We start from the raw sequence: 288,358 nt of genomic DNA, 5'->3' as shown, positions 1-288,358 counted from the left end.
TTATCTCCTCTCCCTCTCTCTGCCTTATCTCCTCTCCCTCTCTCTGCCTTATCTCCTCTCCCTCTCTCTGCCTTATCTCCTCTCCCTCTCTCTGCCTTATCTCCTCTCCCTCTCTCTGCCTTATCTCCTCTCCCTCTCTCTGCCTTATCTCCTCTCCCTCTCTCTGCCTTATCTCCTCTCCCTCTCTCTGCCTTATCTCCTCTCCCTCTCTCTGCCTTATCTCCTCTCCCTCTCTCTGCCTTATCTCCTCTCCCTCTCTCTGCCTTATCTCCTCTCCCTCTCTCTGCCTTATCTCCTCTCCCTCTCTCTGCCTTATCTCCTCTCCCTCTCTCTGCCTTATCTCCTCTCCCTCTCTCTGCCTTATCTCCTCTCCCTCTCTCTGCCTTATCTCCTCTCCCTCTCTCTGCCTTATCTCCTCTCCCTCTCTCTGCCTTATCTCCTCTCCCTCTCTCTGCCTTATCTCCTCTCCCTCTCTCTGCCTTATCTCCTCTCCCTCTCTCTGCCTTATCTCCTCTCCCTCTCTCTGCCTTATCTCCTCTCCCTCTCTCTGCCTTATCTCCTCTCCCTCTCTCTGCCTTATCTCCTCTCCCTCTCTCTGCCTTATCTCCTCTCCCTCTCTCTGCCTTATCTCCTCTCCCTCTCTCTGCCTTATCTCCTCTCCCTCTCTCTGCCTTATCTCCTCTCCCTCTCTCTGCCTTATCTCCTCTCCCTCTCTCTGCCTTATCTCCTCTCCCTCTCTCTGCCTTATCTCCTCCCCTCTCTCTGCCTTATCTCCTCTCCCTCTCTCTGCCTTATCTCCTCTCCCTCTCTCTGCCTTATCTCCTCTCCCTCTCTCTGCCTTATCTCCTCTCCCTCTCTCTGCCTTATCTCCTCTCCCTCTCTCTGCCTTATCTCCTCTCCCTCTCTCTGCCTTATCTCCTCTCCCTCTCTCTGCCTTATCTCCTCTCCCTCTCTCTGCCTTATCTCCTCTCCCTCTCTCTGCCTTATCTCCTCTCCCTCTCTCTGCCTTATCTCCTCTCCCTCTCTCTGCCTTATCTCCTCTCCCTCTCTCTGCCTTATCTCCTCTCCCTCTCTCTGCCTTATCTCCTCTCCCTCTCTCTGCCTTATCTCCTCTCCCTCTCTCTGCCTTATCTCCTCTCCCTCTCTCTGCCTTATCTCCTCTCCCTCTCTCTGCCTTATCTCCTCTCCCTCTCTCTGCCTTATCTCCTCTCCCTCTCTCTGCCTTATCTCCTCTCCCTCTCTCTGCCTTATCTCCTCTCCCTCTCTCTGCCTTATCTCCTCTCCCTCTCTCTGCCTTATCTCCTCTCCCTCTCTCTGCCTTATCTCCTCTCCCTCTCTCTGCCTTATCTCCTCTCCCTCTCTCTGCCTTATCTCCTCTCCCTCTCTCTGCCTTATCTCCTCTCCCTCTCTCTGCCTTATCTCCTCTCCCTCTCTCTGCCTTATCTCCTCTCCCTCTCTCTGCCTTATCTCCTCTCCCTCTCTCTGCCTTATCTCCTCTCCCTCTCTCTGCCTTATCTCCTCTCCCTCTCTCTGCCTTATCTCCTCTCCCTCTCTCTGCCTTATCTCCTCTCCCTCTCTCTGCCTTATCTCCTCTCCCTCTCTCTGCCTTATCTCCTCTCCCTCTCTCTGCCTTATCTCCTCTCCCTCTCTCTGCCTTATCTCCTCTCCCTCTCTCTGCCTTATCTCCTCTCCCTCTCTCTGCCTTATCTCCTCTCCCTCTCTCTGCCTTATCTCCTCTCCCTCTCTCTGCCTTATCTCCTCTCCCTCTCTCTGCCTTATCTCCTCTCCCTCTCTCTGCCTTATCTCCTCTCCCTCTCTCTGCCTTATCTCCTCTCCCTCTCTCTGCCTTATCTCCTCTCCCTCTCTCTGCCTTATCTCCTCTCCCTCTCTCTGCCTTATCTCCTCTCCCTCTCTCTGCCTTATCTCCTCTCCCTCTCTCTGCCTTATCTCCTCTCCCTCTCTCTGCCTTATCTCCTCTCCCTCTCTCTGCCTTATCTCCTCTCCCTCTCTCTGCCTTATCTCCTCTCCCTCTCTCTGCCTTATCTCCTCTCCCTCTCTCTGCCTTATCTCCTCTCCTCTCTCTGCCTTATCTCCTCCCCCTCTCTCTGCCTTATCTCCTCTCCCTCTCTCTGCCTTATCTCCTCTCCTCTCTCTGCCTTATCTCCTCTCCCTCTCTCTGCCTTATCTCCTCTCCCTCTCTCTGCCTTATCTCCTCTCCCTCTCTCTGCCTTATCTCCTCTCCCTCTCTCTGCCTTATCTCCTCTCCCTCTCTCTGCCTTATCTCCTCTCCCTCTCTCTGCCTTATCTCCTCTCCCTCTCTCTGCCTTATCTCCTCTCCTCTCTCTGCCTTATCTCCTCTCCCTCTCTCTGCCTTATCTCCTCTCCCTCTCTCTGCCTTATCTCCTCTCCCTCTCTCTGCCTTATCTCCTCTCCCTCTCTCTGCCTTATCTCCTCTCCCTCTCTCTGCCTTATCTCCTCTCCCTCTCTCTGCCTTATCTCCTCTCCCTCTCTCTGCCTTATCTCCTCTCCCTCTCTCTGCCTTATCTCCTCTCCCTCTCTCTGCCTTATCTCCTCTCCCTCTCTCTGCCTTATCTCCTCTCCCTCTCTCTGCCTTATCTCCTCTCCCTCTCTCTGCCTTATCTCCTCTCCCTCTCTCTGCCTTATCTCCTCTCCCTCTCTCTGCCTTATCTCCTCTCCCTCTCTCTGCCTTATCTCCTCTCCCTCTCTCTGCCTTATCTCCTCTCCCTCTCTCTGCCTTATCTCCTCTCCCTCTCTCTGCCTTATCTCCTCTCCCTCTCTCTGCCTTATCTCCTCTCCCTCTCTCTGCCTTATCTCCTCTCCCTCTCTCTGCCTTATCTCCTCTCCCTCTCTCTGCCTTATCTCCTCTCCCTCTCTCTGCCTTATCTCCTCTCCCTCTCTCTGCCTTATCTCCTCTCCCTCTCTCTGCCTTATCTCCTCTCCCTCTCTCTGCCTTATCTCCTCTCCCTCTCTCTGCCTTATCTCCTCTCCCTCTCTCTGCCTTATCTCCTCTCCCTCTCTCTGCCTTATCTCCTCTCCCTCTCTCTGCCTTATCTCCTCCCCTCTCTCTGCCTTATCTCCTCTCCCTCTCTCTGCCTTATCTCCTCTCCCTCTCTCTGCCTTATCTCCTCTCCCTCTCTCTGCCTTATCTCCTCTCCCTCTCTCTGCCTTATCTCCTCTCCCTCTCTCTGCCTTATCTCCTCTCCCTCTCTCTGCCTTATCTCCTCTCCCTCTCTCTGCCTTATCTCCTCTCCCTCTCTCTGCCTTATCTCCTCTCCCTCTCTCTGCCTTATCTCCTCTCCCTCTCTCTGCCTTATCTCCTCTCCCTCTCTCTGCCTTATCTCCTCTCCCTCTCTCTGCCTTATCTCCTCTCCCTCTCTCTGCCTTATCTCCTCTCCCTCTCTCTGCCTTATCTCCTCTCCCTCTCTCTGCCTTATCTCCTCTCCCTCTCTCTGCCTTATCTCCTCTCCCTCTCTCTGCCTTATCTCCTCTCCCTCTCTCTGCCTTATCTCCTCTCCCTCTCTCTGCCTTATCTCCTCTCCCTCTCTCTGCCTTATCTCCTCTCCCTCTCTCTGCCTTATCTCCTCTCCCTCTCTCTGCCTTATCTCCTCTCCCTCTCTCTGCCTTATCTCCTCTCCCTCTCTCTGCCTTATCTCCTCTCCTCTCTCTGCCTTATCTCCTCTCCTCTCTCTGCCTTATCTCCTCTCCCTCTCTCTGCCTTATCTCCTCTCCCTCTCTCTGCCTTATCTCCTCTCCCTCTCTCTGCCTTATCTCCTCTCCCTCTCTCTGCCTTATCTCCTCTCCCTCTCTCTGCCTTATCTCCTCTCCCTCTCTCTGCCTTATCTCCTCTCCCTCTCTCTGCCTTATCTCCTCTCCCTCTCTCTGCCTTATCTCCTCTCCCTCTCTCTGCCTTATCTCCTCTCCCTCTCTCTGCCTTATCTCCTCTCCCTCTCTCTGCCTTATCTCCTCTCCCTCTCTCTGCCTTATCTCCTCTCCCTCTCTCTGCCTTATCTCCTCTCCCTCTCTCTGCCTTATCTCCTCTCCCTCTCTCTGCCTTATCTCCTCTCCCTCTCTCTGCCTTATCTCCTCTCCCTCTCTCTGCCTTATCTCCTCTCCCTCTCTCTGCCTTATCTCCTCTCCCTCTCTCTGCCTTATCTCCTCTCCCTCTCTCTGCCTTATCTCCTCTCCCTCTCTCTGCCTTATCTCCTCTCCCTCTCTCTGCCTTATCTCCTCTCCCTCTCTCTGCCTTATCTCCTCTCCTCTCTCTGCCTTATCTCCTCTCCCTCTCTCTGCCTTATCTCCTCTCCCTCTCTCTGCCTTATCTCCTCTCCCTCTCTCTGCCTTATCTCCTCTCCCTCTCTCTGCCTTATCTCCTCTCCCTCTCTCTGCCTTATCTCCTCTCCCTCTCTCTGCCTTATCTCCTCTCCCTCTCTCTGCCTTATCTCCTCTCCCTCTCTCTGCCTTATCTCCTCCCCTCTCTCTGCCTTATCTCCTCTCCCTCTCTCTGCCTTATCTCCTCTCCCTCTCTCTGCCTTATCTCCTCTCCCTCTCTCTGCCTTATCTCCTCTCCCTCTCTCTGCCTTATCTCCTCTCCCTCTCTCTGCCTTATCTCCTCTCCCTCTCTCTGCCTTATCTCCTCTCCCTCTCTCTGCCTTATCTCCTCTCCCTCTCTCTGCCTTATCTCCTCTCCCTCTCTCTGCCTTATCTCCTCTCCTCTCTCTGCCTTATCTCCTCTCCCTCTCTCTGCCTTATCTCCTCTCCCTCTCTCTGCCTTATCTCCTCTCCCTCTCTCTGCCTTATCTCCTCTCCCTCTCTCTGCCTTATCTCCTCTCCCTCTCTCTGCCTTATCTCCTCTCCCTCTCTCTGCCTTATCTCCTCTCCCTCTCTCTGCCTTATCTCCTCTCCCTCTCTCTGCCTTATCTCCTCTCCCTCTCTCTGCCTTATCTCCTCTCCCTCTCTCTGCCTTATCTCCTCTCCTCTCTCTGCCTTATCTCCTCTCCCTCTCTCTGCCTTATCTCCTCTCTCTCTCTCTGCCTTATCTCCTCTCCCTCTCTCTGCCTTATCTCCTCTCCCTCTCTCTGCCTTATCTCCTCTCCTCTCTCTGCCTTATCTCCTCTCCCTCTCTCTGCCTTATCTCCTCTCCTCTCTCTGCCTTATCTCCTCTCCTCTCTCTGCCTTATCTCCTCTCCCTCTCTCTGCCTTATCTCCTCTCCCTCTCTCTGCCTTATCTCCTCTCCCTCTCTCTGCCTTATCTCCTCTCCCTCTCTCTGCCTTATCTCCTCTCCCTCTCTCTGCCTTATCTCCTCTCCCTCTCTCTGCCTTATCTCCTCTCCCTCTCTCTGCCTTATCTCCTCTCCCTCTCTCTGCCTTATCTCCTCTCCCTCTCTCTGCCTTATCTCCTCTCCCTCTCTCTGCCTTATCTCCTCTCCCTCTCTCTGCCTTATCTCCTCTCCCTCTCTCTGCCTTATCTCCTCTCCTCTCTCTGCCTTATCTCCTCTCCCTCTCTCTGCCTTATCTCCTCTCCCTCTCTCTGCCTTATCTCCTCTCCTCTCTCTGCCTTATCTCCTCTCCCTCTCTCTGCCTTATCTCCTCTCCCTCTCTCTGCCTTATCTCCTCTCCCTCTCTCTGCCTTATCCCTCTCCCTCTCTCTGCCTTATCTCCTCTCCTCTCTCTGCCTTATCTCCTCTCCCTCTCTCTGCCTTATCTCCTCTCCCTCTCTCTGCCTTATCTCCTCCCCTCTCTCTGCCTTATCTCCTCTCCCTCTCTCTGCCTTATCTCCTCTCCTCTCTCTGCCTTGTCTCCTCTCCCTCTCTCTGCCTTATCTCCTCTCCCTCTCTCTGCCTTATCTCCTCTCCCTCTCTCTGCCTTGTCTCCTCTCCCTCTCTCTGCCTTATCTCCTCTCCCTCTCTCTGCCTTATCTCCTCTCCTCTCTCTGCCTTATCTCCTCTCCTCTCTCTGCCTTATCTCCTCTCCCTCTCTCTGCCTTATCTCCTCTCCCTCTCTCTGCCTTATCTCCTCTCCTCTCTCTGCCTTATCTCCTCTCCCTCTCTCTGCCTTATCTCCTCTCCCCTCTCTCTGCCTTATCTCCTCTCCCCTCTCTGCCTTATCTCCTCTCCCTCTCTCTGCCTTATCTCCTCTCCCTCTCTCTGCCTTATCTCCTCTCCCTCTCTCTGCCTTATCTCCTCTCCCTCTCTCTGCCTTATCTCCTCTCCCTCTCTCTGCCTTATCTCCTCTCCCTCTCTCTGCCTTATCTCCTCTCCCTCTCTCTGCCTTGTCTCCTCTCCTCTCTCTGCCTTATCTCCTCTCCCTCTCTCTGCCTTATCTCCTCTCCCTCTCTCTGCCTTATCTCCTCTCCCTCTCTCTGCCTTATCTCCTCTCCCTCTCTCTGCCTTATCTCCTCTCCCTCTCTCTGCCTTATCTCCTCTCCCTCTCTCTGCCTTATCCCTCTCCTCCCTCTCTCTGCCTTATCTCCCCTCCTCTCTCTGCCTTATTCCTCTCCCTCTCTCTGCCTTATCCCTCTCCTCTCTCTGCCTTATCTCCTCTCTCCTCTCTCTGCCTTATCTCCTCCCTCTCTCTGCCTTATCTCCTCTCCCTCTCTCTGCCTTATCTCCTCTCCTCTCTCTGCCTTATCTCCTCTCCCTCTCTCTGCCTTATCTCCTCCCCCTCTCTCTGCCTTATCTCCTCTCCCTCTCTCTGCCTTATCTCCTCTCCCTCTCTCTGCCTTATCTCCTCTCCCTCTCTCTGCCTTATCTCCTCTCCCTCTCTCTGCCTTATCTCCCCCCCTCTCTCTGCCTTATCTCCTCTCCCTCTCTCTGCCTTATCTCCTCTCCCTCTCTCTGCCTTATCTCCTCTCCCTCTCTCTGCCTTATCTCCTCTCCCTCTCTCTGCCTTATCTCCTCTCCCTCTCTCTGCCTTATCTCCTCCCCTCTCTCTGCCTTATCTCCTCTCTCTCTCTCTGCCTTATCCCTCTCCTCCCTCTCTCTGCCTTATCTCCCCTCTCCCTCTCTCTGCCTTATCTCCTCTCCCTCTCTCTGCCTTATCTCCTCTCCCTCTCTCTGCCTTATCTCCTCTCCCTCTCTCTGCCTTATCTCCTCTCCCTCTCTCTGCCTTATCTCCTCTCCTCTCTCTGCCTTATCTCCTCTCCTCTCTCTGCCTTATCTCCTCTCCCTCTCTCTGCCTTATCTCCTCCCCTCTCTCTGCCTTATCTCCTCTCCCTCTCTCTGCCTTATCCCCTCTCCCTCTCTCTGCCTTATCTCCTCCCCTCTCTCTGCCTTATCTCCTCTCCCTCTCTCTGCCTTATCTCCTCTCCCTCTCTCTGCCTTATCTCCCCCCCTCTCTCTGCCTTATCTCCTCCCCTCTCTCTGCCTTATCTCCTCTCCCTCTCTCTGCCTTATCTCCTCTCCCTCTCTCTGCCTTATCTCCTCTCCTCTCTCTGCCTTATCTCCTCTCCCTCTCTCTGCCTTATCTCCTCTCCTCTCTCTGCCTTATCTCCTCTCCCTCTCTCTGCCTTATCTCCTCTCCCTCTCTCTGCCTTATCTCCCTCCCCCTCTCTCTGCCTTATATCCTCTCCCTCTCTCTGCCTTATCTCCTCCCCTCCCTCTGCCTTATCTCCTCTCCCTCTCTCTGCCTTATCTCCTCTCCCTCTCTCTGCCTTATCTCCTCTCCCTCTCTCTGCCTTATCTCCTCCCCCTGTCTCTGCCTTATCTCCTCTCCCTCTCTCTGCCTTATCTCCTCTCCCTCTCTCTGCCTTATCTCCTCTCCCTCTCTCTGCCTTATCTCCTCTCCTCTCTCTGCCTTATCTCCCCCCCTCTCTCTGCCTTATCCCTCTCCCTCTCTCTGCCTTATCTCCTCTCCCTCTCTCTGCCTTATCGCCTCTCCCTCTCTCTGCCTTATCTCCTCTCCCTCTCTCTGCCTTATCTCCTCTCCCTCTCTCTGCCTTATCTCCTCCCCTCTCTCTGCCTTATCTCCTCTCCCTCTCTCTGCCTTATCTCCTCTCCCTCTCTCTGCCTTATCTCCTCTCCCTCTCTCTGCCTTATCTCCTCTCCCTCTCTCTGCCTTATCTCCTCTCCCTCTCTCTGCCTTATCTCCTCTCCCTCTCTCTGCCTTATCTCCTCCCCCTCTCTCTGCCTTATCTCCTCTCCCTCTCTCTGCCTTATCTCCTCTCCCTCTCTCTGCCTTATCTCCTCTCCCTCTCTCTGCCTTATCTCCTCTCCCTCTCTCTGCCTTATCTCCTCCCCTCTCTCTGCCTTATCTCCTCCCCCTCTCTCTGCCTTATCTCCTCTCCTCTCTCTGCCTTATCTCCCCCTCTCTCTCTGCCTTATCTCCTCTCCCTCTCTCTGCCTTATCTCCTCCCCCTCTCTCTGCCTTATCTCCTCTCCCTCTCTCTGCCTTATCTCCTCTCCCTCTCTCTGCCTTATCTCCTCTCCCTCTCTCTGCCTTATCTCCCCCCCTCTCTCTGCCTTATCTCCTCTCCCTCTCTCTGCCTTATCTCCTCTCCCTCTCTCTGCCTTATCTCCTCTCCTCCCTCTCTCTGCCTTATCTCCTCCCCCTCTCTCTGCCTTATCTCCCCCCCTCTCTCTGCCTTATCTCCTCTCCCTCTCTCTGCCTTATCTCCTCTCCCTCTCTCTGCCTTATCTCCCCCCCTCTCTCTGCCTTATCTCCTCTCCCTCTCTCTGCCTTATCTCCTCTCCCTCTCTCTGCCTTATCCCCTCTCCCTCTCTCTGCCTTATCTCCTCTCCCTCTCTCTGCCTTATCTCCTCTCCCTCTCTCTGCCTTATCTCCTCTCCCTCTCTCTGCCTTATCTCCTCTCCCTCTCTCTGCCTTATCTCCTCTCCCTCTCTCTGCCTTATCTCCTCTCCCTCTCTCTGCCTTATCTCCTCTCCCTCTCTCTGCCTTATCTCCTCTCCCTCTCTCTGCCTTATCTCCTCTCCTCTCTCTGCCTTATCTCCTCCCCCTCTCTCTGCCTTATCTCCTCTCCCTCTCTCTGCCTTATCTCCTCTCCCTCTCTCTGCCTTATCTCCTCTCCCTCTCTCTGCCTTATCTCCTCTCCCTCTCTCTGCCTTATCTCCTCTCCCTCTCTCTGCCTTATCTCCTCTCCCTCTCTCTGCCTTATCTCCTCTCCCTCTCTCTGCCTTATCCTCTCCTCCCTCTCTCTGCCTTATCTCCTCTCCCTCTCTCTGCCTTATCTCCTCTCCCTCTCTCTGCCTTATCTCCTCTCCCTCTCTCTGCCTTATCTCCTCTCCCTCTCTCTGCCTTATCCCCTCTCCCTCTCTCTGCCTTATCTCCTCTCCCTCTCTCTGCCTTATCCCCTCTCCCTCTCTCTGCCTTATCCTCTCCTCCCTCTCTCTGCCTTATCTCCTCTCCCTCTCTCTGCCTTATCTCCCCCCCTCTCTCTGCCTTATCTCCTCTCCCTCTCTCTGCCTTATCTCCTCTCCCTCTCTCTGCCTTATCTCCTCTCTCTCTCTCTGCCTTATCCCCTCTCCTCCCTCTCTCTGCCTTATCGCCTCCCCCCTCCCTCTCCTCCCTCCCTCTCTCCTCCCTCCCTCTCTCCTCCCTCCCTCTCTCCTCCCTCCCTCTCTCCTCCCTGCTCTCCTCCCTCCCTCTCCCCCTCCCTCCCTCTCTCCTCTCTCCCTCCCTCCTCGCTCCCTCCCTCCTCCCTCCCTCCCGCCTCTGTCCCTCCTCTCTCCCTCCCTCCTCTCTCCCTCCTCTCTCCCTCTCTCCTCTCTCCCTCTCCTCCCTCCTCTCTCCCGCCCTCCTCTCTCCTGCCCTCCTCTCTCCCTCCCTCCCTCTCCTCCCTCCCTCTCCTCCCTCCTTCCCTCCCTCTCTCCTCTCTCCCTCTCTTCACTCTCCTTCCCTCCCTCTCTCCTTCCCTCCCTCTCTCCCTCCTCTCTCCCTCTCTTCTCTCTCCCTCCCGCCTCTCTCCCTCCCTCTCTCCCTCCTCTCTCCCTCCCTCCTCTCTCCCTCCCTCCTCTCTCCCTCCCTCCTCTCTCTCCCTCCCTCCCTCCTCTCTCCCTCCCTCCCTCTCCTCCCTCCCTCTCTTCCCTGCCCTCCCTCTCCTCCCTCTCTCTCCTCCCTCCCCTCCCTCCCTCTCTCTCCCTCCTCCCTCTCCCCCTCCCTCTCCTCCCTATCCCCCTCCCCTCTCTCTCTATCCCCTCTCTCTCCCCTCTCTCCCCTCTCTCTCTCCCTCTCTCTCTCTCCCTCTCTCTCTCCCTCTCGCCTTACATTCTGCCAATACTCACTGGGTAGCTTGGGCGCGGATTCTTCTCATCCATCTGCGATGTCTACAGGCAAAACAAAGCACATAACCGTTATGAAGCTTTGCAGATACTCATCAGTACTTCACAATGCTTTAACTTAAATTAGCGCATGGTTAAGTCAGTAATGGTGGTCAGTGGATCTGGGCCTCGGAGAGCCACATTTTCTGGGGGGAGATCACGTTCACCGCAATCAGTACATAAGTGGACTATCCACCATTTCTGTTCATGTTCTACGAGGCTGCCTGTAACCGTGTGATCACTACACCAAGCAATAATGTGGCTGAGATCTTGAAGAGTGGTGGCCCTCAGACGCTGAGAGTCTTACAGCACTCAAAGGGTTAAATATTTATTCAATGATTCTGCAAATGAATCCATTTAGCCTCTGTCACCTGCCCTCTGTCAGTGATACCTCCCCTCTCTCCTGCTCCCTGTCATTGATACCCCCCTCTCATGCCCCCCTTTCGGTGATACCTGCTCCTCTCTCCTGCCCCTCAGCAGTCCCCTCTCTTCTCTGGGATTGATATTACTCACCTACTTTCCACTCCAACGAAGAGTGTTTCAGATCTGTAAAGAAACGCGCCCCCACACAGTGAGTCAGGAGCGGTAACAGGAGCGGTGACAGGGGCGGTGACAGTAGCGGTGACAGGGGCAGGGGCGGTGACAGGGGCAGGGGCGGTGACAGTGGCGGTGACAGGGGCGGTGACAGGGGCGGTGACAGGGGGTACAGACAATGCTGCCAATTTTCCAGGAACGTAATTAACCCTCCCCGGGAGCTGGCAAAGGTGCAGCCGATAGAGGCCATGTCTCTAAAATGTCCTGGGATCAAAGGATTTTAGGCTAAGAGTGTGACCCTCATTTAGACTGACTCGTTTCTCATACCTCCCCCGTCTCCTGTCAGATACCTCCCCCTCTATCATGCCCAGCCAGTGATACCTCCCCCTCTATCCTACCCCTCAGCAGTTCCCTCTCTTCTCTGGATTGATATTACTCACGTCAATTCCAGCTCTGGCTTTTCTTCCTCTTCAGGCCTGGAAAGAAATCAGCCCCACACAGAAATACGACACTCGTTTGATTTTCTTTTTTTCATTTACTTATTTTAAAAATAAAAGAGGGAAGTTGGGGGCGGAGAAAGGCGGCGGGATGGCGGGATAGCGCACACACGGATTCCTGCAACACAAAGAGATTCTATATCAGCCTTCTGTCCCTCACTTGCCCAAAGAGCTAACAGTTTAAAGCCTCAGACACAGCAGGTACCTGCTCGGCGATGGGATCTCTCTTCCTGCAGTACGTCCGCTCCTGATCAAATGATTCAGGGTCTGAAAAAAACAGCATTCCTTATAATCACTGTGTAAAGTGTTGCTAAAACGTAGTGGTACTGTGCCTGGTTCCAGAAGAGCCCAATTAAATAAGAGAATTTAAACGCCCAATTTGCAAACATTTTGTCCTATACTTAAAAAAAAGTGTTGATTTGTAAATAAAAAGCAGTGGTACTAAACACCTCCAGGAACTTCACCCTTTAACCCAGGGGAGCGCAATCTTTTTCCCCTGCGCCCCCCTGACGGCTGTCCCCCTCTCCTTGTGCGCGCCCCCCCACCCCTCCTCCTCACCTTGGCTCTGGCGCATTGCTATCACGTTGCCATGGCAACGTGACGTCACGTCCCCGCATTGCTATGGCGATGCATCACTAGAAGCCGTCTGAACCAAGGTAAGGAGAGGTTATAGAGGCCTTCGCTGCTTCCCCAGCATTTAATTTAAATGCTTTCGGGAAGTGCACGGGGCCTCTGTAACCCCCGCAGAGAATCTCGCGCCCCCCAGTTTGCGCACCCCTGCTTTAACCACTGCTTATAATAGGCGTTGCCTTGATTTAACCCGTTTTCTCCCAGGGCAGCTCCTGCACCTAAGTGAGAAGCAGCAGGTGTCTGTATAATGCTTTACAGGACCTTTGGGGTTTGAAGGGTTTAAACATGTTTATGAAATCCAGATTTAGAGGAGAGAGGGATGTTTGGAATATGAGCTAGTGATATAATTAGTCTAAACTAGTAAATACAGGTGCAGTCCCACTTAAAGGTCTGTATTGAAAACTAATGTGGACGTTTTACTGTGAAATGAAAACCATTAATTTCAAGGTACCTTGCTCTGGTTTGGCCTGATGAAGTGATGTAGGAAGGAATAGTTATATGGAGCAATAGAAGTTATTGGGGCTGTTATATGGAGCAGTAGAAGTTGTAAGTGTGTTTGGATAGGGCAGTGCTGATTCACAGCTGGTAAATGTGGGTCTATTTTCAGATGGGACATGAAAGACAAGTCAAAATGTGTAAGTGACTTCCCTCTCCTGACACTGACCTGGTCCTATATAAGGCTCTGCTTCCTGCAGTACTACCTGCCCCATTCCCGTGATGTGAGAGGAACAGGGACTTGTGCAAGAAACCCGGGACCTGCAGGAAAACAGAGGAAAACTATAATACTTTCACCCAAACAGTTTACAATCTAGTGGTACTCTGTGGTCCCAGGGTCCTGCAGAAGGGGGATAATACTGTAGCCAAAATAGCTCATAATCTATTTCTGAGCATCTCGGGCTGTAAAGGGAGAAGCTACGACACTTCTACTCATCGAGTCCTCTTTAACACTTATATTTCCTTATACAAACACGGGCGATGAACACAGCTCTGTAACACTTATATTTCCTTATACAAACACGGACGATGTACACAGCTCTGTAACACTTATATTTCCTTATAAAAACACGGACGATGTACACAGCTCTGTAGATAGAATTTTGCAGGCACAATACCCCGAAGAGCTTACAATTTGGTAATAACTCACCCAATGTTTCCAAGAGCGAACACTTGGATTTGAATCAAGATTTCCCACTTCAGAGGCAGTGACAAGTGACATTACCACGAGCTATTCCCGTAGTACAGTATTTAATAAAATACAAACCTTTCAGTGAAACCCATTATTACATGTGGCAAAGTAAAGGTACATATTACATAGTTACATAGAAGAGGAGGCTGAAAAAAGACATATGTCCATCAAGTAAAATTTAGACAACAGATACTTATCCGATATTTGTATTTATGATCCCAAGGAAGGCAAATAAAAAAGTCCATGTGACAGGGGACGTGTTTATCAGCAGTTCTGGTTCATATTTTCCTCCAAGGCAGCTGGACCGCCATCTACCATTTTCTCATGATCCCGAGGAAGGCAAATAAAACAATCCAAGTGAAAAAACCCTATGCTATCTCATAAGGGAAAAAATTAATTCCTTCCTGACTCCAATAATGACAATCAGATTTGTTCCTGGATGAACAGCCTTCCCATGTTCACTTATTTGGTATATCCCTGTATAACTTTCCTTTCTAAAAAATGTCCAACCTTTAATTTTTAAGATATTTATTGTATCTGCCATCACAATCTCCATGGGTAATGAATTCCACATTTTTTTCCCCATTTTTATGTTATATTCAGTTTTCAGATACAGCAGTTATAAAGCATAGTATAACATGTGTCAACTTCTTTGCTGTGTTTACTGGCACTTCAATTCACACATAAACACACTTACACAAAGACTCAGGGGAGGGGGGGGGCACACACCAGGGGAGGGGGGGATGGGGAAGGGGGGGACCCCCGCTGCCACCTCCACCGGTTCTGCCGTGAGCCGCCGTTTTTCCAGACCTCTCGAACTCCTCGTGCGTCCTAGCTAACGACTTAGGCTGAGGCTCCAATTGTCCCTAATAGTCATGTCCGTCCTTTTGGTGCGACTACTGCCATTCGTTGAAGGAGAACTCACCTTGCGCTATCACAGCCAAATGGTGGCATTGCTCACCCCCGTGATGTCGGTTTGCGCCAGCCACGGAAACCAGACTTTTTGAAAATTTGAGCCACTGTCATTGACCAAACTTGTCAATTTCTCCATCTGGCAGACGAACCAAATTCTGTTCCGAATCTTATCTATCGATGGAGTCGTGTTTTGTTTCCACAATGCCGCTGTCTCGCACCTCATTGATGTCGCAAAATGGGCGACTAGTTTATTTCCTGCTCTCGACAGGCCCTCCAGTGGTTTATTTAATAGAAATAACCAGGGATCCAGAGGAATTTCGAGGCCCAAAATCCTCTTTAGCCAATTCTGTATATGTTCCCAGATCGGGCGCAATCGAGGGCAAGACAACAGCATGTGCAACAAGTCACCAGGCTCTCCACATTGTCTAGGGCACAAGGGGGAGTAAACTGGTACAAATTTAGATAGCCTAACCGGGGTGAGGTACCACCTCATTAGAACATTATATGAGTTCTCCTTCAATGTCGTGCAGATCGAGGTTCTTGCTACCGCTTCAAAGATTTCCAACCAGTACTCGTCCTCTAATGTATCTCCCAGATCCCTCTCCCATTGTGTCATGTAGCCAAGTCTCAGTCTGCTGCCCTCTCCCGGATCGATCACTTCCTTATACAATCTAGAGATAAGTCCCCGTGATGCGTGCCCACGTGCACAGAGCGTTTCAAAATTAGTCACTTTAGGACGGTTAGTGTGTTTGGTATAAAATGCCCGGATCTGGAGGTATCTGAAGAATTCTGTGTTAGGCATGCCCTTATCTGATTGAATCTGTGTAAATGTCTGAATAGTGATTCTGCCCTCCAGATCCCTCAGCCTCCCGTACCCACTCTGTTTCCAGAGTAAAAAGTGTCCCTCGTCCATCCCTGGAGCAAAGTCCGGGTTTCCAAATAATGGGGTCATCAGTGATCAGGGCGCATTTAAATTTGGTGGCTTCCCAGACTGCAAATGAGTTGATCATTGAGGACAGTGGTCTCGAGATCTGCTTTAATCTAAGTTTTGGGTACCAAATCAGATTCTGAATTTCTAGTGGGGCACAGATATCCCTCTCCAGCTCCACCCACCTACGTAGTTTCATGTCTGTGTGCCAGTAAATAATTTGGGTCAATTGTGCCGCTCTATAGTATGAGAACAAGCAAGGTACCGCCAATCCGCCTGCGGTTTTGGGCCTCACTAATATTCTTGCTGGTATCCTAGCTTTTTTATTTTTCCAGATAAACTTAAAGATCTGGGCCTGCATGTTCTTGAAGTCTGCCCTCTCTAAAGTTATGGGGAGTGTCTGAAAAAGATATAATAGTCTGGGAAGAAGGTTCATCTTTACGCTATAAATTCTTCCAATCCAGGAGATACCATAAGTCGCCCACTCCTTCAACTCCTTTCTCAAGGATTGCAAGAGTTTAGGGTAGTTTGCCTTATATAACAACTTAACCTCCTTTGTGAGATTAACTCCTAGGTATTTAATCATTTTGGGTTGCCAATTCAAATTGAAGTTAATCTCTATTAGTTTTTCTGTGTCTTTTGGGAGGTTTAGGTTTAGCGCTTCCGATTTTGTTTGGTTGATTTTAAACCCAGAGATCGTATTAAACTTTTCCAGGAGGTCGAAGAGGTTGAGTAGAGAGACCAGGGGCCTAGAGAGTGTCAATATAACATCATCCGCATATAATGCGGTCTTGTACTCCTGAGAGTGGATTTTAATTCCTGTGATATCTTTATTACTCCGAATGTGAGCTGCAAGTGGTTCCATGCATAGGGCGAACAACAAGGGCGAGAGTGGGCAGCCCTGTCTCGTACCACTTTTAATTTTCAGTGCGCCTGACGAGACACCCCTGATGGATTACCCACGCTGTCGGGTTCATGTATAGCGCTTTGATTGCCCAAGATACCGTGTCCCCCATTCCAAACGCTGCAAGCGTGGCATCTAGGTAGGGTCAGTCAATTCTATCAAAGGCTTTTTCAGCATCGAGGCTTAATATGATGCCCGGGATCTTATTGGCATTAATATAGTCAATGGTATCTACTATTCTTCTGGTGTTATCGGCCGCTTGCCTCCCTGTGATAAAACCAACTTGATCCGGGTGAATCAGCCTAGGAAGAATTGAACTCAATCTATTGGCCTTTAATTTGGAGTAAATTTTGATATCTGAGTTAATTAATGAGATTGGCCTGTAGCTTGGACAATTGGTGGGATCTTTGCCCTGTTTATGAATCACCGAGATGGACGCCTGCAGCATCATGTCTGAAAAGGACCCTCCTGCTAGAATATGGTTAAACAGCCGTAATAAATGCGGGGACAGAATCCCTATATATTTTTTATAATATAGATTCGAAAAGCCGTCTGGGCCCGGAGCTTTTGCAGGTTTAAGGTTTGTAACTACTTCTAGCAGTTGAAAGAAAAGGATATGTATAACAAGGCGCCTGTGGTTAAAAGGATATATATCCAACCAGTAGAATAGCCAGGGATAGGCTCCAGACGTAGTGATGTGCTTAAAATAGAAGAAAGACACAATACATAGCGTGATACTGTTAGATAAGATGAAGGGGGGGGGGGAACTACATATAGACACACAATATATAACTAATAAGTATCAGCTGAGATACAGGTGATTGCTAATTAAAACATTTAATATACATATATTAATATACAGGACATAGAAAAAATAAAAAACTGGGTAAAAGGACAAATAATGCCGATGGACACACTGCTGCAATGGGTGAAATACCCACTCACCGGACGATAGATGTAAACAGGCGGTGGATAAATCTGAGAGTATCCCCTCTCTGCTGCTCAGACAGCTACTGCAACCGATCCGGTCTGTAGATGGAGCGTGGCACACGCCCGCCGGCGTGTGTGAGTAGAGCTTCTATCAGCTGGTATTGCAGGACATGCAGATAGGTTCAGAACGGCTACAGCAGATTCGCCTGATGTATAAGTAAATCCGTCTGCCTGGAACAGCTGATTCGTCACCGGATCCGTTCGGGAAGGGGGGAAATCACCACAGTGCTGCAGTGGGAGTCCAAAAATGCCACCCTACGCGTTTCGAAAGCGTGCTGCTTTCTTCCTCAGGGGTTCTGTCATTGTGTCCATCATTGTCCATTATATATGAGTCCATAATTAAACCTAATTCACCTGGCAAGTATAGCACATGCGCAATGGGCTCTCAGTGTAGTCAGTGAGTGCTCTAATTAAAGGAACATGCACTATGTATAATTGATCACTCAAAAAGGTATGTTACTACATAGTAACTCTCAGCTGAAACAGATATTCTACAACAAACTTACATAAAGGAAACATAAAAAAACAAAAACAAAAAAACAAAACATAAAAAAATAAAAAAATAAAAAATATAGAAACTTTTTTTTAAAAAGTGACATTTGTATCAAATATGGGCCAAATGGGGATAAGCCTATAAAAATGAGTGTTACATATACTTAGTGAATTATTAGATATTATTAATGTGTATAAAAAACATATGTGTGTGCAATACAATATAAGCTTGAAGGTAGGAATATATGTGAAGAAAACCAAATCATTATAATGGTGCTCAGTCATGAGACTTATACCTCTATAAAACAATATAATTTAAATGTGAAATATATATAAGAAACACTTACTGTGAATAATTAAACTTAATAATAGTTGTTCATAGATCAACTTGTGTGTGAAAATAAGACATATATGACATGATATAATCAATAAACAAATTCTTAATATAACGAAATGTACATATATTTATTTAAAAAACATATAATGTCTATCTTTGCACCTAGAACCAGACTACAGATAATACTTTTCTTTATGTACCAAACTTCGATGCAATTTTACATAATAGACCCTATGGATCATATACCTTAATTGTTGCAAACCTAGTCATGCAAAGATTTAAAGAGCAAAATGGATACAGTACATCAAATATTAATTGACCAGAAAAGCTTTTAAATCGAAGTCAACGTTGAGGCCCAGTGGGGATAGAGTACGAAGTTCATAGATCCAAAAGGATTCTCTCCTCCCCAGTAGGCTCACAACGTTTCCTCCTCTCCAGTTAGGTGTAATAGTTTCTATCGCCAAACACTTAAGTCCTGTTGGATTTTGACCATGCACCTGAAGAAAATGATTTGATACGTTATGCGTAGTTAGCCCTCTTTTTATGTTGTACACATGTTCATATAGGCGTCGCTTGACCGATCTAGTGGTCATGCCCACATACTGCAGACCGCAGGGACATTCAAGTAGATAAATTACGTATGTGCTTTTACATGTGATATAATTTTTAATGTTATAATTTTTTGAAGTGTTGTATGATGTGAAATTGGATTTTTTTACACTATATTTGCACGCAGTACACCTATTACAAGGAAAATATCCTTTATGTGTGATGGTTTTATTTGGAATGCTTTGCATTGAGGGACAGCTCGGAGCCAGCTTCTGTCCTATATTGGGTGCTCGAGTAAATATAATCTGGGGATGTTCTGGCAATATACCCTCTAGTTCTTTATCTTTTTTTAAGAATTTGCAGCAGTGTGTCCATCGGCATTATTTGTCCTTTTACCCAGTTTTTTATTTTTATTTTTTCTATGTCCTGTATATTAATATATGTATATTAAATGTTTTAATTAGCAATCACCTGTATCTCAGCTGATACTTATTAGTTATATATTGTGTGTCTATATGTAGTTTCCCCCCCCCCCCCTTCGTCTTATCTAACAGTATCACGCTATGTATTGTGTCTTTCTTCTATTTTAAGCACATCACTACGTCTGGAGCCTATCCCTGGCTATTCTACTGGTTGGATATATATCCTTTTAACCACAGGCGCCTTGTTATACATATCCTTTTCTTTCTATGCTATCATTCTGACCAGGGGGTCAGAATTTGTATTTCAGGCAGCCCCTTATATGTGGACTACATTCCCCATTTAAGGTTGTACAATATTAATTGTTTTATCATTTTATTTTTCTAGTTAGCGCTACCTATTCTCTGTTTTACTTCTAGCAGTTCCTCCGCGGTGAACTCCTTTCCTAGAAACTCTCGCTCCAACCTTGTTATTTTCGGCAAGCCCGAGTCCGCTAAGAATTTTTCCAAAGCTTTCCTCGTTTTATCGTTATGCCTCACCTTCTGCCCGTCGTATAATCTTTCATAATATGCTCTAAACTCCTCAACTATGTGTTTGGGATTAGAAGTCAAGTCTCCCGTTCTAGTTTTAATTGAGTGGATGGTGTAGTTTTGTGGTTTGTTGCGAATTTTCCTAGCTAGCATGGTAACTGGCTTGTTCAATTTTTCAAAACGTTTCCTCTTTGTCCAACTCAGTGTCTTCTCAGCCTGGGAAGTAAGGAGGAGGTTAAGTTCTATTCTTACATCCTTCAACTCCTTCAATGTCTCCTCTCTACCCGTTTGATTATGCAGTATAGAGAGTTCATGGAGCTTCTCTCGCAGCTGAGTCATTTTGGCCTACCTTGCTTTTTTCCTTCCTGATGCTATATTAATCAGGACCCCTCTCCTTGTGGCTTTGTGAGCCTCCCATAAGGTGACATGGGACTCCACACTGCCTATGTTTGTCTTAAAGAATTGCGAAATCTCGTCTTTTATGTTTTGTGCTACTTCTGGGATCTTAATTAAAGATTCATTTAGTTTCCAATTTGCTCCTGGGCTGGCCAATTTAATTTGAGAGCACCTCAGCTCAATCGGTGCATGATCTGACCATGAAATATCATGGATTCCTGAGTAGGAGATCTGCGGAACCAGTCTATTTGATATGAAGAAGTAATCGATTCTACTGTAACTGTCATGCGGGTGCGAGTAGAATGTAAAGCCTCTGTCTCTAGGGTGCTGCTCCCTCCAAATGTCAACTAACTGCTTGTCCCTGATACCCTGTCGAAGTGCCGTCACCCCTGCAGTTCTGTCCTTGGTCCTCTGTTGTGCTCTATCGAATGTCGGATCTAATCTTTTATTAAAGTCTCCTGCAATCACTAGATTCCCTTCCGCCACCCTATCCAGTAGTGCAAAAAATGCATGAAAGAACTGTGGGTCATCTTCACAGGGGGCGTAAACTGAAGCCAGAGTTAAGCGACTATTATGTTCTGTCCCCGTCAAGATAAGGTACCTTCCCTCCGTGTCTCTTTTAACCTTATCCACCTTAAATGGAAAGGTATTGTCAAACAGTATCGCCACTCCTTTTTTTCCCAAGAGCGGACGCTAGATAGAACTGGCGGAAGTTGACATCCAGAAACCGAGGGTTATTCCTAGCACTAAAGTGGGTCTCCTGTAAAAATAAAACGTCTGTTTTTATCCTTTTATATTCTTTAAATGCGATTCTCCTTTTCTGGGGACTATTCAAGCCTTTAACATTATGTGATACCCAAGTTACAGCCATAGTGTTATGTGTGCGACGGTGCTTACCCAAATCTGACGTCTTGTCAGGAGTACGTCAAGGGGCTGCAGCCGGCGTTCCGCAGACCTATTCTTGCCATTACGTTCCGGGGCATAGTAGAGGCGGGTGTTCGGGGAGACGGAGAGGGAAACCCTCACAGGGACAAACAGGGGACACAAGACAACATACAACATACCGAACAAATTCAACAATCTCTGCTGTGAGCAATAACTGATCCTGTCGGACCCATGCTCTTGTGCCCAGGGACAGCACACCTCTTCCCTGCACCTTCCCACTAGGGCCTGAAGGTGTCGACTCTTCTGGAGTCTCTTCTCCCCTGGGTTTTTCCCCACTGGCCCTGATGTGACTACCCTTGTGGGGCCATGGAACATACCTAATGCCAGAGTGGCGTGACCGCCCCCTAACCTCCGGTGCTAGCTTCTATTATCCTAACCACAATGTAAAACTTGTACTTTATAACATTCATCTTTATTCATTATCCTGCAACACTCTGGTCACTGGTCCGAGGTTTCTCCTCCTGGCAATGGGTTGCAGGGGAAAGATCCTGGTATACCTGGAGCTTTACACCTTCAAACTCCATGGCCCGCGCTTCTCTTGCACTCCGGCAAACCGCATCTTTGATCCTGTAGAAGTGGAAGCGCACGATAATGTCACGTGGGGGGTCTCCCGCCTGGGGTTTAGAACGTAAAGCTCTATGACACCTGTCGAGGTGCAGGTCCTGTGCTGTTTTGTCCGGTAGCAGGTGCTCCAGCCACTTCTGCATAAAATCCTCCGGGTCATTAATGGATTCAGGGACCCCCCTAATGCGTACGTTGTTTCGCCGATCGCGATTCTCGGCATCTTCCTGTTTATCTGTAAGATCCCTGATCTTGTCTTCAAGTCGGGCAACCACTTGATTAGTTTGCTGGAGCGCTTTTGTATTGTCGTCCATTTTAAGCTCCAGGGCACCAGTCCTCTCTCCCAGTATGTCCAGGTCCTGTGCAGATCCCACAGCTCTTTGCGGAAGAAGCATTTCATTTCTCCGCAAAATTCACGGAGGTCCTTTCTGGTAACCAGCTCTTGGTTGTCCGCCCTCGGAGCTGATCTCTCGCTGTCGGAGTCTGGTTGCATTGTTAGTGCTGGGGCTTCAGGGCTGCTTGCTGCTGCCACAGAGTTTTTGTTAAAATAAGTTGTGACCGAGGGGTCTTTTGACTTTGATTTCGCCTTGGTCGGCATCTCTGAGTGTTCTGATTGATAAATCTTATTTGCTGTGTTGTGTGGGGTCGCTGAAAATGCCACTTTTTTTTTTTTAAATCTTTTTTCCTTTATTGGAGACACATATAAAGATTACAAACAGAGGTTACAATCATTATGATACATTTAGCATTGAGGGCAGCGGTACATGACTGTGAGGCGAGTCAGGGGTCTCAATAAATTGTTTTCTTGGTTATTTAGTATGAAAAGAGGGGTGACTCAGGGCGGGGCTATAGATGGGGATGACAGAAGAGGGGGAAGATGGGGGGGGGGGGTAGTGGGTTTGCACTCCTCTTTTTCCGCCTCTTCAGTTGGTTGGCTATTCGTTAGGACCTATTAGGGGGGTAGGGTTCCCGGGCTGATCCAGGGTTCCCATGTGTTAATTTTTCCATAGTCATTACTGTATTTATTCTATTCACTACAGTCCTCCTTGAGGGCGCTTTTAGTTGCTTCCAGGCCGCCGCCACCGAGCATCTCACCGCCGTAAGTATAGCGGAAGTCAGCCTTGCCGCGGGGGCTGGGAGATCCTCTATTGGTTTGCCCAGCACGTATGTCAGGGGGTCCAGGGGAACCTCCAGGCCCAGGGTTTCATACAGGAGTCTTTGAATTCTAGTCCAGAACTGCTGGATCTCAGGACATGTCCACCAAATGTGGGCCATGTCGCCCTTTTGTCCACATCCTCTCCAGCACAGGTCAATTGCGCCGGGGAAGATCTGGCTCAGTCTACTCGGGGTCAGGTACCACTGAAATAGTATTTTGTATATGTTTTCTTTTGTGACGGAGCAAATTGAAGTTTTAGAGGCTGTGTCCCAGATGTCCTCCCAGTCATCAAGGTCTAGTGTTATGCCGAGATCTACGCACCATTTTTGCATATAAGTATGGGTGGGTGGGTGGGAGGAGGGAGTTCTCTATCATGCTGTAGATTTCTGAGATTAGCCCTTTCTGATACTCTCTTACTTGACAGAGGGACTCAAATTTGGTCAAGGGGGGGAATTTTGAGGTCGGGGATAGAGCTCTAAGGAAATGCCTTATCTGTAGAAATGCGAATATGGGGAGATGGGGGGCTGATAATTTATTTTTGAGCTCCTGGAAGGACAGAGCTTCGTTATTCTCTAGCAGATCCGCAACCATGCTAATGTCTAGGTCCTGGAATAGACCGATCTGAGCTTGGGAGCACCCAGGAGGGAATTCAGGGTTCCCAAGTATGGGGGTGAGTTGGGAGGGGGATGAAGTTAGGCCGTATTTCCCTCTATTTTTGGACCATAAAGACCACGTGCATTTCATCGCTCCTAGCTCAAGTTTCTGTGGAGGTTTTTCCTTGTACTCTGGGGACCATAGTAGTACTGGGAGGGGAACGGGGGACGCGTGGCGAGACTCTATTTCCAGCCAGCAGGCCGAGCTCGGAGGGTTGTTCCAAACCACTGCCTGCCTGAGTTGGGCCGCGTGGTAGTATTTGATCACGTCAGGCACCCCCAGTCCACCTCTTGTCTTTGCGGCCATGAGCACTGACCTCGGGACTCTAGGTTTGCGTTGTTTCCATATGAAACGCAGGATTTGCGATTGTATATTTCTTAACTCGGCTAGGGGATTGGAACTGGGAGCGTTTGGAAGTAATACAATTCATTTTGGCAGAGACGATTCTGCCAAACCAGGAAATCTGGTATATGTTCCAAGCTTCTAGGTCTCTCTTGATTTGGCTAAATAGAGGGGGGTAGTTAGTTTTGTACAGCAAGTTGTACATTCTAGTAATTTTTATCCCTAAGTATTTCATGTGGGTGGAGTTCCACTTATATTTGTAGTTTAATTGGAGAAGTTTCCAGGTGGATTCGGGGAGGGATATATTCAATGCTTCAGATTTGTCCGTGTTTATCTTATAATCTGAGACCTGACTAAATTGGTCTAGCAGTTTCTGCAGGTTAGGGAGGGAGATATGTGGGTCAGCTAAGGTCAGAATGACGTCGTCCGCGAAAAGGGATATTTTAGTTTTTGTTGGCTATGTTTATGCCTGTGATATCCGCGTCACCATGGCAATGCGGCGTCAAATGGTGCCGCGGTGTCATGAGGAGTGACGTCCCACGTCCTCCACGGGGTCACGTGACATCATGCCATGTGACCCAGCAGCGTCATTTGATGCCACCAAAGAAGTTAAGGGGGGCGCAAGACCGAGGGGGTGCAGGCAGGGGGCGTAGCTAAAAAAGTATGCACTCCCTGCTGTAGCTTGTTTCCCACCTTCCTTGTTCTAACTCCACACTTAATACACATATGCACTTGAAGCTGAACTGCAATTTCAGTCTCACAGATCAGCAATCGCAACCAATATGCTGTAAAGCTACTTCCCAGTACCGCAGAAGATAATAGAGCTCAACTCTAATGAATGGGACTTAAATGTTCTCCAGCCCAAGGAAAAGGCTTTACTGCATACTGTATTTAATGTGGCCGAATGAGTCTGCCATTTTATATTTCTCTTAACCCAGCTGCAAGGGGAAAGTGATTGATAAGAGTGCAGTATATATTGTACACACATATACATAGCGCTATGTACATACAGCCCAGTGCATACAAACATACACAATGCACTAAGTATGCATACATGCATGACTCTGTGTACAGACACAGATGGAGACTCACACAGCTCTGCATAACACACACAGGTGTGTTCATACACAAATACACCTCTGCACATGTATACATACAGATGTGACCCACACAAGGGGCTGTTTTATCATACTGTACATTCACAGCTCTGAACATGCAGATACACACAGCTCTCCACAGATGCAAATTTAGTTACATACACACACACAGACACACACACACACACACACACACAAACATACACACACACACACACCCTCTCTGTACTCAAGAACATAAACAGTTCTGCGCACACACAGCTCATACCGTAGAAAGCTGACCAATGTGACAAATAAGCCTAGATAAACATTACCACTTACAATCCAATTTCTCTCCCTCTGCAGCACATCTGGGTCCATTGTGAACTCGTGACCTAAAATTAGCGACATTCAAACCATTTCATCAATAGGGAATCCCTCTAACAATGCAAACTAACGTTTCCCCACCTTCCAATTCTGCTTACCCACCCAACTTACAGCACAGTAAGAGACCCCATGCAAAATCCCCCTGAATATCTAAAGAGATCTGGCTGTTCCCACCAACCCGCTACGTACTTCCACCCACACCCTCTATTGCTCCCGCTCACCTTGCTCAATGAAAATAGGTCTGTTCACAATCCTTTCTCCAAATCCACCCCTACTGTGTCTTCCTTCCCCTCTGTCCATGTCACCCTTTTACCTAAAGAAAAAAAGACAGTGTAAAATCAGCGCTAAAAATACAAATAATATGATTAATAATATAAGAACCCTTATTGGGTAAAACTAGGCCGCCTGGTAAATACTGATTTGTACAATCAGATGACAGGTACACAAGAAAGATAGAAAACCGGCGCCGTACAAGTCCAAATTGATAAATGGAAAGTCCAAGGTATGAGAAATGATGTCCCAATAATGACCTCTTAGATCAAGGAAAATCAGATGGTGGAATATGTGGCTCCTGCCGTGCACACGTGGAATATGTGGCTCCTGCCGTGCACACGTGGAATATGTGGCTCCTGCCATGCACACGTGGAATACGTGGCTCCTGCCGTGCACACGTGGAATATGTGGCTCCTGCCGTGCACACGTGGAATATGTGGCTCCTGCCGTGCACACGTGGAATATGTGGCTCCTGCCGTGCACACGTGGAATATGTGGCTCCTGCCGTGCACACGTGGAATATGTGGCTCCTGCCGTGCACACGTGGAATATGTGGCTCCTGCCGTGCACACGTGGAATATGTGGCTCCTGCCGTGCACACGTATAATATGTGGCTCCTGCCGTGCACACGTGGAATATGTGGCTCCTGCCGTGCACACGTGGAATATGTGGCTCCTGCCGTGCACACGTGGAATATGTGGCTCCTGCCGTGCACACGTGGAATATGTGGCTCCTGCCGTGCACACGTGGAATATGTGGCTCCTGCCGTGCACACGTGGAATATGTGGCTCCTGCCGTGCACACGTGGAATATGTGGCTCCTGCCGTGCACACGTGGAATATGTGGCTCCTGCCGTGCACAAGTGGAATATGTGGCTCCTGCCGTGCACACGTGGAATATGTGGCTCCTGCCGTGCACACGTGGAATATGTGGCTCCTGCCGTGCACAAGTGGAATATGTGGCTCCTGCCGTGCACAAGTGGAATATGTGGCTCCTGCCGTGCACACGTGGAATATGTGGCTCCTGCCGTGCACACGTGGAATATGTGGCTCCTGCCGTGCACACGTGGAATATATGGCTCCTGCCGTGCACACGTGGAATATGTGGCTCCTGCCGTGCACACGTGGAATATGTGGCTCCTGCCGTGCACACGTGGAATATGTGGCAAAACACAAACAATACTACGGTGCAGTATGCCAATGGTAATGTTCCCACCAACCCGCTACGTACCTCCACCCACACCCGCTACGTACCTCCACCCACACCCTCTATTGCTCCTGCTCACCTTTCTCAAGGAAAATAGGTCTGTTCACACTTTGCCCAAATCCACCCCTACTGTGTCTTCCTTCCCCTCTGTCCATGTCACCCTCTTTTACCTAAAGACAAAAAGACGGTGTAAAATCTCTCTGGGGTTGTCAGGGGAAACGGGTGAAGAATTACAGCCAGGAGCACTATGGGTGCTGGGCCAGTCCCGGTCAGGACGGCCACCTTCTACTGAAGCCCAACCCGGAGAAAATTACTCGGTGCGACGTGGTGCAGCGGCGCCTCCTGGCACCCTGCTGGAACTCCCCTTCCAACTGCAGTGAACATGGCTGCGCGGCGTCAAATGACATCACATTGCCATGACAACGGGACGTCATGGCGCTGCGCTACGTCACCATGACGTCGCCACAGCATGTCGCATTATATAATAAAAAGGAGTGAGGCAGGTTTCAAAGAAGTGATGCACTTTATTTATCACGTGCACATATGGCATATGGCATTTTATATCGCTACAGTTATGGGCTCTATATGTAATATTGCTAAACATAGATCAAGGTGTCGCTTTTCTTACTCCCAGTGGCATGATCGGTAAGAAGATTACTAGAGTAAATTATAGTACATTATGTGGCACATATATAGTCTTCATGCACTGAAATGTTGACATGGTAATATGCAGCGGTGTTATATATCAGTATGAAGCAGTAGCACCAGTATGCAGGAATTAATCTGTCTGGAAAAAGATTTACACAAAATGGCTGCTGTGACAATCTCCTCACCAACTGTCAATTTAGCCTAACTGTCATTTTGGCTCCTCCCCTTATTTACATTTGACCAATCAGAAGTTTAGCTGAGTCAGTGTGGGGTTGGGCTACATGTATTACTCGGGGACACAGCAGGGATTGCATACACAAGCTTTGTTTAATCTCATTACGATATGGTCAGGCAGGGCTCCCATGGTTTAAGCTGTGCAGTAGGAGATGTAGCTGGCGGGATTGCAGCACAATGCTGCCATAAAATGATGTACACAGATGTCACGGTGTTAAAATGTATGTGGGATCCGTGGGATCATCTTTTGAGTTTCAATTTGAGGTCCTGCATATTCCAGCCCTCAATGAGCAGACACTTAATTCTTTCGTTTCAACATCTCCTCAGTCCCAGCTGCCGTTTAACATAAAAAAATAAATCAAAAAGTATATATTTCCCCCTTTAATATGTGCATCAATACAATCCACACAATGATAAATAATTAGCTAAGTTTACGATCGATCCGTTCTCCTGTGATCGTTTGGCGAGGATTTGGCTCAGGGGTTCACTAAATGGCTGTCGCTACAATCATGTGACCAGGTAGTCACTAGATACAATTGGTGCACTGTTAGAGACACGGCAGGGCTCAAAAAGGGAAGTGCCAGAGCCTGTTTCAGAAGAAGAAGGGGATGCGACTTTGTAAATGGTCGCTATAGAAACAAAAAATGATTGTTACATTAGAATACATTCAAAATGTCATTTAGAGTTATTTAAAAAAAATGCTACGAGTATTTTCTCATAGTACAAAACTGATTTAAAAAAAACACACATGCAAGATATTGCTTGGTCTGTAGCTTTAATAAGGTCGCTCGCAGAAAAAGTAGCGGCAGTGTTATAGCGCTAAATTGCTCAGAATGTATTGCTTATGACTTTTTTTTTTTTTCAACTTTATTTTTATTAGTTTTTTGTGCATACACATCATAGCGTACAGAATATTGTCAAGTGTTTCAGGTATACACCAAACATACGGGAACAAATTACGAAGAACAGACGGACATTGGGGGGACCACAGGACAGGACAAAGACCGACTGACAACATCTAGGGACAGGGCAAAAAGGGGAAGGATGGCGGGGAGGGGGGGGGGTAAGGATGGGGGGGGCGGCCTGGGAGAATCGCTGTTCCCTCGTTTCTCAGGAGTCCTGCACCACAACTGCCGTTGCTCTGCTCCAGTCCACCTCACAAAGGAGCCTAAACCCGGTTCACCTCGTTTTTCCGATGATCAATAAATCGGTCCACCGCTATACCTCGGGGGGAGCCCTACTGTCAGATCGTCCCATCAAGCTCCCAGCCCGACATCCAAGGAGAGCCCACCTATCTCTATCAAAGCCATATTGTGGCCTCATTCATCCCCTGAATATCAGTCTGAGCAAGCCATAATGACCATACTTTTTCAAATTTGTCGGCTGAGTCGTTAACTAAACTCGTTAACTTCTCCATTCTGCAAATGAACCAAATTCTGTTTCTGATTTTATCAATAGACGGAATCGCATTCTGATTCCACAGTGCTGCGGTCTCGCACCTCATAGCGGTAGCAAAATGTGCTATCAGCTTGTTACCCGATCTAGATACCTCGTTTGTAGGTTTACCTAATAAAAATAGCCACGGGTCCAGCTGGATGTTGAGCCCTAAAAAGATCCTCTGCAGCCAATCTCGGATCTGGGTCCAGACCGGCACTAATCTCGGGCAAGACCACAGCATGTGCACCAGATCCCCCTGTTCCCCGCACTGCCTGGGGCAGAGCGGGGAAGCACCCCTGACGAATTTAGCTAATCTGATTGGGGTGAGATACCACCTTAATAATAGCTTATATGAGTTCTCCTTTAATGTCGTGCATATGGAGCTTGAGGCCGCAGCTTTAAACACAGCGGCCCAGTCCTAGTCCTCTAGTTGAGCCTGGAGATCCTCTTCCCATTGTGCCATGAAACGGGGTTTGACTGTCCTGTCTGAGTCAGTATTCACCACCTCTCTGTACAAGGCAGAGATCAGTCCCCGCGTGTCTGCTCCGCGCACGCAGAGCTGTTCGAATTTAGTCAACGGTGGTCTCACCGGGTGTGCGTTATAGAATGCCCGAACCTGGAGGTACCTCATGAAATCAGTGTTAGGTAAGTCCGTTTCTGACTGTAATAGTTCAAAAGATTTGATCTTGCCCTTAACCTCCAGGTCCTTCAATCGACTAATCCCTAATTGCCGCCAGCGCGGGAAGCATTTTTCTGCCAGCCCAGGAGCAAAGTCCGGGTTGCCATATAAAGGAGCCATCAGTGTGTGTTTGGAGGTCAAAGAGCAGCTACTTTTAGAAGCCTCCCAGACCGAGAGTGAGTTGCGCACAGAGGACAGAGGAATGAGCACATCCTTCACCCGTGTCCTCGGGTACCAGATCAGGTCCCTGAGCTCCAGTGGGGCGCACACCTCCCTCTCCAGTGCCACCCACCTCCTGAGCCCCGGGTCCCCATGCCACTGCGTGATTTGGCACAATTGTGCCGCTTTATAGTAGGATATGACGCTCGGAACTGCTAGGCCACCAGCTTCCTTAGCTTTCTGCATAATTTTTACTTTAATCCGTGGTTTTTTATCTTTCCAAATAAATTGAGAAATAGCTTTTTGGAGCCCTGCAATGTCTGCTCTAACCACGGCAACTGGGAGAGTTTGGAACAGATATAGAATTCGGGGAAGGATGTTCATCTTGACACTATACAGTAGCGACATATCTTATTGCACTAAATACCGGCGGCATGCCGGGATCTGCCCCAGCTGCCGCCAGTAATGCACGCGCGCCGCCGCGTTTCCCCACTCACCCCCCCTCCTCCATCGCGCGCAATTTACACACCCTTCCGGACCCCTGTACCCCATCTGCTCTGCCACTCTGCTTCCCCGAACCCCCGCTTACCTTAATTTCATCTCCAGGGGTGTCGGGGAAGCCTGGGGAAGCCGGGGAAGACGGGGAAGCCGGGCGCGCCTGTGACTGTGACGTCACAGTGCGCCGCCACGCGCCGCGGCTACCCGCTTCCCAGCCACATACAGCCAGCGGCTTTTGCTCGAATAAGAGCTGCCGCTGCTGTAGATCCTCCCCAAACAAGAAATACCATATGCCTTCCACTCCTGTAGCTCTTTTTTGAGAGTCCTCAACAGTTTGGGATAATTTGCCGAATATAAGGAGCTCGTCTTTTTGGTGATCTGCACTCCTAGGTATTTCATGGAGGAGGGGCGCCATCTAAACTCAAAGTTGAGTTCTATCAGCTTCTCCATTTCTCTTGGCATGTAAAGGTTTAGGGCCTCTGATTTAGATTGATTTATTTTGAAACCAGAGATCTGGGCAAAACGCTCTAGAAGCTCGAACAGATTGGGCAACGAGATGAGCGGCTTGGCAAGGGTTAGAATGATATCATCCGCGTACAGAGCCACTTTGTGCTCCTGCGAATGGATCTGTACCCCAGAGATATCAGCGTTGTTCCGAATTTGTGCTGCGAGTGGTTCGATGCATAAGGCGAATAGCAGGGGCGAAAGCGGACATCCCTGTCTCGTACCACTTTGAATTGGGAATAGTTCCGAGGGGAATCCCTGGTGAACCACCCTGGCTGAAGGTGCCGTGTATAATGCCTTAACAGCCTGTTGGAATATGCCTCCAAACCCAAATGCGCCAAGCGTGGACTCCAGGTATGGCCAATCAATCCTATCAAAGGCCTTTTCCGCATCTAAGCTTAGGGCTATACCCCGAATCTCGTTGGCTCCCATAAAGTCTATTATATCCACTATTCTCCTAGTATTGTCGGCCGCTTGTCTACCTCTAATGAAGCCAACTTGATCCGGGTGGATGAGGCCTGGCAGGATTATATTTAATCTATTGGCCAGTAATTTAGAGTAGATTTTTACATCTGTGTTAATTAATGATATTGGCCGGTAACTTTGGCAGCTAGTGGGATCTTTGTCCTCTTTATGGATTACTGAAATCGACGCCTGGAGCATCTGTCCCGGGAAGAGCTCCCCTGCTAATACTCCATTAAACAGCTGGAGCATGTGCGGAGCCAGAACTCCGATAAATTTTTTATAGTACAGGTTGGAGAACCCATCCGGGCCTGGGGCTTTTGATGCTTTTAAGGTTTTTACTACCGCCTCTAATTCTTCCCTTGTGAAGTCTTTTTGAAGAGCCTCTCGCTCCCTTCTGTTCACTTGTGGCAAGTCTGCATCCGCTAGGAATTTCTGTAGATTACTACTTGTCCTAGCATTGTGTACAACCTTCTCTCCATTATATAGCTGTGCGTAGAATTTCGCGAACTCCCCTACTATGACTTTAGGGTTTGAGGAACTCTGGCCTCCAGCTGTCTTAATTGATTGAATATTAAAATTTGGTTTCCGATTACGGAGTCTGGTGGCTAGCATAGTGTCCGGTTTATTAGCTTTCTCATAGAACTTCCTCTGTGTCCAACTCATGTCTTTCTCCGCTCGGGAAGTAAGGAGGAGGTTTAGCTGAATTCTAACATCCTTCAACTCCTTCAGAGCGTCATCTCTACCTGTCCGGTTATGTAGAATAGAGAGCTCATGTAACCTGTGATATAGCTGGGATAATTTGGCTTCCTTTTTCTTTTTCCTATTTGCAGCTATCCCGATTAGTAGCCCCCGAATCGTGGCCTTATGAGCCTCCCATAACAGTGATTGGGACTCCACACTGCCACTATTTATCCGGAAATAATCTGATATTTCAGACTTCACTTTTTTTTGTATCTCCGGAATTTTAATTATTGATTCATTTAGCTTCCAGTTTGCTCCTGGTCTGGCACTACCAAATTGACTGCATCTCAGCTCTACTGATGCATGGTCCGACCAAGTGATATCATGTATGCTTGTATCGGAAATTTGTGGGACCATTCTGCTCGACACAAAGAAGTGGTCAATCCTACTGTAGCTGTCATGTGGGTGGGAGTAAAAAGAATAACTGCGGTCTCCCTGGTGCTGCTCTCTCCAGATGTCCACCAGGCTAATCTGTTTGAGGCCTCTCAGTAGTGGGATATTCCCCTCTCTCTTATTTGTTTTCTGGGACGTGGTTCTATCTACACTCGCGTTCATGACTGTGTTAAAGTCGCCACCCAGAACTATTTGTCCCTCGGCCCATAGCTGAAGCTTCTGAAAAAATGCGTTGTAAAAGTCTGATTGACCTTCATTTGGTGCATATATACAGGCTAACGTCATTCTGACCTGCTTAAGGATCCCTATCAGAACTAGGTATCTCCCCTTCGGGTCCCTTTTTACCTTTTCAACCTGGAAGGGGGTGTTATTTTGAAACAGAATAGCTACACCTTTCTTTTTCTCCTCCCCTGATGCTAGGAAAAACTTTCGGAAGTTAGAATCGAGGAATTTCGGGTTATTGCGCGAGCTGAAGTGAGTCTCCTGAAGGAAGACCACGTCAGCCCGTCTCCTCTTGAACTCAGTAAAAGCGACTCTTCGCTTGTGGGGACTGTTGAGCCCTTTGGCGTTTTGCGAGATAAAAATTACCTCCATTTTATACAGTAGTGTCTGTGTGGTCCTAATATGTAAGCCGGTGTGATCTTACCCCGGGCCCTGGGCATGTTCTGTGCGTGGAATTCGTAGTGCAGACTCCCAGATCGCCAATTCAACCAACCGCCTTTCGGAACCATATCCAAGATCTCTCGGCAGACTTGCGTGTTGTAGAGCTGACATCTGTAGGACTCGCCCTGCCTTCCGCCTTTTGGAGCTGGGGTGTGGAAGGGGTGAAACATGAGGGAAGAACACATAAACAAAACACATACAAAAACAGAAAGAACCATTGTGGTCCCTTTGGACCTCTGGTTCATTGCCCGGTGGATATCTTCTGCCTCTGGACCCCCCTCCCTCCTGGTCCAGATCCATGGCCCACCGTCTCGGCCATGCCCATCCGGGTCTTTGCCAGGGAAACAGTTCAAGCCCACCTCCCTGGTAACGGCGCCCATGCCTGCAGGTAGAGTGGCCTTCCGCCCCCCTCCCGCCGACACTTCATGATAACCCAAACCTACTTACTATCTATCTATCTATCCCCAACTTTGTCCCTAACTAGCCCTGATTGCCCTCCCTCCACCCCCCTAACGCCCCCTGTTAAACGAAAACTGAATACCCCGAACCTTCTTTGCCCCCCCCTCTCGCCTTATTTAGCCCGCTAATCCCCTTAGCCTGGGTCCCCTCCCTTTTGTATGGGCTCTAATACACCGTTCCTGTATTTATCCCCCTGCCGGCTGGCTATGTCGCGCCCTCCTCCCTTTATCTAGACTCTCCTTGTGCCCATATCTACCACACTGTTGTTCGTGGGCCACCTTCTCTGTCCCTCCCTGGCTGCTGTTACTACCCATGCCTCTCCCCGGATGACACCTGACACTATAGATGCCTCTCCCCGGCGGCGGAATTCGCGCACCCCCGCCAGGGAGGTCCTTTGCTGTTCCGGGTCCCCAAGACATCCGGGCATTCCCCCCTGCGTCTTCCGCTTCCGGTCCGTCTGACCGAACTCCCGCTCTCGCGAGATCCGGCTCAGCGATGTCGTCAGACTGGGCGAAGCGGACGCATTCAGAGGCAGCTCCTCGCGGGAAGAAGGTGTGTCCGGAGGCAGCTCCATGGGCGGGTCCCCCGCACGGAGCAGTCGTTCCCGCCAAGATCTTGGCCGCCATTGGTGTCTCCGCGCCTCGACTCCTTCGTCTACTTCAGGTAAGCCTGTGGTGGCCATTTTGGCGGCAATAAATGTGGCAAGGAAGTCTTTGGGCGATTTTCGTCTTTCTGAGCTTTCTTGTGCTACACCCTTGTTATTGGTACTGAGGGGCTGTTCATGTCAGAGGGTTAAAACTGGGGAAAACGAGCAGCTCCTGCGGCAACTTCGAACTTTAAGAGCTGCAATCAACTTTGGAACTTTTGGGCAGTTATGGACTCTTGTCCCCTCCTGCTGCCTTCTCTTGCCGTTTTTCTTTCGGGGAGGAGGATCCCGGACGCCGTGGTGGTATATCCACTGTGAGCTCCTCCTGCGCCCCCCGCGGGCCGGAGGCTGGGGTCCCTCTGACTCCCAGCTTCTTCAGGAAGCTCATCCCCTCCGACGGGTGTTTAAGCACATGCGGTCGGCCATTTTTTATCGCCACTAGGGCAAACGGGAATGCCCACCGGTAGCGAATCTCCCGATCCCTCAGCTCCTTAGTTATATGCCCCACCGCTCTCCTTCTGGCCAGTGTGATGGGGGATATATCCTGGTATACTGTCAATGTTATCCCTTCAAATGTAATGTGAGGGGTGGCCCGTGCGATCCTGCTCACCTCCTCCTTCACTGAGAAATAGTGGAGTCTCAGGATGACATCCCTAGGGGGGTTTGACGGCAATGGTCGCGATCTCAGCGCCCTGTGGCACCTATCCATCCGCAGGTCTGATTCTGCCTTGCCCGGGAGAATAGATGCCATCCACCTCGTCAGTAGCGCCTCTGGGTCTAGAATTTCCTCTGGGATGCCCCGAACCCTCAGGTTATTTCTCCTGTCTCTATTTTCGGCATCCTCTTGGCGGGACTCCATCTCAGAGATCCGATCCTCCAGGGCCTGTACCCGTGTGTGCGTCTCTTGATGTCTCTTGGAGCTTTCCTCCATTTGCTCCTCCAGTACATTTGTTCGCGTACCGATTTGTAGCATGTCTTTCCGTAGCCCCTCCACTTCGCCCCTGAAAAATGCTTTCAAGTCAACGAGTAATCGGGAAATCTCTTTTTTTATTATACAGGACTGTCCTGCTGCTGCCGCGGCCCCCTCCGTATCATGTGCCGAGTCTGAATCCGACATTGCTGACATCTCTGCAGCTCCGGATTTGCCCTGGCCGGTGAAATAGGCCTGCACATCAGACATTCGCCGTGCCTTTTGTCTGGTCGCTGCCATCCCTCCTCTAGTTTCAGAATGTTATCTGGGGTATATGAGGTGATGCTGGAGATAGTTTTTAAATATCTCGGTTTGGTTTTTTATTGATTATTTGCTAATCTCTGCCGGCGGTTGGAGGAGCTGTGCGGTTACACTTCCATCTCCAACCTGCCGCGCATGCGCCTCCTGCTTATGACTTTTTAAGTATATGTAACACCCCTATCCCCCAAGGGAGATCAGTTTGGTTATAGGGGTTACTGGTTCTGTGGTGCTAACCTGTTTGGGGACACAGGAAGCCTAAGCATCCACTCATAGGGGGCTTGGGGTGCAATGTGCAGCGCCTCCACCTGTGAGGATCCCGCCACCGACGAGATGACCCATTACAGGAACCTATATATCTATACCGTGAATAAGCAGTCTCACAGCAGTGTAACCAATACAAGACTTTACCAGCAGGGTCCCACATCAGGCCTCGCTCAGACAGGCTGCAACACAGACGTGCGTCCGCGAGCCTCTGCCTGCTGGGCGATGTGTGACCATCCCCAGCAGGCAGAATGACGCGATAACTTGAGAGAGAAAGTGTGTGAGTTTCTGATTCAAAGGCCAGGGTGTGCAGCGCACAGCAAGGATGATGAGAGCAGGTCTTGCAATAAAAATCCTTTATTTATAGATCATCTGGATGTGGGACAGCAGCAAACTTCAACGCGTTTCGTTCAGAGAGAACTTTTTCAAGAAGTGCTGTATACTATAAAATCATTAGTTTAAATGCAGCTGCCCGCCGGGTTTTCGCGCCAATAGTGACGTCATTGCGCGTCATCAGACCAATGGGAATCGTGCACGCCGCGCATGCGCCGCGCGCCAGAGCATTCTGGGAGTCCCCGCAAGCCCCAGCCGTGCTCATCACGATCGGCACGCCTCTCAGGACGGCCTCCACACTGAGAGCACGCCTCCGAGAGCCGATAGGGCTCCCTTCCTACTCCCCGCATCGGCGCATGCGCAGATGCTACCTCCAACTCCCCCAGTAATAAAAACCTGACATGCGATCCACTACTGACTAGGAGGCATGTATAAACATTAAATTGTATGGGAACATTTACAGGCTACTGAAAATCACCAGGCAGGCAACTACAAATATAACATATACAAAAAATGAATATATAACTATTATATAAATACAGAACTAATCACAAAAGAAATAATTATATACATTTGGATAAACTTAACAAAAAATGTATATAGTGAAATATTGACAAAAAATATTAAAAAAGGAATATATAGAAAAAGTATAAGGAAAAATATGAATATATAAGAAAAATACATAATCCAACACTATTATGTGTTAGAACAAAAATTATTGTATCAAAATTTATTTTATTACTTAAAAGAATTCTAAAAGAATAATATTAAAACAAATTAAAAAGGTGTAAATGGATCTTATACCTTTATCTTGAGAACAGCAAATTGCTTGCTCGTATTGATGAGATGGAGTTTATATAATATTAATCAATAAATGCATTTGTACATTTATATAATGTGGAGTACTATATATTAGGTATATGGAATTATGTATAAAGAAATTTCTTGAACAATCTTGCTATACTGTGGTTAAGTAAATAATAGCATAGAGAAATACATGACATCACAAATTGTATGGTGCAATATGCATTTTTCAGAAAAAACCAGAATACATTGATTACGCAAATGACAAAAAATATATATACTGAGGCAAACAGAGCGATGACATATGAATGTTTTTTGTTGAGTATAAACCCTTTAACAAAGGTGGACTAATGGGTTCCTAGAATAGAATAGGATGACTTTTGGTGTACATAGGGGGATAATTGAGTAAAAAACAGTAGACAGTGAGTGTTTTATATATATATATATATATATTATGTCTATGATATTAACATTTTTTGTATAATTTTTTGTCATTTGCGTAATCAATGTATTCTGTTTTTTCCTGAAAAATGCATATTGCACCAAACAATTTGTGATAAGTCATGTATTTCTCTATGCTATTATTTACTTAACCACAGTATAGCAAGATTGTTCAAGAAATTTCTTTATACATAATTCCATATACCTAATATATAGTACTCCACATTATATAAATGTACAAATGCATTTATTGATTAATATGATATAAACTCCATCTCATCAATACGAGCAAGCAATTTGCTGTTCTCAAGATATAGGTATAAGATCCATTTACACCTTTTTAATTTGTTTTAATATTATTCTTTTAGAACTCTTTTAAGTAATAAAATTAATTTTGATACAATAATTTTTGTTCTAACACATAATAGTGTTGGATTATGTATTTTTCTTATATATTCTTATTTTTCCTTATACTTTTTCTATATATTCCTTTTTTAATATTTTTTGTCAATATTTCACTATATACATTTTTTGTTAAGTTTTATCCAAATGTATATAATTATTTCTTTTGTGATTAGTTCTGTATTTATATAATAGTTATATATTCATTTTTTGTATATGTTATATTTGTAGTTGCCTGCCTGGTGATTTTCAGTAGCCTGTAAATGTTCCCATACAATTTAATGTTTATACATGCCTCCTAGTCAGTAGTGGATCGCATGTCAGGTTTTTATTACTGGGGGAGTTGGAGGTAGCATCTGCGCATGCGCCGATGCGGGGAGTAGGAAGGGAGCCTATGCGGCTCTCGGAGGCGTGCTCTCAGTGTGGAGGCCGTCCTGAGAGGCGTGCCGATCGTGATGAGCGCGGCTGGGGCTTGCGGGGACTCCCAGAATGCTCTGGCGCGCGGCGCATGCGCGGCGTGCACGATTCCCATTGGTCTGATGACGCGCAATGACGTCACTATTGGCGCGAAAACCCGGCGGGCAGCTGCATTTAAACTGATGATTTTATAGTATACAGCACTTCTTGAAAAAGTTCTCTCTGAACGAAACGCGTTGAAGTTTGCTGCTGTCCCACATCCAGATGATCTATAAATAAAGGATTTTTATTGCAAGACCTGCTCTTATCATTCCTGCTGTGCGCTGCACACCCTGGCCTTTGGAACTTTTACACGAACAGCGGCACGCTTTGGAAGGGAGATTCTGGGAAGAAGCAATCGTGAGTACAATACCTGGGGCTAACCCAATGAGGAAAGGGGGGGGTGTCTTTGGATAACCCACCCCAACCTTCAGGGTATCCTATGCCCACTTAAAGGTTTAGTACTATTATTTCACTTATATACCCAGCTTATACTCCCTTCCATTATATATGGTCCTAGCACTTTCAGAGCACCATCACACATACAAACTGAGTTTCTGATTGGCTGGAGAAGTGCACGTGACGCGGCTGAAGAAGTAGTTAATTCTACGAAACTAGTTGGATGTAACATTCTATTGCCTTATATCTGCTTACATTGGCCTTTGTCTATGTATTGGCCTGTCCTGTTTTTATTTCATCCTGTGTGCTGTTTTGGACACTTGTGAGAGACTTTGTAAGACTGTTCAAACTTCCCTATTGAATCCACCACTGCTGCATCGTGGCACGCTGAGGGCACCCCAGCAAGCTGCGTTTTAACCTCTGTGCAGAGGATACACCTGCCGAGGTACAGGAACAGCTTCATATCGGCCAGGAAGCAGGAGCGATTTCACCGAGCCCCAGTACCAGCTGCTGAACCTGGCTGCATGAAGGGAAATCCCCTTGGGAGTGAAAAGACTGACGTCCTGCCCCAGAATCAACTGAGCTGCAGCAGCAGAGGGAAGCAAGCACCTGAATCTACAGCTAACAGCTGCCGAGTGGTAAACAGTGTGATACACACTACATGCCTTTTACCAACCTTTTTCATGTACGCAGATATATTACCCCCTTTTTAATTCTATAATATATTGTTGAATTTGCTTCACTATTTGGCGTTGTGCGCTGTTTTCTTTTGTTTCCATTCTCTTAGTGTGTGTGGGGTGCTGAGCCACCCCTGCGTTTACAGCTGCAGACGCCATTATCCCCAACACGGTTATGTGGCACTTATTATTTAATGTATAATTATCTCACTGTGGGAGTTGTGGTTTAATTTTTTATAAATCTTTTATCACTAAATTGATGGTATAGTCACTGCACTGTATATATATATATACACATTTAAACTTTATAGGTAGTTAGGTAGTAGCGCACAGTTTTGTTTTTTGTGTATACAGGCTGTGCGTCTGAAGGACGGCTCTTCCACATCCAACCCAAAAAGCATAGTCGAGGAATTCAAATCATTTTATGAAAATTTATATAATGGGGAGAAAGTGGCACATAATCCCAAAACGGCAAGGGCCACGGAAGATTTTCTAGCACGGTCCAACCTAATAGGGCTGAGCGCGCAGGACAGGGAGGGGTTGGAGGCTGACTTCACATTGGAAGAACTGACCCAGGTCATCACAGACCTCAAAGGCCCCGGGGCCGGATGGGTTTTCGGGGCAGTATTATAAGGCGTTCACAAAGAACCTAGCCCCGTGGCTGCTCCGAATGTATAACGCCGTTTTAGCAGGAGCCCCGTTCCAGAAGCAGATGCTCCAGGCGTCAATCTCAGTTATCTATAAACCAGGGAAAGATCCGCAGGATTCCAAAAGTTATAGACCAATCTCCCTCATTAACACGGATGTTAAAATCTACGCCAAACTACTGGCCAATAGATTAAGTCATATCCTGCCCAGACTCATTCATCCAGATCAAGTCGGTTTTATAATGGGTAGACAAGCTGCGGACAACACCTGACGAATCATTGATCTGCTAGAAATAGCCACTAATCAGAAATTAAATGTTATGATGTTGAGTCTGGATGCAGAAAAAGCATTCGATAGGATTGGAAACAAAAGAAACAGCGCACAACGCCAAAAATGAAGCAAGTAATGCTATATATTAGTAATTACAGGGTAATAAATCTGCGTACATCAAAACAGTGGAATAGGTGCATTTAGTGTGTTTCACACAAGTTACCACTCAGCAACTGTTGTCAGGAGAGTCTGCAGCTTGCTTCTCTCAGCGGGGGCGCTACGTTGGTTCAGGAGCAGGATTAATGTCCAAAACCCCTCATTCAGCAGTACATCGCTCCCAAGGGGATTTCCCTTTACGGCAACCACGCTCCGTTGCAGGTATTGGTGCTTGGTGGGACCGCTCGCGCTTCCAAGCCGTCTGGTGCAGCTCGTGTAGCTCAGCGAGCAGATCCACTGTACGGGGGTCAGACCTCAGCTCTGCAATGGTACACTCGGCGTGCCACGTTGTCGCTCCGTCACGGGATACTGCGTGATGACGTCACAGTCTCCGCAGCAGCGAGGGAACCGGCAGGGAGGCAGTCAAAGTCTCTCAAAGTCTCTCAAAGTCTCTCATATGCCCAAAATTACCACTGGGAGTAATACTAGCAGGGTGAAGCCAATGGAGGCAATGGCAATATTAAAGCACTAGATAAAAATCATCCAACATGTTTCGTAGAATAAACTACTTCTTCAGGGACTAACCCTTTCTTACCAGCCCTCCTTTACCATATATGCCTTGGACCTATAATTGCAGAAACTTCCAGCAATCCCTTAACTATAGACTGCTCCTAACTTCAGGGGACATACGCACCCCTATACCTAAACACAATGACTGTGGCAGGGGAAAGCAATGCTCCTCTCAAGTGTCTTGCTAGATAGTGATCTACCTCACGTCCCTAAATCAGAGCGTCATTCTCCTGCTCTTCTGTGAGCTCGCCGGTTTCCCATCAGTTCAAGACAGGCAAAATCTCTCTGGGGTTGTCAGGGGAAACGGGTGAAGAATTACAGCCAGGAGCACTATAGGTGCTGGGCCAGTCCCGGTCAGGACGGCCACCTTCTACTGAAGCCCAACCCGGAGAAAATTACTCGGTGCGACGTGGTGCAGCGGCGCCTCCTGGCACCCTGCTGGAACTCCCCTTCCAACTGCAGTGAACATGGCTGCGCGGCGTCAAATGACATCACATTGCCATGACAACGGGACGTCATGGCGCTGCGCTACGTCACCATGACGTCGCCACAGCATGTCGCATTATATAATAAAAAGGAGTGAGGCAGGTTTCAAAGAAGTGATGCACTTTATTTATCACGTGCACATATGGCATTTTATATCGCTACAGTTATGGGCTCTATATGTAATATTGCTAAACAAAGATCAAGGTGTCGCTTCTCTTACTCCCAGTGGCATGATCGGTAAGAAGATTACTAGAGTAAATTATAGTACATTATGTGGCACATATATAGTCTTCATGCACTGAAATGTTGACATGGTAATATGCAGCGGTGTTATATATCAGTATGAAGCAGTAGCACCTGTATGCAGGAATTAATCTGTCTGGAAAAAGATTTACACAAAATGGCTGCTGTGACAATCTCCTCACCAACTGTCAATTTAGCCTAACTGTCATTTTGGCTCCTCCCCTTATTTACATTTGACCAATCAGAAGTTTAGCTGAGTCAGTGTGGGGTTGGGCTACATGTGTTACTCGGGGACACAGCAGGGATTGCATACACAAGCTTTGTTTAATCTCATTACGATATGGTCAGGCAGGGCTCCCATGGTTTAAGCTGTGCAGTAGGAGATGTAGCTGGCGGGATTGCAGCACAATGCTGCCATAAAATGATGTACACAGATGTCACGGTGTTAAAATGTATGTGGGATCCGTGGGATCATCTTTTGAGTTTCAATTTGAGGTCCTGCATATTCCAGCCCTCAATGAGCAGACACTTAATTCTTTCGTTTCAACATCTCCGCAGTCCCAGCTGCCGTTTAACATAAAAAAATAAATCAAAAAGTATATATTTCCCCCTTTAATATGTGCATCAATACAATCCACACAATGATAAATAATTAGCTAAGTTTACGATCGATCCGTTCTCCTGTGATCGTTTGGCGAGGATTTGGCTCAGGGGTTCACTAAATGGCTGTCGCTACAATCATGTGACCAGGTAGTCACTAGATACAATTGGTGCACTGTTAGAGACACGGCAGGGCTCAAAAAGGGAAGTGCCAGAGCCTGTTTCAGAAGAAGAAGGGGATGCGACTTTGTAAATGGTCGCTATAGAAACAAAAAATGATTGTTACATTAGAATACATTCAAAATGTCATTTAGAGTTATTTAAAAAAAATGCTACGAGTATTTTCTCATAGTACAAAACTGATTTAAAAAAAACACACATGCAAGATATTGCTTGGTCTGTAGCTTTAATAAGGTCGCTCGCAGAAAAAGTAGCGGCAGTGTTATAGCGCTAAATTGCTCAGAATGTATTGCTTATGACTTTTTTTTTTTTTCAACTTTATTTTTATTAGTTTTTTGTGCATACACATCATAGCGTACAGAATATTGTCAAGTGTTTCAGGTATACACCAAACATACGGGAACAAATTACGAAGAACAGACGGACATTGGGGGGACCACAGGACAGGACAAAGACCGACTGACAACATCTAGGGACAGGGCAAAAAGGGGAAGGATGGCGGGGAGGGGGGGGGGTAAGGATGGGGGGGGCGGCCTGGGAGAATCGCTGTTCCCTCGTTTCTCAGGAGTCCTGCACCACAACTGCCGTTGCTCTGCTCCAGTCCACCTCACAAAGGAGCCTAAACCCGGTTCACCTCGTTTTTCCGATGATCAATAAATCGGTCCACCGCTATACCTCGGGGGGAGCCCTACTGTCAGATCGTCCCATCAAGCTCCCAGCCCGACATCCAAGGAGAGCCCACCTATCTCTATCAAAGCCATATTGTGGCCTCATTCATCCCCTGAATATCAGTCTGAGCAAGCCATAATGACCATACTTTTTCAAATTTGTCGGCTGAGTCGTTAACTAAACTCGTTAACTTCTCCATTCTGCAAATGAACCAAATTCTGTTTCTGATTTTATCAATAGACGGAATCGCATTCTGATTCCACAGTGCTGCGGTCTCGCACCTCATAGCGGTAGCAAAATGTGCTATCAGCTTGTTACCCGATCTAGATACCTCGTTTGTAGGTTTACCTAATAAAAATAGCCACGGGTCCAGCTGGATGTTGAGCCCTAAAAAGATCCTCTGCAGCCAATCTCGGATCTGGGTCCAGACCGGCACTAATCTCGGGCAAGACCACAGCATGTGCACCAGATCCCCCTGTTCCCCGCACTGCCTGGGGCAGAGCGGGGAAGCACCCCTGACGAATTTAGCTAATCTGATTGGGGTGAGATACCACCTTAATAATAGCTTATATGAGTTCTCCTTTAATGTCGTGCATATGGAGCTTGAGGCCGCAGCTTTAAACACAGCGGCCCAGTCCTAGTCCTCTAGTTGAGCCTGGAGATCCTCTTCCCATTGTGCCATGAAACGGGGTTTGACTGTCCTGTCTGAGTCAGTATTCACCACCTCTCTGTACAAGGCAGAGATCAGTCCCCGCGTGTCTGCTCCGCGCACGCAGAGCTGTTCGAATTTAGTCAACGGTGGTCTCACCGGGTGTGCGTTATAGAATGCCCGAACCTGGAGGTACCTCATGAAATCAGTGTTAGGTAAGTCCGTTTCTGACTGTAATAGTTCAAAAGATTTGATCTTGCCCTTAACCTCCAGGTCCTTCAATCGACTAATCCCTAATTGCCGCCAGCGCGGGAAGCATTTTTCTGCCAGCCCAGGAGCAAAGTCCGGGTTGCCATATAAAGGAGCCATCAGTGTGTGTTTGGAGGTCAAAGAGCAGCTACTTTTAGAAGCCTCCCAGACCGAGAGTGAGTTGCGCACAGAGGACAGAGGAATGAGCACATCCTTCACCCGTGTCCTCGGGTACCAGATCAGGTCCCTGAGCTCCAGTGGGGCGCACACCTCCCTCTCCAGTGCCACCCACCTCCTGAGCCCCGGGTCCCCATGCCACTGCGTGATTTGGCACAATTGTGCCGCTTTATAGTAGGATATGACGCTCGGAACTGCTAGGCCACCAGCTTCCTTAGCTTTCTGCATAATTTTTACTTTAATCCGTGGTTTTTTATCTTTCCAAATAAATTGAGAAATAGCTTTTTGGAGCCCTGCAATGTCTGCTCTAACCACGGCAACTGGGAGAGTTTGGAACAGATATAGAATTCGGGGAAGGATGTTCATCTTGACACTATACAGTAGCGACATATCTTATTGCACTAAATACCGGCGGCATGCCGGGATCTGCCCCAGCTGCCGCCAGTAATGCACGCGCGCCGCCGCGTTTCCCCACTCACCCCCCCTCCTCCATCGCGCGCAATTTACACACCCTTCCGGACCCCTGTACCCCATCTGCTCTGCCACTCTGCTTCCCCGAACCCCCGCTTACCTTAATTTCATCTCCAGGGGTGTCGGGGAAGCCTGGGGAAGCCGGGGAAGACGGGGAAGCCGGGCGCGCCTGTGACTGTGACGTCACAGTGCGCCGCCACGCGCCGTGGCTACCCGCTTCCCAGCCACATACAGCCAGCGGCTTTTGCTCGAATAAGAGCTGCCGCTGCTGTAGATCCTCCCCAAACAAGAAATACCATATGCCTTCCACTCCTGTAGCTCTTTTTTGAGAGTCCTCAACAGTTTGGGATAATTTGCCGAATATAAGGAGCTCGTCTTTTTGGTGATCTGCACTCCTAGGTATTTCATGGAGGAGGGGCGCCATCTAAACTCAAAGTTGAGTTCTATCAGCTTCTCCATTTCTCTTGGCATGTAAAGGTTTAGGGCCTCTGATTTAGATTGATTTATTTTGAAACCAGAGATCTGGGCAAAACGCTCTAGAAGCTCGAACAGATTGGGCAACGAGATGAGCGGCTTGGCAAGGGTTAGAATGATATCATCCGCGTACAGAGCCACTTTGTGCTCCTGCGAATGGATCTGTACCCCAGAGATATCAGCGTTGTTCCGAATTTGTGCTGCGAGTGGTTCGATGCATAAGGCGAATAGCAGGGGCGAAAGCGGACATCCCTGTCTCGTACCACTTTGAATTGGGAATAGTTCCGAGGGGAATCCCTGGTGAACCACCCTGGCTGAAGGTGCCGTGTATAATGCCTTAACAGCCTGTTGGAATATGCCTCCAAACCCAAATGCGCCAAGCGTGGACTCCAGGTATGGCCAATCAATCCTATCAAAGGCCTTTTCCGCATCTAAGCTTAGGGCTATACCCCGAATCTCGTTGGCTCCCATAAAGTCTATTATATCCACTATTCTCCTAGTATTGTCGGCCGCTTGTCTACCTCTAATGAAGCCAACTTGATCCGGGTGGATGAGGCCTGGCAGGATTATATTTAATCTATTGGCCAGTAATTTAGAGTAGATTTTTACATCTGTGTTAATTAATGATATTGGCCGGTAACTTTGGCAGCTAGTGGGATCTTTGTCCTCTTTATGGATTACTGAAATCGACGCCTGGAGCATCTGTCCCGGGAAGAGCTCCCCTGCTAATACTCCATTAAACAGCTGGAGCATGTGCGGAGCCAGAACTCCGATAAATTTTTTATAGTACAGGTTGGAGAACCCATCCGGGCCTGGGGCTTTTGATGCTTTTAAGGTTTTTACTACCGCCTCTAATTCTTCCCTTGTGAAGTCTTTTTGAAGAGCCTCTCGCTCCCTTCTGTTCACTTGTGGCAAGTCTGCATCCGCTAGGAATTTCTGTAGATTACTACTTGTCCTAGCATTGTGTACAACCTTCTCTCCATTATATAGCTGTGCGTAGAATTTCGCGAACTCCCCTACTATGACTTTAGGGTTTGAGGAACTCTGGCCTCCAGCTGTCTTAATTGATTGAATATTAAAATTTGGTTTCCGATTACGGAGTCTGGTGGCTAGCATAGTGTCCGGTTTATTAGCTTTCTCATAGAACTTCCTCTGTGTCCAACTCATGTCTTTCTCCGCTCGGGAAGTAAGGAGGAGGTTTAGCTGAATTCTAACATCCTTCAACTCCTTCAGAGCGTCATCTCTACCTGTCCGGTTATGTAGAATAGAGAGCTCATGTAACCTGTGATATAGCTGGGATAATTTGGCTTCCTTTTTCTTTTTCCTATTTGCAGCTATCCCGATTAGTAGCCCCCGAATCGTGGCCTTATGAGCCTCCCATAACAGTGATTGGGACTCCACACTGCCACTATTTATCCGGAAATAATCTGATATTTCAGACTTCACTTTTTTTTGTATCTCCGGAATTTTAATTATTGATTCATTTAGCTTCCAGTTTGCTCCTGGTCTGGCACTACCAAATTGACTGCATCTCAGCTCTACTGATGCATGGTCCGACCAAGTGATATCATGTATGCTTGTATCGGAAATTTGTGGGACCATTCTGCTCGACACAAAGAAGTGGTCAATCCTACTGTAGCTGTCATGTGGGTGGGAGTAAAAAGAATAACTGCGGTCTCCCTGGTGCTGCTCTCTCCAGATGTCCACCAGGCTAATCTGTTTGAGGCCTCTCAGTAGTGGGATATTCCCCTCTCTCTTATTTGTTTTCTGGGACGTGGTTCTATCTACACTCGCGTTCATGACTGTGTTAAAGTCGCCACCCAGAACTATTTGTCCCTCGGCCCATAGCTGAAGCTTCTGAAAAAATGCGTTGTAAAAGTCTGATTGACCTTCATTTGGTGCATATATACAGGCTAACGTCATTCTGACCTGCTTAAGGATCCCTATCAGAACTAGGTATCTCCCCTTCGGGTCCCTTTTTACCTTTTCAACCTGGAAGGGGGTGTTATTTTGAAACAGAATAGCTACACCTTTCTTTTTCTCCTCCCCTGATGCTAGGAAAAACTTTCGGAAGTTAGAATCGAGGAATTTCGGGTTATTGCGCGAGCTGAAGTGAGTCTCCTGAAGGAAGACCACGTCAGCCCGTCTCCTCTTGAACTCAGTAAAAGCGACTCTTCGCTTGTGGGGACTGTTGAGCCCTTTGGCGTTTTGCGAGATAAAAATTACCTCCATTTTATACAGTAGTGTCTGTGTGGTCCTAATATGTAAGCCGGTGTGATCTTACCCCGGGCCCTGGGCATGTTCTGTGCGTGGAATTCGTAGTGCAGACTCCCAGATCGCCAATTCAACCAACCGCCTTTCGGAACCATATCCAAGATCTCTCGGCAGACTTGCGTGTTGTAGAGCTGACATCTGTAGGACTCGCCCTGCCTTCCGCCTTTTGGAGCTGGGGTGTGGAAGGGGTGAAACATGAGGGAAGAACACATAAACAAAACACATACAAAAACAGAAAGAACCATTGTGGTCCCTTTGGACCTCTGGTTCATTGCCCGGTGGATATCTTCTGCCTCTGGACCCCCCTCCCTCCTGGTCCAGATCCATGGCCCACCGTCTCGGCCATGCCCATCCGGGTCTTTGCCAGGGAAACAGTTCAAGCCCACCTCCCTGGTAACGGCGCCCATGCCTGCAGGTAGAGTGGCCTTCCGCCCCCCTCCCGCCGACACTTCATGATAACCCAAACCTACTTACTATCTATCTATCTATCCCCAACTTTGTCCCTAACTAGCCCTGATTGCCCTCCCTCCACCCCCCTAACGCCCCCTGTTAAACGAAAACTGAATACCCCGAACCTTCTTTGCCCCCCCCTCTCGCCTTATTTAGCCCGCTAATCCCCTTAGCCTGGGTCCCCTCCCTTTTGTATGGGCTCTAATACACCGTTCCTGTATTTATCCCCCTGCCGGCTGGCTATGTCGCGCCCTCCTCCCTTTATCTAGACTCTCCTTGTGCCCATATCTACCACACTGTTGTTCGTGGGCCACCTTCTCTGTCCCTCCCTGGCTGCTGTTACTACCCATGCCTCTCCCCGGATGACACCTGACACTATAGATGCCTCTCCCCGGCGGCGGAATTCGCGCACCCCCGCCAGGGAGGTCCTTTGCTGTTCCGGGTCCCCAAGACATCCGGGCATTCCCCCCTGCGTCTTCCGCTTCCGGTCCGTCTGACCGAACTCCCGCTCTCGCGAGATCCGGCTCAGCGATGTCGTCAGACTGGGCGAAGCGGACGCATTCAGAGGCAGCTCCTCGCGGGAAGAAGGTGTGTCCGGAGGCAGCTCCATGGGCGGGTCCCCCGCACGGAGCAGTCGTTCCCGCCAAGATCTTGGCCGCCATTGGTGTCTCCGCGCCTCGACTCCTTCGTCTACTTCAGGTAAGCCTGTGGTGGCCATTTTGGCGGCAATAAATGTGGCAAGGAAGTCTTTGGGCGATTTTCGTCTTTCTGAGCTTTCTTGTGCTACACCCTTGTTATTGGTACTGAGGGGCTGTTCATGTCAGAGGGTTAAAACTGGGGAAAACGAGCAGCTCCTGCGGCAACTTCGAACTTTAAGAGCTGCAATCAACTTTGGAACTTTTGGGCAGTTATGGACTCTTGTCCCCTCCTGCTGCCTTCTCTTGCCGTTTTTCTTTCGGGGAGGAGGATCCCGGACGCCGTGGTGGTATATCCACTGTGAGCTCCTCCTGCGCCCCCCGCGGGCCGGAGGCTGGGGTCCCTCTGACTCCCAGCTTCTTCAGGAAGCTCATCCCCTCCGACGGGTGTTTAAGCACATGCGGTCGGCCATTTTTTATCGCCACTAGGGCAAACGGGAATGCCCACCGGTAGTGAATCTCCCGATCCCTCAGCTCCTTAGTTATATGCCCCACCGCTCTCCTTCTGGCCAGTGTGATGGGGGATATATCCTGGTATACTGTCAATGTTATCCCTTCAAATGTAATGTGAGGGGTGGCCCGTGCGATCCTGCTCACCTCCTCCTTCACTGAGAAATAGTGGAGTCTCAGGATGACATCCCTAGGGGGGTTTGACGGCAATGGTCGCGATCTCAGCGCCCTGTGGCACCTATCCATCCGCAGGTCTGATTCTGCCTTGCCCGGGAGAATAGATGCCATCCACCTCGTCAGTAGCGCCTCTGGGTCTAGAATTTCCTCTGGGATGCCCCGAACCCTCAGGTTATTTCTCCTGTCTCTATTTTCGGCATCCTCTTGGCGGGACTCCATCTCAGAGATCCGATCCTCCAGGGCCTGTACCCGTGTGTGCGTCTCTTGATGTCTCTTGGAGCTTTCCTCCATTTGCTCCTCCAGTACATTTGTTCGCGTACCGATTTGTAGCATGTCTTTCCGTAGCCCCTCCACTTCGCCCCTGAAAAATGCTTTCAAGTCAACGAGTAATCGGGAAATCTCTTTTTTTATTATACAGGACTGTCCTGCTGCTGCCGCGGCCCCCTCCGTATCATGTGCCGAGTCTGAATCCGACATTGCTGACATCTCTGCAGCTCCGGATTTGCCCTGGCCGGTGAAATAGGCCTGCACATCAGACATTCGCCGTGCCTTTTGTCTGGTCGCTGCCATCCCTCCTCTAGTTTCAGAATGTTATCTGGGGTATATGAGGTGATGCTGGAGATAGTTTTTAAATATCTCGGTTTGGTTTTTTATTGATTATTTGCTAATCTCTGCCGGCGGTTGGAGGAGCTGTGCGGTTACACTTCCATCTCCAACCTGCCGCGCATGCGCCTCCTGCTTATGACTTTTTAAGTGTATGTAACACCCCTATCCCCCAAGGGAGATCAGTTTGGTTATAGGGGTTACTGGTTCTGTGGTGCTAACCTGTTTGGGGACACAGGAAGCCTAAGCATCCACTCATAGGGGGCTTGGGGTGCAATGTGCAGCGCCTCCACCTGTGAGGATCCCGCCACCGACGAGATGACCCATTACAGGAACCTATATATCTATACCGTGAATAAGCAGTCTCACAGCAGTGTAACCAATACAAGACTTTACCAGCAGGGTCCCACATCAGGCCTCGCTCAGACAGGCTGCAACACAGACGTGCGTCCGCGAGCCTCTGCCTGCTGGGCGATGTGTGACCATCCCCAGCAGGCAGAATGACGCGATAACTTGAGAGAGAAAGTGTGTGAGTTTCTGATTCAAAGGCCAGGGTGTGCAGCGCACAGCAAGGATGATGAGAGCAGGTCTTGCAATAAAAATCCTTTATTTATAGATCATCTGGATGTGGGACAGCAGCAAACTTCAACGCGTTTCGTTCAGAGAGAACTTTTTCAAGAAGTGCTGTATACTATAAAATCATTAGTTTAAATGCAGCTGCCCGCCGGGTTTTCGCGCCAATAGTGACGTCATTGCGCGTCATCAGACCAATGGGAATCGTGCACGCCGCGCATGCGCCGCGCGCCAGAGCATTCTGGGAGTCCCCGCAAGCCCCAGCCGTGCTCATCACGATCGGCACGCCTCTCAGGACGGCCTCCACACTGAGAGCACGCCTCCGAGAGCCGATAGGGCTCCCTTCCTACTCCCCGCATCGGCGCATGCGCAGATGCTACCTCCAACTCCCCCAGTAATAAAAACCTGACATGCGATCCACTACTGACTAGGAGGCATGTATAAACATTAAATTGTATGGGAACATTTACAGGCTACTGAAAATCACCAGGCAGGCAACTACAAATATAACATATACAAAAAATGAATATATAACTATTATATAAATACAGAACTAATCACAAAAGAAATAATTATATACATTTGGATAAACTTAACAAAAAATGTATATAGTGAAATATTGACAAAAAATATTAAAAAAGGAATATATAGAAAAAGTATAAGGAAAAATATGAATATATAAGAAAAATACATAATCCAACACTATTATGTGTTAGAACAAAAATTATTGTATCAAAATTTATTTTATTACTTAAAAGAATTCTAAAAGAATAATATTAAAACAAATTAAAAAGGTGTAAATGGATCTTATACCTTTATCTTGAGAACAGCAAATTGCTTGCTCGTATTGATGAGATGGAGTTTATATAATATTAATCAATAAATGCATTTGTACATTTATATAATGTGGAGTACTATATATTAGGTATATGGAATTATGTATAAAGAAATTTCTTGAACAATCTTGCTATACTGTGGTTAAGTAAATAATAGCATAGAGAAATACATGACATCACAAATTGTATGGTGCAATATGCATTTTTCAGAAAAAACCAGAATACATTGATTACGCAAATGACAAAAAATATATATACTGAGGCAAACAGAGCGATGACATATGAATGTTTTTTGTTGAGTATAAACCCTTTAACAAAGGTGGACTAATGGGTTCCTAGAATAGAATAGGATGACTTTTGGTGTACATAGGGGGATAATTGAGTAAAAAACAGTAGACAGTGAGTGTTTTATATATATATATATATTATGTCTATGATATTAACATTTTTTGTATAATTTTTTGTCATTTGCGTAATCAATGTATTCTGTTTTTTCCTGAAAAATGCATATTGCACCAAACAATTTGTGATAAGTCATGTATTTCTCTATGCTATTATTTACTTAACCACAGTATAGCAAGATTGTTCAAGAAATTTCTTTATACATAATTCCATATACCTAATATATAGTACTCCACATTATATAAATGTACAAATGCATTTATTGATTAATATGATATAAACTCCATCTCATCAATACGAGCAAGCAATTTGCTGTTCTCAAGATATAGGTATAAGATCCATTTACACCTTTTTAATTTGTTTTAATATTATTCTTTTAGAATTCTTTTAAGTAATAAAATTAATTTTGATACAATAATTTTTGTTCTAACACATAATAGTGTTGGATTATGTATTTTTCTTATATATTCTTATTTTTCCTTATACTTTTTCTATATATTCCTTTTTTAATATTTTTTGTCAATATTTCACTATATACATTTTTTGTTAAGTTTTATCCAAATGTATATAATTATTTCTTTTGTGATTAGTTCTGTATTTATATAATAGTTATATATTCATTTTTTGTATATGTTATATTTGTAGTTGCCTGCCTGGTGATTTTCAGTAGCCTGTAAATGTTCCCATACAATTTAATGTTTATACATGCCTCCTAGTCAGTAGTGGATCGCATGTCAGGTTTTTATTACTGGGGGAGTTGGAGGTAGCATCTGCGCATGCGCCGATGCGGGGAGTAGGAAGGGAGCCTACGCGGCTCTCGGAGGCGTGCTCTCAGTGTGGAGGCCGTCCTGAGAGGCGTGCCGATCGTGATGAGCGCGGCTGGGGCTTGCGGGGACTCCCAGAATGCTCTGGCGCGCGGCGCATGCGCGGCGTGCACGATTCCCATTGGTCTGATGACGCGCAATGACGTCACTATTGGCGCGAAAACCCGGCGGGCAGCTGCATTTAAACTGATGATTTTATAGTATACAGCACTTCTTGAAAAAGTTCTCTCTGAACGAAACGCGTTGAAGTTTGCTGCTGTCCCACATCCAGATGATCTATAAATAAAGGATTTTTATTGCAAGACCTGCTCTTATCATTCCTGCTGTGCGCTGCACACCCTGGCCTTTGGAACTTTTACATGAACAGCGGCACGCTTTGGAAGGGAGATTCTGGGAAGAAGCAATCGTGAGTACAATACCTGGGGCTAACCCAATGAGGAAAGGGGGGGGTGTCTTTGGATAACCCACCCCAACCTTCAGGGTATCCTATGCCCACTTAAAGGTTTAGTACTATTATTTCACTTATATACCCAGCTTATACTCCCTTCCATTATACTGCACCGACACACTTTATTCGAGCAAATACCCGGTATGTACCTGGCAGATACCTGGAATGCGCCGCTCCTCACCTCTGACAAGCCCCGTTGCATTTGCCTTCCCAGCCTGGGTTCATGCCTGGCTGATGGGCGGCTGATCTGTTAAATGATAATGATTAGGATTTAATAGGCTGCAATGCTTCGCGTGTCTACTAGATGGCATAAATTCATGAATTGTAATGCAGTTTATATATATATACTGTGCAGTATTGCAGCCAGCGGGAATAAAATGCTTCAATCCCTGCTTGGAAAATAACTCAATGTACTCGGGCAGAAAACAGTCACAAACCTCAATACACCCGGGTATACCCGAATTCGTGGGACTAGCCAAGCTCGAATAAAGTGTGTCGCCAGTGTATATGGTCCTAGCACTTTCAGAGCACCATCACACATACAAACTGAGTTTCTGATTGGCTGGAGAAGTGCACGTGACGCGGCTGAAGAAGTAGTTAATTCTACGAAACTAGTTGGATGTAACATTCTATTGCCTTATATCTGCTTACATTGGCCTTTGTCTATGTATTGGCCTGTCCTGTTTTTATTTCATCCTGTGTGCTGTTTTGGACACTTGTGAGAGACTTTGTAAGACTGTTCAAACTTCCCTATTGAATCCACCACTGCTGCATCGTGGCACGCTGAGGGCACCCCAGCAAGCTGTGTTTTAACCTCTGTGCAGAGGATACACCTGCCGAGGTACAGGAACAGCTTCATATCGGCCAGGAAGCAGGAGCGATTTCACCGAGCCCCAGTACCAGCTGCTGAACCTGGCTGCATGAAGGGAAATCCCCTTGGGAGTGAAAAGACTGACGTCCTGCCCCAGAATCAACTGAGCTGCAGCAGCAGAGAGAAGCAAGCACCTGAATCTACAGCTAACAGCTGCCGAGTGGTAAACAGTGTGATACACACTACATGCCTTTTACCAACCTTTTTCATGTACGCAGATATATTACCCCCTTTTTAATTCTATAATATATTGTTGAATTTGCTTCACTATTTGGCGTTGTGCGCTGTTTTCTTTTGTTTCCATTCTCTTAGTGTGTGTGGGGTGCTGAGCCACCCCTGCGTTTACAGCTGCAGACGCCATTATCCCCAACACGGTTATGTGGCACTTATTATTTAATGTATAATTATCTCACTGTGGGAGTTGTGGTTTAATTTTTTATAAATCTTTTATCACTAAATTGATGGTATAGTCACTGCACTGTATATATATATATACACATTTAAACTTTATAGGTAGTTAGGTAGTAGCGCAGTTTTGTTTTTTGTGTATACAGGCGGTGCGTCTGAAGGACGGCTCTTCCACATCCAACCCAAAAAGCATAGTCGAGGAATTCAAATCATTTTATGAAAATTTATATAATGGGGAGAAAGTGGCACATAATCCCAAAACGGCAAGGGCCACGGAAGATTTTCTAGCACGGTCCAACCTAACAGGGCTGAGCGCGCAGGACAGGGAGGGGTTGGAGGCTGACTTCACATTGGAAGAACTTACCCAGGTCATCACAGACCTCAAACCCTCAAAGGCCCCGGGGCCGGATGGGTTTTCGGGGCAGTATTATAAGGCGTTCACAAAGAACCTAGCCCCGTGGCTGCTCCGAATGTATACACTGGCGACACACTTTATTCGAGCTCGGCTAGTCCCACGAATTCGGGTATACCCGGGTGTATTGAGGTTTGTGACTGTTTTCTGCCCGAGTGCATTGAGTTATTTTCCAGCAGGGATTGAAGCATTGTATTCCCACTGGCTGCAATACTGCACAGTACATATATATATACTGCATTACAATTCATGAATTTATGCCATCTGGTAGACACGCGAAGCATTGCAGCCTATTAAATCCTAATCATTATCATTTAACAGATCAGCCGCCCATCAGCCAGGCATGAACCCAGGCTGGGAAGGCAAATGCAACGGGGCTTGTCAGAGGTGAGGAGCGGCGCATTCCAGGTATCTGCCAGGTACATACCGGGTATTTGCTCGAATAAAGTGTGTCGGTGCAGTAACTCTGTTTTGGCAGGAGCCCCGTTCCCGAAGCAGATGCTCCAGGCATCAATATCAGTTATTTATAAACCAGGGAAAGATCCGCAGGATTGCAAAAGTTATAGACCAATTTCCCTAATTAATACGGATGTTAAAATCTACGCCAAACTACTGGCCAATAGATTAAGTCTTATCCTGCCCAGACTCATTCATCCAGATCAAGTCGGTTTTATAATGGGTAGACAAGCTGCGGACAACACCCGACGCATCATTGATCTGCTAGAAACAGCCACTAATCAGAAATTAAATGTTATGATGTTGAGTCTGGATGCAGAAAAAGCATTCGATAGGATTGGAAACAAAAGAAACAGCGCACAACGCCAAAAATGAAGCAAGTAATGCTATATATTAGTAATTACAGGGTAATAAATCTGCGTACATCAAAACAGTGGAATAGGTGCATTTAGTGTGTTTCACACAAGTTACCACTCAGCAACTGTTGTCAGGAGAGTCTGCAGCTTGCTTCTCTCAGCGGGGGCGCTACGTTGGTTCAGGAGCAGGATTAATGTCCAAAACCCCTCATTCAGCAGTACATCGCTCCCAAGGGGATTTCCCTTTACGGCAACCACGCTCCGTTGCAGGTATTGGTGCTTGGTGGGACCGCTCGCGCTTCCAAGCCGTCTGGTGCAGCTCGTGTAGCTCAGCGAGCAGATCCACTGTACGGGGGTCAGACCTCAGCTCTGCAATGGTACACTCGGCGTGCCACGTTGTCGCTCCGTCACGGGATACTGCGTGATGACGTCACAGTCTCCGCAGCAGCGAGGGAACCGGCAGGGAGGCAGTCAAAGTCTCTCAAAGTCTCTCAAAGTCTCTCATATGCCCAAAATTACCACTGGGAGTAATACTAGCAGGGTGAAGCCAATGGAGGCAATGGCAATATTAAAGCACTAGATAAAAATCATCCAACATGTTTCGTAGAATAAACTACTTCTTCAGGGACTAACCCTTTCTTACCAGCCCTCCTTTACCATATATGCCTTGGACCTATAATTGCAGAAACTTCCAGCAATCCCTTAACTATAGACTGCTCCTAACTTCAGGGGACATACGCACCCCTATACCTAAACACAATGACTGTGGCAGGGGAAAGCAATGCTCCTCTCAAGTGTCTTGCTAGATAGTGATCTACCTCACGTCCCTAAATCAGAGCGTCATTCTCCTGCTCTTCTGTGAGCTCGCCGGTTTCCCATCAGTTCAAGACAGGCAAAATCTCTCTGGGGTTGTCAGGGGAAACGGGTGAAGAATTACAGCCAGGAGCACTATGGGTGCTGGGCCAGTCCCGGTCAGGACGGCCACCTTCTACTGAAGCCCAACCCGGAGAAAATTACTCGGTGCGACGTGGTGCAGCGGCGCCTCCTGGCACCCTGCTGGAACTCCCCTTCCAACTGCAGTGAACATGGCTGCGCGGCGTCAAATGACATCACATTGCCATGACAACGGGACGTCATGGCGCTGCGCTACGTCACCATGACGTCGCCACAGCATGTCGCATTATATAATAAAAAGGAGTGAGGCAGGTTTCAAAGAAGTGATGCACTTTATTTATCACGTGCACATATGGCATATGGCATTTTATATCGCTACAGTTATGGGCTCTATATGTAATATTGCTAAACATAGATCAAGGTGTCGCTTTTCTTACTCCCAGTGGCATGATCGGTAAGAAGATTACTAGAGTAAATTATAGTACATTATGTGGCACATATATAGTCTTCATGCACTGAAATGTTGACATGGTAATATGCAGCGGTGTTATATATCAGTATGAAGCAGTAGCACCTGTATGCAGGAATTAATCTGTCTGGAAAAAGATTTACACAAAATGGCTGCTGTGACAATCTCCTCACCAACTGTCAATTTAAACTAACTGTCATTTTGGCTCCTCCCCTTATTTACATTTGACCAATCAGAAGTTTAGCTGAGTCAGTGTGGGGTTGGGCTACATGTATTACTCGGGGACACAGCAGGGATTGCATACACAAGCTTTGTTTAATCTCATTACGATATGGTCAGGCAGGGCTCCCATGGTTTAAGCTGTGCAGTAGGAGATGTAGCTGGCGGGATTGCAGCACAATGCTGCCATAAAATGATGTACACAGATGTCACGGTGTTAAAATGTATGTGGGATCCGTGGGATCATCTTTTGAGTTTCAATTTGAGGTCCTGCATATTCCATCCCTCAATGAGCAGACACTTAATTCTTTCGTTTCAACATCTCCTCAGTCCCAGCTGCCGTTTAACATAAAAAAATAAATCAAAAAGTATATATTTCCCCCTTTAATATGTGCATCAATACAATCCACACAATGATAAATAATTAGCTAAGTTTACGATCGATCCGTTCTCCTGTGATCGTTTGGCGAGGATGTGGCTCAGGGGTTCACTAAATGGCTGTCGCTACAATCATGTGACCAGGTAGTCACTAGATACAATTGGTGCACTGTTAGAGACATGGCAGGGCTCAAAAAGGGAAGTGCCAGAGCCTGTTTCAGAAGAAGAAGGGGATGCGACTTTGTAAATGGTCGCTATAGAAACAAAAAATGATTGTTACATTAGAATACATTCAAAATGTCATTTAGAGTTATTTAAAAAAAATGCTACAAGTATTTTCTCATAGTACAAAACTGATTTAAAAAAAACACACATGCAAGATATTGCTTGGTCTGTAGCTTTAATAAGGTCGCTCACAGAAAAAGCAGCGGCAGTGTTATAGCGCTAAATTGCTCAGAATGTATTGCTTATGACTTTTTATGCATATGTAACACCCCTATCCCCCAAGGGAGATCAGTTTGGTAATGGAGGTTACTGGTTCTGTGGTGCTAACCTGTTTGGGGACACAGGAGGCCTAAGCATTCACTCATATTGGGCTTGGGGTGCAATGTGCAGCGCCTCCACCTGTGACGATCCCGCCATCGACGAGATGACCCATCACAGGAACCTATACAGTATATCTATACCGTGAATAAGCACTCTCACAACAGTGTAACCAATACAAGACAAAAAAGTGTCCAGTCCACGCTCTTGCTCTTTAAGGGTGTGGAATGATAGTTCCTCTCTGATCTTTTGCTGCTCCTGTTGTTCAAGGTGTCTTCCCCCACCTCCAAGATGGATCCCAACGGAGAATTCCGACGGCGATGCCAAGTTCCAAGAACCGCGCGCTGGATATGATAATGATATAACTGGATAGACATATAAAGAACCCCAGACAGGTGCCCCAGATCTTGCCTGGAAAAGTATACTTTTGTATACGAAACGCGTCGCGAATGGTGTTGCTAGCTTATTGTACACTCACAGCCAGCCGACACACAAGTGGTTTTTTATTCCGATCACGATCGTACACACAAAAACGGACAGGCATCGCCAGGACAGCTACAGGGGGCTTCATTTCATGCGCATGCGCGCTACGCGGTCCACCACGCTGACACTCGTGGAGGTCTGACGGCGTCACAGCGCTACAGGGACAGCCCCAGCATGCGGGACTGATCTCTGAGGAGTGATTCTGCCCCTGCTCATCCTATTCTGATGCCCTACCATAGAAGTGACGATCGAAACCGGGGATTATTAAAGTTTTTATTTATGTAAGTGGTTACTATTGTTTATTGTTTGTAATACACTTTATTTCTCTCATTTTGGTGCGCTGTTGTGTTTTCTTTTTCTTGGAACTTGGCATCGCCATCGGAGTTCTCCGTTGGGATCCATCTTGGAGGTGGGGGAAGACACCCTGAACAACAGGAGCAGCAAAAGATCAGAGAGGAACTATCATTTCACACCGTTAAAGAGCAAGAGCGCGGACTGGACACTTTTTTGACTGGTAATCTGTGTGACCCACTTGTTGAGTCACATGGCATCCCCCTTCTTTCCCATACAGTCACGCAGCAGCTATTAGCCTCTTATGGTTTAATTGTCCAATTATCACATTATTGTTCTTGGGCTATTTCTTACTTGTGCAGTATACATTTTTTATTGTCCCATGTTTCGTCCATCTTTCCCTCCATCTCCCCCTCCCCTTCCCTTCCCCCACCCTCTTTTTCCTTCTTCCCCTCCACCCTCCTCCTCCCCTCCCCCTCCCCTCACCCCTCACCCCTTCCCCTCTCCTCCCCACCTCTTTCGCCTTCCCTATATGGACGTATTATGGCTGAATCTAATACCAGCCAATTTCTAGATTGTCTTAAAAACAGGTTTAACAAACCAGAGCTGTTTGGGTAAGATGTTCTCAGATACGCCAATAGAAGACGTTACAACTCCTAGTTCGCCTTCTCTTATTAATGAGTTGCATAAACTATTGGAGAAGGAGACCAAGTCCTGGCTAGAAATGGCCCCATTGGAAGAATATATAAGGGTGGGTCGCATACCAAGAGGACTTAAGAGTCCTCAAACCCTCAACTTATATTACAGATAGTCCGGAGTTTGTCAAAGAATGGGAAAGGATCCAAGATCACTGTTCTTTAGAGCTAATTCGATTGTTAATCCTAGAAAGGAAAAAAGAGATAATCGAAGTAGACAGTAAAATAACTAAAGTTAAAAATGAGATTTTGGAGATTCCCTGTCTAGACAAACTACCGCAACTAACTAAAGACATGAATATTAAGTTGAGGAGATCAGAAAATGAAATATTAATTAATAAGAACAAAACATTTCTTAGGGATAAGAGAGATTATGCTCTTAATATTCAAAGATGTTGGAATACAGTAAAGGATACCCCTATAGATGGGGACCCTGCTGTACATGACACACATGAATCTAAGGCTACAGTTCCAAATCATTCAAAGGGTTCAACACAAACCAAACATCCAAACCCCAAAGTTAATATTAATATCCCAAGGACACCAAGGGATCCCAATTTTTATGCTAGACTCACCCATGAGAAACCTACTAGACTCCCGTCCAAATATCAAAGGAACGACACTACAGATCTCTCTGGATGGGGTCCCAATTCCCACAAACAACAACAAGGGAATTCCCATTATTCTAAACAGAATAGGAAGCAGAACAAACAGCATACTCCACATAATAAGAAAAATTACGGTGCTTCTAGGAAACATACTAACACCCATAGAAGAGAGGAACATGGAACTCCTGTTATTCTTCTACATAACCAATTTGAAGCATTAAGGGATAAAAAAGAGGAGATAGAGAATGAGGATTTTTTAAACAGGTTGGAGAAAATGAGACAATCAATATCCACCTGGGATTCCAACCACCCACCTTTATTGGGAGCCACCACAAAGAGTACAAGGAAAAGACAGGATTCAGGAGAGGACATAGAGGGAGTGGAATCAGAGGGAGGCAAACAACCCTCCACTCCCAAGTCTATCCAGATGACCCAACATTAAAATCGAAGGGCATCTTTAATTTGTCCCATTTTCAAATAGATCACACTTTAATGAATGTCTTGGGCAAAGGACTTTCTTTTGCCCCTACACGTAGGGTTAACAATTTAGATCTTTATATAGATCTTCAGAAATTTAATCGGAAGTTAACCCTCAGCAGACATTTCGTTTCAGATCAGGGAGGTCCAGTGTCTACTCCTAACACTATTAACCCTATTGTCAATACACTGTCTTCCAGTGAACAAAATCATCTTGTGGACTTGATGTCCTTGATGGACGAGGGTCCAACTAGTGTTGGAGATGATATGTCTACGCAACACTCATTGTTTAAACCGAATTCTACTTTTTATCCCTATCATTCTAGAGTACAGTATATTGACATTTTCAATAAATTGGTGGAAAAGGAGTTTAAGACTCTGGAAAAATCACAGACAACTCGAACAAATCAGAATATGAATTTGACTACACAGGAAAGACATGTGCTAAAAACACTGCAATTAGATCCAAACACAGTTGTACGTGAAGCAGACAAGGGAGGAGGCATTATACTCCAAGACAGAGTAGATTACTGCTTGGAAGCAACTAGATTATTGTCAGACCCCTTGTCCTATTGTAAACTTCCCAAAGACCCTACAGTTCAATTCCAACTGGGTCTCAATGAGTTGTTAAAATCTGCTTATCAATCGAATGTTCTCAAGAAACCTGAGTTTGATTATTTGTGTTGTACGGCTCCCACCATCCCTATTATGTATCATTTGCCTAAGATTCACAAATCACTCACTAATCCTCCGGGGCGACCTATTATTTCAGGGATACATTCACTTACTGCTAATCTTTCATTTTATGTAGATTTCTTTCTACAACCACTTGTTTCACTATTACCATCACACTTACTTGACACCACTTCTTTACTCACTATTCTTACAGGTTTCATTTGGAGACCTTCTTATCAGTTAGCCACATTGGATGTTCAAACTCTTTATACTTCTATTCCTCATGAAGGGGGATTAGATGCTATTGATCACTTTTTATCACTCCATGGCACTTTACCACTCCTTCAACGTAGGTTTATTCACGATTCAATAGAATTTATTTTGAAACACAATTATTTTCTTTTTGAACACGATTTTTATTTACAATTGTGTGGCACTGCTATGGGGACACGTTTTGCACCATCTTTTGCAAATTTATACATGGGATGGTGGGAATCGTCACACATATGGGGCGTCGATGTGTCTCCGCCGCAATTAATTATGTGGCGGAGATACATCGATGATGTGATTGTAATTTGGGACGGTGACAGCATCTCATTTGACAGCTTTGTTGCTGGGCTAAATGACAATCAGTTTAATCTGATTTTCACTAGCGAGTTAAGTCCAACGAACATCAATTATTTGGATTTGGAAATATATATTGCTGACAATAAATTATACACCAATACCCATTTTAAAAGCACAAATGTGAATTCCTTTTTACATCCAACAAGTGGTCATGAGAAAAGGTGTATTAACAACATTCCATACAGCCAGTTTCTGCGCATTAGGCGCAATTGTGCTGATTTGGAAACATTCAAGGTCCAATCTCAGACACTTGTGGAATGTTTCCTAGAAAAGGGCTATGATAGCACAATTATCGATAGGGCGTATAAAAGGGCGCTGAATACTAAGAGGGATAAATTCATTTATTTTTCAAGTAGTAAACAAACAGAAAATCAATTTGTTGCCATCGACGGTAGTTTGAATACATCCTCTCAGCCATTGGGAAACACCATTGCTATCGATTCTCTTCCATCAAACACTGCACCACTAAATGTAGAGCTGAAAAAACCCAACAAGAAAAAATCATTTAATAAAAATGAGAGGAAGACTCCATATTTTATAACCAAATTTAACAGTTCACATAGTAAGATAAAGCATATCCTCAATAAATATTGGTATATCTTGCATATGGATCCCATTTTAGCCAAATTTTTACCCAAAAGACCACCGATTGTCTTTACAAAATCCAATAATCTAAAAAATATACTGGCCCCGAGCCTTCTTAAAGGCAGTGTCCCTACTAAGAAGAAGGACCTTAGAGATTTATTAGGGTTAAAGGGTAACAACAGATGTAATAGATGTAAAATCTGTCCTAGAATGTTAACTCAAGATCATTTCAAATCTAAATTGACAGACTTTAAATATGAAATCCATAATTATATTGACTGTTTCACAACATATGTCATATATATCTTACAATGTGGATGTGGATAACAATATGTAGGTCGCACCAAACGCCGTCTCAAAATACGTGTGATGGAACATCTTAGAAACATTGTTAACATTCCCAAACTATTGGCCTCTGGTAAACCACTTACGCAATTGTTGTCTCATTTTAAAGATGTTCATCAGTGCAGCACAGTAGGGGTTAAATATATGGGTATCGAACATATAGCTACAACTATTAGAGCTGGTGACAAAGACTTACAAATTGCAAGAAGGGAGCAGTTTTGGATTTTCACCCTCCAAACTAAATATCCAGGGGGGTTAAATGATTATGTAGAACTGACTCCCTTTTTGAAGTGAATATATGAGTACGATCCAGTTAGTCATTCAGCTGTTCGCTTTAACATTCCCTATATGCGTATTATTGTGTGCCTTTTCCCCTCTCTCCATTATGGTTTTTTTTTTTGTTTTTTTGTTCTATTCCTTCTTTTTCTGTTTCTTCCACCCCCAATTCTTACACTTCACAAACCCCCCAAACCTCCCCCCCCCCTTTTTCTGTGTCATATGTCTTTTTTGTGTTACATTTGTATTTGTAATGTGTTTGCACAATGTTTTATCCATATTGTTCATATAATATTATATATGTGTTTTATCTACTACACTTGTCTATAGGGGGTTACCTGTTTGCATAATTTTATATGTCTTTATATTGTGTGGCATTTTTGCTTTTAAGTATTACCTTTTAATCTTTTAAATGCCACTGAACTATGAAATGCATCATTATAATATGGATTTCAATACAAGAGGGGGGGATTCGTAACACCACCCACCCCTCTTACCCTCAATTCAATTGGTTGCTCAATTATCATTACCAACCAATGATATAACTGGATAGACATATAAAGGACCCCAGACAGGTGCCCCAGATCTCGCCTGAAGATGTATACTTTTGTATACGAAACGCGTCGCGAATGGTGTTGCTGGCTTATTGTGCACTCACAGCCAGCCTACACACAAGTGGTTTTATATTCCGATCACGATCGTACACACAAAAACGGACAGGCATCGCCAGGACAGCTTCAGGGGGCTTCATTTCATGCGCGCTACGCGGTCCACCACGCTGACACTCGTGGAGGTCTGACGGCGTCACAGCGCTACAGGGACAGCCCCAGCACGCGGGACTGATCTCTGAGGAGTGATTCTGCCCCTGCTCATCCTATTCTGATGCCCTACCATAGAAGTGACGATCGAGACCAGGGATTATTAAAGTTTTTATTTATGTAAGTGGTTACTATTGTTTATTGTTTGTAATACACTTTATTTCTCTCATTTTGGTGCGCTGTTGTGTTTTCTTTTTCTTGGAACTTGGCATCGCCGTCGGAGTTCTCCGTTGGGATCCATCTTGGAGGTGGGGGAAGACACCTTGAACAATAGGAGCAGCAAAAGATCAGAGAGGAACTATCATTCCACATCCTTAAAGAGCAAGAGCGCGGACTGGACACCTTTTTTGACTGGTAATCTGTGTGACCCACTTGTTGAGTCACACGGCATCCCCCTTCTTTCCCATACAGTCACGCAGCAGCTATTAGACTCTTATGGTTTAATTGTCCAATTATCACATTATTGTTCTTGGGCTATTTCTTATTTGTGCAGTATACATTTTTTATTGTCCCATGTTTTGTCCATCTTTCCCTCCATTTCCCCCTCCCCTTCCCCCACCCTCTTTTTCCTTCTTTCCCTCCCCCCTCCTCCTCCTCTCCCCCTCCCCTCCCCTCTCCCCTTCCCCTCTCCTCCCCACCTCTTTCGCCTTCCCTATATGGATGTATTATGGCTGAATCTAATACCAGCCAATTTCTAGATTGTCTCAAAAACAGGTATAACAAAACAGAGCTGTTTAGTAAGATGTTCTCAGATACGCCAATAGAAGAGGTTACAACTACTAGTTTGCCTTCTCTTATGAATGAGTTGCATAAACTATTGGAGAAGGAGACCAAGTCCTGGCTAGAAATGGCCCCATTGGAAGAATATATAAGGGTGGGTCGCATACAAAGAGGACTTAAGAGTCCTCAAACCCTCAACTTATATTACAGATAGTCCGGAGTTTGTCAAAGAATGGGAAAGGATCCAAGATCACTGTTCTTTAGAGCTAATTCGATTGTTAATCCTAGAAAGGAAAAAAGAGATAATCGAAGTAGACAGTAAAATAACTAAAGTTAAAAATGAGATTTTGGAGATTCCCTGTCTAGACAAACTACCGCAACTAACTAAAGACATGAATATTAAGTTGAGGAGATCAGAAAATCAAATATTAATTAATAAGAACAAAAAAATTCTTAGGGATAAGAGAGATTATGCTCTTAATATTCAAAGATGTTGGGATACAGTAAAGGAAACCCCTATAGATGTGGACCCTGCTATACAGTACATGACACACATGAATCTAAGGCTACAGTTCGAAATCATTCAAAGGGTTCAACACAAACCAAACATCCAAACCCCAAAGTTAATATTAATATCCCAAGGACACCAAGGGATCCCAATTTTTATGCTAGACCCACCCATGAGAAACATACTAGACTCCTGTCCAAATATCAAAGGAACGACACTACAGATCCCTCTGGATGGGGTCCCAATTCCCACAAACAACAACAAGGGAATTCCCATTATTCTAAACAGAATAGGAAGCAGAACAAACAGCATACTCCACATAATAAGAAAAATTACGGTGCTTCTAGGAAACATACTAACACCCATAGAAGAGAGGAACATGGAACTCCTGTTATTCCTCTACATAACCAATTTGAAGCATTACGGAATAAAAAAGAGGAGATAGAGAATGAGGATTTTTTAAACAGGTTGGAGAAAATGAGACAATCAATATCCACCTGGGATTCCAACCACCCACCTTTATTGGGAGCCCCCAAAAAGAATACAAGGAAAAGACAGGATTCAGGAGAGGACATAGAGGGAGTGGAATCAGAGGGAGGCAAACAACCCTCCCTTCCCAAGTCTATCCAGACGACCCAATATTAAAATCGAAGGGCATCTTTAATTTGTCCCATTATAAATAGATCACACTTTAATGAATGTCTTGGGCAAAGGACTTTCTTTTGCCCCTACACGTAGGGTTAACAATTTAGATCTTTATATAGATCTTCAGAAATTTAATCGGAAGTTAACCCTCAGCAGACATTTCGTTTCAGATCAGGGAGGTCGAGTGTCGACTCCTAACACTATTAACCCTATTGTCACTACACTGTCTTCCAGTGAACAAAATCATCTTGTGGACTTGATGTCCTTGATGGACGAGGGTCCAACTAGTGTTGGAGATGATATGTCTACGCAACACTCATTGTTTAAACCGAATTCTACTTTTTATCCCTATCATTCTAGGGGACAGTATATTGACATTTTCAATAAATTGGTGGAAAAGGAGTTTAAGACTCTGGAACAATCGCAGACAACTCGAACAAATCAGAATATGAATTTGACTACACAGGAAAGACATGTGCTAAAAACACTGCAATTAGATCCAAACACAATTGTACGTGAAGCAGACAAGGGAGGAGGCATTATACTCCAAGACAGAGTAGATTACTGCTTGGAAGCAACTAGATTATTGTCAGACCCCTTGTCCTATTGTAAACTTCCCAACCCTTTTTTCAACTGGGTCTCAATGAGTTGTTAAAATCTGCTTATCAATCGAATGTTCTCAAGAAACATGAGTTTGATTATTTGTGTTGTACGGCTCCCACCATCCCTATTATGTATCATTTGCCTAAGATTCACAAATCACTCACTAATCCTCCGGGGCGACCTATTATTTCAGGGATACATTCACTTACTGCTAATCTTTCATCTTATGTAGATTTCTTTCTACCACCACTTGTTTCACTATTACCATCACACTTACTTGACACCACTTCTTTACTCACAATTCTTACAGGTTTCACTTGGAGACCTTCTTATCAGTTAGCCACATTGGATGCTCAAACTCTTTATACTTCTATTCCACATGAAGGGGGATTAGATGCTATTGATCACTTTTTATCACTCCATGGCACTTTACCACTCCTTCAACGTAGGTTTATTCACGATTCAATAGAATTTATTTTGAAACACAATTATTTTCTTTTTGAACACGATTTTTATTTACAATTGTGTGGCACTGCTATGGGGACACGTTTTGCACCATCTTTTGCAAATTTATACATGGGATGGTGGGAATCGTCACACATATGGGGCGTCGATAGGTCTCCGTCGCAATTAATTATGTGGCAGAGATACATCGATGATGTGATTGTAATTTGGGACGGTGACAGCATCTCATTTGACAGCTTTGTTGCTGGGCTAAATGACAATCAGTTTAATCTGATTTTCACTAGCGAGTTAAGTCCAACTAACATCAATTATTTGGATTTGGAAATATATATTGCTGACAATAAATTATACACCAAAACCCATTTTAAAAGCACAAATGTGAATTCCTTTTTACATCCAACAAGTGGTCATGAGAAAAGATGTATTAACAACATTCCATACAGCCAGTTTCTGCGCATTAGGCGCAATTGTGCTGATTTGGAAACATTCAAGGTCCAATCTCAGACACTTGTGGAATGTTTCCTAGAAAGGGCTATGATAGCACTATTATCGATAGGGCGTATAAAAGGGCGCTCAATACTAAGAGGGATAAATTAATTTATTTTTCAAGTAGTAAACAAACAGAAAATCAATTTGTTGTCATCGACGGTAGTTTGAATACATCCTCTCAGCCATTGGGAAACACCATTGCTATCGATTCTCTTCCATCAAACACTGCACCACTAAATGTAGAGCTGAAAAAACCCAACAAGAAAAAATCATTTAATAAAAATGAGAGGAAAACTCCATATTTTATAACCAAATTTAACAGTTCACATAGTAAGATAAAACATATCCTCAATAAATATTGGTATATCTTGCATATGGATCCCATTTTAGCCAAATTTTTACCCAAAAGACCACCGATTGTCTTTACAAAATCCAATAATTTAAAAAATATACTGGCCCCGAGCCTTCTTAAAGGCAGTGTCCCTACTAAGAAGAAGGACCTTAGAGATTTATTAGGGTTAAAGAGTAACCACAGATGTAATAGATGTAAAATCTGTCCTAGAATGTTAACTCAAGATCATTTCAAATCTAAATTGACAGACTTTAAATATGAAATCCATAATTATATTGACTGTTTAACAACATATGTCATATATATCTTACAATGTGGATGTGGATTACAATATGTAGGTCGCACCAAACGCCATCTCAAAATACGTGTGATGGAACATCTTAGAAACATTGTTAACATTCCCAAACTATTGGCCTCTGGTAAACCACTTACGCAATTGGTGTCTCATTTTAAAGATGTTCATCAGTGCAGCACAGTAGGGGTTAAATATATGGGTATCGAACATATAGCTACAACTATTAGAGCTGGTGACAAAGACTTACAAATTGCAAGAAGGGAGCAGTTTTGGATTTTCACCCTCCAAACTAAATATCCAGGGGGGTTAAATGATTATGTAGAACTGACTCCCTTTTTGAAGTGAATATATGAGTACGATCCAGTTAGTCATTCAGCTGTTCGCTTTAACATTCCCTATATGCGTATTATTGTGTGCCTTTTCCCCTCTCTCCATTATGGGTTTTTTCCCTGTTTTTTTGTTTTATTCCTCCCTTTTCTGTTTCTTGCACCCCCAATTCTTATACTTCATAAACCCCCAAACCTCCCCCCCCTTTTTCTGTGTCATATGTCTTTTATGTGTTGCATTTGTATTTGTAATGTGGAGAAAAGACAAGGCGCACAACGCGCGTAGTGTAATACAGTTTAAAATGTTGATTTTACTAGAAGATAATAAGTTCTGCGTACATCAATAAATATAAAAACAAGCGTTTGTTTAGTGGGGTTACCACACAAGGGAACAGCTGGACTCATCAGTCTTCACCCGCTATGGAGATCGGAACTGGAGACCCACGATCATCTGGCCGGGTAGGAAGAGGGGGGCCCTCTGGATCCGTGGAGGGCACTCACTCCGTTTCTGTATGCTGAGATGGAAAGTCCACCGTGTGAGTACACACACAGGTCCCTGCAGCGCGTGCAGTCTGCTCCGCTGTATTTCTCCACTGCCACACGCCGGCAGCACGCCTCTGTGTCTCGCGGGACAACCGCTGATGACGTCACTGGCTAAGTGCAAAGTTCAAGGCAGTGTCTGTGGTGTACACAGTGATAGAACAAGGCGCTGAATGGCAACCAGGAAGTTGCAGAGAACAGTCAGCAGGGAGAACTGGCGCGAGGGACAAGGAAGGGGGATTGAAAAATAATAAAAATAGTAAACTATAAAATATAGTTAAAAATTAGTGTGGAGTCTGGAGAGTGTTTCAGCTCATTTTTAACTATATTTAATGTGATAATTGGACAATTAAACCATAAGAGTCTAATAGCTGCTGCGTGACTGTATGGGAAAGAAGGGGGATGCCGTGTGACTCAACAAGTGGGTCACACAGATTACTAGTCAAAAAAGTGTACAGTCCGCGCTCTTGCTCTTTAAGGGTGTGGAATGATAGTTCCTCTCTGATCTTTTGCTGCTCCTGTTGTTCAAGGTGTCTTCCCCCACCTCCAAGATGGATCCCAACGGAGAACTCCGACGGCGATGCCAAGTTCCAAGAAAAAGAAAACACAACAGCGCACCAAAATGAGATAAATAAAGTGTATTACAAACAATAAACAGTAGTAACCACTTACATAAATAAAAACTTTAATAATCCCCGGTCTCGATCGTCACTTCTATGGTAGGGCATCAGAATAGGATGAGCAGGGGCAGAATCACTCCTCAGAGATCAGTCCCGCGCGCTGGGGTTGTTCCTGTAGCGCTGTGACGCCGTCAGACCTCCACGAGTGTCAGCGTGGTGGACCGCGTAGCGCGCTTGCGAATGAAATGAAGCCCCCTGTAGCTGTCCTGGCGATGCCTGTCCGTTTTTGTGTGTATGATCGTGATCGGAATAAAAAAACACTTGTGTGTAGGCTGGCTGTGAGTGTACAATAAGCCAGCAACACCATTCGCGACGCGTTTCGTATACAAAAGTATACTTCTTCAGGCGTGATCTGGGGCACCTGTCTGGGGTCCTTTATATGTCTATCCAGTAATATCATTGGTTGGTAATGATAATTGAGCAACCAATTGAATTGAGGGTAAGAGGGGTGGGTGGTGTTACGAATCCTCCCCTCTTGTATTGAAATCCATATTATAATGATGCATTTCATAGTTCAGTGGCATTGTAAAGATTAAAAGGTATTACTTAAAAACAAAAATGCCACACAATATAAAGACATATAATTATGCAAACAGGTAACCCCCTATAGACAAGTGTAGTAGATAAAACACATATATAATATAATACACTGGCGACACACTTTATTCGAGCTCGGCTAGTCCCGCGGGTATATTCGGGTATACTCGGGTGTATTCAGGTTTCTGATCGTTTTCTGCCAGAGTGCATTGCGTTCTTTTCCGGCAGGGATTTAAGCTTTTTATTCCGGCTTGCTGAAATACTGCAATGCCGTGAAAATACACATGGTGGCGCTTGCGAGCTGTTCTCTGTGAAGCCGTCCCCTATAATGAATTGTAATGCAGTATACAGTATATACTGTACAGTATATATATATATATACTGTATAACAACAACCCCTATAAGCCCTAACATACAGTACTGTACACATACAGTAATGTACTGTATACTGTATGCATATACATAAATGATATTACTGTATGGGCGGCGGGGGCGTGATGTGTTTGCAGCAGAGAGAGATCCGCTGCTCTCTCTCTGCGCAAACATCGGCACAATAAAAATTATTTGAAATACATTTTTATTGATAGTGTAAATGTGCAGGGGGTCTCCGGAGCTGAATCGCGTTGGTTTTAGGTCTGGGGACCCCGTGCCCCCCGAGATACAGGCCCCTTTAGGGGGTGCCGGTATCCCTCTGCGTTTAAAGGCCCCGATCACGTGATCGCGGCCTGTAAACCAAGCAGAGCATCGGGATACCGGCACCCCCTAAAGGGGCCTGTATCTCGGGGGGCACGGGGTCCCCAGACCTGAAACCTGTGCGCTTCTGCTCTGGAGACCCTCTGCACATGTACAGTATCAATAAAACACATACAATATACAGTATAAATAAACACTCGTTCTTTACCTTAGCGGCTAAGCGCTATAGTAAAGAAGCATCATTTCTGTATTGTATTAATATTGTACAGTGATCAGGGGGTTCCCTGAGCCAGAAATTAATGCTCAGGGACCCCCCCTGCTCCTGCTCAATATTATTAAAAATACAGAAAATGCTGCGTCATTACCATAGCGGATAGTCACTAAGGCAATGAAGAGGTTAACCCACCGTGCCCGCTTTATTGTGTGTAGTGGGGATGGGTGAGGGGGGTATTTGGCCCTTGGTGTGAGTTTAGGACTTGAAAAATACGAATAAACCATTGTGCAAACACATTACAAATACAAATGCAACACATAAAAGACATATGACACAGAAAAAGGGGGGGGGAGGTTTGTAGGTTTGTGAAGTATAAGAATTGGGGGTGGAAGAAACAGAAAAAGAAGAACTAAAACAAAAAAACAGGAAAAAAAAACATAATGGAGAGAGGGGAAAAGGCACACAATAATACGCATATAGGGAATGTTAAAGCGAACAGCTGAATGACTAACTGGATCGTACTCATATATTCACTTCAAAAAGGGAGTCAGTTCTACATAATCATTTAACCCCCCTGGATATTTAGTTTGGAGGGTGAAAATCCAAAACTGCTCCCTTCTTGCAATTTGTAAGTCTTTGTCACCAGCTCTAATAGTTGTAGCTATATGTTCGATACCCATATATTTAACCCCTACTGTGCTGCACTGATGAACATCTTTAAAATGAGACAACAATTGCGTAAGTGGTTTACCAGAGGCCAATAGTTTGGGAATGTTAACAATGTTTCTAAGATGTTCCATCACACGTATTTTGAGATGGCGTTTGGTGCGACCTACATATTGTAATCCACATCCACATTGTAAGATATATATGGCATGTGTTGTTAAACAGTCAATATAATTATGGATTTCATATTTAAAGTCTGTCAATTTAGATTTGAAATGATCTTGAGTTTACATTCTAGGACAGATTTTACATCTATTACATCTGTTGTTACCCTTTAACCCTAATAAATCTCTAAGGTCCTTCTTCTTAGTAGGGACACTGCCTTTAAGAAGGCTCGGGGCCAGTATATTTTTTAGATTATTGGATTATGTAAAGACAATCGGTGGTCTTTTGGGTAAAAATTTGGCTAAAATGGGATCCATATGCAAGATATACTGTACCAATATTTATTGAGGATATGTTGTTTCTTACTATGTGAACTGTTAAATTTGGTTATAACATATGGAGTCTCCTCTCATTTTTATTAAATGATTTTTTCTTGTTGGGTTTTTTCAGCTCTACATTTAGTGGTGCAGTGTTTGATGGAAGAGAATCGATAGCAATGGTGTTTCCCAATGGCTGAGTGGATGTATTCAAACTACCGTCGATGGCAACAAATTGATTTTCTGTTTGTTTACTACTTGAAAAATAAATGAATTTATCCCTCTTAGTATTCAGCGCCCTTTTATACGCCCTATCGATAATAGTGCTATCATAGCCCTTTTCTAGGAAACATTCCACAAGTGTCTGAGATTGGACCTTTAATTTTTCCAAACCAGCACAATTGCGCCTAATGCGCACAAACTGGCTGTATGGAATGTTGTTAATACATCTTTTCTCATGACCACTTGTTGGATGTAAAAAGGAATTCACATTTGTGCTTTTAAAATGGGTTTTGGTGTATAATTTATTGTCAGCAATATATATTTCCAAATCCAAATAATTGATGTTCGTTGGACTTAACTCGCTAGTGAAAATCAGATTAAACTGATTGTCATTTAGCCCAGCAACAAAGCTGTCAAATGAGATGCTGTCACCGTCCCAAATTACAATCACATCATCGATGTATCTCCGCCACATAATTAATTGCGGCGGAGACACATCGACGCCCCATATGTGTGACGATTCCCACCATCCCATGTATAAATTTGCAAAAGATGGTGCAAAACGTGTCACCATAGCAGTGCCACACAATTGTAAATAAAAATCGTGTTCAAAAAGAAAATAATTGTGTTTCAAAATAAATTCTATTGAATCGTGAATAAACCTACGTTGAAGGAGTGGTAAAGTGCCATGGAGTGATAAAAAGTGATCAATAGCATCTAATCCCCCTTCATGTGGAATAGAAGTATAAAGAGTTTGAGCATCCAATGTGGCTAACTGATAAGAAGGTCTCCAAGTGAAATCTGTAATAATAGTGAGTAAAGAAGTGGTGTCAAGTAAGTGTGATGGTAATAGTGAAACAAGTGGTTGTAGAAAGAAATCTACATAAGATGAAAGATTAGCAGTAAGTGAATGTATCCCTGAAATAATAGGTCGCCCCGGAGGGTTAGTGAGTGATTTGTGAATCTTAGGCAAATGATACATAATAGGGATGGTGGGAGCCGTACAACACAAATAATCAAACTCATGTTTCTTGAGAACATTCGATTGATAAGCAGATTTTAACAACTCATTGAGACCCAGTTGGAATTGAACTGTAGGGTCTTTGGGAAGTTTACAATAGGACAAGGGGTCTGACAATAATCTAGTTGCTTCCAAGCAGTAATCTACTCTGTCTTGGAGTATAATGCCTCCTCCCTTGTCTGCTTCACGTACAATTGTGTTTGGATCTAATTGCAGTGTTTTTAGCACATGTCTTTCCTGTGTAGTCAAATTCATATTCTGATTTGTTCGAGTTGTCTGCGATTGTTCCAGAGTCTTAAACTCCTTTTCCACCAATTTATTGAAAATGTCAATATACTGTCCCCTAGAATGATAGGGATAAAAAGTAGAATTCGGTTTAAACAATGAGTGTTGCGTAGACATATCATCTCCAACACTAGTTGGACCCTCGTCCATCAAGGACATCAAGTCCACAAGATGATTTTGTTCACTGGAAGACAGTGTATTGACAATAGGGTTAATAGTGTTAGGAGTAGACACTCGACCTCCCTGATCTGAAACTAAATGTCTGCTGAGGGTTAACTTCCGATTAAATTTCTGAAGATCTATATAAAGATCTAAATTGTTAACCCTACGTGTAGGGGCAAAAGAAAGTCCTTTGCCCAAGACTTTCATTAAAGTGTGATCTATTTGAAAATGGGACAAATTAAAGATGCCCTTCGATTTTAATGTTGGGTCATCTGGATAGACTTGGGAGGGGAGGGTTGTTTGCTTCCCTCTGATTCCACTCCCTCTATGTCCTCTCCTGAAACCTGTCTTTTCCTTGTACTCTTTTTGGGTGCTCCCAATAAAGGTGAGTGGTTGGAATCCCAGGTGGATATTGATTGTCTCATTTTCTCCAACCTGTTTAAAAAATCCTCATTCTCTATCTCCTCTTTTTTATCCCTTAATGCTTCAAATTGGTTATGTAGAGGAATAACAGGAGTTCCATGTTCCTCTCTTCTATGGGTGTTAGTATGTTTCCTAGAAGCACCGTTATTTTTCTTATTATGTGGAGTATGCTGTTTGTTCTGCTTCCTATTCTGTTTAGAATAATGGGAATTCCCTTGTTGTTGTTTGTGGGAATTGGGACCCCATCCAGAGGGATCTGTAGTGTCGTTCCTTTGATATTTGGACGGGAGTCTAGTATGTTTCTCATGGGTGGGTCTAGCATAAAAATTGGTAATCCCTTGGTGTCCTTGGGATATTAATATTAACTTTGGGGTTTGGATGTTTGGTTTGTGTTGAACCCTTTGAATGATTTGGAACTGTAGCCTTAGATTCATGTGTGTCATGTATAGCAGGGTCCCCATCTATAGTGGTTTCCTTTACTGTATCCCAACATCTTTGAATATTAAGAGCATAATCTCTCTTTTCCTTGAGAAATTTTTTGTTCATATTAATTAATATTTGATTTTCTGATCTCCTCAACTTAATATTCATGTCTTTAGTTAGTTGTGGTAGTTTGTCTAGACAGGGAATCTCCAAAATCTCATTTTTAACTTTAGTTATTTTACTGTCTACTTCGATTATCTCTTTTTTCCTTTCTAGGATTAACAATCGAATTAGCTCTAAAGAACAGTGATCTTGGATCCTTTCCCATTCTTTGACAAACTCCGGACTATCTGTAATATAAGTTGAGGGTTTGAGGACTCTTAAGTCCTCTTGGTATGCGACCCACCCTTATATATTCTTCCAATGTGGCCATTTCTAGCCAGGACTTGGTCTCCTTCTCCAATAGTTCATGCAACTCATTCATAAGAGAAGGCAAACTAGGAGTTGTAACCTCTTCTATTGGCGTATCTGAGAACATCTTACTAAACAGCTCTGGTTTGTTAAACCTGTTTTTGGGACAATCTAGAAATTGGCTGGTATTAGATTCAGCCATAATACGTCCATATAGGGAAGGCGAAAGAGGTGGGGAGGAGAGGGGAAGGGGAGAGGGGAGGGGGAGGGGGAAGGGAAAGAAGGAAAAAGAGGGTGGGGGAAGGGGAGGGGGAAATGGAGGGAAAGATGGACGAAACATGGGACAATAAAAAATGTATACTGCACAAGTAAGAAATAGCCCAAGAACAATAATGTGATAATTGGACAATTAAATCATAAGAGGCTAATAGCTGCTGCGTGACTGTATGGAAAGAAGGGGGATGCTGTGTGACTCAACAAGTGGGTCACACAGATTACCAGTCAAAAAAGTGTCCAGTCCGCGCTCTTGCTCTTTAAGGGTGTGGAATGATAGTTCCTCTCTGATCTTTTGCTGCTCCTGTTGTTCAAGGTGTCTTCCCCCACCTCCAAGATGGATCCCAATGGAGAACTCCGACGGCGATGCCAAGTTCCAAGAAAAAGAAAACACAACAGCGCACCAAAATGAGAGAAATAAAGTGTATTACAAACAATAAACAATAGTAACCACTTACATAAATAAAAACTTTAATAATCCCCGGTCTCGATCGTCACTTCTATGGTAGGGCATCAGAATAGGATGAGCAGGGGCAGAATCACTCCTCAGAGATCAGTCCCGCGCGCTGGGGCTGTCCCTGTAGCGCTGTGACGCCGTCAGACCTCCACGAGTGTCAGCGTGGTGGACCGCGTAGCGCGCATGCGCATGAAATGAAGCCCCCTGTAGCTGTCCTGGCGATGCCTGTCCGTTTTTGTGTGTACGATCGTGATCGGAATAAAAAACCACTTGTGTGTAGGCTGGCTGTGAGTGTACAATAAGCCAGCAACACCATTCGCGACGCGTTTCGTTTACAAAAGTATACTTCTTCAGGCGTGATCTGGGGCACCTGTCTGGGGTCCTTTTTATGTCTATCCAGTTAGATCATTGGTTGGTAATGATAATTGAGCAACCAATTGAATTGAGGGTAAGAGGGGTGGGTGGTGTTACGAATCCTCCCCTCTTGTACTGAAATCCATAGTATAATGATGCATTTCATATTTCAGTGGCATTTAAAAGATTAAAAGGTAATACTTAAAAGCAAAAATGCCACACAATATAAAGACATATAAAGTTATGCAAACAGGTAACCCCCTATAGACAAGTGTAGTAGATAAAACACATATATAATATGAACAATATGGATAAAACATTGTGCAAACACATTACAAATACAAATGCAACACATAAAATACATATGACACAGAAAAAGGGGGGGTGGGAGGTTTGTGAAGCATAAGAATTGGGGGTGGAAGAAACAGATAAAGAAGGAATAAAACAAAAAAACAGGAAAAAAAACCATAATGGAGAGAGGGGAAAATGCACACAATAATACAGATATAGGGAATGTTAAAGCGAACAGCTGAATGACTAACTGGATCGTACTCATATATTCACTTCAAAAAGGGAGTCAGTTCTACATAATCATTTAACCCCCCTGGATATTGAGTTTGGAGGGTGAAAATCCAAAACTGCTCCCTTCTTGCAATTTGTAAGTCTTTGTCACCAGCTCTAATAGTTGTAGCTATATGTTCGATACCCATATATTAAACACCTATTGTGCTGCACTGATGAACATCTTTAAAATGAGACAACAATTGCATAAGTGGTTTACCAGAGGCCAATAGTTTGGGAATGTTAACAATGTTTCTAAGATGTTCCATCACACGTATTTTGAGATGGCGTTTGGTGCGACCTACATATTGTAATCCACATCCACATTGTAAGATATATATGACATATGTTGTTAAACAGTCAATATAATTATGGATTTCATATTTAAAGTCTGTCAATTTAGATTTGAAATGATCTTGAGTTAACATTCTAGGACAGATTTTACATCTATTACATCTGTGGTTACCCTTTAACCCTAATAAATCTCTAAGGTCCTTCTTCTTAGTAGGGACACTGCCTTTAAGAAGGCTCGGGGCCAGTATATTTTTTAGATTATTGGAATTTGTAAAGACAATCGGTGGTCTTTTGGGTAAAAATTTGGCTAAAATGGGATCCATATGCAAGATATACCAATATTTATTGAGGATATGCTTTATCTTACTATGTGAACTGTTAAATTTGGTTATAAAATATGGAGTCTTCCTCTCATTTTTATTAAATGATTTTTTCTTGTTGGGTTTTTTCAGCTCTACATTTAGTGGTGCAGTGTTTGATGGAAGAGAATCGATAGCAATGGTGTTTCCCAATGGCTGAGAGGATGTATTCAAACTACCGTCGATGGCAACAAATTGATTTTCTGTTTGTTTACTACTTGAAAAATAAATGAATTTATCCCTCTTAGTATTCAGCGCCCTTTTATACGCCCTATCAATAATAGTGCTATCATAGCCCTTTTCTAGGAAACATTCCAGAAGTGTCTGAGATTGGACCTTGAATGTTTCCAAATCAGCACAATTGCGCCTAATGCGCAGAAACTGGCTGTATGGAATGTTGTTAATACATCTTTTCTCATGACCACTTGTTGGATGTAAAAAGGAATTCACATTTGTGCTTTTAAAATGGGTTTTGGTGTATAATTTATTGTCAGCAATATATATTTCCAAATCCAAATAATTGATGTTAGTTGGACTTAACTCGCTAGTGAAAATCAGATTAAACTGATTGTCATTTAGCCCAGCAACAAAGCTGTCAAATGAGATGCTGTCACCGTCCCAAATTACAATCACATCATCGATGTATCTCCGCCACATAATTAATTGCGGCGGAGACACATCGACGCCCCATACTGCACCGACACACTTTATTCGAGCAAATACCCGGTATGTACCTGGCAGATACCTGGAATGCGCCGCTCCTCACCTCTGACAAGCCCCGTTGTGTTTGCCTTCCCAGCCTGGGTTCATGCCTGGCTGACGGGCGGCTGATCTGTTAAATGATAATGATTAGGATTTAATAGGCTGCAATGCTTCGCGTGTCTACCAGATGGCATAAATTCATGAATTGTAATGCAGTATATACAGGCGGTCCTCGTTTTACGACGCTTCGTTTTACGACGAACGGCTTATCCGACGCTTGTCAATGCATCCCTATGGCCCGTTTTACGACGCCCGAACGGCTTATCCGACGCTCTTACGACGCTTTAAAAAATTGCTACAAATGAACAACCAGACGGCTGCAGGCTAGGGAGATCATCCTGAACAGTCTGTGTGAAGGTTTGGGGGTGTATTTTAGGCCCTAAACCATGGCTGATCAAAGCAAAAAGCAAAGTGCTGTTACTCCAAAAAGGAATAGAAAATCTATAACTTTGGAGACCAAGCACAACATCATAAAGCGCTCTGAGAAAGGAGAGACGAACACAGAAATTGGACGTTCCTTGGATATACCTCGCACAACTATTGTGACTATAATAAAAGACAAGGCAAGAATCCTGGAACAGATCGAGGGCTCAGCACCTATGCAAGGTACGACAATAAGGCAACGTGCTGGGCATATTGCTGAGGTAGAAAAACTCCTCATCATATGGCTGGAAGATCAATCCCAGCGTCATGTGCCCATTAGTTTAGCCTTAATTCAGGCCAAGGCTTTGAGTCTGTATGAGGACATTAAGCAACAGCATGGAGAAGGGGCCACTGAGGAAACGTTCACTGCAAGTAAGGGCTGGTTTATGCGGTTTAAAGAGAGGGCAAACTTGCATAACATTAAAGTGACCGGTGAAGCTGCTAGTGCTGATGAGGAGGCAGCTAAAACCTTCCCTGTTACATTGGCCAAAATTATAGAGGACGGTGGCTATTGCGCACGTCAAGTGTTCAATGTTGATGAGACTGGGCTCTACTGGAAGAAAGTGCCCAGTAGAAGCTACATTGCAAGAGAGGAAAAATCTATGCCCGGGTTTAAAGTTGCAAAGGACAGGCTGACTCTTCTGCTTGGTTCAAATGCTGCAGGTGATTTCAAGCTAAAACCTTTGCTTGTTTATCATGCAGAAAACCCTAGGGCATTCAAGGGTTATGCAAAGCACACACTTCCAGTGATTTGGAAGTCCAACCGTAAAGCATGGGTAACAGGGAGCCTTTTTGAGGACTGGTTCCAGCATCAATTTGTTCCGACTGTGCAATTATATTGCATGAACCAGAACCTCGATTTCAAAGCGTTGCTGCTCCTGGACAATGCTCCTGGCCATCCCGTGTACCTGGATGACCATCATCCAAACATCATGGTGGTGTTCATGCCCCCCAACACCACCTCACTGATACAGCCGATGGACCAGGGTGTTATCGCTTCCTTCAAGGCCTACTATCTTAGGCGAACATTTGCCCAGGCCATCAGAGCAACCGATGTGGAAGGTGGTCCAACCCTAAAAGAATTTTGGAAGGGTTACAACATTCTCCATGCAGTAAGAAACATTGGAGAGGCATGGAATGAGGTGAAACAATCCAATCTAAACGGAGTTTGGCGTAATTTGTGCCCGGATTTTGTGTCTGATGTCCAAGGCCTTACAGAGACTGTTGCAGAAGTTACAGAAAATGTTGTGCAAATGGCCAGAGATCTCAACTTGGAGGTGGAAACCGAGGATATTGAGGAGTTGATCGCCTCACATTCTAACGAGTTGAGCAATGAAGACCTCATGCAATTAGAGGAGCAAAAAATTGCTGAAGAGGAGGCCCACCAATCTGCTGATGTGGCACAGCCACAGCCACGTAAATCTTTGTCTAGCAAAATGTTGGCTGCGGCATTCAAGCACATTGATAGCGCACTGGCCATATTTGAGGACAATGACCCTAACATTGAACGGAGTTCAACAGTCAGTCGTGGGGTGTCTAACCAAATCAGCTGCTATAGAGAGATCTACACGCAGAAAAGGAAAGGATCTGTCCAGACTTCAATGAAGAGGTTCTTCAAGAGGCCGAAACCTTCAACCGCACCTACATCACCTCCAAAAAGTCCGTTGTCTATTGAAGATTCCCCCCCCCCATCATCTTCCTCCAATAATTGATGTGTTTTTTTTTTGCTCGTGTACATTTCTGTACAAAATACAGCATAGTATTATTTTTATAGTTTTATTTTACAGTTCTGTAATCAATAAATATAATGTTTACATCATAATCTATGTGTGTGCTGCATATCTTATTGCTTGAGTAACATTTTCTGTGTATTTTAGCATTAAAAATGCCTTCAGGAACGGAACGTTTAATTTAAACTGTGTTCCTATGGGAAAACGGGTTTCGCTTTACGACGCTTCGCTATCCGACGCCATTTTGAGTAACGCATTGCGTCGGATAACCGAGGACCGCCTGTATATATATATATATACTGTGCAGTATTGCAGCCAGCGGGAATAAAATGCTTCAATCCCTGCCTGGAAAATAACCCAATGTACTCGGGCAGAAAACAGTCATAAACCTCAATACAACCGGGTATACCCGAATTCGTGGGACTAGCCGAGCTCGAATAAAGTGTGTCGCCAGTGTATGTGTGACGATTCCCACCATCCCATGTATAAATTTGCAAAAGATGGTGCAAAACGTGTCCCCATAGCAGTGCCACACAATTGTAAATAAAAATCGTGTTCAAAAAGAAAATAATTGTGTTTCAAAATAAATTCTATTGAATCGTGAATAAACCTACGTTGAAGGAGTGGTAAAGTGCAATGGAGTGATAAAAAGTGATCAATAGCATCTAATCCCCCTTCATGTGGAATAGAAGTATAAAGAGTTTGAACATCCAATGTGGCTAACTGATAAGAAGGTCTCCAAGTGAAACCTGTAAGAATAGTGAGTAAAGAAGTGGTGTCAAGTAAGTGTGATGGTAATAGTGAAACAAGTGGTTGTAGAAAGAAATCTACATAAGATGAAAGATTAGCAGTAAGTGAATGTATCCCTGAAATAATAGGTCGCCCCGGAGGATTAGTGAGTGATTTGTGAATCTTAGGCAAATGATACATAATAGGGATGGTGGGAGCCGTACACCACAAATAATCAAACTCATGTTTCTTGAGAACATTCGATTGATAAGCAGATTTTAACAACTCATTGAGACCCAGTTGGAATTGAACTGTAGGGTCTTTGGGAAGTTTATAATAGGACAAGGGGTCTGACAATAATCTAGTTGCTTCCAAGCAGTAATCTATTCTGTCTTGGAGTATAATGCCTCCTCGTCTGCTTCACGTACAATTGTGTTTGGATCTAATTGCAGTGTTTTTAGCACATGTCTTTCCTGTGTAGTCAAATTCATATTCTGATTTGTTCGAGTTGTCTGCGATTGTTCCAGAGTCTTAAACTCCTTTTCCACCAATTTATTGAAAATGTCAATATACTGTCCCCTAGAATGATAGGGATAAAAAGTAGAATTCGGTTTAAACAATGAGTGTTGCGTAGACATATCATCTCCAACACTAGTTGGACCCTCGTCCATCAAGGACATCAAGTCCACAAGATGATTTTGTTCACTGGAAGACAGTGTATTGACAATAGGGTTAATTGTGTTAAGAGTAGACACTGGACCTCCCTGATCTGAAACGAAATGTCTGCTGAGGGTTAACTTCCGATTAAATTTCTGAAGATCTATATAAAGATCTAAATTGTTAACCCTACGTGTAGGGGCAAAAGAACGTCCTTTGCCCAAGACATTCATTAAAGTGTGATCTATTTGAAAATGGTACAAACTAAAGATGCCTTTCGATTTTAATGTTGGGTCATCTGGATAGACTTGGGAGGGGAGGGTTGTTTGCCTCCCTCTGATTCCACTCCCTCTATGTCCTCTCCTGAATCCTGTCTTTTCCTTGTACTCTTTGTGGGGGCTCTCAATAAAGGTGGGTGGTTGGAATCCCAGGTGGATATTGATTGTCTCATTTTCTTCAACCTGTTTAAAAAATCCTCATTCTCTATCTCCTCTTTTTTATCCCTTAATGCTTCAAATTGGTTATGTAGAGGAATAACAGGAGTTCCATGTTCCTCTCTTCTATGGGTGTTAGTATGTTTCCTAGAAGCACCGTTATTTTTCTTATTATGTGGAGTATGCTGTTTGTTCTGCTTCCTATTCTGTTTAGAATAATGGGAATTCCCTTGTTGTTGTTTGTGGGAATTGGGACCCCATCCAGAGGGATCTGTAGTGTCGTTCCTTTGATATTTGGACGGGAGTCTAGTATGTTTCTCATGGGTGGGTCTAGCATAAAAATTGGGATCCCTTGGTGTCCTTGGGATATTGATATTAACTTTGGGGTTTGGATGTTTGGTTTGTGTTGAACCCTTTGAATGATTTGGAACTGTAGCCTTAGATTCATGTGTGTCATGTATAGCAGGGTCCCCATCTATAGGGGTTTCCTTTACTGTTTTCCTTCATCTTTGAATATTAAGAGCATAATCTCTCTTATCCCTGAGAAATTTTTTGTTCATATTAATTAATATTTGATTTTCTGATCTCCTCAACTTAATATTCATGTCTTTAGTTAGTTGCGGTAGTTTGTCTAGACAGGGAATCTCCAAAAACTTTAGTTATTTTACTGTCTACTTCGATTATCTCTTTTTTCCTTTCTAGGATTAACAATCGAATTAGCTCTAAAGAACAGTGATCTTGGATCCTTTCCCATTCTTTGACAAACTCCCGACTATCTGTAATATAAGTTGAGGGTTTGAGGAATCTTAAGTCCTCTTGGTATGCGACCCACCCTTATATATTCTTCCAATGTGGACATTTCTAGCCAGGACTTGGTCTCCTTCTCCAATAGTTTATGCAACTCATTCATAAGAGAAGGCAAACTAGGAGTTGTAACCTCTTCAATTGGCGTATCTGAGAACATCTTACTAAACAGCTCTGGTTTGTTAAACCTGTTTTTGAGACAATCTAGAAATTGGCTGGTATTAGATTCAGCCATAATACGTCCATATAGGGAAGGCGAAAGAGGTGGGGAGGAGAGGGGAAGGGGAGAGGTGAGGGGGAGGGGAGGGGGAGGGGAGGAGGAGGGGGGAGGGAAAGAAGGAAAAAGAGGGTGGGGGAAGGGGAGGGGGAAATGGAGGGAAAGATGGACAAAACATGGGACAATAAAAAATGTATACTGCACAAGTAAGAAATAGCCCAAGAACAATAATGTGATAATTGGACAATTAAACCATAAGAGTCTAATAGCTGCTGCGTGACTGTATGGGAAAGAAGGGGGATGCCGTGTGACTCAACAAGTGGGTCACACAGATTACCAGTCAAAAAAGTGTCCAGTCCGCGCTCTTGCTCTTTAAGGGTGTGGAATGATAGTTCCTCTCTGATCTTTTGCTGCTCCTGTTGTTCAAGGTGTCTTCCCCCACCTCCAAGATGGATCCCAACGGAGAACTCCGACGGCGATGCCAAGTTCCAAGAAAAAGAAAACACAACAGCGCACCAAAATGAGAGAAATAAAGTGTATTACAAACAATAAACAATAGTAACCACTTACATAAATAAAAACTTTAATAATCCCCGGTCTCGATCGTCACTTCTATGGTAGGGCATCAGAATAGGATGAGCAGGGGCAGAATCACTCCTCAGAGATCTGTCCCGCGCGCTGGGGCTGTCCCTGTAGCGCTGTGACGCCGTCAGACCTCCACGAGTGTCAGCGTGGCGGACCGCGTAGCGCGCATGCGCATGAAATGAAGCCCCCTGTAGCTGTCCTGGAGATGCCTGTCCGTTTTTGTGTGTACGATCGTGATCGGAATAAAAAACCACTTGTGCGTAGGCTGGCTGTGAGTGTACAATAAGCCAGCAACACCATTCGCGACGCATACTTTTTCAGGCGTGATCTGGGGCACCTATCTGGGGTCCTTTATATGTCTATCCAGTTATATCATTATCATATCCAGCGCGCGGTTCTTGGAACTTGGCATCGCTGTCGGAGTTCTCCGTTGGGATCCATCTTGGAGGTGGGGGAAGACACCTTGAACAACAGGAGCAGCAAAAGTTCAGAGAGGAACTATCATTCCACACCCTTAAAGAGCAAGAGCGTGGACTGGACACTTTTTTGTCTTGTATTGGTTACACTGCTGTGAGACTGCTTATTCACGGTATAGATATATAGGTTCCTGTGATGGATCATCTCGTTGGTGGCGGGATCCTCACAGGTGGAGGCGCTGCAAATTGCACCCCAAGCCCCATATGAGTGAATGCTTAGGCCTCCTGTTTCCCCAAACAGGTTAGCACCACAGAACCAATAACCCCCATTACCAAACTGATCTCCCTTGGGGGATAGGGGTGTTACATATGCATAAAAAGTCATAAGCAATACATTCTGAGCAATTTAGCGCTATAACACTGCCGCTGCTTTTTCTGCCTCACTCCTTTTTATTATATAATGCGACGTGCTGTGGAGACGTCATGGTGACGTAGCGCAGCGCCATGACGACCCGTTGTCATGGCAATGTGATGTCATTTGACGCCGCGCAGCCATGTTCACTGCAGTTGGAAGGGGAGTTCCAGCAGGGTGCCAGGAGGCGCCGCTGCACCACGTCGCACCGAGTAATTTTCTCCGGGTTGGGCTTCAGTAGAAGGTGGCCCTCCTGACCGGGACTGGCCCAGCACCCATAGTGCTCCTGGCTGTAATTCTTCACCCGTTTCCCCTGACAACCCCAGAGAGATTTTACACCGTCTTTTTGTCTTTAGGTAAAAGAGGGTGACATGGACAGAGGGGAAGGAAGACACAGTAGGGGTGGATTTGGGCAAAGTGTGAACAGACCTATTTTCCATGAGAAAGGTGAGCAGGAGCAATAGAGGGTGTGGGTGGAGGTACGTAGCGGGTGTGGGTGGAGGTACGTAGCGGGTTGGTGGGAACATTACCATTGGCATACTGCACCGTAGTATTGTTTGTGTTTTGCCACATATTCCACGTGTGCACGGCAGGAGCCACATATTCCACGTGTGCACGGCAGGAGCCACATATTCCACGTGTGCACGGCAGGAGCCACATATTCCACGTGTGCACGGCAGGAGCCACATATTCCACGTGTGCACGGCAGGAGCCACATATTCCACGTGTGCATGGCAGGAGCCATATATTCCACGTGTGCACGGCAGGAGCCACATATTCCACTTGTGCACGGCAGGAGCCACATATTCCACGTGTGCACGGCAGGAGCCACATATTCCACGTGTGCACGGCAGGAGCCATATATTCCACGTGTGCACGGCAGGAGCCACATATTCCACTTGTGCACGGCAGGAGCCACATATTCCACGTGTGCACGGCAGGAGCCACATATTCCACGTGTGCACGGCAGGAGCCACATATTCCACTTGTGCATGGCAGGAGCCACATATTCCACGTGTGCACGGCAGGAGCCACATATTCCACGTGTGCACGGCAGGAGCCACATATTCCACGTGTGCACGGCAGGAGCCACATATTCCACGTGTGCACGGCAGGAGCCACATATTCCACGTGTGCACGGCAGGAGCCATATATTCCACGTGTGCACGGCAGGAGCCACATATTCCACTTGTGCACGGCAGGAGCCACATATTCCACGTGTGCACGGCAGGAGCCACATATTCCACGTGTGCACGGCAGGAGCCATATATTCCACGTGTGCACGGCAGGAGCCACATATTCCACTTGTGCACGGCAGGAGCCACATATTCCACGTGTGCACGGCAGGAGCCACATATTCCACGTGTGCACGGCAGGAGCCACATATTCCACGTGTGCACGGCAGGAGCCACATATTCCACGTGTGCATGGCAGGAGCCACATATTCCACGTGTGCACGGCAGGAGCCACATATTCCACGTGTGCACGGCAGGAGCCACATATTCCACGTGTTCACGGCAGGAGCCACATATTCCACGTGTGCACGGCAGGAGCCACATATTCCACCATCTGATTTTCCTTGATCTAAGAGGTCATTATTGGGACATCATTTCTCATACCTTGGACTTTCCATTTATCAATTTGGACTTGTACGGCGCCGGTTTTCTATCTTTCTTGTGTACCTGTCATCTGATTGTACAAATCAGTATTTACCAGGCGGCCTAGTTTTACCCAATAGGGGTTCTTATATTATTAATCATATTATTTGTATTTTTAGCGCTAATTTTACACCGTCTTTTTTTCTTTAGGTAAAAGGGTGACATGGACAGAGGGGAAGGAAGACACAGTAGGGGTGGATTTGGAGAAAGGATTGTGAACAGACCTATTTTCATTGAGCAAGGTGAGCAGGAGCAATAGAGGGTGTGGGTGGAAGTACGTAGCGGGTTGGTGGGAACAGCCAGATCTCTATAGATATTCAGGGGGATTTTGCATGGGGTCTCTTACTGTGCTGTAAGTTGGGTGGGTAAGCAGAATTGGAAGGTGGGGAAACGTTAGTTTGCATTGTTAGAGGGATTCCCTATTGATGAAATGGTTTGAATGTCGCTAATTTCAGGTCACATGTTCACATTAGACCCAGATGTCCTGTAAAGGGAGAGAAATTTGATTGTAAGTGGTAATGTTTATCTAGGCTTATTTGTCACATTGGTCAGCTTTCTACGGTATGAGCTGTGTGTGCGCAGAACTGTAAAAATAACTAATAGTATACCGCTCACCAGATAGCAGATAGTATAGCCGGTGCAAAGGGATGGTACTGGCATAGCAAGTAAAAAGGAAGACAACAGAGAGATCTCCCACAGACCCCTTTTACCACTGCACAGACAGGCTAATAAAGTAGGTAACAAGGATGTAGTGCTTCTTGATATGAATAGGAGTGGACTATAGAGGAGACCCTGGTAATCGCACCCTGTACTAGGAGTGATCAATTACCTAAAACCGCCTTAGGCAAAACAATAAACTTTTATTAAACATATATATACACATAATGACGACGCAAAAATCAGTGGGTTATAAAACAACTAAAACACAGGTACGGGTATACACAGGAGGTAAATAATAGATTAATATCTATAATTCTTATTCATAAATGAACCCTCCTGATAGATAGCTCCGATAGGAGAGGTATGCGGTGGGGATAGTAATGCCTGGTAACGTATGTATAGCAGATAAAGCTAGCAAATGCAATAGCAAAATCCACCACCTAGATCACGGAGAGGGTGGAGTATTTTTGTGTATACTGCCACTGATATAGCAATGCCAAAGATAGGTGCCTCAGTCTGTGTCAATCAGTGGTAGTGTATGAAGTGCCATGGTCAGTGTGACTGCATGTGGTAGTGTTCAGATAATTACACCGCCACCATAATATGATGTGTAGCCCACACTCTTGAGCCCACAGCTGACGGCTATGGCCTGTGTAATGCACTGTTGTGGCTAAATCGCTGAAAATAGCCCAACCTCCGGTACACAAACTTGCACAAACTTGCACACCTCCCTCCCCAGTAACGGAGCGATCTCACCCGTGACCTCCGACGTCAACGCGATGACATCATCCCGACGTACGTTTCGCGCTCGGGGGCTGGCGCTTTCTCAAGGTAGGAGGTCCCTACTGAGTGATTGTATGGCGTATATGTACACCTTAGTCTAGACGGGGCTTGAGATCTCCCCAATCGCACTCCAGTGTATTGATTGACAGTCTCAGGAGCCAATCGCAGCGCTCGAGGGGTATCAAGCGTATAACTGTGACTTAACCCTAGACATACTGTGGACAGGATAGCGGCTTAAAGCAGACCTGTATATAAGGTTAGGTGATAGAGGATATACATAATAGGAAGTTACAGTACAGAATACATGACTGAATCCAATGCAATAAGTGGAATAACCTAGTTGTGGGCATAGCAGGTAGTGCCACTTAGAGGAGCAGTGACCTAATGGTACATAGCGTATCTCCCTCCACATACACCAGCTGCGGGCCAACCCCTGGGTGTTGAATGGAGTACATGGGTCATATACTGTACATGTATGTACCTGATTGGTGGTATATACGGTGGGGTTGCCCAGAGGAGTAGTGACCAGATGTTAGTTAGCGTGTATTCCTCCATGGATATACTCAGTGGTGTAATATACGCTAGTGTCACTTAGAGGAATGGTGACCAAATACTGGTCAGCGTGAATCCCTCCATGCATATTACCCTGGGGCCAACATCTAGAGGGTCCAAAGGTCATATAGCCAAAGTCTGGGGTCATTGATATGTTGAACTCATATGGTGGCTCTGAGTAGGTATAGAGATGTAGGACTGTACTGACCTATGGCGTCCACCCCGTAGGTCAAAACGAACTCTAGAATTAGCTATATACCTGGATCCCCCTCCAATGCAGTGTATTGATGGATATTAGGTATTAAAGGTAGGATTTATAGATAAACCCCTTGTTGAGGCCGATGGGGCTGAGTGTATTGAGTGTGTATATCCATTTACACTCGGTCTGTAACAGTACCCTGTCCCAATCACCCTTACGTTGGCCCCAAGGGATATGTTGGATACCAATAAAAACCAATTGATCACTGTTGCCTTTGTGTTCGTTTGTTACGTGGCGCGCTACTGGAGTGTCTGCGGCATTTCGAATAGAACCCAAGTGCTCGAGGATTCTCTTTTTGAATTGTCTGAAAGTTTTGCCTACGTATAGCTTGCCGCAGCCGCAAACTATCAGGTAGATCACCCCCTCAGTGACACAATTGATGAATTCATTCATTCTAAATGTCCGCTGTTTATGGGAGTCCATAAAGTCTGTTCTTTTAGGTACATACCTGCAGGCCTTACACCTGCCGCATGCATATGAACCAGTGGGTTTCTTATCAAGCCAGGTGGTGTGTGATTTGGCTTGGTAGTGGCTTTTAACAAGGATATCCTTTAAATTACGGCTTCTTCTGCTGGTGAGCTTAGGTGTATGTGATATAGCCCCCTGCAGATCTTTGTCATCGAGTAGGATATGCCAGTATTTATTGAATATCCTGTAGTTAGAGCCCCACTGATCACTCTAAGTGGCACTACCTGCTATGCCCACAACTAGGTTATTCCACTTATTGCATTGGATTCAGTCATGTATACATGGTACAATCATGACAGTATCTACCAACACAATGTCGTACATAAAGGTATCCATGTCAACTCGTTTGTTGTGAGTAACCACCATAACTGACATACTGGGGAGACTTACAGACGAACCAGACCATTGACAAGGATACAGAAGGGAAGGGGGAGGGGGAGGGAGGGGGGGAAGGGGGGTGGGCGGGCAGTCACAGAGAATTTCGGATCCTCAGATGTGTACCGGGGGAGCCCGGCTTTGCTGAGCCCAGGGGTCGGTCTCGGCCTAAGTGTAAGGAATCCACTACTGGCTTTGACTTTTGCCTTGCAGACCTGTGCAGTTGCAGGCTTCCTCTGGCAATCTATGGCACAGGTGCTGCCTCTCATTGCAGCTTCTGCCCTGTGCTACTTCATTGGAGGAATTCTCACACACCCTCCTCCTGTGATTGGATCTCCGCCCTTTATATTCTAGGCGTTGGCTCTGAACCAGGGCCGAGCATAAACTATTCCTACCTCTATGTTACTGTCTCTGCCACAAACCACCCCAGGCCTCTCTCCTAGCGTTCTTACCTTCCAAGTTCCTGAGTATCCAGAGGCCTGGTCCTGGACGTCTGTGCTGAAGCGTTGTTGCCAGCACTGGCCTGCTGCTATCTCCTTGCAGTGGCCTACCCTGGACGTCTGTGCTGAAGCGTTGATGCCAGCACTGGTACTGCTGCATTCCCTCCTAGCAGTAGCTACCCTTCCTGTCCTGTGGCCTGCCGCTATTCTCCTGTAGTGGCCTATCCTGGACGTCTGTGCTGAAGCGTTGATGCCAGCACTGGTACTGCTGCATTCCCTCCTAGCAGTGGCTACCCTTCCTTTCCTGCGGCCTGCTGCTATCTCCTTGCAGTGGCCTGCCCTGGACGTCTGTGCTGAAGCGTTGATGCCAGCACTGGCCTGCTGCTATTCTCCTGCAGTGGCCTACCCGGGACGTCTGTGCTGAAGCGTTGATGCCAGCACTGGTACTGCTGCATTCCCTCCTAGCAGTGGCTACCCTTCCTTTCCTGCGGCCTGCTGCTATCTCCTTGCAGTGGCCTGCCCTGGACGTCTGTGCTGAAGCGTTGATGCCAGCACTGGCCTGCTGCTATTCTCCTGCAGTGGCCTACCCGGGACGTCTGTGCTGAAGCGTGTTGCCAGCACCGGTACCTGCTGCATTCCCTCCTAGCAGTGGCTACCCTTCCTTTCCTGCGGCTTGCTGCGATCCTCTTGCAGTGACCTGCCTTGGACTTCTGCGCTGAAGCGTTGGTTCTACCCGACGCTGCCCTGCGGTGAACTTCGGCCAGCCTGCTGTCTCCTCCTGCTGAGATCGGCGTCATGGGCCGAGGCCGCTCCTCGCGCAGAAGCCACCCCCGCGCTCACGCTCCTAAGCTGAAGCGGGGAAATCCTGACTACCTGTTGCCGAACTCCTGCTTCCATAACGACGATGCTGCCTTCTCCAATCCTGACCCTGCGATGTACGACTACGAACTGCGCACTCCGGATCAGTCTGCGTGGACTCAGGTCGGTGATTATATAACCCCACCTCAGCCCCGCGGTCCGGTCCCGGTTTGTGGCGAGCATCGGCGTAACAGTATGCTCGGCCCGTTAAAACCGGACCGCGCCGTGGCGGGGGATGGCAATTTTCCAACTGAAGTTATGTCCCGTCCTGCGTATCAGTCCCACTATGAAGGCCAGTATTTGTGTGAAGTAATACCCCTGATGGATGAAATGTTTACCTATGAAGGTTTAACCCCTTTGCAAAGACAATGCCGTTGTGATCTCTTTATTAAGGCTTACTGTATCCTGAGCTTAAAACAGTCTCTAGCCGAATGTATTCGCTCCCCTGATTCCCCTTTAACCTGGGATAATGTGAACCCTATGGAACTGGCCGACGCCCAAGAGGCAATCTATGCCCTGGCCTCATCACTGGACATTCATCTAGTAGAACAGAGCGCCCTCCTCATGTTGGCTCAGTCTCAAGATACACTCCATGTATTTTCCTCAACACTAGACACTCACATAATAGAACAGGATCCCCTCCTTGCCAGCTATGCTGCTGCTTGGCAGATTCTCTGTGCTACCAGTCCTGTTACTAAACCTGTGGGGTTACCTCTCTCTCCTAAGAATGGTCAAACCATTTCTCTGTCGCTGCCCGCTAAGGAAGAAGCTGCCACGCTCCCTAATCCTGAGTTAACCTCCCTAAGTTCTGTCCCTGAGGTTATTTCGGTCTTAACCCCTGCTAGTCAGGCTTATGCGTTCCCCACTGTAAATCCCTGCAGTACCCAGGTCAGTGTGTCTTCCCTAGCACCAGAGAATGAATCCTGTTTGCCCTCTTTTCCTAAACCAAAAATTCTAAGCTCTGTTTCCGAGGTTTTTTCTGTATTAACCCCTGCTAGTCTGCTCTGTGAGGTTCCTACTGCTAACCCTAGTATTCCGCAGTCTAATGATAGGTTCCTAGGGCAAGAGGCAGAACCCCCTATGACCCCACTCTCGGAGACTAGCTTCTATTTCTCTGATTCTCAGGTACAGAGTAATTTAACCCTTGGGGTTTTTCCTATGTTAACCCCTGCAGGTCAGCCCTGTGAACCTTCCTTGGTAGATCCCTTTAGTTCGTCAGTCAGGGACACCTCCTTAGCCTCAGAGGATCAACCCCTTTTGTCCTCTGACTCGGCTAAAATTCTCGGGGCTATGCCCCCTGAACTTTCGGCAATAATACTGGCTCCAGTAAAAAGTATTCTGGAGCCGTTTGTTTCTCTAAACCTGTTCGCAGAATCCCTACTCCTAGGTATTTCACTCACCCCGTCTGCCACTCAGAGAGCTGAGACCCCTGCTTCTGAGCATAGACCCCTTTTCGTGGAATCTGTTGTCGTTTCTGAAGTCCCAGACACTCTTTCCCAAATACCCACTTCAGAGGCCAGTACAGTCGTGGTTGCCCCACTTGCACTGTCTGAGTTCTCCTTTTCCCAAATCCTAGGGTTTAAAGCGAACAGTACATATTATTCTCCTTTCCAAGTGACCCCTTCTGAGATCAGAGTATCTGCTGTTGCTCCCTCAGTACCATTAAAGTTAGGGCCCTTCTTTTTGAATGATCAGGCTTTCAAGTTTGAGACTCCCTTTATCCCTGACTTTGTAAAACTGCAGTCCCTTCTCACTGTAGTTAAAAGTTCTCCAGCAGCCGCTGAGTTAAGCTTTGCCGCTGCCAAATCTTCTGTTATAGAAGCAACCTTGCCTAGCTTACTTCTGTCTGCCCTATCTGTGATGCCTATCACCTTTACTAAAATTTCTGTTTTGCAAGGTATTTCTCCTAGTAAATCTGTGATACCTGCCATTCCTTTAATCAGTTCCAAAACCCCTGTCACTAAGTCTCCCATGGAGTCTGATGCCCTCACTAGGGATTCTCAGGGACCCAATTCTGTAACAAGCAAGATGTCCCTTGTGTCTGTTGGAGAGTTTACCCCAGTTTCTCTCACGGATCATGCCACAGCCTCCGGGATGATTAAAAATGACTTTAAGTCTGGGATGCCCATTCCTGTAATAATACTGTTTCACGCTGATTCGCCCACAGTATTCGGGGTATCCACTACTGACTGTATGTCTACTACCACGAACTCAGGGGTATCGCATTTGGAACGTTCCCTTTTTTCAGAAGATCCCGTCTTTAAAATGGACTTATTTTTCTCTGTGTCTTCCACAATACTTGGGGTACTTGCTATTGACTGTCCTGTCCCAAAACTAGGGTTACCTCTCAAAAAGGTGCCTGGAGCTACCGATGTTAAAGACCCTATGTTTAAAACAGTAACAATTTGCATTGCTTCTCCCACAGTATCATGTGAGACCTGGGTACCTGGGACCTCCACTCCGAAGCCAAGCTCTAGTTCTCTGTCTTCTTTCTCTGTGTTGGAGGCACCCAGCTTTAACCCCAAGACTTTTTTCCCTAAGGTTGATGCACCGCTTAACCGCCTGCCTTGTGTTTTGGATAAAATCTGTTTTCTCACCTTTCAAACAGACTCCTTACTCGCAGGTCTCTGTGCGGTGCCCAAAGTGCCCAATCTGTATGGCAATTGGCCTCTCCCTAAGACGAAGACACCCTTACTGGACCTCGTCGCTTTACCTGAAGCGTCCGTTCCTGTTCTCTATGGGTCCACTATGGGTATAGACATGCTTATTATGTCCTTCGCCAAGGCCACAATTTCGGATTTGATTCTCTCTAAAGATCACAAACCAAAGGAAGCGGATCCTTCTTCAACTGCCAGTACCATGAGTTGCATACACACTGCTACAGACTCTCGCAAATTGCTTGGGATAGCAACCCTGCTTGGTATCAAAAGTACCGCTGCAATAGTGTGTAGTGAACCCTCCCGCCCCATTCCCTTGCTAACCACCACCCGGAATTCCTTGGAAGCTAAAGACTCTCGCAACTTCCTCCGTGCTGATTTCACCAAAGACATTGCCTTCTCTGAAGGTCCCTCTGCCATTTTTGTCCGACAATCTGTGTCCTGTGTCCCGTACTCTTGGACTATTACTATGCACCGGACACCTGGCTACCGTCCTTCCGATGTTCCCATTCCGGAGCCCTCAGGTCCCATTGTCCATGTACCAAGAACTGCAGTACCACCGCTGTCTTTCATGGCACTCGCCAATGTACATCTGGATTGTGGACCTAATTCTCGCCGGAGACACTTCAGGAACAACTCAATGTCTCCCAGACCTATGAATGGTCCTGTTCACCCAGGCTTTTCACCCAGTGGTGGGGGTACTGTAAGGAATCCCAACAAACTATGGGCTTTCAACGCCACCTCTCGCCTAAGGAGGTTTAGGAACAATTCCATGTCCCCCAAATCTGTGATGGATCTTGTTCGTCCGGAGGTCTCACCTGAAGGGGGGGGTACTGTAAGGAATCCACTACTGGCTTTGACTTTTGCCTTGCAGACCTGTGCAGTTGCAGGCTTCCTCTGGCAATCTATGGCACAGGTGCTGCCTCTCATTGCAGCTTCTGCCCTGTGCTACTTCATTGGAGGAATTCTCACACACCCTCCTCCTGTGATTGGATCTCCGCCCTTTATATTCTAGGCGTTGGCTCTGAACCAGGGCCGAGCATAAACTATTCCTACCTCTATGTTACTGTCTCTGCCACAAACCACCCCAGGCCTCTCTCCTAGCGTTCTTACCTTCTAAGTTCCTGAGTATCCAGAGGCCTGGTCCTGGACGTCTGTGCTGAAGCGTTGTTGCCAGCACTGGCCTGCTGCTATCTCCTTGCAGTGGCCTACCCTGGACGTCTGTGCTGAAGCGTTGATGCCAGCACTGGTACTGCTGCATTCCCTCCTAGCAGTAGCTACCCTTCCTGTCCTGTGGCCTGCCGCTATTCTCCTGTAGTGGCCTATCCTGGACGTCTGTGCTGAAGCGTTGATGCCAGCACTGGTACTGCTGCATTCCCTCCTAGCAGTGGCTACCCTTCCTTTCCTGCGGCCTGCTGCTATCTCCTTGCAGTGGCCTGCCCTGGACGTCTGTGCTGAAGCGTTGATGCCAGCACTGGCCTGCTGCTATTCTCCTGCAGTGGCCTACCCGGGACGTCTGTGCTGAAGCGTTGATGCCAGCACTGGTACTGCTGCATTCCCTCCTAGCAGTGGCTACCCTTCCTTTCCTGCGGCCTGCTGCTATCTCCTTGCAGTGGCCTGCCCTGGACGTCTGTGCTGAAGCGTTGATGCCAGCACTGGCCTGCTGCTATTCTCCTGCAGTGGCCTACCCGGGACGTCTGTGCTGAAGCGTGTTGCCAGCACCGGTACCTGCTGCATTCCCTCCTAGCAGTGGCTACCCTTCCTTTCCTGCGGCTTGCTGCGATCCTCTTGCAGTGACCTGCCTTGGACTTCTGCGCTGAAGCGTTGGTTCTACCCGACGCTGCCCTGCGGTGAACTTCGGCCAGCCTGCTGTCTCCTCCTGCTGAGATCGGCGTCATGGGCCGAGGCCGCTCCTCGCGCAGAAGCCACCCCCGCGCTCACGCTCCTAAGCTGAAGCGGGGAAATCCTGACTACCTGTTGCCGAACTCCTGCTTCCATAACGACGATGCTGCCTTCTCCAATCCTGACCCTGCGATGTACGACTACGAACTGCGCACTCCGGATCAGTCTGCGTGGACTCAGGTCGGTGATTATATAACCCCACCTCAGCCCCGCGGTCCGGTCCCGGTTTGTGGCGAGCATCGGCGTAACACTAAGGTTCCCGATCGTCTTCTGCCGGTTACGCCATGCAATGACTAGTCATCCTGCAACTTAATCTGTCTGTCCAACCCTCCAGTCCCGCTTAGTTACCCCATATACTGTACGTCATTCTACTGTCTCCACACATCAGAGGAGAATGCGTTGATGACTATTAAAGCAATATATTGGAGGCATTGATCCCTGGGATATCGATTTGGGCTAACCAAGGCGCCCAAACTTTTAGGAAATTTGTGCCGGTGTCGTTAACCAGAATCGTTAACTGTTCCACCCGGCAAACATACCAGATTCTATTCCTGATTTGTGGGATATTGGGTATCTCAGGCTGCTTCCACAATGCTGCAATTTCGCACCTCAGGACAATTGGAAAATGCGCAATTAATTTGTGCTCCGATCTGTTTAGCCCCGGGGAGCGTCTGGCCAGCAGAAACAACCAGGGGTCCAAAGGGATTGTGCGACCGAGAATTCTCTGGAGCCAATTCCTGATGTCTTCCCAGATTGGAAGTACCTTGGAGCAACCCCACAACATGTGCAGCAGGTCTGCCTGTTCCCCACATTGTTTGGGACACAATGGGGGGTAATCTTTGACAAACTTAGATAATCATAGTGGGGTCAAGTACCATCTCATCAGGACCTTATACGCGTTCTCCTTTAATGTTGTGCATATTGAGCTCTTGGACGCCGCTAAAACAATATAGTCCAAGTCCTCGTCGTCTAAACTTTCCCCTAGGTCGCTCTCCCACCTGGTCCTGTAACTAAGTACCACGTCGTCGTCTGTTGCCGGGCAGACCACCTCTATGTATATCCCAGAGATAAGTCCCTTGGTACCTGTTCCTCTGGAACAGAGCTGTTCAAAATTAGTTCGCCTGGGGCGGTTTGGAAATGTATCATAGAATGCCCTTAATTGGAGGTATCTAAAGAATTCTGCTTGTTCAGATTTAATTTGCTCGAAAGGTTTGATTGATATTCTACCCTCCAGGTGTAGTAGGCGTGTGTAGCCTTTCTGTCTCCAGATTGCGAAATCTTTCCTTTGCAGGCCCGGAGTGAAATCAGGGTTCCCCAAAATTGGGGTCATCAAGGAGTGTTGCCTTGTTAGGGCGAACTTATATTTGCTCTTGTCCCATAATGATAACGAGCTGCTTACCGCGGAGAGCGAGTTACTAATGGTTTTATGAACCTTTTTTGGAAGCCATATTAAGTCCTGGAGTGCCACCGGGGCACAATTGTCCGACTCCAGTTCCACCCAACGCCTCAGACTAGGGTGGGTGTGCCACTGGGTAATTTGTGATAATTGGGCCGTTCTGAAATACGATAACAGGCAAGGTACCACCAACCCTCCTCTTGTTGTGGGCCGAATCAGTGTGCTAGTTTTAATGCGGGAGTTTTTATTACCCCAGACGAACTTCACCATTGCGGACTGTAGCTGGAGGATGTCTTCCCTGATCATAGGGATCGGTAGGGTCTGAAATAGGTACAGAATTCTAGGGAGGAGATTCATTTTTAAAGACTGGATCCTGCCGATCCAGGATATACTGTACCCTGTCCACTTTCTGAGATCCTCCGTTAGTGTCCGTATCAGTCTGGGGTAATTTGCTTTATATAGGGCGCCGAATTGTTTCGTGATATTTACCCCTAGATATTTAATTGAAGAGGTTTGCCATTTAAAGTTAAAGTTCACCGTGATCAATTTTTCAGTGACTTTAGGTAGGTTTATGTTCAGGGCTTCTGACTTTGCCTGATTAATTTTAAACCCTGTTATCGCGTTAAATTCCCCTAATAGGTTGAAGACATTAGGCAGAGAGGTGAGGGGCGGTGATAGTGTTAGTATCACGTCATCAGCGTACAGGGCCACTTTATGTGGCTGTTCACCAATTTGGATTCCTACTATGTTTGGGCTGAGGCGTATATGCGCCGCTAGGGGCTCAATGCATAGCGCAAAGAGGAGGGGTGATAGAGGACAACCTTTTCTGGTGCCGCTCTTTATCAGGAATTCTCCCGAAGGGAAGCCCTGGTGCCTGACCTTCGCCGTCGGTCCCTGGTACAGAGCGAGAATTGCTTCCAAGATTCTCCCACCTAGACCGTACTCCCCAAGCGTCTCCCTCTAGTAGGGCAAGTCAATTCTATCGAATGCTTTTTCTGCGTCTAGACTGAGCACCACAGACGTGACCAACTTTGGCAACACCTGGTTAAGGCGATTAGCCAGTAGTTTGGAAAATATTTTTGTGTCTGAGTTTATCAATGAGATGGGTCTATAGCTTTTACAATCTGCTGGGTCCTTCCCCTGTTTGTGGATCACAGAGATAGACGCTTGGAGCATTGAACCCGGGATGGGGGCACCGTCCAGAAACGAATTGCACAGTTTTAGGAAGTGAGGAGCTAATATATTGCGGAATTTTTTATAATAGAGGTTGGAAAAACCATCCGGGCCAGGGGCTTTGGATGCTTTCAGTGACTTCATTACCTCTAGTATCTCCTCCATAGTGAAGGCTGCCTGTAGTGCATCCCTCTCCTCTCTGGTCACTTTTGGTAACTGAGCCCCTTTCAAGAATGTCTTCAGTCCGGCTTTTGTGGTTGGAGTATGGGCCACCTTCGCTCCATCATATAGGGTCTCATAATATGATTTAAATTCGTCTACAATTAATTTAGGGTCAGAGGTAAGATGCCCCTGCGCTGTTCCAATTGTCTGAATTTGGGAGACTTGATTTCTGTCTCGAAGTTTATTGGCAAGTAGGGTATCTGGCTTGTTCGCTTTTTCAAAAAATTTCCGCTTGGACCATGACAGCTCTTTCTCAGCACGGAAGGCTAACAGTAAATTAAGTTTAGTTTTGGTGTCTAGCAACTCCTTAAGGGTCATTGCATTTTTGTTATCTTTATGTAGGGTTGACAGGACTAACAATTCTGCTTCTAACTGATTAATTTATTTGTCCTTTTCCCTCTTTCGCTTACTCGCGATCCCTATGAGCTCTCCTCTGAGAGTTGCCTTATGGGCTTCCCATAGGGTAGCTTGTGATGCCATGCTTCCCAGATTCTCCTGAAAATAATCCCTGATTCTATCCCCCACTTTTTGTGTGATTTCGGAAATTTTTAATAACACTTCGTTAAGTTTCCAGTTCGCTCCTGGTCTGTCAAGTCTGAAGTCTGAGCACCGCAGCTCTATCGGCGCGTGATCTGACCATGAAATATCGTGGATTCCCGAGTGGGAGATCTGAGAAACCATTCTGCTAGACACGAAGAGGTAGTCTATCCTACTGTATCTGTCATGTGGGTGGGAGTAAAATGTAAACCCTTTTTCATTTTGGTGTTGCTCGCGCCATATATCTGGAAGATTATTGGTTCTCAGCCCCCTGTTCCATGTTTTTCTGACTTTCGACCGGTTGTGACCGCCTGGGGTGCATCTATCCAATATTGAGTCAAGCGTCTGATTAAAGTCGCCCCCGAGGACTGCGCAGCCATGCGATTACATGCGTGGCTGCTCTGTTGCTGCAGGTCTGCTTCTCAAGGCCCGTGGCATCGGTCCATTGTCCGCTCATGGGCCGGACAGTCAGGGAGCAGCTCCTCCAGCCAGCGAGAAATGAACCCCTCCACATCAGTAATGGTCTCAGGGATTCCGCACACTCTGATATTGTTGCGGCGATCCCTGTTCTCCGCGTCCTCCTGCCTGTCCACCTGTTCATTTATTTGTGTTTGAATATGTGTTGTGCGTTGGTCAGACTTTTGAGAAGCTTTGAGTTGGCCGCCACCTTCTCTTCCAGTGCCCCGGTTCATTCTCCGAGCCCCTTCACCTCTTTTTTTAAGTCCTGCATTTCAATGTGGATGAGGGCTTTCATGTCCCGGTATAACCGCTCAAAGTCGCAGCGGTGGACTGGCAGTTGTTCTGGTCCTTCAGGGTTGTCTTCCTCCCGCTCCGATTCCGAGCCTGCATTCGAACCTGGCGCCATTTCTGCCGCGGCGCTCTGTAAGTTCAATCGGCCCAAATATTTGTGGAGGTCACCCTCTTTTTTGGGTTCATCTGCGCCATCCCTGCAGTTTTAGTGTTCGTATCAGTGTGATTAGGAACGTCAGCGGTCCGTTTTTTTGCGGTTTATTCTTGCTTTATTGGGGGTGGGGGACGGAGCTCAAGGCTTATGCTGCCATCCACCTCACCTTTGCGCATGCGCCTCGTTTCGAGAGGTGCAATCTTTATAGTAGGGATTGACTACATCTCAAGGATGATGGATCTTCTCTGCTAGGGGGGAGGATGTTAAACCGGTTCAACGAGATTTTAAACAAGGAAGGAGGGCAGGAGGGGCAAGCAAGTAATGGACTGAACAGAATAGGCAGGAATGTGGAAAAAGCTATTGTTCGTGTAGGTGGAGTGGGGGTAAGGGGAGCCTGGTAAGCAGGTAGGTACACATTAAATACAGATAATACTAGAAAACTTCTTAAGACTAGATTAAAGTGGAGTAGAAAGGCAGGAGCAGATACGATAACAATAGCAATAGATAAGATAACAACTTAAGTACATGCTTGCTAATGCAATAAGCCTGACATAAAATAAGACAGCTTGAATTAATAGCTACAAGGGAGATGTATGATATCATAGGCATTACTGAAACATGGCATGGTGAAACTCATGACTGGGCAGTTAATTTAGAGGGTAATTCCCTTTTTCTGAGGTATCAAGCAAATAGAAGAGGTGGTGGAGTTTGTTAAAACGCTACACCGTATGTAAAACTTATTATAAGGGAAGATTCTTATGAAGGAATTGTAGAGACTTTGTGGATAGAAATTAGCAGTGGGGGGGGGGGGGAGAATGCTTACGGCTTCTTTGATCGTAGCCGTCTATATGCCGCCTTGACAGGTGCCGACTGGGTCAAGACCTTCCATTGTGTCCTCCTCCCTAAACTAAACCCGTGGGGCTGTCCGCTATCAGTTGATCTCTACGTCACGGCGCCTGTCTGACCGTCAAAGGAGAACGCACCTGTGTATATTAGTGCAAAATCGTGGCGGCATCCACCCCTGGGATGTCTAACTGGGCTAACCATGGTGCCCAGACTTTTAGGTAATTTGTGCCGGAGTCATTAACCAAACTTATTAATTGTCCCATCCTGCAGACATGCCAAATCCTGTTTCTGATCTTAGGGATATTAGGGATTTCTGGTTGCTTCCATAATGCTGCGATCTCGCATCTCGTGGCTATTGCAAAATGCGCGATCAATTTATGCGCTGCATTTGACATTCCCCGGATCCGCCTGCCCAAAAGGAACACCCACGGGTCCAGGGGGATCTCCAAACCGAGAATCCGCAGAATCCAGTCTCTAATCTGTTCCCAAATAGGGGCCACTCTTGCGCAAGACCACAGCATGTGTCGCAGATCCGCTTCCTCCCCACATTGTTTAGGACAGAGTGGGGAGTAGCCTCTCACAAATTTAGCTAAGCGAGTTGGGGTGTAATACCACCGCATAAGGACTTTATATGTGTTCTCCTTTAATGTGGTGCAGATTGAACTTTTTGCAGCTGCCTGAATAATTCTGTCCCACTCCTCGTCCTCTAATGTCTCCCCTAAGTCCTTTTCTCAGCATCTCTTGTAGCACAGTCTGTTTTCGTTGGGTGTCGTCGGGAAGATCACTTCCCTGTATATTCTAGATGTAAGTCCCCTTGTGTCCGTATCTCTAGAACACAGCTTGGTGAAAATAAATGTGAACTAGCGCTAAAGTGTAAAACACAGTGTGATATTAAAAAAAACTTCTAATAAAGGATGGCTGCCCGGTGATACTGTCAGTACTAACAGAATAACACAAAATAAAGAAAAAATCTGGCGCCAAATTGTCAGTGGAATGTCCTGTACTCCTCAAGGGATCCGCACACTTGCTTGACAGACCATGCAAAGAAATAAACACAAACAAACAAAAATCATAGCGCAACACTGTAGGGTGAGCAGTACTGCACTAATATACACAGACAATTAAGAATCCTAGCGACAATTAAAACAACTATTTATTAAAAGAACTATGCCAAGACTATGAACCGCAGGTCATCTGGAACACAAAAATTGGAGCCCTACTTACAGACAGCAAGGCTTAAACTCGCATGGTAGGAACAAGTCCTAGATAGAGATGATCTCCCTGCCGGGTGTGATCTCTGCTCCACTGCGGCTCAAACTCCAGTCAGTCCCTATGATGGTAACCGGAACGTCTCCGGCCGTGGAGGCTGGTGTGCGGGGTCCACAGCTCTGCACCGCGTGTAGACACACGCCTCACTTCCTCCTCCGGAGCAACGGGAAGTCTCTGCGCGCCCGCGCGCGATAGTACCCGTAGTCTTAAAGGGACAGCTGGCAGGCAGAATGAAAAGCAGGGCTCCAACGCCAAACGACCATAGAAGTCCAAAGTCAATCAAACAGTGGCAGTGCCACTAGCCCTACGCGTTTCGTAGATGTCACTCTACTTCCTCAGGGGCTGAAATCATCGGACCTCAACGGAGAGAAAGCATGGTCTTCTAAGATGTACTTGCTGAGCGTCCATTTTCAAGCGCCAGGTAGTTACGGTTAGTTACAAAGTTAGTGCAGTCTTTTGTGTCATATCAGGAAAATGTTATTTTCATGTCATTATTCACCTGCAAATGTAGCAGGGCTGCAGCTGGGGTACGTGAACCCTCTCTTGGGGGGCGGGTGGGATGGGGGGGTTGAGAAGAAGGCAAGGGGGGAGGGGGGGAAAGGTGGGATAAGTGTAGGGGGGGGGTAGAGGGGAGGGGGATGGGAGAGAGGGGAGGGGGGAAGAGTAGGAAAGGGGGGTAGGTTGTTAGGGGGGAGAGAGGACGAGGGGGGGGCGAGGGGAAGAGGGGGGGAGGAAGGTATTGGGCAAGAGGGAAGGGATGGGGGTATTGGTAGTAGGGGAGGGGGGTGGGTGAGGGGCAGGGGGAAAAAAAGGGGGGGGGGTAGGGCGGGGGGGAGTAGTGAGGGGGGGAATAGGGGGATGCCCTTTGAGCTCTGTGTGGGCCCTTCTGGCTCGGGGAACATGAACGCTGGGACAGCGGAGGTCTACTGCCAAACTTGGGGCAATGGGGAATAGGTCAACCGGGAAGTACATGGGGGGAACAGTGCTACAGACCCTCTGTGGGCGCCTCTCCACTGGAAGCGACCGGGATATCCTGTGCCATCAGCCCCTCCGTAGAGGGGGGGGAGCGAACGATCCTGTGGGACCATCGGGGGTTGGAGCGTTAGCAAGACCCCGCAAGCCCCCCTCGGCCGAGGGGGGGTACCAGCACACCATCCGGGGGCCGGGCTGTTGCGGGGACTCATCTGGCGCTGTGCGCTTGGCGCCTCTGGTCGGGATCCATTAGCCGGAGCCACGTGATGCGGGGAGTGGTATCCGATGGCCGGAGACCGCGCGCGGTGATGACATCTACTTCGTCTCGATCTCGAACAGGATACCTCGTGGTGCTCCGCAGCAAAATGAAGACTCCTCGGGCGCCATCTTGAAGAAATCCGGTGCGCACGAGGTGGGCTCATCCCTTCGATCTCCTGCGATGCAGCGGATGGATCCTTCGAAGTGCCAGTGGGGATGGAGCCGGTCGCCTCCCTGGATGCTGATGGGAGTCACTGTTGTAAGGTCAGTGGTTTAGCCACGTTTGGCGCTTCTTTTGCAGAGGCGTGCGGTGGGGTCCCTCCAGGCGCCATTTTGAGTGGTGTTAGGGAAGAAGATGGAGTTCTCCCGGGAGGGCCTCCCTCTGTGCAGGGAGCACCCTTCATCTGTCCCTGGACTGCCTCTGCTCCGCGATTCTTTCGGATGCTCTGACCGGGTGGTCCTCTCGTTCCCGGGGTCTGTTGCCAGACTGGTGAGCATGTTGGGAGGGTTCCGCGGGGAGGCCCAGGGTCTTAGCCAGAGGCTCCATTTCCTCGGGCTGTCTGATGGCGAGGAATTTTCCCTTGTGGGAGATGATCAGTTTAAAAGGGAAGCCCCATTTGTATTTAATTCCCTTTTCCCGAAGGAGTAGTGTTAGGGGGCGCATCGCCTTCCGTCGGTCCACGGTGAGCTTAGAAAGGTCATTATAGACCTGTAGGGGCTCATTTTGAGCCTGCAGGCTCGTCACGGAGGGAGTGGATCTCCTGGCCCAGGCGAATTATCTCGTCGTCGGCCTCAGATTGGTGATGAAGGGCCTCATCCAGCCTGGCTTCCAGGGTTGTGGTGCGCTCCTTTAGGCCCTGAATATCATGTTTTATTTCGGCCACCGCTTCTTTGATATTTGTCTCCAGTGATCTTTGGAGCTTAGCGTGGAGCTCCTCGAGGAACTCCTTCGTTATTCTCCCGTCTGGCGAGGGGGGAGTCTCAGCGGGGCTTGCCGGGCTAATGAGGCCTTGTGTGCCTCGTGCACCTGATGCCTGGGCGCCATCTTTCCGCCTGCCTCCCGCCTCAGCGGATTGTTTAGCGGGGGTGAAGTACTTGCCAACCCCTTGGGACTGGTGACTTTTCCCCCTGTTCGACATCCCTGTGGTTTTAGGGAGAGATTGTATGCTTTTTGTTTTTATTTCGATCGGGTGAAGTGGCTTAAATTCAATGATTATACAGAGGGGTCTCCGGAGCTCTCCCTCTACCCGTCTGCCCTGGATGGAGTCATCGGCACGCCACCGATATCTGGGTTATTTCTAATGTGTGACTGTGTGACTGTAATGTGTGACTGTATTTCTAATGTGTGACTGGGTTATTTCTAATGTGTGACGTTCACAGAGGTACACACTTTGAGTCTTTATAATGTGAAATTACAATAGGCTTTATTGTGCCTGTTCCTTTTCATCAGGAAATTATCCAAACACAGGGGGGGGGGGACAAAGCTTCTATTCACTTGGGAGTATTTCTAGTGAAATCCTATGCAATTAGTTCACATCTCCATTCGTTAAGCAGGTCTCCCAGCCCCAAAACATATAGCATGAAAATAAGCAGATATAAGCAGTCTCTTAAGAATAAAAGTCTTATCTGTTTCTTGGAGGGAAAATCTTCTCACTTCCTGGTTCAGCTTCAGGTGTAGTAGTTTTCCCTGTGTCTTGAAAATCAGCTCTGCTGTGCAAAGCTCAAGGCCGGTCAGCTCCAAAGGTCAGCTCTCAGTCAGAGCTAAGGAGAGAGTCACTTCCTGTCTCAAAGGCAGGCTTTTTGTAAACAATCTAATCAGGCAGGTGGTGTTTAGTAATTAACTACCACACTGCTAGATTAAAGGCACATTACTCAACAGGGATAAGTCCCCTGTTACAGTGCCGCTAAGGGTTCTATGCATAAGGCGAACAGCAAAGGCGACAGCGGACACCCCTGCCTCGTTCCGCTCTTGATTTCAAATTGTTCTGAGGGGAAATCTTGGTATCTCACCCTTGCTGTAGGGTTTTTGTACAGCGCTAGGATGGCCTGCAGGAGGCGTCCCTCAAAGCCAAACGCTCTCAATGTTTCTGTTAGGTAGGGCCAGTCTATCCTATCGAAGGCTTTCTCAGCGTCCAGACTTAACACCATGGATTGTATATTTTTCTTTTGGGCCAGATCAATTAGGTCAATAATTCTCCTGGTGTTATATGCCGCTTGTCTGCCTCCGATAAACCCTACCTGATCCGTGTGTATTAACCTGGGAAGGACAATACCCACCCTGTTGGCTATAAGTTTAGAGTATATTTTAATGTCCGAGTTAATCAGTGAAATGGGCCAGTAGCTCTTACAGTCTGCCGGGTCCTTTCCGGGTTTGTGGATCACAGAGATTGAGGCTTGGAGCATTTGTGCTGGGAATGAGGCCCCTGCTAGAATTTCATTGAATAACTTTAACATTTGGGGGGCTAGTATTTTATTATATTTTTTGTAATATAAGTTTGAAAAGCCATCCGGCCCTGGGGCTTTGGCAGGTTTTAGTGCCTTGATGACCCCAGAAAGCTCCGACTGGAATGCCTCCTTGTCGCTTCTCTCCAAGATTGGTAGGTTCGCCTCTTTAAGGAAGGTCTTTAACGACACTCTTGTTTTCAGATTGTGGGCCACCTTATCTCCATTGTATAGTTTTTCATAATACTTTTTGAACTCCTCTACAATTTTCCCAGGAATAGAGGTAAGGTCCCCTTCGTGTTTTCGGATTGCGTGAATGTGATAATTTGGAATCTTATTTTTTAGCTTATTGGCAAGTAGTGTGTCAGGCTTGTTTGCTTTTTCATAACATTTTCGCTGAGACCAGGCCATTTACTTCTCAGCATGGGCGGAAAGGAGGAGGTTAAGGCTGGTTTTGGTGTCTAATACTTGATTCAATGTGTGGGCACTCTTATTTACTTTGTGTAGGGAGGAAAGCTCCGCTAGTTGCATTTCTAGCTTTTGGATTTTTTCCTCTCTTTCTCTTTTCCTTTTAGCGGCCAGATTCATTATTACCCCCCTGAGGGTAGCCTTATGGGCCTCCCACAGCGTGGAGTGTGCTGCCACACTCCCCTCATTCTCCTCGAAATATTGTTTGAGCTTATCCCCAATTTCCGCCTGTAGGGCTGGAATCTTCAACAATAACTCGTTTAATTTCCAGTTCGCTCTAGGTCTGTCCAATGGGATTAGTGTGCATCGCAGCTCGATAGATGCATGGTCAGACCATGAAATATCATGGATCTCGGAGCGAGAGACCCCGGGGACCATTCTATTGGATACAAGGAAGTAATCAATCCTGCTATAGGTGTTGTGTGGGTGTGAGTAGAAGGTATACTCCCTCATTCCCTGATGTTGTTCCCTCCATATGTCGAGTAGTTGGCAGTCTCGTAAACCCTTTTTAATTGTTAGTACGTCAGGTCTCTGTGATGCGTTAGTGGTCGAACACCTGTCAAGGTCCTCATGTAGTGCCTTGTTCAGGTCTGCTGCTACCATAATATTACCTCTGGCCACTTTGGTAAGTTTCCTGAAGAATGTGTTAAAGAAGTCTGTGGCCGTATCATTAGGGGCGTATATTGTTGCCAGTGTGATAGGGAATCCTTGTATTGCTCCCTGCACGATGAGGAACCTACCCTCCCTGTCCGTAAATGTCTTGTCGGTTACAAACGGTTATGGATTAATATGGCCACCCCTCTTTTTTTAACTTTCGCGGAGGACAGAAGGTGTGTCCTGTAGTCTTTATCAAGGAACTTGGGACAGTTGCCCTGTGAGAAGTGTGTTTCTTGCAGGAATAAAATTTCTGCCCTTTTACGTTTATAGTCACGAAAGGCGACTCTACGCTTTGCCGGACTGTTAAACCCTTTAACGTTGTGGGATATTAGCCTGAGTTCCTTACTCATTGAAGCATGCAGTTCGACGTGTCTGCCGTGAACTGTTCCTGTTCAGTGCGGCTGGGCCAACTCCGGAGCCTCCTCTCCTCCCTGTACCACTGCGCATCTCTTCCTCACTTAAGGAAACACAAAAGGGGGGACACACAAAAGGGGACACCGGGGGATACAAAAAAAACCACAACATGTTCTATCACATATTAACTCTCGACGTCTTGGCGGGGTAGCCTTCTCGATGAGGTCATCGCCTTTGGGTATCCGAACTCTTCTCCTGCAGTCCGGGAGTATCTTGGGGTGGGTGCCGCCCTCCCCCAGAGTCTTGACCCAAAGGGCTTCACTAGGGCCCAGGAGATCCATCCTCCTCCCCCCTAGTGCGTGGCCCATGCGGATTTTGAAGCAGGTCGCCTCCCCCCACTCCTGCCTCGCTCGTCCCTTATTTATATTAATGAAACCTAACTGTCAACTTTCTACTAGTGGCTGCCCCCATAGCCCCAATTTCCCAGCACCCAACACACTCCACCCCCTGTTCTTCCTTTTATATTTCTAATGTTGTAACCATTGTACAGGACTCACTGCCACCCTTCTATTTCCACTTCTTCTCCGTCCTCCCCTACCCCCTACTGCTCTTACGGCTTCCTCACTTCCATCTCTGCTTAACCTCCCCTGTCTCCCTTTCTCACGTCCTAACTGCACCTGACCAACAACTCGCCTTCTTTCCCTGACCTCGTACCTTCCACTCTCTATCTCTGTCCTTCCACTTCGTATTCAGCTACCATCACTTCCCCCAGTCTCACTTCTACCAGTCACCACTCTCTCCTCCCTCTGTTCTTCTCCCCTTACCTTCTACCCCACTTTCGTGCCTGCTCCTTTCCCCCTCTCTACTCACTTTCCCCTTCTTTCTCTAATACTTGCTTATGTCCTCCTACTTCCTTACTACTTGCTTTCTCACATCCTCACATACTTTCTGTTCTGCTGACTAACTATTAGGTACCTTACATACTCCTTCGGTGCTCCTCCTCTTCCTATTTATCCCTCACTCACCTACTCTACCCTCTTGCTAGTCCGCTTGCCTTCTTTGCCCTTATGCTCGGGATCCCTGTGCGCATCGGCCCTCTATTTCTTTCCGCCTCCGTCGCTGTGTCGCTTGGTTGTCCCAGTGTAAAATTCAAAAACCCCGCTTCCGCCTGTTAGGATGTCTTCTTTTCGCTGGGGAAGTCGGCCCGGTGCCTCGTAGCCACCTCGCTGGGCCTCCGTTCAGCGCCGTCCACGACAGTGACGTCATCCGTCTGCGCCGACGGGGGCAGACTCCGCGCCACCTCCAAGATGGCGACGCTCCTTCCGGTTCCAACCTGTGATGCGCTTCCGGGCAGCCACCATTTTTGATCGCGCATCTCAGCAGTGCGGAGGTGCGGGCGCTTGCTTAAGCTCCTGCTTCCCGCTCTTCGCCCCCTTCCGGGTCCTGCGCCTCACCGTGGATTCCCGCTAGCGCAGGTATCATCGCCATCTTGTGTGTGGGGGTGCTTCCATGAAGAAGGTAGGCCGAAAGTTTATTACTAGTTTTTTCAACTTTAGCGTCCGGTGACTGCTGTGGCCCGCTTCCGTGGACCGTCTACTTCAGAGGTGTGGGGCTCAATTCTCTCCTTTCAGGGGGTGGGAGCCTGCCTGTGGCACTGATCCACCGGGGCCTGGTGCCCGAAGTCTTTCAACGAATGCCATAACTTTGACTTGAGGGGATTTTTAGATTATTCTGTGTCCCTCAGCTCCCTGGGGGACCTCGTACGCTGCTCCCACATGGGTTCAGGGAGCGGGCTAGCTGGGTCTGCGGCCGTAGGGGCCTCTCCCAGGCCCAGTTTGTGAAGGAAAGCTGGCCCCTCATCCGCCTCCCTTATTGTTTACGCTTTGCCGCCTATTGCTACCTGCAGGCCGAAGGGGAAGGTCCACCTCTACCTTACCCCCTTCTCTCTCAGGGTTTTCGTTATTGGTAGCAAGGATCTGCGGCATGCCTACTTCGCAGGGGACAAGTCCTGGAAGATGGACATCCTCGTGCCCTCGTGTTCCACCACAGGTAGGGGGTCTGGTTTTGTGTAGGACAGCCTCCTTTGTGTGGTAATGGTGCAACCGAAGCACAATATCCCTGGGCTGTTCGTGCAGTTGCAGCTTGGCTCTTAGGGCTCTGTGGCACCTATCCATCACCAGGTGATCTTTTGGGGTATCTGGGAGCAGAGCCTCCAGCCATTTTGTAATGAACTCGTTGCAGTCCAGGACAGATTCAAGGACTCCTCTGATCCGGAGGTTATTACGCCTGTCCCTGTTCTCCGAGTCCTCTTGGCGCTCCCGCAATTCATTTAATTGCTCTTGCAGGCCGGTGTATTTCCCATCCTGCCTCTTGATTGCCCTGATTGGTCCATTTTATTCTCCAGGGTGTTTGTCCTTTCCCCCAGTCCGGACACCTCTCTCTTCAGATCTTTGATTTCTGCCTGGAATAGTGTCTTAAGGTTGGCGTTTAATTTATCAATATCGCACTCTGTAACTGCTCCCAGTGCCGGGTTGTCCGCTCATCTCCTTCGCCATCAGGCTCCGTCTCCGAACCAGCATTTGAATGCGGCGCCATTTCCCCTCCCGCTCCACTCGCACGGCTGAAGTACTCCAGCAATCCTTTCTTTCTGGACACCCTGGGGCCTTTTTTGGACATCTTGGCACCGTGGGTGCTTTATTGATGGAAACTAGCAGTTCACTGGGTGCTTTTATTATGTTTCAGCTATCGTTTACAGCAAGGCGAGGCATGAAGCTCCTAACCTATGCGACCATGCTCCTTGCCATCGCGCATGCGCCTCAGAAAGGCAGATTTTAATAAACCAAGGAGTTATTTACAAGGAATAAATTGGGATGATATATCTTTACAGGAAAACATTTGGATAAATGGGTCGGTTTTTAAAACATTGTTAGAAAAGCACACTTTCCAGTGTATTCCCTTGGGTCATAACGATTAAAGAAACAAGTCTAAACCAATGTGGCTAAATAGACAGGTAGGGGAGGAAACGGACAAGAAGAGGCAGGCGTTTTGTTCATATCAGAATTATAAGGAATGTAACAAAAGAGGCAAAAGGGGCGATTAGATTAGCAAAAATTCACTCATCACGCTGCATGACATCCATTCACGTTTCTGCAGAACACAGCCAGAATATCTCAACTATTTCCCCCGTGGCTTCCGTTAACCCAAAATATCCAAACCTCTCTCACTATTCACGCTATGGATCAATCTAATTGAGGAGAACCTCAGAGAGTTTTAGTAGAGGTAGACTGTCTGGAGCCGATGGATTTGTAATACGTGGTCGTCTCTGCCTTATTCCAGCACTGCAAAAGCGACCTTTTTTTCTACTTCCTCGCAAAGAACCTACGTTATGTGACTTTGTTTCACAATTCCCACCCTGCAGCATTATTAGTACTACCGGTATCACAGGTCTTTCACACATTGTAGCTCATAATACCATTTTGTGTTAGTGTGTTGGTTTCAACAGAGGGTAAAGCTAAGCATTTTTGAATAAAAGCTAAGTTTTACCATTGAATTCTGGGGAATTATTTACGTATCCTTGGAGTGCATCACAATGAAGGATTTTACTTAATTTTTTAAAATATATATTTTGGGGGTTATTTCTGTGGTTCTACATAATTCTGCGATAGCACCCGGTAACCTAGTAGAGTTCGGTAACCTTTCTGTAATTGGTCGTGCCTGAAAGCGTTCGATGGCAAAGCATTGGTAGCCTCAGGGGTCAAATGGGTTAAATAATGTTATTCTATCTAATTGAATCAGAAATCTTAGCACACAACTCTATGGCAGAAGAGTGGGACATCTTCCACCTCTCCACAATGGCATCGCTGGCGCTGATCAGCAATGATTTCCAGGAGTTATTGCTTACATGTATTATTAGGGCTACTTTGTGACCGGCGCTCACCACAAACAAGGCGGGAAAGCGAGGCTGAGGTTGGAATATTGATAGCCACCGACCAACCACCGGGCAGACACGTCCGGTGTGCAGAGTGGAGGTGATCCAGCCGGGTCAGGGTTGGAGAGGTCAGGGTAGGCTGAGGGTACTTGCCGTAGTCTGGAGTTGGAGAGTGTAGAATCGTCGTATATCCGTAGCCGTGGTGGAGGAGAGAGTGGAAGTCCAGAAGCGAGCCGAGGTCAAGTCTGCAGAGAAGGCAAGGAGTCCAAGTACGAGCTGTGAGGTCACAAAAGGAAGGCAAGAGAAGGCAAGGAGTCCAAGTACGAGCTGTGAGGTCACAACAGGAAGGCAAGTGAAGCCAAGGAGTCCAAGTACGATCTGTGAGGCCACAACAGGAAGACAAGAGAAGGCAAGGAGTCCAAGTACGAGCTGTGAGGTCACAACAGGAAGGCAAGAGAAGGGAGGGAGTCCAAGTATGAGCTGTGAGGCCACAACAGGAAGGCAAAGGAAGGCAAGGAGTCCAAGTATGAGCTGTGAGGTCACAACAGGAAGGCAAGAGAAGGCAAGGAGTCCAAGTACGAGCTGTGAGGTCACAACAGGAAGGCAAGAGAAGGCAAGGAGTCCAAGTACGAGCTGTGAGGTCACAACCGGAAGGCAAGAGAAGGCAAGGAGTCCAAGTACGAGCTGTGAGGTCACAACAGGAAGGCAAGAGGAGGCAAGGAGTCCAAGTACAAGCTGTGAGGTCATAACAGGAAGCCAAGAGGAGGCAAGGAGTCCAAGTACGAGCTGTAAGGTCACAACAGGAAAGCAAGAGGAGGCAAGGAGTCCAAGTACGAGCTGTGAGGTCACAACAGGAAGGCAAGAGAAGGCAAGGAGTCCAAGTACGAGCTGTGAGGTGACAACAGGAAGGCAAGAGGAGGCAAGAACCAAATGAGTAGCTTGAGGGAGCACAAGACACATAAACGCAATGTTTATGCTCAGCCAGTTTGAGAGAGGACTGGCTGGGCACATATAGGACAGACAGCCAATGATGATGAGGGAGTAGGGACGTCATCAGGCGTATGCCATATGCTGATAGGCTGGGACAATGTGTACAGCCGGCGAAGAACAGCTGATCTGGATTCGCCCATTGTTGATAAAAGGAAGACACCACGCACCACACACCGGAGTTGCGTTGCGTTGTAGATAACTGACTGGCACTGCGAGTGTGTTAATTAACACAAATAAAATAAGAAAGTGGATATAAAGAGCATATAATAAAGTGAATAAAAATCACTGCAGATCTAAAAAGGAAAATCTGTGACAACTAAACAGAAATATGACTAGTGAAGTGACTAGACACTGTATGTTTCTTTGGTAAAGTGCCGAGTACATTGCAGGCGCTATACAAATAAAGGTGTGTAGTACACACATATCGTTCTCTCTCTTTGCATTCGTATATATATATTATTCAGAGCCGGGAGGTTTAATAACTCTTATCTCCTATCTTGTGTTATCTCAGGAAGGTATGTACCCCTCCCCATTATTTGACACTAATCCCAAACCCTGCACCTCCCACCTCTCACCAGCTGCACCTGTGTATATAAGGTCTCTCACGTTGCAGGGGCACACTGACTGATGGTCACAGCTTGCTAAGGTTAGTGTCACACAGATACTAATGTCTCTCTCTCTCCCCCCTCACCCCTTTTTTCCCTCAACCCCTTATTTCTATTTCTCTCTCTATCTCTCTCTCTCTCTCTCTCTCTCTCTCTCTCTCTCTCTCTCTCTCTCTCTCTCTCTCTCTCTCTCTCTCTCTCTCTCTCTCTCTCTATCTATCTCTCTCTCTATCTCTCTCTCTATCTCTCTCTCTATCTCTCTCTCTCTACCTCTCTCTCTCTACCTCTCTCTCTCTACCTCTCTCTCTACCTCTCTCTCTACCTCTCTCTCTACCTCTCTCTCTACCTCTCTCTCTACCTCTCTCTCTACCTCTCTCTACCTCTCTCTCTACCTCTCTCTCTCTCTCTCTTTCTCTTTCCCCCTCTCTCTCTTCCCTTTCTTTCCTTCCTTCTCTTTCTCTCCCTCCGTCTCCTTCTCTCCCTTTCTTTCCTTCCTTCTCTTTCTCGCCCTCCGTCTCCTTCCTTCTCTTTCTCTCCCTCCGTCTCCTTCCTTCTCTTTCTCTCCCTCCGTTTCCTCCTCTTTTATCTCCCTTCATCCCCTTCTCTTTCTCTCCCTCCATCTACTTCTCTCTCTCCCTCCTTCTCTCTTTCTCTCCCTCCTTCTATCTTTCTCTCCCTCCTTCTCTTTTTCTCCTTCTCTCTTTCTCCTTCTCTCTTTCTCTCCCTCCTTCTCTCTCTCTTGCTCTTTCTCTTCCTCCTTCTCTCTTTCTCTCCCTCCTTCTCTCTTTCTCTCCCTCCTTCTCTCTTTCTCCATCTCTACCTGCCCTCCATCTCTTGCTCTCCTTCCCTTCTCTCCCTCCATCTCTTCTCTCCCTCCTTCTATTGCCCTCCTTCTCTTTTCTCCCTCCTTCTCTTGCCCTCCTATTTCTCTCCTTCCTTCTCTTCTCTCCCTCCTTCTCTTGTCCTCCTTCCTTCTCTTGCCCTCCTACTCTTCTCGCCCTCCTTCTCTTGCCCTTCTTATCTCCTTGCCCTCTTGCCCTCCTTCTCTCCTTGCCTTCCTTCTCTCCTTGCTAAATAACCCACCCACTCACCTAGTCAATTCACCCACCAGTCAGTCAGTCACCCAGTCAGTCACCCAGTCAGTCACCTACCTACCCAGTCAGTCACCCACCCAGTCATTCAGTCAGTCACCCACCCAGTCAGTCACCCACCCTGTCAGTCAGTCACCCACCCTGTCAGTCACCCACCCAGTCAGTCAGTCACCCACCCAGTCAGTCAGTCAGTCAATCACCCACCCTGTCAGTCACCCAGTCAGTCTGTCACCCACCCAGTCAGTCAGTCACCCACCCAGTCAGTCCGTCAGTCAGTCAGTCAGTCAGTCACCCAGTCACTTGCCCAGTTAGTCAGTCACCCAGTCAGTCAGTCAGTCACCCAGTCAGTCATTCAATCACCCAGTCAGTCAGTCAGTCACCCAGTCACCCAGTCAGACAGTCACCCAGTCAGCCAGTCAGTCAGTCACATAGTCACTCAGTCAGTCACTCACCCACCCAGTCAGTCAGTCACCCAGTCACCCACCCAGTCAGTCAGTCACCCAGTCAGTCAGTAACCCAGTCAGTCAGTCACCCAGTCAGTCAGTCACCCAGTCAGTCAGTCACCCAGTCAGTCAGTCACCCAGTCAGTCAGTCACCCACCCAATCAGTCACCCACACAATCAGTTACCCAGTCAGTCAGTCAGTCAGTCACCCAGTCAGTCAGTCACCCAGTCAGTCAGTCAAAATACCCAGTCAGTCATCCAGTCAGACAGTCACCCAGTCAGACAGTCAGCCACCCAGTCAGTCACCCACCCAGTAAGTCAGTAACCCAGCCAGTCAGTCAGACAGTCACCCAGTCAGACAGTCACTCACCCAGTCAGTCACCCACCCAGTCATCCAGTCAGTCACTTACCCAGTCATCCAGTTAGTCACACACCCACCCAGTCAGTCAGTCTCTCACCCTCCCAGTCAGTCATCCACCCAGTCAGTCACCCAGTCAGTCACCCAGTCAGTCAGTTACCCACGCAGACAGTCAGTCACCCAGTCAGTCAGTCACTCAGTCAGACAGTCGTCCAGTCAGACAGTCACCCAGTCAGTCACCCACCCAGTCAGTCACCCACCCAATCAGTCACCCACCCAGTCAGTCAGTCACCCAACCAGTCACTCACCCAGTCAGTCACTCACCCAGTCAGTCAGTCACCCAGTCAGTCAGTCACCCAGTCAGTCAGTCACCTAGTCAGTCAGTCACCCAGTCAGTCAGTCACCCACCCAGTCAGTCAGTCACCCACCCAGTCCGTCAGTCACCCCCCCCTGTCAGTCAGTCACCCAGTCAGTCAGTCAGTCAGTCAGTCACCCAGTCACTTGCCCAGTTAGTCAGTCACCCAGTCAGTCAGTCAGTCACCCAGTCAGTCATTCAATCACCCAGTCAGTCAGTCAGTCACCCAGTCACCCAGTCAGACAGTCACCCAGTCAGCCAGTCAGTCAGTCACATAGTCACCCACCCAGTCAGTCACCCACCCAGTCAGTCACTCAGTCAGTCACTCACCCACCCAGTCACCCACCCAGTCAGTCAGTCACCCAGTCAGTCACCCAGTCAGTCAGTAACCCAGTCAGTCAGTCACCCACCCAATCAGTTACCCAGTCAGTCACCCAGTCACCTACCCAGTCAAGTCACCCACCCAGTCAGTCACCCAGTCAGTCAGTAACCCAGTCAGTCAGTCACCCAGTCAGTCAGTCAGTCACCCAGTCAGTCAGTCAGTCACCCACCCAGTCATCCAGTTAGTCACTCACCCACCCAGTCAGTCAGTCTCTCACCCTCCCAGTCAGTCATCCACCCAGTCAGTCACCCAGTCAGTCACCCAGTCAGTCAGTTACCCACGCAGTCAGTCAGCCACCCAGTCAGTCACCCACCCAGTAAGTCAGTAACCCAGCTAGTCAGTCAGACAGTCACCCAGTCAGACAGTCACTCACCCAGTCAGTCACCCACCCAGTCATCCAGTTAGTCACTCACCCACCCAGTCAGTCAGTCTCTCACCCTCCCAGTCAGTCATCCACCCAGTCAGTCACCCAGTCAGTCACCCAGTCAGTCAGTTACCCACGCAGTCAGTCAGTCACCCAGTCAGTCAGTCACTCAGTCAGACAGTCGTCCAGTCAGACAGTCACCCAGTCAGTCACCCACCCAGTCAGTCACCCACCCAGTCAGTCACCCACCCAGTCAGTCACCCACCCAGTCAGTCACCCACCCAGTCAGTCACCCACCCAGTCAGTCACCCACCCAATCAGTCACCCACCCAGTCAGTCAGTCAGTCACCCAACCAGTCACTCACCCAGTCAGTCACTCACCCAGTCAGTCAGTCACACACCCAGTCAGTCAGTCAGTAACCCCCCCTGTCAGTCAATTACCCAGTCAGTCAATCACCCACCCACCCAGTCAGTCAGTCAGTAACACAGTCAGTCAGTAAGTCACCCAGTCAGTCAGTCAGTCACCCAGTCAGTCAGTCACCAAGTCAGTCAGTCACCCACCCAATCAGTCAGTCAGTAACACAGTCAGTCAGTCAGTCACCCAGTTAGTCAGTCACCCAGTCAGTCAGTCACCCAGTCAGTCAGTCACCCAGTCAGTCAGTCACCCAGTCAGTCAGTCACCCAGTCAGTCAGTCACCCAGTCAGTCAGTCACCCAGTCAGACATTCACCCAGTCAGACAGTCACCCACCCAGTCAGTCAGTCACCCACACAGTCAGTCAGTCACCCAACCAGTCAGTCAGTCACCCAGCCACTCAGTCAGTCACCCAGCCACTCAGTCAGTCACCCAGCCACTCAGTCAGTCACCCAGCCACTCAGTCAGTCACCCAGCCACTCAGTCAGTCACCCAGTCAGTCACCCAGTCAGTCAGTCACCCACCCACCCACCCAGTCAGTCAGTCAGTAACACAGTCAGTCAGTCACCCTGTCAGTCAGTCACCCAGTCAGTCAGTCACCCAGTCAGTCACTCACCCACCCAGTAAGTCACTCACCCACCCAGTAAGTCACTTACCCACCCAGTCAGTCACTCACTCACCCACCAACCCAGTCAGTCAGTCAGTTACCCACCCAGTCAGACACTCACCCACCCACCCAGTCAGTCACTCACCCACCCAGTCAGTCAGTCACCGAGCCATTCAGTCAGTCACCCAGCCAGTCAGTCACCCAGCCAGTCAGCCAGTCACCCAGTCAGTACAACCCACCCAGTCAGTCAGTCACCCAACAAGTCAGTCACCCAGTCAGTCAGTCAGTCACCCAGTCAGTCAGTCAGTCACCCAGTCAGTCAGTCAGTCACCCAGTCAGTCAGTAACCCAGTCAGTCAGTCACCCAGTCAGTCAGTCACCCAGTCAGTCAGTCACCCAGTTAGTCAGTCACCCAGTCAGTCAGTCACCCAGTCAGTCAGTCACCCAGTCAGTCAGTCACCCAGTCAGTCAGTCACCCAGTCAGTCAGTCACCCAGTCAGTCAGTCACCCAGTAAGACATTCACCCAGTCAGACAGTCACCCACCCAGTCAGTCAGTCACCCACCCAGTCAGTCAGTCACCCACCCAGTCAGTCAGTCACCCACCCAGTCAGTCAGTCACCCAGCCACTCAGTCAGTCACCCAGCCACTCAGTCAGTCACCCAGCCACTCAGTCAGTCACCCAGCCACTCAGTCAGTCACCCAGCCACTCAGTCAGTCACCCAGCCACTCAGTCAGTCACCCAGTCAGTCACCCTCCCAGTAAGTCACCCACCTAGTCAGTCACTCACCCACACAGTCAGTCAGTCAGTCAGTCAGTCAGTCAGTCAAGGTCAGTCACCCAGTCAGTCACCCAGTCAGACAGTCACCCACCCAGTCAGTTACCCAGCCAGTCAGTCAGTCACCCTGCCAGTCAGTCAGTCACCCAGCCAGTAAGTCACCCAGCCAGTCAGCCAGTCACCCAGTCAGTACCACCCACCCAGTCAGTCAGTCACCCAGTCAATCACCCAATCAGTCAGTCACCCAGTCAGTCAGTCATCCAGTCAGTCAGTCACCCAGTCACCCAGTCAGTCACCCACCCAGTCATCCAGTCAGTCACCCACCCAGTAAGTCAGTCACCCACCCAGTCAGTCAATCACCCAGTCAGTCAGTCAGTCACCCTGCCAGTCAGTCAGTCACCCACCCAGTCAGTCATCCAGTCAGTCACACACCCACCCAGTCAGTCATTCACCCAGTCAGTCAGTCACCCACCCAGTCAGTCAGTCAGTCACCCAAACAGTCAATCAGTCACCCACCCACCCAGTCAGTCAGTCAGTCACCCAGTCAGTCAATCAGTCACCCAGTCAGTCAGTCACCCAGTCAGTCACCCAGTCAGTGAGTCACCCAATCATACAGTCACCCAGTCAGTGAGTCACCCAGTCAGTCACTCACCCACCCAGTCACTCAGTCACTCACCCACCCAGACACTCAGTCACTCACCCAGACCAGTCACACACCCACCCAGTCAGTCAGTCACCCACCCAGTCAGTCAGTCATTCACCCACCCAGTCAGTCTCCCAGTCAACCAGTCACCCACCCACCCAGTCAGTCACACACCCAGTCAGTCACCCAGTCAGTCAGTCACCCAGTCAGTCAGTCACCCAGTCAGTCAGTCACCCAGTGAGTCAGAAACCCAGTCAGTCAGTCACCCAGTCAGTCAGTCACCCAGTCAGTCATCCAGTCAGTCAGTCACCCAGTCAGTCACCCAGTCAGTCAGTCACCCAGTCAGTCAGTCAGTCACCCAGTCAGTCAGTCAGTCACCCAGTCAGTCAGTCAGTCACCCAGTCAGTCAGTTACCCAGTCACCCAGTCAGTCAGTCAGTCAGTCACCCAGTCAGTCAGTCACCCAGTCAGTCAGTCACTCAGTCACTCACCCACTCAGTCACTCACCCACCCAGTCAGTCAGTCAGTCAGTCACCCAGTCAGTCAGTCACTCAGTCACTCACCCACACAGTCACTCAGTCACTCACCCACCCAGTCAGTCAGTCATTCACCCAGTCAGTCAGTCAGTCACCCACCCAGTCAGTCAGTCAGTCACCCACCCAGTCAGTCAGTCACCCAGTCAGTCACCTATCCAGTCCGTCAGTCACTCACCCACACTGTCAGTCACTCACCCACCCAGTTACTCAGTCACTCACCCAGCCAGTCACTCAATAACTCACTCTCCCAGTCAGTCAGTCAGTCAGAAACCCAGTCACTCACCCAGTCAGTCAGTCAGTCTGTCAAGGTCAGTCACCCAGTCAGACAGTCACCCAGTCAGACAGTCACCCAGTCAGACAGTCACCCAGTCAGTCACCTATCCAGTCCGTCAGTCACTCACCCACACTGTCAGTCACTCACCCACCCAGTTACTCAGTCACCCACCAAGTCAGTCACCCAACCAGTCAGTCACCCAGTCAGTCAGTCACCCACCCAGTCACTCACCCAGTCAGTCAGTCAGTCTGTCAAGGTCAGTCACCCAGTCAGACAGTCACCCAGTCAGACAGTCACCCAGTCAGTCAGTCACCCAGTCAGTCATCCAGTCAGTCAGTCACCCAGTCAGTCACCCAGTCAGTCAGTCACCCAGTCAGTCAGTCACCCAGTCAGTCAGTCAGTCACCCAGTCAGTCAGTCAGTCGCCCAGTCAGTCAGTCAGTCACCCAGTCAGTCAGTCAGTCACCCAGTCAGTCAGTTACCCAGTCACCCAGTCAGTCAGTCAGTCAGTCACCCAGTCAGTCAGTCACCCAGTCAGTCAGTCACTCAGTCACTCACCCACTCAGTCACTCACCCACCCAGTCAGTCAGTCAGTCACCCAGTCAGTCAGTCACTCAGTCACTCACCCACACAGTCACTCAGTCACTCACCCACCCAGTCAGTCAGTCATTCACCCAGTCAGTCAGTCAGTCACCCACCCAGTCAGTCAGTCACCCACCCAGTCAGTCAGTCACCCAGTCAGTCACCTATCCAGTCCGTCAGTCACTCACCCACACTGTCAGTCACTCACCCACCCAGTTACTCAGTCACTAACCCAGCCAGTCACTCAATAACTCACTCTCCCAGTCAGTCAGTCAGTCAGAAACCCAGTCACTCACCCAGTCAGTCAGTCAGTCTGTCAAGGTCAGTCACCCAGTCAGACAGTCACCCAGTCAGACAGTCACCCAGTCAGACAGTCACCCAGTCAGTCACCTATCCAGTCCGTCAGTCACTCACCCACACTGTCAGTCACTCACCCACCCAGTTACTCAGTCACCCACCAAGTCAGTCACCCAACCAGTCAGTCACCCAGTCAGTCAGTCACCCACCCAGTCACTCACCCAGTCAGTCAGTCTGTCAAGGTCAGTCACCCAGTCAGACAGTCACCCAGTCAGACAGTCACCCAGTCAGACAGTCACCCAGTCAGTCACCCTCCCAGTCAGTCACCCACCCAGTCAGTCAGTCAGTCACCCACCCAGTCACTCACCCAGTCAGTCACCCAGTCAGTCAGTCAGTCAGTCAGTCACTCACCCACCCAGTAAGTCACTCACCCACCCAGTCAGTCACTCACTCACCCACCCAGTCAGTTAGTCATCCACCCAGTCAGTCAGTCAGTCACCCAAACAGTCAATCAGTCACCCACCCACCCAGTCAGTCAGTCAGTCACCCAGTCAGTCAGTCACCCAGTCAGTCAGTCAGTCACCCAGTCAGTCACCCAGTCAGTTAGTCACCCAATCATACAGTCACCCAGTCAGTGAGTCACCCAGTCAGTCACTCACCCACCAACTCACTCAGTCACTCACCCACCCAGACACTCAGTCACTCACCCAGTCAGTCACACAACCACCCAGTCAGTCAGTCACCCACCCAGTCAGTCAGTCAGTCACCCACCCAGTCAGTCACCCAGTCAGTCAGTCACCCACCCACCCAGTCAGTCACCCACCCACCCAGTCAGTCAGTCACCCAGTCAGTCAGTCACCCAGTCAGTCAGTCACCCAGTCAGTCAGTCACCCAGTCAGTCAGTCACCCAGTCAGTCAGTCACCCAGTCAGTCAGTCACCCAGTCAGTCAGTCACCCAGTCAGTCATTCACCCAGTCAGTCACCCAGTCAGTCAGTCACCCAGTCAGTCAGTCACCCAGTCAGTCAGTCACCCAGTCAGTCAGTCAGTCACCCAGTCAGTCAGTCAGTCACCCAGTCAGTCAGTTACCCAGTCACCCAGTCAGTCAGTCAGTCAGTCACCCAGTCAGTCAGTCACCCAGTCAGTCAGTCACTCAGTCACTCACCCACTCAGTCACTCACCCACCCAGTCAGTCAGTCAGTCACCCAGTCAGTCAGTCACTCAGTCACTCACCCACACAGTCACTCAGTCACTCACCCACCCAGTCAGTCAGTCATTCACCCAGTCAGTCAGTCAGTCACCCAGTCAGTCAGTCAGTCACCCACCCAGTCAGTCAGTCAGTCACCCAACCAGTCAGTCAGTCACCCAGTCAGTCACCTATCCAGTCCGTCAGTCACTCACCCACACTGTCAGTCACTCACCCACCCAGTTACTCAGTCACTCACCCAGCCAGTCACTCAATAACTCACTCTCCCAGTCAGTCAGTCAGTCAGAAACCCACCCAGTCAGGCAGTCAGTCACCCACCCAGTCAGTCAGTCACCCACCCAGTCAGTCAGTAAGTCACCCACCCTGTCAGTCAGTCACCCACCCACCCAGTCAGTCAACCACCCAGTCTGTCAGTCACCCACCCAGTCAGTAACCCAGTCAGTCAGTAATCCAGTCACCCAGTCACCCAGTCAGTCACCCTGTCAGTCAGTCTCTCACCCACCCAGTCAGTCATTCACCCAGTCAGTCAGTCATTCACCCAGTCAGTCAGTCACCCACCCAGTCAGTCAGTCACCCAGTCAGTCAGTCACGCAGTCAGACAGTCAGTCAGTCACCCAGTCAGTCAGTCACCCAGTCAGTCACTCACCGACCCAGTCACTCAGTCACTCAGTCACTCACCCACCCAGTCACTCAGTCACTCACCCAGTCAGTCAGTCACCCACCCAGTCAGTCAGTCACCCACCCAGTCAGTCAGTCACCCAATCAGTCAGTCAGTCACTCAATCAGTCAGTTAGTCACCCACCCAGTCAGTCAGTCAACCAGTCAGTCAGTCAGTCAGTCAGTCACCCAGTCAGTCAGTCCCCCACCCACCCAGTTAGTCAGTCAGTCACCCAATCAGTCAGTCAGTCACCCAATCAGTCAGTCAGTCACCCACCCAGTCAGTCAGTCACCCAGTCAGTCAGTCAGTCACCCAGTCACTCGCCCACCCAGTCACTCACCCACCCAGTCAGTCACCCAGTCAGTCAGTCAGTCACCCACCCAGTCAGTCAGTCACCCAGTCAGTCAGTCACCCAGTCAGTCACCCATACAGTCAGTCACCCACACAGTCAGTCACCCACACAGTCAGTCACCCACCCAGTCAGTCAGTCAGTCAGTCACCCAGTCAGTCAGTCAATCACCCACCCTGTCAGTCACCCAGTCAGTCTGTCACCCAGTCAGTCACTCACCGACCCAGTCACTCAGTCACTCAGTCACTCACCCACCCAGTCAGTCTCTCACCCACCCAGTCAGTCATTCACCCAGTCAGTCAGTCATTCACCCAGTCAGTCAGTCACCCACCCAGTCAGTCAGTCACCCAGTCAGTCAGTCACGCAGTCAGACAGTCAGTCAGTCACCCAGTCAGTCAGTCACCCAGTCAGTCACTCACCGACCCAGTCACTCAGTCACTCAGTCACTCACCCACCCAGTCACTCAGTCACTCACCCAGTCAGTCAGTCACCCACCCAGTCAGTCAGTCACCCACCCAGTCAGTCAGTCACCCAATCAGTCAGTCAGTCACTCAATCAGTCAGTTAGTCACCCACCCAGTCAGTCAGTCAACCAGTCAGTCAGTCAGTCAGTCAGTCACCCAGTCAGTCAGTCCCCCACCCACCCAGTCAGTCAGTCAGTCACCCAATCAGTCAGTCAGTCACCCAATCAGTCAGTCAGTCACCCACCCAGTCAGTCAGTCACCCAGTCAGTCAGTCAGTCACCCAGTCACTCGCCCACCCAGTCACTCACCCACCCAGTCAGTCAGTCACCCAGTCAGTCAGTCAGTCACCCACCCAGTCAGTCAGTCACCCAGTCAGTCAGTCACCCAGTCAGTCACCCATACAGTCAGTCACCCACACAGTCAGTCACCCACACAGTCAGTCACCCACACAGTCAGTCACCCACCCAGTCAGTCAGTCAGTCAGTCACCCAGTCAGTCAGTCAATCACCCACCCTGTCAGTCACCCAGTCAGTCTGTCACCCACCCAGTCAGTCAGTCAGTCACCCAGTCAGTCAGTCAGTCACCCAGTCACTTGCCCAGTTAGTCAGTCACCCAGTCAGTCAGTCAGTCACCCAGTCAGTCATTCAATCACCCAGTCAGTCAGTCAATCAGTCACCCAGTCACCCAGTCAGACAGTCACCCAGTCAGCCAGTCAGTCAGTCACATAGTCACTCAGTCAGTCACTCACCCACCCAGTCAGTCAGTCACCCAGTCACCCACCCAGTCAGTCAGTCACCCAGTCAGTCAGTCACCCAGTCAGTCAGTAACCCAGTCAGTCAGTCACCCAGTCAGTCAGTCACCCAGTCAGTCAGTCACCCAGTCAGTCAGTCACCCAGTCAGTCAGTCACCCACCCAATCAGTCACCCACCCAATCAGTTACCCAGTCAGTCACCCAGTCAGTCAGTCAGTCAGTCACCCAGTCACTCAGTCACCCAGTCAGTCAGTCAAAATACCCAGTCAGTCATCCAGTCAGACAGTCACCCAGTCAGACAGTCAGCCACCCAGTCAGTCACCCACCCAGTAAGTCAGTAACCCAGCCAGTCAGCCAGACACTCACCCAGTCAGTCACCCACCCAGTCATCCAGTCAGTCACTTACCCAGTCATCCAGTTAGTCACTCACCCACCCAGTCAGTCAGTCTCTCACCCTCCCAGTCAGTCATCCACCCAGTCAGTCACCCAGTCAGTCACCCAGTCAGTCAGTTACCCACGCAGTCAGTCAGTCACCCAGTCAGTCAGTCACTCAGTCAGACAGTTGTCCAGTCAGACAGTCACCCAGTCAGTCACCCACCCAGTCAGTCACCCACCCAATCAGTCACCCACCCAGTCAGTCAGTCAGTCACCCAACCAGTCACTCACCCAGTCAGTCACACACCCAGTCAGTCAGTCACCCAGTCAGTCAGTCACCCAGTCAGTCACTCACCCAGTCAGTCACCCACCCAGTCATCCAGTTAGTCACTCACCCACTTAGTCAGTCAGTCTCTCACCCTCCCAGTCAGTCATCCACCCAGTCAGTCAGTTACCCACGCAGTCAGTCAGTCACCCAGTCAGTCAGTCACTCAGTCAGACAGTCGTCCAGTCACTCAGTCACCCAGTCAGTCAGTCAAAATACCCAGTCAGTCAGCCAGTCAGACAGTCACCCAGTCAGACAGTCAGCCACCCAGTCAGTCACCCACCCAGTAAGTCAGTAACCCAGCCAGTCAGCCAGACACTCACCCAGTCAGTCACCCACCCAGTCATCCAGTCAGTCACTTACCCAGTCATCCAGTTAGTCACTCACCCACCCAGTCAGTCAGTCTCTCACCCTCCCAGTCAGTCATCCACCCAGTCAGTCACCCAGTCAGTCACCCAGTCAGTCAGTTACCCACGCAGTCAGTCAGTCACCCAGTCAGTCAGTCACTCAGTCAGACAGTTGTCCAGTCAGACAGTCACCCAGTCAGTCACCCACCCAGTCAGTCACCCACCCAATCAGTCACCCACCCAGTCAGTCAGTCAGTCACCCAACCAGTCACTCACCCAGTCAGTCACACACCCAGTCAGTCAGTCACCCAGTCAGTCAGTCACCCAGTCAGTCACTCACCCAGTCAGTCACCCACCCAGTCATCCAGTTAGTCACTCACCCACTTAGTCAGTCAGTCTCTCACCCTCCCAGTCAGTCATCCACCCAGTCAGTCAGTTACCCACGCAGTCAGTCAGTCACCCAGTCAGTCAGTCACTCAGTCAGACAGTCGTCCAGTCAGACAGTCACCCAGTCAGTCACCCTCCCAGTCAGTCACCCACCCAGTCAGTCACCCACCCAGTCAGTCACCCACCCAGTCAGTCACCCACCCAGTCAGTCACCCACCCAGTCAGTCACCCACCCAATCAGTCACCCACCCAGTCAGTCAGTCAGTCACCCAACCAGTCACTCACCCAGTCAGTCACTCACCCAGTCAGTCAGTCACTCACTCACCCAGTCAGTCAGTCAGTCACCCAGTCAGTCAGTCACCCACCCAGTCAGTCAGTCACCCACCCAGTCCGTCAGTCACCCCCCCTGTCAGTCAATTACCCAGTCAGTCAGTCACCCACCCACCCAGTCAGTCAGTCAGTCAGTAACACATTCAGTCAGTAAGTCACCCAGTCAGTCAGTCAGTCACCCAGTCAGTCAGTCACCCAGTCAGTCAGTCACCCACCCAGTCAGTCAGTCAGTCAGTCACCCAGTTAGTCAGTCACCCAGTCAGTCAGTCACCCAGTCAGTCAGTCACCCAGTCAGTCAGTTACCCAGTCAGTCAGTCACCCAGTCAGTCACCCAGTCAGTCAGTCACCCAGTCAGTCAGTCACCCAGTCAGTCAGTCAGTCACCCAGTCAGACATTGACCCAGTCAGACAGTCACCCACCCAGTCAGTCAGTCACCCACCCAGTCAGTCAGTCACCCAGCCACTCAGTCAGTCACCCAGCCACTCAGTCAGTCACCCAGCCACTCAGTCAGTCACCCAGCCACTCAGTCAGTCACCCAGCCACTCAGTCAGTCACCCAGTCAGTCACCCAGTCAGTCAGTCACCCAGTCAGTCAGTCACCCACCCAGTAAGTCAGTCAGTAACACAGTCAGTCAGTCACCCTGTCAGTCAGTCACCCAGTCAGTCAGTCACCCAGTCAGTCAATCACCCACCCAGTAAGTCACTTACCTACCCAGTCAGTCACTCACTCACCCACCAACCCAGTCAGTCAGTCAGTCACCCACCCAGTCAGACACTCACCCACCCACCCAGTCAGTCACTCACCCACCCAGTCAGTCAGTCACCGAGCCATTCAGTCAGTCACCCAGCCAGTCAGTCACCCAGCCAGTCAGCCAGTCACCCAGTCAGTACAACCCACCCAGTCAGTCAGTCAGTCACCCAACCAGTCAGTCACCCAGTCAGTCAGTCAGTCACCCAGTCAGTCAGTCACCCAGTCAGTCAGTAACCCAGTCAGTCAGTCACCCAGTCAGTCAGTCACCCAGTCAGTCAGTCACCCAGTTAGTCAGTCACCCAGTCAATCAGTCACCCAGTCAGTCAGTCACCCAGTCAGTCAGTCACCCAGTCAGTCAGTCACCCAGTCAGACATTCACCCAGTCAGACAGTCACCCACCCAGTCAGTCAGTCACCCACCCAGTCAGTCAGTCACCCACCCAGTCAGTCAGTCACCCACCCAGTCAGTCAGTCACCAAACCAGTCAGTCAGTCACCCAGCCACTCAGTCAGTCACCCAGCCACTCAGTCAGTCACCAAGCCACTCAGTCAGTCACCCAGCCACTCAGTCAGTCACCCAGCCACTCAGTCAGTCACCCAGCCACTCAGTCAGTCACCCAGTCAGTCACCCTCCCAGTAAGTCACCCACCTAGTCAGTCATTCACCCACACAGTCAGTCAGTCAGTCAGTCAGTCAGTCAGTCAGTCAAGGTCAGTCACCCAGTCAGTCACCCAGTCAGACAGTCACCCACCCAGTCAGTCACCCAGCCAGTCAGTCACCCTGCCAGTCAGTCAGTCACCCAGCCAGTAAGTCACCCAGCCAGTCAGCCAGTCACCCAGTCAGTACCACCCACCCAGTCAGTCAGTCACCCAGTCAATCACCCAATCAGTCAGTCACCCAGTCAGTCAGTCATCCAGTCAGTCAGTCACCCAGTCATCCAGTCAGTCACCCACCCAGTAAGTCAGTCACCCACCCAGTCAGTCAATCACCCAGTCAGTCAGTCAGTCACCCTGCCAGTCAGTCAGTCACCCACCCAGTCAGTCATCCAGTCAGTTACACACCCACCCAGTCAGTCAGTCTCTCACCCACCCAGTCAGTCATTAACCCAGTCAGTCAGTCACCCACCCAGTCAGTCAGTCACCCAGTCAGTCAGTCACCCAGTCAGTCAGTCACGCAGTCAGTGAGTCACGCAATCCGACAGTCATCCAGTCAGACAGTCACCCAGTCAGTCACCCTCCCAGTCAGTCACCCACCCAATCAGTCACCCACCCAGTCAGTCAGTCAGTCACCCACCCAGTCACTCACCCAGTCAGTCACCCAGTCAGTCAGTCAGCCAGTCAGTCAGTTACCCAGTCACCCAGTCAGTCAGTCAGTCAGTCACCCAGTCAGTCAGTCACCCAGTCAGTCAGTCACTCAGTCACTCACCCACTCAGTCACTCACCCACCCAGTCAGTCAGTCAGTCACCCAGTCAGTCAGTCACTCAGTCACTCACCCACACAGTCACTCAGTCACTCACCCACCCAGTCAGTCAGTCATTCACCCAGTCAGTCAGTCAGTCACCCACCCAGTCAGTCAGTCAGTCACCCAACCAGTCAGTCAGTCAGTCACCCAACCAGTCAGTCAGTCACCCAGTCAGTCACCTATCCAGTCCGTCAGTCACTCACCCACACTGTCAGTCACTCACCCACCCAGTTACTCAGTCACTCACCCAGCCAGTCACTCAATAACTCACTCTCCCAGTCAGTCAGTCAGTCAGAAACCCACACAGTCAGGCAGTCAGTCACCCACCCAGTCAGTCAGTCACCCACCCAGTCAGTCAGTAAGTAACCCACCCTGTCAGTCAGTCACCCACCCACCCAGTCAGTCAACCACCCAGTCTGTCAGTCACCCACCCAGTCAGTAACCCAGTCAGTCAGTAATCCAGTCACCCAGTCACCCAGTCAGTCACCCTGTCAGTCAGTCTCTCACCCACCCAGTCAGTCATTCACCCAGTCAGTCAGTCATTCACCCAGTCAGTCAGTCACCCACCCAGTCAGTCAGTCACCCAGTCAGTCAGTCACGCAGTCAGACAGTCAGTCAGTCACCCAGTCAGTCAGTCACCCAGTCAGTCACTCACCGACCCAGTCACTCAGTCACTCAGTCACTCACCCACCCAGTCACTCAGTCACTCACCCAGTCAGTCAGTCACCCACCCAGTCAGTCAGTCACCCACCCAGTCAGTCAGTCACCCAATCAGTCAGTCAGTCACTCAATCAGTCAGTTAGTCACCCACCCAGTCAGTCAGTCAACCAGTCAGTCAGTCAGTCAGTCAGTCACCCAGTCAGTCAGTCCCCCACCCACCCAGTCAGTCAGTCAGTCACCCAATCAGTCAGTCAGTCACCCAATCAGTCAGTCAGTCACCCACCCAGTCAGTCAGTCACCCAGTCAGTCAGTCAGTCACCCAGTCACTCGCCCACCCAGTCACTCACCCACCCAGTCAGTCAGTCACCCAGTCAGTCAGTCAGTCACCCACCCAGTCAGTCAGTCACCCAGTCAGTCAGTCACCCAGTCAGTCACCCATACAGTCAGTCACCCACACAGTCAGTCACCCACACAGTCAGTCACCCACCCAGTCAGTCAGTCAGTCACCCAGTCAGTCAGTCAATCACCCACCCTGTCAGTCACCCAGTCAGTCTGTCACCCACCCAGTCAGTCAGTCAGTCACCCAGTCAGTCAGTCAGTCAGTCAGTCACCCAGTCACTTGCCCAGTTAGTCAGTCACCCAGTCAGTCAGTCAGTCACCCAGTCAGTCATTCAATCACCCAGTCAGTCAGTCAATCAGTCACCCAGTCACCCAGTCAGACAGTCACCCAGTCAGTCAGTCACTCACCCACCCAGTCAGTCAGTCACCCAGTCACCCACCCAGTCAGTCAGTCACCCAGTCAGTCAGTCACCCAGTCAGTCAGTAACCCAGTCAGTCAGTCACCCAGTCAGTCAGTCACCCAGTCAGTCAGTCACCCAGTCAGTCAGTCACCCAGTCAGTCAGTCACCCACCCAATCAGTCACCCACCCAATCAGTTACCCAGTCAGTCACCCAGTCAGTCAGTCAGTCAGTCACCCAGTCACTCAGTCACCCAGTCAGTCAGTCAAAATACCCAGTCAGTCATCCAGTCAGACAGTCACCCAGTCAGACAGTCAGCCACCCAGTCAGTCACCCACCCAGTAAGTCAGTAACCCAGCCAGTCAGCCAGACACTCACCCAGTCAGTCACCCACCCAGTCATCCAGTCAGTCACTTACCCAGTCATCCAGTTAGTCACTCACCCACCCAGTCAGTCAGTCTCTCACCCTCCCAGTCAGTCATCCACCCAGTCAGTCACCCAGTCAGTCACCCAGTCAGTCAGTTACCCACGCAGTCAGTCAGTCACCCAGTCAGTCAGTCACTCAGTCAGACAGTTGTCCAGTCAGACAGTCACCCAGTCAGTCACCCACCCAGTCAGTCACCCACCCAATCAGTCACCCACCCAGTCAGTCAGTCAGTCACCCAACCAGTCACTCACCCAGTCAGTCACTCACCCAGTCAGTCAGTCACCCAGTCAGTCAGTCACCCAGTCAGTCACTCACCCAGTCAGTCACCCACCCAGTCATCCAGTTAGTCACTCACCCACTTAGTCAGTCAGTCTCTCACCCTCCCAGTCAGTCATCCACCCAGTCAGTCAGTTACCCACGCAGTCAGTCAGTCACCCAGTCAGACAGTCGTCCAGTCAGACAGTCACCCAGTCAGTCACCCTCCCAGTCAGTCACCCACCCAGTCAGTCACCCACCCAGTCAGTCACCCACCCAGTCAGTCACCCACCCAGTCAGTCACCCACCCAGTCAGTCACCCACCCAGTCAGTCACCCACCCAGTCAGTCACCCACCCAATCAGTCACCCACCCAGTCAGTCAGTCAGTCACCCAACCAGTCACTCACCCAGTCAGTCACTCACCCAGTCAGTCAGTCACTCACTCACCCAGTCAGTCAGTCAGTCACCCAGTCAGTCAGTCACCCAGTCAGTCAGTCACCCACCCAGTCAGTCAGTCACCCACCCAGTCCGTCAGTCACCCCCCCTGTCAGTCAATTACCCAGTCAGTCAGTCACCCACCCACCCAGTCAGTCAGTCAGTCAGTAACACATTCAGTCAGTAAGTCACCCAGTCAGTCAGTCAGTCACCCAGTCAGTCAGTCAGTCACCCAGTCAGTCACCCACCCAGTCAGTCAGTCAGTCAGTCACCCAGTTAGTCAGTCACCCAGTCAGTCAGTCACCCAGTCAGTCAGTCACCCAGTCAGTCAGTTACCCAGTCAGTCAGTCACCCAGTCAGTCACCCAGTCAGTCAGTCACCCAGTCAGTCAGTCACCCAGTCAGTCAGTCAGTCACCCAGTCAGACATTCACCCAGTCAGACAGTCACCCACCCAGTCAGTCAGTCACCCACCCAGTCAGTCAGTCACCCAGCCACTCAGTCAGTCACCCAGCCACTCAGTCAGTCACCCAGCCACTCAGTCAGTCACCCAGCCACTCAGTCAGTCACCCAGTCAGTCACCCAGTCAGTCAGTCACCCAGTCAGTCAGTCACCCACCCAGTAAGTCAGTCAGTAACACAGTCAGTCAGTCACCCTGTCAGTCAGTCACCCAGTCAGTCAGTCACCCAGTCAGTCAATCACCCACCCAGTAAGTCACTTACCTACCCAGTCAGTCACTCACTCACCCACCAACCCAGTCAGTCAGTCAGTCACCCACCCAGTCAGACACTCACCCACCCACCCAGTCAGTCACTCACCCACCCAGTCAGTCAGTCACCGAGCCATTCAGTCAGTCACCCAGCCAGTCAGTCACCCAGCCAGTCAGCCAGTCACCCAGTCAGTACAACCCACCCAGTCAGTCAGTCAGTCACCCAACCAGTCAGTCACCCAGTCAGTCAGTCAGTCACCAAGTCAGTCAGTCACCCAGTCAGTCAGTAACCCAGTCAGTCAGTCACCCAGTCAGTCAGTCACCCAGTCAGTCAGTCACCCAGTTAGTCAGTCACCCAGTCAATCAGTCACCCAGTCAGTCAGTCACCCAGTCAGTCAGTCACCCAGTCAGTCAGTCACCCAGTCAGACATTCACCCAGTCAGACAGTCACCCACCCAGTCAGTCAGTCACCCACCCAGTCAGTCAGTCACCCACCCAGTCAGTCAGTCACCCACCCAGTCAGTCAGTCACCCACCCAGTCAGTCAGTCACCAAACCAGTCAGTCAGTCACCCAGCCACTCAGTCAGTCACCAAGCCACTCAGTCAGTCACCCAGCCACTCAGTCAGTCACCCAGCCACTCAGTCAGTCACCCAGCCACTCAGTCAGTCACCCAGTCAGTCACCCTCCCAGTAAGTCACCCACCTAGTCAGTCATTCACCCACACAGTCAGTCAGTCAGTCAGTCAGTCAGTCAGTCAAGGTCAGTCACCCAGTCAGTCACCCAGTCAGACAGTCACCCACCCAGTCAGTCACCCAGCCAGTCAGTCACCCTGCCAGTCAGTCAGTCACCCAGCCAGTAAGTCACCCAGCCAGTCAGCCAGTCACCCAGTCAGTACCACCCACCCAGTCAGTCAGTCACCCAGTCAATCACCCAATCAGTCAGTCACCCAGTCAGTCAGTCATCCAGTCAGTCAGTCACCCAGTCATCCAGTCAGTCACCCACCCAGTAAGTCAGTCACCCACCCAGTCAGTCAATCACCCAGTCAGTCAGTCAGTCACCCTGCCAGTCAGTCAGTCACCCACCCAGTCAGTCATCCAGTCAGTTACACACCCACCCAGTCAGTCAGTCTCTCACCCACCCAGTCAGTCATTAACCCAGTCAGTCAGTCACCCACCCAGTCAGTCAGTCACCCAGTCAGTCAGTCACCCAGTCAGTCAGTCACGCAGTCAGTGAGTCACGCAATCCGACAGTCATCCAGTCAGACAGTCACCCAGTCAGTCACCCTCCCAGTCAGTCACCCACCCAATCAGTCACCCACCCAGTCAGTCAGTCAGTCACCCACCCAGTCACTCACCCAGTCAGTCACCCAGTCAGTCACCCAGTCAGTCAGTCAGTCAGTCACCCATCCTGTCAGTCAGTCACCCACCCAGTCCATCAGTCACCCACGCAGTCAGTCACACCCCCAGTCAGTCAGTCACCCAGTCAGTCAGTCACCCAGTCAGTCAGTCATCCAGTCAGTCAGTCACCCAGTCACCCAGTCAGTCACCCAGCCAGTCACCCAGTCAGTCACACACCCACCCAGTCAGTCAGTCTCTCACCCACCCAGTCAGTCAGTCTCTCGCCAACCCAGTCAGTCATTCACCCAGTCAGTCAGTCACCCACCCAGTCACCCAGTCAGTCACTCACCCACCCAGTCATTCAGTCTCTCACCCACCCAGTTAGTCACCCACCCAGTCAGTCACCCACCCATTCAGTCACCCACCAAGTCAGTCACCCACCAAGTCAGTCACCCAACCAGTCAGTCACCCAACCAGTCAGTCACCCAGTCAGTCAGTCACCCACCCAGTCACTCACCCAGTCAGTCAGTCAGTCTGTCAAAGGTCAGTCACCCAGTCAGACAGTCACCCAGTCAGACAGTCACCCAGTCAGACAGTCACCCAGTCAGTCACCCTCCCAGTCAGTCACCCACCCAGTCAGTCAGTCAGTCACCCACCCAGTCACTCACCCAGTCAGTCAGTCAGTCACTTACCCACCCAGTAAGTCACTCACCCACCCAGTCAGTCACTCACTCACCCACCCAGTCAGTTAGTCACCCACCCAGTCAGTCAGTCAGTCACCCAAACAGTCAATCAGTCACCCACCCACCCAGTCAGTCAGTCAGTCACCCAGTCAGTCAATCAGTCACCCAGTCAGTCAGTCACCCAGTCAGTCACCCAGTCAGTGAGTCACCCAATCATACAGTCACCCAGTCAGTGAGTCACCCAGTCAGTCAGTCAACCAGTCAGTCACTCACCCAGTCAGTCACTCACCCACCCAGTCACTCAGTCACTCACCCACCCAGACACTCAGTCACTCACCCAGTCAGTCACACACCCACCCAGTCAGTCAGTCACCCACCCAGTCAGTCAGTCACCCACCCAGTCAGTCAGTCAGTCAGTCACCCAGTCAGTCACCCACCCACCCAGTCAGTCACCAACCCAGTCAGTCACCCAGTCAGTCAGTCACCCAGTCAGTCAGTCACCCAGTCAGTCAGTCACCCAGTCAGTCAGTCACCCAGTCAGTCAGTCACCCAGTCAGTCAGTCACCCAGTCAGTCAGTCACCCAGTCAGTCAGTCACCCAGTCAGTCAGTCACCCAGTCAGTCAGTCACCCACCCAGTCAGTCAGTCAGTCACCCACCCAGTCAGTCAGTCACCCAGTCAGTCACCTATCCAGTCCGTCAGTCACTCACCCACACTGTCAGTCACTCACCCACCCAGTTACTCAGTCACTCACCCAGCCAGTCACTCAATAACTCACTCTCCCAGTCAGTCAGTCAGTCAGAAACCGACCCAGTCAGGCAGTCAGTCACCCACCCAGTCAGTCAGTCACCCACCCAGTCAGTCAGTAAGTCACCCACCCTGTCAGTCAGTCACCCACCCACCCAGTCAGTCAACCACCCAGTCTGTCAGTCACCCAACCAGTCAGTCACCCAGTCAGTCAGTCAGTCACCCAGTCAGTCAGTCACCCAGTCAGTCAGTAACCCAGTCAGTCAGTCACCCAGTCAGTCAGTCACCCAGTCAGTCAGTAATCCAGTCACCCAGTCACCCAGTCAGTCACCCTGTCAGTCAGTCTCTCACCCACCCAGTCAGTCATTCACCCAGTCAGTCAGTCATTCACCCAGTCAGTCAGTCACCCACCCAGTCAGTCAGTCACCCAGTCAGTCAGTCACGCAGTCAGACAGTCAGTCAGTCACCCAGTCAGTCAGTCACCCAGTCAGTCACTCACCGACCCAGTCACTCAGTCACTCAGTCACTCACCCACCCAGTCACTCAGTCAGTCACCCAGTCAGTCAGTCACCCACCCAGTCAGTCAGTCACCCACCCAGTCAGTCAGTCACCCAATCAGTCAGTCAGTCACTCAATCAGTCAGTTAGTCACCCACCCAGTCAGTCAGTCACCCAGTCAGTCAGTCAGTCAGTCACCCAGTCAGTCAGTCCCCCACCCACCCAGTCAGTCAGTCAGTCACCCAATCAGTCAGTCAGTCACCCAATCAGTCAGTCAGTCACCCACCCAGTCAGTCAGTCACCCAGTCAGTCAGTCAGTCACCCAGTCACTCGTCCACCCAGTCACTCACCCACCCAGTCAGTCAGTCACCCAGTCAGTCAGTCAGTCACCCACCCAGTCAGTCAGTCACCCAGTCAGTCAGTCACCCAGTCAGTCACCCACACAGTCAGTCACCCACACAGTCAGTCACCCACACAGTCAGTCACCCACACAGTCAGTCAGTCAGTCAGTCACCAAGTCAGTCAGTCAGTCAATCACCCACCCTGTCAGTCACCCAGTCAGTCTGTCACCCACCCAGTCAGTCAGTCAGTCACCCAGTCAGTCAGTCAGTCAGTCAGTCACCCAGTCACTTGCCCAGTTAGTCAGTCACCCAGTCAGTCAGTCAGTCACCCAGTCAGTCATTCAATCACCCAGTCAGTCAGTCAGTCACCCAGTCACCCAGTCAGACAGTCACCCAGTCAGACAGTCAGTCAGTCACATAGTCACTCAGTCAGTCACTCACCCACCCAGTCAGTCAGTCACCCAGTCACCCACCCAGTCAGTCAGTCACCCAGTCAGTCAGTAACCCAGTCAGTCAGTCACCCAGTCAGTCAGTCACCCAGTCAGTCAGTCACCCAGTCAGTCAGTCACCCAGTCAGTCAGTCACCCACTCAATCAGTCACCCACCCAATCAGTTACCCAGTCAGTCACCCAGTCAGTCAGTCAGTCACCCAGTCAGTCAGTCACCCAGTCAGTCAGTCAAAATACCCAGTCAGTCATCCAGTCAGACAGTCACCCAGTCAGACAGTCAGCCACCCCGTCAGTCACCCACCCAGTAAGTCAGTAACCCAGCCAGTCAGTCAGACAGTCACCCAGTCAGACAGTCACTCACCCAGTCAGTCACCCACCCAGTCATCCAGTCAGTCACTTACCCAGTCATCCAGTTAGTCACTCACCCACCCAGTCAGTCAGTCTCTCACCCTCCCAGTCAGTCATCCACCCAGTCAGTCACCCAGTCAGTCACCCAGTCAGTCAGTTACCCACGCAGTCAGTCAGTCACCCAGTCAGTCAGTCACTCAGTCAGACAGTTGTCCAGTCAGACAGTCACCCAGTCAGTCACCCACCCAGTCAGTCACCCACCCAATCAGTCACCCACCCAGTCAGTCAGTCAGTCAGTCACCCAACCAGTCACTCACCCAGTCAGTCACTCACCCAGTCAGTCAGTCACCCAGTCAGTCAGTCACCCAGTCAGTCAGTCACCCAGTCAGTCAGTCACCCAGTCAGTCAGTCACCCACCCAGTCAGTCAGTCACCCACCCAGTCCGTCAGTAACCCCCCCTGTCAGTCAGTCACCCAGTCAGTCAGTCAGTCACCCAGTCACTTGCCCAGTTAGTCAGTCACCCAGTCAGTCAGTCAGTCACCCAGTCAGTCATTCAATCACCCAGTCACTCAGTCAGTCAGTCACCCAGTCACCCAGTCAGACAGTCACCCAGTCAGCCAGTCAGTCAGTCACATAGTCACCCACCCAGTCAGTCACCCACCCAGTCAGTCACTCAGTCAGTCACTCACCCACCCAGTCACCCACCCAGTCAGTCAGTCACCCAGTCAGTCACCCAGTCAGTCAGTAATTCAGTCAGTCAGTCACCCAGTCAGTCAGTCACCCAGTCAGTCAGTCACCCACCCAATCAGTCACCCACCCAATCAGTCACCCAGTCACCTACCCAGTCAAGTCACCCACCCAGTCAGTCACCCTTTCAGTCAGTAACCCAGTCAGTCAGTCACCCAGTCAGTCAGTCAGTCACCCAGTCAGTCAGTCACCCAGTCAGTCAGTCACCCAGTCAGTCAGTCACAATACCCAGTCAGTCACCCAGTCAGACAGTCACCCAGTCAGACAGTCAGCCACCCAGTCAGTCACCCACCCAGTAAGTCAGTAACCCAGCCAGTCAGTCAGACAGTCACCCAGTCAGACAGTCACTCACCCAGTCAGTCACCCACCCAGTCATCCAGTTAGTCACTCACCCACTTAGTCAGTCAGTCTCTCACCCTCCCAGTCAGTCATCCACCCAGTCAGTCAGTTACCCACGCAGTCAGTCAGTCACCCAGTCAGTCAGTCACTCAGTCAGACAGTCGTCCAGTCAGACAGTCACCCAGTCAGTCACCCTCCCAGTCAGTCACCCACCCAGTCAGTCACCCACCCAGTCAGTCACCCACCCAGTCAGTCACCCACCCAGTCAGTCACCCACCCAGTCAGTCACCCACCCAGTCAGTCACCCACCCAGTCAGTCACCCACCCAATCAGTCACCCACCCAGTCAGTCAGTCAGTCACCCAACCAGTCACTCACCCAGTCAGTCACTCACCCAGTCAGTCAGTCACTCACCCAGTCAGTCAGTCAGTCACCCAGTCAGTCAGTCACCCACCCACCCAGTCAGTCAGTCACCCACCAGTCCGTCAGTCACCCCCCCTGTCAGTCAATTACCCAGTCAGTCAGTCACCCACCCACCCAGTCAGTCAGTCAGTAACACATTCAGTCAGTAAGTCACCCAGTCAGTCAGTCAGTCACCCAGTCAGTCAGTCAGTCACCCAGTCAGTCAGTCACCCACCCAGTCAGTCAGTAACACAGTCAGTCAGTCAGTCACCCAGTTAGTCAGTCACCCAGTCAGTCAGTCACCCAGTCAGTCAGTCACCCAGTCAGTCAGTTACCCAGTCAGTCAGTCACCCAGTCAGTCACCCAGTCAGTCAGTCACCCAGTCAGTCAGTCACCCAGTCAGTCAGTCACCCAGTCAGACATTCACCCTGTCAGACAGTCACCCACCCAGTCAGTCAGTCACCCACCCAGTCAGTCAGTCACCCAGCCACTCAGTCAGTCACCCAGCCACTCAGTCAGTCACCCAGCCACTCAGTCAGTCACCCAGTCAGTCACCCAGTCAGTCAGTCACCCAGTCAGTCAGTCACCCACCCAGTCAGACAGTTAGTAACACAGTCAGTCAGTCACCCTGTCAGTCAGTCACCCAGTCAGTCAGTCACCCAGTCAGTCAATCACCCACCCAGTAAGTCACTCACCCACCCAGTAATTCACTTACCTACCCAGTCAGTCACTCACTCACCCACCAACCCAGTCAGTCAGTCAGTCACCCACCCAGTCAGACACTCACCCACCCACCCAGTCAGTCACTCACCCACCCAGTCAGTCTGTCACCGAGCCATTCAGTCAGTCACCCAGCCAGTCAGTCACCCAGCCAGTCAGCCAGTCACCCAGTCAGTACAACCCACCCAGTCAGTCAGTCACCCAACCAGTCAGTCACCCAGTCAGTCAGTCAGTCACCCAGTCAGTCAGTCACCCAGTCAGTCAGTAACCCAGTCAGTCAGTCACCCAGTCAGTCAGTCACCCAGTCAGTCAGTCACCCAGTTAGTCAGTCACCCAGTCAATCAGTCACCCAGTCAGTCAGTCACCCAGTCAGTCAGTCACCCAGTCAGTCAGTCACCCAGTCAGTCAGTCACCCAGTCAGTCAGTCACCCAGTCAGACATTCACCCAGTCAGACAGTCACCCACCCAGTCAGTCAGTCACCCACCCAGTCAGTCAGTCACCCACCCAGTCAGTCAGTCACCCACCCAGTCAGTCAGTCACCAATCCAGTCAGTCAGTCACCCAGCCACTCAGTCAGTCACCCAGCCACTCATTCATTCACCAAGCCACTCAGTCAGTCACCCAGCCACTCAGTCAGTCACCCAGCCACTCAGTTAGTCACCCAGCCACTCAGTCAGTCACCCAGCCACTCAGTCAGTCACCCTCCCAGTAAGTCACCCACCTAGTCAGTCACTCACCCACACAGTCAGTCAGTCAGTCAGTCAAGGTCAGTCACCCAGTCAGTCACCCAGTCAGACAGTCACCCACCCAGTCAGTCACCCAGCCAGTCAGTCACCCTGCCAGTCAGTCAGTCACCCAGCCAGTAAGTCACCCAGCCAGTCAGCCAGTCACCCAGTCAGTACCACCCACCCAGTCAGTCAGTCACCCAGTCAATCACCCAATCAGTCAGTCACCCAGTCAGTCAGTCATCCAGTCAGTCAGTCACCCAGTCACCCAGTCAGTCACCCACCCAGTAAGTCAGTCACCCACCCAGTCAGTCAATCACCCAGTCAGTCAGTCAGTCAGTCACCCTGCCAGTCAGTCAGTCACCCACCCAGTCAGTCATCCAGTCAGTTACACACCCACCCAGTCAGTCAGTCTCTCACCCACCCAGTCAGTCATTAACCCAGTCAGTCAGTCACCCACCCAGTCAGTCAGTCACCCAGTCAGTCAGTCACCCAGTCAGTCAGTCACGCAGTCAGTGAGTCACGCAATCCGACAGTCATCCAGTCAGACAGTCACCCAGTCAGTCACCCTCCCAGTCAGTCACCCACCCAATCAGTCACCCACCCAGTCAGTCAGTCAGTCACCCACCCAGTCACTCACCCAGTCAGTCACCCAGTCAGTCACCCAGTCAGTCAGTCAGTCAGTCACCCACCCTGTCAGTCAGTCACCCACCCAGTCCATCAGTCACCCACGCAGTCAGTCACCCCCCCAGTCAGTCAGTCACCCAGTCAGTCAGTCACCCAGTCAGTCAGTCATCCAGTCAGTCAGTCACCCAGTCACCCAGTCAGTCACCCAGCCAGTCACCCAGTCAGTCACACACCCACCCAGTCAGTCAGTCTCTCACCCACCCAGTCAGTCAGTCTCTCGCCCACCAAGTCAGTCATTCACCCAGTCAGTCAGTCACCCACCCAGTCACCCAGTCAGTCACTCACCCACCCAGTCATTCAGTCTCTCACCCACCCAGTTAGTCACCCACCCAGTCAGTCACCCACCAAGTCAGTCACCCACCAAGTCAGTCACCCAAACAGTCAGTCACCCAGTCAGTCAGTCACCCACCCAGTCACTCACCCAGTCAGTCAGTCAGTCTGTCAAGGTCAGTCACCCAGTCAGACAGTCACCCAGTCAGACAGTCACCCAGTCAGACAGTCACCCAGTCAGTCACCCTCCCAGTCAGTCACCCACCCAGTCAGTCAGTCAGTCACCCACCCAGTCACTCACCCAGTCAGTCAGTCAGTCAGTCACTCACCCACCCAGTAAGTCACTCACCCACCCAGTCAGTCACTCACTCACCCACCCAGTCAGTTAGTCACCCACCCAGTCAGTCAGTCAGTTACCCAAACAGTCAATCAGTCATCCACCCACCCAGTCAGTCAGTCAGTCACCCAGTCAGTCAATCAGTCACCCAGTCAGTCAGTCAGTCAGTCACCCAGTCAGTCACCCAGTCAGTGAGTCACCCAATCATACAGTCACCCAGTCAGTGAGTCACCCAGTCAGTCAGTCAACCAGTCAGTCACTCACCCAGTCAGTCACTCACCCACCCAGTCACTCAGTCACTCACCCACCCAGTCACTCAGTCACTCACCCAGTCAGTCACACACCCACCCAGTCAGTCACCCACCCAGTCAGTCAGTCACCCACCCAGTCAGTCACCCACCCAGTCAGTCACCCAGTCAGTCAGTCACCCAGTCAGTCAGTCACCCAGTCAGTCAGTCACCCAGTCAGTCAGTCACCCAGTCAGTCAGTCACCCAGTCAGTCAGTCACCCAGTCAGTCAGTCACCCAGTCAGTCAGTCACCCAGTCAGTCAGTCACGCAGTCAGTTAGTCACCCAGTCAGTCAGTCATTCAGTCACCCAGTCAGTTACCCAGTCAGTCACTCAGTCACTCAACCCACCCAGTCAGTCAGTCACCCAGTCAGTCAGTCACTCAGTCACTCACCCACACAGTCACTCAGTCACTCACCCACTCTGTCAGTCAGTCATTCACCCAGTCAGTCAGTCAGTCACCCAGTCAGTCAGTCACCCACCCAGTCAGTCACCCAGTCAGTCACCCATCCAGTCCGTCAGTCACTCACCCACACTGTCAGTCACTCACCCACCCAGTTACTCAGTCACTCACCCAGCCAGTCACTCAATAACTCACTCTCCCAGTCAGTCAGTCAGTCAGAAACCCACCCAGTCAGGCAGTCAGTCACCCACCCAGTCAGTCACCCACCCAGTCAGTCAGTAAGTCACCCACCCAGTCAGTCACCCACCCAGTCAGTCAGTAAGTCACCCACCCAGTCAGTCAGTCACCCACCCAGTCAGTCAGTCACCCAGTAAGTCAGTCAGTCACCCTGTCAGTCAGTCACCCAGTCAGTCAGTCACCCAGTCAGTCGCCCACCCAGTAAGTCAGTCAGTCACCCAGTCAGTCACCCAGTCAGTCAGTCAGTCAGTCAGTCACTCACCCACCCAGTCACTCACCCACCCAGTCAGTCAGTCAGTCACCCAGCCAGTCAGTCAGTCCCCCACCCAGTCAGTCAGTCAGTCACCCAGTCAGTCAGTCACCCAGTCAGTCAGTCACCCAGTCAGTCAGTCACCCAGTTAGTCAGTCACCCAGTGAGTTAGTCACCCAGTCAGTCAGTCACTCACTCACCCAGTCAGTCACTCACACACCCACCCAGTCAGTAAGTCACCCAGCCAGTCAGTCAGTCACCCAGTAAGTCAGTCAGTCACCCACCCAGTCAGTCACTCACCCAGTCAGTCACCCAGTCAGTCAGTCACCCAGTCAGTCAGTCACCCAGTCAGTCAGTCACCCAGTCAGTCAGTCACCCAGTCAGTCAGTCACCCAGTCAGTCAGTCACCCAGTCAGTCAGTCAGTCACCCAGTCAGTTAGTCACCTAGTCAGTCAGTCAGTCACCCAGTCAGTCAGTCACCCAGTCAGTTAGTCACCTAGTCAGTCAGTCAGTCACCCAGTCAGTCAGTCACCCAGTCAGTTAGTCACCTAGTCAGTCAGTCAGTCACCCAGTCAGTCAGTTACCCAGTCAGTCAGTCACCCAGTTAGTCAGTCACCCAGTGAGTTAGTCACCCAGTCAGTCAGTCACTCACTCACCCAGTCAGTCACTCACACACCCACCCAGTCAGTAAGTCACCCAGCCAGTCAGTCAGTCACCCAGTAAGTCAGTCAGTCACCCACCCAGTCAGTCACTCACCCAGTCAGTCACCCAGTCAGTCAGTCACCCAGTCAGTCAGTCACCCAGTCAGTCAGTCACCCAGTCAGTCAGTCACCCAGTCAGTCAGTCACCCAGTCAGTCAGTCACCCAGTCAGTCAGTCACCCAGTCAGTTAGTCACCTAGTCAGTCAGTCAGTCACCCAGTCAGTCAGTCACCCAGTCAGTTAGTCACCTAGTCAGTCAGTCAGTCACCCAGTCAGTCAGTTACCCAGTCAGTCAGTCACCCAGTCAGTCAGTCACCCAGTCAGTTAGTCAGTCAGTCACCCAGTCAGTTAGTCAGTCAGTCACCCAGTCAGTTAGTCACCCAGTCAGTCAGTCACCCAGTCAGTCAGTCAGTCACCCAGTCAGTTAGTCACCCAGTCAGTCAGTCACCCAGTCAGTTAGTCACCTAGTCAGTCAGTCAGTCACCCAGTCAGTCAGTCAGCCAGTCAGTCAGTCACCCAGTCAGTCAGTCACCAGTCAGTCAGTCACCCAGTCAGTCAGTCACCCAGTCAGTCAGTCACCCAGTCAGTCAGTCACCCAGTCAGTCAGACACCCAGTCAGTCACCCAGTCAGTTAGTCACTCAGTCAGTTAGTCACCTAGTCAGTCAGTCAGTCACCCAGTAAGTCAGTTACCCAGTCAGTCAGTCACCCAGTCAGTCAGTCACCCAGTCAGTTAGTCAGTCAGTCACCCAGTCAGTTAGTCAGTCAGTCACCCAGTCAGTTAGTCACCCAGTCAGTCAGTCACCCAGTCAGTCAGTCACCCAGTCAGTTAGTCACCCAGTCAGTCAGTCACCCAGTCAGTTAGTCACCTAGTCAGTCAGTCACCCAGTCAGTCAGTCACCCAGTCAGTCACCCAGTCAGTCACCCAGTCAGTCACTCACCCACCCAGTCACTCACCCACCCAGTCAGTCACCCAGCCACTCAGTCAGTCCCCCACCCAGTCAGTCAGTCACCCAGTCAGTCAGTCACCCAGTCAGTCAGTCAGTCAGTCACCCACCCAGTCAGTCACCCAGTCAGTCAGTCACCCAGTCAGTCAGTCACCCAGTCAGTCAGTCACCCAGTCAGTCAGTCACCCAGTCAGTCAGTCACCCAGTCAGTCAGTCACCCAGTCAGTCAGTCAACCAGTCAGTCAGTCACCCAGTCAGTCAGTCACACAGTCAGTTAGTCACCCAGTCAGTCAGTCAGTCACCCAGTCAGTCACCCAGTCAGTCACTCAGTCACTCAACCCACCCAGTCAGTCAGTCACCCAGTCAGTCAGTCACTCAGTCACTCACCCACACAGTCACTCTGTGACTCACCCACTCTGTCAGTCAGTCATTCACCCAGTCAGTCAGTCAGTCAGTCACCCAGTCAGTCAGTCAGTCACCCACCCAGTCAGTCACCCAGTCAGTCACCCATCCAGTCTGTCAGTCACTCACCCACACTGTCAGTCACTCACCCACCCAGTTACTCAGTCACTCACCCAGCCAGTCACTCAATAACTCACTCTCCCAGTCAGTCAGTCAGTCAGTCAGAAACCCACCCAGTCAGGCAGTCAGTCACCCACCCAGTCAGTCACCCACCCAGTCAGTTAGTAAGTCACCCACCCAGACAGTCAGTCACCCACCCAGTCAGTCAGTCACCCAGTAAGTCAGTCAGTCACCCTGTCAGTCAGTCACCCAGTCAGTCAGTCACCCAGTCAGTCGCTCACTCAGTCAGTCACACACCCACCCAGTCAGTCACCCAGTCAGTCACCCAGTCAGTCAGTCAGTCACCCAGTCAGTCACCCAGTCAGTCAGTCAGTCAGTCACTCACCCACCCAGTCACTCACCCACCCAGTCAGTCAGTCAGTCACCCAGCCAGTCAGTCAGTCCCCCACCCAGTCAGTCAGTCACCCAGTCAGTCAGTCAGTCACCCAGTCAGTCAGTCACCCAGTCAGTCAGTCACCCAGTCAGTCAGTCACCCAGTCAGTCAGTCACCCAGTCAGTCAGTCACCCAGTTAGTCAGTCACCCAGTGAGTTAGTCACCCAGTCAGTCAGTCACTCACTCACCCAGTCAGTCACTCACACACCCACCCAGTCAGTAATTCACCCAGCCAGTCAGTCAGTCACCCAGTAAGTCAGTCAGTCACCCACCCAGTCAGTCACTCACCCAGTCAGTCACCCAGTCAGTCAGTCACCCAGTCAGTCAGTCACCCAGTCAGTCAGTCACCCAGTCAGTCAGTCACCCAGTCAGTCAGTCACCCAGTCAGTCAGTCACCCAGTCAGTCAGTCAGTCACCCAGTCAGTTAGTCACCTAGTCAGGCAGTCACCCAGTCAGTCAGTCACCCAGTCAGTTAGTCACCTAGTCAGTCAGTCAGTCAGTCACCCAGTCAGTCAGTTACCCAGTCAGTCAGTCACCCAGTCAGTCAGTCACCCAGTCAGTTAGTCAGTCAGTCACCCAGTCAGTTAGTCAGTCAGTCACCCAGTCAGTTAGTCACCCAGTCAGTCAGTCACCCAGTCAGTCAGTCAGTCACCCAGTCAGTTAGTCACCCAGTCAGTCAGTCACCCAGTCAGTTAGTCACCTAGTCAGTCAGTCACCCAGTCAGTCAGTCACCCAGTCAGTCAGTCACCCAGTCAGTCAGTCACCCAGTCAATCAGTCACCAGTCAGTCAGTCACCCAGTCAGTCAGTCACCCAGTCAGTCAGTCACCCAGTCAGTCAGTCACCCAGTCAGTCAGACACCCAGTCAGTCACCCAGTCAGTTAGTCACCCAGTCAGTTAGTTACCTAGTCAGTCAGTCAGTCACCCAGTCAGTCAGTTACCCAGTCAGTCAGTCACCCAGTCAGTCAGTCACCCAGTCAGTTAGTCAGTCAGTCACCCAGTCAGTTAGTCAGTCAGTCACCCAGTCAGTTAGTCACCCATTCAGTCAGTCACCCAGTCAGTCAGTCACCCAGTCAGTTAGTCACCCAGTCAGTCAGTCACCCAGTCAGTTAGTCACCTAGTCAGTCAGTCACTCACCCACCCAGTCAGTCAGTCAGTCAGTCAGAAACCCACCCAGTCAGTTACCCACCCAGTCAGTCAGTAAGTCACCCACCCAGTCAGTCAGTCACCCACCCAGTCAGTCAGTCACCCAGTAAGTCAGTCAGCCACCCTGTCAGTCAGTCACCCAGTCAGTCAGTCACCCAGTCCGTCACTCACTCAGTCAGTCACACACCCACCCAGTCAGTCACCCAGTCAGTCACACACCCAGTAAGTCAGTCAGTCACCCAGTCAGTCACCCAGTCAGTCAGTCCGTCAGTCAGTCAGTCACTCACCCACCCAGTCACTCACCCACCCAGTCAGTCAGTCAGTCACCCAGCCAGTCAGTCAGTCCCCCACCCAGTCAGTCAGTCACCCAGTCAGTCAGTCACCCAGTCAGTCAGTCATCCAGTCAGTCAGTCAGTCACCCAGTCAGTCAGTCACCCAGTCAGTCAGTCACCCAGTCAGTCACCCAGTCAGTCAGTCACCCAGTCAGTTAGTCACCCAGTCAGTCAGTCACCCAGTCAGTTAGTCACCTAGTCAGTCAGTCACCCAGTCAGTCAGTCACCCAGTCAGTCACCCAGTCAGTCACCCAGTCAGTCACTCACCCACCCAGTCACTCACCCACCCAGTCAGTCACCCAGCCACTCAGTCAGTCCCCCACCCAGTCAGTCAGTCACCCAGTCAGTCAGTCACCCAGTCAGTCAGTCAGTCACCCACCCAGTCAGTCACCCAGTCAGTCAGTCACCCAGTCAGTCAGTCACCCAGTCAGTCAGTCACCCAGTCAGTCAGTCACCCAGTCAGTCAGTCACCCAGTCAGTCAGTCACCCAGTCAGTCAGTCACCCAGTCAGTCAGTCACCCAGTCAGTCAGTCACCCAGTCAGTCAGTCACACAGTCAGTTAGTCACCCAGTCAGTCAGTCAGTCACCCAGTCAGTCACCCAGTCAGTCACTCAGTCACTCAACCCACCCAGTCAGTCAGTCACCCAGTCAGTCAGTCACTCAGTCACTCAACCCACCCAGTCAGTCAGTCACCCAGTCAGTCAGTCACTCAGTCACTCACCCACACAGTCACTCTGTGACTCACCCACTCTGTCAGTCAGTCATTCACCCAGTCAGTCAGTCAGTCAGTCACCCAGTCAGTCAGTCAGTCACCCACCCAGTCAGTCACCCAGTCAGTCACCCATCCAGTCTGTCAGTCACTCACCCACACTGTCAGTCACTCACCCACCCAGTTACTCAGTCACTCACCCAGCCAGTCACTCAATAACTCACTCTCCCAGTCAGTCAGTCAGTCAGTCAGAAACCCACCCAGTCAGGCAGTCAGTCACCCACCCAGTCAGTCACCCACCCAGTCAGTTAGTAAGTCACCCACCCAGACAGTCAGTCACCCACCCAGTCAGTCAGTCACCCAGTAAGTCAGTCAGTCACCCTGTCAGTCAGTCACCCAGTCAGTCAGTCACCCAGTCAGTCGCTCACTCAGTCAGTCACACACCCACCCAGTCAGTCACCCAGTCAGTCAGTCACCCACACAGTAAGTCAGTCAGTCACCCAGTCAGTCACCCAGTCAGTCAGTCAGTCACTCACCCACCCAGTCACTCACCCACCCAGTCAGTCAGTCAGTCACCCAGCCAGTCAGTCAGTCCCCCACCCAGTCAGTCAGTCACCCAGTCAGTCAGTCAGTCACCCAGTCAGTCAGTCACCCAGTCAGTCAGTCACCCAGTCAGTCAGTCACCCAGTCAGTCAGTCACCCAGTTAGTCAGTCACCCAGTGAGTTAGTCACCCAGTCAGTCAGTCACTCACTCACCCAGTCAGTCACTCACACACCCACCCAGTCAGTAATTCACCCAGCCAGTCACCCAGTCAGTCAGTCACCCAGTCAGTCACCCACCCAGTCAGTCACTCACCCAGTCAGTCACCCAGTCAGTCAGTCACCCAGTCAGTCAGTCACCCAGTCAGTCAGTCACCCAGTCAGTCAGTCACCCAGTCAGTCAGTCACCCAGTCAGTCAGTCACCCAGTCAGTCAGTCAGTCACCCAGTCAGTTAGTCACCTAGTCAGGCAGTCACTCAGTCAGTCAGTCACCCAGTCAGTTAGTCACCTAGTCAGTCAGTCAGTCAGTCACCCAGTCAGTCAGTTACCCAGTCAGTCAGTCACCCAGTCAGTCAGTCACCCAGTCAGTCAGTCACCCAGTCAGTTAGTCACCTAGTCAGTCAGTCAGTCACCCAGTCAGTCAGTCACCCAGTCAGTTAGTCACCTAGTCAGTCAGTCAGTCACCCAGTCAGTCAGTTACCCAGTCAGTCAGTCACCCAGTTAGTCAGTCACCCAGTGAGTTAGTCACCCAGTCAGTCAGTCACTCACTCACCCAGTCAGTCACTCACACACCCACCCAGTCAGTAAGTCACCCAGCCAGTCAGTCAGTCACCCAGTAAGTCAGTCAGTCACCCACCCAGTCAGTCACTCACCCAGTCAGTCACCCAGTCAGTCAGTCACCCAGTCAGTCAGTCACCCAGTCAGTCAGTCACCCAGTCAGTCAGTCACCCAGTCAGTCAGTCACCCAGTCAGTCAGTCACCCAGTCAGTCAGTCACCCAGTCAGTTAGTCACCTAGTCAGTCAGTCAGTCACCCAGTCAGTCAGTCACCCAGTCAGTTAGTCACCTAGTCAGTCAGTCAGTCACCCAGTCAGTCAGTTACCCAGTCAGTCAGTCACCCAGTCAGTCAGTCACCCAGTCAGTTAGTCAGTCAGTCACCCAGTCAGTTAGTCAGTCAGTCACCCAGTCAGTTAGTCACCCAGTCAGTCAGTCACCCAGTCAGTCAGTCAGTCACCCAGTCAGTTAGTCACCCAGTCAGTCAGTCACCCAGTCAGTTAGTCACCTAGTCAGTCAGTCAGTCACCCAGTCAGTCAGTCAGCCAGTCAGTCAGTCACCCAGTCAGTCAGTCACCAGTCAGTCAGTCACCCAGTCAGTCAGTCACCCAGTCAGTCAGTCACCCAGTCAGTCAGTCACCCAGTCAGTCAGACACCCAGTCAGTCACCCAGTCAGTTAGTCACTCAGTCAGTTAGTCACCTAGTCAGTCAGTCAGTCACCCAGTAAGTCAGTTACCCAGTCAGTCAGTCACCCAGTCAGTCAGTCACCCAGTCAGTTAGTCAGTCAGTCACCCAGTCAGTTAGTCAGTCAGTCACCCAGTCAGTTAGTCACCCAGTCAGTCAGTCACCCAGTCAGTCAGTCACCCAGTCAGTTAGTCACCCAGTCAGTCAGTCACCCAGTCAGTTAGTCACCTAGTCAGTCAGTCACCCAGTCAGTCAGTCACCCAGTCAGTCACCCAGTCAGTCACCCAGTCAGTCACTCACCCACCCAGTCACTCACCCACCCAGTCAGTCACCCAGCCACTCAGTCAGTCCCCCACCCAGTCAGTCAGTCACCCAGTCAGTCAGTCACCCAGTCAGTCAGTCAGTCAGTCAGTCACCCACCCAGTCAGTCACCCAGTCAGTCAGTCACCCAGTCAGTCAGTCACCCAGTCAGTCAGTCACCCAGTCAGTCAGTCACCCAGTCAGTCAGTCACCCAGTCAGTCAGTCACCCAGTCAGTCAGTCAACCAGTCAGTCAGTCACCCAGTCAGTCAGTCACACAGTCAGTTAGTCACCCAGTCAGTCAGTCAGTCACCCAGTCAGTCACCCAGTCAGTCACTCAGTCACTCAACCCACCCAGTCAGTCAGTCACCCAGTCAGTCAGTCACTCAGTCACTCACCCACACAGTCACTCTGTGACTCACCCACTCTGTCAGTCAGTCATTCACCCAGTCAGTCAGTCAGTCAGTCACCCAGTCAGTCAGTCAGTCACCCACCCAGTCAGTCACCCAGTCAGTCACCCATCCAGTCTGTCAGTCACTCACCCACACTGTCAGTCACTCACCCACCCAGTTACTCAGTCACTCACCCAGCCAGTCACTCAATAACTCACTCTCCCAGTCAGTCAGTCAGTCAGAAACCCACCCAGTCAGGCAGTCAGTCACCCACCCAGTCAGTCACCCACCCAGTCAGTTAGTAAGTCACCCACCCAGACAGTCAGTCACCCACCCAGTCAGTCAGTCACCCAGTAAGTCAGTCAGTCACCCTGTCAGTCAGTCACCCAGTCAGTCAGTCACCCAGTCAGTCGCTCACTCAGTCAGTCACACACCCACCCAGTCAGTCACCCAGTCAGTCAGTCACCCACACAGTAAGTCAGTCAGTCACCCAGTCAGTCACCCAGTCAGTCAGTCAGTCAGTCACTCACCCACCCAGTCACTCACCCACCCAGTCAGTCAGTCAGTCACCCAGCCAGTCAGTCAGTCCCCCACCCAGTCAGTCAGTCACCCAGTCAGTCAGTCAGTCACCCAGTCAGTCAGTCACCCAGTCAGTCAGTCACCCAGTCAGTCAGTCACCCAGTCAGTCAGTCACCCAGTCAGTCAGTCACCCAGTTAGTCAGTCACCCAGTGAGTTAGTCACCCAGTCAGTCAGTCACTCACTCACCCAGTCAGTCACTCACACACCCACCCAGTCAGTAATTCACCCAGCCAGTCAGTCAGTCACCCAGTAAGTCAGTCAGTCACCCACCCAGTCAGTCACTCACCCAGTCAGTCACCCAGTCAGTCAGTCACCCAGTCAGTCAGTCACCCAGTCAGTCAGTCACCCAGTCAGTCAGTCACCCAGTCAGTCAGTCACCCAGTCAGTCAGTCACCCAGTCAGTCAGTCAGTCACCCAGTCAGTTAGTCACCTAGTCAGGCAGTCACCCAGTCAGTCAGTCACCCAGTCAGTTAGTCACCTAGTCAGTCAGTCAGTCAGTCACCCAGTCAGTCAGTTACCCAGTCAGTCAGTCACCCAGTCAGTCAGTCACCCAGTCAGTTAGTCAGTCAGTCACCCAGTCAGTTAGTCAGTCAGTCACCCAGTCAGTTAGTCACCCAGTCAGTCAGTCACCCAGTCAGTCAGTCAGTCACCCAGTCAGTTAGTCACCCAGTCAGTCAGTCACCCAGTCAGTTAGTCACCTAGTCAGTCAGTCACCCAGTCAGTCAGTCACCCAGTCAGTCAGTCACCCAGTCAGTCAGTCACCCAGTCAATCAGTCACCAGTCAGTCAGTCACCCAGTCAGTCAGTCACCCAGTCAGTCAGTCACCCAGTCAGTCAGTCACCCAGTCAGTCAGACACCCAGTCAGTCACCCAGTCAGTTAGTCACCCAGTCAGTTAGTTACCTAGTCAGTCAGTCAGTCACCCAGTCAGTCAGTTACCCAGTCAGTCAGTCACCCAGTCAGTCAGTCACCCAGTCAGTTAGTCAGTCAGTCACCCAGTCAGTTAGTCAGTCAGTCACCCAGTCAGTTAGTCACCCATTCAGTCAGTCACCCAGTCAGTCAGTCACCCAGTCAGTTAGTCACCCAGTCAGTCAGTCACCCAGTCAGTTAGTCACCTAGTCAGTCAGTCACTCACCCACCCAGTCAGTCAGTCAGTCAGTCAGAAACCCACCCAGTCAGTTACCCACCCAGTCAGTCAGTAAGTCACCCACCCAGTCAGTCAGTCACCCACCCAGTCAGTCAGTCACCCAGTAAGTCAGTCAGCCACCCTGTCAGTCAGTCACCCAGTCAGTCAGTCACCCAGTCCGTCACTCACTCAGTCAGTCACACACCCACCCAGTCAGTCACCCAGTCAGTCACACACCCAGTAAGTCAGTCAGTCACCCAGTCAGTCACCCAGTCAGTCAGTCCGTCAGTCAGTCAGTCACTCACCCACCCAGTCACTCACCCACCCAGTCAGTCAGTCAGTCACCCAGCCAGTCAGTCAGTCCCCCACCCAGTCAGTCAGTCACCCAGTCAGTCAGTCACCCAGTCAGTCAGTCATCCAGTCAGTCAGTCAGTCACCCAGTCAGTCAGTCACCCAGTCAGTCAGTCACCCAGTCAGTCACCCAGTCAGTCAGTCACCCAGTCAGTTAGTCACCCAGTCAGTCAGTCACCCAGTCAGTTAGTCACCTAGTCAGTCAGTCACCCAGTCAGTCAGTCACCCAGTCAGTCACCCAGTCAGTCACCCAGTCAGTCACTCACCCACCCAGTCACTCACCCACCCAGTCAGTCACCCAGCCACTCAGTCAGTCCCCCACCCAGTCAGTCAGTCACCCAGTCAGTCAGTCACCCAGTCAGTCAGTCAGTCACCCACCCAGTCAGTCACCCAGTCAGTCAGTCACCCAGTCAGTCAGTCACCCAGTCAGTCAGTCACCCAGTCAGTCAGTCACCCAGTCAGTCAGTCACCCAGTCAGTCAGTCACCCAGTCAGTCAGTCACCCAGTCAGTCAGTCACCCAGTCAGTCAGTCACCCAGTCAGTCAGTCACACAGTCAGTTAGTCACCCAGTCAGTCAGTCAGTCACCCAGTCAGTCACCCAGTCAGTCACTCAGTCACTCAACCCACCCAGTCAGTCAGTCACCCAGTCAGTCAGTCACTCAGTCACTCACCCACACAGTCACTCTGTGACTCACCCACTCTGTCAGTCAGTCATTCACCCAGTCAGTCAGTCAGTCAGTCACCCAGTCAGTCAGTCAGTCACCCACCCAGTCAGTCACCCAGTCAGTCACCCATCCAGTCTGTCAGTCACTCACCCACACTGTCAGTCACTCACCCACCCAGTTACTCAGTCACTCACCCAGCCAGTCACTCAATAACTCACTCTCCCAGTCAGTCAGTCAGTCAGTCAGAAACCCACCCAGTCAGGCAGTCAGTCACCCACCCAGTCAGTCACCCACCCAGTCAGTTAGTAAGTCACCCACCCAGACAGTCAGTCACCCACCCAGTCAGTCAGTCACCCAGTAAGTCAGTCAGTCACCCTGTCAGTCAGTCACCCAGTCAGTCAGTCACCCAGTCAGTCGCTCACTCAGTCAGTCACACACCCACCCAGTCAGTCACCCAGTCAGTCAGTCACCCACACAGTAAGTCAGTCAGTCACCCAGTCAGTCACCCAGTCAGTCAGTCAGTCACTCACCCACCCAGTCACTCACCCACCCAGTCAGTCAGTCAGTCACCCAGCCAGTCAGTCAGTCCCCCACCCAGTCAGTCAGTCACCCAGTCAGTCAGTCAGTCACCCAGTCAGTCAGTCACCCAGTCAGTCAGTCACCCAGTCAGTCAGTCACCCAGTCAGTCAGTCACCCAGTTAGTCAGTCACCCAGTGAGTTAGTCACCCAGTCAGTCAGTCACTCACTCACCCAGTCAGTCACTCACACACCCACCCAGTCAGTAATTCACCCAGCCAGTCACCCAGTCAGTCAGTCACCCAGTCAGTCACCCACCCAGTCAGTCACTCACCCAGTCAGTCACCCAGTCAGTCAGTCACCCAGTCAGTCAGTCACCCAGTCAGTCAGTCACCCAGTCAGTCAGTCACCCAGTCAGTCAGTCACCCAGTCAGTCAGTCACCCAGTCAGTCAGTCAGTCACCCAGTCAGTTAGTCACCTAGTCAGGCAGTCACTCAGTCAGTCAGTCACCCAGTCAGTTAGTCACCTAGTCAGTCAGTCAGTCAGTCACCCAGTCAGTCAGTTACCCAGTCAGTCAGTCACCCAGTCAGTCAGTCACCCAGTCAGTTAGTCAGTCAGTCACCCAGTCAGTTAGTCAGTCAGTCACCCAGTCAGTTAGTCACCCAGTCAGTCAGTCACCCAGTCAGTCAGTCAGTCACCCAGTCAGTTAGTCACCCAGTCAGTCAGTCACCCAGTCAGTTAGTCACCTAGTCAGTCAGTCACCCAGTCAGTCAGTCACCCAGTCAGTCAGTCACCCAGTCAGTCAGTCACCCAGTCAATCAGTCACCAGTCAGTCAGTCACCCAGTCAGTCAGTCACCCAGTCAGTCAGTCACCCAGTCAGTCAGTCACCCAGTCAGTCAGACACCCAGTCAGTCACCCAGTCAGTTAGTCACCCAGTCAGTTAGTCACCTAGTCAGTCAGTCAGTCACCCAGTCAGTCAGTTACCCAGTCAGTCAGTCACCCAGTCAGTCAGTCACCCAGTCAGTTAGTCAGTCAGTCACCCAGTCAGTTAGTCAGTCAGTCACCCAGTCAGTTAGTCACCCATTCAGTCAGTCACCCAGTCAGTCAGTCACCCAGTCAGTTAGTCACCCAGTCAGTCAGTCACCCAGTCAGTTAGTCACCTAGTCAGTCAGTCACTCACCCACCCAGTCAGTCAGTCAGTCAGTCAGAAACCCACCCAGTCAGTTACCCACCCAGTCAGTCAGTAAGTCACCCACCCAGTCAGTCAGTCACCCACCCAGTCAGTCAGTCACCCAGTAAGTCAGTCAGACACCCTGTCAGTCAGTCACCCAGTCAGTCAGTCACCCAGTCCGTCACTCACTCAGTCAGTCACACACCCACCCAGTCAGTCACCCAGTCAGTCACCCACCCAGTAAGTCAGTCAGTCACCCAGTCAGTCACCCAGTCAGTCAGTCCGTCAGTCAGTCAGTCACTCACCCACCCAGTCACTCACCCACCCAGTCAGTCAGTCAGTCACCCAGCCAGTCAGTCAGTCCCCCACCCAGTCAGTCAGTCACCCAGTCAGTAAGTCACCCAGTCAGTCAGTCATCCAGTCAGTCAGTCAGTCACCCAGTCAGTCAGTCACCCAGTCAGTCAGTCACCCAGTCAGTCACCCAGTCAGTCAGTCACCCAGTCAGTTAGTCACCCAGTCAGTCAGTCACCCAGTCAGTTAGTCACCTAGTCAGTCAGTCACCCAGTCAGTCAGTCACCCAGTCAGTCACCCAGTCAGTCACCCAGTCAGTCACTCACCCACCCAGTCACTCACCCACCCAGTCAGTCACCCAGCCACTCAGTCAGTCCCCCACCCAGTCAGTCAGTCACCCAGTCAGTCAGTCACCCAGTCAGTCAGTCAGTCACCCACCCAGTCAGTCACCCAGTCAGTCAGTCACCCAGTCAGTCAGTCACCCAGTCAGTCAGTCACCCAGTCAGTCAGTCACCCAGTCAGTCAGTCACCCAGTCAGTCAGTCACCCAGTCAGTCAGTCACCCAGTCAGTCAGTCACCCAGTCAGTCAGTCACCCAGTCAGTCAGTCACACAGTCAGTTAGTCACCCAGTCAGTCAGTCAGTCACCCAGTCAGTCACCCAGTCAGTCACTCAGTCACTCAACCCACCCAGTCAGTCAGTCACCCAGTCAGTCAGTCACTCAGTCACTCACCCACACAGTCACTCTGTGACTCACCCACTCTGTCAGTCAGTCATTCACCCAGTCAGTCAGTCAGTCAGTCAGTCACCCAGTCAGTCAGTCAGTCACCCACCCAGTCAGTCACCCAGTCAGTCACCCATCCAGTCCGTCAGTCACTCACCCACACTGTCAGTCACTCACCCACCCAGTTACTCAGTCACTCACCCAGCCAGTCACTCAATAACTCACTCTCCCAGTCAGTCAGTCACTCAGTCAGAAACCCACCCAGTCAGGCAGTCAGTCACCCACCCAGTCAGTCACCCACCCAGTCAGTCAGTAAGTCACCCACCCAGTCAGTCAGTCACCCACCCAGTCAGTCAGTCACCCAGTAAGTCAGTCAGTCACCCTGTCAGTCAGTCACCCAGTCAGTCAGTCACCCAGTCAGTCGCTCACTCAGTCAGTCACACACCCACCCAGTCAGTCACCCAGTCAGTCACCCACCCAGTAAGTCAGTCAGTCACCCAGTCAGTCACCCAGTCAGTCAGTCAGTCAGTCACTCACCCACCCAGTCACTCACCCACCCAGTCAGTCAGTCACCCAGCCAGTCAGTCAGTCCCCCACCCAGTCAGTCAGTCACCCAGTCAGTCAGTCAGTCACCCAGTCAGTCAGTCACCCAGTCAGTCAGTCACCCAGTCAGTCAGTCACCCAGTCAGTCAGTCACCCAGTTAGTCAGTCACCCAGTGAGTTAGTCACCCAGTCAGTCAGTCACTCACTCACCCAGTCAGTCACTCACACACCCACCCAGTCAGTAATTCACCCAGCCAGTCAGTCAGTCACCCAGTAAGTCAGTCAGTCACCCACCCAGTCAGTCACTCACCCAGTCAGTCACCCAGTCAGTCAGTCACCCAGTCAGTCAGTCACCCAGTCAGTCAGTCACCCAGTCAGTCAGTCACCCAGTCAGTCAGTCACCCAGTCAGTCAGTCACCCAGTCAGTCAGTCAGTCACCCAGTCAGTTAGTCACCTAGTCAGGCAGTCACCCAGTCAGTTAGTCACCTAGTCAGTCAGTCAGTCAGTCACCCAGTCAGTCAGTTACCCAGTCAGTCAGTCACCCAGTCAGTCAGTCACCCAGTCAGTTAGTCAGTCAGTCACCCAGTCAGTTAGTCAGTCAGTCACCCAGTCAGTTAGTCACCCAGTCAGTCAGTCACCCAGTCAGTCACCCAGTCAGTTAGTCACCCAATCAGTCAGTCACCCAGTCAGTTAGTCACCTAGTCAGTCAGTCACCCAGTCAGTCAGTCAGTCACCCAGTCAGTCAGTCACCCAGTCAGTCAGTCACCCAGTCAGTCAGTCACCAGTCAGTCAGTCACCCAGTCAGTCAGTCACCCAGTCAGTCAGTCACCCAGTCAGTCAGTCACCCAGTCAGTCAGACACCCAGTCAGTCACCCAGTCAGTTAGTCACCCAGTCAGTTAGTCACCTAGTCAGTCAGTCAGTCACCCAGTCAGTCAGTTACCCAGTCAGTCAGTCACCCAGTCAGTCAGTCACCCAGTCAGTTAGTCAGTCAGTCAACCAGTCAGTTAGTCAGTCAGTCACCCAGTCAGTTAGTCACCCATTCAGTCAGTCACCCAGTCAGTCAGTCACCCAGTCAGTTAGTCACCCAGTCAGTCAGTCACCCAGTCAGTTAGTCACCTAGTCAGTCAGTCACTCACCCACCCAGTCAGTCAGTCAGTCAGTCAGAAACCCACCCAGTCAGTCACCCACCCAGTCAGTCAGTAAGTCACCCACCCAGTCAGTCAGTCACCCACCCAGTCAGTCAGTCACCCAGTAAGTCAGTCAGTCACCCTGTCAGTCAGTCACCCAGTCAGTCAGTCACCCAGTCAGTCGCTCACTCAGTCAGTCACACACCCACCCAGTCAGTCACCCAGTCAGTCACCCACCCAGTAAGTCAGTCAGTCACCCAGTCAGTCACCCAGTCAGTCAGTCAGTCAGTCACTCACCCACCCAGTCACTCACCCACCCAGTCAGTCAGTCACCCAGCCAGTCAGTCAGTCCCCCACCCAGTCAGTCAGTCACCCAGTCAGTCAGTCACCCAGTCAGTCAGTCACCCAGTCAGTCAGTCACCCAGTCAGTCAGTCACCCAGTCAGTCAGTCACCCAGTTAGTCAGTCACCCAGTGAGTTAGTCACCCAGTCAGTCAGTCACTCACTCACTCACCCAGTCAGTCACTCACACACCCACCCAGTCAGTAATTCACCCAGCCAGTCAGTCAGTCACCCAGTAAGTCAGTCAGTCACCCACCCAGTCAGTCACTCACCCAGTCAGTCACTCACACACCCACCCAGTCAGTAATTCACCCAGCCAGTCAGTCAGTCACCCAGTAAGTCAGTCAGTCACCCACCCAGTCAGTCAGTCACCCAGTCAGTCAGTCACCCAGTCAGTCAGTCACCCAGTCAGTCAGTCACCCAGTCAGTCAGTCACCCAGTCAGTCAGTCACCCAGTCAGTCAGTCAGTCACCCAGTCAGTTAGTCACCTAGTCAGGCAGTCACCCAGTCAGTTAGTCACCTAGTCAGTCAGTCAGTCAGTCACCCAGTCAGTCAGTTACCCAGTCAGTCAGTCACCCAGTCAGTCAGTTACCCAGTCAGTTAGTCAGTCAGTCACCCAGTCAGTTAGTCAGTCAGTCACCCAGTCAGTTAGTCACCCAGTCAGTCAGTCACCCAGTCAGTCACCCAGTCAGTTAGTCACCCAATCAGTCAGTCACCCAGTCAGTTAGTCACCTAGTCAGTCAGTCACCCAGTCAGTCAGTCACCCAGTCAGTCAGTCACCCAGTCAGTCAGTCACCCAGTCAGTCAGTCACCAGTCAGTCAGTCACCCAGTCAGTCAGTCACCCAGTCAGTCAGTCACCCAGTCAGTCAGTCACCCAGTCAGTCAGACACCCAGTCAGTCACCCAGTCAGTTAGTCACCCAGTCAGTTAGTCACCTAGTCAGTCAGTCAGTCACCCAGTCAGTCAGTTACCCAGTCAGTCAGTCACCCAGTCAGTCAGTCACCCAGTCAGTTAGTCAGTCAGTCACCCAGTCAGTTAGTCAGTCAGTCACCCAGTCAGTTAGTCACTCATTCAGTCAGTCACCCAGTCAGTCAGTCACCCAGTCAGTTAGTCACCCAGTCAGTCAGTCACCCAGTCAGTTAGTCACCTAGTCAGTCAGTCACTCACCCACCCAGTCAGTCAGTCAGTCAGAAACCCACCCAGTCAGGCAGTCAGTCACCCACCCAGTCAGTTACCCACCCAGTCAGTCAGTAAGTCACCCACCCAGTCAGTCAGTCACCCACCCAGTCAGTCAGTCACCCAGTAAGTCAGTCAGCCACCCTGTCAGTCAGTCACCCAGTCAGTCAGTCACCCAGTCCGTCACTCACTCAGTCAGTCACACACCCACCCAGTCAGTCACCCAGTCAGTCACCCACCCAGTAAGTCAGTCAGTCACCCAGTCAGTCACCCAGTCAGTCAGTCAGTCAGTCAGTCACTCACCCACCCAGTCACTCACCCACCCAGTCAGTCAGTCAGTCACCCAGCCAGTCAGTCAGTCCCCCACCCAGTCAGTCAGTCACCCAGTCAGTCAGTCACCCAGTCAGTCAGTCATCCAGTCAGTCAGTCAGTCACCCAGTCAGTCAGTCACCCAGTCAGTCAGTCACCCAGTCAGTCACCCAGTCAGTTAGTCACCCAGTCAGTCAGTCACTCACTCACCCAGTCAGTCACTCACACACCCACCCAGTCAGTAAGTCACCCAGCCAGTCAGTCAGTGACCCAGTAAGTCAGTCAGTCACCCACCCAGTCAGTCACTCACCCAGTCAGTCACCCAGTCAGTCAGTCACCCAGTCAGTCAGTCACCCAGTCAGTCAGTCACCCAGTCAGTCAGTCACCCAGTCAGTCAGTCACCCAGTCAGTCAGTCACCCAGTCAGTCAGTCACCCAGTCAGTCAGTCACCCAGTCAGTCAGTCACACAGTCAGTTAGTCACCCAGTCAGTCAGTCAGTCACCCAGTCAGTCACCCAGTCAGTCACTCAGTCACTCAACCCACCCAGTCAGTCAGTCACCCAGTCTGTCAGTCACTCAGTCACTCACCCACACAGTCACTCTGTGACTCACCCACTCTGTCAGTCAGTCATTCACCCAGTCAGTCAGTCAGTCACCCAGTCAGTCAGTCCGTCACCCACCCAGTCAGTCACCCAGTCAGTCACCCATCCAGTCCGTCAGTCACTCACCCACACTGTCAGTCACTCACCCACCCAGTTACTCAGTCACTCACCCAGCCAGTCACTCAATAACTCACTCTCCCAGTCAGTCAGTCAGTCAGAAACCCACCCAGTCAGGCAGTCAGTCACCCACCCAGTCAGTCACCCACCCAGTCAGTCAGTAAGTCACCCACCCAGTCAGTCAGTCACCCACCCAGTCAGTCAGTCACCCAGTAAGTCAGTCAGTCACCCTGTCAGTCAGTCACCCAGTCAGTCAGTCACCCAGTCAGTCGCTCACTCAGTCAGTCACACACCCACCCAGTCAGTCACCCAGTCAGTCACCCACCCAGTAAGTCAGTCAGTCACCCAGTCAGTCACCCAGTCAGTCAGTCAGTCAGTCACTCACCCACCCAGTCACTCACCCACCCAGTCAGTCAGTCAGTCACCCAGCCAGTCAGTCAGTCCCCCACCCAGTCAGTCAGTCACCCAGTCAGTCAGTCAGTCACCCAGTCAGTCAGTCACCCAGTCAGTCAGTCACCCAGTCAGTCAGTCACCCAGTCAGTCAGTCACCCAGTTAGTCAGTCACCCAGTGAGTTAGTCACCCAGTCAGTCAGTCACTCACTCACCCAGTCAGTCACTCACACACCCACCCAGTCAGTAATTCACCCAGCCAGTCAGTCAGTCACCCAGTAAGTCAGTCAGTCACCCACCCAGTCAGTCACTCACCCAGTCAGTCACCCAGTCAGTCAGTCACCCAGTCAGTCAGTCACCCAGTCAGTCAGTCACCCAGTCAGTCAGTCACCCAGTCAGTCAGTCACCCAGTCAGTCAGTCACCCAGTCAGTTAGTCACCTAGTCAGGCAGTCACCCAGTCAGTCAGTCACCCAGTCAGTTAGTCACCTAGTCAGTCAGTCAGTCAGTCACCCAGTCAGTCAGTTACCCAATCAGTCAGTCACCCAGTCAGTCAGTCACCCAGTCAGTTAGTCAGTCAGTCACCCAGTCAGTTAGTCAGTCAGTCACCCAGTCAGTTAGTCACCCAGTCAGTCAGTCACCCAGTCAGTCAGTCAGTCACCCAGTCAGTTAGTCACCCAGTCAGTCAGTCACCCAGTCAGTTAGTCACCTAGTCAGTCAGTCACCCAGTCAGTCAGTCACCCAGTCAGTCAGTCACCCAGTCAGTCAGTCACCCAGTCAGTCAGTCACCAGTCAGTCAGTCACCCAGTCAGTCAGTCACCCAGTCAGTCAGTCACCCAGTCAGTCAGTCACCCAGTCAGTCAGACACCCAGTCAGTCACCCAGTCAGTTAGTCACCCAGTCAGTTAGTCACCTAGTCAGTCAGTCAGTCACCCAGTCAGTCATTACCCAGTCAGTCAGTCACCCAGTCAGTCAGTCACCCAGTCAGTTAGTCAGTCAGTCACCCAGTCAGTTAGTCAGTCAGTCACCCAGTCAGTTAGTCACCCATTCAGTCAGTCACCCAGTCAGTCAGTCACCCAGTCAGTTAGTCACCCAGTCAGTCAGTCACCCAGTCAGTTAGTCACCTAGTCAGTCAGTCACTCACCCACCCAGTCAGTCAGTCAGTCAGTCAGAAACCCACCCAGTCAGGAAGTCAGTCACCCACCCAGTCAGTTACCCACCCAGTCAGTCAGTAAGTCACCCACCCAGTCAGTCAGTCACCCACCCAGTCAGTCAGTCACCCAGTAAGTCAGTCAGCCACCCTGTCAGTCAGTCACCCAGTCAGTCAGTCACCCAGTCCGATACTCACTCAGTCAGTCACACACCCACCCAGTCAGTCACCCAGTCAGTCACCCACCCAGTAAGTCAGTCAGTCACCCAGTCAGTCACCCAGTCAGTCAGTCAGTCAGTCAGTCAGTCACTCACCCACCCAGTCACTCACCCACCCAGTCAGTCAGTCAGTCACCCAGCCAGTCAGTCAGTCCCCCACCCAGTCAGTCAGTTACCCAGTCAGTCAGTCACCCAGTCAGTCAGTCATCCAGTCAGTCAGTCAGTCACCCAGTCAGTCAGTCACCCAGTCAGTCAGTCACCCAGTCAGTCACCCAGTCAGTTAGTCACCCAGTCAGTCACTCACTCACTCACCCAGTCAGTCACTCACACACCCACCCAGTCAGTAATCACCCAGCCAGTCAGTCAGTCACCCAGTAAGTCAGTCAGTCACCCACCCAGTCAGTCACTCACCCAGTCAGTCACCCAGTCAGTCAGTCACCCAGTCAGTCAGTCACCCAGTCAGTCAGTCACCCAGTCAGTCAGTCACCCAGTCAGTCACCCAGTCAGTCAGTCACCCAGTCAGTCAGTCACCCAGTCAGTTAGTCACCCAGTCCGTCAGTTACCCAGTCAGTCAGTCACCCAGTCAGTCAGTTACCCAGTCAGTCAGTCACCCAGTCAGTCAGTAACCCAGTCAGTTAGTCACCTAGTCAGTCAGTCAGTCACCCAGTCAGTCAGTTACCCAGTCAGTCAGTCACCCAGTCAGTCACCCAGTCAGTCACCCAGTCAGTTAGTCAGTCAGTCACCCAGTCAGTTAGTCAGTCAGTCACCCAGTCAGTTAGTCACCTAGTCAGTCAGTCAGTCACCCAGTCAGTCAGTCACCCAGTCAGTCAGTCACCCAGACAGTTAGTCACCTAGTCAGTCAGTCACCCAGTCAGTCAGTCACCCAGTCAGTCAGTCACCCAGTCAGTCACCAGTCAGTCAGTCAGTCACCCAGTCAGTCAGTCACCCAGTCAGTCAGTCACCCAGTCAGTCAGTCACCCAGTCAGTCAGACACCCAGTCAGTCACCCAGTCAGTTAGTCACCCAGTCAGTCAGTCAGTCACCCAGTCAGTCAGTCACCCAGTCAGTCACTCAGTCACTCACCCACCCAGTCACTCAGTCACTCACCCACCCAGTCACTCAGTCACTCACCCACCCAGTCAGTCAGTCATTCACCCACCCAGTCAGTCAGTCACCCAGTCAGTCAGTCACCCAGTCAGTCAGTCACCCAGTCAGTCAGTCACACAGTCAGTTAGTCACCCAGTCAGTCAGTCAGTCACCCAGTCAGTCACCCAGTCAGTCACTCAGTCACTCAACCCACCCAGTCAGTCAGTCACCCAGTCTGTCAGTCACTCAGTCACTCACCCACACAGTCACTCTGTGACTCACCCACTCTGTCAGTCAGTCATTCACCCAGTCAGTCAGTCAGTCACCCAGTCAGTCAGTCCGTCACCCACCCAGTCAGTCACCCAGTCAGTCACCCATCCAGTCCGTCAGTCACTCACCCACACTGTCAGTCACTCACCCACCCAGTTACTCAGTCACTCACCCAGCCAGTCACTCAATAACTCACTCTCCCAGTCAGTCAGTCAGTCAGAAACCCACCCAGTCAGGCAGTCAGTCACCCACCCAGTCAGTCACCCACCCAGTCAGTCAGTAAGTCACCCACCCAGTCAGTCAGTCACCCACCCAGTCAGTCAGTCACCCAGTAAGTCAGTCAGTCACCCTGTCAGTCAGTCACCCAGTCAGTCAGTCACCCAGTCAGTCGCTCACTCAGTCAGTCACACACCCACCCAGTCAGTCACCCAGTCAGTCACCCACCCAGTAAGTCAGTCAGTCACCCAGTCAGTCACCCAGTCAGTCAGTCAGTCAGTCACTCACCCACCCAGTCACTCACCCACCCAGTCAGTCAGTCAGTCACCCAGCCAGTCAGTCAGTCCCCCACCCAGTCAGTCAGTCACCCAGTCAGTCAGTCAGTCACCCAGTCAGTCAGTCACCCAGTCAGTCAGTCACCCAGTCAGTCAGTCACCCAGTCAGTCAGTCACCCAGTTAGTCAGTCACCCAGTGAGTTAGTCACCCAGTCAGTCAGTCACTCACTCACCCAGTCAGTCACTCACACACCCACCCAGTCAGTAATTCACCCAGCCAGTCAGTCAGTCACCCAGTAAGTCAGTCAGTCACCCACCCAGTCAGTCACTCACCCAGTCAGTCACCCAGTCAGTCAGTCACCCAGTCAGTCAGTCACCCAGTCAGTCAGTCACCCAGTCAGTCAGTCACCCAGTCAGTCAGTCACCCAGTCAGTCAGTCACCCAGTCAGTTAGTCACCTAGTCAGGCAGTCACCCAGTCAGTCAGTCACCCAGTCAGTTAGTCACCTAGTCAGTCAGTCAGTCAGTCACCCAGTCAGTCAGTTACCCAATCAGTCAGTCACCCAGTCAGTCAGTCACCCAGTCAGTTAGTCAGTCAGTCACCCAGTCAGTTAGTCAGTCAGTCACCCAGTCAGTTAGTCACCCAGTCAGTCAGTCACCCAGTCAGTCAGTCAGTCACCCAGTCAGTTAGTCACCCAGTCAGTCAGTCACCCAGTCAGTTAGTCACCTAGTCAGTCAGTCACCCAGTCAGTCAGTCACCCAGTCAGTCAGTCACCCAGTCAGTCAGTCACCCAGTCAGTCAGTCACCAGTCAGTCAGTCACCCAGTCAGTCAGTCACCCAGTCAGTCAGTCACCCAGTCAGTCAGTCACCCAGTCAGTCAGACACCCAGTCAGTCACCCAGTCAGTTAGTCACCCAGTCAGTTAGTCACCTAGTCAGTCAGTCAGTCACCCAGTCAGTCATTACCCAGTCAGTCAGTCACCCAGTCAGTCAGTCACCCAGTCAGTTAGTCAGTCAGTCACCCAGTCAGTTAGTCAGTCAGTCACCCAGTCAGTTAGTCACCCATTCAGTCAGTCACCCAGTCAGTCAGTCACCCAGTCAGTTAGTCACCCAGTCAGTCAGTCACCCAGTCAGTTAGTCACCTAGTCAGTCAGTCACTCACCCACCCAGTCAGTCAGTCAGTCAGTCAGAAACCCACCCAGTCAGGAAGTCAGTCACCCACCCAGTCAGTTACCCACCCAGTCAGTCAGTAAGTCACCCACCCAGTCAGTCAGTCACCCACCCAGTCAGTCAGTCACCCAGTAAGTCAGTCAGCCACCCTGTCAGTCAGTCACCCAGTCAGTCAGTCACCCAGTCCGATACTCACTCAGTCAGTCACACACCCACCCAGTCAGTCACCCAGTCAGTCACCCACCCAGTAAGTCAGTCAGTCACCCAGTCAGTCACCCAGTCAGTCAGTCAGTCAGTCAGTCAGTCACTCACCCACCCAGTCACTCACCCACCCAGTCAGTCAGTCAGTCACCCAGCCAGTCAGTCAGTCCCCCACCCAGTCAGTCAGTTACCCAGTCAGTCAGTCACCCAGTCAGTCAGTCATCCAGTCAGTCAGTCAGTCACCCAGTCAGTCAGTCACCCAGTCAGTCAGTCACCCAGTCAGTCACCCAGTCAGTTAGTCACCCAGTCAGTCACTCACTCACTCACCCAGTCAGTCACTCACACACCCACCCAGTCAGTAATCACCCAGCCAGTCAGTCAGTCACCCAGTAAGTCAGTCAGTCACCCACCCAGTCAGTCACTCACCCAGTCAGTCACCCAGTCAGTCAGTCACCCAGTCAGTCAGTCACCCAGTCAGTCAGTCACCCAGTCAGTCAGTCACCCAGTCAGTCACCCAGTCAGTCAGTCACCCAGTCAGTCAGTCACCCAGTCAGTTAGTCACCCAGTCCGTCAGTTACCCAGTCAGTCAGTCACCCAGTCAGTCAGTTACCCAGTCAGTCAGTCACCCAGTCAGTCAGTAACCCAGTCAGTTAGTCACCTAGTCAGTCAGTCAGTCACCCAGTCAGTCAGTTACCCAGTCAGTCAGTCACCCAGTCAGTCACCCAGTCAGTCACCCAGTCAGTTAGTCAGTCAGTCACCCAGTCAGTTAGTCAGTCAGTCACCCAGTCAGTTAGTCACCTAGTCAGTCAGTCAGTCACCCAGTCAGTCAGTCACCCAGTCAGTCAGTCACCCAGACAGTTAGTCACCTAGTCAGTCAGTCACCCAGTCAGTCAGTCACCCAGTCAGTCAGTCACCCAGTCAGTCACCAGTCAGTCAGTCAGTCACCCAGTCAGTCAGTCACCCAGTCAGTCAGTCACCCAGTCAGTCAGTCACCCAGTCAGTCAGACACCCAGTCAGTCACCCAGTCAGTTAGTCACCCAGTCAGTCAGTCAGTCACCCAGTCAGTCAGTCACCCAGTCAGTCACTCAGTCACTCACCCACCCAGTCACTCAGTCACTCACCCACCCAGTCACTCAGTCACTCACCCACCCAGTCAGTCAGTCATTCACCCACCCAGTCAGTCAGTCACCCAGTCAGTCAGTCACCCAGTCAGTCAGTCACCCAGTCAGTCAGTCACCCAGTCAGTCAGTCACACAGTCAGTTAGTCACCCAGTCAGTCAGTCAGTCACCCAGTCAGTCACCCAGTCAGTCACTCAGTCACTCAACCCACCCAGTCAGTCAGTCACCCAGTCTGTCAGTCACTCAGTCACTCACCCACACAGTCACTCTGTGACTCACCCACTCTGTCAGTCAGTCATTCACCCAGTCAGTCAGTCAGTCACCCAGTCAGTCAGTCCGTCACCCACCCAGTCAGTCACCCAGTCAGTCACCCATCCAGTCCGTCAGTCACTCACCCACACTGTCAGTCACTCACCCACCCAGTTACTCAGTCACTCACCCAGCCAGTCACTCAATAACTCACTCTCCCAGTCAGTCAGTCAGTCAGAAACCCACCCAGTCAGGCAGTCAGTCACCCACCCAGTCAGTCACCCACCCAGTCAGTCAGTAAGTCACCCACCCAGTCAGTCAGTCACCCACCCAGTCAGTCAGTCACCCAGTAAGTCAGTCAGTCACCCTGTCAGTCAGTCACCCAGTCAGTCAGTCACCCAGTCAGTCGCTCACTCAGTCAGTCACACACCCACCCAGTCAGTCACCCAGTCAGTCACCCACCCAGTAAGTCAGTCAGTCACCCAGTCAGTCACCCAGTCAGTCAGTCAGTCAGTCACTCACCCACCCAGTCACTCACCCACCCAGTCAGTCAGTCAGTCACCCAGCCAGTCAGTCAGTCCCCCACCCAGTCAGTCAGTCACCCAGTCAGTCAGTCAGTCACCCAGTCAGTCAGTCACCCAGTCAGTCAGTCACCCAGTCAGTCAGTCACCCAGTCAGTCAGTCACCCAGTTAGTCAGTCACCCAGTGAGTTAGTCACCCAGTCAGTCAGTCACTCACTCACCCAGTCAGTCACTCACACACCCACCCAGTCAGTAATTCACCCAGCCAGTCAGTCAGTCACCCAGTAAGTCAGTCAGTCACCCACCCAGTCAGTCACTCACCCAGTCAGTCACCCAGTCAGTCAGTCACCCAGTCAGTCAGTCACCCAGTCAGTCAGTCACCCAGTCAGTCAGTCACCCAGTCAGTCAGTCACCCAGTCAGTCAGTCACCCAGTCAGTTAGTCACCTAGTCAGGCAGTCACCCAGTCAGTCAGTCACCCAGTCAGTTAGTCACCTAGTCAGTCAGTCAGTCAGTCACCCAGTCAGTCAGTTACCCAATCAGTCAGTCACCCAGTCAGTCAGTCACCCAGTCAGTTAGTCAGTCAGTCACCCAGTCAGTTAGTCAGTCAGTCACCCAGTCAGTTAGTCACCCAGTCAGTCAGTCACCCAGTCAGTCAGTCAGTCACCCAGTCAGTTAGTCACCCAGTCAGTCAGTCACCCAGTCAGTTAGTCACCTAGTCAGTCAGTCACCCAGTCAGTCAGTCACCCAGTCAGTCAGTCACCCAGTCAGTCAGTCACCCAGTCAGTCAGTCACCAGTCAGTCAGTCACCCAGTCAGTCAGTCACCCAGTCAGTCAGTCACCCAGTCAGTCAGTCACCCAGTCAGTCAGACACCCAGTCAGTCACCCAGTCAGTTAGTCACCCAGTCAGTTAGTCACCTAGTCAGTCAGTCAGTCACCCAGTCAGTCAGTTACCCAGTCAGTCAGTCACCCAGTCAGTCAGTCACCCAGTCAGTTAGTCAGTCAGTCACCCAGTCAGTTAGTCAGTCAGTCACCCAGTCAGTTAGTCACCCATTCAGTCAGTCACCCAGTCAGTCAGTCACCCAGTCAGTTAGTCACCCAGTCAGTCAGTCACCCAGTCAGTTAGTCACCTAGTCAGTCAGTCACTCACCCACCCAGTCAGTCAGTCAGTCAGTCAGTCAGAAACCCACCCAGTCAGGAAGTCAGTCACCCACCCAGTCAGTTACCCACCCAGTCAGTCAGTAAGTCACCCACCCAGTCAGTCAGTCACCCACCCAGTCATTCAGTCACCCAGTAAGTCAGTCAGCCACCCTGTCAGTCAGTCACCCAGTCAGTCAGTCACCCAGTCCGATACTCACTCAGTCAGTCACACACCCACCCAGTCAGTCACCCAGTCAGTCACCCACCCAGTAAGTCAGTCAGTCACCCAGTCAGTCACCCAGTCAGTCAGTCAGTCAGTCAGTCAGTCACTCACCCACCCAGTCACTCACCCACCCAGTCAGTCAGTCAGTTACCCAGCCAGTCAGTCAGTCCCCCACCCAGTCAGTCAGTTACCCAGTCAGTCAGTCACCCAGTCAGTCAGTCATCCAGTCAGTCAGTCAGTCACCCAGTCAGTCAGTCACCCAGTCAGTCAGTCACCCAGTCAGTCACTCACTCACTCACCCAGTCAGTCACTCACACACCCACCCAGTCAGTAATCACCCAGCCAGTCAGTCAGTCACCCAGTAAGTCAGTCAGTCACCCACCCAGTCAGTCACTCACCCAGTCAGTCACCCAGTCAGTCAGTCACCCAGTCAGTCAGTCACCCAGTCAGTCAGTCACCCAGTCAGTCAGTCACCCAGTCAGTCACCCAGTCAGTCAGTCACCCAGTCAGTCAGTCACCCAGTCAGTTAGTCACCCAGTCCGTCAGTTACCCAGTCAGTCAGTCACCCAGTCAGTCAGTTACCCAGTCAGTCAGTCACCCAGTCAGTCAGTAACCCAGTCAGTTAGTCACCTAGTCAGTCAGTCAGTCACCCAGTCAGTCAGTTACCCAGTCAGTCAGTCACCCAGTCAGTCACCCAGTCAGTCACCCAGTCAGTTAGTCAGTCAGTCACCCAGTCAGTTAGTCAGTCAGTCACCCAGTCAGTTAGTCACCTAGTCAGTCAGTCAGTCACCCAGTCAGTCAGTCAGTCACCCAGTCAGTCAGTCACCCAGACAGTTAGTCACCTAGTCAGTCAGTCACCCAGTCAGTCAGTCACCCAGTCAGTCAGTCACCCAGTCAGTCACCAGTCAGTCAGTCAGTCACCCAGTCAGTCAGTCACCCAGTCAGTCAGTCACCCAGTCAGTCAGTCACCCAGTCAGTCAGACACCCAGTCAGTCACCCAGTCAGTTAGTCACCCAGTCAGTCAGTCAGTCACCCAGTCAGTCAGTCACCCAGTCAGTCACTCAGTCACTCACCCACCCAGTCACTCAGTCACTCACCCACCCAGTCACTCAGTCACTCACCCACCCAGTCAGTCAGTCATTCACCCACCCAGTCAGTCAGTCAGTCACCCACCCAGTCACTCAGTCACCCAGTCAGTCAGTCACCTAGTTAGTCACCCACCCAGTCAGTCAGTTACTCACCCACCCAGTCAATAAGTTACTCACCCACCCAGTCTGTCAGTCACCCAGTCACTCAGTAAGTCAGTCACTCACCCACCCAGTCAGTCACTCACCCACCCAGTCAGTCAGCCACTCACCCAGCCAGTCAGAAACCCACCCAGTCAGTCAGTCAGTCACCCACCCAGCCAGTCACCCACCCAGTCATTCAGTCAGTAAGTCACCCACCCAGTCCGTCAGTCACCCACCCAGTCCGTTAGTCACCCACCCAGTCAGTCAGTCACCCAGGAAGTCAGTCAGTCACCCAGTAAGTCACCCAGTCAGTCACCCACCCAGTCAGTCAGTCACCCAGTCAGTCACCCAGTCACAGTCAGTCACTCAACCACCCATTCAGTCACACACCCACTCAGTCAGTCAGTCACCCAGCCAGTTATTCAGTCAGTAACCCACCCAGTCAGTCAGTCACCCAGTCACCCAGTCAGACAGTCACCCAGTCAGTCAGTCACCCAGTCATTTAGTCACCCAGTCAGTTAGTCACCCAGTAAGTCAGTCACTCACCCACCCAGTCAGTCACTCACACATCCACCCACCCACCCACCCAGTCAGTCAGTCACCCAGCCAGTCAGTCAGTCACCCAGTCAGTCAGTCAGTCACCCACCCAGTCAGTCACTCACCCAGTCAGTCAGTCACCCACCCAGTCAGTCAGTCACCCACCCAGTCAGTCACCCACCCAGTCAGTAAGTCACCCACCCAGTCAGTCAGTCACCCACCCAGTCAGTCAATCACCCACCCACCCAGTCAGTCAGTCACCCACCCAGTGAGTCACCCACCCTGTCTTTCAGTCAGTCACCTAACCGTGTCTGTCAGTCACCCACAGTGTCTATCAGTCACCCACCCAGTCAGTCACCCAGTCAGTCACTCACCCACCCAGTAAGTCGCTCACCCACCCAGTCACTCACTCACTCACTCACCCAGTCAGTCAGTCACCCACCCAATCAGTCAGTCAGTCACCCATCCAATCAGTCAATCACCCAGTCAGCCAATCAGTTACCCAGTCAGTCTATCAGTCACCCAGTCTGTCAGTCAGTCACCCAGTCATCCAGTCAGTCAGTCAGTCAGTCACTCCCCGAGTCCGTCAGTCACTCACCCACCCTGTCAGTCAATCACCTAGTCAGTCACCCACCCAGTCATTCAGTCAGTAAGTCACCCACCCAGTCCGTCAGTCACCCACCCGGTCCGTTAGTCACCCACCCAGTCAGTCAGTCACCCAGGAAGTCAGTCAGTCACCCAGTAAGTCACCCAGTCAGTCACCCACCCAGTCAGTCAGTCACCCAGTCAGTCACCCAGTCACAGTCAGTCACTCAACCACCCATTCAGTCACACACCCAACCAGTCAGTCAGTCACCCAGCCAGTTATTCAGTCAGTAACCCACCCAGTCAGTCAGTCACCCAGTCAGTCAGTCACCCAGTCAGTCAGTCACCCAGTCATTTAGTCACCCAGTCAGTTAGTCACCCAGTAAGTCAGTCACTCACCAACCCAGTCAGACACTCACACCAGCAACCCACCCACCCAGTCAGTCACCCAGCCAGTCAGTCAGTCACCCAGTCAGTCAGTCAGTCACCCACCCAGTCAGTCACTCACCCAGTCAGTCAGTCACCCACCCAGTCAGTCAGTCAGTCACCCACCCAGTCAGTCACCCACCCAGTCAGTAAGTCACCCACCCAGTCAGTTAGTCACCCACCCGGTCAGTCAATCACCCACCCAGTCAGTCAGTCACCCACCCAGTGAGTCACCCACCCTGTCTTTCAGTCAGTCACCTAACCGTGTCTGTCAGTCACCCACAGTGTCTATCAGTCACCCACCCAGTCAGTCACCCAGTCAGTCACTCACCCACCCAGTAAGTCGCTCACCCACCCAGTCACTCACTCACCCAGTCAGTCAGTCACCCACCCAATCAGTCAGTCAGTCACCCATCCAATCAGTCAATCACCCAGTCAGTCAATCAGTCACCCAGTCAGTCTATCAGTCACCCAGTCTGTCAGTCAGTCACCCAGTCAGTCAGTCATTCACCCACCGAGTCCGTCAGTCACTCACCCACCCTGTCAGTCAATCACCTAGTCAGTCACCCACCCAGTCAGTCAGTTACTCACCCACCCAGTCAATCAGTTACTCACCCACCCAATCAGTCAGTCACCCAGTCATTCAGTCAGTCACTCAGTAAGTCAGTCACTCACCCACCCAGTCAGTCACTCATCCAGCCAGTCACTCAGTCACTCACCCACCCAGTCAGTCAGTCACCCACCCAGTCTGTCAGTCACCCACCCAGTCAGTCAGTAAGTCACCCACCATGTCAGTCAGTAAGTCACCCACCCTGTCAGTCAGTCACCCACCAAGTCCGTCAGTCACCCACCCAGTCAGTCAGTCAGTCACCCAGTAAGTCAGTCAGTCAGTCACCCAGTCAGTCAGTTACCCAGTCAGTCAGTTACCCAGTCAGTCACTCACCCAGTCAGTCAGTCACTCACCCAGTCAGTCAGTCAGTCACTCACCCACCCAGTCAGTCACTCACCCACCCAGTCAGTCAGTCACCCACCCAGTCAGTCACTCACACACCCAGTCAGTCACTCACTCAGCCAGTCACTCAGTCACCCAGTCAGTCAGTCACCCACCCAGTCAGTCACCCACCCAGTCAGTCACTAACTCACCCAGTCAGTCACTCACACACCCAGTTACTCAGTCACTCACCCAGCAAGTCACTCAGTCAACCAGTCTGTCAGTCATCCACCCAGTCTCTCAGTCACCCACCCAGTCTGTCAGTCACCCACCCAGTCAGTCAGTCACCCACCCAGTCAGTCACCCACCCAGTCAGTCACCCACCCAGTCAGTCACTCACCCACCCAGTAAGTCACTCACCCACCCACCCAGTCCGTCAGTCACCCACCCAGTCCGTCAGTCACCCAGTCAGTCAATCTGTCACCCAGTCAGTCAGTCAGTCACCCAGTCAGTCAGTCACCCAGTCAGTTAGTCAGTTAGTCATCCAGTCAGTCAGTCAATCAGTCACCCAGTCAGTCAGTCACCCACCCAGTCAGTCAGTCAGTCACCCAGTCAGTCACCCACCTAGTCCATCAGTCACTCACCTACCCTGTCAGTCAGTTAGTCACCTAGTCAGTCACCCACCCAGTCTGTCAGTCACCCAGTCAGTAAGTCAGTCAGTCACTCAGTAAGTCAGTCACTCACCCACCCAGTCAATCAGTCACCCAGTCAGTCAGTCAGTCACCCAGTCAGTCACCCAGTCAGTCAGTCACCCAGTCAGTCAGTCAGTCAGTCAGTCACTCACCCACACAGTCACTCAGTCACCCACCCAGTCAGCCAGTCTGTCAGTCATCCACCCAGTCTCTCAGTCACCCACCCAGTCTGTCAGTCACCCACCCAGTCAGTCAGTCACCCACCCAGTCAGTCACCCACCCAGTCAGTCACCCACCCAGTCAGTCACTCACCCACCCAGTAAGTCACTCACCCACCCACCCAGTCCGTCAGTCACCCACCCAGTCCGTCAGTCACCCAGTCAGTCAATCTGTCACCCAGTCAGTCAGTCAGTCACCCAGTCAGTCAGTCACCCAGTCAGTTAGTCAGTTAGTCACCCAGTCAGTCAGTCAGTCAGTCACCCAGTCAGTCAGTCACCCACCCAGTCAGTCAGTCAGTCACCCAGTCAGTCACCCACCTAGTCCATCAGTCACTCACCTACCCTGTCAGTCAGTTAGTCACCTAGTCAGTCACCCACCCAGTCTGTCAGTCACCCAGTCAGTAAGTCAGTCAGTCACTCAGTAAGTCAGTCACTCACCCACCCAGTCAATCAGTCACCCAGTCAGTCAGTCAGTCACCCAGTCAGTCACCCAGTCAGTCAGTCACCCAGTCAGTCAGTCAGTCAGTCAGTCACTCACCCACACAGTCACTCAGTCACCCACCCAGTCAGTCAGTCATTCACCCAGTCAGTCAGTCAGTCAGTCACCCAGTCAGTCAGTCAGTCACCCACCCAGTCCGTCAGTCACTCACTCACCCACACTGTCAGTCACTCACCCACCCAGTTACTCAGTCACTCACCCAGCCAGTCACTCAATAACTCACTCTCCCAGTCAGTCAGTCAGTCAGTCAGAAACCCACCCAGTCAGGCAGTCAGTCACCCACCCAGTCAGTCACCCACCCAGTCAGTCAGTAAGTCACCCACCCTGTCCGTCAGTCACCCAACCAGTCAGTCAGTCACCCAGTAAGTCAGTCAGTCACCCTGTCAGTCAGTCACCCTGTCAGTCAGTCACCCAATCAGTCACTCACTCAGTCAGTCACACACCCACCCAGTCAGTCACCCAGTCAGTCACCCACCCAGTAAGTCAGTCAGTCAGTCATTCACTCACCCACCCAGTCACTCACCCACCCAGTCACTCAGTCACACACCCACCCAGTCAATCAGTCAGTCAGCCAGCCAGTCAGTCACTCACACACCCACCCAGTCAGTTAGTCACCCAGTCAGTCAGTCACTCACCCACCCAGTCAGTCACTCACACACCCACTCAGTCAGTAAGTCACCCAGCCAGTCAGTCAGTCACCCAGTAAGTCAGTCAGTCACCCACCCAGTCAGTCACTCACCCAGTCAGTCACTCAGTCACTCAGTCAGTCACACACCCACCCAGTCAGTCACCCAGTCAGTCACCCACCCAGTAAGTCAGTCAGTCAGTCACTCACCCACCCAGTAACTCACCCACCCAGTCACTCAGTCACACACCCACCCAGTCAGTCAGTCAGTCAGCCAGCCAGTCAGTCAGTCACCCAGTCAGTCAGTCACCCAGTAAGTCAGTCAGTCAGTCACTCACCCACCCAGTCACTCACCCACCCAGTCACTCAGTCACACACCCACCCAGTCAGTCAGTCAGCCACCCAGTCAGTCAGTCAGTCACCCAGTCAGTCACCCACCTAGTCCATCAGTCACTCACCTACCCTGTCAATCAGTTAGTCACCTAGTCAGTCACCCACCCAGTCTGTCAGTCACCCAGTCAGTAAGTCAGTCAGTCACTCAGTAAGTCAGTCACTCACCCACCCAGTCAATCAGTCACCCAGTCAGTCAGTCAGTCACCCAGTCAGTCACCCAGTCAGTCAGTCACCCAGTCAGTCAGTCAGTCAGTCAGTCACTCACCCACACAGTCACTCAGTCACCCACCCAGTCAGTCAGTCATTCACCCAGTCAGTCAGTCAGTCAGTCACCCAGTCAGTCAGTCACCCACCCAGTCCGTCAGTCACTCACTCACCCACACTGTCAGTCACTCACCCACCCAGTTACTCAGTCACTCACCCAGCCAGTCACTCAATAACTTACTCTCCCAGTCAGTCAGTCAGTCAGTCAGAAACCCACCCAGTCAGGCAGGCTGTCACCCACCCAGTCAGTCACCCACCCAGTCAGTCAGTAAGTCACCCACCCTGTCCGTCAGTCACCCAACCAGTCAGTCAGTCACCCAGTAAGTCAGTCAGTCACCCTGTCAGTCAGTCACCCTGTCAGTCAGTCACCCAATCAGTCACTCACTCAGTCAGTCACACACCCACCCAGTCAGTCACCCAGTCAGTCACCCACCCAGTAATTCAGTCAGTCAGTCATTCACTCACCCACCCAGTCACTCACCCACCCAGTCACTCAGTCACACACCCACCCAGTCAGTCAGTCAGTCAGCCAGCCAGTCAGTCACTCACACACCCACCCAGTCAGTTAGTCACCCAGTCAGTCAGTCACTCACCCACCCAGTCAGTCACTCACACACCCACTCAGTCAGTAAGTCACCCAGCCAGTCAGTCAGTCACCCAGTAAGTCAGTCAGTCAGTCACCCACCCAGTCAGTCACTCACCCAGTCAGTCACTCAGTCACTCAGTCAGTCACACACCCACCCAGTCAGTCACCCAGTCAGTCACCCACCCAGTAAGTCAGTCAGTCAGTCACTCACCCACCCAGTAACTCACCCACCCAGTCACTCAGTCACACACCCACCCAGTCAGTCAGTCAGTCAGCCAGCCAGTCAGTCAGTCACCCAGTCAGTCAGTCACCCAGTAAGTCAGTCAGTCAGTCACTCACCCACCCAGTCACTCACCCACCCAGTCACTCAGTCACACACCCACCCAGTCAGTCAGTCAGTCAGCCAGCCAGTCAGTCAGTCACCCAGTCAGTCAGTCACCCAGTCAGTCAGTCAGTCACCCACCCAGTCAGTCACTCACCCAGTCAGTCAGTCACCCACCCAGTCAGTCAGTCAGTCACCCACCCAGTCAGTCACCCACCCAGTCAGTAAGTCACCCACCCAGTCAGTTAGTCACCCACCCGGTCAGTCAATCACCCACCCAGTCAGTCAGTCACCCACCCAGTGAGTCACCCACCCTGTCTTTCAGTCAGTCACCTAACCGTGTCTGTCAGTCACCCACAGTGTCTATCAGTCACCCACCCAGTCAGTCACCCAGTCAGTCACTCACCCACCCAGTAAGTCGCTCACCCACCCAGTCACTCACTCACCCAGTCAGTCAGTCACCCACCCAATCAGTCAGTCAGTCACCCATCCAATCAGTCAATCACCCAGTCAGTCAATCAGTCACCCAGTCAGTCTATCAGTCACCCAGTCTGTCAGTCAGTCACCCAGTCAGTCAGTCATTCACCCACCGAGTCCGTCAGTCACTCACCCACCCTGTCAGTCAATCACCTAGTCAGTCACCCACCCAGTCAGTCAGTTACTCACCCACCCAGTCAATCAGTTACTCACCCACCCAATCAGTCAGTCACCCAGTCATTCAGTCAGTCAGTCACTCAGTAAGTCAGTCACTCACCCACCCAGTCAGTCACTCATCCAGCCAGTCACTCAGTCACTCACCCACCCAGTCAGTCAGTCACCCACCCAGTCTGTCAGTCACCCACCCAGTCAGTCAGTAAGTCACCCACCATGTCAGTCAGTAAGTCACCCACCCTGTCAGTCAGTCACCCACCAAGTCCGTCAGTCACCCACCCAGTCAGTCAGTCACCCAGTAAGTCAGTCAGTCAGTCACCCAGTCAGTCAGTTACCCAGTCAGTCAGTTACCCAGTCAGTCACTCACCCAGTCAGTCAGTCACTCACCCAGTCAGTCAGTCAGTCACTCACCCACCCAGTCAGTCACTCACCCACCCAGTCAGTCACTCACTCAGCCAGTCACTCAGTCACCCAGTCAGTCAGTCACCCACCCAGTCAGTCACCCACCCAGTAAGTCACTCACACACCCAGTCAGTCACTCACTCAGCCAGTCACTCAGTCACCCAGTCAGTCAGTCACCCACCCAGTCAGTCACCCACCCAGTAAGTCACTAACTCACCCAGTCAGTCACTCACACACCCAGTTACTCAGTCACTCACCCAGCAAGTCACTCAGTCAACCAGTCTGTCAGTCATCCACCCAGTCTCTCAGTCACCCACCCAGTCTGTCAGTCACCCACCCAGTCAGTCAGTCACCCACCCAGTCAGTCACCCACCCAGTCAGTCACCCACCCAGTCAGTCACTCACCCACCCAGTAAGTCACTCACCCACCCACCCAGTCCGTCAGTCACCCACCCAGTCCGTCAGTCACCCAGTCAGTCAATCTGTCACCCAGTCAGTCAGTCAGTCAGTCACCCAGTCAGTTAGTCACCCAGTCAGTCAGTCAGTCAGTCACCCAGTCAGTCACCCACCTAGTCCATCAGTCACTCACCTACCCTGTCAGTCAGTTAGTCACCTAGTCAGTCACCCACCCAGTCTGTCAGTCACCCAGTCAGTAAGTCAGTCAGTCACTCAGTAAGTCAGTCACTCACCCACCCAGTCAATCAGTCACCCAGTCGTCAGTCAGTCACCCAGTCAGTCACCCAGTCAGTCAGTCACCCAGTCAGTCAGTCAGTCAGTCAGTCACTCACCCACACAGTCACTCAGTCACCCACCCAGTCAGCCAGTCTGTCAGTCATCCACCCAGTCTCTCAGTCACCCACCCAGTCTGTCAGTCACCCACCCAGTCAGTCAGTCACCCACCCAGTCAGTCACCCACCCAGTCAGTCACCCACCCAGTCAGTCACTCACCCACCCAGTAAGTCACTCACCCACCCACCCAGTCCGTCAGTCACCCACCCAGTCCGTCAGTCACCCAGTCAGTCAATCTGTCACCCAGTCAGTCAGTCAGTCACCCAGTCAGTCAGTCACCCAGTCAGTTAGTCAGTTAGTCACCCAGTCAGTCAGTCAGTCAGTCACCCAGTCAGTCAGTCACCCACCCAGTCAGTCAGTCAGTCACCCAGTCAGTCACCCACCTAGTCCATCAGTCACTCACCTACCCTGTCAGTCAGTTAGTCACCTAGTCAGTCACCCACCCAGTCTGTCAGTCACCCAGTCAGTAAGTCAGTCAGTCACTCAGTAAGTCAGTCACTCACCCACCCAGTCAATCAGTCACCCAGTCAGTCAGTCAGTCACCCAGTCAGTCACCCAGTCAGTCAGTCACCCAGTCAGTCAGTCAGTCAGTCACTCACCCACACAGTCACTCAGTCACCCACCCAGTCAGTCAGTCATTCACCCAGTCAGTCAGTCAGTCAGTCACCCAGTCAGTCAGTCAGTCACCCACCCAGTCCGTCAGTCACTCACTCACCCACACTGTCAGTCACTCACCCACCCAGTTACTCAGTTACTCACCCAGCCAGTCACTCAATAACTCACTCTCCCAGTCAGTCAGTCAGTCAGTCAGAAACCCACCCAGTCAGGCAGTCAGTCACCCACCCAGTCAGTCACCCACCCAGTCAGTCAGTAAGTCACCCACCCTGTCCGTCAGTCACCCAACCAGTCAGTCAGTCACCCAGTAAGTCAGTCAGTCACCCTGTCAGTCAGTCACCCTGTCAGTCAGTCACCCAATCAGTCACTCACTCAGTCAGTCAGTCACACACCCACCCAGTCAGTCACCCAGTCAGTCACCCACCCAGTAAGTCAGTCAGTCAGTCATTCACTCACCCACCCAGTCACTCACCCACCCAGTCACTCAGTCACACACCCACCCAGTCAGTCAGTCAGTCAGCCAGCCAGTCAGTCACTCACACACCCACCCAGTCAGTTAGTCACCCAGTCAGTCAGTCACTCACCCACCCAGTCAGTCACTCACACACCCACTCAGTCAGTAAGTCACCCAGCCAGTCAGTCAGTCACCCAGTAAGTCAGTCAGTCACCCACCCAGTCAGTCACTCACCCAGTCAGTCACTCAGTCACTCAGTCAGTCACACACCCACCCAGTCAGTCACCCAGTCAGTCACCCACCCAGTAAGTCAGTCAGTCAGTCACTCACCCACCCAGTCACTCACCCACCCAGTCACTCAGTCACACACCCACCCAGTCAGTCAGTCAGCCAGCCAGTCAGTCAGTCACCCAGTCAGTCAGTCACCCAGTAAGTCAGTCAGTCAGTCACTCACCCACCCAGTCAGTCACTCACACACCCACCCAGTCAGTAAGTCACCCAGCCAGTCAGTCAGTCACCCAGTAAGTCAGTCAGTCACCCACCCAGTCAGTCACTCACCCAGTCAGTCACTCAGTCACTCAGTCAGGCACACACCCACCCAGTCAGTCACCCAGTCAGTCACCCACCCAGTAAGTCAGTCAGTCAGTCACTCACTCACCCACCCAGTCACTCACCCACCCAGTCACTCAGTCACACACCCACCCAGTCAGTCAGTCAGCCAGCCAGTCAGTCAGTCAGTCACCCACCCAGTCAGTCAGTCACCCAGTCACTCAGTCACCCAGTCATTCAGTCAGTCACCCAGTCAGTCAGTCACCCAGTCAGTCAGTCACCCAGTTAGTCAGTCACCCAGTCAGTTAGTCACCCAGTCAGTCAGTCACTCACCCACCCAGTCAGTCACTCACACACCCACCCAGTCAGTCACTCACCCAGTCAGTCACTCAGTCAGTCACTCAGTCACCCAGTCATTCAGTCAGTCACCCAGTCAGTCAGTCACCCAGTCAGTCAGTCACCCAGTAAGTCAGTCACCCAGTCAGTTAGTCACCTAGTCAGTCAGTCAGTTACCCAGTCAGTCAGTCACCCAGTCAGTCAGTCACCCAGTCAGTTAGTCAGTCAGTCACCCAGTCAGTTAGTCAGTCAGTCACCCAGTCAGTTAGTCACCTAGTCAGTCAGTCAGTCACCCAGTCAGTCAGTCACCCAGTCAGTCAGTCACCCAGTCAGTCAGTCACCCAGTCAGTTAGTCACCTAGTCAGTCAGTCACCCAGTCAGTCAGTCACCCAGTCAGTCAGTCACCCAGTCAGTCAGTCACCAGTCAGTCAGTCAGTCACCCAGTCAGTCACCCAGTCAGTCACCCAGTCAGTCACCCAGTCAGTTAGTCACCTATTCAGTCAGTCAGTCACCCAGTCAGTCACCCAGTCAGTCACCCAGTCAGTCAGTCACCCAGTCAGTTAGTCACCTAGTCAGTCAGTCAGTCAGTCACCCAGTCAGTCACCCAGTCAGTCAGTCACCCAGTCAGTCAGTCACCAGTCAGTCAGTCAGTCAGTCACCCAGTCAGTCAGTCACCCAGTCAGTTAGTCACCTAGTCAGTCAGTCAGTCACCCAGTCAGTCAGTCACCCAGTCACCCAGTCAGTCAGTCACCCAGTCAGTTAGTCACCTAGTCAGTCAGTCACCCAGTCAGTCAGTCACCCACACAGTCAGTCACTCACACACCCAGGTACTCAGTCACTCACTCAGCCAGTCACTCAGTCACCAAGTCAGTCAGTCACCCACCCAGTCAGTCACCCACCCAGTCAGTCACTCACACACCCAGACAGTCACTCACACACCCAGTTACTCAGTCACTCACCCAGCCAGTCACTCAGTCAACCAGTCTGTCAGTCATCCACCCAGTCTGTCAGTCACCCACCCAGTCTGTCAGTCACCCACCCAGTCAGTCAGTCACCCACCCAGTCAGTCACCCACCCAGTCAGTCACCCACCCAGTCAGTCACTCACCCACCCAGTAAGTCACTCACCCACCCACCCAGTCCGTCAGTCACCCACCCAGTCCGCCAGTCACCCAGTCAGTCAATCAGTCACCCAGTCAGTCAGTCAGTCACCCAGTCAGTCAGTCACCCAGTCAGTTAGTCAGTTAGTCACCCAGTCAGTCAGTCAGTCACCCAGTCAGTCAGTCACCCACCCAGTCAGTCAGTTAGTCACCCAGTCAGTCACCCACCTAGTCCATCAGTCACTCACCCACCCTGTCAGTCAGTTAGTCACCTAGTCAGTCACCCACCCAGTCTGTCAGTCACCCAGTCAGTAAGTCAGTCAGTCACTCAGTAAGTCAGTCACTCACCCACCCAGTCAATCAGTCACCCAGTCAGTCAGTCAGTCACCCAGTCAGTCACCCAGTCAGTCAGTCACCCAGTCAGTCAGTTACCCAGTCACCCAGTCAGTCAGTCAGTCACCCAATCAGTCAGTCACCCAGTCAGTCAGTCACTCAGTCACTCACCCACACAGTCACTCAGTCACTCACCCACCCAGTCAGTCAGTCATTCACCCAGTCAGTCAGTCAGTCAGTCACCCAGTCAGTCAGTCAGTCACCCACCCAGTCCGTCAGTCACTCACCCACACTGTCAGTCACTCACCCACCCAGTTACTCAGTCACTCACCCAGCCAGTCACTCAATAACTCACTCTCCCAGTCAGTCAGTCAGTCAGTCAGAAACCCACCCAGTCAGGCAGTCAGTCACCCACCCAGTCAGTCACCCACCCAGTCAGTTAGTAAGTCACCCACCCTGTCCATCAGTCACCCAACCAGTCAGTCAGTCACCCAGTAAGTCAGTCAGTCAGTCAGTCACACACCCACCCAGTCAGTCACCCAGTCAGTCACCCACCCAGTAAGTCAGTCAATCAGTCAGTCACTCACTCACCCAGTCAGTCAATCACCCACCCAGTCAGTCAGTCACCCACCCAGTGAGTCAGTCACCCTCCCAGTCAGTCAGTCAGTCACCCACCCAGTCAGTCAGTCACCCACCCAGTCAGTAAGTCACCCACCCAGTCAGTCAGTCACCCACCCAGTCAGTCAATCACCCACCCACCCAGTCAGTCAGTCACCCACCCAGTGAGTCACCCACCCTGTCTTTCAGTCAGTCACCTAACCGTGTCTGTCAGTCACCCACAGTGTCTATCAGTCACCCACCCAGTCAGTCACCCAGTCAGTCACTCACCCACCCAGTAAGTCGCTCACCCACCCAGTCACTCACTCACCCAGTCAGTCAGTCACCCACCCAATCAGTCAGTCAGTCACCCATCCAATCAGTCAATCACCCAGTCAGTCAGTCACCCAGTCAGTCTATCAGTCACCCAGTCTGTCAGTCAGTCACCCAGTCAGTCAGTCAGTCACCCAGTCAGTCAGTCACTCACCCACCGAGTCCGTCAGTCACTCACCCACCCTGTCAGTCAATCACCTAGTCAGTCACCCACCCAGTCAGTCAGTTACTCACCCACCCAGTCAATCAGTTACTCACCCACCCAGTCAGTCAGTCACCCAGTCAGTCAGTCTCTCAGTAAGTCAGTCACTCACCCACCCAATCAGTCACTCACCCACCCAGTTACTCAGTTACTCAGTCACTCACCCAGCCAGTCACTCAGTCACTCACTCAACCAGTCAGTCAGTCAGTCACCCACCCAGTCAGTCAGTCACCCACCCAGTCTGTCAGTCACCCACCCAGTCAGTCAGTAAGTCACCCACCCTGTCAGTCAGTAAGTCACCCACCCTGTCAGTCAGTCACCCACCAAGTCCGTCAGTCACCCACCCAGTCAGTCAGTCACCCAGTCACCCAGTCAGTCAGTCACCCAGTCAGTCAGTCACCCAGTCAGTCAGTCACCCAGTCAGTCAGTTACCCAGTCAGTCAGTTACCCAGTCAGTCAGTCACCCAGTCAGTCAATCACCCAGTCAGTCAGTCACTCACCCACCCAGTCAGTCAGTCACTCATCCACCCAGTCAGTCACTCACACACCCAGTTACTCAGTCACTCACCCAGTCAGTCACTCAGTCACCCAGTCAGTCAGTCACCCACCCAGTCAGTCAGTCACCCACGCAGTCAGTCACCCACCCAGTCAGTCAGTCACCCACCCCGTCAGTCACTCACACAACCAGGTACTCAGTCACTCACCCAGCCAGTCACTCAGTCACCCAGTCAGTCAGTCACCCACCCAGTCAGTAACCCACCCAGTCAGTCAGTCACCCACCCAGTCAGTCACTCACACACCCAGTTACTCAGTCACTCACCCAGCCAGTCACTCAGTCACCCAGTCTGTCAGTCATCCACCCAGTCTGTCAGTCACCCACCCAGTCAGTCAGTCACCCACCCAGTCAGTCACCCACCCAGTCAGTCACCCACCCAGTCACTCACTCACCCAGTCAGTCACTCACCCACCCAGTAAGTCACTCACCCACCCAGTCAGTCAGTCACTCACCCACCCACCCAGTCCGTCAGTCACCCACCCAGTCAGTCACTCAGTCACCCAGTCAGTCAATCAGTCACCCAGTCAGTCAGTCAGTCACCCAGTCAGTCAGTCACTTAGTCAGTTAGTCACCCAGTCAGTCAGTCACCCACCCAGTCAGTCAGTCACCCAGTCAGTCAGTCACCCACCCAGTCAGTCAGTCAGTCACCTAGTCAGTCACCCACCCAGTCTGTCAGTCACCCAGTCAGTAAGTCAGTCAGTCACTCAGTAAGTCAGTCACTCACCCACCCAGTCAGTCACTCCCCCACCCATTTACTCAGTCACTCACCCAGCCAGCCAGTCACTCAGTCACTCACTCACTCACCCAGTCAGTCAGTCAGTCAGTCAGTCACCCTCCCAGTCAGTCAGTCACCCACCCAGTCAGTCACCCAGTCAGACAGTCACCCAGTCAATCAGTCACCCAGTCAGTCAGTCACCCACCCAGTCAATCAATCACCCAGTCAGTCACCCACCCAATCCGTCAGTCACTCACCCACCCAGTCAGTCAGTCAGTCACCCAGTCAGTCAGTCACCCAGTCAGTCAGTCACCCAGTCAGTCAGTCACCCAGTCAGTCAGTCACCCAGTCAGTCAGTCAGTCACCCAGTCTGTTAGTCACCCAGTCAGTTAGTCAGTCACTCACTCACCCACCCAGTCAGTCACTCACACACCCACCCAGTCAGTCAGTCAGTCAGTCACCCAGCCAGTCAGTCAGTCACCCAGTCAGTCAGTCAGTCACCCAGTCAGTCAGTCACCCACCCAGTCAGTCACCCATCCAATCAGTCAATCACCCAGTCAGTCAGTCACCCAGTCAGTCTATCAGTCACCCAGTCTGTCAGTCAGTCACCCAGTCAGTCAGTCAGTCACCCAGTCAGTCAGTCACTCACCCACCGAGTCCGTCAGTCACTCACCCACCCTGTCAGTCAATCACCTAGTCAGTCACCCACCCAGTCAGTCAGTTACTCACCCACCCAGTCAATCAGTTACTCACCCACCCAGTCAGTCAGTCACCCAGTCAGTCAGTCACTCAGTAAGTCAGTCACTCACCCACCCAATCAGTCACTCACCCACCCAGTTACTCAGTTACTCAGTCACTCACCCAGCCAGTCACTCAGTCACTCACTCAACCAGTCAGTCAGTCAGTCACCCACCCAGTCAGTCAGTCACCCACCCAGTCTGTCAGTCACCCACCCAGTCAGTCAGTAAGTCACCCACCCTGTCAGTCAGTAAGTCACCCACCCTGTCAGTCAGTCACCCACCAAGTCCGTCAGTCACCCACCCAGTCAGTCAGTCACCCAGTCACCCAGTCAGTCAGTCACCCAGTCAGTCAGTCACCCAGTCAGTCAGTCACCCAGTCAGTCAGTTACCCAGTCAGTCAGTTACCCAGTCAGTCAGTCACCCAGTCAGTCAATCACCCAGTCAGTCAGTCACTCACCCACCCAGTCAGTCAGTCACTCATCCACCCAGTCAGTCACTCACACACCCAGTTACTCAGTCACTCACCCAGTCAGTCACTCAGTCACCCAGTCAGTCAGTCACCCACCCAGTCAGTCAGTCACCCACGCAGTCAGTCACCCACCCAGTCAGTCAGTCACCCACCCCGTCAGTCACTCACACAACCAGGTACTCAGTCACTCACCCAGCCAGTCACTCAGTCACCCAGTCAGTCAGTCACCCACCCAGTCAGTAACCCACCCAGTCAGTCAGTCACCCACCCAGTCAGTCACTCACACACCCAGTTACTCAGTCACTCACCCAGCCAGTCACTCAGTCACCCAGTCTGTCAGTCATCCACCCAGTCTGTCAGTCACCCACCCAGTCAGTCAGTCACCCACCCAGTCAGTCACCCACCCAGTCAGTCACCCACCCAGTCACTCACTCACCCAGTCAGTCACTCACCCACCCAGTAAGTCACTCACCCACCCAGTCAGTCAGTCACTCACCCACCCACCCAGTCCGTCAGTCACCCACCCAGTCAGTCACTCAGTCACCCAGTCAGTCAATCAGTCACCCAGTCAGTCAGTCACCCACCCAGTCAGTCAGTCACCCAGTCAGTCAGTCACCCACCCAGTCAGTCAGTCAGTCACCTAGTCAGTCACCCACCCAGTCTGTCAGTCACCCAGTCAGTAAGTCAGTCAGTCACTCAGTAAGTCAGTCACTCACCCACCCAGTCAGTCACTCCCCCACCCATTTACTCAGTCACTCACCCAGCCAGCCAGTCACTCAGTCACTCACTCACTCACCCAGTCAGTCAGTCAGTCAGTCAGTCACCCTCCCAGTCAGTCAGTCACCCACCCAGTCAGTCACCCAGTCAGACAGTCACCCAGTCAATCAGTCACCCAGTCAGTCAGTCACCCACCCAGTCAATCAATCACCCAGTCAGTCACCCACCCAATCCGTCAGTCACTCACCCACCCAGTCAGTCAGTCAGTCACCCAGTCAGTCAGTCACCCAGTCAGTCAGTCACCCAGTCAGTCAGTCACCCAGTCAGTCAGTCACCCAGTCAGTCAGTCAGTCACCCAGTCTGTTAGTCACCCAGTCAGTTAGTCAGTCACTCACTCACCCACCCAGTCAGTCACTCACACACCCACCCAGTCAGTCAGTCAGTCAGTCACCCAGCCAGTCAGTCAGTCACCCAGTCAGTCAGTCAGTCACCCAGTCAGTCAGTCACCCACCCAGTCAGTCACCCATCCAATCAGTCAATCACCCAGTCAGTCAGTCACCCAGTCAGTCTATCAGTCACCCAGTCTGTCAGTCAGTCACCCAGTCAGTCAGTCAGTCACCCAGTCAGTCAGTCACTCACCCACCGAGTCCGTCAGTCACTCACCCACCCTGTCAGTCAATCACCTAGTCAGTCACCCACCCAGTCAGTCAGTTACTCACCCACCCAGTCAATCAGTTACTCACCCACCCAGTCAGTCAGTCACCCAGTCAGTCAGTCACTCAGTAAGTCAGTCACTCACCCACCCAATCAGTCACTCACCCACCCAGTTACTCAGTTACTCAGTCACTCACCCAGCCAGTCACTCAGTCACTCACTCAACCAGTCAGTCAGTCACCCACCCAGTCAGTCAGTCACCCACCCAGTCTGTCAGTCACCCACCCAGTCAGTCAGTAAGTCACCCACCCTGTCAGTCAGTAAGTCACCCACCCTGTCAGTCAGTCACCCACCAAGTCCGTCAGTCACCCACCCAGTCAGTCAGTCACCCAGTCACCCAGTCAGTCAGTCACCCAGTCAGTCAGTCACCCAGTCAGTCAGTCACCCAGTCAGTCAGTTACCCAGTCAGTCAGTTACCCAGTCAGTCAGTCACCCAGTCAGTCAATCACCCAGTCAGTCAGTCACTCACCCACCCAGTCAGTCAGTCACTCATCCACCCAGTCAGTCACTCACACACCCAGTTACTCAGTCACTCACCCAGTCAGTCACTCAGTCACCCAGTCAGTCAGTCACCCACCCAGTCAGTCAGTCACCCACGCAGTCAGTCACCCACCCAGTCAGTCAGTCACCCACCCCGTCAGTCACTCACACAACCAGGTACTCAGTCACTCACCCAGCCAGTCACTCAGTCACCCAGTCAGTCAGTCACCCACCCAGTCAGTAACCCACCCAGTCAGTCAGTCACCCACCCAGTCAGTCACTCACACACCCAGTTACTCAGTCACTCACCCAGCCAGTCACTCAGTCACCCAGTCTGTCAGTCATCCACCCAGTCTGTCAGTCACCCACCCAGTCAGTCAGTCACCCACCCAGTCAGTCACCCACCCAGTCAGTCACCCACCCAGTCACTCACTCACCCAGTCAGTCACTCACCCACCCAGTAAGTCACTCACCCACCCAGTCAGTCAGTCACTCACCCACCCACCCAGTCCGTCAGTCACCCACCCAGTCAGTCACTCAGTCACCCAGTCAGTCAATCAGTCACCCAGTCAGTCAGTCAGTCACCCAGTCAGTCAGTCACTTAGTCAGTTAGTCACCCAGTCAGTCAGTCAGTCACCCACCCAGTCAGTCAGTCACCCAGTCAGTCAGTCACCCACCCAGTCAGTCAGTCAGTCACCTAGTCAGTCACCCACCCAGTCTGTCAGTCACCCAGTCAGTAAGTCAGTCAGTCACTCAGTAAGTCAGTCACTCACCCACCCAGTCAGTCACTCCCCCACCCATTTACTCAGTCACTCACCCAGCCAGCCAGTCACTCAGTCACTCACTCACTCACCCAGTCAGTCAGTCAGTCAGTCAGTCACCCTCCCAGTCAGTCAGTCACCCACCCAGTCAGTCACCCAGTCAGACAGTCACCCAGTCAATCAGTCACCCAGTCAGTCAGTCACCCACCCAGTCAATCAATCACCCAGTCAGTCACCCACCCAATCCGTCAGTCACTCACCCACCCAGTCAGTCAGTCACCCAGTCAGTCAGTCACCCAGTCAGTCAGTCACCCAGTCAGTCAGTCACCCAGTCAGTCAGTCACCCAGTCAGTCAGTCAGTCACCCAGTCTGTTAGTCACCCAGTCAGTTAGTCAGTCACTCACTCACCCACCCAGTCAGTCACTCACACACCCACCCAGTCAGTCAGTCAGTCAGTCACCCAGCCAGTCAGTCAGTCACCCAGTCAGTCAGTCAGTCACCCAGTCAGTCAGTCACCCACCCAGTCAGTCACCCACCGAGTTAGTCAGTCACCCACCATGTCTGTCAGTCACCCACCCAGTCTGTCAGTCACCCACCCAGTCAGTCAGTCACCCACCCAGTCAGTCAGTCACCCAGTCACTCACTCACCCACCCAGTCAGTCAGTCACCCAGTCAGTCAATCAGTCACCCAGTCAGTCAGTCAGTCACCCAGTCAGTCAGTCACCCAGTCACTCACCCACCCAGTCAGTCAGTCAGTCACCCAGTCAGTCAGTCACCCACCCAGTCAGTCAGTCACCCAGTCAGTCACCCACCCAGTCAGTCAGTTACTCACCCACCTAGTTTGTCAGTCACCCAGTCAGTTAGTCACCCAGTCAGTCAGTCACTCACCCAGCCAGTCACTCAGTCACTCACTCACCCAGTCAGTCAGTCACCCACCCAGTCAGTCAGTCACCCACCCAGTCAGTCAGTAAGTCGCCATTCTGATTTGCTGTGCTGTCATTGCCTTTAAGTGACGTCATCATTTTTTTTTGTCGGCCAAAACACATGGTTTTCACGGCCCAATCAGGACCGTGGGAACCATGACGAAAAAGTGCTGGTAGTGCCTTGACACATTAATTCCCAGATATTTAATGTATGAAGGGCACCATTTATAGCTGAAATTTAGTTTGAGTAGTTTGACTTCGGGATCTGGGAGACTAAGATTTAGGGCCTCTGATTTGTCACTGTTTATTTTATATCCTGATACCTTTCCGAAATCCATCAGTTCCTTTTGAAGGTTAGGAAGGGAAGATAGGGGTTTAGTCAAAGTTAGAATGATATCATCAGCGGATAGGGAGATTTTGTACTGTTCTTTATCGATGGAGAAACCCTGGATATTCGGGTTGTGTCGTATTTTGGTCGCTAGTGGTTCGATCGTGAGGGCAAAAAGAAGGGGGGATAGGGGGCATCCTTGCCGGGTTCCATTCCTAATTTGGAACCGCTCGGAGCCTCCACCTGTTAGTCGTACCGACACAGATGGGTTTTGATAAAGTGCTCGGACACCCTCCAAGAACGAGTCCCTGAACCCAAATTTTATCAGCGTTTGGTCTAAAAATAGCCAGTCAATTCTGTCAAATGCCTTCTCTGCGTCTAGGCTCAATAGCATTGCCTTTGAGTCTGTCTGGTGGGCATGGTCAACTATATTAATTATCTTGCGGGTATTGTCTGAGGCCTGACGGCCCAGGACAAACCCGACCTGGTCCGTGTGTTTTAGTCTCGGGAGGATAGGATTAAGTCTGTTCGCCAAAATTTTGCTATAAAATTTAAGGTCGTTGTTCAACAGTGAGATTGGTCTATAACTTCCACATTGGGTGGGGTCCTTCCCTTCTTTAAGTATTATGGCCAGATTGGCGGACGACATTGAAGATGGGATAGGACTGCCTTCTAGAAATGAGTTGAACAAGTTCAATAAGTGAGTGGACAAGATGGGAAGAAATTTCTTATAATAGGCATTTGTGAAACCATCAGGGCCCGGCGTCTTGGAAATTTTTGATGCCTTGACGGCCGCCTCTAATTCTTCTATCGTTATTTTTGCATTCAATCTAATATTTTCTTTTTCTGTTAGTGAGGGGAGCTCGCAGTCATCTAAATAGTCTATAGCTGACGATAATTCAGTTGTGCTAGGGTTAGCAGAGCGAGCCCACAGGTTATCTAATTTGGTGTAAAATTTGGTGAATTCCTCTGCTATTTTTTTCTCGTTGTATAGTATCTCACCAGAGCAGGGATTAATCTCCATATTGGTGACGGCATGATGACATCATATTCCCACGATAGCAGGAGTCCAGTTCCCGCACATGCGCGTCCCAGACCTTTAGATCACACAACAGTCTCACAATGATACAGCCGCATATGCAGTGTAGCCATCTTGAAAATGACGTCACATTCGCGCGATAGCGAGAGTCCAATTCCCGCGCATGCGCATTGATAATCTTTGCATCAGGCAGAGTATCTTCTTATATCAATATCTATCTGCAGTTTGTATACTGCTTTCAATTTTATGGGTCTCTCTCCTCTATATGCTCTCTTTTGATATCTGTGTTTGGGTCACTGAAGTACCTTCCACAAGAATGTACTATATGTATAGTTTCATGCCTATAGGTCTTCTTTATTAAGTGCCCCGCACACTGGTATAGCATGCCTGATATTTTCTACCATATTTTGTTTATTTATTTTCTTTAAAGGTTTATTATTTATTTTCCTTTATTGTTTTTTTGCTCAGTATCTCGTCACCCACAGTGTCTATCAGTCACCCACCCAGTCAGGCGCTCACCCATCCAGTCACTCACTCACTCACCCACCCAGTCACTCACTCACTCACCCACCCAGTCAGTCAGTCACCCATCCAATCAGTCAATCACCCAGTCAGTCTATCAGTCACCCAGTCTGTCAGTCAGTCACCCAGTCAGTCAGTCAGTCACCCAGTCAGTCAGTCACTCACCACCCAGTTTTTTTAGAGGTTTCTTTTTCTGTGTTTATATATTTATATATATATATATATATATATATATATATATATATATATACAGTATATATATATATACAGTATATATATGTATATATATATATATATATATATATATATATATATATATATATATATATATATGAGAGAAAAAGAGAAAAAAACAGGCGCACACCTAGTGCATTAAAGTAAAACAATGATTTTATGGAACATTAAAAAACAGACAAATGCCCACTCACAAATCAAACGGAAATAACAAGCAGTTATGAGATTGGCCCTCATAAGCCTCCGGTAGCGTCTGGAACAGCAATCGAGTCTTCTCCTACACACGTGTTGCGCAGTCTCCTTCACCGGAAGTGACGTCCTCCCGGCGTGTGCCCCGCAACAGGAAATCCCTCCGGGAGCCTCAGACTTCGCCTACTTCGTTTTGGCTGCTGCACCGCCAGGAATAGTGGAGATCTGCCCGCTCCTTCTGGTCTGGCTTGCCGCTCTCAATACTGCATCCGCAGTGCACTGAGTTCAGTGGGAAAGTGCCTCCTTCTTCCCCTGATGAAGTCATCCTGATGACGAAACGCGTAGGGCGTGGCTGAGACGGAGGAGGCACTTTCCCACTGAACTCAGTGCACCAAGTATAGTGAATAATTCAAAACACCCCCCTCCGTTACCCCATGTGGGTCCAACAGTGTCTTGATTGCTCTTCCGCATGTTGAGAATGTCTGAGTGGTGATTAGCTGAGTGATGTCAGGACTCTGGGCGTTCTCCCTCCGCATCTGCTGATTGGTTGTTGGACCTGTCAGGCTTGTTCCTGGGCGTGGTTTTATTACTCATGCAAGAGTACTCCTCTGGTGTCACGCCTGACGCGATGTGAAGCCGTCCTGTCTTTATCCTTTTATTCCTCTTTAGTTTTGCGCATGCGCTGTGATGCTTCTATCTTCTTGGAACAGGGGGGGAAGCTCCCATCTCTTGGAACAGGGGGAGGGGGAAGCTCCCATCTCTTGGAACAGGGGGGGGGGAGCTCCCATCTCTTGGAACAGGGGGGGTGTTCCCATCTCTTGGAACAGGGCGGAAGCTCCCATCTCTTGGAACAGGGCGGAAGCTCCCATCTCTTGGAACAGGGCGGAAGCTCCCATCTCTTGGAACAGGGTGGAAGCTCCCATCTCTTGGAACAGGGCGGAATCTCCCATCTCTTGGAACAGGGCGGAAGCTCCCATCTCTTGGAACAGGGGGGAAGCTCCCATCTCTTGGAACAGGGCGGAAGCTCCCATCTCTTTGAATAGGGGGGGAAGCTCCCATCTCTTGGAACAGGGCGGAAGCTCCCATCTCTTGGAACTTGGCGGAAGCTCCCATCTCTTGAACAGGGTGGAAGCTCCCATCTCTTGGAACAGGGTGGAAGCTCCGATCTCTTGGAACAGGGCGGAAGCTCCAATCTCTTGGAACAAGGGGGGGGGATGCTCCCATCTCTTGGAACAGGGCGGAAGCTCCCATCTCTTGGAACAGGGCAGAAGCTCCCATCTCTTGGAATAGGGCGGAAGCTCCAATCTCTTGGAACAGGGTGGAAGCTCCAATCTCTTGGAACAGGGGGGGATGCTCCCATCTCTTGGAACAGGGGGGAAGCTCCCATCTCTTGGAACAGGGTGGAAGCTCCCATCTCTTGGAACAGGGTGGAAGCTCCAATCTCTTGGAACAGGGGGGGGATTCTCCCATCTCTTGGAACAGGGGGGAAGCTTTCATCTCTTGGAACAGGGCGGAAGCTCCAATCTCTTGGAACAGGGTGGGGAAGCTCCCATCTCTTGGAACAGGGTGGAAGCTACCATCTCTTGGAACAGGGGGGAAGCTCCCATCTCTTGGAACAGGGCGGAAGCTCCAATATCTTGGAACAGGGGGGGGAAGCTCCCATCTCTTGGAACAGGGGGGAAGCTCCCATCTCTTGGAACAGGGGGGATGTTCCCATCTCTTGGAACAGGGCGGAAGGTCCCATCTCTTGGAACAGGGCAGAAGCTCCCATCTCTTGGAACAGGGCGGAAGCTCCCATCTCTTGGAACAGGGGGGAAGCACCCATCTCTTGGAACAGGGCGGAAGCTCCCATCTCTTGGAACAGGGGGGAAGCTCCCATCTCTTGGAAGAGGTCGGAAGCTCCCATCTCTTGGAACAGGGGGGGATGCTCCCATCTCTTGGAACAGGGGGGAAGCTCCCATCTCTTGGAACAGGGCGGAAGCTCCCATCTCTTGGAATAGGGGGGGAAGCTCCCATCTCTTGGAACAGGGCGGAAGCTCCCATCTCTTGGAACAGGGCGGAAGCTCCCATCTCTTGGAACAGGGTGGAAGCTCCCATCTCTTGGAACAGGGTGGAAGCTCCGATCTCTTGGAACAGGGCGGAAGCTCCAATCTCTTGGAACAGGGGGGGGGGAGCTCCCATCTCTTGGAACAGGGCAGAAGCTCCCATCTCTTGGAATAGGGCGGAAGCTCCCATCTCTTGGAAACAGGGGGAAGCTCCCATCTCTTGGAACAGGGTGGAAGCTCCCATCTCTTGGAACAGGGTGGAAGCTCCAATCTCTTGGAACAGGGGGGGGGGATGCTCCCATCTCTTGGAACAGGGGGGAAGCTCCCATCTCTTGGAACAGGGCGGAAGCTCCAATCTCTTGGAACAGGGGGGGGGTAGCTCCCATCTCTTGGAACAGGGTGGAAACTACCATCTCTTGGAACAGGGGGGAAGCTCCCATCTCTTGGAACAGGGCGGAAGCTCCAATATCTTGGAACAGGGGGGGAAGCTCCCATCTCTTGGAACAGGGGGAAAGTTCCCATCTCTTGGAACAGGGCGGAAGCTCCCATCTCTTGGAACAGGGCAGAAGCTCCCATCTCTTGGAACAGGGCGGAAGCTCCCATCTCTTGGAACAGGGGGGAAGCTCCCATCTCTTGGAACAGGGCGGAAGCTCCCATCTCTTAGAACAGGGGGGAAGCTCCCATCTCTTGGAAGAGGTCGGAAGCTCCCATCTCTTGGAACAGGGGGGGTGCTCCCATCTCTTGGAACAGGGGGGAAGCTCCCATCTCTTGGAACAGGTCGGAAGCTCCCATCTCTTGGAACAGGGCGGAAGCTCCCATCTCTTGGAACAGGGCCGAAGCTCCCATCTCTTGGAACAGGGCGGAAGCTCCCATCTCTTGGAACAGGGGGGGATGTTCCCATCTCTTGGAATAGGGGGGGATGCTCCCATCTCTTGGAATAGGGGGAGGAAGCTCCCATATCTTGGAATAGGGGGGGATGCTCCCATATCTTGGAATACGGGCGGAAGCTCCCATCTCTTGGAACAGGGGGGAAGCTCCCATCTCTTGGAACAGGGCGGAAGCTCCCTTCTCTTGGAACAGGGGGGATGCTCCCATCTCTTGGAACAGGGCGGAAGCTCCCATCTCTTGGAACAGGGGGGATGCTCCCATCTCTTGGAACAGGGCGGAAGCTCCCATCTCTTGGAACAGGGGGGAGGGGCGATACTGCTGTCACTCCGATTCTTGTAAAGTGGGTAGTTGAACTCCATGCAAAGAAGAAACATACTGTACAGTATGCAATCAATAAATATCTCAAAGTGCTACCAACACCTCTCTTAAGTGTCTACTCTTAAACCTACTAAAAGGCTAACTAATAATCACTAATTTAAAAGGCTAACTAAGTTAAAAAAAAGGAAGTGAGTTCTAATGCTAGCTATAGTACCAACCTTTCAAGGACAGATAGTAGAACTGTAAATAAGACATGATAAGGTTAATGCGTATTTATCTACTGTTTAGGAAGCTATTGATGGATATGTAGTCATTTAATCCTCTTAGGTATACTGTGTTGTGACGGGAGGGCAGGCCAAATACACATTTATATTTAAGGGATCAGTCACAAGGCAAAACAGGCAGTAAAATAAATTGCGGTTTATTCGGATAAGACCTCGGAAACACACAGAAATACAAGAAACAGAGAATATACACACTTACGGGGGTCTGGGGAAGAGATCTACCCTTTCCTAGTTGCAAGGCGCCTGTTCAGCAAAGGCTTACCTTGATAGGACCTTGGTTCTGGACTCCTGGACCGAAATCCAGCCTGCTGGCTAGGCCTCCCCAGAAGCAAAAGGAGAGAGGCCTGCCAGCAGCTGCTTGTCTTCAGATCTCCAACAGGAAAAAGAGGGAGAGAGCTGCTTTTACTGTACACTCTTATATAGGCTGAATTCCTATCTAAATCATTGAGTGTAATAGCTAATTAAAGCAGGGATTGAAATTGCGCATTCCCTGATAGGAGGGATAAATTCAAAACTTGCTTATCAGTTCTGACTTCCAGGGCCGTTTTATCCCTGGCTCCGCGGTGTCTAGTAAAACAAAGACATCCCAATCTGAACATCCTGCTCACCAAATGGTTTACCCCCTCTGCCATTCCTCTCCTCTTTGAACTATGGAATCTATGCAAACTAGCCAGCATATTAACCATATGCCTGTGCTTTCTGTATAGAACCTTATTGTAAACATTAAAACACAATATAAAGTACACTTCCTTACAGAATATACTTTGGGGAACCTTATACTTATAAGGGAAATAAATTGGGGAGATTTGGGCTTGGAAACCCTTTCTGAGCTGGGACTTTGAAATGCTAATCCACATGTAATTCACATGCTAATTCACACTGCCTTTTGTCACCAACCTGGGTTTAAATCACAGGACAAACATACAGTAATACATTGCAGTTTTAAAACACAGAGAACCCACATTTGGACACAAGAGCTGACACTCTCAGCCCATACCATATGGTTTCAGGGGCAGCCAGCCGGGCTCCCCCTTTAATAAGGAAGGCCGGCTACACCGACCGCCACAAGTGTCCAGGGTGAACAGCCAAAAGGCTTCTTTTTGTTGCGATGCCTTATCTTTTTCTGCCCCTGAGAAGGTTTTATTAACTTGGTCTATACCCATTAGCTTAAGAGAAGCAACGGTATGTACAGTGTGATATCAGTGCGGTGGCTTTTCCCCCATTAATTTTACTTCTGTGTTCGATGATACGTGTCTTGAGCATCCTATTGGTTTTACCTACGTATATTAACCCACATGGGCATTTGATGATGTGTACTACATTTATTGAGGTGCGTGTGATCCTATGTTTTATGTCGTCTTTTTGTCCGCTTCTGGGGTGTTGGGATTCGTTGCCTGTACTGAAACTGTTGCCGACAGAACATACAAAACATTTGAAGCAGCCTGGTTTAAGACTGTATTGTATTGTATTGTATGTTTTTATTTATATAGTGCCATAAATGTACATACAGTAGCGCTTCACAGTAGTAATACATGTTGTAATCATATAAATAACAAATAATATAAATAACAGGTCATGGGAATAAGTGCTTCAGACATAAAAGTAACATTAAAGAAGAGGAGTCCCTGCTCTGAGGAGCTTACAATCTAATTGGTAGGTAGGGAGAACGTATAGAGACAGTAGGAGGGGATTCTGGTAAGTGCGTCTGCAGGGGGCCAAGTTTTATGTATCATGTGTCTAATATTATCCACAGTGCTATTCATATGCTTCTTTAAGCAAATGTGTCTTAAGGTGGGTCTTAAAGGTGGATAGAGCGGGTGCTAGTCGGGTACTGAGGGGAAGGGCATTCCAGAGGTGTGGGGCAGTCAGTGAAAAAGGTTTAAGGCGGGAGAGGGCTTTAGATACAAAGGGGCTAGAAAGAAGACATCCTTGAGCAGAACACAAGAGTCGGGGTGGTGCATAGCGAGAAATTAGGGCTGAGATGTAAGGAGGGGCAGAAGAGTGTAAAGCTTTAAAAGTGAGGAGGAGAATTGAGTGTGAGATGCAGGATTTGATCGGAAGCCAGGAGAGGGATTTCAGGAGGGGAGGCGCTGAGACAGATCTAGGAAAGAGTAGAGTGATTCTCTACTCTTAGAGTAGAGAGACTGCTCATTTAGTGTGTGGGTTTCTAATGTTTTTTATTGTCTGCAGTGATAAGTAAATCTTTTATACTCTGCCCTCGTGTGTACGCAACCCTGGGCTGATTCCCACAGATAGTATTTAGGAAAGAAAATTTTACTCCCAGCTCTGGCAAAACATATGTTCCTATCAGTTTTTTTTAACACTATGCCTGGCCAACAGGCCATAAACCATTTTTTTGTACTTTTAAAATCCAAATTAAACTCTAATTAAGTTCCATTTGAAAACCAGCATAGACCCACGGCAAGTCATAAACCCTCTGCATTGTTTAAATGTCTCGCATCACGTGACCGGGACATTTAAACGCACAGGAGATACCGGCACTCCATACCGGGGAGCCTGTAACTCAACAAGCAGGGGGTCCCCGAGGCTGAAGTGAGTGCGGTTCTGCTCCGGAGACCCCCTGCTTCAATACTCTGTAATTAAAATTAACATTAAAACTGCACGATCGCCTGTAAGAGCTACGTAGGGAGATGTAACTCCCTCAGCGCATTTCTTCCAGACTGCAATTTTATTGAACACAAGTATTGCGATAAGTATTTTGGGGGGGGGGGGGAACACACAAAATAGTGCGATGTTGCATTTTTTTTACCGCATTATAAAAAACTAGTGATTTTTTCTTGGTGAATACCGATTTTGACCCACGTTTCTTATAGTGCAGTAAGAACATGCAAAGCCGCTCGGCAATGCACTGAACATATCGAAGTTTAGTGACTAGATCCCGTTGAGTGTTGGAGTGTTATATGGAGCAATAGGAGGAGCAAGTGGATGCGTTATAGGGAGTGATTGTATGAAGCCTGGCATTATAGGGAACCGTTATATTGAGCATATAGGATTTAAAGGGAGCAGTTACTTGATGCAATAGGAATTATAGGAAGGGGCTCTATGGAACGATGGGAGTTACAGGGAGTAGTTGATACATACAACCCTTGCTTATAACACATCCTATTGGTCCAATAAACCATTCACTTAACTTCTTATATTGGACCAATAGGATGTGTTATAGGCACGGGTTATATGTATCAAGATGAGGTGTTATAAGGGAAAGTTTATATAGTGGTTATGTGGAGCAGTAGGAGGAGGCATTCAATGACAAGTTATATAGGATAAAAGGGGGGGTTATCGGGAGCCTATTTTTCCATCAAATCTAAATAATGATTCCTGATTTTTTAAATTTTTTTCAGGTTGCGCAAAATCGGAAACTATGGCGACAAATTCAGCTCCGAAAGCGGACGGCGACAGCATGGAGATTGCGGCTCTGGGACGTCCTTTCAGTATCGGGATGTTGTACGACTGTCGCAATGATAAACTCACCCCAGGTATCTATGCCTATAACAGAGGAGGGGGGAACAGGGTGTTAGAAAAAGGAGGGCTGTTTTAAAACAGAAAAAGGAGGGATTTGATAAACAAGGAAATACTCAATTTAAAAGACATCTCGGAAGTAAAAAAATGTCAGTCTAGTGTTACTGTTCTTTCTCTGCAGGGGTCACCTTGTGGGACACAGAGTCTCTGAAGAAGGATCTGCGCATTCAGTCCCAGGAAAACACATCATTCGAGATCATCGCATCGGACTCCATCTCGGACAAGGCCAATGCCCTCAATGTCACGGCGTCCCTCAAAGCCAGCTTTCTTGGTGGCCTCGTCACAGTGGGAGGATCAGCTGCTTACCTCAATGACACCAAGAAGTCCAAGAACCAGGCCCGCGTGTCTCTTCAGTACTCCAGGACAACCAGGTTCGAGCAGCTCAGCATGAATCAGCTGGGGAGTCGGAATATCACTTACAAGGAGGTGTTTGAGCAGAGGACGGCCACGCACGTGGTGGTCGGCATCTTGTATGGAGCTCAGGCCTTCTTCATCTTTGACCGAGAGGTCTCTTCCAGCGAGAATATCCGTGATATCCAGGGTAGCCTCAATCTTTCCATCAAAGGCATCCCATCGATCAGCATTGAGGGAGAAGGTTCCGTTAAGATGAGCGAGAAAGATAAAGAGAACGCGAACAAGTTCAGTTGTAAGTTTCACGGGGACTTCGCTCTGGAGAGCAACCCCTCAAACTACGAGGAAGCCATCAAGATCTATCGCTCGCTTCCCAAGATGCTCGGGGAGAAGGGGGAGCATGCTGTGCCCGTCAAAGTCTGGCTGTACCCCCTGGTGAGACTTGATACGACAGCAGCTAAAATGGTGCGAGATATCAGTGTGAATCTTCTTTTTGAAGCAGAGTGTATGATGGAACAGATACGAGAGGTCACTATGCAGTTCAATGACATGATGAAGCATTATGTAGCCATCACCTTCCCAGATATCAAGACGAAGATCCAGAAGGCCAAGGATTTCAGTCACCAATCAACGTTAAGCTTGCAGAAGCAACTGGCAAAGATCCTTCCGGCCATCCGTGGAGGAGGAGAAGAGGAGAGCATTCTGGGTGACATCTTAATTAGCAGAGGACTGTCACCCTTCAACACCCAACATTTTAATGAATTCCTAAGCAGGAAGCTTCAGGAGATGAACTTTGTGAATTCCTATCTGATAGCGCTAAATGAGGTGAAAGTCATCTCCACTGAGAGTGAGTTGAACCTTCTTGTTCTCAACCCAACCATCGACTGCGTCCTGTCCTTGAATTTCAGCTCATTAGATGATGAGGAGGAGTATCTGAAAGATCTGAGTATATGGCTCCAGAAGGAGATATCTAGTGAAAAAGCCTATGTAGACAAGACGGTTATGCCATGGTTCAAAGAGAAGCAAGTGTCGAACAAGGCCAGGCTGTGTTTAAAGGCTTTTCAAACATTCTATAAGGTGAACGCGTCCAGCGAGTGTACAAAGTTCATTGTGTCCTCAACTCCAGACCCCAACAACGCTGGAGTTTCAGTATATCTGTATGACAAGGGGGACCTGGTGAGTACTGAATTTAATCCTCCAGCAAAACCCAATCCCCCTGTGATTCTAAGGAGATCCTATGACAGCATCGAGCTGAAACTCATTCCGGCTGATTTTGGAGTTGCGGAGATCGATAGCTACAAGGTGGAGTATAAGTGTGAAGATGAAAAGTGGAGGGAGGTCAATACCCAGAGCAATCTTCAGAGATATGCGGTGAAAGACCTCTTGCCTAATTCAAGGTATCAGTTTCGATATGCTGCAGTTTGTATCCCAGGGCTAAGCGAGGTCAGTGATGGCAGTGATATAGCAATGACTCAACCCAGCAGCCCCCCTGGGATTCCACATGCTGCCCTTCTAGGAGATTCTGAAATTACACTCATGTGGAAGGAACCTGTCACCATTGGCAAAGAAGTCCAGATAAGACAATATAAAATGGAATACCAGCCAGAAACCAAACAGGGAACCGGGAAAGATTCCTGGACTGAACAGATATGTTTAAGAAAAAGAGAGACCTGTGACATTGATGGTCTTCTTAATGATACTTCCTATAGGTTCAGAGTGTCAGCCATATATGAAGGGAATCTCGGGGTTAGCGATCCAAGTGACGAGGCCATCATCTTGATACCAAAAGACAGACAAGAACAGAGGGCTTGCCTCCTGTTTCTCAAGGAGAGCACCTTGTTGACGGCTGGAAAACCCTCAATTTACCAGCTTGGAACCACCCTTCTTCAAAATGGTCCAGAAGGATGCAGGAGGTTCATCCTAGGGAAGGAGAGACTTCAGAGGAACAAGAAGGTGATCCTGTTATTGGGAGTGACTGGAACAGGTAAAACATCTCTCATCAACATGATGGTCAACTATGCCCTGGGAGTTCAGAGGAAGGACAACTTCCGATTCAAGCTGGTACAAGAAGCTACCAACCAAACGCAGAGCACAACAGGCGAGGTTACAATCTATGAAATAAACGCTGGCAGCGGCTTTCAAATTCCATTTTCCCTAACCATAGTAGACACTCCAGGATTCGAAGACACTCTAGGAGTGGGAGAGGATGAGATAACCCAGAAGATCCAAAATGTGTTTTCCACTTCCGGTGGAATTGACAGCTTAGATGCCATTTGCTTTGTAATCCAGGCTGCTCCCGCTGTTTTTACACCCAAACAGAAGCTTGTGCTTCAATCAATGTTTTCCATATTTGGGAATGACATTAAGGACAACATCCAGCTCCTAATCACCTTCTCTGATGGACAGACGCCTCCTGTTTTGAAAGCCATAGAAGAATCCAATGTCCTGTTTCCCAAGGATGAAGCAGGTTTGATCTACTTCAAATTCAATAATTCTGTGCTGTTTGATGAGAACACTACAGTTGGAGGGGACTTGAACTTCAATGAGCTCTACTGGAAAATGGGCACCAGAAGCGTGAAGGACTTTTTCGCCAAGCTGAACATCCTGGAAACAAGAAGCTTGACCTTGACCAAGGAAGTGCTGAGGGAGCGCGAGGAGCTGGGCGCGTCACTGAAAGGAATGGGATTGCAGATTAAAACTAAGCTGGTAAAGCTGGATGAGCTCAGAAAGACACAGGAAGCTCTGAGGCATCACATGAATGAGAAGGAAGGCAACAAAAACTTTGAGTACACTGTGAACGTGATCGTTCCCACCAAGGAAGTCCTCTACGGCTCACTAGCAATGAATTGTAACAACTGCTGCACCACTTGCTGCTGGTACGGGGATACTCATGAAAATGCCACCAGATATTTGCGAACTTACATTACAAACATGAACTACTGTCAAGAGTGTCCACGTAAATGTGATTGGACAGCCCACACCGGAAATGATTTCAAGTGGACGCAAATTGTGAAGGCAGAGAAAAGAACTTATGAAGATCTGAAGAAGAAGTACGAAGAGGCATCAAGGCAGGTGACTTCACTGGAGATGTTGACTGTGACACTTCAGCAGGAGTTTTCCAGGGCCAAAGAAGAGGTACTACGGCTCATCAGCGAGGCATCTCAACGGCTCCGTCGCCTTCAAGAGATCTCTCTTAGAGCCAACCTAACCTCCACTACAGATTACATTGAGCAGCTGATCAAAGAAGAGGAGGCGGGAGGGAAGCCGGGGTCTCCAGAGAGAGTGAGGTCCTTGAAAGAACTTAAAGTGGAGGTGGAAACGCTAGAAAGAAGTAGGAAGTAGAGATGGTCGTGGTTGTCCTTGTACAAGAGCTTTCCTGACCTCCCAAGACCTGAGAACCAGAGTTAACTAAAAGGAGGTGGAAACTGTACAGTTGTCCTTATGTAAGCAAGTTACTTCCTTCTGTATGATGCCGGAAAACCTTCTGTTCAACATGTAGTCTCCTTTAGAAGTTACAAATAATAAACATGAAGAAATATAAAGTGATGCCGAGTCTGACTGCACAGTTCCCAATTGCTACATTTCTCCTTTCACCTCCAGTTTCTTATAAACTTCCTTTTCATCTGTCTCCTTACTTCTTTATTCCAATTACTGGCTCTTCAATACAATCAGTGGTGCTCTGCTTTTTGTGACCTTTTCCATTGGAAGTCTTCTTCAGTCTGACCTTCTCAGCAGGGTCAAGGGTGTGTCACCTGCCCCATCCCCATTATACATACATCCAAAATATACTTTGGGGGTTCTTTTTAGAAGACCTTCAACTGGTCGATCCAAAGGCTTTTGGGATATCTCCAGCCACTGGTTGACTTGCTGGGAGTGTCCTCTGTAGAGCTGAGACTTGGTCCCAGATACCTAGAGAAGCTGGTGAAAAAGGCAAGGTGACCTCCAGACTCCTGATATCTATCAACTTCAGGTTTTAAGACTTAGGGTGGTTATCATAAACGTTTCAGCTGGCTGAAGATGCCCCCTCTCACCCAGACTGTATAGCCTTCAATAGCCTCTCTAAATCCCCCAAAAAACAAACCTCAGAGTGGGATCAGGAGCCTAGTGTCCAACTAACTATGGATACGCTTTTTCTCTTCATTTTTTTTTAAAACTTGTCGTATTTAAATGTGGAGTAACAAACACAAAGAGAGAAATGCAAGGCGCAATGTTCCAGAAAGTCTTCATATTCTCTAGATAATTGTAGTTATCTCCCTGCAGCTCCCATTCTCCCGTAATCAGCGGGGGTCACTTAGAAACATATAAAACCAAAAAAGGGGAACAAAAACACAAAATAAGTACCAATAAGTCACATTTATAAAGAGCACATATAATGCTCATAACAATTAAAATTGATTAAAAAAAAACACATAAATCTAAACATCCGTCCTACAGCAACACCACTGAGGACCACAGGTCGTGCAAAACTAGGGCCAACCAAGCTTACAACGTCCCAGATAGAGTTAAGTATCAATGCAGGTGGCAATTGCAGTCAACTTAGCTTTGAGTTTGTGTCCTTATTCTGGAGCCAAAGGGTTTACGCTGGATAAAATATGGCCAGATAGCTTAACTCGTACCTTTTACAAGCACAACAAGTTCTTTGTCTTTTCTTCACTTTATTGGGGAACGCATAGACACACAAAGGCACTTGTAGATGATGATGATGTTGTTGTGAGAGAGAGCTTCTCTATAGTGAGTTTGCTTGATAGTAGGGAAAGGTAAAAAACGGTGATAGTTGCCAGGAGGTGAATAGCATGAGATTTACTTACTCAGCCAGCTAGGGTAGAAAGGAAGTGTAAAGGAATCTGGGAAACAGGAATAGTCTCAGGATCAGACTGTCAGCAAGACAAAGGGGGTAGGAATAGCCCACTCTCATCTAGGAGAATAGGAGGTTGCAAGTAACCAACACTGACTAGGGCTGTCTAAACAACATGTAACAATAATGTTGCCTTTTCACATGCAGCTAGATGCTGGGACAGGGGAAATAGCAGGCAGCTAAACTAGGGAGACATGAATCCTATGAGCTGCAAAGGGAGACAGAGAAATATGAAATCCTGTTCCAGGGCAGTCCTCATGGAAGTATGGAAACGGCTGGAGCAGATGAAAAGCAGAACTCTGACCTCCGACGTCACGGTATCACGCTGCGTGCTGACGTCACCTCTACGCGTTTTGCGCACCAATAGTGTTTCATCAAGGGGATGGTCTTAGGAGTATAACAAAAAACAGACAAAGATGCCCAAAGCTACTTCCAATGTGACAAAAATACACAGTGCGATACCTATATATTCTCTTGAAAAAGGGTAATTTAGTTTAACCCTTTGGCCAAAGCGTCTTAAGCCTGCTGCCACTTTCAAGGCATGGCCGTAGCAGGTCCTAACACTAACCTGGGTTAAAATTCTTATTTACCTGTATACTTAGGGGAAGAATGATCACATTGGATCTGTCGTAACCTGGCAATATGAAACTGACCTGCCAACTTGGGAAGTCGTGTGTTCATTGGTGGTCTTAGGTGTCCTGAGGCGGGGGTTTAAATACCAGAAGGCTAATACCTGCCTCTGCTCCCCCTGCAATCCCTTGTTTCTCCCTCCTCTTACCCAACGTGCCACCAGGAGGGACATGCCCTGAGATCGCTTCTCTAAGTGAGTAGACTTAGGGTGGTTAGGATAAACGCTTAAGCTGGCTGAAGATACCCCTCTCACCCAGACTGTATAGGCTTCAATCGCCCCTCTAAATCCTAAAACAAACCTCAGAGTGGGATCAGAAGCCTAGTGTCCACCTAACTATGGATACGCTTTTTCCCTTCATTTTTTTTAACTGGTCTTATTTAAATGTGGAGTAACACACACAACTATTATAGAAGGGGAGACTCCCTTTTTAAGTCCCCAATAACCTTATAAATCCACCCCCTTCCCCAACAATAGCAGAGAGTGAACACACATTTTTTAAATGGAATCTGTCACTTTGTGTGATACCCCCAGGACTGCCTCCTGCCCGTGGCACACTTTGGGGGTAAATACATGGATAGGAGGAAAGATGGGGAAAATGGAAGACAAGATGAGGGAGGTTAATGCATGGCTACGAAAGTGGTGCAGGAAGGAGGAGTTTGGGGTTTATAGAGCACTGGGACTCATTTTCTGAGAGGTGCTATCTTTAAGGAAGGAATTGATTGCACCTCAATGAAGCGGGATCTTCTGTGCTACGGGGGAGAATGTTAAAAAGGTCAGAGGTGATTTTTAAACTAGGATGGAGGGGGGAGGGGAATGATACAGATAATGAACTAAATGGAATAAATAGTGATGTGGAAATAGCAAGGGGCCATGCAGGTACTGCTGCGGCACAGTTTATTCGAGCATTTGCCCGTTCTGTGCCGCAGCAGTAGCCTGGCGCGCGCCCGAGAGTGACGGGCGCGCGCCGAAGCAGCGGAAGAGCGCCCTCCGATCGGGGCGCTCTCCCTACCGCTGCCGGGTCCGCCGGGTCCTCCGGAACCCCCTGCCGCTGTCCCGCGATCGCGGGACACCAGGGCTCCCTCGGGGAGCCCCTGGACACGCGTGCAGGGGGCGCACGCTCCCGATGACGCGTGACCGCGCGTCTATGACGCGCGGCACGCCGAGGGGCGGCCACAAGCAAGCCGGGAGATTTCCCGGCTTGCGGTACCGACCACACTTCAATAAAGTGTGTCGGTAGTGTAGAATGGGGCTAAATGGGAGTTTAGCAAGCAGGGAGACACCCATCTATCTATATATTTCTGAAACTGTTGTATGCGTGTCTGGTTGTCCTGTCCCTCAGGCCAATGAGATTGCTCCCTTGGCCCGGCAGCCCCCACACACCTCTCATTGGCCTGAGGCAGAGTGACGGGCCAAAGGACACACACACACACTCTCTCTCTCTCCTGGTGGCCGTCACTCTCCCCCCTCAGGCACAAATACCACTCCCCCCCCTCACCCAAACCCAGACGCTCCACAACATCCCCACCACATGCACCGCCCTGTACCGGCTCCCGGATGGAGGGGAAGCGCGGTGCGGCCCTCCTGGTAAGCAGCACACTCCATCCTCCTCCCCCCTCGCTCCCAACAAGGAACGGAGGGGAAGCGCGGTGCGGCGCGTGCCTCCTGCACTCACTCTCACGTGCACCGGCTCCCGGACGGAGGGGAAGCGCGGCGCGGCCCTTCCTCCCCAGCCGCAAACTCTAGCCTCCTCCCCCCTCGCTCCCAACAAGGAACGCAGGGGAAGCGCGGTGCGAGCCTCTTGCCGAACCCACCTCCTATCAGTGACAGGAGGGGAACCGTCTGCTGCAAGGAACCACCACCCGGTCAAGGTAAGTCTCCCACCCACTGTCACCCAGTCAAAGTCAACCATACACCCACCCAGTCACTCACCCACACACCCATCCAGTCACTCACACACACACCCACTCAGTCACTCACCCACTAACCCAGTCACCCACCCAGTCACCCAGTCAGTGACCCACCCGGTCACTCAGTCAGTCACCCACCCGGTCACTCAGTCAGTCACTCACCCGGTCACTCAGTCAGTCACCCACCCAGTCACTCAGTCAGTCACCCACCCAGTCACTCAGTCAGTCACCCACCCAGTCACTCAGTCAGTCACCCACCCAGTCACTCAGTCAGTCACCCACCAAGTCAACTCACCCACCCACTAACCCACCCATTCACCCACCCAGTCACCAAAATTCACCCACCCACTCACCAAAATTCACCCACCCACAGTCACCCATTCACCCACCCAGTCAGTCAGTCACCCAGTCAGTCACCCACCCAGTCAGTCAGTCAAGTCACCCACCCAGTCAGTCAGTCACCCACCCACTCACCCAGTCAGTCACCCACCCAGTCAGTCATCCACCCAGTCAGTCAGTCACCCACCCACCCAGGCAGTCACCCACCCAGTCAGTCACCCAAAAGTCAGTCACCCAGTCAGTCACCCACCCACCCAGTCAGTCAGTCACCCACCCAGTCAGTCAGTCACCCACACACCCACTCACTCACTAACCCAGTCACCCACCCAGTCACTCAGTCAGTCACCCACCCGGTCACTCAGTCAGTCACCCACCCAGTCACTCAGTCAGTCACCCACTCAGTCACTCAGTCAGTCACCCACCCAATCACTCAGTCAGTCACCCACCCAGTCACCCACAGTCAAGTAAAGTCACCCATCCAGTAAAGTCAACCCAGTCACAAACCCACCCACTCACCCACCCATTCACCCACCCAGTCACCCACCCACCCAGTCACCCAAATTCACCCACCCATTCACCCACCCAACGGATTCACCCACCCATTCACCCCACCCAACCATTCACCCATTCACGCACCCACAGTCACCCATTCACCCACCCACACTCACCTATTCACCCACCCACAGTCACCCATTCACCCACCCAGACAGTCAGTCAGTCACCCACCCAGTCAGTCAGTCAATGCACCCACCCAGTCAAGTCAGTTAGTCACCCACCCAGTCAGTCAGTCAAGTCACCCACCCAGTCAGTCAGTCACCCACCCACTCACCCAGTCAGTCACCCACCCAGTCAGTCATCCACCCAGTCAATCAGTCACCCACCCACCCAGGCAGTCACCCATCCAGTCAGTCACCCAAAAGTCAGTCACCCAGTCAGTCACCCACCCACCCAGTCAGTCAGTCACCCACCCAGTCAGTCAGTCACCCACACACCCACTCACTCACTAACCCAGTCACCCACCCAGTCACTCAGTCAGTCACCCACCCGGTCACTCAGTCAGTCACCCACCCAGTCACTCAGTCAGTCACCCACTCAGTCACTCAGTCAGTCACCCACCCAATCACTCAGTCAGTCACCCACCCAGTCACCCACAGTCAAGTAAAGTCACCCATCCAGTAAAGTCAACCCAGTCACAAACCCACCCACTCACCCACCCATTCACCCACCCAGTCACCCACCCACCCAGTCACCCAAATTCACCCACCCATTCACCCACCCAACGGATTCACCCACCCATTCACCCCACCCAACCATTCACCCATTCACGCACCCACAGTCACCCATTCACCCACCCACACTCACCTATTCACCCACCCACAGTCACCCATTCACCCACCCAGACAGTCAGTCAGTCAGTCACCCACCCAGTCAGTCAGTCAATGCACCCACCCAGTCAAGTCAGTTAGTCACCCACCCACCCAGTCAGTCACCGACCCACCCACCCACTCAGTCAGTCAGTCACCCACCCAGTCAGTCACCCAGTCAGTCACTCACCCAGTCAGTCACCCACCCACTCAGGCAGTCACCCACCTAGTCAGTCACCCAGTCAGTCAGTCACCCACCCACCCAGTCATTTAGTCACCCACCCAGTCAGTCACCCAGTCAGTCAGTCACCCACCCACCCAGTCAGTTAGTCACCCACCAAGTAACCCACCCACCCAGTCAGTCACCCATAGTCAGTCACCCAGTCAGTCACCCACCCAGTCAGTCAGTCACCCAAAAATCAGTCACCCACCCACCCAATCAGTCACCCACCCACCCAGTCACCCACCCAGTCAGTTACCCACCCACCCAGTCACCCATAGTCAGTCACCCAGTCAGTCACCCCCCCAGTCAGTCAGTCACCCACCCACCCAGTCACCCACCCACTTACCCAGTCATTCACCCACCCAGTCAGTCAACCCAGTCACCCACCAACCCAGTCAATCACCCACCCAGTCAGTCACCCACCTACCCACCCAGTCACTCAGTCAGTCACCCACCCAGTCAGTCACTCAGTCACCCACCCACCCAGTCAGTCAGACTGCCCACCCAGTCTCCCACCCACCCATTCCATCACCAACCTAGTCACCCACCCATTCCGTCACCCACCCAGTCAGTCAGTCACCGACCCCACCCACCCACTCACCGACCGACCCACTCACCAACCAACCAAAACCCACTCAGTCACTCACCAACCCACCCACTCACCGACCCACCCACTCACCAACCCACACAACCCAGTCACCGAACCCAGAAAAAGTCACCCAGTCACCGACCCACCCACCGACCCAAAAAAAGTCACCCAGTCACCGACCATCCCACCAATCCAAAAAAAGTCACCCAGTCTCCGCACCCACTGACCCAAAGTCACCCAGTCACCGACCCACACACTCAGTCAAGTGTCACCCACCCACTCAGTCAAGTGTCACCCACCCACTCAGTCAAGTGTCACCCACCCACTCAGTCACCCACACACTCAATCAACTCAGTCACCCACCTAGCTGTCAAGGGGGGGGAAGCCCAACCCTGTTGCCTGCCCCCCCAAAATTACATCCCGGGCAATGCCGGGTATATCAGCTAGTAGTAAATACAGATAATACTAGAAAACGTCTAAAGACTAAACCCAATTGGAGCAGAAAGGAAGGAGCAGATAAGATAATAGTACAGGCTGAACAAAAATCTTAAATGCACGCTTGCTAATGCAAGAAGCCTGACAGATAAAATGGGGGAATTGTTTGAGGAGGTACCCGGGCGCTATCTCTGTATGGCTTATCTGATGTACGGAAGTGTAAGAAGGGGGGTGTGATACTGCCTGAGAGTGGTTTTCAAGTGATGTCTTCTTGTGACTCGGAACCCCAGCAGGATCTATCACTGGCCCGTGTGAGTATTGTGTTATATTTACAATTTATACCCTTGTACCCCACCCTCTCATCACCTGCTACTGATTGGGCAATACCCCTAAACGAACAAGATACCAAGATAGGAATACACTCACATTAGCCCGTGTGAGTGCCAGATTATACTATTTTTGAGTGGTCTATAAATACGCCATCCCCCCCCCTCATTGACGTATATATGTATATGTGTTAACCCTATCCTCCTTTCTGTTTACACGAGAGGAAATCCCCCTGGAGCGGCACTCAGAACCAACGAAGCAAGCGGCCTACATAACAAGAAGAAGAACCCACACCGCAAGGAGAAAAGCTTCATTGGAAGACCACGGGACCCCCAAAGAAACCTTGATGCGACTGAGCTTACACAAGGCCGTGTAAGTTATATATACTTTTATTTTACCTTCTCACCAACACATTCAAACCCATGTGTGTTTACCCTTCCAATTAGACATTAGCCACCTGAGCTACCACACTTGCTCAGGATATAACTGCTTCATCTTAAGAGCAATTACTAGATCCATAACACTGCCTGTTTCCAACTATTGTGCTCCCCCATCCTTTTTGTATTCAGATAAAATGGGGGAGCTTGAACTAATAGCAACAAGGGAGCAGTATGATATCATAGGCATTACTGAAACATGGTGGGATGAAACTCATGACTGGGCAGTTACTTTAGAGAGGTATTCTCTTTTTCGGAAGGATCGAACAAATAGAAGGGGAGGTGGAGTATGTTTATATGTTAAACCGGATCTAACACCTATTATAAGGGAAGGTGTTTATGAAGGGAAGGATGAAAATGTAGAGACATTGTGGATAGAAATTAGCAGTGGAGGTACAAGTATAAAGAAAATGTTTGTGGGAATATGCTATAAACCACCAAATATCTGTGAGATTGAGGAAGGTAAAATACTTTTGCAAATGGAGAAGGCATCAAAACTGGGTCATGTTTGCATAATGGGGGATTTTAATTATCCAGACATAGACTGGGGCAATGAGATTAGCGTTATAACAAAAGGAAACAGGTTTTTGGGGGTGTGTGGCAGGACGGCCTGTAGCCGAGGTCAGGGAACAGTCCACACGTATAGTTTCAGGATAAATGAAAACGTTCAGTGGCTTTATTTCTCCACAGCAACATAACATGCGGGTACACTGTCCCTTTAAACAAATAAATCCTGCTCCACGTTGGGAGAAAAAACTGACTAACACAGCAGACCTATCTAGCAGGCTGGCTGGCTAAACCATAACCAAACCTTAAGAGTCTTTTAAGCAGTCATAAAAACAAATGAAACAAATCTTACTTTGGCTGCAGTAAGTATTGTGCTGTATCCTTCTGTCTAGCAGCACATATATCCATGTGCTCTGGTCTGAGAGAGCCAGCTACTGCTAGTAGCCAAATCCTTATCTACCTTGCTGACTCTCAGGTGTCAGCTTACTTCCTGATTAGCTAGCTTCCACCTGAGTTAACCCTTATGAGTGCTGGATGAAGCACTCAGACATGTGTTTCCCATGCATAATTGATAGGGGTTGACTTCACTCTGTCACAGGGTGCTTAAAGACAATTACATTACCCACATTATTGAGGAACCAACCAGGAGAGGGGCAATGCTGGATTTGGTCATATCAAACAATGTAGAAGTAATAACAAATATTCAAATCCGGGAACATTTGGGTAACAGTGATCATAACATGGTCTCATTTTAAATAAATTATCAAAAAACTAATTACTTGGGTTCCACAAAGATCGTACATTTTAAACAGGCAGATTTGAATAAACTGAGGACTAATCTACTAGCAGTACATTGGGATGATGTTTTTGCAGGGAAAAATGTAGAAGATACTGTACTGTAAAGGGGCAGTCTTTAAAATAATGTTAGAAAAGCACACTTATCAGTGTATACCCTTGGGTAATAAGTGTAAAAGAAATAAGTCTAAACCATTGTGGCTAAATAAACAGGTTGGGGAGGAAATGGACAAGAAGAGGAAGGCGTTTAGATTCTTTAAGGGTGCACAGGGGATGAGGGACTGGGTTGCAAACTGTTTGCCACGGTGGGTATGCAGCTTCCTGGTGGGTTCTGGTTGCTGCAGTGTAGCTGATAGTATGATAGCAGTAGGTAGGGTAGAGTTGGGTAGGAGGAGATAAGGGACTGATTGCGTAGTATGTTTAAAAAGTAATCTATAATACATAACAAGCACATAACATCCCTCCTGAGTGCACACTCACATTTTGATTTGGCCACTCAGGGCACGTAAAGGTTTCTTTGCTTAGTCCTTGCACTTTTGTTTCCTCTGCTCCTGGTTCCCGGTGTGAGTTCCCGTCACCTGTGTCCTCTGTGTGTCTCCCCCGAAAGCGGCCGATGGGGTTGGCTCTTGGTTGACTGCAGGGCGTCTGACGTCACTTCTTCCCGGTTTCTTTCAAGTTTCTCCTCCCTCCTTCACTCAACGCGTTTCGCAAGTTGTAGGTCTTGCTTCGTCAGGAGTGTCGGCAAGGCCTAAAACTTGTGAAACGCGTTGAGTGCCCTCAGGAGGGATTTTATGTGTTTGTTATGTATTAAAGCAGTGTTTCCCAAAATGTGCGCCTGGGCGCCGCGGCTTGGCTAGAGGGGCGCCGTGATCAGGGCCGCCAGCAGCGGGAAACAAGGGTAAGTTAATTTAAAAAAAAAAAAAAAAAACATCCAATGGGGCTGCAGCCTGCCCGGCATTGCAACTACAGAGCCAACAGACAGAGGCAGCATCAAGGTGAAGGGTGTGTGTGTGTGTGTGTGTGTGTGTGTGTGTGTGTGTGTGTGTGTGTGTGTGTGTGTGTGTGTGTGTGTGTGTGTGTGTGTGTGTGTGTGTGTGTGTGTGTGTGTGTGTGTGTGTGTGTGTGTGTGTGTGTGTACACTATATACACACACATCACTATATATATATATACACACACACACACACCACTATATACACACACATCACTATATATATATGAAAGAAAAAGAGTAAAAAACAGGTGCACACCTAGTGCATTAAAGTTAAACAATCAATTTATGGAACATTAAAAAACAGACAAATGCCCACTCACAAGTCAAACGGTAATATAGAGCAGTTATGAGATTGGCCCTCATATGCCAGTAGTAGCGTCCGGATCAGCAATGGAGTCCTGTCCTACACACACGTGGCGCAGTCTCCTTCACCGGAAGTGACGTCCTCCCGGTCGTGTGCCCCGCAAAAGGAAATCCCTCCGGGAACCAAAGCCTTCGCCTGCTTACTTCTGGCTGCTGCACCACCAGGAATAGTAGAGATATGCCCGCTCTTCTTGTCTGGCTCGCCGCTCACAAACTGCATTCGTAATAGTCCGTGATACACTGTATTCAGTGGGAAAGTGCCTCCTCCGTCTTAGCCACGCCCTACGCGTTTCGTCATCAAGGATGACTTCCTCAGGGGTTACCCATTGGTTGTGACCCCACAGTATTTATGGTAAGGTTAATTTGCATACACAATTGAAAAAACAATTAAATCGTTAATTACATGATTTGAACCACTCCATAGATTTGATATTTCCTTGTTGCATTAATTTCTATGGAATGGTTATGAAGACACCACTATTTTTGCAAAAGATGAAACATACTGTAGCTCATTTGTAAATATGTATAGAATTTTAATTTTTATATACTTCAATGGATGATCAGACAGTAAAGGGATAAATTATGATATAAAATCAAACTAATAATTATATTTGAATTTAGATACCAATTGTGATATCCAGATTGAATATACTATTTGTATTTTAATTTGTATATTGTAAAATAAAATAAAATGTTGGTGAAATTCTACAGAGTTTAATTTAAATGTTAATTTTAAATTAAAATTCTCAAGAGTTGGAGAATGCTAGTGACAGTGAATACTAGACTACCCAGTTTTCCCAATTAGTCATTAACATATCAAACAGTAATTATTCTGTTACAGGATGAATCCAACCATGTTTGAATACAAATGTATAACTGTTGTTGATCCATTATTGAGAAAATAATGGATTGTTATTGGAGTCAGAGGTATAGCAATAGTTGTTACTTGTCAAGGACAGAAGAAATATCAAAACGATATGTACATTTCTAAGTGTATATATATGTGTGTTGTAACTAGTATTACCAAGAGTATAATAATATATACTATAACATGTGTTTGTGTAAATATATAGTGACTATAATAATATATGTATATAGATGTGTGAATGTGAAATATATGTGTATGAATGTGACTATTAAAAAAATATTATATAAATGATAAACTATGAATAAATTAGTGAGACCAATTGCTGGACATAAATAATATTGAATGTGTATAAATGTGAATGAAAAAATATATATGTGTATAAATGTGACTGTAGAATAATGAAATGTTATATGTGAATAAATGCAAGATTGTAAATGAAAAGGTGAAAAAGCAAGACCAGCTCCTGGACCTGAACAGACACATCAACAATATGATGCAATAAAGTATATGGTACACCAAAGTTGGAGTTATTTTAAAGATTGTATTGGACAATGCATTTAAAGACCTGACATGTCACTGTAGTTCAGAGGGAGTGCTGCCAGAGCACTCAAACCAGACCTCCGAAGGATCACCCACTATGAGAGATCACACTATAGTGCTAATGTCTATATGATCATTATGTCCCTTTGGATATAATGTATCCAAAATATACATCCAGTAAGTCTCCCTCATACACAGTCTTTTGAAACGATCCCCACCCATAAAAGTGGGAGGGATAAACTCAATGCCCATAACTCGTAGGGACCTAGGATCTTTTGAGTGTTCGTTACAATAATGGCGGGAGAGGTTGTGTGTTTGGCACCCATTTATTATGTTTCTTCGATGTTCTAAAATCCTCGTGCTTAAAGCTCTTGATGTGCGGCCTATATATTGTAGACCGCACTTACATGATATCAAGTAGATAACGTATTCACTGAGACAATTAATGTACTCTGCTATATCATGTGAGGTGCCATTAGAGTAGGATTTAAATTTATTTGTTTTAATCAAATGTTTGCACGTTAGGCATCTGCTTCTCCCGCATCCAAAGTTCCCCTTAACCCTAATAGGAACAGAACCATCCATTCTAGAATTATTGACTACCTTAGATGTTTTTAATTTGCTAGGAGTAATCATTGTTTTGATACTCCTCGCTTTCCTAAAAATAACAGGAGCATATTTTGGCAATAGATGACCAATTTCTGGATCGCTGACCAGAATGTTCCAATGGTCATTCATTATTTTTTTGATCTGTTTGGCAGACTGGTTAAATTGTGTAATAAATTTAGGCACCGATCCATGGGATGTAACCTCATTTTTAATTTTTGTTTTTCTTTTAGATTTTTCCAACAAAGTTGTACGATCCAGTAAACTGGCATCTAAAAAAGATTTATTAACAATTGCCATATCGTAGCCTTTCTCCTGAAACTTAAGTGAAAGATCTGTGCCCTGGGCATAGAAATCTTTGTCCATTGAACAGTTGCGTCTTAATCTGTGGAACTGACTCTTTGGAACATTATCTAACCATTTTTTGTAATGATTGCTACCATACTGTAGGTAGCTATTTGCAGCCACAGTTTTAAAATGCGTTTTGGTCTGAATAACATTCTGAGGACCCACAAATAACTCTAGATTTAGAAATACTATAGTATCTGGGTGAATGTTGTATGTAAATTTCAACCCCATCTTGTTAGCATTGAAGGATTCCAAAATCGCCTCCAAGGTGCCCCTCGCACAATCCCAAATAATAAGAATGTCATCTATGAAGCGGCCATAGAAAACCAAACCCGCCCCCAGCACAGCATCCCCCCACACATGGGTACTCTCCCACAGTCCCATATATAGGTTAGCATAGCTGGGAGCAAATTTGGCTCCCATGGCCGTTCCACAGATTTGCAAATAATATGTATTTCCAAATAGAAAATAATTATGATTCAACATAAATTTAATGCATGCTAAAAGAAATGACCGTTGTGAAGGGTGCAAACTGGGATCTAATTGTAAAAAGTGACTAATTGCCTGGATACCTTTTAAGTGCTCAATACAAGTGTAGAGTGAAGATACATCACAAGTAACCCAGTGATAGGTATCCTTCCACTTGATGTCAGAGATGGAGTCAATGGATGCAACGTGTCCCGTATGTAAGAGCGCAATTTGATGACATGAGGCTGTAAATAATAATCCACATACTGGGACACGTTGGACGTCATCGAGCCAATCCCCGACACAATAGGCCTCCCTGGTGGTTTAACTATATCTTTGTGCAATTTGGGAATGTGATAAAAAATAGGGGTTCTAGGGTGTTTAATATATAAAAACCTGTGCTCTAATTTGGAAATAATCCCCTCAGAGAATGCACCCTGGAGGAGACTCCGGAACTCCAACTGATAACCCTCAGAGGGGTCCTCAGTAAGAATCTGGTATGATGTGGTGTCAAGGAGGAGGCGATGGGCCTCACAGAGATAATCTGCCCGATCCTGTAGGACAATCGCCCCCCCCTTGGCTGCTTGCCGAACAATTAAATCATTATTGTTTTTTATATTCATTAAAGCTTGATTTTCTTCTTTTGTGAGATTGTTAAATTTCAGTTCCACATTGTTAAGACACAACTGTTCTAGGTCTCTCAGGACTACTGTATAGAAAGTTTCGATAAAATTACCCTTTGATTGATAAGGGAAATATGTCGATTTTGGGACAAATGGTGATGGTTTACAACTCAATGGAATACCCTGATCTGCTTCAATTGGGCATGAATTGGAATCTAACAATGGATTCAAATCTTCCTCATGTATGGTAATATCCAGAAGTGAGTTATTAACTAAATCCTGATTGTCGAGTATTGATCTTTTTGTGGATGGACCCATAAGTATATCAGTAACACCAAAATTTTGTGTGTTATTATGTCCATTCCCTATTTGGTCTGATTCCATCAAAAATGAAGTCAGAGCATTTATGCATTCTCTTTCTTGTGTATTAAATACAAATCCCGAATTATCATCCCCCTTTTGGGTGAAGTGTCGCATCAAGGTTAACTTACGGATGTATCTGTTCAAGTCTACGAACAGGTCAAACCGATTCGGTGTGCTGTTTGGTGCATATGAAAATCGGAGCTTCTGCCTGACACTGCTCTGCTCTGCCCCCAGGTTTCGCCGCACAGGCTGCGCCCCCCAGTCGGCGTATAAGACGACCCCCGACTTTTGAGAAGATTTTCCTGGTTTAAAAAGTCGTCTTATACGCCGGAATATACGGTATATATATATATGTGTGTGGTGGTGTGTGTTTGTATATATATATATATATGTGTGTGGTGTATATATATATGTATGGTGTGTATATATATATATATATATATGTGTGTGTGGTGTGTCTGTATGTATATATATATATATATATATATATATATATATATATATATATATATATATATATATATATATATGTATGTATGTGTGGTGTATATATGTATGTGTGGTGTATATGGGTGTGTGTGGTGTATATGGGTGTGTGTGGTGTATATGGGTGTGTGTGGTGTATATGGGTGTGTGATTTGTGTGTGGTGTGTGCGTGTGAATATATTTATCAAAGTTGCACAATGTTAATAAATAATTTATTCTCACGTCTTTTTTTTTAATTTTTAAAATATTATTTAATATACACACACACACACACACACACACACACACACACACACACACACACACACACACACACACACACACACACACACTGACAGCTACCATAGGGACAAACACACACAGTGATACCCGCCTCCCAAGCGCTTGCTGTCTCCTCTTCCAGGACACCAAAAAGCTCCTGGTAGAGCGAGCGGCAGCAAGCAAGAGCGAGCAGCAGCACCTAAGCGCTTACTATGTCCCAGGCCGGAGGAACTATAGCCACGCTGATTACAGATGCAGGGGCTTTGTGCATCTGTTCAGCCCGGCTCAGCCCGGCTCAGCGACGCTGAGAGAGGGAGGCCCGGCGCTGAGACAGGGAGGCCCGGCGCGCACGCTGGAGGAGCAGCACCGGGAGACAGATGTCTCCCAGCACCATTGCAGCCTGACACCCCCCCCCCCTCCCTCCCCGCAGCACACCGGCCCTCCCTCCCCGTGGCACTGCCCCCCGCAGCACTGACCTTCCCCGTGCAGGGACCGGGCCGTTCAGCCATACCCTCCCCCACCCCCCGTATCTGTGTATTTATTTGTGTGTGTGTGTATATCTGCATCTGTGTGTGTGTATCTGTGTGTATTTATTTATGTGTGTGTGTGTGTGTGTGTGTATTTGTGTGTGTGTATTTATTTGTGTGTGTGTGTGTGTGTGTGTGTGTATATGTGTGTGTGTGTGTGTATTTATGTGTGCATTTATTTGTGTGTGTGTGTGTGTGTCTGTGTGTAGGGAGCTGCCTGCACGGATCTCCTGCCTTTCCTCCCTCCCTGAGAGTGTGAGAGAGTGAGAGAGAGAGTGTGTCTGAGAGAGTGAGAGAGAGAGTGTCTGTCTGAGAGAGGTAGAGTGTCTGTCTGAGAGAGGTAGAGTGTCTGTCTGAGAGAGGTAGAGTGTCTGTCTGAGAGAGTGAGAGTGTCTGTCTGAGAGAGTGAGAGTGTCTGTCTGAGAGAGTGAGAGTGTCTGTCTGTGAGAGAGAGTGTCCATCTGTCTGTGAGAGAGAGTGTCCGTCTGTCTGTGAAAGAGAGTGTCCGTCTGTCTGTGAAAGAGTGTCTGTCTGTCTGTGAGAGTGTCTGTCTGTCTATGAGAGTGTCTGTCTATGAGAGTGTCTGTCTGTCTGTGAGAGTGTCTGTCTGTCTGTCTGTCTGTGAGAGTGTCTGTCTGTCTGTCTGTGAGAGAGAGTGTCTGTCTGTGTGTGTGTCTGAGAGAGAGAGAGGTCAGAGAGAGAGGGGTCAGAGAGAGAGAGAGAGAGAGGTCAGAGAGAGAGAGAGGAGAAAGAGTGAGGTCAGAGAGAGAGAGTGAGGTCAGAGAGAGAGTGAGGTCAGAGAGAGAGTGAGGTCAGAGAGAGAGAGAGAGAGACAGTGAGGTCAGAGAGAGAGAGAGAGAGAGATAGTGAGGTCAGAGAGAGAGAGAGTGAGGTTAGAGAGAGAGTGAGGTCAGAGAGAGAGAGAGAGAGAGAGAGAGAGAGAGAGAGAGAGAGAGAGAGAGAGTAAGGTCAGAGAGAGAGAGACAGTTAGGTGAGAGAGAGAGAGAGAGAGAGAGAGAGAGAGAGAGAGAGAGAGAGTGAGGTCAGAGAGAGAGAGTGAGGTCAGAGAGAGAGAGAGAGTGAGGTCAGAGAGAGAGAGGTCAGAGAGAGAGAGAGAGAGAGTGAGGTCAGAGAGAGAGTGAGGTCAGAGAGAGAGTAAGGTCAGAGAGAGAGAGAGAGAGAGAGAGAGAGAGAGAGAGTGAGGTCAGAGAGAGAGAGAGAGGGAGAGTGAGGTCAGAGAGAGAGAGAGTGAGGTCAGAGAGAGAGAGAGGTCAGAGAGAGAGAGAGAGAGAGGTCAGAGAGAGAGAGAGAGAGTGAGGTCAGAGAGAGAGAGAGAGTGAGGTCAGAGAGAGAGAGAGTGAGGTCAGAGAGAGAGACAGAGTGAGCTCAGAGAGAGAGTGAGGTCAGAGTGAGAGTGTGAGGTCAGAGAGAGAGAGAGTGAGGTCAGAGAGAGAGTGTGAGGTCAGAGAGAGAGTGAGGTCAGAGAGAGAGAGTGAGGTCAGAGAGAGAGAGAGTGAGGTCAGAGAGAGAGAGAGTGAGGTCAGAGAGAGAGAGAGTGAGGTCAGAGAGAGAGAGAGTGAGGTCAGAGAGAGAGAGTGAGGTCAGAGAGAGAGAGAGTGAGGTTAGAGAGAGAGAGAGGGAGGTCAGAGAGAGAGAGAGGGAGGTCAGAGAGAGAGGGAGGTCTGAGAGAGAGAGAGAGGTCTGAGAGAGAGAGAGAGAGAGAGAGAGAGAGAGAGAGAGAGAGAGAGAGAGAGAGAGAGAGAGAGAGAGAGAGGGAGTGAGGTCAGAGAGAGAGAGTTAGGTCAGAGAGAGAGAAAGGTCAGAGAGTGAGGTCAGAGAGAGAGAGAGAGTGTGTGAGAGAGAGTGAGTGTGTCTGAGAGAGACACCAACTGCGCACTGCAACTGTTAGGTATGTATATACAACTTTGTTTTTACTTTGGGCGCCGCGTAAAAATCCTGATCGCCTTGGGGAGCCTTGAACCGAAAAAGTTTGGGAACCACTGTATTAAAGATTACTTTTTAGACATACTACGCTATCAGTCCCTTATCTCCTCCTACCCAACTCTACCCTACCTACTGCTATCAGCTACACTGCTGCAACCAGAACCCACCAGGAAGCTGCATAGCCACCGTGGCTAACTGTCTGCGACGCAGTCCCTCATCCCCTGTGCACCCTTATCCTCGGAGGAACCTGGCTTTTCCTTTTTGGAGGTTGAGTGGTTACGACATTTTTAACTTTTTTTTTACAATATACTATTAGTATCTATATTTGATTTTTAATATCGGTCTTTTATGGTTTTTTTTACGTTTTTATATTATTTTGTGTATGTGGCACTGTGACATCTGTATGTAACTAACTTTGGATATATTCCAGTCCCACTGCAGTGTGCTACTATAATAGGTTGTGTGTATTCGTTGTTTTATTTACTTTCCACCACTGGGTGGTGCTGTTGTAGTGTTTGGATAAGCGCCAATCAGTCTGTACCTACATTGAAATTCTTGAAGTCAAAAGGGACGGAGACATCGTATCAGAATTATAAGGAATGTAACACAAATTGCAAAAGGGCAATCAGATTAGCAAAAATTGATAATTTAAAAAGGATTGCAATAGAAAGTAAGGCCAACCCTAAAAAGTTCTTTAAGTACCTTAATAACAACAAAAATGAGAAAAGAAAATATAGGACCCTTTCAGTGAGAGATGGGTAGGCAGATTATTGGAGATAAGGAAAAAGCTGAGGTATTAAACAAATTCTTTGCCTCTGTGTTTACCAGGGAAGAATTAAAGCTGCAGTTCAGGCAATATCCTGCATGTGAGTTGTTTTTTTTTAATAAATCAGTTCTGTAGCTACTCATAGCTCCCTTCTGTCTGTGTCACCCTGCGGGGGAGGGACAGACTCATAGCTCCCTTCTGTCTGTGTCACCCTGCGGGGGGGGGACAGACTAATAGCTCCCTTCTGTCTGTGTCACTGTGTCACCCTGCGGGGGAGGGACAGACTCATAGCTCCCTTCTGTCTGTGTCACTGTCACCCTGCGGGGGGAGGGACAGACTCATAGCTCCCTTCTGTCTGTGTCACTGTGTCACACTGCGGGGGGAGGGACAGACTCATAGCTCCCTTCTGTCTGTGTCACTGTGTCACACTGCGGGGGGAGGGACAGACTCATAGCTCCCTTCTGTCTGTGTCACTGTGTCACCCTGCAGGGGAAGGGACAGACTCATAGCTCCCTTCTGTCTGTGTCACCCTGCGGGTGGGAGGGACAGACTCATAGCTCCCTTCTGTCTGTGTCACTGTGTCACCCTGCGGGGGGAGGGAGAGAATCATAGCTCCCTTCTGTCTGTGTCACTGTGTCACCCTGTGGGGGGAGGGACAGGCTTATAGCTCCCTTCTGTCTGTGTCACGGTGTCACCCTGCTGGGGGAGGGAAAGACTCATAGCTCCCTTCTGTCTGTGTCACTGTGTCACCCTGCGGGGGGAGGGATAGACTCATAGCTCCCTTCTGTCTGTGTCACTGTGTTACCCTGCGGGGGGAGGGGGAGGCTCATAGCTCCCTTCTGTCTGTGTCACTGTGTCACCCAGCGGGGGGAGGGACAGACTCATAGCTCCCTTCTGTCTGTGTCACCCTGTGGGGACAGGGACAGACTCATAGCTCCCTTCTGTCTGTGTCACTGTGTCACCCTGCGGGGGGAGGGACAGACTCATAGCTCCCTTCTGTCTGTGTCACTGTGTCACCCTGCGGGGGAGGGACAGACTCATAGCTCCCTTCTGTATGTGTCACCCTGCGGGGGGAGGGACAGACTCATAGGTCCCTTCTGTTTGTGTCACTGTGTCACCCTGTGGGGGGAGGGACAGACTCATAGCTCCTTTCTGTCTGTGTCACTGTGTCACCCTGCGGGGGGAGGGACAGACACATAGCTCCCTTCTGTCTGTGTCACTGTGTCACCCTGCGGGGGAGGGACAGACTCATAGCTCCCTTCTGTCTGTGTCACTGTGTCACCCTGCAGGGGGAGGGACAGACTCATAGCTCACTTCTGTCTTTGTCACTGTGTCACCCTGCGGGGGGAGGAGGAGGCTCATAGCTCCCTTCTGTCTGTGTCACTGTGTCACCCTGCAGGTGGAGGGACAGACTCATAGCTCCCTTCTGTCTGTTTCACTGTGTCACCCTGCGGGGGGAGGGACAGACTCATAGCTCCCTTCTGTCTGTGTCCCTGTGTCACCCTGCGGGGGGAGGGACAGACACATAGCTCCCTTCTGTCTGTGTCACTGTGTCACCCTGCGGGGGGAGGGACAGACTCATAGCTCCCTTCTGTCTGTGTCACTGTGTCACCCTGCGGGAGGAGGGACAGGCTCATAGCTCCCTTCTGTCTGTGTCACTGTGTCACCCTGTGGGGGGAGGGACAGACTCATAGCTCCCTTCTGTCTGTGTCACCCTGCGGGGGGAGGGACAGACTCATAGCTCCCTTCTGTCTGTGTCACTGTGTCACCCTGCGGGAGGAGGGACAGGCTCATAGCTCCCTTCTGTCTGTGTCACTGTGTCACCCTGTGGTGGGGGCGACAGACTCATAGCTCCCTTCTGTCTGTGTCACTGTGTCACCCTGCGGGGGGAGGGACAGACTCATAGCTCCCTTCTGCCTGTGTCTCTGTGTCACCCAGCGGGGGGAGGGACAGACTCATAGCTCCCTTCTGTCTGTGTCACTGTGTCACCCTGCGGGAGGAGGGACAGGCTCATAGCTCCCTTCTGTCTGTGTCACTGTGTCACCCTGTGGGGGAGGGACAGACTCATAGCTCCCTTCTGTCTGTGTCACTGCGTCACCCTGCGGGGGGAGGGACAGACTCATAGCTCCCTTCTGCCTGTGTCTCTGTGTCACCCTGCGGGGGGAGGGACAGGCTCATAGCTCCCTTCTGTCTGTGTCACTGTGTCACCATGCGGGGGAGGGACAGACTCATAGCTCCCTTCTGTCTGTGTCACAGTGTCACCCTGCGGGGGGAGGGACAGACTCATAGCTCCCTTCTGTTTGTGTCACTGTGTCACCCTGTGGGGGGAGGGACAGTCTCATAGCTCCCTTCTGTCTGTGTCACCCTGCGGGGGAGGGACAGACTCATAGCTCCCTTCTGTCTGTGTCACTGGTTCGCTGTGCTCACCACGGACAAGGAGGGACCCCGAAATTGAGGTGAGATGGGTAACAAACTGCACCCACAGCTACGGGGACATGCCTGGAAAGTGGAAAATAGGCGTCTGGAACCGTCTGGGAGTATAAGATAAAGTAAGTTACTCGCCAGACGAGAAGGGAGGTTCCAGAAGATAGTTGGTACCGAGAGCCTGGGGTCCAGAGCCGGGAGGTAGGTCGTAATCCGCAAGCTGAGGTAAAAGGGTTCGGGGAGTCCAGGAGGTCAGGATACAAGCCAAGGGTCGAAGTCCAGAGCGGGTCCAAAGCCAGGCCGGTTCGGTACGCAAGGGATCACTAAGGAGACAAAGAGACAGGAACTGAGGCAGGCACGACCGTGGTTAACACAGGTCACACAAAGCTATGCTCAGCCAAAGAATGAATGGCTGAGCAAGGTATAAATAGGAGGAAGGACCAATAGGGAGAGGCGGAGTAACGAGGGAGCGGCCCCAGGGAAGATAAGGATAGGTGGGGAGAAAATTACAAGAGCTGCGCTGGATGTGAAGCTAGTGAGCGGTGCACGCGCATCAGGCGCGTGTGCTGCGCGGGAGAGATGTGCGTGGCCTGAGCTGGGGGCGGGAACTCCTCCTGAGAGAGGACGTAAAAGTCCTCGGCCGTGCACGCGCATGCGCGCGTTCAGTAGCCGCCGCGGGGAGCGGAGGGGAAGGAAGATCCCGCCAGCGGCGACGAAGGGGGAGAGCCGGAGCAGAGGTAAGTGAGGTCGCGGGAGGAACCCCCTTAGGGAGAGGTGTTCCCCCGGACCTTACAGTACCGCTCCCTTGAGGAGCAGCCTCAGGACGACTCCAATATGGCTTTTGGGGAAATTTAGAGTGAGAGTCTCAGCCGTCTGGGGGCATGTATTTGATGGTAGGGTACCCAAGATCTTTCATCTGGACCAAAGCCCTTCCAGTGAACCAGGTATTGCACTGAACCCCTCGTCCTCCTGGAATCCAGAATAGATTGAATTTCAAACTCCTCCTGCCCCTGAACTATGACTGGCTTAGGGTCAATCGGTGTCCTATGGAATCGCGGATCTGGGACACAGGTTTCAGCAGTGACACGTGGAACATGGAGGGTATCCTCATGGATGGAGGAAGTTCCAGACGATATGCCACAGGATTGTTCCGTTCTATTACTGAGAATGGACCCAAGAACCTGGGAGCCATCTTGTGGCTTGGAGTCTTCAGCCTAATGTTCTTGAAGGAGAGCCAGACCTTATCCCCTGGTTTGAAGACTGGTGCCTGACGGAAGTGACGATCTGCCTGTGCCTTCTGTCTGTGGGTTGCCTTTCTCAAAGCCTCTTGGATCCTTTTCCAGGATTCCTGAAGATCCTTGATTCGGCCATCGGCCGCTGGAACCCCAGAAGGAACTGAGGTGATGGGCAGCTGACCCGGGTGAAAACCATAATTAATGAAAAAAGGGGATTTCAACGTGGAGCTGTTCTTTAAAGAGTTATGTGAGAACTCTGCCCACTGAAGTAAATCTACCCAATTATCCTGGCAGTCTACGATGAAGTATCGGAGGTATTGCTCCAGAGTCTGGTTCGTTCTCTCTGTTTGCCCATTAGTTTGGGGATGATACCCGGAAGAAAAATGGAGGGTGATATCCAACCTTTGAGACAAATTGTGTATCTCGATCGGATACGATGGAAAGAGGAACTCCGTGAATGCGGAATATTTCCTTAACAAAAATGTCTGCCAAGGTGGGGGAATTGGGTAGGCCTTTGAGAGGAACGAAATGGGCCTGCTTGGAAAAACGATCCACGACAACCAAAATGGTGTTCATCCCTTTAGAGGTTGGAAGTTCCACCACAAATTCCATGGACAGATGACTCCATGGGCGTTCTTGTATAGGGAGGGGTTGTAGAAGGCCGTACGGCTTTTTACGAGCGGTCTTAACCTTGGCGCAGATTGGACAGGTTTTTACGTACACCGAAATGTCCTGCAACATGGTTGGCCACCAAAAGGTACGACCAATGAGGTCAGAAGTCCTGCTAATGCCAGGATGACCGGCTGACCTAGAAGAATGACCCCACTCAAGAATCTTCTTAAGGAAGCGTGGAGCTGCATACAGACGGCCGACCGGCACCTTAAGGCCCCTCTGGAGATTAGATTGTGCTGCCATGACCTGATCCAGGATATCAAAAGAGTTAGCCGAAATAATGTATTTGGAGGGTAAGATTGTTTCGGAGATAACTTTGGAATTGTCCTCAAACAGGAATTGACGTGAAAGTGCGTCTGCCTTTTCATTCTTTGAACCAGGAATGTAAGATATGAGATAATTAAATCTCGAAAAAAAAGAGACCATAGAGCCTGACGTGCCCCAAGGCGACGTGCACTCTCAATGTAAGGTAAGTTTTTATGATCAGTAAAGATCGAAATGGGGGTCTCCGTTCCCTCCAGAAGATGTCTCCATTCCTGAAGGGCGAGTTTAATAGCCAGGAGCTCTCTGTTTCCGACGTCATAGTTCCGTTCTGCCATTCTGTCCAGTCCTCGTCCTCTAGTGTCTCCTGCAAATCTGACTCCCATTGACTCCTGAATCGGGGTCTGTTTGTGTCGTCCTTGTCAGCACCGACCACATTTCTGTATAGAGTAGAGATCAGTCCCCGCATGTCAGTGCCTCGCACGCAGAGCCTTTCAAAATTCGTTAACGGTGATCTCACCAAGTGTTTGTGTAAAATGCCCGGACCTGGAGGTACAAAATAAATTCTGTGTTAGGGATGTCCGTTTCCGACTTTAATTGGTCAAATGATTTGATGGTATTTCTACCCTCCAGGTCCTTCAGTCTTCTAAACCCTAATTGTCGCCAAAGCGTAAAATTCTTACCCTCTAGCCCAGGAGCCAAATCTGGGTTACCATACAAAGGGGCCATTAAAGTGTGTTTTGAGGTCAATGAGCGATTACTTTTAGCCGCCTCCCAGACCGATATTGAGTTGAGCACAGAGGTCAGAGGCTCTTTTATGTCCTTTACTCTTTTTTTCGGGTACCAAATTAGATCCCTGAGCTCCAGCGGGGCACACAACTCTCTCTCCAGTGCCATCCACCTTCGCAGCTCTGGGTCTCCATGCCATTGTGTAATTTGGCACAATTGCGCCGTGCATGACAACAAGCATGGCACTGCCAGTCCTGCAGCTTCTCTAGGTTTTTGCATAATTGTTGCATTTATCCGTGGTTGTTTACCCCTCCAGATAAACTTTGTTATTGAAGTTTGTAACTTTTGATCTCAGATCTCACCACGGGTATCGGAAGAGTCTGGAACAGGTATAGTATCCGGGGAAGGATGTTCATCTTTACACTGTAAATTCTACATATCCATGAAATACCATATGCTGACCAGTCTTTCAGTTCCTTCTTTAGAGTCCTCAATAGACTGGGATAATTTGCTTGATATACTGTAGGGAGGCTACCTTTTTTGTGATATGCACCCCTAGGTATTTTATGGATTTGGACTGCCATTTAAACTCAAAGTTGAGTTCTATCAGTTTCTCCATCTCTCATGGGATGTTCAAACTAAGCGCCTCTGATTTTGCCTGATTTATCGTGAAACCAGAGATCAGATTAAACCTCCCAAGAGCGCAAACAGATTAGGGAGCAAAGTGAGCGGTTTTGTAATTGTCAGAATAATATCGTCCGCATACAAAGCTACTTTGTGTTCTTGTGAGTGAATTTGTACACCCGTTATATCTGGGTTGCTACGTATTTGTGCTGCTAGTGGTTCGATGCATAAGGCGAAAAGCAAGGGCGATAGCGGGCATCCTTGTCTCGTACCACTTTTGATTCGAAACAGCTCTGAGGGGAAACCCTGGTGAATCACCCTCACTGCTGGATCTGTGTATAGCGCTTTTATTGCCCTTAGGATTTTATCCCCGAACCCAAATGCCCCAAGCGTGGACTCCAAGTATGGCCATTCTATCCTGTCAAAGGCTTTCTTCGCGTCCAGACTCAGCACAAGATTCCGGACCTTGTTGGCCCCTCCTGTCCACTGCCCCCCCACCCTCCTGTCCACTGTCCCCCCCCCTCCACTGTTACCCCCTCCTTTCCACTGTCCCCCCCCTCCCCTCCTCCTGTCCACTGCCCCCCCCCTTTCCCCCCCTCCCCCCCCCCCTTTCCTAGCGGGAAATTTAACTCACGGGCAACGCCGGGTCTCTCAGCTAGTCTCTAATAAAGCCAACCTGGTCCGGATGGATCAGCCTAGGCAGGACAGCGCTTAACCGATTGGCCAGTAATTTAGAATATATCTTAACATCTGAATTTATCAAAGATATCGGCCTGTAACTTTGGCAATTTGTGGGATCTTTGTCTTTTTTGTGAATCAAGGAGATCGACGCCTGGAGCATCTGCTCTGAGAAGGGCTCTCCCGCCAGGACCCCATTAAATAACCGAAGCATATGTGGGGCTAGTATACCTATACATTTTTTATAGTAAAGATTGGAGAACCCATCTGTGCCCGGGGCTTTAGAGGACTTTAAGTTTTTGACAACTGCTGTTAATTCTTCTCGTGTGAAATCACTCTGTATTGCCTCGCGCTCCAATCGGTTCAGCGGTGGCAGTGCAGCATCTGCTAGAAATTCTTGCAGTATACCACTTGTCTTCACATTATGAACCACCTTCTCCCCGTTATATAACTGTGCATAATATTGTTTGAACTCTTCCACTATAGTTTTGGGGTTAGAGGATATCTCCCCTGATTTTGTCCTAATTGCTTATATGTTATAATTTGGTTGCCTATTGCGAAGTCTGTTAGCTAACATTGTGTCCGGCTTGTTGGCTTTCGCGAAAAATTTCCTTCGTGTCCAACTCTAATCCTTCTCGGCACGGAATGTGAGGAGGAGGTTAAGCTCAATCCTTACATCCTTCAGCTCCTTTAATGTGTCCCCTCTACCTGATCGGCTATGTAGTGTAGAGAGCTCATGTAACCTCTTATATAACTGTACCAATTTGGCGTCCCTTTGCTTTTTCCATCTAGCTGCTATGCTTATCAGTACCCCCCTCATCGTGGCTTTGTGAGCCTCCCACAACATTGTGTGGGACTCCACACTGCCCAGGTTGGTCTGGAAAAACTGCATAATCTCCTCCCTGACCGACTTCGTTAGATCTGGTATCTTAATCAGCGATTCATTAAGTTTCCAGTTTGCTCCCGGGCTAACTGGCCTAATTTGTGCGCACCGCAGCTCTATCGATGCATGATCCGACCATGTAATGTCATGTATTTTGGTGTCGGAAATCTGTGGAACCAGTCTACTTGAAACAAAGAAGTGGTCGATCCTGCTGTAAATGTCATGGGGATGAGAATAAAATGTATAACTACGCTCGCCCGGGTGCTGTTCCGTCCATATGTCTATCAGGCACCCTCGGCTTAAGCCTTCCAGCAAAGGCCCATTGCCTGCACGTCTGGCTTTTTGCTGCTGTGGGGATCTATATATTCGGGGGTCTATCACTTTGTTAAAGTCCCCCGCAAGGATTACATTCCACTCTGCCCATCGTTGAAGTGTCTGGAAAAACTCAACAAAAAACTGAGGCTCGTTTTCACAAGGCGCGTAGACGCAGGCTAACGTCACTTTACACTGCTGCAGCGCCCTACCAGAATTAGATATCTCCCCTTACTGACTCGTTTCACTCTCTCCACCTGGAAGGGGGATTTGTTATTGAATATCATAGCAACCCCCTTTTCCTTTTCTTTAACGGAGGACAGGAAGAACTGCCTATAGCTTTTGTCTAAGAATCCCGGGCTACTATGCGTGCTAAAGTGTGTCTCCTGGAGGAAAACAACATCCACGCCTCTCCGTCTAAATTCTTCTTTGGGCTATTAAACCCTTTAACATTTTGGGATATGAATGTTACAGCCATACCTTTGTGTTGTGTGGATCGCTGTGTATAAAGTAGAACCAGTTCCTACCCGGGTTATGTGGCACATAGTGGTATTTGCGTCTGCTTTGGCGACTCCTGCTGATCTTCGCTCCTTCTCTGAGGGAATCTGGTATAGGGCGGGAAGGAAACACAAGGAAAGGACAAGGAAAACAAACAACATAGACACATACATAAAGAACCGTAGAGTTAAAAGAAGATTCCACTATTGTCATAAAAGCAGCTGACATGGGTGGGGGATTGGTAATCCTTGATAAAGCAGATTATATGAAAGAATCTTTAAGACTATTGGATGACACAAGTACATATTCAAGACTCTGTGTTAATCCAACAGATTGTAATTAGACTGTAAGCTCCTCGGAGCAGGGACTCCTCTTCCTTAATGTTACTTTTATGTCTAAAGCATTGATTCCCATGATCTGTTATTTATATTATCTGTTATTTATTTGATTACCACGTATATTACTACTGTGAAGCGCTATGTACATTAATGGCGCTATATAAATAAAGACATACAATACAATACAAAAGAAGTCTTCCTGTAGGAGTTGGAGAATCTCCTAGTTTTAGGATTAAAAAAGAAAATTCATAACTAAAGAAGAATTTGATTTCATACTTATTAAAAAAAAACATATTACCCATTTTTTATTATTTACCTAAATTACATAAGGACCCATTAAACCCTCCCGGTAGACCTATAATTTCAGGTGTTCATTCCATCACCTCCAACTTGTCTGCATATTTAGACTTTTTTCTGCAAAAGTTGGTCAAGAAACTCAAATCACATTTAAAGGACACAACTCACATTTTAAATATGTTACAAGATATTAGTTGGATAGATCAATATTATTTAGTCACGTGTGATGTCACTTCACTATACACTGTTATTGATTATACACATGGGTGTTTAGCAGTTAAATATTTTTGGGAAAAAGAGGGTTTATACACTGAATCACATATTGACTTTTTAATTTCGCTAATCAAATTCACATTAACACATAATTATTTCTGGTTTAATGAGGAGTTATTTTTGCAAATAAGGGGCACTGCCATGGGTACTAAATTTGCGCCAAGCTACGCGAATCTCCTTATGGGGATGTGGGAGGATCAGTTTATCTGGTCACCACACGAGTTTGGCGCAATTTTTTTTACCATGGACACGTTTTGTGGATGATATATTTTTCATTTGGAAGGGGGATAATAATTCACTTATATCATTTTTCGAATACATTAATGACAACACTTTTAATTTACACTTTACTTCTAAATATAGCACTAGTGAGATTGGGTTTCTTGATCTACTTATTTATATAGAAAATAGTAACATCTGTACGAAAACTTACTATAAACCAGTAAGTTGCCTCAATTATATAGAGGCAGACAGTAACCATCTGAGTATCTGGCTTAATAATATCTCCGAAGGGGAATTAAGAAGAGTGAAATGGAATTGCACTAACAATAGTGTATATGAACAACAGGCCGAACTCATGCTTAGTAAATTAAAATCTAAAAATTATAACAAAGCAATACTAGATCAAGCATACTCTAAAATAAACAATATGGATAGGAAAGATTACTAAAATATAATAATAGGAAAGCTGAACGTGCAGACAACTTGGAGCAAATTGATGTTCCATTTATCACCCAATATAATCCATTAGCATCACAAATCAAAAAAGTTGTTAAAAAACATTGGCCTTTAGTTTTAAAGGACCCTATTCTACAATCACATCTCCCATTAAATCCAAGGGTATTATTTACAAAAGCTGATACGCTTAAAAAACATATTTCACCCAGTTGATTAAAACCATCTTCAAAAGTCAAATCTGTAGGTACATTTCTAGAGACTAAAGGTTTCTTTAAATGCCTCAATGCAAAATGAGCAAATTGGACCTGTATGCTTCTAAACAAACTAGGAGCTTCTCGTCAACTCATACAGGAATATAATATAATATAAGACACTTTATAAATTGTGATTCATGCAATATTGTATACCTGGTACAGTGCCCCTGTCAAAAACAATATATAGGGCGCACCACTAGGAAGTTAAAACTTCGCTTCGCTGAGCACATCTCAAACATTCAAAAGGGTTTCTTACAGCATACATTATCTAGACATTTTTTTGAAAAGCATAATTGTGATCCTGTAGGCATTCGTTTCATTGGGATCGATAGGCTATCTGCCAACTGGAGAGGAGGCGATAATATTAATGCCATCTCCAAGCTTGAGACCAAGTGGATCCATACAATGAAAACATTGGTTCCACTTAGTCTCAATGCCGATATAGATCTTGTTGCTTTTATGCAATAATATCAGCACATGTAAACTAGAGGTTATAGCATCAACATGTTTATAACCCCTCGGCCCCGAAGATATGAATGCCTATAGCTAACCATGTTCTTTTTTTTTTTTTTTATAACTTCAAGTTTATTGGAAATTTTCAGTATAAATAGCATCGCAATACATATAACATGAACATTCACAGTATTACAGTCATTTACGATACTGTTAGACTCTCCCACTGGTGTAACTAGTGCTCACATGTAAACATAATGTCCCTGATACCAGCCGGGATATTTAGGCAATTTAAAATTAGGGGAACAAGAAATTAAAATTCAGGGGGGGAGGGTGGGGAAATGGAGGGGGAGGGGGGGGGCGCGGGCACTCTACTCTGCCTCTTTCTCATAAGTGGCTGGCTGATTTGCTATGCACAATTTGTTTGCAAACCTCTTGGGCCACCCACAGTGTTCACAAGGTGTGCCCTCAACTAGGTCTCGTAATCCAGTCCGCTCTCTTTGAACGAGAATGCACTTGGGATTATCAATACCAAATCGTGGCTACCTCAACCCCCGGGATGTCTGTCTGTTCCAGCCAAGGCGTCCAGACTTTTAGATATTTGTTGCCAGTGTCATTGACCAGACTCGTCAATTTTTTTCCATCTGGCATATGTACCATAATCGATTCCGAATTTTTGGGATATTTGGGATCTCTGGTTGTTTCCACATAGCTGCGATCTCGCACCTCGTTGCTGTTGCAAAATGTGCAACTAGTTTATTGCCTGATTTTGAAAGGCCCTTCCATGGTCTGTTCAATAGGAACAGCCATGGATGAGGTCAAAAATCCTCTGGATCCAATGTCTAATTTCTTCCCACAGGTGTGAGATCCGAGGGCAAGACCACAGCATGTGCAACAGGCCCGCCGATTCTCCGCACTGTTTAGGGCACAGCGGGGAGTATCCTGTGACAAACCTAGATAATTTTAATGGGGTGAGGTACCACCTCATCAGTACTTTATATGCATTCTCCTTCAAAGTAGTGCATATGGAGCTCTTAGCAGTAGCCTCTAAGATAGCCGTCCAGTCGTCCTCCTCCAATTCCTCCCCAATATCTGTTTCCCATCTAACTTGGTACGCCAGTTTTTGTCGTTGCTGTGAGCTCCCAGAACCGACCACTTCTCCATAAATCTGCGATGTAAGTCCCCGTGTGTCTGTTTTCATCAGACAGAGTTTTTCAAATGGGGTTAGGGGTGGGAAGGGAGAGTTTTTGGCGAAGAACGCTCTGACCTGGAGGTAACGGAAGAATTCGGAATGTGGGACATTTTTTTCAGATCGGATTTGTTCGAATGATTTAGCCCTGTTCGGTATACCCTCCAGGTCTCTTAGCCTAAGATATCTGTATCTTTTCCAGTGCCCTGCGGCGTTTGCTGCTAGTCCCGGTGCAAAGTCAGGGTTGCCCCACAAAGGGGACATCATGGAGCATCTTGAGGTCAAGGCATGTTTATATTTCGCGGTCTCCCAAACCGATAATGAGTTGGCCACCGAAGAGAGCGGCCGTTCAGCCCATTTAATAGCTGTTTTGGGTAACCATAGCAAATTATCTATCTCTAATAGGGCACAAGCCCTCTTTTCCAGATCCACCCATCTTTTCAGTGCAGGGTTGGTCTGCCATTGTATGAGTTGACACAATTGCGCCGCCTTATAATAAGAGACCAGGCCAGGTACCGATAGGCCTCCTGTCCGTGTGTTTTTTTTCATAATTGTCTTATTTACTCTCGTTTTTTTCCCTCCCCAAATAAACTCGGAGATATCAGACTGGAGTGACAGTATTTCCTTCAGTCTCAGTGGCACTGGAAGAGTCTGAAAGAGGTATAGGATACGGGGGAGGAGATTCATCTTTACACTATGTATCCTACCTGTCCAGGAGACCTTATAGGGCATCCATTTTTTTAAATCTGCTTTTAGTGTCTTAATTAGCTTGGGGTAATTAGCGTCATAGATGCCCCTGTAATCTTTGGTGATGTGGACTCCTAGATATTTAATGTGTTTCGGTTGCCAATTAAAATTAAAGTTCAGACTCAGTAGCTTTTCAGTTTCTTTTGGGAGGCTGATATTCAAGGCCTCGGATTTGGTTTGGTTTATTTTGAATCCTGATATTCTATTGAATTTATCAATAGGTCAAATAGGTTCGGCAGGGAGGTTAGAGGCTTGGAGATCAGCAGCAGTATATCGTCTGCATACAGGGCAACCTTATGGGATTGTGAATGCACCGTAATCCCTGAAATATCCGGGTTGTTACGGATTTGCGCAGCCAAGGGTTCCATACATAGGGCGAATAACAGGGGGGATAACGGGCACCCCTGTCGTGTGTCGCTTTTAATTTGAAATAGATTAGAGGGGAAACCCTGATGTATGACCTTGGCAGCGGGGCCCGAGTATAGCGACATTATCGCCCTACTCACCCTTTCCCCAAAGCCGAATGCCCCGAGCGTCTGTTTTAAGTATGGCCAGTCAATCCTGTCGAATGCTTTTTCTGCATCCAGACTCAACATCATAACGTTTAATTTCTGATTAGTGGATATTTCTAGCAGATCAATGATTCGTCAGGTGTTGTCCGCAGCTTGTCTACCCATTATAAAACCGACTTGATCTGGATGAATGAGTCTGGGCAGGATATGACTTAATCTATTGGCCAGTAGTTTGGCGTAGATTTTAACATCCGTGTTGATGAGGGAGATTGGTCTATAACTTATGCAATCCTGCGGATCTTTCCCTGGTTTATAAATAACTGATATTGACGCCTGGAGCATCTGCTTTTGGAACGGGGCTCCTGCCAAAATGGCGTTATACATTCGGAGCAGCCACGGGGCTAGGTTCTTTGTGAACGCCTTATAATACTGCCCCGAAAACCCATCCGGCCCCGGGGCCTTTGAGGATTTGAGGTCTGTGATGACCTGGGTAAGTTCTTCCAATGTGAAGTCAGCCTCCAACCCCTCCCTGTCCTGCGCGCTCAGCCCTATTAGGTTGGACCGTGCTAGAAAATCTTCCGTGGCCCTTGCCGTTTTGGGATTATGTGCCACTTTCTCCCAATTATATAAATTTTCATAAAATGATTTGAATTCCTCGACTATGCTTTTTAGGTTGGATATGGAAGAGCCGTCCTTCAGACGCACCGCCTGTATGTTGTAATTGGGCTGTCTAGTGTTTAATTTGCGCGCTAGCATGGTATCCGGCCAGTTCCCCTTTTCATAGAATTTCCTCCGTGACCAACTCAGAGATTTATCAGCCTGGGAGACCAATAGCAAGTTTAGTTCGATTTTGGTGTTCTTTAACTCTACTAGGGCCCTCGGATCTTGTATCAGTTTGTGCCTCGATGTAAGAGAATTTAATTTGGTTTGGAGGGCTGCTATCTTGTTATTACGCTCTCTCTTTCTACGGGCTGCAATGCCAATTAGCGTGCCCCTTATGGTTGCCTTATGGGCCTCCCAGAGGGTGAGGTCTGAGCTCACCGAACCATAATTAGTCGTAAAGAATTGATCAATCTCCTTTCCGACTGAGCCACAAATGTCTGGGATCTTAAGGATTGACTCATTCAGCTTCCAGTTTGCGCCAGGTCTATCAGGGCGAATTTGGTTGCACCTCATCTCTATCGGCACGTGATCCGACCATGAAATATCATGGATCTCTGCTCGGGCGACCAAGGGGACCAGTCTACTAGATATGAAGAAGTAGTCGATTCTGCTATAAGCGTCATGAGGGTGGGAGTAGAAAGTATAGTTTTTTTCTGTGGGGCGGAGTTCCCTCCAGATGTCAACTAACTGGGTTTTCTTAAGGCCAGCTTTTAGGTTGTCTATCACTTTCTTCCGACAGTTTCTAGCGATACCCGATCTGTCTAGACATGGATTTATTGTTAGGTTGAAGTCTCCTGCTAGTATTATGTGTCCCTTGGCTACTTGGTGTAGTTTCTGGAAAAATTCCTTAAGGAAGACATGACTTTACTCGCCTGGAGCATATATTGAAGCTATCGTTATTAACTGTTCTTGAATGGTTCCAACCACTATCAAGTATTTGCCTTCCCTATCTCTCTTGATTGTTTCTATGGTGAATGGAACCCTGTTATGAAAGATAACCCCCACCCCTCTTTTTTTTCCCCCAGGTGACGCCAAGTAGAATTGTGTAAATTGTCTATCAAGGTATTTGGGTGTACTGTTGCGGCTAAAATGGGTTTCTTGTACTAGAAGGATATCGACCTGTTTCTTTTAAAATCTGTGAACGCCACTTTCCTTTTCATAGGGTTGTTGAACCCTTTTACATTGTTAGATAAAACATTCAGAGCCATATATCAAGATCGGTAGTGGGGCTACGCCTTATGCTGATACCATACTTAGGTGCTCTGTGTCTGAGCAGAGTAGTTTCGTGTGTGTGGACTGTGGAAGACGTGTGTAGCGAGGTTTGACCTAGCCTCTGCCTAAGGGTGACTGCGTCCCTTGGAGAGGGAGAGGTGGGGACGGGGAGGGGGGGGCAGGGGTAAAAAAGGGCAAAAAGAAAACGAAAAGAGCCTTGTCTGGGCTGATCCAGAGTCGGCTCTCTTGCCCTACTTGTCGGACAGCCACCTGGTACCCAAATAAGGGGTGGTCCAGCGTTTGCGAGACTGTCCTCCGTAGGGCTAAGTGGCTCCCATGGACTACTTCCATGAGATACCTCCTGAGGCACCGGCGAAGAACCAGGGGTGGTTCGCACCGGCAGTGAATCATGAACATGTATTGCGGTGTGTTGCGGCACACAGTATCAGTCTTTATTATAATTTAAAAAAAAAAAACTGGGTACATTATCACATTTGACTTAACTGAACTTAACTTAGCTTCGGCTCCGCGGACGCGTCCCGGTGCTCAGAGAGCCCTCCTCGGCCGGAGGTCCGCCGCCCCCATAGATGATGCTTCTTGTTTGTGTCCGCGGAGAGGATGTACGTTCCTCCCCTCACCCTCTCCAGGGGTGCCGTGCGGGGCGGGGGCCCACGGCTCGGCCGGGGCGATGTCCTATGTTGCAGGACCTCTTCGAGGGCATCCCTGAGCACCCCGACACACCGCCAGCTGACTGCTGTGGTAACATCGTGACCCTATAACAAAAACATAGAATTCAACTGCAATGATATCTTGGACCATTCATGTTAACCCAACATGAAAAATATACTGGACACCTAACAATTGTGTTTCAGCTAGTCCTGGCTGATTGGAGGTTGGCAACCTCCTACTTAATTTAAGCTCACCCCCTCCCACATTTAAATGGTTAAGGGCTCACTCCATAGCAGCTTCCACACAGGGGAACTTGTTTGCTTGCAGGATGGTTGTGACAACTCTAATTCAGAGTGCTTTTCCTGGTAATGTACAGGTTAATAAAGGCTTCAATCAGACTTAGAACTTTGCAGCTAATATTGACAGATTTACTATAAATCATTCTTCCTGTTATTACACAGGTTATTAAGAATTTATATTAGCGTTAGGGACCCCTGAATTGTGGTCTGCCGTGACGTTGGCTCAGGGGCTTACAACAATTTTGGCCAAAAATGTCAAACTAAAAGACCATTTTACTTAATAGATATTTATACATATATATATTTAGGCACTGTACCGTGTATGATTTTCACTGGATGTGCTAAAACTGAGCTTTGTCTGTGTTTTATGTGCTGTCTCTGGTTTTAACCCAACATGAACCAGACCCGTTTAAGTGAGTGGAACCCCAATCCCTCCCCCTTTCCCCCCCAAGAACTTGTAAAACTTTCTGGCCGTTTTCAAGTCTCTGCTGTGATTAGTCTCCCCTCCTTCCGTCAATAGCCTCAGCCCTTGTCTGGGGTACAGAACTTATCTTCTGCCGACTCCCGTAGGCACTAGCCGCCTTATAAAGCTGTGAACGCTGCCCTGGCCTATTTGGTCTGAAGCTGGGGGTGGACAGCTGCACCTAAATTGGTATAACTTGGCTGTAGTTACTGGTATGGGGGGCTGTTTGTGGGATCCCTCTATTCTGTGGTCTCTGGAGCCTACCTAAGGGAATGCCCTCCCTCTTCCTGTCGCCTGTAGAGGCTGCATGGGGTAAAGAGATTGCTGGGGTTCTATGTATTGTTTGTATTTCTAAGAGAATCTTTGATATAGATTTGTGGATGGCTCTATACTATTAAGTTTTTTTTATAAGCTGGAGGAATGTGTATGTGTGTATATTGCTGTAAAGTGGATCACAAATTTGTCTTTGTTGTCTCTACATTACCAATTTACCTGTACAAGATATAATAATGTAGGAACACTGATCTTCAAGTGTACTCTCCTTATCTCAAAGGCTGTAAGCTGAATCGCCTGAACTCTGTAACAGGTTTGTACGCCAAGGCTTGTGTTCAGATTGCCAGCGAATGTGGAACAGATGTTCTGGACCTGTGGACCCTAATGCAGAAGGAAGATCAGGTAGGATGAGTGACCATCTACTGTACCCTATTTCTAGCATATTGTGCACTGAAGATCAGTTAGATGTGGCTGAAGCCCCCTGGATGTTTTATTTCTTTTTGTCTTTTTTTTTATTTATTTTTGAATTGTGTGAGTACATACATGTCATGCATTCATTATAAACATTGGAGGGAAACGTGCCTCCTGCAAGTGGAAAACATGCAGCATGTGTAGTGTCTGTATACTTTGGACAGACGGGGAGACAGACAGACTAACCGACAGACTACATTTAGCTCCCAGCCGGGAGGGGGAGATGGAGGCGGGGGGGGGGGGGGAGGGGTCCTCCGACCGAAGTTCCGCTTCTAAACGTGTGACCGCTGGCTCTCTGCATCAGAGAAAACCGAGAGTCCGGTGTGCAACCGTTGCACCTCACACTTTCTGTCCACCTATGAACTGCGTGTGCTCGTGGACCGTCGAGGTGTCTCAGGGCCTCTTTAAGGGAGAATGCATTTTACGTCTATCAGTGCCATATCGTGGCCCTATCTACCCCTGTATGTCTGTCTGTGCCAACCATGGTGACCAGACTTTGAAGAAATTTGTGCCAGTGTCATTGACCAAACTCGTCAATTTCTCCATCTGGCAAACTGACCAAATTCGATTCCTGATCTTTGCGATTATTGGGATTTCATTTTGTTTCCAGCGTGCTGCGATCTCACCCCTCACCGCCTTTGCGAAATGTACCGCCAGTTTATTTGCTCCCCTGGAGAGACCTTTTTGCGGCCTATTCAAAAGGAACCGCCATGGGTCTACGGGGGGTGGATGTGCCGAGGATCCTATTCAGCCAATCATTAACTGAATCCCAGACCGGCGTAAGTTTGGGGCAAGACCACAGCATGTGCAACAAGTCTGCTTGTTGTCCACATTGTCTTGGGCACAATGGGGAGTAGCTGGGCAGAAATGTAGCTAATTTAGTGGGGGTGTGGTACCATCTCATCATAACTTTATATGCATTCTCCCTCAAAGTCGTGCACATTGAGCTTTTTGAAGTCGCCGTCACAATTTTTGTCCACTCCTCTACATCAATTTCCTCCCCTAAGTCTTTTTCCCACTTAATCATGTATCCTGTTTTGTCCGTCACTGTCTTACTAGAACCAATTACCCCCCTGTACATCTGCGATGTAAGTCCCTTGGTGGATGTCCCTAAACGACAGAGCTGTTCAAAATTCGTCATTGGGGTGTGGGGCTACACTGATTGATAAAACGCTCTGAGCTGGAGGTATCTAAAGAACTCGGCGTTGGGAATGTTTTGGTATTCTTTAAGTAGATCGAATGTCTGAACGCCTCGTAAACCCTCCAGATCTATTAGCCTGTTTATTTTGCCTTTTTTCCAGATAGTAAAGTCTGCACTGGTCCGGCCCGGAGCAAAAAGTGGGTTATCCCAAAGTGGGGTCATACCTGACGCTTTATGGGTCAGACTACATCTCATCCTTGTGGCCTCCCAAACCGAGAGTGAGTTGGTCATGGAGGATAGCGGCATTTTGGCACTAATCCGTGCCTTTTTGGGAAGCCAAATTAAGTGTTCCAGAGCCACAGGGGAGCAAAGCTCCTTTTCTAGGGCGACCCATCTCTTTGAGTCTGGATTCGTGTGCCATTGCACGATTTGGCATAATTGCGCCGCTTTGTAGTAGGACAACAAACAAGGTACCGCTAACCCTCCTGCTTCTGTACGTTTACGCATAATTTGTTTTCCCACCCTCGCTTTCTTGCCTCCCCAGATAAATGTATCTATAGCTGATTGAAGTGAGAGGAAATCCTTCAATCCTATTGGCACTGGGAGGGTTTGGAAGAGTTATAGGACGCGTGGAAGCAGGTTCATTTTAACACAGTGGATATTTCCGATCCACGAAATATTGTGGGTGGACCATCTTTTGAGGTCCCCTCTCAAAGTCTGTGCCAATGTGGGGTAGTTTGCCTGATATAACGTATTATAGGACTTGGTAACGTTGATCCCCAGGTATCTAATGTTTTTCGGTTGCCAATTGAAATTGAAATTTATGGCGATCAGCTTCTCCATGTGCGTGGGGAGATTAATATTCATAGCATCAGATTTGGACTGGTTTATTTTGAATCCGGAGATCTTGTTGAATCTCCCCAATAGGTCAAAAAGGTTTGCCAGAGAGGCAAGGGGTCTAGATATAGTCAAGAACACGTCATCCGCATACAGTGCCACCTTATGCGTCTGGTTTCCAATGTCAATAACCGTGATGTCTTTGCTGTCGTGTATGTGGGCGGCCAGTGGCTCCATGCACAAAGCAAAGAGGAGGGAGGAGAGCGGGCAGCCCTGTCTTGTTCCGCTCTTAATTTGGAAGGGGTCCGAGATGAACCCCTGGTGGGTAACCCTTGCCAACGGATTCTCGTAGAGGGCGAAAAATGCCTTTGTTAATTTCTTTCCCATCCCAAACGCTCCAAGCGTGGCCTGTAGGTATGGCCAGTCTATCCTATCAAATGCTTTTTCTGCATCCAGACTGAGCGCCATAACTGGTACTGATCTGGCATTGGCTATTTCTATCAGATCAATGATTCGTCGAGTATTGTCTGAAGACTGTCGACCCGGGACAAACCCGACTTGATCTGGGTGCACCAGTCTGGGTAGGATGAGACCCAATCTATTGGCCAGGAGTTTGACGTAAATTTTAATGTCCAAATTAATCAGGGATATTGGTCTGTAGCTTTTGCAGTCCAATGGGTCTTTTCCCTGTTTGTGTATTACCGAGATGGACGCTTGGAGCATATGTTGGGGGAAAGGGGTGCCTCCCAATACTTGATTAAACATGTTACGAAGAAACGGGGTTAAGAATTTTCCAAATTTCTTATAATAGAGATTCGAGAAACCGTCGGGACCCGGGGCTTTAGAGGGTTTTAGGTGTTTGATAACCTCCAGTATTTCCTCCGTTGTAAAGTCACTACCCATTACCTCTCTGTCCAACCTGCTCAGGCCCGGCAGATTCGAGCCCTTCAAGAAATCTTTCAGAGCTTTGTCCGTGCCAGCCGAATGGGCTACTTTGTCCCCATCATATAATTTTGCGTAGTATGTTTTGAACTCCGCTACAATTTTTTTTGGATTGGCCGTGGTGTCGCCTGACTCCAGCCATAGGGCCTGGATATTGTAATTACTGGTTTTAGCGCTAATCATGTTAGCCAGCAGGGTATCTGGTTTGTTTGCTTTTTCAAAGAATCTTCTCTTAGACCAACTCAACGATTTCTCTGCCTGAGAGGCAAGGAGTAGATTCAGTTTAGTCTGGGCGTCGCCAATCAGTTGGCGGGTGGCAGGGTCTGGGGTGATTTTATATTTATCCCACAGAGTCTTTAGCTTCGAGTGTTCTTTCCTGATTTTAGCGTTGCTCTCTTTTTTCTTGTGGGCCGCAATACTGATCAGATTCCCCCTTATTGTTGCTTTGTGTGCCTCCCAGAGGGTTATGTGGGAGCTAACGCTTCCTTTGTTTTCTCTAAAAAATGTTTGGATTTCGTCCCCAATCCTGATCTGTAGATCCGGGATTTTTAAAAGGGATTAATTTAATTTCCAGTTTGCTCCTGGCCTGTCCAGTCCTATCTGTGTGCACCTTAGCTCTATTGGTGCGTGATTCCCGCATGGGCGATCTTTGGGACCAGTCTACTAGAGACAAAGAAGTAATCGATTCTACTGAATGAGTCGTGTGGGTGTGAGTAGAAAGTATAGTTTCTAGTGAGGGGATGGAGTTCCCTCCAAATGTCGACCAGCTGAAGATCCCGCAGTCCCTGTTCTAGGGCCCTGGATCCAGGATCCGTCCGGCCTCTGTAGGGACCTGAGCGATCTAAGGCTGCGTTTGATACTGTGTTGAAATCGCCCCCTACAATTAAGGCACCTTTAGCGTGTTTGCGGATAGTTTCAAAGGATGAGGCGAAGAAGGCCGGGTCTTGTCCATTAGGGGCATACAGTATCGACACACTTTATTCGAGCAAATGCCCAGTTTGTACCTGGCAGATACCTGGAATGCGCTGCTCCTCACCTCTGACAAGCCCCGTTGCGTTTGCCTTCCCAGCCACGGTTCATGCCTGGCTGACGGGGGCCTGATCTGTTAAATGATAATGATCAGGATTTAATAGGCTGCAATGCTTCGCGTGTCCACCAGATGGCATAAATTCATGAATTGTAATGCAGTATATATATATACAGTACAGTATATACACAGTATATATATATATATATATATATATATATATATATATACTGTATAACAACAACCCCTATAAGCCCTAACATACAGTACTGTACACATACAGTACTGTATATGCACATACATAAATGATACTACTGTATGGGTGGCGGGGGCGAGATGTGTTTGCAGCAGAGAGAGATCCGCTGCTCTCTCTCTGCGCAAACATCGGCACATTAAAAATTATTTGAAATACATTTTTATTGATAGTGTACATGTGCAGGGGGTCTCCGGAGCTGAACCGCGTTGGTTTCAGGTCTGTGGACCCCCTGCTCCCCGAGATACAGTCCCCTTAAGGGGGTGCCGGTATCCCTCTGCTTGGTTTAAAGGGCCCGACCACGTGATCGCGGCCTGTAAACCAAGCAGAGCAGAGGGATACCGGCACCCCCTAAAGGGGCCTGTATCTCGGGGAGCAGGGGGTCCCCAGACCTGAAACCAGTGCGGTTCTGCTCTGGAGACCCTCTGCACATGTACAGTATCAATAAAACACATACAGTATACAGTATAAATAAACACTCGTTCTTTACATTAGCGGCTATGCGCTATGGTAAAGAAGCAGCATTTCTGTATTTTAATAATATTGTACAGTGAGCAGGGGGTTCCCTGAGCCAGAAATTAATGCTCAGGGACCCCCCCTGCTCCTGCTCAATATTATTAAAAATACAGAAATGCTGCTTCATTAACATAGCGGATAGCCGCTAAGGCAATGAAGGGGTTAACCCACCGTGCCCGCTTTATTGTGTGTAGTGGGGATGGGTGAGGGGGGTATTTGGCCCTTGGTGTGAGTTTAGGACTTGCGGGGGGGTTGCGGGTGCACTTAACCCCTTCACGACCGTAGCAGTTAATACCGCTACGGTCATGAAGGGGTTAAGCACTCCCGCTACCCCCCCGCAAGCCCTAAACAACCATCGTTGGGGCTAATACCCCATTCACCCACCCCCGCTACCCACAATAAAAAAAATACACACACACAGCAGCCGCCAAAAAATAAATAAATAAATCTAAATAAATAAATAAATGACAATAAATACATTTGAAATACATTTTTATTGATAGTGTACATGTGCAGGGGGTCTCCGGAGCTGAACCGCGTTGGTTTCAGGTCTGTGGACCCCCTGCTCCCCGAGATACAGCACCCTTTAGGGGGTGCCGGTATCCCTCTGCTTGGTTTAAAGGGCCCGACCACGTGATCGCGGCCTGTAAACCAAGTAGAGCAGAGGGATACCGGCACCCCCTAAAGGGGCCTGTATCTCGGGGAGCAGGGGGTTCCCAGACCTGAAACCAGTGCGGTTCTGCTCTGGAGACCCTCTGCACATGTACAGTATTTAAAACCAGAGACATAACATAAAACACAGACAAAGCTCAGTGCACATCCAGAAAAACTTATATACGGTACAGTGCCTAAATATACATGTATAAATAACTAATAAATAAAATGGTCTTTTAGTTTAACATTTTGGCCAAATTGTTGTAAGCCCTTGAGCCAAACTTCACGGCAGACCACGTTTCAAGGGTCCCTACACTAATATAAATTCTTAATAACCTGTGCATTGCCAGGAAGAATGATTTATAATAAATCTGTCAATATAAGTTGCAAAAGTTCTAAGTCTGATTGAAGCTTTTATTAACCTGTACATTACCAGGAAAAGCACTCTGTAATAGATTTGTCACAATCACACTGCATGCAGGCAAGTTCCCCTGATAGTTGGAGATGCCATGGAGGGAGCTTTTAACCATTTAAATGTGGGAGGGAGTGAGCTTCAATTGGATAGGAGGTTGCCACCCTCCAAAACAGCCAAGACTAGCTGCACAAGAATTATAAAACATACAGAACACCTACAAGCTCAAATTGAACCCCCAAAATACCCACAACATATATATAAGCATATAAGTTTCACAGAGGAGGGGGTAGCGGGAGTGCTTAACCCCTTCATGACCGTAGCGGTATTAACTGCTACGGTCGTGAAGGGGTTAAGTGCACCCGCAACCCCCCCGCAAGTCCTAAACTCACACCAAGGGCCAAATACCCCCCTCACCCATCCCCACTACACACAATAAAGCGGGCACGGTGGGTTAACCCCTTCATTGCCTTAGCGGCTATCCGCTATGGTAATGAAGCAGCATTTCTGTATTTTTAATAATATTGAGCAGGAGCAGGGGGGGTCCCTGAGCATTAATTTCTGGCTCAGGGAACCCCCTGCTCACTGTACAATATTATTAAAATACAGAAATGCTGCTTCTTTACCATAGCGCATAGCCGCTAAGGTAAAGAACGAGTGTTTATTTACTGTATACTGTATATGTGTTTTATTTATACTGTACATGTGCAGAGGGTCTCCAGAGCAGAACCGCACTGGTTTCAGGTCTGGGGACCCCCTGCTCCCCGAGATACAGGCCCCTTTAGGGGGTGCCAGTATCCCTCTACTCTGCTTGGTTTACAGGCCGCGATCACGTGATCGGGACCTTTAAACCAAGCAGAGGGATACCGGCACCTCCTAAAGGGGGCTGTATCTCGGTGAGCAGGGGGTCCCCAGACCTGAAACCAACGCGGTTCAGCTCCGGAGACCCCCTGCACATCTACACTATCAATAAAAATGTATTTCAAATAATTTTTAATGTGCCGATGTTTGCGCAGAGAGAGCAGCGGATCTCTCTCTGCTGCAAACACATCTCGCCCCCGCCGCCCATACAGTAGTATCATTTATGTATGTTCATATACATTACTGTATGTGTACAGTACTGTATGTTAGGGCTTATAGGGGTTGTTTTTATACAGTATATATATATATATATATATATATACAGTATATATACTGCATTACAATTCATTATAGGGGACGGCTTCAAAGAGAACAGCTCGCAAGCGCCCCCATGTGTTTTTACACGGTATTGCAGCCAGCCGGAATAAAATGCTTAAATCCCTGCCGGGAAAATAACGCAATGCACTCTGGCAGAAAACGATCACAAACCTGAATACACCCGGGTATACCCGAATTCGCGGGACTAGCCGAGCGAGAATAAAGTGTGTCGCCACTGTACCTGTCTGGTCTCCGCAGAGGCCACTGGAACCGTTGGTCCCAAATGCAGGGGGAAAGAGGTTGATTCTGCTGTGACACCTGATGACAGGCTCTTAGGAATCGCCGCAACAGCAGGCAATTCCGCAGCAACCACACAGATCACAGGCTCCAGGTTATTGCTATGGCGCACCTCAGCAGTTTCCCTGGACAAAACCCCCACCTCCCTCATGCCATGATTGGCACTCCCATCCAAAATTATCTGGGCACCCCGTAAGGACCGCAGCCCTCCATCAGGCATGGTTCTTTGCACCCCGGTGCCCGGGAACAAATCTTCTTGCTGCACCAGAATAACAGCAGCACCCAAATCTGGCAAGCTCTCTGCTTGCAGGTCACCAAAGGTAACCCTCCATGGGTGCCTGCTCAGAACATCAGCAGGCTGCATCTCGACTGATGCACTTGGACATCCTCTGCACACTGCTGCTGGCTCTGAGGTGACAAAAGCAGCATCTGCCTGGGACATCCCTCTTGGTTGTGGCTCTATGGCTGTGCTCTGTTCCTCTGTGTGGGCCAGCCCAATCCGGGTTACTGGCCCTGCAGCTTGTGAACGTTGCCCCTGATGGGGTCCCCCAGACTGCTCACGGTCCGGGCAATGTGGCCTGATGTGGCCCACCTTGTGGCAATGATAGCACCGTCTCTCAAGCTTGGACTCCCCAGTATAGGGCGTGTCGCTGCCCACTGTATGTTTGGGAGTCCGCTGAGGTGCAGACAGGTCCCCTCTAGCCGGAATGGCTGCCTCTCCGGGGACTGCTGCGTTGCTCACCAAGGCTCTGCTGGTTACATATTCATTTGCTGGCTCTGCTGCTTCCACAGCAGTTACTCTGGGGACGTCCTGTTCCCCGTTGACAAGGTGGGAGTGAGGGGGCCTTCCAAGCGCTGTCAACAGGAGCTGGAGTCGCTGTTCATAGCTAAGCCCTTCTCCCGAGGCGGTGAGGAGTGGAATGAGTTTAGCGGTAGCAAGTCCGGTCGCCGCAGCGACAAACCCATCTGCACCCCCTGGCACCACGCCACCCTCTTCCAGGCGGTCACTGACATCCTCCTGCTGTCCTTGCAGCCCCAGAGCTGGAGGGACCTGCACTCCGGGCTGAGTATTGTCTTCTGCCACAGCAGCTGGCGGGGCCATCCTGCCCTCATATTCTTCTAAGTCCTCCTCCAGCTGACTCTTGGAACGACTGTCTGTCGTGAACCCGTACCCCACACATCTCTCCACTATCTGCGCCTGGTTCCAGGTACAAAACCTTCCTGAGCATGGACTCATGGTGCCACTGGGGTATGAGTCCAGAGACCAGTGAATTATCTCGTGCTTCTTTGGAAGTGTGTGTAAGTTGCCACTTGTCTGAGGAGCTTGCAATCTACAAGGTCCTCACTATATTACAGAACCCCACAGGAAACTGGAATATAGGCTCAATCAGTATCTCACCAGCTGCCACCAGTTTTAAACGCCTGTGACGGGAGACGCGCTTAATAACACATTTATATTTCGTGGATCCTGATTCAGCAGAACGGGTTGAGCAAAATAAACTGAGATTTATTCCCTTGATAGGCAAACACACGACAACTGCAGAATAAACTTAATAATTACACGGACGGGTAGAGAAACAGAGGATAATGTCCAGAAAGGTGCAAAGCACCAGAAGATTGTCTTTTAAAATGTAGTCCTTTTGCAAGGGCACAAATTGCCAGCCCCAATCCTTCTGTGAATGTGCAAAGTCTTATCTGGTTCTTTATGGGTTCGCTTTGGATCCCCAGGGCTAACGAAATCCTGAAGCAGGGCAAGTTTCCTTGTTGCGATGTTTTTAATCCCTTGCCTTCTGGAATCGTAGCCGCTGTACTTAGATCTTATCCGCTTGAAGAAATCAGGTAACAACAGCAACAACAACAGCAGGAACACAGGAATGAGGGTTACAGGCCTTTTTAAGGACAAGGGCCTGTGAAGTGTTACATTAGCCTCATCCCATTGGCAGGGAATTATCTTCCTCCTATCAGAACCTGCCATGTCACATGGGCAAATCCTACAGCCAGCCCAGGTAACTCTGAGCATGCTCAGTAAGCAGCTTGGTAGCACTGCTAAGTAAAAAGGGGCCACTCATTTCTGGGGACGCAATGTCTGGAGTTTGGTCCCAAGGTGTGAAATAGCCAGGATGAGTAACAGGACCTGCTACTCAGAAACATCCTGATTAAGTGACACTTTATGACTCTGGGGTCATTCATCTATGCATAACATATGTTCCTTAATGCATTACAAAGGCAGGCAGAAAAAAAATAGCATCCTGCCGGTACATTTTAAAACTGCAACAAAAAGGCACTTCATCAAAAATATATGTTTCCCTTATGACAAAGCTATATTTTTAATATGTGTGTTCTTGGGGTGTTACCCTGAGGCTGCACCCCAACAATCAGGGTGCTGGCTCACTCCGTTCCTAAATTAGCAGTCTTAATGGAACGGCTCCTGTTATTCAGCACTGCAGGTAGAGACTAGCCTGCAAAATGGGGACAGCCATGCATATAGAATTAACCCCTTCATCCCCAATGCGAAATAGGGGTAACCAGCTGCCTTTATTAATGCGCTGATTACCCCCATTTTCGACACAGTCATAATCACAATTCAATCTAAATATACAGAAAACTGTCCACGGTGAGTGGGTGAGTGGGGCGGGGGGAGAGAGGGAAATAGCTAAAAAAAACTGGAAATGCCGGCCGGGAGAATAGACTTCCCGCAAAAGGAGTTCCCTCTGAACGCACACCAATTACATAATGTCTCAATAATAATAATACCTCATTTTTAATTACACCCTGTTAAAATGAAAGTAAAAGTGATGTGCATATAAAAACTAACATAGAAGGAATATGTTTGTGTATATATTTGAATATATATACTTTAAAATAATGTGTATCCCACCTCTAATCACGTGTTATATACTAGGTTTGATTATATCTGCAAATAATATTCTATTTATTTGTTTTTTATATATATATATATATATATATATATATATATATATATACTGTGTATATACATTAAATATATATATATATATGTGTGTGTAGAAATTGATATATTACTGTAAGCTCGTTTGCATGTCTTAGAGAGGTCTGCAACCCCGCCTTTCAACATTATCACCCAGCACACAGCACTTCCACTGCAGCAAGGGATTCTGGGAAATGACATGCAAATGAGCACACAGTGCCACCTTTTGCTTCAAAACCATTAACATGGTTCCCTATAGGCTTAAGCTTGCTGCATGGTCACAGCTTTGAGCACAGCCAGGGTTAAGGTGCATAGCCAGCAAACCCACCCACAGACAGACTGTATCGACCTTAATGGGTCTCCTCAGTGTGGGGTTTTCATTTCATCCTTTCCTGCCCTGACCCCTGCCTGGGTCGCGGTTGAGTGACGTCATCCTCATACCGACGGAAGGGCAGCGGGACGCGTCTGCAGGAGTGCCTAACGCCATCACACGTCCCTCCTGAGAAGGATTGGGATAGTAATTACCCACTGATGAGACGCCCCTCTGGGATCCAAGCTTTGGGGGAGCACACGCTGACTCTACCACTGATGTCCTTCCTGCACATGGCGCTTTGGTAACAATTACCTGACATGCTGTTGTGATGATTATCTGATGTACGCATGTAACGGGGTTTCCCCCACCCAATCGCAGATCACATGGTGTGGGGGCAGGAAACATACATGGTTACTAATTGTGGTGCATAACCTGTTGGCTCACAGGAGGGCTGAGCTTCCGCCACGGGGAACCTGGGGTAATATTACTGTGGACAACTTACGTATAACGATGCAGCGCCTCCACCTGCGATGGCTCCCACCAGAGGGGGAGTAGTTCCTCGCAGGACAATCAATACTCACACACAAAATATATATATGGGACTTTACTTATTCCGCAACACAACATATAACCACAACAGTTTGCATAACCTGTGTCCCTTCCTGGAGGAGACACTTACTGCGCCATGCAGGACGCTTACGCTAATTTGCACCACAACGGGCGCTAACACTTCTAGGCGTCACGGCGGACGCTACCACCTCTAGGCGTCACGGCGGACGCTACCACCTCTAGGCGTCGTGGCGGACGCTACCACCTCTAGGCGTCACGGCGGACGCTACCTCCCAAAGAGTGATCCCACCCTGTGTCCAGTAACCCCAACCCAATGTCTCGCACTCCCAAGTCATATACCAATGTGTGTGTGTGACTGCGCAGCCACTATGTCTGGTGATAGGCCTTGTTGGTGCACGTGAGTTGTGGGTTACCTGCCCGGGCTCCAGCCACGGGTGCCGCTATATCACTGGGGTTGGATCCACCGGGATATCCTCCTACGCGTGGGGTGAATTCCAGCGCGGATAATATCACCGTACAGCTCTGCACCGTCTCTACCTTAGTTAGGGTCTGTCTGCTGCCAGTAGGCCGCAGTCACGCTAGCTGGGCCTCTGTGGAGATAGTCCAGCTCCCTCGTAGCAATCCGAGCAATGTCCGTGATACACTCCTAGCAAATATATAATGGGGCAGGGTCCCTAACCTAGGGCCTGTCCCTACAATACTCAGCTGGGATGACTCAGGGCTATCTGGGGCCTAGGGGACTTGCTGGCCTAGTGCAGAGAGTCACAGACCCCTGCACCCTACCTCCTTCCCCTAGCTGCTCCAGTCACCAACTGCTTTTCTCTGTCTGCTTTGTGCTGCCAGACTCACAGCTCTGCCTCAGACTACCGCAACAATGTTGCAGACCTCCAGGTGCCTCTTACTGAACAGAGGCAGCACAGCAACAGGAACTCACTCTAACAACTAACAACGCGCGCTCGCATACCAGAAGGAGGGGGTGGTGCGCAAGGGGGAACCTGGCTACACGCAGAATACGCGCCTTTATTATTCATGCCCAATATATGTTTCAATTTATCACTATGAGCGTTGTGCGCTGTCTCTTTGTATTTTCTCTTCTGTAGCCCCGTGGGTGTCCAAGCCACCCCTCCTTCCACGGCTGCAGGCGCTCATCCAAATTATCAGTATATTTTTCTGTCTTTTTCACTCATTTCACTTGGCTGGTGTATTTTGAATAGATGGTAGCAGCGCACTTTCCCACCTCGAGGTCTGGCTCAGCCTGCCCGGAGTTAGGTACCACCGAAATAGCATCTTGTACATGTGTTCCCTTGTTATTGTGCAAATTGAGGTTTTGGCTGCCGATTCCCAGATAGCCTCCCACTCGGGAATTCTCTATAATACCCCCTATAACCAAGAATAACTCCTCCTATTGCTCCATACTGTACATCCCTATAACTCCCCATATTACCCCATATCACCGCTCCCTATACCTTCTCTTATGACTCCAAATAACCCCTCCCTATAATTCCTCGTATTGCCCCATATATCACCGCTCCCTGTATCCCGGGTATTGCATACAGTATGTATTTTAATATACAGATATACCTGTTCCTCCTCTCTGTCACTGTCCCTCCTCTGTCTCTGTCCCACCTCCCTCTCTCCCTTAAATACCCCCTGTGTTCCTACAGACACAGCAAACCTCTCTCCTTTCCTGCTGCATCAGAGAACCTGCTGATCCCAATAACTAAAGGTAATATAAATTACTGTCTGGGTATATATAATAAGAGGGGATAGAGCATATGGTGAGGGGACAGTTCTCAATGTATGTTTTATTTACTGTTTGTACCTGTCAATCTGTTACGCTCCTAGATTCATAGAAACAGATAGACATACATAGGCACACAGAAAGAGATAATTAATTATTATAATAGCATGTTCTTCTATAGCGCTGCTAGTTTTATGTAGCATTTTGCAGAGACATTTTGCAGACAGTCCCTGCCCCGTGGAGCTTACAATCACACAGATACAGATAGGCAGATACAGAGAGGCACACATACAGATAGACAAACAGATACAGATAGGCACACAGATACAGAGCAACACAGATACAGATAGACAAACAGATAGAGATACTGTATGAAGAAACAGATATTCAGATAGACAGATACAGATAGACACACAGATACAGACGGGCACACAGATACAGACAGGCACACAGATACAGACGGGCAGACAGATACAGAGAGGCCCACAGATACAGACAGACACACAGATACAGAGAGGCACACAGATACAGACAGGCACACAGATACAGATAGGCACACAGATACAGACAGGCACACAGATACAGATAGGCACACAGTTACAGATAGGCACACAGATACAGATAGACACACAGATACAGATAGGCACACAGATACAGACAGGCACACAGATACAGACAAGCACACAGATACAGATAGGCACACAGATACAGATAGGCACACAGATACAGATAGGCACACTGATACAGACAGGCACACAGATACAGACAGGGACACAGATACAGATAGGCACACAGATACAGATAGGCACACAGATACAGATAGGCACACAGATACAGACAGGCACACAGATACAGGCGGACACACAGATACAGGCGGACACACAGATACAGACGGGCACACAGATTCAGACGGGCACACAGATACATACAGACACACAGATACAGATAGGCACACAGATACAGACAGGCACACAGATACAGACAGGCACACAGATACAGACAGACACACAGATACAGACGGACACACAGATACAGATGGACACACAGATACAGATAGGCACACAGATACAGACGGACAGACAGATACAGAGAGGCACACAGATACAGACAGACACACAGATACAGACAGACACACAGATACAGATAGGCACACAGATACAGACAGACACACAGATACAAAGAGACACACAGATACAGAGAGGCACACAGACAGATAGGCACACAGATACAGACAGGCACACATACACAGATAAAGATAGACACACAGATACAGATAGGCACACAGATACAGATAGGCACACAGATACAGATAGGCACACATACACAGATACAGATAGGCATACAGATAGGCACACAGATACACACAGGCACACAGATTCAGACAGGCACACAGATACAGACAGGCACACAGATACAGATAGGCACACAGATACAGATAGGCACACAGATACAGATAGGCACACAGATACAGATAGGCACACAGATACAAATAGGCACACAGATACAGACAGACACACAGATACAGATAGACACAGATACAGATAGGCACACAGATACAGAGAGGCACACAGATACAGACAAGCACACAGATACAGATAGGCACACATATACAGACAGGCACACAGACACAGATAGAGATAGGCACACAGATAGAGATAGGCACACAGATACAGATAGGCACACAGATACAGACAGACACACAGATACAAACAGACAGACAGATACAGACAGGCACACAGATACAGATAGGCACACAGATACAGACAAACACACAGATACAGACAGACACACAGATACAGACAGGCACACAGATAGAGATAGACACACAGATACAGATAGGCACACAGATACAGACAGACACACAGATACAGACAGAAACACAGATACAGACAGGCACACAGATACAGATAGGCACACAGATACAGATAGGCACACAGATACAGACAGACACACAGATACAGATAGAGATAGGCACACAGATAGAGATAGGCACACAGATACAGATAGGCACACAGATACAGATAGGCACACAGATACAGACAGGCACACAGACACAGATAGAGATAGGCACACAGATAGAGATAGGCACACAGATACAGATAGGCACACAGATACAGACAGGCACACAGATAGAGATAGGCACACAGATACAGATAGGCACACAGATACAGACAGGCACACAGATACAGGCGGACACACAGATACAGGCGGACACACAGATACAGACGGGCACACAGATACATACAGACACACAGATACAGACAGGCACACAGATACAGACAGGCACACAGATACAGACAGACACACAGATACAGACGGACACACAGATACAGATGGACACACAGATACAGATAGGCACACAGATACAGACGGACAGACAGATACAGAGAGGCACACAGATACAGACAGACACACAGATACAGACAGACACACAGATACAGATAGGCACACAGATACAGACAGACACAGAGATACAAACAGACACACAGATACAGAGAGGCACACAGACAGATAGGCACACAGATACAGACAGGCACACATACACAGATAAAGATAGACACACAGATACAGATAGGCACACAGATACAGATAGGCACACAGATACAGATAGGCACACATACACAGATACAGATAGGCACACAGATACAGATAGGCACACAGATACACACAGGCACACAGATTCAGACAGGCACACAGATACAGACAAGCACACAGATACAGATAGGCACACAGATACAGATAGGCACACAGATACAGATAGGCACACAGATACAGACAGGCACACAGATACAGATAGGCACACAGATACAAATAGGCACACAGATACAGACAGACACACAGATACAGGTAGACACAGATACAGATAGGCACACAGATACAGAGAGGCACACAGATACAGACAAGCACACAGATACAGATAAGCACACAGATACAGATAGGCACACATATACAGACAGACACACAGACACAGATAGAGATAGGCACACAGATACAGATAGGCACACAGATACAGATAGGCACACAGATACAAACAGACAGACAGATACAGACAGGTACACAGATACAGATAGGCACACAGATACAGACAAACACACAGATACAGACAGACACACAGATACAGACAGGCACACAGATAGAGATAGGCACACAGATAGAGATAGGCACACAGATACAGACAGACACACAGATACAGACAGACACACAGATACAGACAGGCACACAGATAGAGATAGGCACACAGATACAGATAGGCACACAGATACAGACAGGCACACATACACAGATAAAGATAGGCACACAGATAGAGATAGGCACACAGATACAGATAGGCACACAGATACAGACAGGCACACAGATAGAGATAGGCACACAGATACAGATAGGCACACAGATACAGACAGACACACAGATACAGACAGACAGATACAGACAGGCACACAGATACAGATAGGCACACAGATACAGATAGGCACACAGATACAGAGAGGCACACAGATACAGACAGGCACACAGACACAGATAGAGATAGGCACACAGATAGAGATAGGCACACAGATACAGATAGGCACACAGATACAGACAGACACACAGATACAGACAGACAGACAGATACAGACAGGCACACAGATACAGATAGGCACACAGATACAGACAAACACACAGATACAGACAGACACACAGATACAGACAGGCACACAGATAGAGATAGGCACACAGATACAGATAGGCACACAGATACAGACAGACACACAGATACAGACAAACACACAGATACAGATATACACACAGATACAGACAGGCACACAGATAGAGATAGGCACACAGATACAGATAGGCACACAGATACAGACAGACACACAGATACAGACAGACAGACAGATACAGACAGGCACACAGATACAGATAGGCACACAGATACAGACAGACACACAGATTCAAACAGACACACAGATACAGACAGATACAGACAGACACAGAGATACAGACAGGCACACAGATACAGACAGGCACACAGATACAGACAGACACACAGATACAGACAAACACACAGATACAGATATACACACAGATACAGATAGGCACACAGATACAGACAGGCACACAGATACAGACAGACACACAGATACAGACAGGCACACAGATACAGACAGACACACAGATACAGACAGGCACACAGATACAGATAGGCACACAGATACAGATAGGCACGCACATATAGATAGGCACACAGATACAGATAGGCACACACATATAGATAGGCACACAGATACAGACGGGCACACAGATACAGACAGGCACACAGATACAGACAGGCACACAGATACAGATAGGCACACAGATACAGACAGGCACACAGATACAGACAGGCACACAGATACAGATAGGCACACAGATACAGACAGGCACACAGATACAGATAGACACACAGATACAGATAGGCACACAGATACAGACAGGCACACAGATACAGATAAGCACACAGATACAGATAGGCACACAGATACAGATAGGCACAAAGATACAGACAGGCACACAGATACAGACAGGCACACAGATACAGACAAGCACACAGATACAGATAGGCACACATACACAGATAAAGATAGACACACAGATACAGACAGGCACACAGATACAGACAGGCACACAGATACAGACAGGCACACAGATACAGACGGGCACACAGATACAGACGGGCACACAGATACAGACGGACACACAGATACAGATGGACACACAGATACAGATAGGCACACAGATACAGACGGACAGACAGATACAGAGAGGCACACAGATACAGACAGACACACAGATACAGACAAACACACAGATACAGATAGGCACACAGATACAGACAGACACACAGATACAAACAGACACACAGATACAGAGAGGCACACAGACAGATAGGCACACAGATACAGACAGGCACACAGATAGATAGGCACACATACACAGATAAAGATAGACACACAGATACAGATAGGCACACATACACAGATAAAGATAGACACACAGATACAGAAAGGCACACAGATACAGATAGGCACACAGATACAGATAGGCACACATACACAGATACAGATAGGCACACAGATACAGATAGGCACACAGATACACACAGGCACACAGATTCAGACAGGCACACAGATACAGACAGGCACACAGATACAGATAGGCACACAGATAGACAGGCACACAGATACAGATAGGCACACAGATACAGATAGGTACACAGATACAGACAGGCACACAGATAGACAGGCACACAGATACAGACAGGCACACAGATACAGATAGGCACACAGATACAGATAGGCACACAGATACAGATAGGCACACAGATACAGATAGGCACACAGATACAGATAGGCACACAGATACAGACAGGCACACAGATACAGATAGGCACACAGATACAAATAGGCACACAGATACAGACAGACAAACAGATACAGATAGACACAGATACAGATAGGCACACAGATACAGAGAGGCACACATATACAGACAGGCACACAGACACAGATAGAGATAGGCACACAGATAGAGATAGGCACACAGATACAGATAGGCACACAGATACAGACAGACACACAGATACAGACAGACAGACAGATACAGATAGGCACACAGATACAGATAGGCACACAGATACAGATAGGCACACAGATACAGACAGACACACAGATTCAAACAGACACACAGATACAGACAGACACAGAGATACAGACAGGCACACAGATACAGACAAGCACACAGATACAGACAGACACACAGATACAGACAAACACACAGATACAGATATACACACAGATACAGATAGGCACACAGATACAGATAGGCACACAGATACAGACAGACACACAGATACAGACAGGCACACAGATACAGACAGACACACAGATACAGACAGGCACACAGATACAGATAGGCACACAGATACAGATAGGCACGCACATATAGATAGGCACACAGATACAGATAGGCACACACATATAGATAGGCACACAGATACAGACAGGCACACAGATACAGATAGGCACACAGATACAGACAGGCACACAGATACAGACAGGCACACAGATACAGATAGGCACACAGATACAGACAAGCACACAGATACAGATAGGCACACAGATACAGATAGGCACACATATACAGACAGGCACACAGATACAGACAGGCACACAGATACAGAGAGGCACACAGATACAGACAGGCACACAGATACAGAGAGGCACACAGATACAGATAGGCACACAGATACAGACAGGCACACAGATACAGACAGACACACAGATACAGACAGGCACACAGATACAGATAGGCACACAGATATAGATAAGCACACAGATACAGATAGGCACACACATATAGATAGGCACACAGATACAGATAGGCACACACATATAGATAGGCACACAGATACAGACAGGCACACAGATACAGACAGGCACACAGATACAGACAGGCACACAGATACAGACAGGCACACAGATACAGATAGGCACACAGATACAGATAGGCACACAGATACAGACAGGCACACAGATACAGACAGGCACACAGATACAGATAGGCACACAGATACAGACAAGCACACAGATACAGATAGGCACACAGATACAGATAGGCACACAGATACAGACAAGCACACAGATACAGACAGGCACACAGATACAGATAGGCACACAGGTATAGATAGGCACACAGATACAGATAGGCACACAGATACAGATAAGCACACATACACAGATACAGATAGGCACACAGATACAGACACACAGATACAGATAGGCACACAGATACAGATAGGCACACAGATACAGATAGGCACACAGATACAGATAGGCACACAGATACAGATACGCACACAGATACAGATAGGCACACAGATACAGATAGGCACACAGATACAGATAGGCACACAGATACAGATAGGCACACAGATACAGATAGGCACACAGATACAGATAGGCACACAGATACAGATAGGCACACAGATACAGTACAGATAGGCACACAGATACAGATAGGCACACAGATATAGATAGGCACACAGATACAGATAGGCACACAGATACAGATAGGCACACAGATACAGATAGGCACACAGATACAGATAGGCACACAGATACAGATAGGCACACAGATACAGATAGGCACACAGATACAGATAGGCACACAGATACAGATACGCACACAGATACAGATAGGCACACAGATACAGACACATATATATATTCATAGATAAATAAAGACAGACACCCAGATAGATGGATACAGAGATGCACATATGTAGATTATACTCTGATAGATAAACAGAGACACATAAATAACTATATAGTATATATTAATATAATGCAGCAAATACCTCCCCACTGTCACTGTCCCTCCTCTCTCACTGTCTCTTGTCTCTGTCCCTCCTTTCTGTCTCTGTCCCTCCTCTCTCACTGTCTCTTGTCTCTGTCCCTCCTCTCTCACTGTCTCTTGTCTCTGTCCCTCCTTTCTGTCTCTGTCCCTCCTCTCTCACTGTCTCTTGTCTCTGTCCCTCCTCTCTCACTGTCTCTTGTCTCTGTCCCTCCTTTCTGTCTCTGTCCCTCCTCTCTCACTGTCTCTTGTCACTGTCCCTCCTCTCTGTCTTTGTCCCTCCTCTCTGTCTCTCCTCTCTGTCACTGTCCCTCCTCTCTGTCACTGTCCCTCCTCTTTGTCAACTGTCTCTCCTCTCTGTCACTGTCCCTCCTCTCTGTCACTGTCCCTCCTCTCTGTCACTGTCCCTCCTCTCTGTCTATGTCCCTCCTCTCTGTCACTGTCCCTCCTCTCTGTCACTGTCCCTCCTCTCTGACACTGTCCCTCCTCTCTGTCTCTGTCCCTCCTCTCTGTCTCTGTCCCTCCTCTCTGTCACTGTCCCTCCTCTCTGTCTGTCCCTCCTCTCTGTCACTGTCCCTCCTCTCTGTCTCTATCCCTCCTCTCTGTCTCAGTCCCTCCTCTCTGTCACTGGCCCTCCTCTCTGTCTCTGTCCCTCCTCTCTGTCTCTGTCCCTCCTCTGTGTGACTGTCCCTCTTCTCTGTCCCTCCTCTCTGTCACTGTCCCTCCTCTCTGTCACTGTCCCTCCTCTCTGTCTCTGTCCCTCCTCTCTGTCTCTGTCCCTCCTCTCTGTCACTGTCCCTCCTCTCTGACACTGTCCCTCCTCTCTGTCCCTCCTCTCTGTCCCTGTCCCTCCTCTCTGTCTCTGTCCCTGCTCTCTGTCTGTCCCTCCTCTCTGTCACTGTCCCTCCTCTCTGTCACTGTCCCACTTCTCTGTCTCTGTCCCTCCTCTCTGTCACTGACCCTCCTCTCTGTCACTGTCCCTCCTCTCTGTCACTGTCCCCCCTCTCTGTCACTGTCCCTCCTCTCTGTCTCTGTCCCTCCTCTCTGTCACTGTCCCTCCTCTGTCTCTGTCCCTCCTCCCTGTCTCTGTCCCTCCTCTCTGTCACTGTCCCTCCTCTCTGTCTGTCCCTCCTCTGTCACTGTCCCTCCTCTCTGTCTCTGTCCCTCCTCTGTCACTGTCCCTCCTCTCTGTCTGTCCCTCCTCTGTCACTGTCCATCCTCTGTCACTGTCCCTCCTCTCTGTCACTGTCCCTCCTCTCTGTCACTGTCCCTCCTCTCGGTCTCTGTCCCTCCTCTCTGTCACTGGCCCTCCTCTCTGTCACTGTCCCTCCTCTCTGTCACTGTCCCTCCTCTCTGTCACTGTCCCTCCTCTCTGTCACTGTCCCTCCTCTCTGTCACTGTCCCTCCTCTCTGTCACTGTCCCTCATCTCTGTCTCTGTCCCTCCTCTCTTTCCCTCCTCTCTGTCTCTGTCCCTTCTCTCTGTCACCTATAACTCCTCCTATTACCCCATATAACCCCTCCCTATAACACCTCCTATTACCCCATATAACCCCTCCCTATATTTCCTCCGACTGTTTTTCAGAAATTAAACATGGCTGGCCAACACAACACCCATGTCGCCAACAATTACTTAAAGGAGGTCTCGGTGGCTGTCACTCACCCCAACGGGCGCCAGGATAGGTTTACGGTGGAGCATGGGAAAGTGCGCAATGTGGCAACCGAAAGGGGAACGGTCTCCGTCGCTGTCTATGACCCTGAAAATCCTAGCAACCCCAACCCCGTGGAACAGAGGAGCATCCCCTCCGACATCAGCGTCATGGTGGTAAAGACCCCCAGTGGGAGGCCAAGAATTGTCAAAGTTGTATACGGGACTCTCTGGAAAGCAGATCCGTACGATAATGAATGAAGACAGATCCCCCGTCTATATGTGCTGTCACAATAGCTGTGTGGGCGTGATACGCTGTGCACAATGATATATTAAATGGTATGATGGCTTACTGCTTGGAGTCCAGTCTCATTCATTGGTGGTCTTACTCATTGGAAGGCAGTCTCATTCAGGAGTCCAGTCTCATTCATTGGTGGTCTTACTCATTGGAAGGCAGTCTCATTCAGGAGGCAGTCTCATTCATTGGTGGTCTTACTCATTGGAAGGCAGTCTCATTCAGGAGTCCAGTCTCATTCATTGGTGGTCTTACTCATTGGAAAGCAGTCTCATTCAGGAGTCCAGTCTCATTCATTGGTGGTCTTACTCATTGGAAGGCAGTCTCATTCAGGAGGCAGTCTCATTCATTGGTGGTGTTACTCATTGGAAGGCAGTCTCATTCAGGAGGCAGTCTCATTCATTGGTGGTCTTACTCATTGGAAAGTAGTCTCATTCAGGAGTCCAGTCTCATTCATTGGTGGTCTTACTCATTGGAAGGCAGTCTCATTCAGGAGGCAGTCTCATTCATTGGTGGTGTTACTCATTGGAAGGCAGTCTCATTCAGGAGGCAGTCTCATTCATTGGTGGTGTTACTCATTGGAAGGCAGTCTCATTCAGGAGGCAGTCTCATTCATTGGAAAGCATTCTGCTTCATTACAGGATACTGGGGAGCGCAGGTATACCTGTATATATAAAAAAAGCAAACACAAGCATACAGTGCAAGCATGTCTGCTGAAATGGTGTGGTTTTTAGAACAAAGTAGCCCAATGAGATTTCTACTTACAGATTTCTCAAAGGAATCATGTGTATAAATGTATCTTTGTGAGATATATGGTGAACATCCAAATCTCTCCCGGATCAAAGTGATGGGACCTTAGCATGATGAAAGAGAGGCTCAAAGCATAGTGCACCGTTCCAACTTTTATGTAAAATCAATATAAAAATTTGCACTCACATTTGGCAAATCAAAACAAGCAGATTGGGATAGGATCCCCGCCACGAAGTAAGTGAGGGGAGCTGTGAGACTGCGCCCGTGGTGCCGTGGATATGAACGGACCCCTCTGAGGCTGGGAAGAACGCTTTCGATCAGCTGTCAGCTTTACACGCGTCTTCTCACTGCCTGGTCCTGGGTCCTCGCGTCTCTCGGGATGTGACGTCGCCGGGAACGGGAGCAGGGAGGTGAGCGGACTGGAGTCTTCCAGTAAATCCTTTCTGCTATCTGCAACCAGCTGCCACTCTACGCGTTTCACCGTAAAGGTTTCATCAGGAGTGGTTGGCAATAAAGTTACAAGCATTCAAATACCCTATCTCAGTTTCTTATTGGCTCTCCTATTAGCCAATGGGGGGGGGGGGGAGTCTGTTCTGATACAGGGAAAACTATGTCATCCCTATCTACGGATCTTTAACAAGTTACACAGGTATTAAAAATATATTCAATGCCTCACATGCCGAGAATACCAAAACAGAGCATATATAATAATCATGTGCATTAAAGCACTAACAATTATAACAGCATTAAAATGATCAAGACCAATAATCTGTGAATGAAGGTCGGGGAGAAACAAAAAATATAAGTTAATCATCAGATCAGATAAAGGCACTCAGATCAAAATCCAAATGTAAACCCACAGGATGTATGGTATTTAGTAAATGAATCCATAGTGATTCTCTCTTTATCAGATCTGCATCTCGATCTCCACCTCTCCAATGGGGTAGAACTTGTTCCAAACCCATACATTTTAGTCCAGATGGGTCAGAATTATGGAACATGAGGAAATGTTTGGACACACTGTGGGTCAACAGACCTTTCCTTATGTTTCCTACTGTACATGTTCCAAAATTCTGACTCGTAGGGGTATACTATAAATTTAGATCGACAATTTATATATCTATTAACCCTATAATTTTCCCGGTGGAATGAGATGTGAATGTATCTCCAGGCATGGCATGCGATATACAAGCTGTGCATTTTTTACAACTAAAGAAACCTTTCGGGAGATTTAACCAACCTGATGAGTTAATATTCTTTTTACTTTTTAAAGCACTTGGGACTATCATAGCTTTGGTGTTAGGTGCCCTTTTAAAAAGTACTTGAGAACGATCAGGAATGTGTTGTCCCAATATAGGGTCATTCTTTAGTATGTGCCAGTGTTTATTTAAAATACGCCTAATGTTGCCAGCCTCTCTACTATATTGGGTGACGAAGCAGATATCTAATGTCTCTTTAATCTGTTTATCTTTTGGCAATAAAATTTGTTCTCTGGTTAGAGAAATAGTTTTGTCCAAGGCTTTATTTACATTATCTTTCTTATATTTTTTCTCTTCAAATTTCTTTGTTAGGATATTGGATTGTTCTATAAACATCACATCTTCAGTACAGTTACGTTTTAACCTTCTATACTGACCAAATGGAATATTATCTATCCAGCTTTTTTGGTGACAACTAGATTGTAAAATGAGGTTATTGCAGTCCACTTCTTTGAAGTAATTGCAAGTTTTTATCCTACCTCCTTCTATATAGATGGTTAAATCTAGAAAGTTGACAGTAGAGTTACTTATTGTTGATGTGAATTTGAGATTTACAGAGTTACAATCTAAATATTTAAGAAACTCATCCAAACTCTTGCGGGACCCCTTCCATATAAAGATAATACCATCTATGTATCTTTTCCAGGTGACCAGGTTCACGTCCCAGCCAGCCCATGTCCAAATATGGTCCTTTTCCCAGACAAGCATAAAAAGCGTAGTTGGGCGTGGACCTGGTCCCCATTGCCGTCCCGCAAAGTTGGAGGAAGAATTCTCCATTGAACCAGAAAAAAATATTTTCAAAATTAAATGTATGCATTCTATTAGAAAATCTATTTGTGTTTTTATCATTTTTCCACTCTTCATCAAAATGTTGTGTACTGCACTACACCCATCCGTATGTCTAATGGATGTGTATAGTGCAGTCACATCTGTAGTTACCAAGAAATAGTTATCTTTCCACTCAATTTTGTCTAGGAGTACTAGGACGTCATTTGTATCCTTTAAATGGGATTTTTGTTCTTTGACATATTCTTGTAAAAAACTGTCTATGAACTCTGACAGATTAGATGTTAAACAATCGATGCCTGATATAACAGGCCTTCCCGGGGGGATGTAGTTTGTCTTCATGGACCTTAGGTAGGAAATAGAAAATGGGGAGTTTCGGATTATCTATTGTGAGAAATTTCAGTTCATTCTCATTAAGTATTCCCATTTCTTTTACTTCTTCCAAAAGTAGTTTTAATTCCTTTTTGAAAGTTTCAGTGGGATCTGACACTAGTTTTTTATATGTAGAAGAATCTCCCCAAATCCCACCAGCTTCCTGCATATAATATTCATGGTCCATTATAACAACCGCACCCCCCCCCCCCTTTATCTGCTTGTTTGGTTACGATACTTTCATCTGCAGCAAGTTCTTTTAATGCGTCCTGTTCTAACCTAGACAAATTGGACAATTTCTAGTTCTGTTTAGCTGTTAATGATGTAGCCCAAGTGGGAAAAAAATTTGATTTGGCTTTAAATTTCGCTGTTGTTATTTCTTCTTTTAATAAATCAATGTTTTTTTTGTAATTCAGTATCTCTTGTGTTGATATCCTTAATGTTCTCAAAGGGACCTAGATTGATCTTAGAAAATGGGGAGTTTCGGATTATCTATTGTGAGAAATTTCAGCTCATTCTCTTTAAGTATTCCCATTTCTTTTCCTTCTTCCAAAAGTAGTTTTAATTCCTTTTTGAAAGTCTCAGTGTTGGCGCTTTTTATACGTACCTGCGAAGCCTGGTATCCTGTAACCAGACGTCTCTTGGATTGTAGAAAAGACAACCTGCACGAAGGGTTGAAGCTGCATTTATTATTTCTATTTGGCACATTCACTGATGTTTTCACATTGATACACTGTTACAGGCAGTCCTCGTTTTACAACGCTTCGCTTTACAACGAATGGCTTATCCAACGCTATGCAATGCAAACCTATATTCATTTTTACAACGCCAAAATGGCTTATCAAACGCTCTTACGACGCTTTGCAACGTGGTGTATGTGTGTATATATATATACACATTCACATAAACAATGTTGCAAAGCATCGTAAGAGCGTATATATATATATAATATTACACTATATAATATTATATTATACTATATAATATTTTATTTATTATGTTATATTATATATATAATACAGTATATAGACTATATAATTTATGTGTGTGCTGCATATCTTACTGCCTGCATAAAATATTTGGTGTATTTTAGTGTTAAAAATGCCTTCAGGAACGGAACCTTTCATTTAAACAGTGTTCCTATGGGAAAACATGTTTCGCTTTACAACGTTTCGCTTTACAACGCCATTTTGAGTAACACATTGTGTCGGATAACCGAGGACTGCCTGTATAATTATTCACGTGCACTAATTGAAGTCACTCAAATTAGATTTAAGCGCCACTCTTTAACTATTTGTTCACATTATACTTCTTTGGAAGGTAGTCTCGCTTATTGTAAGGTCTCTCTCATTGTAAGGCAGTATCGCTCATAGTAAGGACAGTCTCGCTTATTGTAAGGACAGTCTCGCTCATAGTAAGGACAGTCTCGCTCATTGAATATGGTCTGACTCATAGTAAGGACAGTCTCGCTCATTGTAAGAACAGTCTCGCTTGTTGTAAGGACAGTCTCGCTCATTGTAAGGACAGTCTCGCTCATTGTAAGGACAGTCTCGCTCTTTGCAGGACAGTTCGCTCATTGTAAGAACAGTCTCGCTCACTGTAAGAACAGTCTCGTTCATTGTAAGAACAGTCTCGCTCATTGGAGGACAGTCTCGCTCATTGTAAGGACAGTCTCACTCATTGTAAGGCCAGTCTCACTCATTGTAAGGACAGTCTCACTCATTGTAAGGACAATCTCACTCATTGTAAGGACAGTCTCACTCATTGTAAGGACAGTCTCGCTCATGATAAGGACAGTTCGCTCATTATAAGGATAGTCTCGCTCATTGTAAGGACAGTCTCGCTCATTGTAAGGACAGTCTCGCTCATTGTAAGTACAGTCTCACTCATTGGAGGACAGTCTCACTAATTGTAAGGACAGCCTCGCTCTTTGGAAGACAGTCTCACTCATTGTAAGGACAGTCTCGCTCTTTGGAACACAGTCTCGCTCTTTAGAAAGCAGTGTTAAAAGAGAAAAGAGAGTGAGAGCGTGTGAGCGAGACAGAGAGCGAGAAAGTGAGAGAGAGAGAACAGAAAGAGAGAAAGTGCTATACAAATCTATTCCCCTCGCAGTACTGGGAACAGTGAGTCTGGTCAGATCTGTCCATCTTCCAGAGCACTTACCTGCGGCCACTTTCAGGCTTTCAGATTAGGATTTGATGGAAGGTAATTATGTATGTGTTTATAAATATATATATATGAAGGAACATATTGGCTTGACAAGAACATGTGCATCCCTAAGAAACACAAAGAATTTATTTTGGATTATGTCAAATTTATTTTAAACCACAATTATTTTTTGTTTGAGGAGATTTTTGATCTGCAGATCTGTGGAACGGCCATGGGCATGAGGTTCGCTCCCAGCTATGCAAATCTCTTCATGGGCTTTTGGGAGGAGAGATTTGTGTGGCAGAATGAACATCTTGGAGCGGGCCTCGTGTACTATGGCCGTTTCATAGATGATATTACTGCTGCGGCAGACTTTATTCTAACAAATCACCGGTTTGTACCTGGCAGGTACCTGGAATGTGACACTGTTCACCTGGAGCATGCCGCGTTCCAAGCCAGGGGTGATGCCCGGCTGACGCGCGGCTGATGTGTTAATTTATAATGGTTCAGGATTTATTAGGCTGCAATGCTTCGCGTGTCCGCCAGATGGCATAAATGCATGAATTGTAATGCGCCGAATCAGTAATGTGTGGGCTTGCAGGTGTTTCGTTTAAAAAAGATACTGTACCACAGTGTGCCATTGTAACTTGGCCTTGAGACTGAAGGAAGAGTTGCACAAATGTATCAATTTAGGCTTTACATCTTAATATATAAAATCAAAGGTTGGTACTAGCTGCGGTGAATGTGATTGGTCCGTGGCCAGCCCGACTGTCATTGCCCAAGAGGTACGCCCCACTGTGACACACACCGCCCACACGACTGTCATTGGCCAAAACTTACACTGACATCACTGGCACACACCTACTTCACTGTCACACACTTGCACTGACAGCATACCCCCAAAGAAGCCCTGCAGAGTCCTTGCTAAGTTCATCTCACACTCTCTCCCCTGTGTACACACACACACACACACACACCTCCCTCCCCGGCGCTCACTTCCCTCCCTCCCGGCAGGGGGACAGGCAGTGGCCAGGCAGCCTCCGGAAGGACCCTCTTCCTCCTGCAGCTGCTCCCACCAGATGTCGCTCTCTCTTTCCTCAGGCTATGGCGGCGTTGCCAATACTGAGGCGGTCTGTTCCCGCCCGGCTCCTGTCAGGTGCGTGTTTTCCCGCCCAAAGACCCGCCACTGTCCGCGCGCTCACCCCCTCTGCTGGGCACTCGCGTAATGTCACACAAGATGGCGGCGTTGGCAATAGTGAGGCGGTCTGTTCCCGCCCAGGTCCTGTCAGGTGCATGTTTTCCCGCCCAAAGACCCGTCACTGTCCGCACGCTCACCCCCTGGCCCCCTCCCCCCTCCCGCCCTTGGCGCGTGACGGTTGCTCCCTCAATCAGAGAGGCTATAGGATTTACCCGCGCTGCGGGGTCAGTCACAATCAATACATAGAAAGTCGGTGTGTCAATGTCAGACAGAGTGGGCGGACGTGCTTTGTGTGGGGTGAGGGCCACCCTCTGTCTATAATAAACATTCATGGCTACCAGCCCCTTATAACCTCACGCCCCAGCGCACACTCACCTCACCTCCCACTGTCCCCCCCCCCTCCTGTCCACTGTCCCCCCCCCTCCTGTCCACTGCCCCCCCCCCCTGTCCACTGTCCCTCCCCCTGACCACTGTCCTCCCCCCTCCCTCCTGTCCCCCCCCTCCCTCCTGTCCCCCCCCCTCCCTCCTGTCCCCCCCCCTCCTGTCCACTATCCCCCCCCCCTCCTGTCCACTGTCCCTCCCTCCCTCTGGCGGGTGGGAGAGGAGGAGCACACAAATAGGGGGGACAGGAGGGAGCAGGAAATTTAACTCACGGGCAACGCCGGGTCTCTCAGCTAGTATTAAATAAAGACAAAGACCAGTTTCGCTTACACTATTCTCCAGAGACCCGCCCGCCATGAGTGTTCAAGTGCAGCCCGTTTTCCAAAAACCTGACAGAAGCTACGCTTATTTAATATGGGCCGCGATTAATGCAACAGAGGAGAAGATGGCAACAGTTGCTCAAATTTATCAGTATTTTATCGAAAAGTATGACTATTACAAATTTTCGCCACCTCCTCATACCTGGAAGCGTGCAGTAAGGAAAAGGTTATGCAGTGATCCCTGTTTTCACCGTATTGAGCCCCAATTTGTTGGAGGGTATTGGTGTGTATCACCGGGTTTTTCCGGTATCTATGATCATGAAGGCGGCAAAAGGCGAAGGGTCATGTTAAAACCAACTAAGAAGCGACAGTCGCTGCAAAGCAATGTACCAGCACCAGCACCAGCTTCCAATAACAGTCCCACCGTCAGTGACAACCCTGAGCCTGAGGCTGAGCCGGATTTTGCGTCCAGTTTGGATGAAGCTTGCATGTACCTAAGCGATTTCCCGCCTCACCTGCTGACTATAGATGGACTAGTCCCGCTGCTAACTATCGACGTGGATGATGAAGAAAGCTGGACCGGCAGTGGACCGGCGCCAGCGCCAGCTGAATGGGAAATTCTATGGTGAGTACTGTATTGTTGCCGTATTATTTTGGTGGGGCTGGCTGGGTACTTCTTTAGGGGGCTGACCATTACTGTACATTAAAACTTTTTTTTTTGTTTTTCCTCAGAAAAGAAAACGGCTAATGGGGGGATTTAGATGGATAATATTGTACTGTATGCTGATGTTTTCCGGCCGTACAGTATACTGTGTAATAAACCCCAAAAAATAAAACTATGCATTTATTCTACATGTTCAGTATCGTTTCATTATGTGTCTTCTACAGTATACTGTACAGTGGTATACAGTGCCTAACTTCTGGGGGCAAAAATAATTTTCTTTCTAGGTGCCCTAGAACAGAAGTTCACATGCCAATTGACCGTGTACTTGACCGAGGCCCTAAGTAGTTCCCACGCCAATTGCGCGAATATAATGTAAAATAACCCGTTCTGTGGGTCTGAGCGGGTCGAAAGTCGCCTGGTCCTCATGCGGAAGGACCCTTGCCATAGTGGCAAAATATCAGCCTTCCACGACCCCCGGAACTGGAGATACTAGTATTTCAGCCACACACCTCCAGAGTTTTAATCCCTCCCTAGCCAGGCGTCAATGGTCTGAGTCACTCTATCCTGACAACAGCCTCTCACTACTGGGTCGTTAACCTTCTGCATATTGCCATTGTGTTCTTAATCCAAAGGCTCAGTGCGCCTGCGTCTAATCACACCATCCCCCTCCCCCAACCCTTAGAGGCCTGCTTTGGAAAATCCCCTCTCGAATTTGAAATGTAAATCTGACTGTGATTTGCACAGCACTGTGAGAATTGAGCGTAAACTGATCCTGTACATGTTTTCACACCCCAATGAAATACAGTGTCAGCCAGTATGGTTTACAGTCACATGTTTTAAATTAAATACAGTACATTCTTTAATATCTTTAAAATAAAAATATATAAAGTTATAAATATAATTTAAAATAACCCGTTCTGTGGGTCTGAGCGGGTTGAAAGTCGCCTGGTCCTCATGCGGAAGGACCCTTGCCATAGTGGCAAAATATCAGCCTTCCACGACACCCGGAACCGGAGATACCAGAAGACAGTTTAAAAGCACATTACCAAAGTGGCTTTTTTTCTGCCATGCAAGTCAATGGCAGAAACCTGAACTTTAACATTACCCTGACTTCGTTCTGTTGCCATGAGAGGGTCACAATTTGCCATGCAATCCTGCCGCAACTAGGACTACATGGTGACCGAATATGGGCCCTCTAGGTTGAACAGAACCGGACTTGTGGGTTCCAGGTTTCTGCTCATTCTGACTTAGCCGGTTCAAATCTTTGTCCGCCATTACGCTCAATGCAGGACCCTCCTTTTATTGGTGGAGTCAGTACAAAAACATTTATTTACAAATACTGTACAATGTTGAAACATTTCAAGTGCACAGCAATTATAACCATCAACACACAATAATACATACAGTACTGCAGCCTTTATTAAATTCTTCTGCCACATTGAAATCGGAGAAACATTTACAAAACATTTGTAAAACATGGAGATACCTGAAAAATGGACGTTTACACTGTATGGATATTAATTTATAATACAGTATACAGTATATGTACTGTACTGTGTATAAAATCTGTTTGTTTTTTGTGCATGGGGCACAGGGAGTTAAAGTGACTTGCTTTTTATGTACTGTATTTGGGGCTTGTCTTTGGGGGTTTATTCATCAAATTATTATGATGAACTGCCTTTAGAAATTACAGTGCTTGCTGCTAACTAGTATTTCAGCCACACACCTCCAGAGTTTTAATCCCTCCCTAGCCAGGCGTCAATGGTCTGAGTCACTCTATCCTGACAACCCCCTCTCACTACTGGGTCGTTAACCTTCTGCATATTGCCATTGTGTTCTTAATCCAAAGGCTCAGTGCGCCTGCGTCTAATCACACCATCCCCCACCCCCAACCCTTAGAGGCCTGCTTTGGAAAATCCCCTCTCGAATTTGAAATGTAAATCTGACTGTGATGTGCACAGCACTGTGAGAATTGAGCGTAAACTGATCCTGTACATGTTTTCACACCCCGATGAAATACAGTGTCAGCCAGTATGGTTTACAGTCACATGTTTTAAATTAAATACAGTACATTCTTTAATATCTTTAAAATAAAAATATATAAATATATAAATATAATTTAAAATAACCCGTTCTGTGAGTCTGAGCGGGTTGAAAGTCGCCTGGTCCTCATGCGGAAGGACCCTTGCCATAGTGGCAAAATATCAGCCTTCCACGACACCCGGAACCGGAGATACCAGAAGACAGTTTAAAAGCACATTACCAAAGTGGCTTTTTTTCTGCCATGCAAGTCAATGGCAGAAACCTGAACTTTAACATTACCCTGACTTCGTTCTGTTGCCATGAGAGGGTCACAATTTGCCATGCAATCCTGCCGCAACTAGGACTACATGGTGACCGAATATGGGCCCTCTAGGTTGAACAGAACCGGACTTGTGGGTTCCAGGTTTCTGCTCATTCTGACTTAGCCGGTTCAAATCTTTGTCCGCCATTACGCTCAATGCTAGGACCCTCCTCGCCGGCGTGATTCTTTATCAAGAATAAAGTGCCATGCACGAAACGCGTAGAAGGGTTGCATCCCTTGATTTTATGATACTTCAATAAAGATCACATATTTTTGGCCAGACCTGTTCTTCTTTTGGATCGCGGTGCGCTGCATCATTTTCTACATTGCTGGACATCACTCTCTACAGCAGCACGCGATGGAGGGGATACTCTGGTGAAAGCAGTAATACAGTGAGTACACAGGGCCAACCCAATGAGGTAGAGGAGGCTGTCTTTGGACTACCTACCCCTACCTTCAGGGTATCTGGTGCCCGAATTTGTTGATACTCAAATGTATGCATTAATATTAATCAATATCCAGACTGTACTCCCCTCCTTCCTGTGTATATGACACTTCTGAGCACCTTATCTCACCTCAACTTCATTTGTAGCATGCGTTGGTCCATTTGTAGCATCCTTTGCTCCACATTTAGCATTGTCTCCAGAAGCAGATCTATCTTTGCCAGCACAATAGAGTTCCCGGGGAGATCCACAGTTATCCCATTCAGGATCCGGTCTAATGAGCTGCTTGTGCATGGCGTGTGGACATCTGGGGGGATGGGTGCAACGGAGGATGAGATGGGGGTTCCCTGGACAGAAGCGGCATCGATGGAGAGTGGAGTAGGGGACCTGTGGATACCCGGTAGAGGAGAAGCGGCAGCGTCGTCGAAGAGGGATGGAGAAGGTGACCTTTGGATTTCCGGGCGAGAAGCAGAGTCGTCTAAGCGCAAAGGAGACAGTGACCCGTGGATTTCAGAGGCGGCAGCGTCATCAGATGGAACCGGAGAAGATGGGGTGGAGAAGACGGGATGAAGATTTCCGGGATTTCCGGGACAGCTACAGCAGAGTCGTCGAAGCATATGGGAGGAAGTGGTCTGCGGATTCGATGGGTTGGCTGCCATTCGTTTTGTGTAGAGAGCGTATTACCGTATATCTTCTTCACATAATGAGGCTGACGTCTAAGAAAAGCCTTAGCCTGTGGGGTCAGCAGAAGGTTTTCTTTATTGGCCTTAGCCTGTCGCTTTGCCCTTGGCGTGGAAACGGCTGCTGCCTTTCTCTTTTTCAGCGTGACAGGCACAGCAGAGGTGAGAGTGTTCTTGCGTCCATAGAAACGGGGATGCTCCATGGAAGCAGGTGGCACAATGCAGTACAGTATCTGGACAAGGGCAAGTTCAGATAAAGATCAGCGAGTGGTGGGCTATGCAAAGTGTGTGACCTTTTATGCATGGCGGCCAGGTACAGGTGTTGAAAGTGGGCGTACTCAAATGTGAGTCATTAACGTATAAATACACCATCCATTTTGTGGATTCACTGCACATACAATAGAATATACATCGACTAAACATCGAATATACATTCTTGTGTTTGTATTTCTTTCTACTCGCAGCAATGCCTGGTAAAAAGATTTCCAAGGATCTCAGCATGCGAATGAAGGAGATGTACACGAGCGGACACCGAATTGCAGATATCCAAAGCTGGTTAGCTACTTCTGGCCTCGTTGTGCCAGCAACCACCGTGAGCTATCATGCACACGGAAAAAACAGAGACCGCAAAAAGGCACCAAGGGTAACTAACGTGTAAGTATATTTATAAAACTTAACAAAAAAAATATAGAAAACTGTACTGTACATCTACAGTACAGTTCTGTATCTACTGTAATACTGTTGTTATTTCTGTTGATTTATATTACAACATATTTATATTTATAGTACAGCTGTATACATTTTTTGTATATTTCAATTAATCTTACAACGGTATATCTAGGATGTATATTTATATTTATATTACAACAGTATATTTATTTTGTATATTTATATTTATAGTACAACAGTATATTTATTTTGTATATTTATATTTATAGTACAACAGTACACTGGCGACACACTTTATTCGAGCTCGGCTAGTCCCACGAATTCGGGTATACCCGGGTGTATTGAGGTTTGTGACTGTTTTCTGCCCGAGTGCATTGAGGTATTTTCCAAGCAGGGATTGAAGCATTTTATTCCCGCTGGCTGCAATTCTGCACAGTATATATATATATACTGCATTACAATTCATGAATTTATGCCATCTGGTAGACACGCGAAGCATTGCAGCCTATTAAATCCTAATCATTATCATTTAACAGATCAGCCGCCCGTCAGCCAGGCATGAACCCAGGCTGGGAAGGCAAACACAACGGGGCTTGTCAGAGGTGAGGAGCGGCGCATTCCAGGTATCTGCCAGGTACATACTGGGTATTTGCTCGAATAAAGTGTGTCGGTGCAGTATATATATTTTGTCTATTTATATTTATAGTACAGCTGTATACATTTTTTGTATATTTCAATTAATCTTACAACGGTATATCTAGGATGTATATTTATATTTATATTACAACAGTATATTTACTGCACCGACACACTTTATTCGAGCAAATACCCAGTATGTACCTGGCAGATACCTGGAATGCGCCGCTCCTCACCTCTGACAAGCCCCGTTGTGTTTGCCTTCCCAGCCTGGGTTCATGCCTGGCTGACGGGCGGCTGATCTGTTAAATGATAATGATTAGGATTTAATAGGCTGCAATGCTTCGCGTGTCTACCAGATGGCATAAATTCATGAATTGTAATGCAGTATATATATATATACTGTGCAGTATTGCAGCCAGCGGGAATAAAAAGCTTCAATCCCTGCCTGGAAAATACCTCAATGCACTCGGGCAGAAAACAGTCACAAACCTCAATACACCCGGGTATACCCGAATTCGTGGGACTAGCCGAGCTCGAATAAAGTGTGTCGTCAGTGTATTTTGTATATTTATATTTATAGTACAACAGTATATATATATTGTCTATTTATATTTATAGTACAGCTGTATACATTTTTTGTATATTTCAATTAATCTTACAACGGTATACTGTATATAGGATGTATATTTATATTTATAGTACAACACAACAGTATACATTTTTTGTATATTTATATTTACTGTATATTACAACATTACATTTATATACATTTTATATTGCTGCATATTAATAAAACAATATAATTTCTTTACATTGCAGGGAGACAACTCTTCTGGTGGACAAAATAAGTGAGGAGAATGATGAGAGGAGTGCATTAAGGGTTAAAAACACTCTGCACGAAAAGCACAATATGACTGTATCCGAGAGCAGCATAAAGAAGATGAGACGCAGCATTGGATGGAAATATGGACATGTGAGGTTAGTACTGGACAGTACAGGAGGTAAAAGTGTTGTTTAGCAAACTGTACTGCACTGTACCGCTAAAAAAATGTATTCCTTGTCATTACAGAGCGTACCCCATGATACGGGACGCAAACAAAATCAAAAGAGTGCTCCAGGCCCAGGCATGGATCGACAGCGGGGAGACTTTCCAGGATTACATCTTCACTGATGAGTCTACTGTGTCGCTGGAGAGATTTGCAAGCTTTGCGTTCCACAAAAAAGGCCGCATATCTTTGAAGCCGCGGCCAAAACACCCTGTGAAGCTGCATGTGTGTGGTGCCATCTCTAGGCATGGACCGGGATGCATTGTCATCTTTGAAGGTAAAATTTATCAAATATAATGTCGCCTAATGCACTGTACTTGACTAGTGTTGCCTTACCGTATGCACTGTACTGTACTATTGTGCAGTTTTTTGAACACTTTTCTTTTCTTGCTATAGGAATCATGAATAAAGCTTACTTCCAAGACAACATTGTGCCCGAGATAGTGAAATACATCAGACGCGACTTTCCCAATGGTCACCGCTTCTACAAGGACAATGATCCCAAGCACACCGCGTCAACGGCGCACATCCTTGAGCGCGGCATCAACTGGGTGAAGACGCCAGCGGAGTAAGTGCAGTAAACCGTGTCCCATTTTTGTTCCCCACTGTTTTTAGCTCTTAAACCAATTGCCCTTTCTTTGCAATGACAGATCGCCAGACTTCAATCCGATCGAAATGGTCTGGCATCAGCTGAAGGACCATATCCGGAAAGTGGCGAAACCCTCCAAAAAGGACAAGTTGTTGAAAGGCATACTGAGCTTTTGGAACGATGTACTCACCGTGGAACGCTGCAATAAATATATAGACCATATTGCCACTGTGTTGCCCATTGTCATCGCGCGTAATGGGCAAGCATCAGGAAAGTAGTACAGTGCTTGTGTAAGTACAGTGTAAGTACAGTATGATACAGGTAAGTATGGCACAGATTTTTTCTTCCCAGATAGTCAGAGTATACAGTAGTTCCAGTATACAGTACAGTAGACTAGTTTGACAGTACTACAGTAACTGCCTACTAACTGCTCCATTTTTTTCTTTCCAGAGAAAGCTGCACCAGCCACCTACAGTAGTTCTGCCATAATACAGTACGCACATACAGTACAGTACAGTAACTGAACTAAGTTTTTGTTTTCTTGTCGTTCCAGGAAAAAGGGTGGCCTAGGGGGAGGTGGGGGCGTTGTGTCCCGTCAAATCTGCATGTACAGTCAAATGTACAGTATATAAACAGCAGTAATGATGTACACAAAACCTCTCCTCTCTCAATGAACTACTGTACTGCAGACAGAATGAGGAAAAGATAAAGAAGGAAAAATAATATTACTATACAGTATATACAGTAGTACAGTATATATATTATACAGTACATTACAGTACTGTATATAGTATTAAATCATAATCTTATAAATGTGCATTACTCATGTTTCCCCATGTTTTACAAATAGTTAGCAGCAAGCACTGTAATTTCTAAAGGCAGTTCATCATAATAATTTGATGAATAAACCCCCAAAGGCAAACCCCAAATACAGTACATAAAAAGCAAGTCACTTTAACTCCCTGTGCCCCATGTACCAAAAACAAACAGATTTTATACACAGTACAGTAGATATACTGTATTATAAATTAATATTCATACAGTGTAAACGTCCATTTTTCAGGTATCTCCATGTTTTACAAATGTTTTGTAAAAGTTTCTCCGAATTCAATGTGGCAGAAGAATTTAATAAAGGCTGCAGTACTGTATGTATTATTGTGTGTTGATGGTTATAATTGCTGTGCACTTGAAATGTTTCAACATTGTACAGTATTTGTAAATAAATGTATTTGTACTGACTCCACCAATAAAAGAACATGATTATCTCCCATTGTTTCCATTTGCTCCTTTGTCAGTGTAACAAATGTAGAGACTTACTGCAGTGTTTTTTTACTGCCAGACCCGCACAGCCGCAAGATCCGCAACATTGTAAAATAAGAGCAATGAGCGCGCAATTGGCGTAGGAACTAGGGAAATTGGCGTGGGAACTAGGTCAATTGGCGTGGGAACTTCTGTTCTAGGGCACCTAGAAATAAAATTATTTTTGACCCCAGATGTTAAAAAACCCCTCACTTGACCCCAACAGGGTCCGAGCAGTAATGGCGGTGAGAAAGGGTCACGCCGGCGAGGAGGGTCCTAGCATTGAGCGTAATGGCGGACAAAGCTTTGAATCGGCTAAGTCAGAATGAGCAGAAACCTGGAACCCACAAGTCCGGTTCTGTTCAACCTAGAGGGCCCATATTCGGTCACCATGTAGTCCTAGTTGCGGCAGGATTGCATGGCAAATTACGACCCTCTCGTGGCAACAGAACAGAGTCAGGGTAATATTAAAATTCAGGTTTCTGCCATTGACTTGCATGGCAGAAAAAAAGCCATTTTGGTAATGTGCTTTTAAACTGTCTTCTGGTATCTCCGGTTCCGGGGGTCGTGGAAGGCTGATATTTTGCCACTATGGCAAGGGTCCTTCCGCATGAGGACCAGGCGACTTTCGACCCGCTCAGACCCACAGAACGGGTTATTTTACATTATATTCGCGCAATTGGCGTGGGAACTACTTAGGGCCTCGGTCAAGTTCACGGTCAATTGGCATGGGAACTTCTGTTCTAGGGCACCTAAAAAGAAAATTATTTTTGCCCCCAGAAGTTAGGCACTGTATACCACTGTACAGTATACTGTAGAAGACACATAATGAAACGATACTGAACATGTAGAATAAATGCATAGTTTTATTTTTTGGGGTTTATTACACACTATACTGTACGGCCGGAAAACATCAGCATACAGTACAATATTATCCATCGAAATCCCCCCATTAGCCGTTTTCTTTTCTGAGGAAAAAAAAAAAAAGTTTTAATGTACAGTAATGGTCAGCCCCCTAAAGAAGTACCCAGCCAGCCCCACCAAAATAATACGACAACAATACAGTACTCACCATTGAATTTCCCATTCAGCTAGCGCTGACGCCGGTCCACTGCCGGTCCAGCTTTCTTCATCATCCACGTCGATAGTTAGCAGCGGGACTAGTCCATTTATAGTCAGCAGGTGAGGCGGGAAATCGCTTAGGTACATGCAAGCTTCATCCAAACTGGACGCAAAATCCGGCTCAGCCTCAGGCTCAGGGTTGTCACTGACGGTGGGACGTCATTGGAAGCCGGTGCTGGTGCTGGTGCTGGTGCATTGCTTGGCAGCGACTGTCGCTTCTTAGTTGGTTTTAACATGACCCTTCGCCTTTTGCCGCCTCCATGATCATAGATACCGGAAAAACCCGGTGATACACACCAATACCCTCCAACAAATTTGGGCTCAATACGGTGAAAACAGGGATCACTGCATAACCTTTTCCTTACTGCACGCTTCCAGGTATGAGGAGGTGGCGAAAATTTGTAATAGTCATACTTTTCGATAAAATACTGATAAATTTGAGCAACTGTTGCCATCTTCTCCTCTGTTGCATTAATCGCGGCCCATATTAAATAAGCGTAGCTTCTGTCAGGTTTTTGGAAAACGGGCTGCACTTGAACACTCATGGCGGGCGGGTCTCTGGAGAATAGTGTAAGCGAAACTGGTGTTTGTCTTTAATATGTCTTTAATAAGTAAAGCCTAAATTGATACATTTGTGCAACTCTTCCTTCAGTGTCAAGGCCAAGGCCAAGTTACAATGGCACACTGTGGTACAGTATCTTTTTTAAACGAAACACCTGCAAGCCCACACATTACTGATTCGGCGCATTACAATTCATGCATTTATGCCATCTGGCGGACACGCGAAGCATTGCAGCCTAATAAATCCTGAACCATTATAAATTAACACATCAGCCGCGCGTCAGCCGGGCATCACCCCTGGCTTGGAACGCGGCATGCTCCAGGTGAACAGTGTCACATTCCAGGTACCTGCCAGGTACAAACCGGTGATTTGTTAGAATAAAGTCTGCCGCAGCAGTAATATCATCTATGAAACGGCCATAGTACACGAGACCTGCTCCAAGATGTTCATTCTGCCACACAAATCTCTCCTCCCAAAAGCCCATGAAGAGATTTGCATAGCTGGGAGAGAACCTCATGCCCATGGCCATTCCACAGATCTGCAGATAAAAAATCTCCTCAAACAAAAAATAATTGTGGTTTAAAATAGAAAAAACAGGATATTCAGCGCTCGTGCTGAGTGATGGTGTGGATGATCCCTTTGCAGCATGTACACTACCGACACACTTTATTGAAGTGTGGTCGGTACCGCAAGCCGGGAAATCTCCCGGCTTGCTAGTGGCCGCCCCTCGGCGTGCCGCGCGTCATAGACGCGCGGTCACGCGTCATCGGGAGCGTGCGCCCGCTGCACGCGTGTCCAGGGGCTCCCCGAGGGAGCCCTGGTGTCCCGCGATCGCGGGACAGCGGCAGGGGGTTCCGGGGGACCCGGCGGACCCGGCAGCGGTATGGAGAGCGCCCCGATCGGAGGGCGCTCTTCCGCTGCTTCAGCGTGCGCCCGTCACACTCGGGCGCGCGCCAGGCTACTGCTGCGGCACAGAACGGGCAAATGCTCGAATAAACTGTGCCGCAGCAGTACATAAAGCGTCTCCCCAGAAACTCGGAAATCTAGGTGAACCCCCCTTAGAAAGGGGGGAAGGCACCCTGAAAAACAAGATAATAAAAAAATGCACAAATGCGCACCAGGGATTAATGGAAGGTAATTTATTAAAAATACACAAAAACTGAGGGGATCCAACCCCACCTCAGAACAGCTGTGCAGCTGAACGGCTAAGTACTACCCAGGAGAACACCTAATGGTGACTAAACCCTAAGCTGCACAGTATACAAATACAGTAAAATTTATATAAAAAACATGAAAGAAAAAAACAAACATGAAAACAACCTATCAACAGATTTGTATAGAAACCGCCATAGGGTTGGGCACTGGCAAGGGGAAACGGACACTCACACTGAGACAGTCAGCAGACTCGCGGTGGCTGCACAGGATCCGGATCTCGGCACCGTGGTGATGGATAAAACCGCTGCTGTTTCCTGCAGGCTCCGTCTCAGCTTACCAGCATACACGCGCAGGATGACCTGTCGTGACCTCTACGCGTTTCGTACCAAGTACTTCGTCAGGAGGTCACGTACAGCGTCATCCGCGCGTATATATAGGCGGCAACTGATTGAAGAAACCAGCCCCCTCAGAGAAACACCCTTACTTTGCCTAGTACTTAGCCGTTCAGCTGCACAGCTGTTCTGAGGTGGGGTTGGATCCCCTCAGTTTTTGTGTATTTTTAATAAATTACCTTCCATTAATCCCTGGTGCGCATTTGTGCATTTTTTATTATCTTGTTTTTCAGGGTGCCTTCCCCCCTTTCTAAGGGGGGTTCACCTAGATTTCAGAGTTTCTGGGGAGACGCTTTATGTACATGCTGCAAAGGGATCATCCACACCATCATACAGCACGAGCGCTGAATATCCTGTTTTTTCTTCCTTCAAGATAAAGAACTGTTTCCAGATACAATTTAATGGACTTTGGACTCTGGTTCTCTCTCCCTTGGATATTCAGCTGCATAGATAAGACTGTTTATTCCATACTAGACTTTTATGTATATGTTTATGTTTGATTTTTTTATTAAGGAGGCTGTTATACCATAGTAGAATCCTTATTCATTTTAATTGGGGTTTTTTCCCTGCATTCACTAATATGACTGAGCTATTAGATTTCACCACTAGTTTTTTATCCAGTTTGGATAATAGAAATAACAGAGGTGCTTTATTGGGACAAATGTTTTGTGAGAATATTAATCTAGAAGATGTCACAGTAGATTTACCGTCAAAGATTTTTGCTCTGACTAAATTATTAGAGCAGGAAACTAAAGCTTTTTGGGAGCTTGTATCATTTGAGGAATACCTGAAACAAAAAAGGGTTCCTAGAGGCCTAAGATTGCTACTCAAACTGGTAAGCTGAGACGGAGCCTGCAGGAAACAGCAGCGGTTTTATCCATCTCCGCGGTGCCGAGATCCGGATCCTGTGCAGCCACCGCGAGTCTGCTGACTGTCTCAGTGTGAGAGTTCGTTTCCCCTTGCCAGTGCCCAACCTTATGGCGGTTTCTATACAAATCTGTTGATAGGTTGTTTTCATGTTTGTTTTTTTCTTTCATGTGTTTTTATATAAATTTTACTGTATTTGTATACTGTGCAGCTTAGGGTTTAGTCACCATTAGGTGTTCTCCTTGGTAGTACTTAGCCGTTCAGCTGCACAGCTGTTCTGAGGTGGGGTTGGATCCCCTCAGTTTTTGTGTATTTTTAATAAATTACCTTCCACTAATCCCTGGTGCGCATGTGTGCATTTGTGTAGATGAGGTTGAAAAAAGACGTACGTCCATCAAGTTCCACCTATGCTAACTTTAGACATCAGATACTTTATCCTATATCTATACTTACTTATTGATCCAGAGGAAGCTAAACAGAGAACCCCAGTGTCATATCATCCAATGATATCTCATACGGGGAAAATAAATTCCTTCCTGACTCCAAGAATTGGCAATCGGATTAATCCCTGGATCAACATCCTTCCCATGTTTACTTATTTTGTGTATCCCTGTATACCTTTCCTTTCTAAAAAGAAGTCCAACATTTTTGTGAACAAATCTATTGTATCTGCCATCACAGTCTCCATGGGTAATGAATTCCACATTGTAACTGCCCTTACTGTAAAGAACCCTTTCCTTTGTAGCCTCTCCTCATAAGTTAGATTGTCCATCCCCTTTATTAATTTGGTGGCTCTTTTCTGCACTCTCTCTAGTTCCATAATGTCTTTTCTTAGGAGCGGTGCCCAAAATTGTACTCCATATTCAAGGTGCGGTCTTACTAATGCTTTGTAAAGGGGCAAAATTATGTTTACTTCCCTTCCATCCATTGCCCGTTTAATGCAAGATAAGATCGTGTTTGCCTTTGCAGCTACTGCCTGACATTGGGCACTATTGCTAAGCCTGCAGTCTACAAACACTCCTAAATCCTTCTCCATCAAGGATTCCCCCAATATATCTCCATTTAATTTGTAAGTCGCCTTTTTATTCTTGCTTCCCAGATGCATAACCTTACATTTATCTGTATTAAACCTCATCTGCCATTTACCTGCCCACGTTTCCTGTCTCTCCAAGTCCTTCTGGAGAGAAATGTCCCCAGGAATCTGACCTGATTCCCGGATACATTTTTAGGGTGGAACCTGACATACAATGCTCCAAACAGTGGGAACTCTAGGGAAGAGGTACGGCTCCGTCCAGTCGATGAGGGGATTGTGGGTCTGGAGCCAAGGGAGACCCAAAATGATGTCCACGGAGGGGGTGTGAATAACATCCAGTTGTATGGTCTCAGAGTGGAAGTCTCCGGTCGACATCCTAATGGGTGCGGTTTGGAGGGAGATAAATGTGGGCTGCAGTGGTCGACCATGGTCGACCTCCAGCCCTACCGGGCGATCCTTGGGTACCAAGGGTATTCGGTTCCTGATCGCGAATCCCTGATCCACGAAGTTTCCCCCCTTACCCTGAGTCCAGGAAGGCCCGTGTGTTGGTTCTGAAGGTATCTCCGGAAATGGAAATGGGAAGATGGATCCTAGTAGACCGTTGAGGAGGGGGTAAGGATGTGGTGCCCAGCGTGATCCTCCTGACTCTCACTGGGCTGTAGCATTTCCTGGCCTCAGCGGGCAGGTAGCCACGAGGTGCCGGTGTGGCCGCAGTATAGGCACAAACCCGCACGCCTCCTACGTTGCCTCTCGCTTGGTGAAGACTGGTCCCTCCTAGCTGCATGGGCTCATCTAGAGTAGGTGCTGAGGAGCACACTGATCCTGTAGACTGAAAGAAAGAAGGTTGTGTACCTCGGGCACATTTGCCACTCTCCATTTTTCTCCCCCGAAGACGCTGGTCCATGCGGATGCAGAGAGTTACCAGGTCCTCAAGTCCGGCAGGTCAGTTGTGGGACGCTAGTTCATCTTTGAGGCGTTCGGAGAGACCCTGCCAGAAGACTGCAGATAGAGCCTCATCATTCCAGCCCGTCTCAGTAGCCATGGTCCGGAACTCCAGAGCATAGCGAGCCACGGTACGATCCCCCATGGAGATGTTGAGCAAAGTGAAAAGCAGCAGTAACCTTACGGCCTGGAGTACAGTATCAACCACCCTCCTGAACTCCGCGATGAAGAGAGCGATATCCGACATTAGGTCCCAGCGTTGCTCCCAAATTGGAGAGGCCCATGCCAGGGCGTCCACGGTCAGCAGGGATATGATATACGCCACCTTAGATTGTGGGGAAGAAAAGTGAGAGGGAAGCAGCTCAAATTGTATCGAACATTGGTTCAGAAACCCCCGACATCCTATGGGGTCGCCTGCATACCGGTTTGGGGTTGGCAACCGTTGTTCAAAGGCCAGGGTCATAGGAGCTAGAGTCGCTGGAAGTGGTCCGGGATTAACGGTGGTGGTGGTCAAACGTCTTACCTGGTCAGTAAGGGTACCTAGGTCTTGCTTTAATTGGTTAAGCTGTTGGTCCTTATGGGCGAAAGATCCGGTTACTTGTTGAAACCACTCTTCATGTGTGTCTAATCGTCGACCCACCCAAGCGGGGTCCATGTTTGTTGGGCTGAGCATATTGTCACTCTGCGCTCACCACAAACAGGACTAAGAACGCGGGGCTGGGGTGGGGATGTATAGGCACCGACCTGCAACCATGCAGCCCGGTCCGGAGTGCATAATCCAAGTCGTGTAGCTGGGTCAGGGTTGGAGAGGTCAGGGTTATTCAGGTACTTGCCGTGATTCAGTGTTGGAGAGTTGAGAGTGATCGATGTCCGTAAGCCGTGGTCCAGGGTTAGAGAGGGTACGTAGTCGGGGTCAAAGGGTTGGAGAGAGTAGGAATCCGAAGTGAAGCCAAGGTTCAGGGCTGGTGAAAGGACTGGTGAAACGCAAGCAAGGGTCAAGGCACAAACTACACAGGAACAAACGAACTGACCGCAGCGAGCACACGCATAAACCAAGTTTATGCTCAGCAATCAAGGAGTGGGAGAGCCCAGTATAAGAAGGGCATGGAGCCAATCAAGGAACAGGGGTGTGAGGGAATTCCTCCAATGGCAGAGCACAGAGAGGGTAGTAGGGGATCCACATCAGGTGAGTGCATTCCGGCGATCAGCTGATTGGTGATTCAGTGATGTGCGTGTGGGAGGTGCGCGGCGCGGCCTGATGACGCCACGTGATGGCGTGAGTGTGTTGCGTCCCTGGCGGGGTCGCGCCTCCGCTCCTTCTATGTGCGTGCTAGCTGCGACCGCTACGTTCCTCGGCATGCAATGCCAGCCGCGACCGCTACGTTCCTCGGCACGCAATGCCAGCCGCGACTTCTACGTTCCTCGGCACGCAATGCCAGCCGCGACCGCTACGTTCCTCGGCACGCAATGCCAGCCGCAACCGCTACGTTCCTCGGCACGCAATGCCAGCCGCGACCGCTACGTTCCTCGGCACGCAATGCCAGCCGCGACCGCTACGTTCCTCGGCACGCAATGCCAGCCGCAACCGCTACGTTCCTCGGCACGCAATGCCAGCCACGACCGCTACGTTCCTCGGCACGCAATGCCAGCCGCAACCGCTACGTTCCTCGGCACGCAATGCCAGCCGCGACCGCTACGTTCCTCGGCACGCAATGCCAGCCGCGACCGCTACGTTCCTCGGCACGCAATGCCAGCCGCGACCGCTACGTTCCTCGGCACGCAATGCCAGCCGCGACCGCTACGTTCCTCGGCACGCAATGCCAGCCGCGACCGCTACGTTCCTCGGCACGCAATGCCAGCCGCGACCGCTACGTTCCTCGGCACGCAATGCCAGCCGCGACCGCTACGTTCCTCGGCACGCAATGCCAGCCGCGACCGCTACGTTCCTCGGCACGCAATGCCAGCCGTTACCGCTACGTTCCTCGGCACGCAATGCCAGCCGCGACCGCTACGTTCCTCGGCACGCAATGCCAGCCGTTACCGCTACGTTCCTCGGCACGCAATGCCAGCCGCGACCGCTACGTTCCTCGGCACGCAATGCCAGCCGCGACCGCTACGTTCCTCGGCACGCAATGCCAGCCGCGACCGCTACGTTCCTCGGCACGCAATGCCAGCCGTTACCGCTACGTTCCTCGGCACGCAATGCCAGCCGTTACCGCTACGTTCCTCGGCACGCAATGCCAGCCGCGACCGCTACGTTCCTCGGCACGCAATGCCAGCCGCGACCGCTACGTTCCTCGGCACGCAATGCCAGCCGCGACCGCTACGTTCCTCGGCACGCAATGCCAGCCGCGACCGCTACGTTCCTCGGCACGCAATGCCAGCCGTTACCGCTACGTTCCTCGGCACGCAATGCCAGCCGTTACCGCTACGTTCCTCGGCACGCAATGCCAGCCGCGACCGCTACGTTCCTCGGCACGCAATTCCAGCCGCGACCGCTACGTTCCTCGGCACGCAATGCCAGCCATTACCGCTACGTTCCTCGGCACGCAATGCCAGCCGTTACCGCTACGTTCCTCGGCACGCAATGCCAGCCGCGACCGCTACGTTCCTCGGCACGCAATGCCAGCCGCAACCGCTACGTTCCTCGGCACGCAATGCCAGCCGCGACCGCTACGTTCCTCGGCACGCAATGCCAGCCGCGACCGCTACGTTCCTCGGCACGCAATGCCAGCCGCGACCGCTACGTTCCTCGGCACGCAATGCCAGCCGTTACCGCTACGTTCCTCGGCACGCAATGCCAGCCGCGACCGCTACGTTCCTCGGCACGCAATGCCAGCCGTTACCGCTACGTTCCTCGGCACGCAATGCCAGCCGCGACCGCTACGTTCCTCGGCACGCAATGCCAGCCGCGACCGCTACGTTCCTCGGCACGCAATGCCAGCCGCGACCGCTACGTTCCTCGGCACGCAATGCCAGCCGCGACCGCTACGTTCCTCGGCACGCAATGCCAGCCGTTACCGCTACGTTCCTCGGCACGCAATGCCAGCCGTTACCGCTACGTTCCTCGGCACGCAATGCCAGCCGCGACCGCTACGTTCCTCGGCACACAATGCCAGCCGCGACCGCTACGTTCCTCGGCACGCAATTCCAGCCGCGACCGCTACGTTCCTCGGCACGCAATGCCAGCCGTTACCGCTACGTTCCTCGGCACGCAATGCCAGCCGTTACCGCTACGTTCCTCGGCACGCAATGCCAGCCGCGACCGCTACGTTCCTCGGCACGCAATGCCAGCCGCAACCGCTACGTTCCTCGGCACGCAATGCCAGCCGCAACCGCTACGTTCCTCGGCACGCAATGCCAGCCGCGACTTCTACGTTCCTCGGCACGCAATGCCAGCCGCGACCGCTACGTTCCTCGGCACGCAATGCCAGCCGCGACCGCTACGTTCCTCGGCACGCAATGCCAGCCGTTACCGCTACGTTCCTCGGCATGCAATGCCAGCCGCGACCGCTACGTTCCTCGGCACGCAATGCCAGCCGCGACCGCTACGTTCCTCGGCACGCAATGCCAGCCGCGACCGCTACGTTCCTCGGCACGCAATTCCAGCCGCGACTTCTACGTTCCTCGGCACGCAATTCCAGCCGCGACCGCTACGTTCCTCGGCACGCAATTCCAGCCGCGACTTCTACGTTCCTCGGCACGCAATGCCAGCCGCGACCGCTACGTTCCTCGGCACGCAATTCCAGCCGCGACTTCTACGTTCCTCGGCACGCAATGCCAGCCGCGACCGCTACGTTCCTCGGCACGCAATGCCAGCCGCGACTTCTACGTTCCTCGGCACGCAATGCCAGCCGCAACCGCTACGTTCCTCGGCACGCAATGCCAGCCGCGATCGCTACGTTCCTCGGCACGCAATGCCAGCCGCGACTTCTACGTTCCTCGGCACGCAATGCCAGCCGCGATCGCTACGTTCCTCGGCACGCAATGCCAGCCGCGACTTCTACGTTCCTCGGCACGCAATGCCAGCCACGACCGCTACGTTCCTCGGCACGCAATGCCAGCCGCGATCGCTACGTTCCTCGGCACGCAATGCCAGCCGCGATCGCTACGTTCCTTGGCACGCAATGCCAGCCGCGACCGCTACGTTCCTCGGCACGCAATGCCAGCCGCAACCGCTACGTTCCTCGGCACGCAATGCCAGCCGCGACCGCTACGTTCCTCGGCACGCAATGCCAGCCGTTACCGCTACGTTCCTCGGCACGCAATGCCAGCCGCGACCGCTACGTTCCTCGGCACGCAATGCCAGCCACGACTGTTACGTTCCTCGGCACACAATGCCAGCCGTTACCGCTACGTTCCTCGGCACGCAATGCCAGCCGCGACCGCTACGTTCCTCGGCACGCAATGCCAGCCGCGACCGCTACGTTCCTCGGCACGCAATGCCAGCCGCAACCGCTACGTTCCTCGGCACGCAATGCCAGCCGCAACCGCTACGTTCCTCGGCACGCAATGCCAGCCGCGACCGCTACGTTCCTCGGCACGCAATGCCAGCCGTTACCGCTACGTTCCTCGGCACGCAATGCCAGCCGTTACCGCTACGTTCCTCGGCACGCAATGCCAGCCGCGACCGCTACGTTCCTCGGCACGCAATGCCAGCCGCGACCGCTACGTTCCTCGGCACGCAATGCCAGCCGCGACCGCTACGTTCCTCGGCACGCAATGCCAGCCGCGACTTCTACGTTCCTCGGCACGCAATGCCAGCCGCGACTTCTACGTTCCTCGGCACGCAATGCCAGCCGTTACCGCTACGTTCCTCGGCACGCAATGCCAGCCGCGACCGCTACGTTCCTCGGCACGCAATGCCAGCCGCGACCGCTACGTTCCTCGGCACGCAATGCCAGCCGCGACTTCTACGTTCCTCGGCACGCAATGCCAGCCGCGACTTCTACGTTCCTCGGCACGCAATGCCAGCCGCAACCGCTACGTTCCTCGGCACGCAATGCCAGCCGCGACCGCTACGTTCCTCGGCACGCAATGCCAGCCGCGACCGCTACGTTCCTCGGCACGCAATGCCAGCCGCGACCGCTACGTTCCTCGGCACGCAATGCCAGCCGCGACCGCTACGTTCCTCGGCACGCAATGCCAGCCGTTACCGCTACGTTCCTCGGCACACAATGCCAGCCACGACCGCTACGTTCCTCGGCACGCAATGCCAGCCGCGACCGCTACGTTCCTCGGCACGCAATGCCAGCCGCGACCGCTACGTTCCTCGGCACGCAATGCCAGCCACGACCGCTACGTTCCTCGGCACGCAATGCCAGCCACGACCGCTACGTTCCTCGGCACGCAATGCCAGCCACGACCGCTACGTTCCTCGGCACGCAATGCCAGCCGTTACCGCTACGTTCCTCGGCACGCAATGCCAGCCGTTACCGCTACGTTCCTCGGCACGCAATGCCAGCCGCGACCGCTACGTTCCTCGGCACACAATGCCAGCCGCGACCGCTACGTTCCTCGGCACGCAATGCCAGCCGCGACCGCTACGTTCCTCGGCACGCAATGCCAGCCGCGACCGCTACGTTCCTCGGCACACAATGCCAGCCGCGACCGCTACGTTCCTCGGCACGCAATGCCAGCCGCGACCGCTACGTTCCTCGGCACGCAATGCCAGCCGTTACCGCTACGTTCCTCGGCACGCAATGCCAGCCGTTACCGCTACGTTCCTCGGCACGCAATGCCAGCCGCGACCGCTACGTTCCTCGGCACGCAATGCCAGCCGCGACCGCTACGTTCCTCGGCACGCAATGCCAGCCGCGACTTCTACGTTCCTCGGCACGCAATTCCAGCCGTTACCGCTACGTTCCTCGGCACACAATGCCAGCCACGACCGCTACGTTCCTCGGCACGCAATGCCAGCCGCGACCGCTACGTTCCTCGGCACGCAATGCCAGCCGCGACCGCTACGTTCCTCGGCACGCAATGCCAGCCGCGACCGCTACGTTCCTCGGCACGCAATGCCAGCCGCGACCGCTACGTTCCTCGGCACGCAATGCCAGCCGCGACCGCTACGTTCCTCGGCACGCAATGCCAGCCGTTACCGCTACGTTCCTCGGCACGCAATGCCAGCCGCGACCGCTACGTTCCTCGGCACACAATGCCAGCCGTTACCGCTACGTTCCTCGGCACGCAATGCCAGCCGCGACTTCTACGTTCCTCGGCACGCAATGCCAGCCGCGACCGCTACGTTCCTCGGCACGCAATGCCAGCCGTTACCGCTACGTTCCTCGGCACGCAATGCCAGCCGTTACCGCTACGTTCCTCGGCACGCAATGCCAGCCGTTACCGCTACGTTCCTCGGCACGCAATGCCAGCCGCGACCGCTACGTTCCTCGGCACGCAATGCCAGCCGCGACCGCTACGTTCCTCGGCACGCAATGCCAGCCGCGACCGCTACGTTCCTCGGCACGCAATGCCAGCCGTTACCGCTACGTTCCTCGGCACGCAATGCCAGCCGTTACCGCTACGTTCCTCGGCACGCAATGCCAGCCGCGACCGCTACGTTCCTCGGCACGCAATGCCAGCCGCGACCGCTACGCGGGACATAGAAACTTTTCGGAGATCCGAATCCTTGAAGCTGCTATTTCAGACGAAGCATCTTTCTTGTGTTTCGTATTTGCCGCAGATGGTTTGGCGCTTAGAATCTGAGGTCCTGATTGGCTGCAAGCTTTCTTATAAGGTTTTGGGTCCCATTCACAAAACCTGCCAGCCAATCAGCGCGTGGGAACTGTACTGCCAGCCAATCACTGACTTGCCGGCATCTGAAGCCGGGCGGGCACTGATTTCGATTCTGCTAAGGGGCGTGCGCCAACCTGGCACATCTGCCTCTTAGCATAGCCAGCCCACCGCTGTTCAGATGCCCCAAAGTCTGGGCTTGGGCAAATGGTTGCCGGATAGCCCTGTGTTTGACCAGGGTGGGGGTACTCATTTTTAAGCAGGTTACCCCGCCTGTTCTAACACCTTGGCATCGGCGTGCCTTTCAAGTCCGGGACTCGAGGAGACAGAGAGGCACCGACGTGGTGACCATCTGCTCCCTCGGAACCACAGACCTAGAAAGCCTCAACACAGTTGTAACGTATAATCACATATACATTCTATACCTCCACTTAATAAAAATATCACCCAAATATTTCTACGTTCTGTGTGGGTGTTTCCCTCCAACTGCCTGCCAATTTATTCTCAGAGCTCTGCGGGCTTCCTAACAGAAGTTAGCCAAAATGGTACTGTTGAACAACGCTTAGCCGCCCTCCCAAGCTCCTCGTGTTTTCACTGGAGCTGGACTTAGAAAATATTTCACTCTCACCCCCTTACACATGGTGGGAGATACGCCGAACCCTCATACCGGGTTCTGGGGAGTTGGGCATATACTGGGGGGACCCTTAGTACACCGGGGGGCTCCTGGGACGTGACCTATCCCCATGCCCCATTTTGCTGTTCTGGTCTGTGCTGAAGCAGGGAAGCTTGGCGGTGAGTCGCGTAACAGCTTCCTAGGGAGGATTTCGTCTGGTGGTCTGTGTCTTCCTGTCCCCAGGAATCGGGTATGATTCCGGGGTACATTTTTTGGGGTAATCAGCAACTCTGGTCCCCTTCTACCCAGACACCCCCTGATAAAATTTTTACCGTAAAATCCCCCCTGAAACGTACGCCCTGTGAATCTCCGCTGGTGGACTCTCCTGGAACAGTAAAACACACATAAATCGTTCATTCCAATACAGATCACATCCATAACTGGGTTGCAGAGCTGACACTTCAAACTCCCCAATATAGCTCAGGGGCACCCAGCCGGGCACAACCCGCGGAGTCTGGCTCCTCCACGTCTGCTGAGGCCAACAATCGCCCGAGGACTTCCATTCTTCTCAGGACATGGGTACTTGAGCCTTATCCTCAGGCACAAATGTTCTTCACACCCGGTGACTTTCATCTCCGATGTCTGAGTAGACATGCTGGCACCAAAGTGGTGGTAGCCCATGGGTCAGCTCGGAACATTGGTTTTGAAAGACCCAGCTCATTATACTGTGCACAAGCATATATGTTTATTAAACACACTGTTAATTAAAATATACACTTTAAAATCCTAAGTCTTTCTGGTTATGGGGAATAGAATAGAAAGCTGCACATTATTTTCTACAAGCCATATTCCCCACACACTATTACATAGACTTAGAATGGATTCTAAGACTCCCTTCACCTTATATTTATGGTTGGAGCACCTCAGAAACCCTATACAGGTTCTGGGTGACCAGGGCATTTACTGGGTATTCCCGTTAACCCAGGGACCCCATGACTGTTTCAGGGACACCTAATGCCCCATTTCCCTTTCTGGTCTGTGCTGAAGCAGGGAAGCCTGGCAGTGAGTCGTGTAACTGTTTTCAAGGAGAGATATTGCCGGGACAATGTGCCTATATGTATCCGGGAATTCGACCTTTTTCCCGGGTAAATTTTTGGGGGTATCCAGCAACTATGAACCCCAGCTAGCTTGTCTCATTCTGACAAAACTTTCTCCGCAAAAACCCCCCTTGAAACTCATAGCCTAGCAATCCCTGCTCGCTGGCACTCCTGGAAAGGTTCAAACACAGTAATTCTTTATTGTCGCATAATTTTACAGAATGCATGTACAATAGTTAGGTTCAAGAGCTGACATTCTAGAACCCACAAACATGGATCAGAGGTAACCAAATGGGCTTAATCTTAATTGTGAGCCTGGTAACCCCCTCACTGCCACACGTAGCATTTTCAGGTTCACAGCAGTGATAATCCCTGAAGGGAACACCCAGAGTTTGAGGCCCATGTAGGCCCATCCTGAGCTTTACCCCCTTGTAGGATAAAGGATAGATGTTATCCTCTCCACAAGGGGAGGGAAGAGAGCTCTGACTTCTGGGAGAGTGTCAGTATATACCCTGGAGGATGGGCTTGTAACCCTGCCCCATAACAGGGCAGGTCTGATACCGACAGGCATCACATTATGGCATCTGACCCAGCCAGTATCCTCCCCAGGGATGACACTCCCAGATTGTTGTTAGGCCCACCCCTGGATACAGCCAGTGTATCCAGGCTGCAACAACAAGCTAGGCCTTCATGAGAGAATTTACCCTTCACAGTGCCTGTACCTAACAGGACTTATACTGCTAGGGCCCAAAAGAAAGATAATAGCCAGAGGCCTAGGCTATATCCTCTCCCTGGTGAAAACTCTCACGTCCCCCCGCTGAAGAATACAGTATACACTCTACCAATATACTGTACCAACAACCACAAAATTGAACCTAACACATATGCATTTAAGTAACATGACAATGCAAACAGTATATGGTAACCACACACAACGGGTGCCTCCCTTTTTGGAGATATATAAATGCAGAAAAGCAAAACACAGACACCCTGAACACTTGAGAGGAACAGTACTTCTGATATCTTACACAGATTGTCTGTGGTTTGCTTTTCTGCATTTATATATCTCTCCTGCTCCCTCTGGGAATTTTCTATTTTGCCATTTAGCAAAGCATACTGATTGTGTTATTTGTGTGGGGGCTGTTCATTTCCTTTTGGGGCCTGACATTGTCTCTGTCGTGGGTGGCAGGGAAGTATCCCTCTGTTCTGCTGGAGCGAGGGGGAACGGGCCTGACGAAGGGGTGTTCCCCGAAACGTTGCCCCCCTGTTGTTTCCCCTTAGTGTACCCACCTCTGTGTTGTCCTGTTCCCCTTTTTTGTTTCCCCCCCCCCCTTTTTTCCCTACCAAACCCCCCTTCCTTATCTCATTTCCCCATTATATTATATTATGCGTTTTTGATTTATTGCTACTTCTCACTTGATTGGCTTTAGGGTATGCGGTTCTGTTTTAGTTTTTTTGTGTGATATATTAAATTATAAAAAAAATTTGTTGGTATTATCCCGTTCTTGTATCCTGATTTCTATAGACAGTGAGTGCTGGACAAGTTTTTGTATTTGTTGTTGTATTGTATTGTATTGTTGATGTATTGTATTGTTGATGTATTGTTGTTGGAGGAATTGGGTCCTCTTTTGTCCTTGGCACCCTGCACTGTTACTGTTTTTTGTGAGTGCTGTTTATCACTTTTTGTTCTGACAATTATTGGTATCTTAAATACTTTATTGTACAACGTATACAATTGTACGTTATTTCCAACGCGATCCGCTTATAACGCGATGTGATTCTTTGGACCCCAAGCACCGCATTATAAGGGGGTTGAGCTGTAGTACCAGCCGGCACTACTTTGTGGAACACTTCCATAAGTCCCAAGGCCTCCACGCGCCTCTCTGATGCCTGGATATAGGTGCCACGGGAGACCACGTTTTATTAACACCTTAATACCGGGATCATTGACTGAGCAAAACAAGGAGGTAAAATAAATTGTAATTTATTTCACGGAATGACGAACACACAAAGTTTCACAATTACAATCAAAATACACTTACAGGGACGGGGACCAATGAAATAATTGGTTTCCAGAATAAAAACGGCAATTTTTACATCTTCCCTGCGGCTGTCTGTCATCCTTACTGGATCTATCGCGACGGCGCTGGGCGTCTGCGTATACACCACACATGGATACAGAGGGACACACCGGCTGCTGATGGAAGGAACAGCAGAGGTGAAGAGGGGCACAGCTCACAGCGGGGGCGTCAGCAACCGCAAATGATGAGGGCAACTCCAAAAATGAGGGTAAAAATATCATGCTTTAATGGTTCAGGGCTGGTGAAAGGACTGGTGAAACGCAAGCAAGGGTCAAGGCACAAACTACACAGGAACAAACGAACTGACCGCAGCGAGCACACGCATAAACCAAGTTTATGCTCAGCAATGAAGGAGTGGGAGAGCCCAGTATAAGAAGGGCATGGAGCCAATCAAGGAACAGGGGTGTGAGGGAATTCCTCCAATGGCAGAGCACAGAGAGGGTAGTAGGGGATCCCCATCAGGTGAGTGCATTCCGGCGATCAGCTGATTGGTGATTCAGTGATGTGCGTGTGGGAGGTGCGCGGCGTGGCCTGATGACGCCACGTGATGGCGTGAGTGTGTTGCGTCCCCGCCAGGGTCGCGCCTCTGTGCCGCTGTTTCTATGTGCGTGCGCAGCGCCAGCCGTGCGCGGGCCTGTACCACTGACGCGTGACGCGCCCGAGGGGTGGGGCTTCCTGCGGACCTTACAATGCCTAACTTAATGATCCCAGGACAAATATAAATACCTGTCAATGGGAGTATGAAGATGGTCAGCGCAAAACTCATGGACCTCACGATGTTGATGGAACAGAATGGAGTTGAATAAAAGATGGAAATAAAAATGGAATAAAACACAGTATTAGTGCATGCATCCACATGTGTGGGGGATGAGGGGGGAGGGCGGGAGGTGGAGGATGTGATGGATGGGGTGATAGTGGATTGCCACTAGATATACAATAAATGAAACGTACAGTAGCGACATATCTTATTGAACTAAATGCCGGCGGCATGCCGGGATCTGCCCCAGCTGCCGCCAGTATTAAACGCGCGCCGCCGCGTTTCCCCCACTCACCCCCCCTCCTCATCGCGCGCAATTTACACCCCCTTCCGTACCCCTGTACCCCTTCTGCTCTGCCCCTCTGCTTCCCCGAACCCCCGCTTACCTTAATTTCATCTCCAGGGGTGTCGGGGAAGCCTGGGGAAGCCGGGGAAGACGGGGAAGCCGGGCGCGCATATGACTGTGACGTCACAGTGCGCCGCCACGCGCCGCGGCTCCCCGCTTCCCAGCCGCATACAGCCAGCGGCTTTTGCTCGAATAAGAGCTGCCGCTGCTGTAAACAATTAGTTTCAGTGACTCACACGGGCTTGTGTGAGACTTCACCCTCAACGCAGACTGTAGTTGGTAAGTGCAGACTCCTATAGTGGAGTAAAACAAAAAACTCACACGTCCTAATGTGAGTTCATTCCCTCAGAGGGTGATGTCAGCCTGTATACGTAGGTGATGCAGAATCAATGATTCTGTCAGTGGGGCCTACTAGAAAGTGATGTTATATACCTGGAGTGCTTAGAGC

At 49.1% G+C, this 288,358-nt stretch overlaps 2 protein-coding genes and 2 long non-coding RNA genes across 6 annotated transcripts; 2 read left to right on the top strand and 2 right to left on the bottom strand.

Annotated features, from left to right (window-relative positions):
* Positions 1 to 10,211: 10,211 nt before the first annotated feature.
* LOC142483926 (uncharacterized) lies at positions 10,212 to 13,505 on the bottom strand. Its single transcript, XR_012797501.1, has 5 exons — positions 12,618 to 13,505; positions 11,529 to 11,590; positions 11,267 to 11,441; positions 10,806 to 10,838; positions 10,212 to 10,298 (listed from the first exon to the last, which is right to left on the bottom strand). It is a non-coding gene; the product is annotated as an uncharacterized LOC142483926 (long non-coding RNA).
* Positions 13,506 to 19,600: 6,095 nt separating this feature from the next.
* On the bottom strand, positions 19,601 to 25,134 carry LOC142483925 (uncharacterized). Its single transcript, XM_075583849.1, has 3 exons — positions 24,943 to 25,134; positions 24,677 to 24,729; positions 19,601 to 21,791 (listed from the first exon to the last, which is right to left on the bottom strand). The coding sequence occupies exons 1-3, from the start codon at positions 25,019 to 25,021 to the stop codon at positions 21,051 to 21,053; spliced, it is 873 nt and encodes a 290-aa protein (XP_075439964.1). The 5' UTR covers positions 25,022 to 25,134; the 3' UTR covers positions 19,601 to 21,050.
* Positions 25,135 to 56,135: 31,001 nt separating this feature from the next.
* Positions 56,136 to 197,346, top strand: LOC142483928 (uncharacterized). Of its 3 annotated transcripts, none has more exons than XM_075583851.1 (3): positions 56,136 to 56,613; positions 193,276 to 193,410; positions 193,575 to 197,346. In XM_075583851.1, the coding sequence occupies exons 1-3, from the start codon at positions 56,502 to 56,504 to the stop codon at positions 197,144 to 197,146; spliced, it is 3,819 nt and encodes a 1,272-aa protein (XP_075439966.1). In that variant the 5' UTR covers positions 56,136 to 56,501; the 3' UTR covers positions 197,147 to 197,346. The 3 variants fall into 3 exon arrangements, with proteins under 3 accessions (XP_075439966.1, XP_075439968.1, XP_075439969.1); XM_075583853.1 differs by lacking the exon at positions 56,136 to 56,613 and adding an exon at positions 86,566 to 86,968; XM_075583854.1 differs by lacking the exon at positions 56,136 to 56,613 and adding an exon at positions 111,404 to 111,493.
* Positions 197,347 to 244,831: 47,485 nt separating this feature from the next.
* LOC142483929 (uncharacterized) lies at positions 244,832 to 254,680 on the top strand. The gene is made up of 2 exons (XR_012797502.1): positions 244,832 to 245,291; positions 254,264 to 254,680. It is a non-coding gene; the product is annotated as an uncharacterized LOC142483929 (long non-coding RNA).
* The last annotated feature ends 33,678 nt before the right edge of the window (positions 254,681 to 288,358 follow it).

The sequence above is a fragment of the Ascaphus truei genome, unplaced genomic scaffold, assembly GCF_040206685.1.
Source record: "Ascaphus truei isolate aAscTru1 unplaced genomic scaffold, aAscTru1.hap1 HAP1_SCAFFOLD_395, whole genome shotgun sequence".
Classification (NCBI taxonomy): Eukaryota; Metazoa; Chordata; class Amphibia; order Anura; family Ascaphidae; genus Ascaphus; species Ascaphus truei.
The sequence above is the reverse complement of the archived record's forward strand: the minus strand, read 5'-3'. Positions and strand labels throughout refer to the sequence as shown.

Bases quoted from the DNA above. Each gene is read 5' to 3' on its own strand.
- LOC142483928 (XM_075583851.1), top strand. From the start codon at position 56,502: ATGGTCAGGCAGGGCTCCCATGGTTTAAGCTGTGCAGTAGGAGATGTA. The intron at 56,614-193,275 runs GTATGTGGGATC...AATTTTTTTCAG, and splicing joins AGATGTCACGGTGTTAAAAT to GTTGCGCAAAATCGGAAACT. The intron at 193,411-193,574 runs GTATCTATGCCT...CTTTCTCTGCAG, and splicing joins CAATGATAAACTCACCCCAG to GGGTCACCTTGTGGGACACA.
- LOC142483925 (XM_075583849.1), bottom strand. From the start codon at position 25,021: ATGGACAGAGGGGAAGGAAGACACAGTAGGGGTGGATTTGGAGAAAGG. The intron at 24,730-24,942 runs GTGAGCGGGAGC...CGCTAATTTTAG, and splicing joins ACCTATTTTCATTGAGCAAG to GTCACGAGTTCACAATGGAC. The intron at 21,792-24,676 runs GTAAGTGGTAAT...TCTCCAATAAAG, and splicing joins AGAGGGAGAGAAATTGGATT to GAAAAAAGATTTAAAAAAAA.